Below are 284,464 nucleotides of genomic sequence, written 5' to 3'. Positions count from 1 at the left end.
AAGAGAATTGATATTCAAAGTCTAAGTTGACTAAGTCAGTCAAAACTAAATTGACAAAGTCAGGACAGTTGTGAAAAGTACTTATAACCAAAATTTCTTGGCTAAAATATGATATTAAATCAGAATTTGCTAAAAGGCTTGCTTAGGCTATACATCTACAGCAAAAAGTGATTAAAGTTAACAATCTGTATAATACAAACTTGGAATACCAAATAAAATGCAAATACTATATAGTTGCAATTAAGGTTCACTGCATAACATTTAAAATTTATTTGGGGTATATGACTGACTAAAAAGGGTAAAAGGTGTTAACTGTGCACAGCAAGTAAGCATAAATAGGTACTAATTACACAATCTCATTTCTGTGGAAAGTCCCTTTACACAAAATTGGAGAGCAACAGTAGCCTTCAGAGAACTGAAAGTAATTCAAAATGACTTTCTCTTGCTAATGACATAGAGCAGTTTCTTCCATCTACCATCCTCCAAATGTATTGGGGCTGATGAGGCCGCAGATCCAACATACGATCAACAGTCCTTTGTGTTCTATACAGACATACTCATACGTAACCTGCTTGAGACAAAATATTACGAGTATGAAAAGGTGTAACAATGACTAAAACTACTTTCAAGACAATAAAACTTGTCCCTGTCTTGAGCAGCAGAAAAATCAAATCATGTCAGCATGATTCAGCATATCATGTAAGCATTGTAAGGCAGCTGAAAAGTAAGAATGTTTTAGTGTTTTCAGGCCAGAGAACAAAGATAGGAAAATCTAAAATTAAGGTGTTTCTTCAAATTCAGGCTGTAGAGAAGGGTCTTTGACTGAAATATTCTCCCATTTAGGGAAAAAATTAAAACCCCTTTAACTAAAAGCTTTTTCAGATTAAGGCAGATGCTGTCAGCCTTACCAGGTAGACCAGATAAGAAACACAGGCAGATCAGCTAATTAATCAGCTAATTAAGCTACATTAGCAGAATTTTGTAAGTGTGAAAGTACAGTTCTTCCAACATCCCCTTTACAGACCCAATTTAGGGAGGTTCCGTCATGAGACTCTTACTCTGCTCTCTGTTCAGCTGTGGGCTATGCGAACTCTTATCTGACATGATCTTTTTGCCCTGTCTCTCAAGGTCATTCCTATATTCAATTACAATGTTTTCCAGTTAATTACTGGCTCTGAGCTATATAGTATTTTCCATTTGTGGTAACTTTGAACCTCAAAGGAAGAATGAGGAGCCTTAGGATTGGTTACTGAGCACGCAGTCACAGGATCTCTATTACTGGCCTAGAACAATAGGGTTGCCAGGTGTCCACTATTTGAGCGGACAGTCCGCTTTTTTCACATTATGTTCACTATTTTTTTTCACAAAATAGTGGACATTTTTTTTATTCAAAAGCTTTATGATGAAATGGTACGTAAGTTTTGCGAGTCAGAATTCCATGAAGTTTTGCGCCATGTTCCAACACGTTGGTTAAGTTTGTTTAAAGCGGTCAAAAGACTTCTTTTAAACTGGATACCTCTAAAATCGTATTTTATTTCTCTTGGATCTGATGAGTGCCATAAGGTTATCTGGAACCTTATTTCGGATCAGGAAAATGAACTCGCAAAGGATGATGAACCAACAATTTCAGAATTGTATTTATATTTCACGCACTTCTTCATGTCAATAATGCAAGACACCCTACTGAAGCTGGAAAGCAAGAAAATTCTTGCATGTGATCTTCACATGATCATGTGTAAGCTGCGTGATTCTTTGCAAAAAAAATATGCTGAGCAGTTTTTTGGAATGAAAGTTTTATTTGCCTTACGTAAAAAACATTTGCCTGAGAATGCCGTGCAAAAGTTCAAGAAAGAAGCCATCAACGTGTATCAAAGAGCCATTGCGTAGCTAGAAAAGTGGTATAATTTCACCGATTCAGTATATGAGACGCTAAGTTGTTTCAATCTAATTGATTGCAATAATCCTCCAACTTTAGAAGAAATGACGAACATCTGGTTATTATCATCATGGTGAGAAGAACTTCCACCCAACACTCTCTTCGATGAAATTTCTGCCTTAGAAGAAGTTTATGTTCATCTGCAGGGCGATTCATCCCTTGATAAGTGGACATACTTTTTCAAGAAAGAGCCAGCTCCGAGTTTACTGAAACTGTTCCAGTATTGTGCATCAATTCCGGTATCAAATGCAAACGTTGAACGAATTTTCAGCGTCATGGGAAATTTGTGGACTGACGAACGTAACCGACTGCTTGTAGCATCAGTTCGAAGTGAACTTTGTATATTTTTTAATATTTCTCAATGTTGTACTGAAATTAAAGAATTATTCCTTAAACACAAAGAATTGATCAAAGCTGCGCAGTCAAATAAAAAATACACACGACAGCAAAGTAAAATGTAATTTAATATTTTACATATTATTATATTTGATGTTTTGAATTTTAAGTAAAGTTTTGAAGTGATTATTTTAATACGTGTTAAAAAGTTTGTAAGAAAATATATAATTGTAAATTTTTTTAAAATTTTTTTACTACTTAAACACCCCCCCCCACTTGTCCACTATTTTTTGGAAACAGACCTGGCAAACATTATTCTATAGACATAGGATAGGCAAGGAAGTAGCAGCCTAAGATCAGATGAACTTATGGATGGCCAAATCAGAAACAAAATTCAAGTTGCATACACTAGATATACTTTGTCTACCATATTTGATTTTTGTGCAACCTAACTCCAAAATAAAAATAAAAATCACACAATAAATGCTGACCCAGATGGGCAATCTAGCCAAACAACATAAAAAACATATATAAAACACAGCCAATGATGGTCTCCATCTTGCCTAGCCCAAGGTTTAAGGGAACAGCAAGCTCTTTAGTGGAGGTGGCACTTCTGTACAAATTGTTCTATTTATTGTACTTTTTATTTTTCCAGCCAAATACATGAAATTTAGAGAACTATTAAAATCTTTAAAAGCAAACACGAACATCACAATGTAGTTCTCCTTTCCCTCTTTATCTACCAGTGTTGTTACAGCTGGTAGCCATTTAGATGACATCATCTCACAAGATGTTGAAGATCAAGTGGTTCCTCACTACAAAGCAGAACCAAAAACCATCCCATTCTGCAATGGATTCACATGAAACTAGCCCTCCATTCCCCCAAAACAACTTGTTCCAGTATTGTGCATCAATTCCGGTATCAAATGCAAACGTTGAACGAATTTTCAGCGTCATGGGAAATTTGTGGACTGACGAACGTAACCGACTGCTTCTCTGAGTGAGGGTGTCTTTCCCGCCGCCTTGAAAGAGGCGGTTGTGAAGCCCCTCCTCAAGAAGCCTTCCCTGGACCCGGCTATATTATCAAATTATCGTCCAGTCTCCAATCTTCGCTTTGTTGCAAAGGTTGTTGAGAGTGTGGTGGTGCGACAACTACCCTGATACCTGGATGAAGTTGTCTATCTGGATCCGTTCCAGTCGGGCTTCAGGTCACGATACAGCACGGAAACAGCATTGGTCGCATTGGTGGATGATCTCTGGAGGGCTCGGGACAGAGGTTGCTCCTCTATCCTGGTCCTATTAGATCTCTCAGCGGCTTTTGATACCATCGACCATGGTATCTTACTGCACCGGCTGGAGGGGTTAGGAATAGGGGGCACCGTGCTTCGGTGGTTCTCCTCCTTCCTCTCTGACCGTTCGCAGTTTGTGTTGGCAGGGGGGCAGAGGTCGACCTCGAGGCACCTTATTTGTGGGGTGCCGCAAGGGTCAGTCCTCTCACCCCTTCTGTTCAACATTTATGTAAAACCGCTAGGTGAGATCATCCGTGGTTTTGGGGTGAGTGTTCATCAGTATGCTGATGACACACAGCTATACATCTCCACCCCAGACCACCCCAATGATGCCCTTGCTGTGATGTCCCGTTGCCTGGAGGCCGTGCGGATCTGGATGGGGAGAAACAAGCTCAGACTCAACCCCTCCAAGACCGAGTGGCTGTGGCTTCCGGCGTCCCGGTATAGTCAGCTGGTACCATCACTGACAATAGGGGATGAGATCTTGCTCCCCACAGAGAGGGCCCGCAACTTGGGTGTCCTCCTGGATTCATGGTTATCTTTAGAAGATCATTTGACGGCCGTGGCCAGGGATGCCTTTTATCAGGTTCGCCTGATCCGCCAGTTGCGTCCCTTTCTGGATCGGGACGCCTTGCGCATGGTCACTCATGCCCTAGTTACCTCCCGTATGGACTACTGTAATGCTCTCTACATGGGGCTCCCCTTGAAAAGCACCCGGAGGCTCCAACTGGTCCAGAACGTAGCCGCATGGGTGATTATGGGCGCAGCTCGTTACACCCATGTAACACCTCTCCTACGCGAGCTGCACTGGCTCCCGGTGGTCTTCCGGGTGTGATTCAAGGTGTTAGTTATCACCTTTAAAGCGCTCCATGGCTTAGGACCTGGGTACCTACGAGACCGTCTTTTGCCACCAATAGCCTCCAACCGACCAGTTCGTTCTCACAGGGAGGGACTACTCCGGGTACCATCAGTCAAATTATGTCGACTGGCGACTCCCAGGGGGAGGGCCTTCTCTGTGGGGGCTCCAACCCTTTGGAATGAACTGCCCCCGGAGATACGGAATATCCCTGATCTCCGTGCTTTCCACCGTGCCCTCAAGACCCTGATGTTCCAACAGGCAGGGCTAAACATACAAACATGTGAATGATTTTTTAAATGTTATCTAATTCTGGGTTTTATTTAATTGACCAAACTAGGTAATAATTTTAATTAGCAATTTTATGATGTTTGTGTGTCTATATTTTTCTTGACTGTACACCGCCTTGAGTCCTACGGGAGAAAGGCGGTATAGAAATATAATAAATAAATAAATAAATAAATAAATAAATAAATAAATAAATAAATAAATAAATAAATATATCAGCTACTATGCTACATCAAGGGCATACGTCCTTCATACCTGCCAAGAATCGTTTCTTCCCCCCCCTCCTTATGCCATCATCTGTGTTCAGCAGCTGAGTTGACTGATTTCTGGGTCATCTTTGGTGTAACCAAAACAAAAACAGTGATATCTCTATTGCAACAACAAAGCTGTGTTGCCCTTGTGGGTGGGTTATTTTCCATTAGTGATAACTCTTGTTTCACTAGTCTTCTTGTTCTATATAACAAAATGAGTACTAAATTAGGAAGTAATCAAGTAGAGTTATTTCCAGTGTTTTCCATGACAAGAAATATTGTGATTTGAGACCTAAATAAAATATGTATGACTTTGTTCAAATGGAAGGCATTCAGACTGATCCAGTAGAAATCATTATTAGCCAAGGCTCATAGCCATGAGAGTTCCATTAGCTTTTCTTTAGTTTTTCCCAGAGTAATATGGGACCGTTTACTTGAATTTACTCTAGAATAGGGGTGTCAAACTCGCAGATGCATCACATACTGGCCCCGCCCCTGCCCAGTTTAGTGAAGAGCAGGGGCGTGACGCTGCCATGACAACACGAGTTTGACACCCCTGCTCTAGGAGATATAATATTTCCACTGCTATTCTTACGGGTTATCAGCAACCGTTCCCTATTACCTCAATCCAATAAATAATTTCACATAATTCCTGTTACTTACACACACAAAGATAACAAACAAGGAAATTGGCAATGAAAAAATCCATGAAAGAGAAAAAGAGAAGAAAGACAGGTGGGGGGGGGGAATAGGGAAGAGAAATTTAGTGGATGATAGGTTGAATGAGCAACATCTTGTACAAAAGCCTAAAATAATGGGATTAATCACAAATGAAAATAGCAGTTTTAGAGATTTTCAAATTAGGTTATGAGATTACTCTGTTTTTACCAGTGTTCCCTGTGAATGAGCATCCAGGTTGGAAGATAAGCTTCTTTCCATATCCTGCAGTAACTTTCTCTGTCTATAGTTAATATTCAGAAAGAATTCTGGGAACCTCTAAAATCACTTATCTTCCCACATCATATAGATCTGTATGTTCAACAGAAACACCTTTGACTTGCAGGAGACATCTCAAGAAAATTGGCACGGGATTTTATCTAAAGTGATTTTGATGATTCTTAAAATTTAGGCAAATCATTGGCAGAATTTTAAGGAAAAAGCAAAATATTTTGGGGAAGTGTTGCAAAGCTTCTCACTTCTAACTAGAAAAAGTGTGAATAAGGTTCTAGAAGGCATTTTTTTTCAATATTAAGCAAAAAAAAAAAATCAAGAATAAGGGCATAACTTCAAACTGACAGGAGGGAAATTCAGAAATAATGTTAGAATATATTACCTCACAAAAAGAGTAACGGAAGTTTGGAATCAACTTCCAGCAGAGGAAGTGGATCAATCATCAGTTACTGAGGTTAAACATGCTGGGGATAACCAGATGTCTATCATCCAACAAAAATTAAAAATTAAATAAACAAACAAATAAAATGTGACAATAATTAAAAAGGATATTTTTGATCTTTCAAAATGCACAAAAGAATAGGATCTCAGACTTGTAGACCTTCCATATCTACAAGCACTTCAAGAAGCCTTTCTCCATTGTGGAACTGAAGGCTCTCCACCCATCCTCGAGTTAGCAGAAAGCTATGCTGGCATGAAATTGGTTGTCCCTGTTGCCAGGCTATACCCTGCCTTTATTGCCTCTGTTCCTACTCTGTTTAGTCATCTAACTTTCCATCAAGGAAAAAAAAAACCTAACAGAGTTTGGGACTGTTATTAGACAATGTCAGAATAAAGAGGAAAGACTTTGATATTGCACAACTAAGGATGACTTAAATCTTTCACACTCATGGGCTGGGGATAAAATGAAAGTGATGTCATGGTTTATATAGCACAAAATAGATACTGCCGGGACTTGTCTGGGCCGAGGTTAAGTTCAGGTGAGGAAAGGATTCAATAACTTCATGTCAATTTAGAAGCAATTCTGGACCCCTGTGCTTCTGTGACTTCTGTTGGTTTTATTGCCAGCTGAGCTTCAGTGAATCCAACTTGCAACCAGTCAACCCATTTGCAACAGTCTCTGTGGCTCTGTGGGCATCTGCTTCCTCACAGGAAGAAACTCTTGTCTCCCCTGTTCTGTTGGGTCTTCACCTTCAGCCTTCCCAGAAATTCCATTGCAGGTCCTATAAGGATACATTCAAAAGTGAAACTGACCAGTGTCCTGTCAGTTTTCCCCTTGATTTCCATTTGGGGGAGCAATGTGCTGTTTGTGTTTCCTTTTTCCCACCCTTTTTTTCCTTAGGGTGGAGTGAGGGGTGAAGGAATTTTTGATTACTCCAGGGGATTAGAAATGATGGCAATATTACACAATAAATTCCAGTAGCTTTAAAACTCTGCAATTTATTTAGATTGTAGTCCACAGTAGTCTATAATTACCTACTTCATTACTTTGATGATATAAAGTTATGCCATCTCCCTGAGCTTTGTAATACAACAGAATTAAATGGCTTGACAGCTTCATCCTATTACAGTCAGTTCTCATACATGTTTTTTATACAACATGAATTCTCATTTTTGATATTTTCATATTTTGATATGAAAATATCAAAGGCTTGAAGATTAGGAAGGAAATATTTAAAACACAGGCTTTTGCGGATGACGTTGCCTTCATATTAGAAGACCCATTAGACACCGGCCCAAAATTAATGCAGGAAGTTCAGAATTATGGAGAAGTCGCGGGCCTTAAACTTAATAAGAACAAAACCAAAATAATTGTGAAAAATATGACGAACCCACAAACGAAAGAATTAGAAGATTTATTAGGCCTCCAGGTAGTTAAGAAGATAAAATATCTGGGAATATGGATTACGGCGAGACTCTCTTCATTAAAAGATGATAACTATATCCCTTTATTGCAGAAAACTAATCAAGACCTTGATAGGTAGAGGAGGCTTAAATTGTCCCTGACTGGTAAAATTGCGGCGATCAAAATGAATATTTTACCGAAATTTCTATTTCTATTTCAAAATATACCGATAAAATAGATAAAAAAAATTTTTCGGATCTGAATAAACATATCAGGAATTTTTTGTGGGAGGGTAAGAAATCGAGGATTTCTCTCAAGACACTTCAAGGGAAAAGAAATTTGGGAGGGTTCGGGCTCCCTGACTGGGAATCATATCAAAAGGCGGCAAAAATAATTTGGATAAAGGAGTGGATCAAATTACAAGAAGGTAGAATCTTGACACTAGAAGGACACGATCTCCTTGAAGGATGGCACGCTTATCTCTGGGACATAAAGGATAGGAAGAAAACTCATTTCTATAAACATAAAATTAGAGAGACATTGATCCGTACGTGGCTGGAAATTAGACAGAAGATATATACCAAGGTTCCTAGCTGGTTGTCGATTATGGATGCTCTAGTGGCCCCAAATAGAAGAGAGAACTATAAAATGGGCACATATAAGGATATCTTGGATGAAGAAGGGAAGCTCAAGCCCTTGGAAGTGCTGAGGGACCAGGGGTTTATTCTGGATTGGTGGAAATATCTTCAGATTAAGTCTAGATTTCAAGAAGATAGAGATAAACGTGGTATTGAAATGAAATATGGATATTTTGACAAAATTATTTGGGGACCAGATAAGAAAATGCTATCGAAAATCTATAACTTTATATTAGATGAGGATAGAGCTGAGAAGATAGCTAAAAATCAGCTAAGCATTTGGGAGAAAAATTTAGGATATGGCCTTAATTTCAATGACTGGGAGATAGCTTGGAACAGAAATCTCAAAATAACGAAATCGGTAACATTCAGGGAAAATCACTACAAAATGCTGCATAGGTGGTACCTAGCCCCGGACAGGCTGGCCAAAATATTTCCAAATTCTTCTGCTTTATGTTGGAAATGTGGAAAGACGGTCGGCACCTTTTACCATCTGTGGTGGACTTGCCCTGAGACCAAAAAGTTTTGGTTAAAGATCCGACTCTGGCTCTCGGAAATAATGGGACAAGAGATAGCCCTGGCCCCGGAATCCTTCCTCCTAGGTATGATTGAAGATGGTCTCGACAACAATAAAACCCAATTGGCAATTCAAATTATTACTGCGGCTAGATTAGCCTTTGCGAAACTCTGGAAATCCAACTCTACCCCCTCTGAAGAAGCATTAATAAATAAAATTCTAGAGTGCGCAGAGATGGCTAAATTGACGAGCGAGCTAAAAAATGAAGAGAATTTCAAGTACTATGAAATATGGGGAATTTGGTATAACTGGTTAAAGAATAGGATAAAAATATGATAATAGGCTACGATTTGTTAGACACCCGAAATGGACTTAATTGTATAGAAATGTAGAGAATTGTATAGAACTGTATATTGTATAGCTATGGATGAAATTCACTTAATGTTTGATCTATGAAATGTGTAAACATTGCACCTCGGATCAAGATTGTGATTGTACATTGTCTTTTTAAAAAATTGGAAAATTCAATAAAGTATTTAAAAAAAAAAAAAGAATTCTCATTTTTGTCCATAGGCAAGGTAAAAAAAAAAAAAGGTTTGTTTTTATCACAAACCTGTGATAAAAGCCTTGTCCTCTTTTTAATCTGCATTGTGAGACAAAATCAAAAAGGTGTGGCTACATTGTAGTCATCATCCTGACTTTTCTAAAATTCCCTTCCTGAAGATAGCCCAGGTGTTATAAATGTGCTTTTTCCCTCCTAAAATAGTAAAATAATTTAAAGTAAGGTTCCAAACAACGATACTGGTATTAAAACTTCAGGTAGAGAAAGAAAAGAAAAAGCTTTATCAACTGAGGAGAAATTTTGAAAAAAACTGAAAGAGCATGTAACATCATGCATGCTGCTGAAGTGATGTTGTGGACAATTGAAAAAAATGCTGAGAAAATACCAGTGGTGAAATCCAAATTTTTTTACTACCGGTTCTGTGGGTGTGGCTTGGTGGGCTTGGTGTGACTTGGTGGGCATGGCTTGGTGGGCGTGGCAGGGGAAGGATACTGCAAAATCTCCATTCCCACCCCACTCCAGGGGAAGGATACTGCAAAATCCCCATTCCCTCCCCACTCCTGGGGGAAGGATATTGCAAAATCTCCATTCCCACCCTACTCTGGGGCCAGCCAGAGGTGGTATTTCCCTGTTCTCTGAACTACTCTGAACTATTTCCGCTACCAGTTCTCCAAACTGCTCAAAATTTCAGCTATCTGTTCTCCAGAACCTATCAGAACCTGCTGGATTTCACCCCTGGAAAATACCCACAAACTTTTTAGGAGGAACAAGTAAAGTGCTAAAAAGTCTATTAGGACAGGTCATAAAGGAGGAGATGGAACATCTATTAAGAGTTTGGACTGATGATCAAAGATGAGACTGAGGTAAGATTTTGCTTGATAAAAGAGAACTTATTAGCAATATATGAAGACTTCAGAGAAAAAGCTGAAAATCCTGAAGACGTGTTTCTCTCAACTGTGTAAGTACTATATTGGGATTCTTTATTGTATTTGGTTTGCAAAAGTATTTTTGAGTGTCTGCTTCTAATCCTATTCTTCCCCCTAAATCTTATTATTCATTTGCGTGATTTTGCATCACATGAGTTTCTCTAGCAACACAGCTTTTGTAGTACATAAGAGCTGACTATTCAAACATTTGAGAATTTGACACACTGCATCAGATGAATACATCTCTGGGACCTAGCGGTTTATTCCACTTCTTTTTTATGTAGAGGTGAGAGTGTATTGTTGCTCCTAGGCCAGCAGTAGCATGGATATCAAATGAATAACTTTTTCCAGCTAAGTTTTTATTGCTGTTAGGGCTTGGCACTTTGTGTTATCGGTATTCTGAATTCAGCAGGGTAATTGGCAGATTGCTTCCAACTACTTTGGAAAGGATGAGTGATGTGTCAAAGTGTCCTATGTGTCCTTGAAGCCTCCTTTCAACTAATTTACTACATTATTGGTCAACAAGGTATTTTTCATATACCGCAGAGTGCGTGTAGGGTTTCTGCTTTATTGACAACCACGATCCAAGTTATTTCCTCCATGTTCCATTACAGGACTAGTAGCTGACTCTAAGTGGCAATAGGACTGTGTCCTCCATTTGAGGACAGAGGTTAGGTTAGGAAGAACAGGGTCAAGCCAAGTAGAATACTCCCAGCTTGGTCCTTGTGACTTTTGCTATCATTTACCACCACTCCAATCCAAAGCAACTATCTTGCAATGCTGTGTTAATTAATTAGAATTTACTTTTCAGAATAACAAAGGATCACAACCAATGTCTCCATTGCTCTATCTCTATCTCTATCTCTATCTCTATCTCTATCTCTATCTCTATCTCTATCTCTATCTCTATCTCTATCTCTATCTCTATCTCTATTTACCTACCTACCTATCTATCTTCTATATTATGTTGTGGTATAAATGACTTTAGAGGACAAGTGGGACAACTGGCATGTAAATGAATGGGGATGTTCTGGGAAGTGTTTCAGAAGAGATCCTTTCTGAAATTTTTTCCAGAGAATAGAAAGAAAGGAGGGGAGAAATATTTTCTTGTGAGATTGTTTTAAAATAACTTTATATAGAGCTAGTACTCATGGTTGTACATCTTGTCTAGACTAACATAAGTTTTGTATTATTTTAAAATGTTGTAAGCGGCCTAGAATTGCTATTGTGAGCTGGATACCATATAAGTTGAAGATTGAAGAAATGAACAAATAATGGAAAGTGTACATAAAAAGACAATAAATATTTAAAAATAAGCAAGAAACTTTTATCATCTTTCCTATAAGACAATTTATAGAGCAGTTGTTGAACAGGCTTCTGGAATAATTGTTCTGAACTTCCTCCCTTTTAATTGGCAGGGTGAGCTCATTGAAATTCCAGATTGCCCTGGGCTTCTGATTGAGGGGTGGCTTCAAATGCTTGCAATATATATATATATATATCCATGGTCACTTTTTTTCCTGAAATCTAGCTTCCAATTTTTTGTTAATGTTCTTTTAAATGATCTGGGTTACGATACCCTGGATATGCATGTATGCTTCATCACAGATTAGATAAGCAAAGCAAGTAACAATGCTTTGTCTGTATGAAGAGACCTCCAAACACAATGCAGAAATATACACAGATTTCTGGGACATGGATGGAATCATACCTGGAATATGTGTTGAATGCAAATCAGTACAAAGGTATATAAAATAGAAATCCAGGTAGTTCCAGCCCCTGAAGAATCATAACATCATGCCACAGTTTCAAAGAAAGAATTATGGTTCTGCCTTCATCTTATATCCAGAAATCTCAACTGTAGAGACAATTTTGGAAGCCACAATCTAGTTGGGAGATTAGCAGGAGGGAAAAAGCTCCAGATTTTCACAGAAGATGGGAATTTAGCTTTACCTGACGATGCCTCTTTCAACCAGTTATTCCCAATTCTCATGTAAGAGCCAAGTTTCAGTCCCCAACACAGGTAAGGAACAGGTTGGAGGAGAAGTAGAATAAGAATTTTGCCATGGATGGGGAGGAAGTAATTTTGGTCTTTTGATATAAATCTTTGGTTCCTAAATATAAAACATTTGGACACCTCTGAATTGTGGTATGGTGTTTCTTTCTTAGTGGAAGTCCCTCAGACAACCAGGGCTCATGAGTCACTGCTGTAAGCTTAGTTCCTCTGTTTGAGCAAGACTTCTGAGAATTTTCAGACTCTTGTTGATGTTTCCACTAAATAGTTGTAACTTTACAGAATTGTTGAGCACCTACCCTCTCACTTTTTTCTAAACTTGTAATCATCAGGTGGGTACTCTTAATTACAGACCCTCCCTTGCTTGGGAAGCTACCATAATTGGGCTGCTACTAGTTTAATAGTATAAAAGCTAGTGTAAAAACAGCACCTGGCAAGCAATCAGAGTAGCTAGGATGCAGTGTGTGTATTTTTATAGCTCTCATAAACAGTTTAATGAAGAACAGGCTATGGAGTTTAAGGCTAGGCCAAAGCCTCACCCTGTGGAGGGAGGTGTCCCTGAAGCCTTTTTACAGAAGAATGAGAGATTAACCCCGATAGGGGAAGGAGGGTAAGAGGCAAACTACATACATATTCCCTCCCTCTCTCCCTCCCTTTACACCGCCCTTTTCCTTCACTAGCTTCCTGATCATTTGAGTAGCTTAGCCTGAAAGGCAGCAAAGAAAAGTGAAGAACATTAATAGAAGCTGAAAGAAGACAGCTTTATTTGAGAGGGGGAAAAAATCTAATAAAGCTGAAGAGTTTACAATTATGTCTTCTCTCTGATTTTCTGAAACAGTGGTGAAGACAGGAAGTGTGAGAAATTGTTGGAGTTGCTTTAGCTGGAGACAGTGGCAAAGGAGTTACTACGGCTAGCTGGAGATGACAGCAGGAGTCAAGAACACATGGCTGGATCTGCCATAGGATCTCCATGTCTGGTGGTAAGTATCCATAGCCTATTCCATCTTTGGCAAAGGGGACTGTAGAGAGATGAGGGCTGAATATGTAAATGAATTAAGTATGAGTTTCCTCAAAGTATGAGTTTCCTGTAGCTGTATGAACACATATGTGCATAAATGAATGGTACTGTATGGAGAATGGTTGACAAGCATAAAAGCAGATCAGAATACATCCCAAAGATGCTTTTCAAAAGGCAACTGAACTTTCTTGGGTTTTTTCCCCCCCTTGAAAATGTTTTGCTTAACATCCAAGAAGCTACTTCAGTTCTGAGATCAAAGTATCTTCTTCACAAAATTTACTGATGTGCTGACAGTGCAGTCCTATTCATGTTTTTTTTGGAATTTTCTATGTTCATGAGTCTTATACCATGAATTAAGTAGTACCATGAATTAACTCTGTAATAACAACAGAGATTTTTATAGTTAAAAATCTTAAGAGAATTCCAACTTCAGTCTGAAACTTGTAAATATCACTTGTTATATTTAGATATATAAACTCAGGTACATTAACATTGGCATCACCCTAGCCAGTTTTAATAGTTCTTATAACCTTTCTTAAGTGTTTAAAAAGACATTACAAAATTTACATCATGAGAATCTGAGCTGTCATTTAATCAAATGTGGTAAGGTTGGCATTACTCACAATGGAGAAATGGTCGGTGAAGTCTAAATTAACCTCTTTGATTAGAGAAAAAAGCAATATCAATATTTATGGCTGAAAAGAAACCCCTTATAAACTTTTTGCATGAAACAGAAAAAAATGCAGTTTTGATTTATAGATTTGATTATTAGGAAAAAAAGCTGGGTAATAGAAAGTTAGGGAGGGGAATTTGGAAGGGAACAGTTGAGACTACTGTAGTGATATTGCTGGAGATTAAGGCATTGGGATTTGCTATGTTTTTTTTTTTTTCAGTTTAGAGACAACGTTTGTGTTAATTTCTTGAAAACGTTCCCTAACATTCTGTTTTTTTCAGTGATTTCTTGAGGAAATTTGACTACACAATTAGTAGTTTTTTTGTAATTAGGAATAAGAGAAAATTTTGTAATAGTATTTATGTTTGCTCCAAAGAAAATCAGAAGCAGTTTTTTTCTTTTTCTTTTCTTTTCTTCCTTTCTTTACTGCTGTTATTCTTGATTAGTTTGTGTTAGTTTTTATGTTCTTTGTAAAACTTTTAATAAATATTTATATACCTATCTATTCTGAAGTCCACGACAGTATATACAAACTTGAATTTGAAATGCAGTGCATTATAAAGGATCAAGGAATAACAAAGTGACAATCTTTCCTCTGCATGAATGAAAATAAAGGTCTCATTAATTTTAGGACTGAAAAAGAAAGAAATATACTACTTTTAATTTTAATAATTACACTTTAATCTATAGATCAGAGAAGTTCTCAGACTCTGTGATTCAGTAGGTGTCCACTAAGGCTTTATGAAGGCAAAACGAAACCCAGAATCAGTTTTGACATTCCCGCTTTGCCAAAACAAGTCTGATCAAGACTTCTTTTTTTTTAAACAGTGACTCTTCTCCAAGTTGCTTATAAACTCCTGACATGGAGGTTTCACTCAGCAGATTGAGAACTGCTGGCACGTGGTTTTCAAATTGGTCCCAATACTCACGACATACCATTTAAAATGTAGAAGTATAAAGTCTAGTTGTATCTTTTTCTGTTCAAGATTTCAAAAGGTGTATATTCATATTAACCTTTTTTGTTTTCTGAGGTTTTCGCGGGTGTTTGTATGTAGGTCTTTGGTTATTCGGGTTTTCTCAGGAAAACGCGGGAGAAAACCCGAATAACCAAAGACCTACATATTAATCTTTGTTGTTACATAAAGGTTATATTATTATAAAGTTTATTTATAGGAAGGAATTGTTACTTATTTTCCATGAGCCACAGGTAATTCCTAATTTGTTTTGGGGGAAGGGCTTCTAGAAATTGTGCAGTTTCTCACAACAAATCTCAACAAATCACTGAAAAAACCAAATGTTAGGGAATGTTTTAAAGAAAATAACACAAACATTGTCTCAGTATGTTTCATACTACTCATGACCACATTTTATTTTAGACAGCCGTAGCCTAAAATGAGGAACCTGAAGGCATCCAGAAGTCTTTTGAAGGAATGTCCATAGCAGGTGTGTCCAACCCATGCCTTGCAGATCACATGAGGCCCTAGAGAGCTAGTAATGAGGCCCCACAGGATCGTAAACTAATAATGTATTTATATACATTGATTATATTATATATTTTATATGTGGCCCAAGATAATTTGTCTTCATTCAATGTGGCCCAGGCAAGTAAAAAGGTCTATAGTTTCATTCAGGAAACAAGTGAATTAATTTTTTTTTTCCAGAACTCTTAGTTACCCTCTACATAATTATATGATCCATTCTATGATATTTAGGATTGCAGCAAGATTTAATATTTAAAACGGTATGTGTATGTGAATGGCATGCATACAGTACTTCTGTCTTGCTATAGCTTCTTGGCACCTGTGTGGATGGAAGTAAAGACTGGAGTAATTCAGAGACAACTCATTTGTTCGAGCAATTATGCAACTCTTGCTATCTCTCCCCTTCCGCTCCCAGTTTTCTATTTTCTTTTTTTCCCCCTCCCTACCTTTCTAATTTGGGGTTTCATAAGCATCTTCTGACTCCGAAGAGTGGAATTTTCCTGCCCTTTTGCTGTCAGCAGATGTGAGTTTAGGCACACAGGGCAATCTCTGTATGATTTAACCTCCAAGAAATGTGACTCCAGCAATAAAGCTGTTATCATTGCAAATGGGAGAATAAGAGCAGAACTTCCGTCAAGTGGAATTTCCTTCAGGCCAAAAAAGGACAACGTTCAAGTGTCACCGAATGCCTTAAGAATATTTTCCTTCAGAACTTTTTGTTTTAAAGACTATGCCCCTAACAAGCAGTAGAGGGCCTGCTTGCTCCATTCATGAAAAAAGCCTGGCTTCGTATCTCAATAACCCAGATCAATACTAGGCTATTTCACTTCTAAGGGAAAAAGGCGTTACTTCAGGCCAGGTAGATTTCTAAACATTTTTAAGGTCATTCTTAATCCAGTGTCAGACTGCAGTAAGTGACGGTATTCATTTGTGGTGTATGTTTTGATGTGTTCTTGGAGCTGATCCCCGCTTGCAGTCCTCATCCTGCCCAGACAATTCTCATCTGGTCTTTGGGTGTTAAGTGAATTTCATCGTATGGGTATACTGTGTATACATGTACAATGACAATAAAGTTATTATCTCCTCCAATTCATTATTCCAAGATTTTTCTTCGTCTTATCTCCAGCCTTGTATTGTCCTTTAATGTATTAGAATAAAAATACCGTCTTCCCCCCCAAATTGATTTTATCCTACTCAGATTCAAGGCAAGCAAAATGTGTGACATTTTGCCATCTGTTTCCCTGAGTTGTGGGCATAAGAAGAGCTGTGTTCAGTGAGTATTTGGCATGGCCATTAGCCACCCCGCCCCCTGAATTAACTTCTCTCCTGGTGTTTGCTTTCCCCATTTATTTTATCTCATGCCACTTTCTCTGTTTTTAAAACCAGTTTCTCTTCAGACTTTCAACAAGGGAGGTGTGCTGAGATCAGATCCCCAGTATTTAATATGAACAAGAAAGGGGGGATATTTATTTAGTACCAGATCAGCACTATGCCAGAAGCAGTATTTCTGTTTTCAGATATGGGATTGTCACTTTTTTCTCACATTAAGATCCTGAAAATCACAAGAGACCTCAAACTGGGCCTTTTTTGGTCATTGGCTGGTTTTACTCACCAGTCAGCTTTAGTTAACCCTATTTAGGGGACATAATTAATTGTACAGTCATAGTAGAACGTGTCTTCTAGAATGTGCAATTATTTCTATTCTAATGTTTCTCTGATCAAAATTTCATATTTTAACTTGGGAGATGTGACAGGAGGGGCAGACCAGGCTAGAAAGGAATCCCCAAACCAGGCCCACTCCATTCGTGCTGCAGTGCCCTGATTGGTGCTGATTTTTCCCATTGCCTAGTGATTTTTTGAAGGAGGATAGCAACTTAACCAGAGAAGACTGACCACTGATTTTAATGCTGACATATGTGCAAATCCCTATGACACAACTTGACAGTGAGATAGAACAGAGACAAAAGAGACAAAATAGGAATTGGTGATAGGCATACCGAAGTTTATGGTGGCATTGTGTTTTTGTGTCCAACACAAGGAATAAATAGCACGTAATAGCAGGGAAAGGCCTACAGTTATTTAGGGATCATTGAATCTTATTTGCCTCTGGGTAACTGTTGGAACAAAACTTTGCTAGCTTTCCCTGTCTTTAATAAAACTCATAGCTTTTCTAAGACATTCCAGTAATCTCTTGGATTTTATTCCTCCATCCAATTGTTCATTTTCCTCTCCCATTTCCCTCAATCTTGCCAAGCACCTGAATTGGCTGCTGGCCTGAGTCCACAGCTTCTGTGAAATACATGACCTTGAGAAGTGCCATCTTGTCTTCCTCCCACCTTGTCCTTGGAACCACAAGGACTATTGGCTCTTCGCTCAAAATGCTGGGGGTGACTTTTGTGCTGTTTACATATAGTATAAGGCACCAGAGCACCAGGCACTGAGAAGCACTAGGACTTTGGGCAGGTACTTAGGAAGGATTGTGGTGATTATTTTTTTCAGACTGGAAATGTCCGAGTTGGGATATGTCTGTTTTCTCTCTGAGTGTGAGATAGTAGAGACAACAATATCCTTCTCAAGTAATGCAAGTTTGCAGTTGTCAGTGTGGGATAAAATCAGGGTTTTGTATTATAGTATGTTGACTGATGTGATGGATTACATTAGGTTCCACTCCATGCATGAGTAGAAGTGAATTAAGGTTTCTGACAAGCTAGTTGGTTAAAAAGTAGATGGTTTGCATCTTACTTCAACCTGGGGGAGAGCTTCCAGATTTGGGGATGATTGGTTCAATGGGGGGCGGGGGGGCGGGTAAGCAATTGCCACTTGCTGGTGATCGGCAGAGGGAGATATGGCAGGAGACAAGGGATGAGCAGCTCTTAGGGAAAGTGTACTCAGTTTCTTGTACCAATTCTGCCTTCTAGACTCCTGGCTCAACTTCAGTGCTAGGCACTGATTTCTCAGTGGTCCTTAGTGCCATGTTGCTCTGTAATAAGCCATTCCTTCATTCAGGATCTTATTATGGATGATAGAGCCAACCTAGCATGTCTTACCAAGGCCTGGATAGGCATCTTTATGTACATTTCTGACTTTGGATTATTTGAGGCATCTGTCAGGTAATATCACTTGGATTAGTCCTTAGTGGACTCCAACTTGACACGGTTATCTGAGAAGAGTTTGTACTTGTTCATCTCAAGGAAGTTGGTTGACCTATTAGAGCAGCCATTGGACCATGCCTCTCCTGATTGGTCAAAGCCAAAGCTCCAAGCAGTGAGTGAGGGAGTAGTTTCATCTCAGCTGAAGGAGGCAGTGGTCTATCTTCTTCTCAAGAAGCCACAAGGTTGGACAATTTCTTATCCATCTTCAATCTTCTCTTTTTGGTTGGTGCTTCAATTTCAAAGATCTATGGAAAAAAACTATCTAGATCCCTTCCCATCGGACTTCAGACTTGGGCACATAATCAGAGGGTGGGCATGAGTGGGACCTCTCAATCCAAGAATAGGCACAGATGCACAAGATGAATTTGTGCAAAAGCCTGAGTCACAGCTGCCACCTGATCTTCATATAGGAATTGTGAATCCTATGTGCATGTGTAAAGCAAGTGATTTTTCTTTCAGTGCTAGCACCATCAATCTTTGCAGCTCTGGTCCAATTACACTGTCACTTCCAGATTTGTTTGTGGAATTTCAGTGCTCTTCCCTAGAACTAAAAGCATACCTTGCAGACTGTTGGCTTTATCATCTGGTACTCATCTAAAAGTTATACTTACACTAAAAGTTACACTGATATTTTCAAAGGCCATCTCACATACTGTAATGGTGTGTGGGAATGAATGATCATGGAAAACAGAAGGAAGAGCGGCAGTCTGAGAAACTAAATCTGAGTCTGAAGGAGGGGTGGAGGTGGAGAAAGCATCTCAGAAAGGGCCCTCCCTAGTTTTTGATACAGTAAACTAAAGAAAGGGAAAGGGACTTTCAGGCTTGCAAGATTTGGTTACTGCATTCTTACAAAAATGGTAGCATTAGTATTTATGATTGGTGCTTCTTGTGTGGACTGCCTCAAATGGCAAGACAATTTCAGTGTTGATCAACTATTTCATGTAATTCAAAGGAATAGTATTCAGAAATGTATTTAGCTGCATTGAAAATACAGTAGAAATAGGATAGGATAGGATAGGATAGGATAGGATAGGATAGGATAGGATAGGATAGGATAGAATAGAATAGAATAGAATAGAATAGAATAGAATAGAATAGAATAGAATAGAATAGAATAGAATAGAATAGAATTCTTTATTGGCCAAGTGTGATTGGACACACAAGGAATTTGTCTTGGTGCATGAGCTCTCGGAGTACATGAAAGAAAAGATACATTCATCATGAATCATAAGGTACAACACTTAATGATAGTCATAGGGAAAAAGTCAATATAAATCTTAAGGATACCAGCAACAAGGTTACGGTCATACAGTCATAAGTGGGAGGAGATGGGTGATAGGAACGATCATATAAATAGGTAACTATACCTCATAGTTCTGGATTCTTAAAATACTTCAACTCCTTTTACCTAAGTAAAGTTCTTGTATATTTCCATCATGGTAATCTTCCTTACACTTTATACACACACTGCATAACTACTCACTAAGGTTGTAATAAAAAAGGAATGTTCTACCATCTCTGATGAGAACTTTATTATCTTTCAACATTTTGAAGGGAAGTGTTTAACCAAATGAAACTTATAAACAAAGAGTTTATTCTTACCAAGTTTAGACCTTCTGTATTTGATGGAAGGAGTAAAAAGTTATGAAGCAAGAATATTATTGTCTAACTGCAGTAAAGTTAATCATCTTCCACTAATGGAAATATTTGGATAATCTCTTACTCAAAAACTGGTTTGATAAGAATTGGTCAATAGATCTGCTCGAGAATGTGTTTGATGAAATGTTTGTGTGTGTGTGTGAGAGAGAGAGAGAACAAACATTTTATTGGAACTATCAGGATTGTATCTGTTTTATATAAAATTAAATGAGTCATTTAGGATATATGGAAAATATAAAGGGCCTGTTTAATGTAGGAATAACTTGTATAATACTATTTTTAAAATAAAAAAATCCTAAATAAAATGCTTTGTGGGTTTCCACAAAGAAGAGGGAGTCAAGCTATTCCCCAAAGCACTTGAAGGCAGAACAAGAAGCAATGGGTGGAAACTAATCAAGGAGAGAAGCAATTTAGAACTAAGAAGAAATTTCCTGACAGTTAGAACAATTAATCAGTGGAACAACTTGCCTCCAGAAATTGTAAATGCTCCAACATTGGAAGTTTTAAAGAAAGGATTAGACAACCGTTTGTCAGAAATGGTATAGGGTTTCCTACTAGAGCAGGGGATTGGACTAGAAGACTTCCAAGGTCCCTTCCAATTCTGTTATTCTGTTCTTTTATTCTGTGAAAAATGTGAGCATTGCAGTCACTTATTTGCATGTATTAATCAGTTTCATAAGATCCAACCCGCTTTTATCAAATCTATCATATTCTTCCCCATTCTCTTAGCTTTGCAGACCCCCCAAGATATTTGCTTTTATTTCTGGCATTTTTTTAAAAAAATTTGATTTATATGCCGCCCTTCTCCGGAGACTCAGGGCGGCTTACAATGCGCTAAGCAATAGCCTTCATCATTTTGTATATTTATACAAAGTCAGCTTATTGCCCCACAACTGGGTCCTCAATTTAACTACCTTAGAAAGGATGGAAGGCTGAGTCAACCTTGAGCCTGACGAGATTCGAACCTGCAGGCAGCTGGTCTTAATAACAGGGTGCTTTAGACCACTGTACTACCAAGGCTCATTTCATTCATGAATTCATGTTCTATCAATTATACTATTAAGTTCGAAATTGCATTCTTCCATATGTCTTATAATCACAAGATGAGCCCAATATATGTTGAATTCTGCTGCCCAGTCTTATATATCAACACTTTATATAAATATTTTTTTTTATTAAGGCACCAGACTAGAAAGCAGGAGAGAATGTAAATTCTAATCCTGCCTTTTCTTATAAAAACTGACTAGTTGACTTTATGGCAGTCACTCTCTCAGCCCAACTCACCTCACAGGGTTGTTGTTGTTGTCGGGAGAATAGGAGGAGGGAAATATGTTGGATATTTTACAAATAACTCCTTGAGTTATTTGTAAAAACAATAAAAGCAGGCTGTAAATAAAATAATAGAATAAAATAAATTAGGTTAGCAAGCTATTCATTTTTATCCTCAAACTATCTGAGTAAACATTCATCATCACTTAGTCTATTCTAGACTACATTTTGAAATAAATCATGCTACAATTATATTTCTTGCATAAATGATTAAATGATTCACAAACAGAATCTATGGCAACTTTTTGACTCAGCAGGTACTGAGTAAGGTTCTTTCTGAGTCAGGGTCTTTCTTCATCCTCCACAGCCTCCTGATTTATCTAATTCATCTTCTAATGCAGAGCCTAACCCTAACCCTAATGAAGACCTCTGTTCTAATGCGATGCTCTGATTGATGGTTTCTGTTTTCATTTTGGCTGAAATCATACTTTTCTTGACTTAATGTTACACACTTTCTTTTTCCCTGAGCATTCACACTTTCCAGGTGAGAACTTTAGGTTAATCAAACTCTAGAGTGTAAGCCAGAGGTCTTCAAACTTGGCAGCTTTAAGACTTGTGGACTTAAACTCCCAGAATTCTCCAGATAGCATAGCTGGCTGGAGAATCTGGGAGTTCAAGTCCACAAGTCTTAAAGCTGCCAAGTTTGAAGACCTCTGGTGTAAGCGAATACACATAAGTGGGTCCCATTGGCATCTTATTTACAAGTATACAAGCTGCAAATGCTGAAAGCAAATAAAGAGCAGACTAACTACTGTAATCACTGTCTTAGATCACCACAGAATTTCTACATCACAACATTTTCAACTAGCTCCCAGATCTTTATCTACATAACCCTATGTTCAGAGCTACTGTGATAATTTTTTTTTGAACCAGCTGAAGTTGAGAGACAGTTAAAAGCATAAGGCTGGAAACAGGGAGACATTGCGTGCTAGTCCAGCCTTAGACACCACATTGGGTAAATGACTTTGGGCCTGTTTCTCTTGCTGCCTCAACTCTAGGAAGATGGCAAGAACAAACCACTTCTGAAAATCTTAGCAGGACAACCAATTTGGCGTAGTAGTTAAGATGCTGGCCTAGAAGCCAAGAGACTGGGACTGCTAGCCCAGCGTTAAGCATGATAAACCAGTTGGACCACTCTCTCTCTCTTAGCCTAACTCACCTCACAGGTTTGCTGTTGTGGGAAAAATAAGAGGGGGAAGGAGTATTAGGTATGTTTACCTTTTGAGTTGTATATGAAATTTTTTTTTTTTTAAAATTAACCTTTAGGGAGTACTATAGTCCAGGCAGTCCCCAGAAGTCCTTAGTGAGTTGAAGGCACATATATACAAACCTCCTCCCATCCCAACCTAGCTGAAGAATGTGACTTTTCAAGGACACAGAGTGTTTCCAGGTGTATAAAAACCATTTGCAAGTCATCTGTATCCTTCTCTAAGTCTTTCATACTTGGTCTTTGCTGTGAGCAAGTACTCTAAGGAAGGCTAGTCAACCAAGCATGCATGACTATATTTTAGGGTTTGAGTGGTTAAGTGGGCTGGAAATGTTATATTCTTGTGTCTTTTGTTCTATTACATTTTATTATATTTTGTCCTTGCTATAAGAATAAAAACCTATTTTCTCTTGTTTTGCTTTTTCCTTTCATAGCCAGGATAATTATATTTCTGTACTTCTTCATGGCCAACTTAGGTTTTAGCAAAGAACAATTCTACCTACCTATTTTTTTCCCTCTTCCTTCTTCCTCTACCCTTGAGTCTATCCCCCTGTTTTTCTGTTATTCTAAAAAATCCTTGACATTACTGGATCCTTTCCGTACTACTTAAAAGATTACGCCTCCCAGGCAGAGCTCAGTAACCATTGACTTTTACCTGAATATATGCATTGTTGAATTTATTCCTATTTATACTAAGTAGGGATTGTTAAGTGTTTACAAATGAGAAGTACTGCGAACAGTTGTGCCTAACACCCTCCTTGACTGCTTAATATTTCGAAATGCGCTGAGTCATGCATATTGCTCTGTTTCGGTGAATGCCATTTCAACTGTTGGAGACTGCAGACTAATGATATTACCATTTTTTCAGAAATATGGTAGCTAAGTTCAAGAGCTTTCATAGTCTAGCTTACATTACTTGAATCTGTATGTCTTGTCAACCTGCCATACAGGTATTTTTGACTTACGACTATTTGCTTAAAAACCATTCAAAGTTATGATGGAGTTAAAAAAAGTTATTTAAAGTTACTGTCTTCAAAGTTATGACTACTGCACCATTCTCACAGTTATGTGATTGCATTTTGGGTGCTTGGCAACCAGCTCCCATTTACAATTGGTTGCAGCTTCCCACAATCAAGTGATCACATTTTATGGTGCTTTTTGTTTTTTTTTTTCTGGCAAAAAACCCCGCACATTGAATAAACCGAACTTGGACTTACGACCATGTGATTTGCTTAATGACCACATGATTCTCTTAACAGCCATTGTAAAAATGGTTGTAAAATTGTCCGATCATGTGGTGACTCGACTTATGACCGCAACAACTTACCACCAAAATTCTGGGCTCAATTGTGATTGGAAATCAAGGACTACCTGTATGCTTCTATAGCACTTTGTCTGTACATACTATATGTTCTTCACATCATCAGGTGCTAGCATTTCATTTCATGAATATTTTCTGCCCTATGAATAAACAGGCATGTGTTATTTTGTGCACTATGTTTCATCTCTTTCACAGGCATTCATACTACCAGCTGCTCTACCTTGTCCTGTCAACAACTGTTACTCCCACTTGTTTTGCCATGTTGTCAGAGTCACGCTGGAGGGGTCTCCGCCATACCTTGCTGGTGCTCTTCTCAGCCACCCTTCTCATTGGCATAACCATGCTGGCCATCTCCTCTGAAATCAATCCTATTGGGGTTTTCTTTCTTGTAGCAGGGGGCTTGTGTTTGGTTGGCTACCTCATTAGTGTGGCAGCTGAACAATGCCTGAAGCATCAGAATGCAGGAGAAGAGGCCCAGGCAGCTCCAAGAAGACAAAATCACAATGGGTAAGACCATTTAGTTGTGCTAATTTCCACATATCTTAATCATGGGATATTTGCATCCATTTCTGACACTAGTTTAAGGGAAACTAGCAGATACCAAGGAGTTTTCTAATTTAGAATCCTAATTCCAGTGATGCGTGCTCAAGCGTTTTGGGAAATCTATAAGCAAGACATGAAGACAGTAACTCTTCACTTTTGTGTATCTGCAGCATGATGTTTCTTCACATACCCATTGAGGGCTGACATGCATGCATGCATTTCTATTCATTCATTCTGTAGTAAAATCAGACTCAAGGCAGCTACTCTGATTGGGCTAGAGAGTTTAATTCATATTACCACTACCTGCCTTTCTCCAGATGGATTCAGAATGCAGTTCCTAGAATTCTAACCCAACTTCATAGAGAACCAGCTGACTGAGAATTCTGTTCTGTAATCCCAGCACATCTAAAAAGTGATAAGATTGCACTGCAGGTAGTCCTTGATTTACGACAGTTTGTTTAGTGACCATTCAAAGTTACAATGGCATTGAAAAAAATGAGTTATGACCATCATAATTAACACTTATGACAGTTGCCTATGTAGAAGCTTGGCAACTGACTCATACTTATGACGGTTGCAGTGTCCTAGGGGATAACCTTTTGCAACCTTCTGACAAGCAAAGTCAATGGGGAAGCTGGATTCACTTAACAACAGTTGTTTACTAACTTAACAGTCGCAGTGATTTACTTAACAACTGTGGCAAGAAAGGTTGTAAAATGGGGCAAAACTCTTTTGACCATTGCTCAAAACATTATCTTTTTTTTAGTAATGTTCATCTGATGTTCTATGATCTTCTGGGGAAGCTGTGTGGTAGCCAGAATTAGGGATTTCTCAGTTGTAGCAGCTTAAATCAGGGAACTCTTCCAAGGGGAATGCAAGTAGACCCCAGGGCTGTGTTTTAAATGACTATCCAGCAAAGTAGGTGTGCTTCAGGTCCCTTCCATAGAAAACAATGTCACCTACTGGAACCAGAAAGCATGGTTTCTGTTACAGTGCTTACTTTTTGGAACAATATAGTCTCTGAGATTTGGGTGGTTTCTGCTGTGGTGGCTTTCCATAAGGTTTAAAACAACCCATTCTCCACCCACCCCACCCCTGGGGTTTGGGCCAGTATGTGGGATAAACTCTTTTGTAATGGTTTTGGATTACACTAAGCTGTGACATGGTCTCAGTTATGCCCTACTACAGTGTGTCTAAGCATTTTGTTGTTATGCTTTTGTCCATATGTAAGCCACTTAAAGTCGCCATTCATGAGTTGGGTGACCACATTCAATCTATCAGAGACATGTCTGTTAACCCAGGAATTTGGAATATAACAATTTGTTCCACTACCAGATTGCCTTTTAAGTTGCTCAGTTTATTCCTTTTTTTTTAAAAAAGTGAAACTTGTTAATTGTTTTTATTGCATTTAAAAATGGTTGGTTTAATTATTTTCTTCTTCATTTAAGATTTTCTTGGGAACTGCTCTAGGCTTATCATTGTATGGAAATAACATTAATAATCATCATTGCATCACATGCCCAATAGTGCATGAAAGAGATGACAATCTACCGGAAGAATACTAGATTACTGTCAGTGCTTATTTATATCAGTGATAGTTCTGAAGTTGAAATGTATAGCATAATTTACAGAAAAGGAGAAGATTTTTGCATTCTTGCAGAGTAATAATCAAATGGGATATAGAATGCAATTATGGGTATTAAGTAGAAATTAGACACAATAAACCCACTTGCTTGAAATGATTTAGAATCTTGCATCGCATTAAAAAAAATAGGTAACTGTTCCTCATGGACCCAAGGAAGCAGTTATTTTGAACTTTCCTCCCATTTTTTTTTTAATACAGAGACAACGCAACCTATGAAGCACCAACATATGAGGAAGTGGTGGCTACTGGCTACTTGTCAGATTCAGCGCCCACAATTTGGACCATTACATCTAGTCCTGGAATAGCCCAAGGAGAACCCCCTCCCTATAGTGTGGTTATTGAGCCTACTGCCCATGGAGAGACTGTGGTGGAGACATTCAGTGTCTCAGTGGAGCCAGGTGCACGGCGAGCCTCCGAAACAGATCTGCACTCGAGGTTGCGCCTCCGACTGTTCCTACCAAGACTGAAACGCTTTGTCTCAGATACTCATGAACTCAAAGGAAGCGAAGAGCGTCTGGAACGCCTAGAGCCCCTCACTCCACCTCCTGCATATGAGAATGCGACTGGTGATGAAGTCTTTGAAGGACACTTTCAACCTTCAAAACCTTGACTGAAAGGCTGGAGATTGATAAGCAGTGCCAGTATTACCACATTACTTCTTTCGAGCCCATTATCAGCTTGGTATTGTTGCCTGTGCTACAACTTAAGCAAAGTTTGTTTGCAAGGGTTTGGCTCTCTTTTATGAAAAATGCATGCATTGTAGCCATGCAGCCATGGTAAGGACTCCTTTCTTCCTTTGGAGTTTCTTTCAGGGAGTGGGGAGAGGCAGAAAGGTTCTTAGACATTTCATCTGATACGGTTAGACATTTCCAAAATCATTCATATGTTCTTAGGATTGAACAGTAGCTTAGGCTGCCTAGGAAGTGGAGAACAAAAGACAGGTTGGCATATCTGGAGGAGGCAGATTGTAGACATGGATTATTAATCATCCTGCCTAGCTGATTTAAACAGAAGTCTGGAGAGAGAGAGAAGAAAAGGGCAGGTTAGAGAGCCAGTGAAATAAAGATTTTTTTAAAAAAGCAGAAAGTTGCTTTTAATTTTTTTTAACTTAAATTTCACTGATAAACTAGTCTAGGCCCAGGATGATTTTAAAAGATTTTCCTGGAAAAATTAAAATCAGCCCATACAATACATTACAATGGTGATGATTCATCTTAAACCTGGTTTCTCTTATTTTCTGTGTCATACTTGTCATGATAAGTGTTAGCATTTGTACTAGTCTGTGTTTTCTGCCAGGAGTAGGCATTTTATCCAAATATTTATTTCAACATTCTCCTGAATGGAAGCTAACCGTAACAATGAACATCTTCCTTAAAATCGAGTAGGGGCAAGTAGGGTTTCTGTAATGCAGAGGACAGCGCCCAGAGGATGCTACTGAAGTGTCCCCTTTCTCTTATTTATTGAAACTGGGCTTGCTTTACATGAATCACGATATGTACATGTGGAGTATTTCCTGTTATGAGGATAATGAATCTGGTATGGATCTCTGTCACAACCTTAGAATCTCTCATGATGAAAATAAGCTTTTATATACAAACAGTTCATACAAGCTAGTGCAATATAGTTTCCAAAGAATTTAAATTTTTAAAAAATCAAATACGTCTTTGGTGAAGGGGGCTAGTAAATCAGATTTCACTAATTTTACCTGAAATAGACACAACATTGTAAATGGTGACTGCTCCATGTAAGTATGAAAGAAAGAAAGCCTTGGTGGCAAATTTAAAATTCAGATAATACTAAGACTGCCACTTTTAAGTTTTTCTAACAGAAAAATCTGAATAATTTCCAGGTATGTTCAAAAGATTCATGTCTGAAAATTATGCATCAGCTGCTAAAACCAGTAGTAATGAACAATAAATGTTATTTTATTGATTGTCACACTGCAGAAGGATGAATTTTAACATTATTTTTTTAAATATGCAAAATTGTAAAACAGAGTATGCAAAATACATTTAATATCTTGCTAGATTTTAAAAGCATAAATCCAGCGCTGCCAAGGAATGTTCAAATAAAATAAAACATTTGATCACAGAAAATCTATCGGCTGATCTCTTGCATCCAGAATAACAAATAATGGAAGATGTTACCATAGTCGAGTAAGTCTTTACCTGTCAAGCAATGCACTTTTAGGAATCCCTTGAAACAGAGCAACTATATGATTCCTGTGTCTATTAGGCTGAGGGATAGTCACAAAAGAATAGAGTGCTGGAAATGGAAAACAGAACTTTCTATTAAAAAATAGTTCTTTCAGACACACTCATTCCTGGGTAGAGGAAGAGGACTTGGCCCTAATCTTCCAGTTTGAATTAATTCCCACATGGACAATTGACTATTCACAAGTTTCATGTGCCCCATAACACTCTCCTGGGTTCTTCTAACTTTTCTTCATGACCGTTATCTTGGGCAAACACATATTCTATACGTTGCCAAACACAATGACTTTCAACAGAAGAGAATATATGTAGCTCAGGGTTGAACTGTGAAATCCTTGGTGCTCTGAGCTTCCTCACTTCTAATAACCTACTTGGGGACATTAGCAAAAAGGTGTCCCACCAAACAGTTTTTATCAAGTATTGTGAACATGATTAAGACTTGATTTATGCTGAAGGCATTTGGGTATATGAAGAATATAATAGCGGCATTGTCCAAAACCTATTTGCCATTTAATAGAAACATGGCAAACAGTTCAGCACCATATCTAAAGCATTTTTGAAGTAAGCACAAGGCAGGCACTCTGAAGTCTTTCAGATGCAGAGGTATTGTATGCTTTTTAAAATCTGATTACTGTTGACTTGCAAGCTCCCAGTTGCCACTGCATTTTTTGCCTTTAGTCCAATTTTCAATCTGCAAGAATTTGTACATTGATTTTCTGTGTTGAAAGTCAGTTTTTATCGCACCCTCCCCAACAGAATGTCTGAAAGACATTATGTAAAATGGCTTGGACACTGTAAGTGCAATAACTCTCCAAGAACAGAATGGCTTCAAAATTTGCTGTGCGGGGAGAAGTGGAAAGTATCTGGAAGCTTCAGCTGGTACAGAACACAGTGCAGAACACAGTGCAAGCAGTTTTGTATATCTCTAGAATGGTACACATTACACTACTCCAGTGGTGAAATTCAATTTTTTTTACTACTGGTTCTGTGGGCATGGTGTGGCTTGGTGGGCGTGGCTTGGTGGGCATGGCAGGAGAAGGATACTGCAAAATCTCCATTCCCACCCCACTCTGGGCCAGCCAGAGGTGGTATTTGCCGGTCTTCGAACTACTCGAAATTTCTGCTACCGGTTCTCCAGAACCTGTCAGAACCTGCTGGATTTCACCCCCGTTCTATTCCACAAGCCACATTTGATGGCAGTCTGCTTCCAGGTCCAATTCAAGGTGCTGGCTTGGCTTTTAAAATCTTTTATGGCATGGTGGTAAGTTATTTGAGGGAACACTTCTTCCTATTACATTTGCCCATCCCATCAGATCTGGAAGAAGAGATATGTTGTAGGGTCTGTCTGGTAAAGAGCCCTATCTGGTGGGAACCTAAAGGCAGGCATTTTCTGTCATGGCATGCACCTAATGGAACACCACTCCCCCCACCCCCCATCTCAAGGTCAAGCTGGCTCAATTGCTGCTAACTTTTTGCAAATCCCTCAGAACTTGGCTATGAATCAGGATTGCAGGTTCTCAAGGGAATGGTGGGTAGTTGAGGTGGTGCCATTCTTGTATCTGTTGCTCTCCTTGCCTTTTTAAAACGTATTAATTTTTAAGTGTTGATTTTTAATTTTTTTAAAATACTGTGTACCACCCAGAATCACATTTTGTGAGATGGATATTTATAACTATGAATGAATGGATAAATTAAATTTATATGGCACCTGGCTCCTAATGACTCATTAAAACTTCTACAAAGAAAGAGTAATAGAAAAAAACAAAACAAATATTCGAACAAAACACAAGAAAAAAAGACGGGGAAGGCAGAGAGACAGAAAGAGAGAAGGGGGCATCAATCATATTTTCTATAGGCCTGTGCAAAGACCCACATCTTTAAAATAGCAACAGGGTGAGAATTGTCTGGATTTTGGAGGGAACCTAATTCCAGAAGGCAGGTGCTGTTACAAAGAATGTGCATTTCTGGGGTCCCAATAGGTGGCATTGTTTAATTGATGGAATCTGGATCTTGCCAACCCTACCAGATCAAACCAGTTGGGCAGATAATATGGGAGAAATTCAGAAATGGGCCAGAGGTCCCAGTTGGGGAAAAAAAACTCAACAGAAAAATTCCCTCAATGTATTTTTGCAAGAGACAAACTTGGTCAGCATCTCAGAATATAGTCAACTTCTCCATTCAAAACTTCTTCTTCCCTCCTTTCTGGTCACCTGATTCAAAGGGCTCCTATTGTGTTATTAAAGTGTTGGAAAAGCAGAAGCTGCATTCTGCATGCTTTGCCTACCTTGTTTTTGAAAGAGAGAGAGAGAAGTGTGTGTGTGGGGGGGGGAGAGAACATAGGCAGGGGAATAAGAAGTCCCTCATAGTTTTCACATTCATATTATATAATCTTCAAAGATTTTGCTTTGTCTCATAAGTTTTAGTTTCATAAATGTTTTGTGAAATTTTGGCTATACAGTAAGCTGTTTAGGGGGCTATACTTTGTAGAGTATGCTGTTTACGGTGACATCATATGTGAACTCCTGGTTCATGTCCTATTTGATTAAGATATAAAAGTCAATTTGAACGAAATGTTTGGGAGCCTTTGCAGTTTACCACATACAATATATTTTTCCCACTGATTAAAATGAGTATCAATTCTCACTGCTCAAGATTGATTCAGCCTTCCATCCTACAGAGGTGGGTAAAATGAGGACCCAGATTGTTGGGGGCAATATGCTGACTCTGTAAATCACTTAGGGAGGGCTGTAAGGCACTATAAAGTGGTATATAAGTCTAAGTGCTATTGCTATTTCAATTATTGATTTATTCATCAATTGCATATGGCTGCTCATTTCACAAGAAATCTGGGTGGCATACAGTGAAAAAAATATGAAAACAAACATGTCAAATACAGTTATATTAAAAAAAACACACACAAAAGATAATGATTCTGCCATTTAATTAATACCAGTGATAGTTCATCCTGCATCTTTTGTAAGACTCTGTGCCATTTCTTGTTCCATATGTATTCTTTGCAGAACACATATGAAAAATAGCAGGAATGATTTTCTGTTGACATTTTCTGGTCATCTTTTCAGATAATCCCTAATTCAATCCGTGAGAGAGAGAGACCAATAAACATAACAAGGAAAATAACTTGAGTTGACATCTGTAATTTGCAGCCTTCTACTTGTTACATCACCTGATTTGAATGCAAACTTATTTCTGATTGTATGTTGTCTGTCTCAGACCCCTCACCTTTGTTTAGAGTTCAATTGCTAAAATAATCCATCTCTCCACTAATCAGGTGCAATCTTTACATTGGCTCTCTACCCTGCATGATGTCCTATATTTTTATTCACTTAGATCCTAAAACTATCTTTCCTGCCAAATACTATCTATAAACTGTTGCAATCAGAATGGAATCCCAAAATCTCCCTTGCCTCTATGCACGCTTGTAATTAAACTAATTATTTTTCAAAACACAGAAAATAAATATATTTTCTGGTTATTACCACCATTTATTTCAATAGTATAAATATGAACATAAATATATGCATAAAGAGGAAAATAAGAAATCTTGGTTTTAGATAAGGCACACACACATATTATATAGGCAGGTAATAGAACAGAATTGATCCCTGTTACCTCTATATTACTTTTGCAAGTAATATTCAATTAACCCAATGAACTGAATCTTAATTTGTTACTAACAACCTAAATGACACATTTCAAGAGAGATGGGAATCATAGACAAATCACTGAACAGATTTTTTTTTCCTATTATGAGAAATGAAATGTTACCTGATGGAAAATGACATGCACAGATTTTATATTTACTGTAAAATATAAAATGATCCTTTGTTTTGGAAACATTACTAATCTTTCAGGTGGAAGGCATGTGCAATTTTCTTGGACCACATAGAACTTAACCCTATATTGCCTATGATTCATATTGCCTAATGCTAAACAAGCCAAGAAGAGTGCAATTATATCATTTATTTTAGGATAGCAGCTTACTATCCAGTTTCCAATAGGAAACATCTTCCCCAAATTTGCTTAAGAAAGGTGGGGAATTTCATTACTTTTTTTGACTGGGGACTGTACATTGGAAAACAAACAATGCGTAAAAGGGACGAGATCAAAGACTCTACATTCACATCTGCAATGTAGGTCAAAGACACAACATTACTACCTTTAATGGATTTTCCTGTACATACATGCCTAGGTTAAGAACTATATGTTGCTCAATGGAATGTCTCCAGGGAATCTGGGCTACAGGTAATCCTTAACTTATAACAGTTCATTTAGTGACTATTTCAAAGTTACAACAGCAATGTAAAAGTGAGGTATTACAGTTTTTCACACATCCTTTGCAGCATCATGGTCATGCGATCAAAATTCGGACATCTGGCAACTGGTTTACATTTATAACTGTTGCAGTGTCTCAAGGTCATGTGATCACCTTTTGTGACCTGACAAGCAAAGTCAATGGGGAAGTCAGATTCATTTAATAACTGTGTTACTAACTTAACAAGTGCAATGACTCACTTAACAACTGTGGCAAGAAAGGCCATAAAATGGGGGCAAAACTCACTTAAAAACTGTCTCACCTAGCAAGAGAAATTTTGGGCTCAATTGTGATCGTAAGTCAAGGACTATCTGTATTAAGTAACACATCAGATTCAGTTGATAGGCAAGCTATTTGCTTACCTAGTGATTGCAAATTATTTATACTAGTGTACCATCATTCTATCCTACAGAACTGTCAGGGCATTTATTAATCCCATGTTTGGCTCTGGGACTAATTACCTTGGTTTGGAGGAGATGAATCGAGGCTTATCCTTGTTGCAATATTTTGAAAAGAAACGCGAAGGAAGGTTTCTAATAAAACTCATTTATTTGTTATAAAGAAAATAAAACACCTCACTAACTAAGAAAAGTTAATTGTTACATTTTTGAAAGTAATTCTTGCCGGCTATGTCAGCCGGACCTTGGCAAGAGAACAAAGGAAAGAGTGTGAGAAGCAAGTGAAGGAATGTGGGTGGATACGGAAACACGTAGCTTACTGATAAGAAGTTGGCAAAGCTACGGAGAGTCTGACAGTCCAGAAATAATGAGCTCAGCTGGTAAATAAAATAACGCAGTGACATTCCCCTTCTTTGCCAGTTGAGCGAATATCAGTACATCATCAAATAAGGCACATCTTCTCACGCAGATACTCGTGTTGAGCTGCTGGAAGTGGTTTGTTGAGCATATCAGCAATTTGATCATGTGTAGATACATATTGCATTTTGACAAAACCTTTTTTCACTAAATGCTTTATGTTTTGATAACGAATGTCAATGTGTCTGGACCTAGAACCTGTAAAATGAGATTCAGAAATATAAACCACCGATTCATTGTCTTCCATCACTGTGATCGGTCGGATCGGGGGTGTCCAGATATCTGTGACTAAAGCATCAAACCAAGTTAGAGAATTACATGCATCTGAAACACAAGCATATTCAGCTTCAGTAGATGAACAAGAAACAAAATTCTGCTTACGTACTTGCCAATAAACAGGACATCCATTTAAGAACATCATATAACCTGAAGTACTTTTACGTGATTTCTTATCACTTGCCCAATCAGAATCTGCATAACAACATAATTCTGCATAATCAGTATGTGTTGGTTCTAACAATAACTTCATGTGTTTAGTGTATTTTAGGTATCTCAATAATTTCTTAATACATGTCCAGTGAAACTGTTTTGCTTTCCCTACGTGTCAAGATAAGAGATTAACACTAAGTGCAATGTCGGGTCTGGTCCAACTACTAATGTACAATAGTGACCCAATGACTGAACGATAAAGTGTTTGATCCTCGAACTCAGGACTTTCTTCTTGTGTCAAGTTGTGAAAATCTGTTTGCATGGGTGTCTTTGTTGTGTTAGCATCTTTCATGTTGCAATGATGCAAAATTTGTTCAATTTTATCTTCTTGTGAAAGACTAAACCCCTTCTGTGTTTTTTCAATCTGAACACCTAAATAAGTGCTAATGTGACCTAATGATTTCAATGTGAAGTATCTCTGCAAAGCTTTGGCAAAAATTTCACTCATTTGCTTATTTGGACCAATATAAACAATATCATCAACATAAACAAGAACTATCTCATATGCATTGTTAGATCTTTTTGTGAACACGCACTCATCAGTTTCGGACTTAATAAAGCCCATTGAATTTAGTTTGTCAGTAAGACATAAGTACCACATTAAACCAGATTGTTTCAGACCATAGAGACTTTTATTTAGGAACCAGGTATCCCCTTCTTGCTGTTGGAATCCTGGAGGACTTCTCACGTAGATCTCTTCGTCTAGGTCTGCATGTAGATAAGCCGTGTCAACATCAAACTGGAAAACTTCTAAACCAAGGATAGTTGCAGTTGCTAAAGCAATTTTTACACTCTCAGTTCTGACTGTCGGTGAGTAAGTATTTGTGTAGTCCTCAGGATAACGTTGAGCGAAATCCTGAGCTACAAGTCTGGCTTTGTACAGTGACTCACCATTTGGTTTCTTTTTGATTCTGTAGACCCATTGAGTGCCAATGACCTTTTTGTTTGCTGGAGGTTTTGCAGGTGTAAACACTTTAAGTTTCTTTAGACTGTCCATTTCAATCTGCATTGCTTCATACCATTTGTCTTGCTCTGAATCAGGGAGCTGCTTGATTTGCGTGAAATTATCAGGTGGAAGTGTAACATTGCAAATCAAAGGCAAGGGTGCTTTTGTCAGTTGCCAAGAATATCGTTGTGGAGGGATCCCTTTTGTGGCCCTCTTGGAACGTCTCGGAACAACTGTCCAGTCTTCTTCTGCTTCGTCCTCGTCCTCACTTTCGTCGCTAGCATCAGCATCCGCGGCTTGCGAAGACGGAACATCGGGTTGAGAAGAATCAATGGAATCTTGATCATCAATCTGCGTAGCATCAGCAGTATCATCTCTGGGAAAATAAACTCCAGGATCATTGGAATGAATCCTGGACCAGTCAATATCTTCTTCAAAATTAGCAGATTGGGAAATCACAATTGCATGTTTAGAGTCAATAAATTTGCTCCATTTTGAGTTATCATCAATACCCATAAATCTCAGTCTTTTTGCTGCTGGACTTCCTTTTCTTCTTTGAGCTAAGGGAATGTTCACCATAGCATATGAACCAAAAATATGAATGTTTTTAAGATCGGGCTTGTAGCCATACAACATGAAGAAAGGAGTCTGATTTGTTACACTGCTCCAAGTACGGTTGACAATGTAATTTGCATACTTGATAGCTTCACCCCAGTATATCATATCAAGGTTGGCGTCTTCTAGGAGACAACGCATCATGGTTTGCAGAACCCCTCTGTTGTGAGCCGATGTGTCAGGGGGTGAAGTCTGATGAATAATTCTATTCTTACGCATCCAGTCCTGGAAACGCTGAGACATGAACTCGGCACCACGATCACTCTGGATTCTGGCGATGCGAACTTGGTGTTGGGTAGAAACAAGGGTTGCAAAGTCTTTAAAGATCTGAAAGGTCTCTGATTTTTCTTTCATAGGATATCCATATCCATATCTAGAGTAATTATCAACAATTGTTAGAAAATATTTTCTACCACCAAATGATGGCGGGAAAGGACCAACTATGTCAATGTGAACCAAATCAAAAATGCGTGTTGACAGGCGTGTAGCGCGTTTGGGAATGGCTGCTGCTTTGGATTTGGCCTTTTTGCATACAGCACAATTCAAAAACACCTTACACCCCTTTAGATCCAAACCTTTTGCGAACTCCGGCATCTTCCTAAGAACACGGAAACTGGCATGCCCCAATCTTCTATGCCATTTGTGGATACACCTGGAATGCAAAGGTTTACCTGTTAGTGAATTCTCAACATTAACATTTTTATGCGGAACCTCAGGCTTGCTCTGAGCAACCTGTTTACCAATTCTATTTTTGTTGGCTTTAGGACCCTTTGGAATAGCAACAGGATCTCTCTCTGGAGCATCTCTCTCTGGGCCTGTGCCTTCCCTTTTTGGAGTTTGCATACTTGCCTGTGTTTGTGTTTTAGGCTTTGGCTTTAAGTAATAAACACCATCAATTAATATGGTTTCAGCAACAATATCTCCATCTTTAACTATGTAACTTGCTTTTTCAAGGTGGTGAACCTGAAAATTTAATGTTCTAGACAAGTGATTCTGACTAAGCAAATTACTGGTTGCTGTTGGTATGTAATAAACATCAGGAATGAATGCATCGAGCTCTTCAACATAAACAGTTCCTTTTCCTTTGACCTGACAAGGATGATTTGAAAAAGAATAAAGTTCACGTAGTTCTGGTTCAGGCTCGTGCATTTCTGTGAAAAGTTCCTTTCTGTAGGTAACATGCAATGCTGCACCACTGTCCAAAGTCCACAGGAGTCGTCTGTCGTACTCTGGTTGAGGTTGTGGATCATTGGTTAAAGCCAATGTGGCGAGTGGAGTTTGTGGATCACGCCGGGGACCACGACGACCTTGTCTTCCGCCTCTGCCTCTGCCTCTGGAGTCTGTTCCTCTGGGCTGGTACGTGACGGGAGCTGGAACTCGTTGGGGACAATCCCGGGTGGCATGTCCCACACGATTGCAGGTGTAGCATCTTGGCGTCCTTGGAGCGTAGGTCCTTCCTCGGAAGGGGCGCCTAGCTGGAGCTCTTGATGCGGGTGGTCCTCTCAAATGTGGTGTGGCTAGCATGAATGCCTCTTCTTCAATTAAAAGTCTACAGACATTGTCCACTGTGCGTTGAGCAATTGGGACTTGGTTAATTTTTGTAACAGCATCTTTCCATTCATAATTCAAAGAGTTAATAATGATGCTGATCATTTGAATATCTTCAATGTTATGGCCTCTTTCTCTCAATTCTGTTCTCAGACCTTTCAGTTTGGTCAAATGTCCTCCAATTTGTTCACCAGGTTTCAATCTCGAACCGTGGAGTTCAGACATTTTTAGTTTTGACTCACCAGTTAGTGGAGAGACAGAAAATGCCTGGTAAGGAGCCTGCACTTGGTATGCTGGCTGTGCTGGCAGAAATGCCTGTGGTATTTGCTGTGCCTGTTGTGGACCTAAAAATGGTCTTGGTTGTGCCATTGGAGGTGGGCCAGGAGGTGGCCCTCTTTGCACTTGTGGCTGGGGCACATATGCAGGCATTTGTAGCTGCTGTGGCTGATGCACTGGAATCTGCTGTATTCCAGTTGCCATTTGTGCTTGAGCTGCAATATTGGCGTGGCCTGCTGGAGATGCAATCATTTGCCTTTGCTGCATAAAGTTTGCCTGTGTTCCATCTAAAAAGACACCAACACCGCCAGGGGGTGTTTGAGTTTGGGCCTGTGGAAACACTTGTGGCATTTCAGCTTCCTGTAGTACTTTTGCCAGCAGATGGTGCTGCACCTTTAGCTTCGGGCAGCTTTGCATACGGGGCATTGTATGCTTTAGAGTAGGAGTGGTTATGTAAGACATGTGTAACTTGATCAGGGAGACTTTCATGTGACGTATGCAGTGCTCTTTGCCTTAATTGGCCTGACACAGGATCCACCAGGGGGAGTGTCTTTGGCTCTGAGCAAGAAGACAATATGGCGCTTTTTGAAAAATTTAAGTTATCTCCCATATCTTGCTCAAGCATAGATATAGCCATTTTTGCTTGGGATAGCTGCTGTTCATAGAGTTTTATACGGTAGGCTTTCATGGCCAGCTCATCCAGGGTGAGCTTAGAGCTTCGAGGAGAATAATGAATTGTTTCTCTCTCTGTGTGGGAGGAATTTTGCTCAGCAGTGTGCTTTGGCCTTGCATCGAGCGTTACAAATTCAGAAGGTTCTGGGAAGACTTTTTCAGAGCTTGGAAGACCAGAAGAAAATGTTACTGACCTCAGTCGTAAATCATCATCTTCAAAAACAGCTTCTGTCTTATCTGTCTCCATTTCTGTTCCCACGGCTTCTTCTTGTTCCAGGCGTGTGGCTGTAGTAAGGGGCTGGAAATCTGGAAACCTCCTTTTCTGCCACCTTCTCAGCAAAATACATTTTGTATTTGTTTTACTTCTGTTTCGACATCTCAGCAATATAATTAGCATACCTCAGTAGCTAAAAACTAATTGCCTATGCGCTCTTATCAGAAATAACAAAAACAAGGAAAAAAGCCATAAATCAAACCATCCTCTGCTACCAGAATGTCAGGGCATTTATTAATCCCATGTTTGGCTCTGGGACTAATTACCCTGGTTTGGAGGAGATGAATCGAGGCTTATCCTTGTTGCAATATTTTGAAAAGAAACGCGAAGGAAGGTTTCTAATAAAACTCATTTATTTGTTATAAAGAAAATAAAACACCTCACTAACTAAGAAAAGTTAATTGTTACATTTTTGAAAGTAATTCTTGCCGGCTATGTCAGCCGGACCTTGGCAAGAGAACAAAGGAAAGAGTGTGAGAAGCAAGTGAAGGAATGTGGGTGGATACGGAAACACGTAGCTTACTGATAAGAAGTTGGCAAAGCTACGGAGAGTCTGACAGTCCAGAAATAATGAGCTCAGCTGGTAAATAAAATAACGCAGTGACACATTATTGTTTTTATTCCGTGCAAAAAATTTTAACAGCTTGGGAAGATGGAGTCCCCCCCTTTGCCAATTACATTACAGATTAGTTAAATAAAATAATTGATTAAAATGATTAATTCATTTAATTAAATCTTTTCCTGTTAATGAAATCGCAAAGCTGTAATTCAGCTATCCTTTCCTTTAATAAATTGATTCCCAGGGGCTTTTAGAGAAAAACATGATTTTCATAACTCATTAAAATAATAACAAGTCTCATTCATGTCAAAGTCAATTCTTGATTTCATAGACAAGTCCATGTAGTTTGCTTGACAAGAATATGAATATGGTTTGGGGTTGCATTCTTCACCAGTCTACTGTCAAGCCAATCTTATCCACAGGCTTGTATTTTTTCCTGGACCTAGCTGAAGCTGGACTGATGCTGCCACCTGCTGACTGAATGGTTAAAAGGCTTTCTTATTTATTAGCATCACTTTTCTACTTCTGAACAAGAAAAAGTAAGCGAAAAGTTTGATAGCTTTCATATAAATACAGGTAGTCCTCAATTTACAATGGCAAAGTTACAACGGCACTGAAAAATGTGAGTTATGACTGTTTTTCACAGTTACGACCTTTGCAGCATCCCCATGATCATGTGATCAAAATTCAGATGCTTGGCATATTTATGACCGTTTGTGTCCCAAGGTCATATGATTTACGACCTTCTGACAAGCAAAGTCAATAGGGAAGTCAGATTCACTTAACAACTGGGTTACTAACATATCAACTGCAGTGATTCACTTAACAACTGTGGCAAAAAAACCTCATAAATGGGGCAAAACTCACTTAACAGAAATATTGGGCTCAATTGTGATTGTAAGTTGAGGACATCTGTAGAGACAAAAATTACTTACAGAGTTTATTTTATGAGTGAAAAGCTGTGCTTACACAGCATGCTAAATTCTGGATACTTTTGTCATGTTTTACTGAACAAAACAATTGGTGCAGTTCCTGCAATACACTAAATCATAATTGTTAGTTTACAAACAATAGTAATTAAAATGGTAAAAGCAGCTGTCTGGAGAAGGGTTTAATGTTGGCAAAGGTGCAAGGAAAGAGAAGACGAGCAAGATCACTAGCAAGATGGATGGACTCAATTACAGTTGCAATGGATGCACTATTGGAAGACTGGGAAGGACCAGGTTAGAGACATATCATTATGGAGAAAATCTATTTCTGTGGTTGCTAAGAATCAATAGACTTCAAGGTACATTAACAATTAGTATGGCAATTCCTGTACCTATTAGTTCAATATATCATGGTTTAGTTACAAGCAGGCAGCATAATAATGTAAATACAAACAGGAGCAATCACTAATCTGTGAGACTGCCTTATCGTCGCTGGACTATAACTCCCAAAACTCTTCACTATTGAACCTGCTAGCTGAGGTTGCTGGGAGTTGTAGTTCAGCGGCATCCGGCCGCAGCATGACTCTCCAGTCTCGTTTTAACTCAGTGTAAACAATGCGCAGTAGGGGAAGGGCCAGCAAGAAAGCCACAAGGAAATCTTTTTCATAATGGACGCAGTCGCAAGAAAGTCCAAAAATTGGATAAATGAGCGAAACCAACCGCCGCCTGGATCTAGAACAGGTGAAAATCCTGAATTCTGCAAAAAAAAACAAAAAAAAACCTGGGGGAAATCTTTTCCCTTTGTCCTGGGAAAGAAAGGACTGTGCGCGCACGCGCGGGAACCGCCACTCGCGCAAGCGCATAAAGGGCAGGAGGCCAGGGCGCGCCCACGTGATCAAGAATGCTGGCTTTTTCTTTTTTTTTTTTCCTTTCCTGCTGTCTTACAGAGCGAGGAATTTGAGCGGGAAATCGCTTTTCCGCCTGCGGCCTAGCAGGGCTGGCGGCGTCGCCAAAAAGAAAGGACCGGAACGTGCCGTGCGTTGCTTGGCGGCGGCTCCTGCGGCGCCCTTCTTAAGTCAGGGTCCGGCGCCAAAGGGACGGGAGTGGAGCAGGTAGAATTAGATGGAGGGAGCCTGGCGAAGCCTCCCGCCTGCGGGGATGGCAAGGGATGGATCAGAAGGACCGCCCGCTCTGCAATTGCGGCTCGGTGCCTTGGGAGGGCGAGGCTGCGCCTGGGGGCTGAGTTGTCACTTTGGGCCTTTGACGTTTCCTCCCGAGAGTCTTGCCTACTTTCCTCACCCCACCTGCCCCGGTTAACCCCTCGCCTTTTGTCTTTCTCGCCCGTTTTTTTTTTTTTTTCCAGCTCAGCATGCAGGAGCCTGGATGGGAAGAGCACGTTGAGTTTCTGAAACTCTTTTCGGTGTTCAGGGTTTAACTATGATTTTTGCAGCCGTCCCATCACTTGGGTTTCTCCTCTCCCTCTTAAGTGCAAGTGGAGCGAGAGGAAAGGATGACTTCCTTTGGGAGGTCACTTGAGGACTAAAAAAGGAGAGAGGTTGGAGGCGGGATTTGCATGAAGAGGTGTTCTAATTTTTTTTAAAAAAAATCAGGTTTAGAAATTCTTTAGTTACAAAAGATAGTTGGACTTGAATAGCATTGGAAGTTTTTTCCCTCCCCCCTCTCTGCAAAGAACCTTGCACAAAATTAAAGCTCTTTTCTGTTTATCTGATTACGGAATAATGGTTATATACATCTGTGGTAGCACTGTCATGGATGTCAGTTATTATATGACTGGAGTTTTTCATGCTTTCTGTGCAAAATGAAAATTAATTCAAGTTCCGTGTCTGGATTACATAAAGCCATGAATGCATCATTCATAAATATTTGCTGTGACATAGCTCTCATTATCTTGCGGGGGTTTATTTTGAAAATGAGGGTATAGCTTTTAAATATTATTAACAAGTGTACCTTGCTAATGTGTGAGATATTTATAAAAATTCCTGTATAATTGTTAAGTCCACATAGAATGATATATCTGCTGAGAGTAATGTTTGTTGACTCTGGTAGTATATAAACATAAATATAGCAGAACACATTTTTAAAATATATTTTTAAATAGAAATCACCCATCTGGAAGGGGAAAGCTGTGAAGGAAACTTGTTCTTCTTTGCCTGAAGTTGTTGGCTGTTCTTTGGTGTGCTTTTTATTGTTGTCTGAATGAATGCCCCATTAAAAACAACCAAAAGCTATGTAGATTTGATGCTGACTTAAATAACCAAATGTAAAATTATTTTTTGGAAAGGAAGAAGCTATGACCAACATTTCAAGCCACCATTCTATTTTTGAGTAGACTTATTCGTCCAACATTATCAGGTAATAACATACCACAGAGTTTGCTGTGAAATTCAGTAGCTGATTTGCACTTGTGTGGTAGCTGTTGGTTGATTGGAGCAGTTCAGTGATTAATATGAGATAAAAGAATTATCCTATTAAGAAATAACAGAAAACAGTAATAGAAGGAATAGAAAAAAGTCTGTATAGTTCCCAGACTTTTAGTTGGGTATATTACTGTGCTGCAAGAATGGTTTCATATGTGTCCAATGTTCTGACCTAGGCTTCCTTAGAAATTAAACAGCACAAACTTAGTCCTGGCAAACCTCTTTAATTCATACAGCTGTAAATTACTTTAATTTACCTTTCCTCTTTCAGAGGAAGGTTATCAACACCCACCTATCTCACGTGGAACACTGCCAAAGAGCTAATTTCCAGACACAGGGCAAGGCCAAACTTGGCACAGAGTCTCAAATAGAAGTTTCAAATCTTCCAGCCAGATGAACTAATTGCTTCCTGCAAAAGCTCATGTCGCGTCTCTTTTATGTCTTATGGGAGGGGCCAATCATCCCCAACCTTAGTGCCAAGTCGACCCTGTTTCCTTAATTGTTCCTGTCTCCTGGCAGCTCTGCGCATGCGCACACTGGGAGCAGGCTCATGCTGCTGTTCTGCCTCGCTGATGTCAGACTCCGGAGACTTCGGAGGCAGCAAAGAACTACCAGATGGCCTTGGGCCCCTCTCTGCCGCTGACTCAGAGCCATTGTCCGAGCCTTCCCCAGACTCCAGGACTGGCCCACATTCCTCCCCAACCTCCTCACTGTCCGAATCTGCTGCCAGCTCTGCTGGCCGCTGGTGGGCCATAACATCCAAGAAATACTTACTTTGACCTTGACCTGACTTGACTTGCAGGTCTGAGTAATTTTGCCAGAATCTATAATATCTGTATTCCAATGCTTAAAGATAAATTTAAATATTTAAAACTTAAATTAGAAATATCCCTATTACAGCCATTAGTAGGTTTGGAATTATATTCTAGACAAAATGTTTAACTAAATTAAATATTCAAACACTTGCCTCTTATGTGCTTGTTGTAAGTTTTAAACATCATGCAAGATGGGAAGAGCAGATGTGATATTTCCATTTAGATTTGTTTTGTTTCTAGGATGCTGGGTGCATGTGGCATGCAGAAATGTCACCAAGAAATTCTCAGAAAGAACCGTGTATCCCTAGCAAGTCAACTAGTATTGAAGGAACTAATGGAACATCTTATAGAAAAAGATATTATCACGGAAACAATGATGGAGATGATACAGGTGTGTTTGGTTTTATCATAACTGGGCTTAATTTTAATTACCCCAAGTGACCTTTGCTTTAACATATTGTTTATGCTTTCAAATGTTAACATTGAATTCTTCATGAATTAATACCAGCAGTTTCAGGTAGCGTATAGTGGTATAATTAAATCCTTATAGATGAATAAAAATTTATAGTGTCTTGCTTGATCATCTGTGGTGAGAATTGCTTCTAAATATAAATGGGAACACTTTTTAAGTGGGACAGATATTTCTTTTTTTTACTTTAGGCCACCAGTACCGAAACTAATAGAAAGAGAAGGTTTGCTTGATAAATTTTCTGTCTTACAAGCCACATTGCAGAGTAAGAAGTAGAAGAGGAAATAAAACAAATAAGTTTTAGCAGGCAGTGCTTAGATAAGTAAGCAAAATATAGCTATTGATGTAAGAATCTCTTTTCTCAGTAGTTCTCAAAAGTAAAATTTTAAAATCATTTGCATCATTAAACATAGTAACTTAAATTATTGGAATGCTTTTGAAATATTCATATTCCATATTTTTCCTAAATTGCAATTGTCTTGCTGTGTGTTGAATGATAAAAATTTGACCAATATATTGTAGGAATGTAAATGTTGGAAAGCGATATAATTTTCTAGCTATCAAGCTGGGAGACAAACTCACCAATAACAACCAGATTTATTTCTATTCCTATTTATTAAAACAAAGAAAAACTGTGTTATATAGAATGTTATATTTATGAGATGTGATCTGAACTTCTTTATGTGTCAGTGTGCTTAATTGCATGACAAACTTTAAAATTATTATGTAGGGGTTTTTTTATTGTCACTATCTTAAGCATTGTATGTTCAGTGAAACAGAATAAATATTTAATATTTATATTTCTCATACCCTGTGAGTTTTTCTTGGTATATAATATTTGAGAGCCAGTTTGATGTAGTGGTTAAGGCATAAAGCTAGAAATCAGGAGAATGTGAGTTCTAGCCTCACCTTAGGCACAAGGATGGATGGCCTTGAACTGGTCATTCTCTCAACCCTAGGAAGGTGGCAGTGGCAAACCATCTCTGAAAAACCTTGCTGAGAAAACTTGTTTAGGTAGTCTTGGTGAATAGAACATGATTGAACAGAAGAACAAAAAACTTAAGTTGCTTTTTGTGAGACAAAAGATAATAGTATAGGAAAAAGATTAATGAAAACTATGAGCATTGAAAATATTATTAGATGGAATGATTGATTTTTCATATTTTTGATCCCTATCAAAATGGTGGCCGCCTACTGCTGCATCATAGAGAGTATTTTAACTTACTGCATCTGTGTATGGTTTGCCAATTGCACAGTGGCAGCTAGGACAGCACTCTAGAGGGTCAACGTCATTGCCCAGAGGATCATTGGTTGCCCTTTCCCCTCCTTGGAAGAGCTTTATAGCTCCCTCTGCCTTAAGAAAGTTCAAAACATTCTTAAAGATTCGTCTCATCCTGTGCACCCTTTTTTTTGAACTATTACCATCTGGCAGACGGTACAGGTCAATAAAAACAAGGACAAATAGGCTGAAAAACAGCTTCTATCGCAGGGCAATAACCACATTGAATTCTACGGTATAGTGCAATATCGGGTTTTCAATTTCAATCATATAGAATGTAAAGGATGTATGTGTTTTTGTTTTTATAGTTATAATGTACACTGAGGATGGCATTTAATTTTGTTGTACCATATCCAATGACAATAAAGTAAACTATAAACAATAAACTATCACTCTCAGAGAGGGACTCTGGTTGCTGTACAATAAAATGCTAATATATAAAAACAACACATGCTTTTCGGATTGACAAATGCCATCTTGCATGATCAAATGCAGCATCCTGGTCATGTCTGCATTTTGACAGAGATGGCTACAGATCCATTGGTTGCAAAAAAACCCAAAAACCCACCACCTTGACTGACTGGCTTGTTGCCTGCATCTGACCTTGGTTTGGTCTGTGCTTAGCTTATCACCACCCTAATGGGCGGGTAGCATCCAGCAGCACCACTAGGAGGAGCAGACCTTACTGCCAAAATATAAAAACTGCCAGCATGTAAGAATTAAAAATGAAATATAATCAGAATTTAAAAGGAAGCAAGGATGATTGAAAATTGATTAAAAATGCAAAGGGAGAGTTCTCAGGGCTCCAACCAGTCGCACAGCTGCGGGCCCTTTTGAGATCCCCCAAGCAAGGGTGCAGAGCCATGTTTTAACTCCTTTTAAAGAAGGAGTTTAGAAGGCCAGGAGAGTGGGGAGATTATTCCACAGGGCTGGTGCGACGGCAAAGAACACTCTTCCTAGACTCTGCCAGTCGAAATTCTTTAACTTAAGGCATCTGCAACATGCCTTCCCTACTTGACTGGATGGGATGGGTAATAACAATTAACAATAACAACAACAACAACAACAACAACAATAAATCAAAAACATCTGCCAGACTATCCCTCCTCCTTTACAAGGAGATTCTGAAGCTGTATGGAAAAACACCATCTGAAATAGAATCGCTGCTCAACACTGTCCATACATATAGCCAAGGTGTTGCAGTGGAGTTTGGATTGGACAAATGTGCCACACTCACTATCAAACAAGGAGAAATTGTGAAAACTGAAGGAATCAAGATGTCTCAGGAAAATAACATTTAAGAGTCTGGGTGTAGATGAATACCACAAATACCTGGGTATCCTTCAAGCTGACAACATCAAGCACACTGAAGTCAAGAAAAAGATTAGAGTGAAGAAGATCTTAAAACTCAATGGATGAAATATCATCAAGGCAATCAACACCTGGGGCAATTCCAGTCATTAGATACACCGCTAGAATAGTGGACTGGACTCAAGCAGAACTAAAAACAATGGATAGGAAGACCAGAAAAACAATGACAATGAATGCCCTTCATCCTTGCAGTGACATTGACAGACTATCTACCAAGGCAAATAGGTGGGCATGAATTGTTGCAACTGCATCAGATGGTTGAAGATGAAAAAAGGACTTTGGAAGAATATCTAAAAGCAATGAAGAAGATGCATTGAAATTAGTACACCAGGAAGGCTTACTGACTTTTGGAGAGACAAGAAAGACCAAATGAAAAATAGAACGGAGACATGAAAAGGCAAAGCATTACATGGCCAGTACATTAAAAAAAAAAAAAAAAAAACAGGAAAAGCAGATAACAAGACCTGGAAATGATTAAGAGCAGGAAAGTTGAAGAAAGAGACCGAGGAACTAATTCTGGCTGCACAAGACGACGCCTTGAGGACAAATACATAGAAAGCCAGAATTGAGAAGACAGCAACAGACAGTAAGTGCTGCCTATGCAACCAAGCTGAAGAAACAGTGGACCACCTGATAAGCTGCTACAGGAAGATTGGCCAGACTCAGCATGACAAAGTAGCAACAATGATACATTGGAAGATCTGCAAGAAATATTATTTGCCTGTAAGCAAGAAGTGATGGGACCATAAAATAGAGAAAGTCAAAGAAAATGAAGTTAAATTGCTCTAGGACCGTGATGGCGAACCTATGGCACGCATGCCACAGGTGACACATGTAGCCAAATCGGTGGGCATGCGAGCTCAGCTCCGGCGCACATGTGATTTTTGGGGCTTCTGGGCCCACCAGAAGTAGGGAAACAGGCTGTTTCCTGCCTCCAGAGGGCCTCAGGGAGTGGTGGGGAAGGCCTGTTTTTCTCTCTCCCCAGGCTCCAGAGCCTTTCTAGGAGTTTGGGGAGGGTGAAAACGGTCTTCCCCACCTCCCCGGAGGCCCTCCGGAGGTCAGAAACAGCCCGTTTGCCAACTTCCAGTGGGACCAGAAGACCCATTTTTTGCTGTCCCCAGGCTCTGGAGGCTGGGGAGAGAGAAAAACAGGCCTACCGGGCCATCGCGTGCCAGGAGCGGGGAGAGTGGTGGTGGGGTTGTGCGCACGGGGGCGGGGCACATAGAATTATGGGTGTGGGCACGCACCCCCACACTTCCCCCTCTCCTGGCACGTGATGGCAAAAAGGTTAGCCATCACTGCTCTAGGATTTTAGAATTCAGACAGACAAGCACTTTCACCTGACACTCCGGACTTAACAATTGTCGATAAGAAAGACAAAAAAAGTCAAAAAGAGGGCTGTGAAAATATTTACAGACCCCTTGCATCCTGGACATAAACTGTTTCAACTCCTACCCTCAAAGCGACGCTATGGAGCACTGCACACCAGAACAATTAGACACAAGAACAGTTTTTCCCCAAACGCCATTACTGCTAAACAAATAATTCCCTCAACACTGTCAAACTAGTTACTAAGTCTGCATTACTATTAATCTTCTCATTGTTCCTATCACCCATCTCCTCCCACTTATGACTGTACGACTGTAACCTTGTTGCTGGTATCCTTAAGATTTATATTGACTGTTTCCTAATGTGATTTGATTGCTTATTTGTTCCCTATGACTATCATTAAGTGTTGTACCTTATGATTCTTGACAAATGTATCTTTTCTTTTATATACACTGAGAGTGTATGCACCAAGACAAATTCCTTGTGTGTCCAATCACACTTGACCAATAAAGAATTCTATCTAAAGAATTCTATCTAAATACAAAGACCTAGAAATAGAAATAGAATGATGGTGGCAAAGGCAAGCAAAGGTAATACCAATAGTAATAGGCTCTTTGGGTGCAATCCCAAAACAACTGGAGCACCATTTGAACACCACTGGCATTAACAAATTTGCCATCAGTCAATTGCAAAAGGTGGCTTTACTGGGAATAGCTTCCATCCTGCGATGGTATCTGTAACACCCAGATCTATCTACCCTTGGTAAGAACTTGATAGATAGACAAAAATGCCAAATCCAGTCTGAAATGTGGCTGATTGTGCGATGATTACGTTGAAGATTAAATCAATAATAATAATATAATCACCATCAAACAAAATCTGCCTACTATTACTACTAAAACAACAATATTAATAAATAATCACTACCATCAAACAAAATCTGCCTACTTCAGATCCTTTGGAGGGACTTGATAGTTGGATAAAAATTCCAAATCCAGTCTAAACATATGACTGACTCTGCAACCTACCATAATAATGAAAACTTCCCTGCTTTGGAACTGCCTATATAGACAACTATCTTAATCATTCTTAGGCCGTTATTATGACTTGTATTGTCTTAGACTGTGAATCTAGCTATAACAACCATACATTTAACACCATCAAAGAACAACATCTGCCTATCCCAGGTTCTTGGGAAAGATTTGATACGTGGATACAAATGCAAATCCAGTTTAAATATCTGGCTGACTGTGGCCACCTATAATAAATTAACTTTGTCAAAATTTCATCATTGCAAGCAGTGTTTTGATGGCAAACATAGTGATAATATCATCTAGGTCTGGATAGATTTTTGTTGTTATTGCTGCTGTTTAATATTCTTTGAATGGTATGTATTTTTGCATGAATACAGGCGAAGTCTGGAAATTTTAGCCAAAACATAGAATTCTTGAATTTGCTTCCGAAGAGGGGCCCCAAAGCCTTTTCAGCCTTTTGTGAAGCTTTACGAGAAACTAAACAACAGCACTTGGAAGAAATGCTCTTGAACAGTATCCCCTGCCATAGGACTGAGGCTGTAAAGGTAAGGAAAGAGAAAATATAAAATTAAGGAGCACATTTAGCATTAGTGATTCCATATTGCTTTTTCATGCAATACCAGTATGATATTTTCAGTTCCCCTTGATCCTGTGTATTAAACTTCCTTAACTTAGAAAGCGAATGTTTCATAGAGAAGATGTTTGGCTTAGTTTTCATTGTAAATAGTTTTACGAGCATTGGGAGGTTTGGATCTCATTGCATCTTCAGGCAAGCAAATTTTAGAACTGATGTATTTCATTAGGACTGCAAAATGGTATGCACACACTTCTTGCTGTGAAGCTATTTTTCTTATATTTTGAGAAGTATTTACCAGGAATTGTTTTGAAACTAATTATGGTGATTTAAGATTAAAAGTGAGGGAACCGTTTTTCAGCCATTTTTATTTGTATATTGGCTTAATATGAATTTATCATTAGTAGATTTAAGAAATATCATTTTACTCTTTAGATAGTGAAAATAACACAAAGTAGGGATACTTTTGAATTCTTCTGCAACAAATCTATATTACAGCTATTCAGCCTTATCAGGACAGATTTGACAATGAACAGAACTAAAGTTACATGGAAGGTACCAGCAAGTTCAGTAAAGTGCTTGTAATATATTTTTCCAAAACTGGAGTGACTTGTCTAGAATTTAGAGAATTCCATTTGAGATTTTTGAAGAAAATGAATATGAACCCTGCCTTCTCACTTTTCGTTCTGCTAGGACAGGTCAGAGAGTCTAGTAGTACTATTACTAGTTAATATTAATTTAATAATAACAACACCAGCTAAAGAACAGCAACTTTACTGTTCAGATTGTTGAATACAGATAAAAATTGGACACAAGCTGAACTGGACAGTTTGGACTGAAAAACAAGAAAACTGATCATTCGCTATGCATTACATCTCCATAATGACATTGATAGAGTTGCTTCAACAGTGAGATGGGTGGCATATAAATTTAATAAATAAATAAATAGAATATATCTGTTCTGCAGAAATTGAGATTTACTTCGGTGCATATGAAGGCCAACAACAGCTAAAGAATTGGTAGCTGTGACTTCAGGTTTTGAACAGATATAATAATATTTTTTTATTTAAATAAATAAATATTTATTACATTGATATGCTGCCCGATTCCCACTGACTCTGGGTGGTTTGTTTAAACTTTTGAAAAACAAAGAACAATACAAAAACAACATTTTTCTTCATATATGAAATATGTGTTATCTAAATGCATTTGTTAGAAATGTTCTTTGAGAAGATTCTGTAAAAACTAAAAAGATCCAGATTTTTTTTTTTTTTATTTGATTTATATGCCGCCCTTCTCCGGAGACTCAGGGCGGCTTACAATGTGCTAAGCAATAGCATTCATCCTTTTGTATATTTATACAAAGTCAGCTTATTGCCCCCACAACTGGGTCCTCAATTTACCTACCTTAGAAAGGATGGAAGGCTGAGTCAACCTTGAGCCTGGCGAGATTCGAACCTGCAGTAATTGCAGGCAGCTGGTCTTAATAACAGGGTGCTTTAGACCACTGTACTACCAAGGCTCTTCAGATTAAGAGTATATATTTTATACAAAGGTAAACTTGATCTGAGTCATTACAGAATTATAGGAGGCAATACATAAATATATTTGTGCATGCATCTGGTTGACGGAATATGATGATGTGTAGCAGTCAAATTTGATTCAATAGGGATCTATATTGCATGGTAAGTACTGTGGGCAGAACTGTCAATAGTTTCTGATTATTGCTCATTGTATGACTGTATATTTTGCGAACTGACCGGCTTTAGGGAATAATTTATATCGTTATGCATATGCACACATATTTGCACCATCAAATAGTGGAATTTTTTTCATCTTTTGTCCCCATCTCTCATCTGACGTTTTATTTGATGAACACAGTGACATTTTGTGATATTTTCATAGTACTTTCTGGTCTTTTTCAGCGACCTCATTGCTATGAGCAAAGTTTCCCGTTTTCAGTGCCTGAATCCTGTGTATCCCAGAAAAGACTATATCACAATAATGGTAAATTTATAATATAATCTGCCTTTGTCACAGCACTGACATTATTTCATAGACTTGCAGAATGTACCAAATCTGACATAAGAACAAATATGTAAAAGAAAAAATTGCTATTTTTGTAATATATCTATTTACTAGTTTGGGCCTGTAAATTTAGAAATGTCAAACATTTTTTAAATTAGTATATTAGGAAAAAAGCTCCAAATCTTTTAATAGGAACAAGTCTGAAAAAATTTAGTCTCAGTATTTTTAATGTCAACACTGAGCATGAGTATGTTTCTAAAAGGCCAGTGGCAATAGGATCTAGAGATATCCAGGGAGGTTTTATTATTATTTTCATTCCAGGCCATGAAAAATAGTTCCGTGTCTTAGTCTATTTCCTTGAACAGATCTGGACTTTTGTGTCCTGTGGTCTGTGTACTTAGGTCTTTGTCTGAGTGGTGAGATGTGGGAGTATCTTACACAATTTTTGCTTTATACCATATTCCCCATACTGTAAAGTTCATGTAATAGCACTAGCAGATAAATAAATAAAAACTCATACACCAATGAATGTTAGGTGGTTTTTTTAATACTCTTACTTACTTTTACTATTTGGTTACATAAATTATTTTCTCCTAACTTTATAAGATAGGTATCAAGCATTTTTGAAATCTCATGGTTCCTAACCTGTGCTACAGTTCTATGTAAAAATGTGCTCAGAGATATTGGGGTAGCTTGTAAAATCAAAGAGACATTGACTGTGGACTGGCTCTTTGACAGAAAGAAAAAAACCCCATAATTTAATATTTTAAAGATATCCTAAGTGAAAGAAATGCAATACATATGTTTTGAAATCAAGGATAGGGATCTAGTAAAGTATTATTCAGGCTTAGCCCTTGAAACAGCCTAGCCTAATAACAACTTTTTGAATAAAAAGTTTGTCTGCAATTTCTAAGAGAGGAAAGACATTCTTGTACTTTTTTCTTGTATTAGTTTCATCTGAATAATTGTTAAAATTCGTTTTTCAATGTGTTTCTTTCAAAGATGGCTTATTTTTTTTTATAAAATATATGGTATGAATTATTTTGTAAATTGTTTTTTAAAAAAGAGAAAATACTTTGGAGATTGACATCTTTTCACACTATTGCCCATGCCTTTTCTTTTAATCAGGTCCTGGTTGAGTTATTTTTGGAACTCCCAGACTAGAGTCCTGACTGAAGGATATACAGAAATCAATATCCTGTATAAAATTATAGCTTTTGAAGGAATGATGGAAAAAGAATGAAAAACAATCCAAATTTAATGCTCGGGATTTAGCTGTATCCCACTGAGATTTTAAATTGCAAACTGTTTTACTAGCTAATAATTATATAGATTATTCATTGGATGAGTCTACTATTCATATCCCATAGCTATGACTGTAGCCTAGACATATTCACAAAAGTTAATTGGCTGCTGTTAGTCATTTTTTGTTGTTAATGTGTTGTGATATAAACATAGATTTATATACTGCAGAAAATGGAAGATATGAAGCTATTTAAAGAATGTTAAAGGTTATACATGTGTTTAGAATACATGAGTTAGAGTTGTTTAATGCTGTAGACCATAGTAAATCAAGGTAGAAAACACTGGGTCCTCATGCTGAATCCAACTACAGATCTCCTTTTCCCCCAAATCCTGATCCTTGTTGCCAGATACTTCTGTCTGATTTGCTTGCATCTTGTCCTCAAGGAGGCGAAAGATGGTGTTGGTGAAATACCAGTTTGTCCTAAGGTTGTGCAGCAACTTTATTAATGTCTCCCAATGAGAAGACCTCTCCCTTCCTGATATTCTAACATATAATATTTTAAAATATTACATACTCTGCACAAATTTTGTTGAAGTTTCACATTTTCAATTTGTACTTCATCCATGGTAACCTTACTCTCTTGATACTCAAAATAGTTCAATTAGTTCAAACGGCTATTGTTATTTAAAGAAAAAGTTCAATTGAGAGATAATTTTTGATGGAACTCTGACAGAGTGTGAGATGGTTAAATTTGAAGCACTTGGATTTCAGTATTTCAATAAGAAAAAGAAACATTACAGTACAGTACAAGTAATCCTTGATTTATGACCACAATTGAGCCCCAAATTTCTGTTGCTAAGCAAGTCGGTTGTTAACTGAGTTTTTGCCCCATTTTATAGTTTTGCCATAGTTATTAAGTGAATCATTTGGTGATTCACCAAATGTTGAGCCTGGATAGCTCAACAGACAGAACACTGTAATTTAACACCAGCTGCCTGCAATTACTGCAAGTTCAAATCTCGCCAGGCTCAAGGTTGACTCAGCCTTCCATCCTTTCTAAGGTAGGTAAATTGAGGACCCAGTTTATGGGGGCAATAAACTGACTTTGTATAAATATACAAAAGTATGAAGGCTATTGCTTAAAGCACTGTAAGCCACCCTGAGTCTCCGGAGAAGGGCGGCATATAAATCAAATTTAAAAAAAACAACAACAAACAAATCTGGCTTCCCCTATTGACTGCTTGTTGGAAGCTGGCAAGGAAGTTTACAACCAGTGATCACATGATCCCATGACAGTGCAACAGTCATACATGCCATTTGTGAATTTTTTGACATAACTATGGGGGTGCGGCAACAGTTGTAAGTGTGAAATTTGGTCACTTTTTTCAATGATGCTTTAACTTTGAACAGTTACTAAATAAGTGGTTGAAAGTTGAGGACTACTTGTAGAATACTTTTTAATACATTCAATAGAGGTAAAATGCTTAGATTATATATACTGTATAATTTTTTTCTTAAATATTCTCACCTTACTGTAAATCTACAGCATGCTGTTACACAGTGGCTTGCTTTGCTCTTGACCCCTTTGCATATTGGTGTTTGGTTTGCAGCAGTGCCTATGGAGCATTCTTTAGATGATGGAGATGGCCCTCACTATTCTCAGGTGAAACCATGCACTCTAGAATTTTATCGCACGCATGCACACTTGGTAAGTAAACTGGAAAGTGGACTGATAATTTCTTTTGCTGTTTTTCATAAATATGTCTGGAGTTTTTTCTTTGCAGGAAAGCAGTTAAATGGGTTATGTGGAAAACTTGAGTATCCCCATAATTGAAAATTCAGAGTAAAAATGGAGGGGAGGTAGGATTAATCAGTGTGGGTTGATAGGGTGTTCTACTCGAGCCAGGGGTAGAAGAACTCCAAGGTCCCTTCCAACTCTGTTAATTCTGTATTTGATGAATTAAGGAGAGTGTTTCTCAAACTGTTCCACAGATTGCCATTGTTCACAAACAACTCAAGTTCTGCAAGCTGAAAAAATCGCTAGAAGACTTGGAAGGCTTTTTCATAGATAATGAGCTTTTGAATAAAAGCATTGGGGGTTCTCCTACATTTTCCTTCAACATAATTTTGCAAAAGTAAATTATCAGCAGTTGCTTTTTAACTAAGATCAAATATAAAAATAAACAATGTTATACTGATCCTGTTTAACAAATCTTACTCCAGACCTAAATGAGTACACAATCATATCCAAACTCCTATTTCCCCTTAAGGTTAATAAAACATTGACTATTTATTTCCATGTATTGAAACATACAGGTATTCATTTAAAAAAAATAGTTTTGTACGGTCTGGAAATATGAACTAATACTGTCTAAGTGTTTTAATTTTGTATTTTGACTTGTCTTTGACCTCTGGTAGAGAGAGTGGTATATTTTCAAATATACATATATTTGATATATATGTTTTCTGAGGTTTTCGTGGGTGTTTGTATGGGGTCTTTGGTTATTTGGGTTTTCTCCCGCGTAAAATTGGAAGTGTCTTGGCGACGTTTCGATGTTTCGACGTCGCTATATATATATATATATATATATATATATATATATATATAAAAATTTGTGTTTAATAGGCGTACAAGTTGAAATCACGCCCACGAGGCCTGGCTCTTATCCTTAGCAATGTGAATTTCAGCAATGAGACAGATCTAGAGTTGCGTTCTGGAGGAAAAGTGGACAATGCTGCTCTAGATATACTCTTCAAGCATCTTGGATACCAGGTGGTTGTAAAACATGATCAGACTGCACAGGTAAGTTGAAAAATGTGACAATTGTGACAAATGTTTGCATAAGTTTTACGCAATTTATTTTCCAGAATTGGCTGTTTTTAAAATGGCATCTAGATTATATTAGAGTGAACATATCTTCTTAGAATTCCTTTTTTTATTTTAAAATTTTAATTATCTATAATATTGTTTTTGACTTTCATTTCTTAATTGTTTCATTATCACAACTTTTTTCTTTATTTCCATTTAAATATATATTTGAATCATTAACAAAGATTTTCAGATTTAAATTTAAAAAATTGAAATTTGCTTGAAGCTTTTTGATTAAAAATGATATAGCATCATGAGTACTTTTAGAAACTACGCTCATACATTTTCAATTTTAATCATTCCTGAATCCTTTATCTCCTAGTTATCATGCTGCTTGGTGGTTATTTGCTCTAATTTCCAAATTCGTTTGCCTATATGATTCAAGAGATTGCTGATTAGGGATAATTTTTTGTCCTCAGGAAATGAAAGAACAGTTGGAAATTTTTTCCAAGCATCCAGTTCATCAAAACGTAGACTCCTGCATAGTATCACTTCTTTCGCATGGCATAGAGGGTGGAGTCTACGGAGTGGATGGGAAGCTACTTCAGGTAACTCAATCATATGCAGATTCCTTCTTTGTTTCGGAATGTGATCATGCAGGGAATATGAGGATCAGACTGGCGATCATGGAAACAATCAAGCCTTAAACAGCTCTAACATATTATGAGATTCTGCCTTAAAGTAGAATGGAAGATATTTTGGTGAAGGGGAGACAAATGGAGGGGGAAAAACTGGGCAGAGTAGATACTATGCTTGCATTGTAATAATTAAAAAAGATGGCAGCCTTTATATTCTTTGAATCACTATACAGTAAAGTATTAAAGTAATAAAATAAAAAATGTAAAATGATAAGAATCAATTTAACAATTTCCTTTTAAAACACTCAGTCACCTTTTCTTCTTGTTCCTTTTCCAGCTGCAGGAAATTTTCAGTCTTTTTGACAATGCGAATTGTCCTAGTCTTCAGAATAAGCCTAAAATGTTCTTCATCCAGGCATGTCGGGGAGGTAAGTGACTGGGGAGGTGACCTGTGATTCACACAGACAAACATTCCCCTTTTTGCACGCTTGTGCTCACCTCTCCTCTTTACTTCTCTCAGGTATAAGCGGAACCCATTTCACCTCCCTGCCTTGCTGTTGCCACTACCTCTCTCTGTAAGTGGTTCTCGCTGTGCATGGCTTTGGTCAGCAACTTGCAGACCTTGCAATAACATGGAAAAAGAAGAAGGAGATTCGTAATCTCCACTTCTTGCATGTATATGAGGGACACTTAGCCCTACTAACTGCACTCCAGTGAGATTGTGTGCTGGAACTTTTGTTCTTTCTCTCTTTGGCCTGGACTCTGGTGTTTCCTACCTGTGCTGAACTTTGATAGATTGAATAAATAATAGTCTGAGATCACCTTGTATGAAACATTATGAATAGCTTGAAAACGTTTGCTAGTTTGCGTTTTTGTTTGATTCAGATGCGTGGGGAAGCAGCTGAATTTAAAATACAGTTAAGATCCAGAGACATCCTAAAACATGTCTCTTCTAATCAAAGTTCCTGGAATCTAAAACAAATTATAGGAATGTAAGAAAAAAATGGATATAGAATGTAAGTCTGATCTTAGCCAGATTATATCATAATCAAAGGATTATAACCGATGTAAGGACTGGAGATGATTCAGCAGATATTTCAGCTGATTAGAGTTTGTAGGAAATGTTTCAGTTCCTAAACACAAACATATCACCATAATCTTAAAGGATTACCAGGATTTTAAGTAAAAGCATCCAAAGTGAAAAATAAAATCAACATGAATAATATGGATCAATAAGCCAACAGGCATCATAATTCCAAATTATTCTCTAAATGCTGTCTTATAAAAGGCTTTAATTTATCCAATTTAGGGAAAGATAAAAGCTGGTGCACCTAATTTCTGGAAAGAGGCTGTTCTATAAAATTGCCGTGAAATAGATTTTCTGGACTTCAACACGCTCATCTCACAACTGTAGGGAACCATCACTTTTTCCTAGAAAGCCTGTATTGGCAGGATGATTCTGGTGAAAGGATCTGGATGTATATTTTAAAATTAGGACCCCTATCTCTAATTGTGGCTAGAGTTATCTTGGAAAGGGAGAATGTTTTAATAAATATAGACGTCTAAATTCTCTTCTGTGATTCAGATTTAGAAATTGTTAGTGGTGTCAGCAGTATACTTGGCTTCATGGAGCAATTGAACAAGGCTGACGAGATGAAGTTAACTTTATCTAGGCAGCCTTATTCAATTTCTCCATGAAGCCAAGTAACAGAGAGCATTGACTCCATCTTACATAAGTACATATCTAAAACTTTATTTTTCCCCCTTTATACCTACAGCAACATTATAGCTCCCATTGCTACTTATGAAAGCTGAGATTCTAGAGAACTGGGTTCAGCAATATCTTGAGGGTCGCAGTTTCTCTCCTTTGCATTAAATATTATTTCCATCTGATGAACCTTCAGACAGCATGCCTGCAGTACAGATGAACTCTGTGAAGTAACTTAGAAACCAGCGCCTAGAAAACCTGTTTATGTAGTTCCCCAGAGGCTTGTCTTAAACGTTTGCCTTTTATAGAGAATATATTTTAAGCTTGAAAAAGGTTTTATAGGGAATAAAGGTTGAAAAACTGATTGGACATTTTTAATAGGGCACTTAAATGGTCCTTAAATTTAAATTTATTTTTTTTAGCCAAGTTTCAGATCTTAGGAGAATACCGCTGCTGCTCTCTGATGTGCAAAACCAAAATAGAGCTAGTGTTCTGTTACTGTGCCAGGGCTACAGACACCTTGTTTAAGGTAATATATGCTTTTGAGGTATGTGTAAAGAAAACTTTGGTATTACAATAACACTTCTTGATAGAATTAACCTGTTAAACTTAAGCAAGTTTATTTAAGGCACACACAGTTTCATAATATCTATCTGTTGCATAAACATTTGAACTAATTTGTAACATAATTATTATACTCCTTTTTGTGTTGAAATTCAAGTGCTACAGATCATAACTGAGTGGAATTTACTGCTAAAACCAGGGATATTTCATCAGGGAAAGCAGGAATCCAGTGTATGCCTTGCACAGAACAACTGTGAACTAGATGCAAATCCCCTGGGCTATGCACTAGTTTGTAGTTAAATAAATTGTATTATTTATTATTGTATTATTTTACAATATTTTTGGACCCCTGCATTACCGCACAATCCCTAGAGGTTGCAGTATCTCTATTAAAAATAATAAAGCCAGTACATAAAATGACTGTGAATACCAAATTCTCTGTGGTGTCTGTTAATAGCAATAAGCTGTGAATTAAAAGCCATATGAAACCATTCAGTCTTCTGATAATTCCAAACAGCATACTATAGTTTGTGGATAAAATATGTTATTAAAGAGAATCCTGCAGTTATTTATAGCAGCTTTATGCATTATCTTGCTTTCAAATACAGATCTAAATGCGTTGATGTCAGGATTCATGTTAGCAATCTTATGGGGAATATTTTCTGAAATCTCTCTAGAAGTATTTAGGAAATGGCTAAGGATAGAAGGAAAAAAAGGACCTCATATCTTTACATTGGAAAATCAAGCACTCTGACTACTGATTACTTTAAACATTTTAAAATTATTTATTTGGTATAATATAAAAATTGAAGAAGTGGAGGCTTATAAAATACGTTGTTCAAAAATGCCTCTGGATTATCCTGAAGATAATTTTGGAGTGTAGTAAAGCAAGTAGAATTTACATCTTTGACCTAATATTAATTTAATTTGTTAATTTGCATTGTCCAATTTAAAGTGGACTATTTTAGTCTGGTATCCCTTTTTACATCCACCTATGTTATGTTTTTCAGTGAATAATAAACTGGATCAAGAAATTTGGCTAGGACAACATGAGTAAATAAACTCAGGGTTAATCTTTTAACTTAGTTGCAAATAATGTACAGAAAGATAGCCCAAGCCAAACCCTAAACCATTTAATGGCTTGAACTTGTAACAAAAGTCAGGAAAGTAGACTCGCATGGTGTGCTAAGCCATAAACCATGACTCAGAAGCCACAGTAATTACGGTAGATGAACATCTTGTGCTAAACTAGAATTTCCCAAATGACTTTATGCTATAGCATGATTTGTGAACATAGCCTCAGTTTCTTCGGTTAGGGTAAAGGTTGAAATGGAAGGCCTTAGAAGAGACATTCGGGATCTATGTTCCTTTCTCTCTGACACTCATTGTGGAAATTTTTTTTACTTAAACAGTTTATTTGCCCGTGTACCAAAGGGCGGAAAGATCAAGAATTTTTTATGACCTAGCTTGTACATTCTAGTTTCACATGTGAATTCATCTCCAAGAAATTAAATGTTTGACTTAAAAGCTGTGTTAGCTGGGCTGTTTAGCTTTATGTTACTAAAACTATAAAATAAAGAACGACTTTATGTCATTATGCAAACCTGACACTTGATGCTTATTTTGATTACCATATTGTTACATGCAATATGTAACAATATATAAATGCATGGAGGCTTCTTGTTTGTCCTACTTTGATCCAATCTTCCATAGCACACTGCTGCTGCTTCAATATTGCAGCTCCCACTGTGAGGCGTTCATCTGTCCACTAGCTGCTGTTTCCTTCCCAGTAGGTGTGGACTGGCTCCTGCTGTTTAGTAACCTTGCAGCTGGAATGGAGTGGTTATGTCTATTCTACAGTCTTGCTGCCAGTAAATACTGAATGCTTGGATTTATTTCATTTTAAAGGGGAAGTGAAAAGAAGGAAGGTTAATTTAGTTAGGAGTAGCAAGGGTCAGCAACAGCTTCTTGCTTTCTCTAGGAGCATCTTATGATTTCACCATTATTATGAACTGATTTCAAACTGATTATATTAAATATAAATAGCAGTAGGGTAAGTATACAATTTAATAATAGTGTGCATAAAGTAATTTCAAAACACTTGGCACTGTGAGCCCAGCCGTATATATAGCCTTATTAATACTTAGCATGCAACAAGAATAATATGGAAGTACCATATTTTTCGGACTATAAGATGCTCCGGACTATAAGTTGCACCTACCTTTTGGGGAGGAAAACAAGGGGAAAAAAAATCTGTCTCTGCCTCCCAGCATCCATCCGGTATTCATCTGGCCTGTTTGCCGTTACCTGTTTGCTGCAGTCGCGGCCTGTTCAGCATCGCCCGTTCACTGCCGTCTGTTTGGCGGCGCCCATTCAGCACGGCCCATTTGCCATGGCCCGTTTGCCACCACCTGTTTGGCGCGGCTGGTTTGCTGTGGCCTGTTTGCTCCTGCTGCAACATGTTCGCCGCCACCGCTCATTTGCCGTGGCCTGTTTGCCACTGCCGTGGCCTGTTCTAGAACAGCTGATTGGTGCCGCACCAACCCCCCTCCCCCCGCTGCAATATTCGGAGTATAAGACGCACAGACATTTCCTCCCACTTTTTGGGGGGGATGTGCGTTTTATATTCCAAAAAATATGGTAAGTAATGATAAAACTAGCTTTGAAAATAACCTAATAACCATTTTTTTGGGGTGGGGGGGGAGTTATACTATTAGTAAAACTAACACGTTTCTGGACTGAATAGAAAAGGAAAGATTTTTGCAACAGAATTAGCTGAATTTGGATTTGCTGAAAGAATAATTAAAAGAAAGGAAATATAAAGGTATACAGAGTATAAGCTTTCTCTCCATTTGAAGCTCTTGAAAATATGGTTACTTGGTTTAAGAAACCACTTGTGTGGAGCAGAGAATATGAGAAAGACTTAATATTTGAAACCTGATGAAAGCTGTGGTTATAAATCAGTTATTCCCCCTCCTCATTTTTCTTACTTTGATATATTTTCCATAAACAGAAAAAGAATTTTTTAAAAATCCTCCTTTTTTGGAGTCCTCGAAAGCCTACATTTTCCAGGAATGCCTATGGTGTCTTCAAATTGTACCATAAATTAATAATTATTGGTATTTAAAACTATTAAAATAATATTTAAAATAAAGGCTTAAGCTGACAGGTTGTTAGATGAGTATTAAGGGAGATAATGGCATTTATGATGATGCATATAGATATTTAGTTACATATACTCTTGAAAACAGGTGATTGAAGTGCTCTGGCCTGTTTTTAAGATTTCTGCATACATACTTAAAACTGAATTCCCAGCTTGCATGGTGCAATAATATGAGCAATATTGAAAAATTTTATTTTTAATTCCAGTTGTATTCTTAGCTTGTTTGTAAAAAGCCTGCATGTAAGACTTCATTCATGTGTACATTCTTCATCCAATGCCATATTGATCGGAAAATTTTCCCTTCATGTATTCTTTTTTAAAAAAAAAAGTATAGAGAGTTTCCCACAGCTGAAAATTCCTAAGATTGTCTTGGAAATAGCAACCACAAAGAGTCTATTAGAAACACTGGTGACCTTTCTTTAACTGTTGGAAATTGGATACAATGAGTATGGACGGAGGTTGGCAGCAGTTTATTGGTAATTTTAAGGTAGCCTGTAGGCTCCTCTACATGTAGTTTATGCAGTGTTAGGAATCTATATGACGCCTTCAGAATTCCCTGTTATTACAACCTGATCTATGATGGCTGGTTCTGACAATACAATAGAATGTTTAAGTCTAGCATAAAGTGAAAGTGTTAAAAATTACAGAACTAGCTGCAAAATGAATAGCTTATAGTTTTAAGATAACTGGTGTGTATAAGATGAACAAACAATAGCTAGAAGTTTGAGAAATAATAGCATAACAGTTACATAATGACTGAATTCCAGTCAGTAAGATTTCATGTTCTTACAGATGAAAATAATGCTCAATTAATATTAAGACAATTATAGTTTGTATAGTAAGATGATACTGAAAAAGTTTACAGCATTAGAGACTGCAAAACTAAATATAAAAAGTTGAAGTAAAATACAGATGTAGCATTAATCAGTTCTTGCCATATCTTTCTTACTGCTGGTAACATCATAGGTTATGATGGAGATACTCAGAAAGTAATCAAGAAATATAAAATTGATCTGTATGGCTTGGCAATTTAGAGAATAAAGAATATAAATACTGCCAACACCGTTGAATGAGCAGTAGAGAAGGTTATGCTTGATAGTTTCAACTTGTCCGTCATCACAAGGGCACAGTTGTTCTGGAAAAGATATCTTCCCTTGAGTTCAGTTGAAAGGAAGGTATTGTACTGAGCCAAAATAAAAGCCCTTCTATGAGAAAAAAATTATAGATAAGTACTGGGTTTTACTATGCCCTTTAGACTTCCATGATTTTTTAAAAAAATTATGCATTTAAAACAGATTGGTACCCAATATCCATTGTATACTGCCTATTAGTGGTTTTGACTTGCTCATAGCCTAAGGCAAGGATCCCCAACCCCTGGGCTATGACCCATTACCAAGCCATGGCCTGTTTGGGACTGGGCTGCACAAGCAACTGGCTAGTGTACATGTGCATTGACTTGCATAAGTGGCAGGTTGACGTATGTGCAGGTGTACCAGCCCGCTGCTTGCGTGGGCCAGTTCTCCCCCCACTGGGCCACCAAGGTTGGGGATCACTGGCCTAGGGAGAATAAATGGTAGAGAAGAAGAAATTAATGTTGGTTTCTTCAGTAAAATTGCTTTAGATTAAGGTTCATCTCCCAGCATTAAACTGGACAAGGTTCACAAGTGCAGTGTTGGAAAATGAACTCAACTGATCACCACAAATGTGAGATCCTTGGTGCTGTCTGAACTTGGTTGTTTTGTGACAGATGTTTCATTACCAAACTAGATAACATCAATGCTACAAGAGAGTGGAGTTCACTTTCATTGTATATACTTGTGGCTTGCCCTATCAGTATTGTGAGAGTCCCTTGATCAGGCATTGTGTTTACTGTTAACTTATTTGTCTGCATTAGTAGTTCCTTAATTGGTGTACTGACTGGGGTACCAGCACTGACAAACAAGCTAACAGTAAACAACAGCCTAATTGGGGAACCACCAGGATCATTCCCACCAAAACTGACAGGGCAAGCCACTAGTATGTAAAATGAGAGCAAATCCCACTGTCTTCTAGCACTGATGATGTTACCTAGTTTGGTAATGAAATGTCTGCAAGAATTCCATCAGGCTCATAGAGCATCAAGGACCTCATAGTTCCAACTCTGAGTTACAAATATTCTCTTCTATTGATCTCTATAAATTGTACCAACTTCAGCTAGTTGGAGATACAATACTCTTCTTTGCTTAAAAATAATAAATTCCCAGTGGAACAAAATGTTGCTCATTTTGGGCAAAATAGCTTCCATGAGCATTCTGGGTGCCTGAGTTTGGGAGGCTATGCCCAGATATTTAAAATATGAGACCTGCTCAATGTTAGTCCTGTTCATATACCAGGTTTCTTGGCAAAATGTTTGGTTTGAGGGTTTTAGTTGTATTGAGCTAGGGTTACCAAGACACAGCTAAGTCCCATTGGGGTTCTAGAAAGGATTCTTACATCATCTGGGTAGAGCAAAAAAGAGCTATGCAGGAGGAATGGGATAAGTATATTTAATACCCTTGTGAGTTAGAATGTCACTTGATAAATGACCTTAAGGGTTGCATCTGACTTTCAGGGATCTGCTATTGTGAAGAGCATGACTAAGAAACAAGAAGTATTAATTAACTAGAGAGGCTTTTGGTTTTTCCCAGAGTTTAACTCAAATCATAGAGTCAAGCGTGGACTTAAGTCATGAGAAAATTCATAGAGCAAACCCTATAGTATGTAGAGTACCTCTTGATTAGATGTTGCAAGCACTGATCAGTCATGGATTGACCTCTCCCTAAGGCCAGCCTGTCTCTCCAATAGGTGGCTTCCCTTTTCTAGCCAATCTCTTAACTTCCAACAAAAGCTTCTGACAGAAAATATCCTAAGTAAACTAAAGGACTGCAATTTACCAGTCATATCTCTTCCTTACTTTTACTTTTTTGCATATACTTTTAACCTTATCTACATCGTATTTCTGTGCTTGTGAATGCTATATAAGGTTAATTAATAAAAGGACTGTTTTAAGAAAAGTTGATTTATATCACACACAGCAATAGCACTTAGACTTATATACTGCTCCATAGTGCTTTACAGCACTCTAGGAGGTTTACAATGTCAGCATACTGCCCCCCAAAATCTGGGTCCTCAGTTTACTGACCTTGGAAGGATGGAAGGATGAGTCAATCTTGAACCCCGTCAGGATCAAACTCCAGGCTGCAGGCAGAGTTTGCCTGCAATATTGCATTCTAACCATTGCAACACCAGGACTACTAGTGAATACATATATGAAACTCTGTATCTAAGAGTTGCAACCACTAATTGAGGATTAAATGAGTATGCATGTCATTTAACAAAGATATAATAGAGCTGCATGGGGTTGATCTTCTGATCTTTTTTCTCTTAGATGAAACAGACCGTGGAGTGGATCAGATAGATGGGAATGACCGGGCCAATTCTCCTGGTTGTGAAGAGAGTGATGCCAACAAGAAGGAAAATCCTAAATTACGCCTCCCCACCTGCTCTGATATGATCTGTGGATATGCCTGCCTGAAAGGTATTTTGGATAATACAAGTGCTGTCGTATTATCACACTATTTCTCCTGTTATGCAGCTAAGGTATTTCTATTTCTTTCTCCTTTCATTGGGTATGTTTTTTTTTATAGGTACAGCTGCTATGAGAAATACCAAACGTGGATCATGGTATATAGAAGCTCTCACTTCTGTGTTTGCTGAGGATGCCAGAAACATGCATGTGGCTGACATGCTAGTCAAGGTGGGCAGGGATACTGTGCTTCGTTTCTTTTTATGTTCTGTCTAAATTTAAAGTAGTTGTTTGCATTAAGGATATGTAGGGGGAAAAAACCAACTAGTCTCTTAATAGTCCATGCTGGAATCAAAACACTTGAGTTCCAGATAGCAATATGAGGAGGAGGATGGCAGGTAGGGAAGGAAGGAAGGAAGGCACTGAGAAGAGAGTATGGAATGGGAAAGGCTGGTTGGATAATCACTACCACTGCCAGTGTCCATAGCTTTAAAGGTATCATATCCAACTAGTTTGCCTTTCTGCCTACTTACCTTCTCAGAGTTTTTTCCCCCTTATCTCCTCTTATACTGCTCTTAAAGTCAAGGACATCAGCCATGGTAACTAAGGAAGGTATAAAAAGGAAAGTCCTGGGAAGATAGAGTGAGTATGTTGCTTGAGTGGCTCCCTCCCCCAATCTAGCTATAATTGTTGCTGATGTCCTTGACTTCAAGAGCAAGATAAGAGACATAGCAAAAGAGGGTGCTGGAGAGATAAGTCTGTCAAAGCACAGACCGTGCAGAGGAGAAGGTGCACAATACTTAGTGTATTCCCCACTGGATTTTATCTCAGCCAAAACCTAAAACAATCAAGCTGTTCTTTGGCCCAGTTTTGCCAAACTGCAGCCCACCCAAAATGGCCCAGCAGAACTTCGAAGACACAATATAATGGGTGTGAAACAAAGTACATTTTCTTTTTTTGTAGCTATCTACGTTTTTAGATAATCTTTTGTTACTTTCTGTCTTGCAGGTGAACAGATTGATCAAACACCGTGAAGGCCATGCCCCTGGCACAGAGTTTCATCGTTGTAAGGAGATGTCAGAGTACTGTAGCACTCTCTGCCAAGACCTTTACCTATTTCCAGGGATAGTTGCTGAGAATTAATTCTATTGTTCTTTTGGCAATGAAATCCTTTTCCTGTTCCTCTTCAGCATTCATGAAATACCTATACAGTTGTGTGTATATGTTTATGATCCACAGTACCTTCCTTCATGGCTGTAAGATGAATTAAAACTTTGTATGACAGTGAAAATTTGACTGATGAGCAATGGCATATGCTATTTGCTTTTTGTTTTTTTAAAAAAACCTGAGATATCCTAAGCTATAACCTGTAAGTAAATAATGCCTGGCCATGCCAAATTTCTTACACTGTGTGCAGAGTTTGCTAAAATTACTCTTTAGAGTAAGATTTGGCCATTGTTCCGGGGTTTTTCTCCCCATGTGCTAAAAACAGATTGATGGGGAGCACTTTAATGATTTTATGTGAGTGTGGAAAATGTGAGTTTGAAATTTCATGTAATTATTTTTATAAAGGAAAAGAGATAAAACATTTTTTAAAAAGTTACATGTTGAATTCTTTTTTAATTTGAATTGATGTTTGGTTGCCCACAGCAGTAGCCTTGAAAAGGAACCTTAACTCCAAAAATGGAGGCTTTGCAGACTATGAAGGCCAAGTTAGAATGGCAGGCCAATACTAATGTTGCTTTATGCGTATAGATATTCAAGCAGTCACTAGTTTTTGTTACAAAAATTTTAATATATGCTTGCTGGTTGCAATATTTCCTTCAGTGAAATTTGATCATTCTTGTAGAAAATTGAGAGCAGGACTTGGAAATAATCACAGTGGTTTTTCATTCTCCAAGATACTTCTGGTTACATAAAACTGTATGTTTCTAAGATGTAATAGCTTTAGCTTATGATTCCAAGTGTTTATAATATTTCTATTGTGCATAATACTATCTGTTTATCTAATACTGATTTGAAGTTATACTGAAGACTTCACTAGACAACATAAGTACTGTATGCTGCCATGGATTAACCTACCTTTATCCTGTTCTGATTGCCTGTTCTTTTAATGTAGAACAGGAAATATTTTGCTCTTTTGCTTGTAAGGATTCCTGGACAGGCACAGGATAGAAAGTAGAGAGGAAGACTTTAAACTCATCATTTTTCAGAATCTAGTTCTACTACTGTAAATGGCCCCTTGGGTGGGACCTATCATGTCTTTGACTTTCCAGTGGTCTTTGGAAATAAAGGACAACAAGACGCATATCAAGTTTTCTTGATATGTGTGAATATACTCATATTGTATACTGTATTGTTATGTTAGTAACATAACAATACAGGCACTCAGTAGCTCCAGTAATTAGATTGGTAGCCCCTGGATTTGCTGCAGTGCTTGAGAAATAGCTCTCTTTCCTCTATTTAAATTGAGATTTTTGAAAATACATTTGGAATATTTTGTGCTCTTTTAAAGAAAAACTTATTTTTGTATTTTTTTAAAAAAAGCGTTTCTGCAACCAAAGTGACAAGTTTTTAAAATCACTGCCTATATATTGTATATAAATTGCTTTGATATATGCCAAAATAAAAAGTAATCTCATTTTCCTACTTCTGTGCCTCTTTTTTCCCTCTTTTGGTTGTGAGAATTACATCTAGACTTTTCCTGCAAACCTGTAACACCATATTCTTGAAGCTACTGTTAAACAATGATAGGATAAAAAAAGGTTAATGCTGCAATTTAAAAAAAAGAAAAGGTTAATGCTGTAATTTTTAAAAAAAGATCAGCATTGAGAATTTAAGTTCTGCACATTTAATATGTTTAGAAGTATTCCTGATAGGTATCCTTGAAATTAAATCAGAAAGCATTCTCCTAGCCATATTCTTACCTTAAAGCAGGAGACAAGCATGGAGCTTTTGGGCTGGACAGCTCTGATTGGAAAGCTATGAATAAGAAAGAGTTTAAGATCCAATGCAGTATCTTTTTTTGTCTTTCAACTGTCCAGGTTCATTGAAACAAGAAGAACACATTAACCAACTGAACCAGTGATGCTATTTTTATCTTTACTGCAATTAGCAAAAATGGCATCTTTCCTGCTGTTTTTATTTACCATGTTTGTTTTCTGTGCAAAGGATAGACTACATGGGTTGCGCTGTAATATTGTCCCTGAAGATTATGTTATATATTTTTGCTTCCTTTTAAAGTCAGTTTATTAGATATAAAGTTATCCTTGGTGTTGGGTTTTTGCTGACAGGTTTAGAAAAGCAAAAATCTACTTCAGAACTATCTGAACTTTCTTTAATTATATTGTGCAAAAGCAGGAAGGATGCACTATGCAAACCAATAACTAGTGAGATGTATTGATGCTTTTGTGGCTTTGATTCCTAATCTCACAAGCTATGTATGTAGCCAATAGGGCTCAAAAGGTTGACTACCCATTCTGGCATGATTTATATAATTTAGCAGAAATCTGAGAAACTGGGACTTTTCTACTGACTGTAAACATGGTAATCTCAGGAGAAATAGGTAGAATTGATTTCATGGAGTGAAATTACGGGTGTTCTTATTAAGTTTACCATAGAATTATGTTTTGCTGATTTCATTGGTGCCTGTTTGTCCACAAGGACTGCAACTATAATCTTCTTTCACAATCTGTGAAGCTTGTGGGATTGGACTTCAGCCTCCTGGGAGAATTAAGGGTTGAGTGGGCATTCAAAATGCCCTAAACATGGTGGATAATGATCCTGCACTTCTATGAGGGAAAAGTTGGCAGTGCCACCACAATATCCCTGTAAATATAGTAATTATGGTAATTCATTCTCTTCATTGTTCTGTTTGTCTCTACGGGTCAAAGAACTGACATCCTCTTATTCTCCTCCCCCCAAACCCCAGATTGTTTTCCCTTCTTTTTCCAAAATCAATGTCCATGGACATAAACAAACTTGCTGTAGCCAGGAGAAAGAAATCTTACCACCTTTTAATTTACTGGGCTGACTGAATGCCAGGGTAGCAGTTAAAAGTTATTGAGCAAAGCCATGACGCCTGTGTCACAGCATAAACAAGTGGGGGTCTCTGGTTACATAACCCCCTCCCCCCCAACCCACATACATAGAGCAGCCTTCAGCCAGAGCACTCAGACAGACATCTATTTTTTCTCATTCCATGAACCTGCTACAGGGAGGCTAAAGGGAAGGCATCTCCCCCACAATGCCCAATTTCCTTATTTGGAAATCTTGGATATGACTGGGAATACCCCTCTACAAAGGACACTATGGTATCAGCAATCACTGGTGAGTACAGTGGTATTCCTTTACTGTCTCTTGTCTGCCTCAGGCTGTAGCTGGAGACCTTTAAGTTAACGGAAGGCCGTTCGCTTGCAAGAGCAGGACTTAAAATCCATTGCATGGACCTTCCATGTATTCAAGCATCATGACAAATCAATGTAGATGGCAAATGTTATCATTCCTACTTTCTAAATAAAGTGCTTTTGATATTTTGAAGAGGAAAAAATGACTACTGTACACTGCACACAATTCCAATATTTCAGAAATTGACTTTGAAGGCAACTTCCGGCTTGGTTTTGGTTTTTGAAAATTATGGTTACTGTTGATAAAATCAGAATTGATGGGTTTTAGCTTCCTGGCTGAGGCAAAAAAAACCCAGAAGCTCTAGGCTCCCCATCGACCATCTACTCCCAGCAAAAGAAAACTTAGTGCTTGAATAGAAGACTTGATTCATTGCTCTTGATAATGAAATCTGCCTTGATAATTGCTCTTGTCTTTTGTTTTGATATTTCATTGATCAGTATTGACATCTGTAGTGTATACAACCCTTGTTTACATGCATTTGTTCCTTTGCTGCAGAGCAAAGAAATGTTCTAGCTTTTCAGTTTTCGACTTTTTTAAACAGCTGTGTTAGCTAAAAATGTTCGGAGCTATGCTGTCACTGTTGTTTTGAAGTAATCATCAGTTTAAGCTCCTAACTAGCTAATGTTATTCAGAACTATTTGGCTTATTTCTCAGCAACCACATTCATTTTAGAAAAGTCCTGATCAGTAAACAGAGTACAAGAAAGAAGATGGAATTTTAGCCAAGACTTAACTACTCTGACTGGCAGTGATCTTGCCAGAGTTTTTTTTTTCTAGTCTAGTCTTGGATTTTAATCTAGCCATTTTATCAGTTGTTTTGAGAGGATATCGGTGAGAGATTAATCTAATCACACATTCCCACTGCAGAAACATTAAAATAATAGAATTGTGTGGGATATAGTCACAGCCTCAGTGGCTTCAGTGTTGCGGTGAGCACATTGTGTATCATCCAGCCATCCCCAAACAATGTATGTTCAAATACTGCTAGAGAAGTGTAGATTTAAACACCAAACAATAACCTGTAATATTACATGTGTCTGGTTAGGTTTAGGAATAGAATAAGTTGACAAAGATGTTGGAATTCTTTCTTTTTGTGGCTTTGAAATCTTTGAAGAGATATTCCCCCTCAATTATTAGTAAAATATATTCATTTCATGGAGCAAGACATTGGACTAAATAGATCATAGGGCTCTTGTATCATATCTATGCTAAGTAAGAATTGTGTCAGTCCATGGCACATATCTCACCTGGACATTTCATGGCCTCCGAGCCATATCTGGCTCTTTGGTTGTTCCTGGCAGGCTGAACTGATTAAATTTTGGTTGAGTGTCTTCTACTTCAGAGAAAATATTGTAATGACACTTTTTCAGTGCTTTCTCTGAGTAGATATTTTCCCACTGACTGAAATTCCTATAAGATACCTTTCTAGTGGCCATGCCATCCTTCTCAGTCCTTCTGAGGGAGTTCTCTGTTACTTCCACACACACATACTCCAACAAGGGCTGGTTGTTGCTCTGTTAGATTTGTCTCTCTCCCACTCAACCCACTCCTCTATTTAAAAGTAAATATGGTTGATAGAGAGAAAGGATGGAGATCTGATTTAATTTAATTTATTACATTTCTATGCCGCTCAACTCCCAAGGGACTCTGGGTGGCTTACAGCAAAAATAATGCGAACAGTGAACATAGAAAAATTATTTAAAAACATTATAAAAACGTTTTCAAAACATTAAAAGCCCATGCACACCATTCATGGCTGGATCTCGCAAGATTGCAACAGCGAGATCAACGGCCCCAGGCCTGCCAGAAAAGCCAAGTCTTCACCGCTACTAATAGACTACAAGTACTATTTTGCCTAACACTGGCCTGAGCCTTCCGGATGAAGGCCAATAGGGTGGGGTAGTCCGGATCTCTAGGAGGTAACTGGTTCCAGAGAGCTGGGGCAGCCACAGAGAAGGCCCTCCCCCGCGAACCCACCAGCCGGCATTGTTTAGCTGACGGGACCCAGAGGAGACCAACTCTGTGGGATCTTACCGGTCGCTGGGAGCACTGATGCCATTTAGCTGTTGCCTCTTGCCTTCTACCTTCTAGCTAGTTTGGCTGGCTAGAAGAACCAAAAGCATGACAAATGATGGATCAGCTCCATAGCTGTGTAAAAGTATGCTATGACAAGGATATTTATGCATTTATATTCACATATAATATTCAATACTATAATTTTGATACCACCTTGTTTAAAGGCAAAAATTCACTGATGGTGACTTACCAGTCAGATAGTTTTACTCAGATTTCAGCTTTCCAACTGGGTGAAGTAAGCAGTGAGCAAGACTCCCTGGAGGCATAGCCTTAGGGTATTCCAGGAGCAGCTCTCCAGTGATATGGCTTTATTGGATGAGGAAGACTGGCCGGACAGCTCAGAGGCTTCTGCAATAGCATCAACACTGTCTGCATTTGAAGTCATGTGAATCTTTGGTTACTGTTTACTAACCTACTCAGTTTTCATCCTGCTGAAATCTCATAATTCTTAGTGGTTGGATTTTAATGTCATAGTAAAAACAATAGAATTAAAACAACGTACAACTCAAATTGCAATAACAATAGTGATGTATGATAAAAAAATGTCACAACAAGACGTTGGAGGTTACTCTTAGAAAAAGTTCCATTTTTAATAGCTTCCTAAAAGCCATCAGGGTGGGAGTAGTTTGAACTCAGTCTTTAATTGATGATTAATTCCTAGCAAAAGAAACAACAGGCACATTATTGCTTAGATGCTGTCAATGTGTGGCATTATCTCAGGATCCATATTGGCTTTCAAGGAAAACATCAGCTCTGAGCTCTGGAATACTCAACTTAACATGCACACTGAAAGCATATGCAAGCTCATATCTTGTATTTGGTGAAAAAAATCTGTCAAGTTGTTAATATGGCTTTTCATTGAAGAGGAGCTACAATCTTTGCTGTGTTTGTGGCTGTCCTGGTATCCTGCAAGATGATTAGATGACTCATATGATCAGAGGGGCTTGCATTGTTTATTATTTTGTGCAAGTCAGTCTGGAGCCTTATGAGAACCATTGTTTAGCTATAACCTCTGGCCAGAGAGATCATAAAGAGAATTGCCCACCTGAAATACAAGGGAGCTTTGTAGCCTCTTCCTCCTGATAGCTGTCCTTCCTGTGGCACAAGAGCAGTTGAGAAAACACCCCTAAAACTCAAGGCAGCGTTGAGAATATCCTTGGAGAGAAACAGTTGCTAGGGATGAGACGGGAAAAGAGTGTTCTTACAGTAAAGAAACAATCCCTCCCTCCCAAATGACTTTCAAGTTCATATTTAATTCTGTCTTGATGTTTTTAAAAAATTAATGTGTGTAGTTTTACTATTTAATACTCACACTTATAAACCATTCGTTGACCTAGCTATGGCAGCTATATAACAAGGATGAGCAAAGCAACGTAATATTAAGCAATCCAATTAGCTGAACAACTACCACTGTCATTAAAAATAGTCAGCAGAAGGGAACAATTCTTCCATCATAAGGCAAAATTAAAATTTAAGCCAAATTTTGGGAGCTAGTCAGCGCTGAAATTAAAAAAAAAACCTGAAAAAAGTACTTTCTGGAGGGAAGAAGATTCAGGCAGGGAAAGATGCTTAATAGGCACATATGTAGTAGTGCGATTCTGCCTTGCTAAAGGGTCAAGCTGAGTCCATCTCAATCCATCACCCTGCCTTGGCAAATGGTTTCTGCACATGTCCTGTGTATTTGCAGAAAGGCAGTGGCACATTCTCTTGGCTCCAAAGAAGGGAGCTGTTTTGAAGCCATGTGCCAGTCACAGCTGTGCTGAGACAATGTGCCCTTTTGAAGCTTTGCACGGCCCTTAATGCATCATCCTTCCAGAGCATCTTGGCCTTATCAACATCATTACGTTTGCATGGACTTCCTCGTCCGTTTCCCCGGCCATAACAAGCATGCATCTAGGTAGCACACTCTTCTCTTAACATATTCCTAAACCTGATTGTCCCTTATGAATGATTCAAATCAGCTTCTGTAACCAGGGCATTCCAAAGACAGGGCAAGTACCATATCCATGAAGGTTTTGCTGCCTGTTTTACCACAGGTAGCCATGTCATGCTTAGCTGTGCTTCCTTAGCAAGGATGGGGCACACCAGGTATTAACTCAAGCTTTAAAAGTTGACAGTAGAACTTTGAACTGGTCCTAGAATTAAGCAGAGAATCACCACATCATAACACTGTGTTCCCTTTAGTAAAGTCCCATAAAGGATCTGACTGCTGTATCCTAGATATATTGATCCTGAATTAGAACTGTCACGGATGAATGTTGAACTTAATTTTTTCCTCCAAATAAGTAATCATTTATAATGGATTCCTAACCATTTCCCCCCCTAAATTTTGTTTTTATTCCATTTTTAAAATTAGATCTAGATCTGCAGTATACAGTTACCCATGAACAGCCGGAGTGTAGCCTAAAGCTTCATCCCCCTATGTTTAAGGATTAATTACAGTCTATTTGGCAGACAAGCCCATTTATTTTCCCTTGGCTTGTTCTTTTATTTGCCAAATCTCATTAGATAGGTGCTTGTAAATGCTCAAGCAAATCTAATATATATTTTGGAAGCTTATTGAATAGGGCCATGCACGTCAGGCACAAGAAACCAGGAGCCAGGATAGAGTTTAAAAGTACTGCGAGTTTATTTTATGCTACCTATACACAAGGATCTGATCTACTAACAGTCAAGGCAAATTGGCACTAGATAAGGAAATCATGGGAGGTTGGATTTAAGTCTGTGGTGGGAGCACAGCGACTCCAAACTGATGACACATTTGACCCTACTCTCAGGCTCAGGCTGGTCATCTCCTACATTGTAGTGCTTCAGATTCAATTCCAAAAGATGCTTCAAGAGCAAATGATATTATGCAAGGTCTGCAACTCTTTAAAGCAGCTGCATCTTTTCTTAGGATTACATGGCAACTACAGAAGGCAGCCATGTGATCCCCAAAGAAGACACAAAGGGGTCATTAAATAGTCTCCAAAGCTCTTTTTAAGAATCAGACCCAAAACATTGTAAAGTTCTATTACTCAATAATTATCACTAAGTGCATCCAGAACATAACCAGAATTAATTGGAATTCCCACATGAAACTAATTTTGTCATACATAAACTAGGAAGTGTCTCTTCATCCACTGCTGTTGGTATAGGGCAGGGGTCCTCAAACTTTTTAAACAGGGGGCCAATTCACGGTCCCTCAGACTGTTGGGGGGCTGGACCGGCTGGGTGGGCATGGGTAGGTGGTCATGTGACTGGGTGGGTGTGGCCAATTTAACAGGCCATTAAACAATACACCAAAATTAAACTTTAATTTGTTATGCTCCTGGGGGTGGAAAGCAGGTTAGTGAAGGGATGTGGCTGCCTTGGGGTATGTGTGAGGGACTCTATTTGTGTGTCTCTATGTGTGTGTCTTTCTCTCTCTCTCCCTCCCTCCCCCCCTCTCTCTTTCTCTCTCTCTCTGGAGGCTGGGGAGGCCAAAAACAGGCCCGTTTTTGGCCGCCATGGCCTCCATTACCACTGCTGCCCCAAAACGGGCCAGTTTTTGGCCTCCCGAGGACTCAGTGTGCCCTGTTTTTGGCCTCCTTGGGTGGGGGCCAGCGGGTAGGTGGGACGATGTTGGCGGGGCAGCCTTGTGGCCCCACGCAGGCCAGATTAATGGCTTCAGCGGGCCGTATCCGGGCCCCTAGTATAGGCTATAGGAAGCATGGTTGTTGGCTTTTTTTGCTAAGTTCTTTTTATGGTTCTATGCTTTCAAGAAATGGATTTTGTATGGACCACATCTACTTTCTACAAATCACCCGGAAGGCTCAGGCCAGTGTTAGGCAAAATAGCACTTGTAGTCTATCAGTAGCTTGATGAGCTTGGTGACGTTACAGACCCTTCCTAGAGCCCTTTGCAATTATAGCACTGCAGGAGAGCACTCAGCTCTTGCTTACGTTGAAAACACATTTTAAATGTAAAAACTCTATAGATTCTAGAACAGGGTGATGCCTGAAAGCCAGTTAACACAAAAATGGACCAAGTCTCGGTTTTCCAAAAATGTATGTTCAATAATGATCCTTCTGTTGTAACAATGAATTAATTTTCCCCCCCAATTGGCATTAATGCTAATTTCAGAAATCACCTTTGCTAAAGCAGTGAAAGGCTATGTCTGCACAGCAGTTAGTCCTTTCAACTCTTCCCAAATAGGAGAATGTAAATGCAGAAAACTGTTTCTTGTACAGGTCATTGCTGCGGTGCCTGTTCTCTGGAACAGCATCCCCCAGAGATCTGGCTGGCTCTCACTCTGATGATATTCTGAAAGGCACTGAAAACTTGGGCTATTCTCTCAGGCTTTAGGGTAGGTCGCTGGTGAGCCCCAGTAATGCTATGCGGTATACATACACACACACACATATACAAAGACACACACACACCGTGTACACACACACTTTCTCTCTAGATGTGTATCATCTGTCTAGTTTATTGTTCTAGGTATTATAATGCAAATTGTGCAAAGTCATTTGGAGTCAGGTGTTCTTTATGTCTATGTAAATAAATAATCAGTATATAGAGCCATAATATAATATGACAAAAGGCTGAGAGAGGAACTATTTTAGGGAACTGCCTGTTAATCTTTTTAGCTATGTTCTGTTAAATTACTCAATGTTACAGAAGAATGAATCAATATTCTAGACTATGCACAACATGCTGACTTCTCTCTGGTGGCAAAACGTTTTCATGCTGTAAGCAAAATCTTATGTGATTCTCAACTCAAATGGGGGCACTCGGGGAAAAAAAACCTGTCAAGGAGAAAGTATACTGTTTTTCCCAAATGTATAATGCTGCAGTACATAGAACAATATACTATGTGAATTTCCACCTATACCTGAAAGTGGTTTTCCACCCCAAAACTAAAGGTAGTTAATTATCCATGAGGATATTCTAAAGCTTAATAGGAATCTGGATGAAGTTTTTTTTTTTTAAAAAAAGCATTTTGTTTGTTTTTCTGTTCAAAATATAGTACAGGTTAATTGGAGAGACAGAGATATACAGTCCAAGGGGAATTAAGCGGTAAGCTCCTCACCTAACAAATGTGTCCTTAATTCCCAATGCTGGAGAAAGGAGTAGGTAAAGTGTTATTTTTAAAAGAGTCAGAGTTGATCTTATATAATAATAGTACTTAATGGTGGATAGGATCTGGGGGGATATGGTACAGATATGATTAATAGAAGGCTGCAGCAAATTTTAAAACAGTCGAGTTGCATACATGTGGTGGAAGACTTCAGGAAATTTAATGCAGACTTCTGCATTATGTTTTGAATTGCTTTGGTTTGGATTCTAGGAATGCCTAATTCTTCCTTAGTCTGAATCCAGGGGTGGGCTGCTGGGGGCTTGCAAGGGTTCAGGAGAACCTCTAGCTAAGATTCTGTGCAGTTTAGAGAACCCCCAAATCCCACTCCTAGCTGGCCCCACCCACCCACCCCTTAGGAGTCCCCATGTGACCCGTTTTTGATACAGGTACATGTAGGGTGTGCGCGGAGGCTTGGGGAGGGTGAAAAATGGGTCTACTGAAAGTTCAGGAAGGCCTCTGGAGCCTGTGGGCGCCGTTCTCACCCTCCCGGAGGCTCAAGGAAATCATCCGGAGCCCAGGGAGGGCAAAAATGCCATCCCCCACCGTGGTGCAGGAGGTTGACTAGGCCACACCCACCATGGCCATGCCCACCCAGCAACCGGACAGAGAACCCTTTGTTAAAAATTTTGAAGCCCACCCCTGTCTGAATCCCAAATAATTTTAGACTTATGAGACTAAAAAAAGAGAAGAAAGTACCATCAATGATTTTGAACTGCTTCTATAATAAGTCTGCATACAGTAGTTCTTAATACAGATTTAGAATTTGCCCTCAGAAAATACTGTTTACCTTTCACAACAGAAACATGCCTTTAGAGTATGACTAGGTACCTCTAGGTGCAGGGTGAAGGTGGAAACTGCTTTAAAAAAGGGCACCTGCTTCCACTGATGATGCCAAGGATCATCTGATCCAAGAGGATTTTAAAGTGTATTTATTCTGTACGGACAACTGATTTGGGTTGTGTCATTCTAGCAGGGCTAGCAACTCTAAGCTTCATGAACACAATGACCACTAGATAGCAGTGAAGATACACAGAAACCTCTATTTCTTTGCTCCCATCTGGTGGCCCTTCAGATGTTTGCAGCCAGCCCCTAAACGCTAAACAAAAAAATGAGAGATTCACTTTCTATTTTCAATCCTTTTCTTGATTTGTCTCTTTCTGATACCCTTCACCTCACCTCCAGGATCCTAGATCTGCTGACACCCCTGCTGTATCTCTCACTCTTTGCATCACTTCTGCAAGACTTGTTCTAAAAATATTTCACTGTGCTCTGTTTCCTCGGGCAGAAAGTGTGTCCCTCTGGCACTCTGCTTCTTCCCTGTGAATCCCACAAAATAGCGGGAAGGGAGGGGCTGGTCACTGGGGGGGGGAATCCCAGTGCTAATTGTAGCCTTGCAGAGAATAGCAAGGTGGATGTACACAGGGTCAACAGGGATACAAACACATGCCTGGGCTTTGCTCTCACTGATGCCAAGTGGTTGTCCTCTCGCTGCTGTTAGGGAGGGGGGAAAATCCAATCTGGACATTACTCAAATTAAGGCTGGGGGATGATTTCAAAGAAAGAAAGCCAGTGCTATTAATGGCTCTTTACTCTCACTTTGCCAAATAGGACTGTAGTGAACTTAAGACAATAAAGAGGGCTACCTATTTTTTTCTTGGGAGGACAAGTGACAAAGAGGGGCTGAGGAAGAAACGTGGTTTGTGTCTTTATCTGAGTGCAAGATGAGTTGGCTGAGCACAGACTACTCCTTTGATAATACTGTAATTAGGTGGACACTGTTTACTTGCCTCCTGGTCTGCAGTTTTTGTGGCCAAAGGTTTTAGTCCAGTGGTGGGTTTCTACCGGTTTGCCCCTGTTTGGGCAAACTGGTAGTGGTGGCGGCGGGAGGCTCCGCCCGGACGTCATCACGGACATTCTGCGCATGCACAGAAGCGCTGCACGTGAGCGCTCCCAATTCCAAACCGGTAGCAAAGGTAAGTGGAACCCATTACTGTTTTAGTCCCTGTCTTGTCCACAGAGACTTTATTTGCTGGTCCAAACATTCTCATTTTTAAATAAAATTCTCTTGCATGAGCTATGCACTTACTCAGTTTTGGCTGTGTTGTTGCCCTGATATATTTAGATAGTTGTAGGGATGATGCATTGTATTCCTGTTCATGCAGGCTTTGTGTTTTCTTCAATATCGGAAAGGATGATGATTGTTATTATTATTATATTTTTAATCAGACTTTACTTTGTACAGCACAAAGCAGCATTTATAAGGTTCCTACTTCTTATTTTTCTCACAATAACCAGTCTGAGCTGGGCTGGGCTAAGAGCAGGACTGTCTCAAAGTCACACAAGTTGGCTTTTGTGGCTAAGGGAGAACTACTAGACCTTACAGTCTTTGAGTATTTTCTGTATTGCACCAGACTTCATCAGTTCATTGAAAGACAAAGGGCTTGTTGGTTGTTTAAAATAGTATTTTGTACTATTGTTTGTCGTCCAAAAAGTACTGAACTTCTTATGGGAACAGAATCAACTGCTATGTTTTTCGCTGATAAGGAGCAGGGATTATTTTAACATCCACTTTTCTGCACTTGTTTAGCTTCATTGTGAGGACTGAGTCATCATGAGCATTTGGACCGTGTCCTGGCTGGGATGCCTGGGAATAACTAGTGCATTGGAAAGAGCTCAAGGTGAAAAAAACAACAACAACCAAACCTCCCAGAATAGAGAATATAGTGTCATGTAACACTGATAGTTAATTTCCAATGTCTTATTTCTATTAGAAGGAATGATGACTCTTAACTTGGCAGATAATGCTCATGCGTCTCAAAGGGAAAAGTCACTTAGTTATAATTTCTTACGCATGTTGCTCATACAATTGTGCCAAACACAATATAGGAGACCAGGAATAGGAAACCAGGAATAAATAACTTCATCTGTTTCTTTTTTTAAACACAATACACAACATATTAGGACAACTTTTCAGGATAGACAAATTCTGTCTTCACTTAACAGTTGACAAGTATAGGTACTTCTCAATTTATAACCGTTTAGTGACCGTTCAAAATTATAATGCTGAAAAAAATGACTTTAGAGTGTTTTTCACATTTACGACCGTTGCAGCATTCCCATAGTCATTTGACCAAAATTTAGAAGCTTGGCAATTGCATCATATTTATGACAGTTGCAGTGTCCCAAGATCATGTGATCACCTTTTGCGAACTTCTGACAAGCAAAATCAATGTGGAAGCCACATTAACAAAGTGTGTTACTAACTTAATAACTTCAGTGATTCACTTAAGAACCATGGAAAGAAGGGTTGTAAAATGGGGCAAAACTCACTTAACAACTGTGGTACTTAGTGATGGAAATTTTGAGCTCAGATGTGGTCATATGTCAAGGACTACCTGTATTGAGAGCAAAGCTATGTTCTTTTTCTTCTGAGGCCACCACTGGACTGTAAGGAATAGTAATTTATTTATTTAAATTTATTGGCCCCCTCAAATCCAGCAATCATATATTTCTGGTGCTGTCCTCTAAAAAAGAGTAAAAGGAACCTAGTTCAGGAAATTGAACTAGGAGTAGAAAGCCTAGCTCCATGATGGTGAATCTATGACATGCATGCCAGAGGTGGCACGCAGAGCCCCCTCTGCTGGCATGTGCGCCATCGCCCAAGGTCAGATCTTTGTGGCGTTTCTTTTGTGAGCTTCTGTTTCCCTCAAACAATGAAACAGAAGCTCCCAAAAGAAAAAGATCTTACCTCTTACCACGCTGCCAGTGTTGGGATGCCCCGCCTCCTGCTGGCCAGCTGGTCTTCAGGTCTCTGCTGCGCATACACGCATGTCCGCACATACGCGCTCACCTTTCAGTTTGGGCATACACACGCGCACAGTTTGGGCACTTGGTGTCTAAAATTTTTGCCATCACTGGCCTAGCTGATGATTAGAGCAGTGGTGAGTGCAGTGGTTAGAATTTAGTACTGCAGGCTACTTCTGCTGATTGCCAGCTGCCAGTAGTTGGGCAGTTCCAATCTCACCAGGCTCAAGGTTTACTCAACCTTCCATCCTTCTGAGGTGGGTAAAACGAGGACCCAGATTGTTGGGGTAATATGCTGATTCTGTAAACTGCTTAAAGATAATAACAACTACAACAACAACAACAACAACAACTTTATTGTCATTGTATGTGTATACACAGTATACCCATACAACGGAATTCACTTAACATATACATCTAAGTGCTATTGCTATCAAGAACTGAGGTAAAGAGTAATGTTTTTCAATAACCTCCAAGGCCAGGAAACTGTTCCAGGATTAGCCGGTCAAAGACCAGAGTCTTCAGAGCTAGATGGGGATGGGGTGCCTATCGGTAATGATTTGATATTAACAAGATTGCTTTTTATTGTAGACAGAAAGCAAAATCTATTGATTATGGTGTTAAGTAATAAGCTTTTGTTACGGGATCTTATCAGTTGACTTGGTGTAGTTAAAAGCCAAACCATTCAGGCAAGATTCTAACTTGGTATTATTTTGTTACCTCTTCGACCTTAAGTAAACTGTGAACTATCATAGCAATTGTCTGCGGAGCATGTGAAACCAAAAGCAGGACAGCTATGGAGCTGAAAAGTTCAACATGAACCAGATGACCCACCCTAACTCTTCAGAAAAGGGGGTCAGACTGATTTTATTTATTTATTATTAAATTTATATGCCACCTATCTCACCACAGGTGACTCTAGGTGGCTTACAATCATTCAATAAAAATGCAATAAAAACATTGAAAGAATTTAATTTAATAATTTAATTTAATATTTAAATTTATATACTGCCCTTCTCCCGAAGGACTCAGCGCAGTGAACAGCCATAGATAAAAAACATAGAATACAAAATTTAAAAACAATTAAAAAATATATTAAGCAATTTGGCCCGACAGTTAAAATCCCCCATTTAAAATTCAAATTTAAAATTACACATTTAGAGAGTTAGGCCAGCCTGGCTTGATGAAATAAAAAAGTTTTGAGGGCCCGACAGAAAGTACATAGATCCGGAATCGTCCGTATCTCTGGGGGGAGCTCGTTCCAGAGGGCGGGTGCTCCCACAGAAAAAGCTCCCCCCTGGGGGCCACCAGTCAACATTGTTTGGCTGACGGCACCCAGAGGAGTCCCTCTCTGTGGGAGTGTACTGGCCGGTGGGAGGCTCTCGGTGGCAGAAGGCGGTCTCGTAAGTATCCAGGTCCTAAGCCATGGAGCGCTCTAAAGGTGGTCACCAACACCTTGAATCGCACCCGGAGGACCACCGGGAGCCAGTGCAGCTCACGCAGGAGAGGTGTTACATGGGAGCGCCATGACACTCCCATAATCACCTGCGCGGCCGCATTCTGGACCAGTTGGAGCCTCTGGGTGCTCTTCAGGGGGAGCCCCATGTAGAGAGTGTTACAGTAGTCCAGGCGGGAAGTGCCGAGAGCATGAGTGACCATGCACAAGGAGTCCCGATCCAGAAAGGGACGCAACTGGTGAATCAGGCAAACCTGATAGAAAGCCCCCCTGACCACAGCTGTCACATGTTCTTCTAAAGACAGCCGTGCATCCAGGAGGACACCCAAGTTGCGAGCCCTCTCTGTGGGGGCCAGCGACTCGCCCCCAATAGTCAGAGATGGCACCAACTGACTATATCAGGATGCCAGGAGCCACAGCCACTCGGTCTTCGATGGGTTGAGCTTGAGCTGGTTTCTCCCCATCCAGATCCGTACGGCCTCCAGACACCGGGACATCAGGTCAAGGGCATCATTGGGGTGGTCCGGGGTGGAGATGTACAGCTGAGTGTCATCAGCGTACTGATGGTACTTCACCCTGAAACCATGGATGATCTTACCCAGTGGCTTCACATAAATGTTGAACAGAAGGGATGAGAGAACCGACCCATGCGGCACCCCACATACAAGGTGCCTTGGGGTCGACCTCTGGCCCCCCATCAACACAAACTGCGACCGGTCAGAGAGGAAGGAGGAGAACCACCGTAGCACAGTGCCCCCCACCCCTAACCCCTCCAACCGGCGCAGCATGATACCATGGTCGATGGTATCAAAAGCCACTGAGAGATCTAATAGGACCAGGATAGAGGAACAACCCCTGTCCTGAGCCGTCCAGAGATCATCAACCAATGCGACCAATGCCGTTTCTGTGCTATGCCTAGGTCTGAAGCCTGACTGGAACGGATCGAGATAGACCACTTCATCCAGGTACTGGGGGAACTGTCGTGCCACCACACTCTCAACAACCTTCGCCATGAAGCAGAGGTTGGAGACTGGACGATAATTTGCTAAAACAGCCGGGTCCAAGGAGGGCTTCTTGAGGAGGGGCCTCACTACCACCTCTTTCAAGGCGGCAGGAAAGTAACAAGTAAAGATAAACAAGGATCTTACGTTTAAAATTTAAATTTAGTATTCAGTGAAAATAACATTGATCAATCCTAACTGATTGTTATACTCTTGGTACTTTTCAAGCTAGGACTACTGAAATGTTTCCTCAGAGAGATCTATGAATTTACCAAAGCATTATTATTGTTGAGGACCTGTGTTCTGAGTTTCTGCAAAGAAGTCTAAATTCCAGCCATTTTTTTCTTTTATGGTTTACACCTCTTTATAGTGTACTTATACAAGAAAAAATGTAGAGCAAAACCCGAACCTTGCTAAGAGGTCAATGGCTGTCTCTTGATACAGAATTTGTTTTACTTTCCAATTTAATTCACTATGCCTATTGGTGCTCAGTCTGATGTTTAAACAGAATGGTGCTTTAAATAACTTACAGTGAGTGAATGTAAACAGTTCTGAAGGATACAGAATGAAAAAGCCAATATAGTCTCTCCCTCTTTTTAATGAAATGTCTCACTCTGCAGTCATATATCTAAAACCAATTAAATAGCACCCTATGGGAATCTTGAAAGAATAAATTTGATGGTGTCTTGCAAACACACATACATACACCCTTCTGAGAGAGTACTCTAGGAAAATGTTGGTGAGGAAATAGTAATATTAAACCATTAAACAAAAGCCCTTGAAAACAGTGGCTCTGATTAGCTTAATATAGCAGCACATTTTCACAAAACATCTAGAATAATTAGGAGTAGGAGTTTGGGATCAAACTAGCATGTAAAATTCTTTCTGAGTGATGGTGATGGAAATCAATGAAGACAATGCATACACCTTGTCATTCATAGTTTTGGATTCTCCATGTTCATAAGCATTAAACCTTTCTGGTGGAAAAAAGTGGTTAGAATGCAGTATTCAGGAGAACTCTGCCCACAGCCAGTAGTTTGACCCTGACCAGCTCAAGGTCATCCTTCCGAGGCCTGTAAAATGAGGACCCAGATTTTTGGGGGCCATAATACTGTAAAGCACTATGGAGAAGTATATAAGTCTAAGTGCTATTGCTAATATAGAAGCAATATGGGAAGCAAATTTCTCCAAACAATTGGACCTTAGAGCTTTGCAATTATAAGAGGTGGCTAACATGATGATTCTAAGACAGTCCATAAAATGAACTGTTCAATGGACAAACTTGCCATTCAAACCTCCAGCTCTAATCAGCATTTGGAGCTTCTTGAGTGGAAAACAGAGGTTCCTTCAATGTAATATGTTAATTTTAGCCCAGATATTCTAAGTGCAGCCCACCTATCCAAATGCATTGCAGTTGATCAAATTGGATAGCATTCTATTTAAATTCAGTTTGTCAATTTGAGCTGTATCTCTCGGGATTTTCAATTTAAATTAAACTATTACTCCTGGCTTCAGCAAAATTGCCTGAATGAAAGTGATTTTGACATCTTGATAATTTCCAAAGGCAATTGTTCTTATTTAAACCAGTTAAGGGTATATCCAGTAAAGGCTGCTGAGCCACTTGTTAATTTAAATTCTATCTTGATGTTGCGAGCTTTTTCCAAAAAGCAACTGGGGTTTCTTGGTTCTTTCTTTGAAGATGTTTTGCTTCTCATTCAAGAAGTTTTTCAGTTCTAACTAATGGTGAGGAATGGAAGGATTTATATTCTTTGCAGTCATCTGGTTGTTAGCTCTCTGAGAGCCATTGAGGCCACTTGGGGGTTTATCTGTAACCTCAGGGTCACCTGAATCAGAGTGCACACCCAGAGTGAGTGTGGAACTTTCTTGGGATGGCTGAAAGGACTGCATTGTAAACAGGAGATAGGTGGTGTTATATCACCTCCCCGTCTTTTGAGAGAGGGCTGTTCAATTTTAACATAGATGGCTTCGTGGGTTCCTCTTTAAAACCAATGGTCTTCTTTGTCCAGAATGTGAATTTTGCTGTCTTCAAAAGAGTGACCCATGTTTTTCATATTCTGGTGGACTTTTCTGATGAGTTTGTTCTAGCGTGATGTGTCATGTGTTTGTGAATTGTTGTTTTGTTTGCCCAATATACAGGTCTGCACATGTCTGGTTGCATTGCACAGTATATATCACATTGCTTTGTTAGAACTGAAGAAGCTTTTTGGTTGAGAAGTGAAATGTTTTCAAAGAAACATTTTCAAAGAAAATAACCAAGAAAGCCCAGTTGCCTTTTGGAAAAAGCACCTTTGAGACAACCATGATCTGGATGATTGAGAATCTCCATAGACATTCTGTCTTGGTGCTTCAAAAACCGTAATGATCAGCTCCTTGATTATAGCAAACAAATCCCTATTGAGCAGGAATTTTCTTCTGGAAGCAGCTAAGAAAACTCCCAGATATTCTTTGACATCTACATTCATTAGCAAAATCCATCTGGATCTGGTTTAGAAATGGAAGTTATAGAAGCTTGGTGTATCTCAGCAGGTGGCAGCACCTGGCTGACCTTCTCTGAGTTTGGCCTCAATTAAAACTTGGACAGGAGACTAGTAGAGAAAAATCAGGCCTGTAGGCTAGACTGTGTAGTCAAAATGGATCCCCGAAGAACAACTGGGAAAACCTTTCTGCTTTCTTGCCAAGAAAACAGCACGGGGAGTCTGCTAGTGCTGGGGCTGGGGGGGGGGGGAAGGGGGGGCACTTTACTTTTTCAAAGATTTGTTAATGTAAATCTGCAACCTACCAAATTTAAGCAGTTTCTCATAAGCCTTGCCAAGTTCAGTCAGAACATCTTTGTAGGCTTCATACCATTCTGCTCTACAGGGAAACCATCTGGCTGTGGTATTTTTCCATTGTCTCTGTATACTGTATATCATGCATTAGATTTCTTCCTCCTGAACAGGGTCTGAAAGTAGCTTTTTCTGTGGATTATCCAAAGATTCAGCTAGGAGAAGAAAGAATCTTATTCATTTTTGTAATATTCTTCTGAATAAATGTCTTCAGGCATTACAAATGTATTTTCTAAATTCTCTAAACTATTGGAGCAAAACTCTTGGCTCAGTACTGCTTTAGTTTATATGCCAAAATGTTACCTGGGCATTAGCCCAGTTTGTAATACCTCTGCCATAGGCATAATAGAGCAAAAGGTAATTTATTCTGTTAGCATCTTGCAGCTCCTGATAAAACCTGTAGAGCAAATTGAAAAAAATAAAATAATTTAATTTATTATTTAATGTCCTTTCTTTTTTACTTAAATGCGCAAACAAAATGATTTCTCCTGGTTATATAACTTATGTACCTACCTACTCAATAACACAAAACGATGCTGGGCTTTTTTGCCTTTATTTAATTAAATAGAACAGGAAAAAAAGAAAGGGTAAACAAAGACAGCATATCATGCATATGTAAAGGTTTATAGCTTTCTACATAAATGTTTCAATTAAGGATTACTTACTTCAATACAATCGTGTATCTATTGTTTATGTCTCTAAGCAACTTGTTTATAAGTTACAGGTAGCACCAGGTTTTCTGTATGTTGATTAATTGGGACCATACATTTATTTTTCCAATGTTGAAGGATACTGTAAGTCTCTTAGCAATAAGAATTGTATGGAGAATTCATTTCAATTGTCCAGGAATAGATGAATAATTCAAAAGAATATGAACGTCTGAAAATATTAAATCCTATCTCAAATGATGTGTACTTATTTCTTCCAAAATATGATAACTGTAGGGCACTGCAAAACCATGTGTTTTAAGGACACGTTATTCTCATTGTAGTTCCAATAATATTACTCATTTCTTTTCTATATAGCTTCACTGGTTTTTAACAATTCTGAAATATTATGTTTGTTGGATAAGCTGCAGTCTAAGTTTTAGTGAACTTTTGAGACAGATGTTCCCATGACTTAAACCAAACAGGGATTTAACAATTTATTTTTTCCATTTGCTCTTTATAATTTGCATGGCAAATTGATTTATTGACAAATATCTATAAAGATTTTTCACGGGATTTTTATAAAAATGAGTAATTATTTAAACAATTTATATAATAGTCTTTGAATCTGAAATAATAATCTTTAAATCTCAAAATGCTGCTGGTCCAAATTAAAATGTAATTATTTGTTACATTTATAGAACTCTACAAACAGATGTTCTAGTTGTAAATATTGCAGTTGCTTCTATACGGCAGTTAATTGCATTCTGAAGGATTGTGAAAGAAATAAAATAGATGTATGAATGTTGATTTATGCAGGAAGGAAAATATGGCCCCTGTCAATTGGTTCAGTAAGCATCACCATTTTTAAAACCGGTTTTTATATATAGGCTCTCCATATAATCAAACTGAAAACTGCAACTTCTTTCATCAGTCTTTTTCAAACTTTTAACAGTCATGGATCACTAAAACAATTTGGAAAATGCAGAAACCATCTAAATAAATTGACATCCCCAGTTTTATATTTTTGTCCTAAAGAGTATGGGAGTTCATATTTGGGAGTAAATAAGATAATTTTAGGGTCACATTTTTGTAGGCCTTCTGCCCCTTTCATTTTCAAACATATTTTATATAAAAAATATAAGCAAAATCAAAGTATTGAGTACTTGAATTGTTTTATTTTCTCTACGCCATCGTATCTACTCTTAGCATATTCAGTAGGTACCGTCTGAGGATCTCTGAATACTATGTTGTTAGGAGCAAATGGATTTGTAACACAATGAAATCTCATGTTTAGATATTTTTCATTGTGTTTCCTATTTGCCCTTTCGGGAGGGGGATTACCTGGGGGTATAATAGTTGAAACCTATTGTCTATTTTTAATTTTCTAAGTGTTTTCACTCTACGCCTTGTATTATCAGATATACAGTTTACTAAATCAATTTTCAGCCATTGCACCATTCTCTTAGATCAACTGTTGGGGGCGGGAGAGGGAGAGGAGGAGGAGAAGGAGGAGGAGGAGGAGGAGGAAGAGGAGACCAAGGCATGCAGATTTTCAGTGTTTGAGGGGAGGCAGGAGCTGAGGTGGGAAGTTGATTGTCAGCTTGTACAGAAACAGAGTTGAAGCAGTAAGTGATCTCTTCTTAGCTGACTGTTAGCATTCACGAGGAGATTTGGGTAAAGAGACAAGCAAGCAGGCTGGAGTAGATCACCTAGTAGACCTCTGCAGACCATCTTAGATGAACAACTTCTACTTCAAACTGTATCAATAATTTTATTACAAACTTCATTGATGTTCGATAAACAAAAGTTGTTTATCAAAATGTTAAAGGCAGTAGGACTTTGATAAGTGATGACATGCCATAAAAGTAGTTTATTGCTATTAGGATCATACTTGTTAACCAAAATAATTACTTTTTTGTAAAAGAAATGATCACTATTATTAGCTTGTCTTTAATATGATCATCTTGAAGTTGGAGAGTATTGGTGGAATATGACAGGAATAGTTTAGATCAATCAATAAGGCCAGATTATGAATTTTCTTATTTAAGGAGCCATTTTCCCATTTAACTGAACACACTCAAAACTGTAGAAATGGTGGTAGACTTTAGGAGAAACCCTCCCATACTACCACCTCTTACAATACTAGACAACACAGTATCAACAGTAGAGACCTTCAAATTTCTAGGTTCTATTATATCTCAAGACCTAAAATGGACACCTAACATCAAAAACATCATCAAAAAAGCACAATAAAGAATGTACTTTCTGCGCTAACTCAGGAAATTCAAATTGCCCAAGGAGCTGCTGATCCAGTTCTACACAGGAGTTATTGAGTCTGTCATCCGCACCTCTATAACTGTCTGGTTTGGTTCTGCAACCCAACAAGACAGACACAGACTTCAGGGGATAATTAGAACTGCAGAAAAAACTAATTGCTACCAACCTGCCTTCCATTGAGGACCTGTATACTGCCCGAGTCAAAAAGAGGGCTGTGAAAATATTTACAGTCCCCTCACATCCTGGACATAAATTGTTTCAACTCCTACTTAACTTTGAACAGTCACTAACTGTTGTGGCCTGCCAGCGGCCTGCATGGATCGTGGCTGATCCCGATGAAGAGGAGGCTGGTGTGGTGTCGCGCCAGCAGCCTGCACAGCCAGCGCTTGCGTCGGACAGTGAAGAGGCTGAAGAGGATGTGGTGCCAGAGGCAGAGACTCAGCCAGGGCCTTCAGAACCTCCAGAGGTTCCTTCAAATGGAGAGAGCGAAGTGGAGGAGCCGCTCCTCAATGCTCGAGCACGCAGGGCTGCCAAAAGGCAGGAGTGACTACTCAGGAGGAGGAGCTCTACTCGAGAGTAGGGCTTGAGGATAATTGGCCACTCCCTTAGCCTATTTAAGTCGCACACAGCTAGTGCTTTTTTGCTGGAAACAACTCGTATTTATAATCAGAGTATTTTGGTTTATCATATCTTGCTTTCTGGGCTGGTTGCCAACCTTTGCCGGTCTTATTTATTCTTGCTACTTAATAAATTTGATAAGGACCGTTGGTGTGTGTCAATATCCTTGGAAATCCGGAGCTGGGGCAGAACACTAACTGAACTGTTTTAAGTCGAGGACTATCTGTAGTGTTGTCAGAAAGGCTGCATGGCTAGAAGAAATGCAGCCTTTTTTCAGTTCTTCTTTGCATCTGCATGAACACATTCCTAAGATCTGATCCAAGCTGCCACTGAAAAGCATCTAAAGATAATGGTGGCATGGCAACCTGTGAGTTCAGTAGTCAGGAATCTATGTTTAGATGGATTTTTCTTTGAATTTTATCAAGGACTCAGTTCTGCAGATATACACTATAGAAAAAATGTTGGCTGGGTTGATTCATTGCTTTCAATGTTCTCAGCAACTGAAGGGACATCTGGTTGCCCATTTCTTTTCTTATTCCCCCCCCCCCACTTGACGTTTAGTCATCTTTTAATAAAATCTCAGTTCTGATGTTTTGCATAATTCGTGCCATTAATAATAAATCTGAGCAAGGGCACCTCGTGTACAGCATATTCACTACGTGATTAAATCTGAAACTTGTTTCATTATTGCTGGTGGTATACAAGAATGAAAATAAATTTGTTTTCCACTAGTTGTATAATGATATGAAGGATTTACTGTATTTGTGCCAGCATTCTGGGAATCTTGACAACAATTTGGAAACTTAGTTTGCTTTAATCTATTGTGTTTGTATAGAAAATGAATGAGTAAATCAAGGCATCTTGAATGATATAACATGAAAATTGACAGCTAAAAAACAAAAAAGGATTGTCTGTCCTGTTGTTATTGCCAAGAGGCTAACCCTTTTAACACTTCCAATTTATGTCTCTAATTACTCAGTGGATTGAAGACCTGATGTTACTTGTAACTTTTAAATGAATTGCTTACAGATGTATTTCATATATGGAGCTGGACAAGGAAATATGATCAAACATTACAGAAACTGTTGTGTAAAACCATACATACATATATGAAAAGCCTTTATGCAATGTTTGATTTTATTGTACTACAATACTGCTTTTTCTTTATTAAAGTTTATGAAATAAAGGCAAAGAGTAGTCTGCTTATACTACTTATGCTTCTAGTTGTTTTTTTCTTCTTTTAAAATAAGTAATCCTTGACTAACAACTGGACTCTTAATAACCATATGAAGTCATGACAGATCTCCACCCCAAAGGTACCTATAGCCACATGATGTAGTTTGATTTGTGTGTATGTGTATGTCTTTGAGTCAATCTTGACTTAATTTCTGACAATTACCTGGACATGTTCTGCAGTTTTCTTGGCAAGGTTTTTCAGAAGTGGTTTGCCCTTGCCTCCTTCTTAGGGCCAAGGGAGAACCCAAGGTGACCCACCTGGCTTTGTGTTTAAGGCAGGAATACAACTCATGGCCTCCTGATTTCTAGCCTGGTACCTTTATCACTATATCAAACTAGATTGACTAAAATGTACATAAATTAATTATACCATGTGCTATTATCATATATGATATGCGCAGTGGTGGGATTCATTTTTTTTTACTACCGGTTCTGTGGGCGTGGCTTGATGGGTGTGGCATGGTTTGTGGGTGTGGCTTAGTGGGCGTGGCAGGGGAAGGATACTGTAAAATCTCCATTCCCATCCCACTCCAGGGGAAGGTTACAGCAAAATCCCCATTTCCTCCCGATCAGCTGGGACTCGGAAGGCAGAGAATAGATGGGGGTGGGGCCAGTCAGAATTTTTACTACTGGTTTTCCGAACTACTCAAAATTTCCGCTACCGGTTCTCCAGAACTGGTCAGAACCTGCTGAATACCACCTCTGGATATGCTTATACTATATATAAGACAAATTTAGTTGCCATTGTAAAAAAAATTAAAAGTAGTCCACCCATTTTTAATCTGCTTGGAGTTTCAATCATATGGTTGCAACTGATCTTTTGATTTTTTTGTTATCCTTATTTGCCCACCTCCTCCTTCCACCCAACACCTCTGTCAAGCCACACAATAGTTTCTTTGGAAATAGCATGCCATATGAATATGAGACTTATGCCTTCTTGAGAGTTTAAAATTCAGCATGTCACGTGAACCTAGACTTTACATATTTGTAGCTTTGGAGCATTTGGGTATCCTGGGAGCAAACCTTGCCCATTTTTTTCCCTAGAAAACTTCAGTTTAATATTAATTGTCACCTGGATGACGAGAGCCCATCCTTGTATAAAAAACGTAACAAGAGGACAAAGTTCAGCCCTTATCACTTTACATTCACTCCCAAGTCTGCTTTTTACGTAAATTAAATATATCTGTGTCACAGATATCAAGATTAATAACCTTAGTGATAGAAGACTTGGTTTAAGCTATCTGATTTGTCAGGATATTCACACTCGATCTGAGATGAAGAGCGGTGCCACATTTAAAGTCTTTCTTTGCTAATGGATGATATTTTTCTTACCTCTCAGATTGCATTTTTCCTGCCTATCCCAGCCATATATTAAACTGGAATTTATTGCACATCAGTTCCAGGGCTGACACAGATTCTCACCAATTTAAAGTGCCTTTGGTTCCTCTATTAGCCCTCCTCTTTCTGACCCTTTCTGATAGCAGATTTTTTCCCCTCACATCAGAAAGAGCCAGCCATTGAGTCTGGTCAGAAGCTATAGACTGCCAGAGAATATGACAGAAGCCTAACAGAAAAGCCACCTCTCAGTGGGTGTAACATTCTTTTTAACTGACCTACATTTCTTTCACTATTAACATTATCATGCTTGTAATGGGAATCAAACACTCTCCCAATAGCCCAAGAGAAACACTACTTTGATGTAAAATCTTCTGTTGCTTTCTTGGTTTTTTTATAGGGTTCCATTTAACCAAATCCTTAATTGATGACTGCCAGGGGGGTGGGGGTCGGTTGCGAAGAATAGATCTGTTTCTTTATGTTATGGTGCTATCCATCAGTTCTTGAGGTGGCAGAAAACATCAGCTGTCCCCGTTGGCAATCCTATTGTGCCACAGGCAATGGTCTATCTTATGTTACAATACAGGCAAATGGCACTGTCTTTATTTGGGGTGTACAGGGTACATTGAGAATTTTTTTTGGCTTTGTTCTCCTCCCTTCCTACTAAATGCCACCAGTTGATGTGAATCACGTTCCTTAATATTTATTTATTTATTGGATTTCTTATGCTGCCCATCTCACTAATATAGTGGACTAGTGGGAAGTTTACAATGTAATAAAAAAGTGCACAAAAATGCCAATTAAAATAGAATAAAAGTTTTTTTAAAATTAAAGTTTATTTATTTATTTATTGGATTTCTAATATGGGATGGTGCTGGAGAAGGGACTATTTCAAAGACTGTAAGAGGGACTATAGTTCGGAAACTATAAGATTGGTAGATTTAGTCATCCGTCAAAACAGCCTCTTTTTGCAAGTGTTTTGTGGGATGTGCTCAAAGCTTGATAAGAAGGTAATGAGGACCCAGAAGAAATAAATGGCTGCTAGGCTGTGTTTCTACCACACTTAGATGCTAGTGAGAAAACGTTCTTCGTCTCTTAATTAGGCAGGTTTGTTGCTATGAACTCTTTCCCAAAACACCAAGGACTAGCTGGGGAACATTCATTGGGGAAATAAAATTACCAAGGAAAAGGCCTGTATTATTTAAGGCAGAAGAATTTAGGCAAACTACTAGGAGATCTGTTCAGGAAAAAGTTACTGCAACACATTATAAATTCAAATGCTGTTTAAAAGCATCATTTAGGGAAAAATGTAGTATTGTTGAATAATGGCTATGCATTACTTTGATGCAGCATTCTTGGAGGGAAAGTGGTCTTAATGAACAGCTGATGTTTAGAAGTACTGGAGCTGTACAATTTCTTTTCTCTCCCCCTCCTCCTTTGGCTACATGAGTTCAGGGGACAAACTAAACAAGGAAAATATATCTGAAGCTAAGGATGTTGGTTTCAAGCCTGCCTAATCTTTAATTTTCAGCTAACTTCTCTTTTTTACCATGGATGTTCCGAGAAAGAAAGAAAAAGAAAGAAAGAAAGAAAGAAAGAAGAAAGAAAGAAAAAAAGAAAAAAAAAGAAAAAAAAAGCAAGCAAGCAAGAAAGGGCTTTCAATAGTATAAAAAGAGTGGTGATACATGTAAGCTCAAACTTTAAAAAAAATGCCAAGTGTAATTAAATTTATACAAGGAAATTGGCACTTAAGAAAAAAGTTTGACTCCAGGAAAGAAATTTGAACAAAGAAAAGAACAAACTGTTAACCAAAGTGCCTTTGCATCTTTTGGGGTGATAATTTAAACCTAGCAAACATTACATTCAGAGATGCTGGAAAAAGTTTAAAAATTACCCAATTTTTTGAAAAAATTACAAGTTCAGGAGCTCGCATTTCAAAGGAATGAGAAAGAGGAAGAACTTGTCTTCTTTTGACTGTCTTTGTAGCCTAAGAGGAAATAGGCTCCTTTTTATATATATCTATAACCCAGATTTGTATAATTCAGCCTTTTCTGATGCACTGTGCAGTAATTGGTACACATTTTACCCTATTGAGTTAGGAAATGGAGCATAAACAGTAGAGAATGCAAGGGCAGAATTCCCTTTTTTGGGAATTTAATTTAACATTAAATCTAGCCATACAGATCGTCTTCATTTTCTCAGTTTTGGTAGAAAAAGGTAGTTTGATACAATGATGTTTACATAATAATGTTTTTAGTATTTTGTTATTTGGGTGCTGTATAATATTGAATATAGGTAAGAGAAAAATTATCAATATTAATTATAGTTTTAGATATAAACATTACCGGTAGTCCTTGACTTATGACCGGTCACTTAGTGTCTGTTTGAAGTTAGGACAAATCTCCTCAAAGGTAGTTATGACCTGGTTATGAAGTCCCAATGGCTGCTCCCCCCACATTTATGACAATTTGAGTTGGCCACCCTATGGTCACAAAATCACCTTTTACTTCCAATTTTTGGCAAAAAACCAAACAAACCTATAGTGAACAATGGGTGCACTTTGCAACAGTGACATTTGCTTTACGGCTGACACAATAAAGGTCATAAAAACCAATCTGGTCATGTGGTTTATGACTGACACAATTTACAACCACTATAAAGTAAGTAGGCTCCATTATGGTTCTAAATTGAGGATTATCTGTATAGGCATAATTATCAGACTTTTCTTCAATGTTAACCATAACACTGGAAATGAAATGAGCATGCCTCTTTTTAAAAATGCTTTTATCCTTTGCATCTTAAATAAATGTATTTAGATGCTTTTGATGGGGTTGGTTCTACTCCATGGCTGCTGATGCCAAATACTAATAATAGGAATGAAGATTGCAACCATGTCAGAATCTTCCCTATGGAGACCCCCCCTTTTTTTTGCTTATTAATATCTCCCAGTATGTTAAGACAGCTAGACTGTTAATATTCCTGCAACAAAGTACATTAATTAATAATATATATCACACAAGATGAGAAATGATTATTCAAACACATCCACGTTTCATCAAACAGGTTGCCCTTAAATGAAGTTTTTAGTCATTGCAACATAAAACCAAACACAAGACTTTAAATTTTAAATTTAATATTGAAGGTACAACTAATTTCCAAGAGCTGAAATACGTTGTTACTTTCATGTTAGGTATTGTCCCTTCTTGAAAAAATTAGTAGTTTTGATAGACTCTGTAATGTTCATCTCCAGACAAAAAGATTTACATCCCAACATTTATTTGGAGCATTTGGCAGACATTTCTATATGGGAGGTTTGCAGCACTTTCAAATTGGATAGCTGGGCCCAAGAATGAACAATGCAGATAATATACAAAAGCTGAAGGCTAAATCAAGCAGATGAATTTAGGTACCTTGTTTTACTCAAAATGGGAAAATATATGGTCAAATACTTATTTATTTATTATTTGTTTTTCATATTTCTAAACCACCTTTCTCCCTCAAAGAGGACTCTGGGAAGTACAGAATAAAACATTAAAACATAAAACAGTATGTAAAAAATAAAAATACTAAATTTTTTGGTTATTTTTTTTTAATTATAATTTTTAAGGGATGATGGCAAAAGGTAGTAGATAATATGTTTCATAAACAGTGAAAATTTACCAATATAAGTCAAAATGAGAAGAAACAGTGTGACATAATGGTTCAAATTGTTAGGAAAAAAATTATAAAAGCGGAATCAAAGCAAAGCAAAGCAAAGCAAAGTATTAAAATCTCTAAAGGGATCACTGGGTTCCCAGCCAAGCAGATCAAGAGCCCAACAGTTAGGCAAAGGATTACATAGGAGATAAAGAAGATGGATCAGCCATCATGAATTATGCAACTTACATTATGTAGGTAGGAAAGATTCCCAACTTTATATCTGCAATAAATCTTTCCTTATTTTATGGCTCTAATTTCTTTGACTATTTCATCCTCCATTTTTGAACTCCAGGTAATCTTGCTTACCCTGAAAAAGCAATAGTGTGATAGGAATATGACAAGGTGAGAATCTAAAACTGCCTTTTTCAACCTGGTGACCACTAGAAGTTTACTGAATTTTGGTTCCCATAACCCCAAGTCAGCCCACTTCAGGATTTGAGAAATATATTCCAACATATTTGAAGAATATTAGGCTGAATAATGCAATAGGTCACAAATGGTTGAGGCAGGTAAGCAGAGACTTATGTCATACCTACCTGTGGTCAGTGGAACTGGCTAAAGCAAAGTTTCAATCTTTTTTCTACCTCTCTTGTCCTCCAACAGGATGTCGCTATTGTCTGGAACATGTAACTACAAAACATCAGAAGAAACTAGATTGGTTTATCTGACAGACTACCAATCTCCATTTGTCTTTGCTTGCCTAGTATGCAGGGGTGGGCTTCAAAATTTTTAGCAAGGGGTTCTTTGCCTGGTTGCAGGGTGGGAGTGGCCATGATGGGCGTGGCCTAGTTAGCCTCCTGTACCACGGCCATGGGGGGACGTTTTTGTCCTCCCCAGGCTCCAGAGGGTTTTTTGAGCCTCCGGGAGGGTAAAAACAGCCTCCCCAGGCACCGGAAGCCCTCTGGAGACCGGAAACAAACTTCTGAGCCTCTGCATGTGCCCTGCACTTACCTGCATCCAAAATGTGCTGCGTGGGGACTCCTGGGAGGGGCGGGGTGGGGTGGGCAGGGCCAGCCAGGAGTGGGATTTGGGGATTCTCTGAACTGCACAGAGTTTTAGCTTGAGGTTCTCCCAAATCCTTGCGAACCCCCATCAGCCCACCCCTGCTAGTATGGTCCTGTAAGGTGGGTGCATTCCAGGTCCTCCAGGTTAAAGAGTCATCTCATAGGGCCATGTGTACTCATGTCTTTTGCAATTCCTGCCCTCTGAAATGATCTCCTTGCCAGGAGATTTGTGTGGTCCCACCCTTATGTCACTCAGGAAACTATTGAAGACCCAGATGTTGAGGACAGGATGATTAAGAATCCCTCTTTCTTTCTTTTGCCTGATTTGATTTCTATTATCTTGTTTTGAATACTTTGTTCTTCTGATCAACTGTGTGAGTTGTATCTTTTAGATGCTTTTATATTTATAAATTAGTTCCTTAAGTGTAAGATGCCCAGAGACATTTAGAAAACAGGTGGCTTATACATAAATCAAGGCATAAACATACATTAGTTCCATTGGTGACCAAAGAAGTTATGAAAGCAGCAGTTCCTTGAATGTAAATATATACATATTCTAGCTACATAGAAGGAGGGAATTGGGTCAGTTTTAATAATAAAAGGAGAGTGATGTTAAACAGCTATGAACTGTTTCTTCAGTTCACTTCCCTATGACCTATTGTCCAAAGTAGTTTTCTTAACAGCTTATATAATTTAGTTTAATTTATTAAATGTATATACTTAGCCATACTCCCACAATGATTGCCTGCGGAACAGGGGAAAAAACACAATCTCTGAGAAGTAAGAAACACAGGGGTGGTGGGTGGATGGGAGCTGTCACTCAGAGTAACACCTTTTTACTGTTAAAAAGGACCCCCTCTCCCTTCTGTGGGATTTAAAAATAGAACAAAATGGTTCTGCTGCCACGCCATCAATCTTGGCCTTCCTCTTTGGAGGCTCTCTTGCTGGAAATGGCTGGCCACCACTGGCTCAGAAATGTCTGTGCTGCTTCCCATGAGAGGCGCAACGGCAGCAGCGTGACCTGAAGTGAGAAATGAGGGAAGCAGAGAAGAGAAATGAGCTCCCAAGGCTAATAAATCCATCACTGGCAAGGCCAGGGCAATGTACTGCTCTTGTAAAAAAAAAAAAAAATTGGCATGGGCTGCTGATAAGGGGGGGAGAGAACATTACAGTGCCGTGCGACATTGCAGGATACTGTCCCTCCTTCGGTTGGGGGTGGCGGGGTTAGGATCCGAGAAGCGAGGCAGGAGAGGCAGGAGACTCTGATGCCAGATTGATTGCTGGTGCAGCAGGCACTTTCTCTGCAAAGCTCATAAAACTGAAGCTGCAGGAGATTAAGTAGCTCGAATGCTCCGGCTGCGGCAGGAAGGTGGGGCTGAGGAGTCAGGAGCCAAGAAACCCAAAAGAAGCTACTGATGGGTGCCAGTCCTGGGCACTTGCGTTCTCTGGGAATGCATGAGAACACCCAGTTATGGATCTTGAACCGAAATATATCCCTTCTGTATTTATGCTTCACATTTCAGGGAAAGTTTCATGCTTTATACTAGTTGTAGTAGATTGCTGCTGCTGCTGTTGTTTTTCTTCCTCCCTTTGTTCCTTCACACTTAAGGAAAAGCTTGAAAGTATATTTACCACCGAGTAACATCCCCAATGATAGGCCTGCAGAAGAAAAAATCCACAGCTTTGAGTTTATTTCTTTCAAATCAATATTACAGCAATTTCTGTATATAAAAATGAAAAAAAAATATCTAGTAGAAAGCAACTTTTACAATTATCTATATTGCTATTGACAGGCTTGTCCCTTGATTGTATTACTGCAAGAAAGAAAGAGGGATTCTGGGTAATTTGTGACCTAAGAGTCTCAGCAGGTGAATTACCTGAACAATATAAATTGGCTCAGCCCTCACAATTCTGTTCCTGTTGCTGTAGCTGATTAGCTCTTCTGAGGGTCAAACTCAGAAATTAAATGTCTAGGATAGTATAAATAAATCATATTGGAAGTTTGGCCTTGATGTTCCAGATTCTGTTTTTCCCACTTCGTTTTGCTTGTGTTTGGTTTTAAAAGCCAGGTCTTTCTTCTGCAAATGAATGATGTTACCAGATGATTGGGCTGAAATCAATTTTTTTCCTCAGTCGGTGGGATTTTTCAAAAACCCTTTGTCAATAATTTCTATACAGTTGTTTTGACACAAAGAAGGAGAGTTGTGTCCCCATCGGCAAAATTCTCCAGAGTCAAAAGATAAATTGGGGCCTTCAAAAGGAGAACATACAGAATGATTTGACAGTATCATGGTTGTGGTGGGCTGTACAGATGGCAAGATTTTGTTTGTGTATTGCTTCCCCTTTTAACTGCAACTCATCCAAGAGGCAGCTGCTATTTTAAGGTTGTATGAAGCTCAGCGTCCTGGCTGTGTTACCAAGAATCCTGTGAATGAGCTCCTGGAGGTGATCTGTCTTCAGAATATGATTTTCTAAAATTGCTTGAGTTTCATTTGCAGAACAGACTCAACACCTGCTATCCTCCAATCACCAAAATCTCAAGCTCTTAGCTAAATTCTTGAAAGACCCAAAGAGTTGAATTTCCATATTCTTTGTTCAGAAGAGTACAGTTACTAACGGTGACTTTCCAAATAGCTCTTTTCTTTATACAAAAAGAAGGGGGAAAAAAGAAACCTCATTTAGAAACCTCCCTTGTAGAGAACTCAAGACAGTCTTTTTGCAGGAAGAAGATATCCTTGAAATGATGGCTGCTTAGTTACATGATGAGACTTTCAAATGTTTGTTTATCTAATTCATTAAATTCATACGCTGCCCATCTCACTATCCAGAGTGACTTTGGATGGCTTACAAGCCAATAAAATCACAAGTATAAAAGCAATTAACATTAACAAGAATTAGAAAAAAAAAGACTAAAAAACACAGCAGCATGACTGGTATGGAGGGGAAAGCTTCTGTTACTCCACCGGTCATCTCCAGCATGAGTGCCCCCATTGGGACCCCAAGCCAACGATTCAAGTTTTAAGGCCCCTCCAGAAGGATTTCTCCCCCTGCAGCAAGAAGTTTAAAAGGGGGGGAGGGCTATGGTAGAAAAAGCTCTTCTCTCAGACCCTGCAAGCCAAAATTTCTTGACAATGGGGTCTGCAGCACCACTTCTGCCAGATTAAGTGGGACAGGACAATCCCATTGGGGTGAGATCAGTGGTGGGATTCAAATAATTTAACAGTTGGTTCTCTGACCTAATGACTGGCTGGATGGGCATGACCATGTTGGGCATGGCCAGGGGATGTGACAGGCAACACTCGGCCTCCTGCACCCCCATGGGAGCGAAAATGGGCTGCGGGGGGCATGCTGCACTCCCCCGTACCCCGTTTTGGGCCTAGGAGGACCCTCTGAAGCCTCCTGTGAGCGAAAACGGGCCACGGGGGTGTGCCCCCCCACGCCCCATTTTGGGCCTAAGAGGCCTCCCTACACTGGGAGCCAAAATGGGTCACATGGGGACTCCTGGAAGGGGTGGAGCAGGAAGGGGTGGGGCCAGTCAGAAATTTAATTACCAGTTCACCCGAATCGGCCTGAACTGGCTGAATTCCACCACTGAGATGGTTCCTCAGGTAGCCTGGTCCTATTCCATATATAACAACATGTAATATATTTATTTCATTAAAAAATATAATTCCAGACACATTTGCATGATTTTCATACATAGCATATACAGCAGTGGTGGGTTGCCCCCAGTTTGCACTGGTTCTATAGAACCGGTAGTAAAACCGGTGGGAGGCTCTGCCCACTGACCCCGATGTCATCAAAATGCTTCTAAGCTTGCGCAGAAGAGCGCGTGGCCCCGCTGCGAACCGGTAGTAAAGGTAAGTAGAACCCACCCCTTATATACAGATATGGGACCTCAAACCTGAGAATGGAATTTTAACAAAATGAAATTCCACCTCTTCTCAAAACAGTTTAGATGGGCTTTGCGAATGGGATAATGTCACAGGCTGTTGACCTCTCAAACAACATTTTTTTTCATGCTACTAAGAATTTTGATGCTGATATGATGTAATGTGCATTTAAGGGGGAAAATACAAAATGTCCAAATTATTTATTTATATATAAACATGGGATGTTACATTTACAAATGTGCAGTGCAGTGCATGGAGGTGCAGTGGTCTAGTGGTTAAGATGCTGGGCATGTCAACTGGAAGGTCAGCAGTTTGAGATCCAAGCACTGTATGATGGGGTGAGCTCCTGTTACTTGTCCCAGCTCCTGCCTACCTACCAGTTCAAAAGCATGCAAATGAGAGTAGATAAGTAAGGGAAGGTGACAGCATTCCGTGCACCTTGGCACATAGTCATGCTTGCCACATGACCATGTCTTTGGAAATGCTGGCTCCCTTGGCCAGGAAACAGAAATGAGCACTGCCCCCTAGAGACAGACATGATTGGACAGGGGAAAACTTTACCTTTATCTTAAGTACAGTGCACAATACAGAATTAATGTAATTGAATTATACTTTAGTGTGACTTGGGTGAAGAGATGATGGGACTGCTTATTAGATATGCAGGTGACATAAAATTGGCTGAGATGGTTCATTTTAAGAAGTCAGAAATAAAATTTTGATTGAAAGATAGAGCTCCACGTGTTTGCCTTAAAAAGTTGCATTCAGGAGCTACATTTGTGCTCGTACATGAAGCACCTTTTTGGAATGAAATCTGAAGAGGCACAGTCTTATTAGAAATTAAATCCTATGAGGAAAGATGGAGGAAGTTGTGTAGGAAAAATTTGATACATTATTAAATCTTCACACATTATTGAATCCAGTTCTGGTCACCACAGTACAAAAAACATACAGTATTGAGACCATAGAAAGAGTGCAGAGAAGAGCAACAAAGTTGATAAGGGATCTAGAGACTAAACCATTTGATGAACAATTGAGAGAACTTAGTATATCAAGTGACATGATAGCAATCTTCCAGTATTTGAGGGACAGGGAAGATGGGGTCAACTTATTCTCCAAAGCAGGTATCCCCAAGCCCTGAGCTGTGGACCAGTACAAGGCTATGGCCTGTTGGGAACTGGGGCGCAGAAGCAGCAGCTGACCATGTGAAACTTTATTTGCACATGTGGGGGAAACCATCCCCTCCCTCTCCTCCCCGCCACTGCCGGTCCATGGAGCCAGAAAGTTTTGCTCCAAAGCACCTAAGGGCAGGACAAGAAGTAATGGGTGGAGGTTCATTAAAGAGAGATCCAACCTAGAACTAAGGGGAAATTTCCTGTCAGAGAACAATTACTCACTAGAACGGCTTAACTCTGGAAGTTGTGGTTGCTCCATCATTAGAAGTTTTCAAGAACAGATTGGACAAGCATTTGTCCAGAATGGTATAGGGTTCCCTGCTTGAGTAGAGGGTTGGACTAAAAGACCTTCAGGTCCCTTCCAACTCTATTATTCTATGTTCTATGTTCTACCTGAAAGGATGTTGTATAGAAGAACAAGGTATATTCTCTTTTGATCCAGAATACAGGGCACCAAATAATGGACAAGCATTAAAGCAAGGCAGATTCATAAATTACAGAAAATTTCCCAAGGGCTAGTGCCATTTGAGAGTGGAACTAATTGTCCATGTAAATGGTAGGCTCTGTTTTTCCATTTATTGGAGGGCTTCCCAACCCCCGGTCCATGAATTGGTACCGGTCCACGGCATGCCAGAAACTGAGCTGTGCAAACAAGTGAACCCCATCCAAGCAGCACACGAAACCATACCCCCTCCAGTCCACAGAAAAACCTCTCTCCACAAAACCCTGATGCCCCAAAAAAGGTTGGGGGCTGCTCTTTTATTGGGTGCATTCAAGCAGAGACTAGATAGCTGTACATCAGGGATACTTTCATTTGGATTCCCATATTGAACAGGAATTGAGTTCAATACCTAAAATAGTCCATTCCAACTTTAGTATTCTATGATCCTCTGTTATTCAAAAGCGGAATGTTAGTTTTACCAAAAAGAAAAATAAAATCCCATTTCAACTAACAATTCCTCCATGAAAGGTGTTATTTGTATCTTCCACTAATATGGAATGCTGCATGTCAACATAATTTTGTTATTTAAAACAAGCTGGAAGTATATCAAATAAAAGGTTTGACACTAAAATAGGTAACTTTTCTCTGCCATCACTTTTTAATATAATCTCTCATCATTTGTCATTAGGAATAATACATTTTGTCTTTTACTGAATCAAAACCATTTGGACATGCATAATATCAGCCCTCATAAACATCCAAAAGCCATTTGTCAACACCATCTGTTTCTGTGTCATGAATTCAGTAATATTTTTCTGTTTTTCTGCGGACCTCTTTTTCTACAAAACGTGTTTCTACCTCTCTCATTTACTTATTCCCATCTGCCATCTTTTCTTCTCATTTTTTTTCTTGCGGATTAGACATTTCCTCAGTGATTTCTCTAAATTTTTTCTTCCCTACGGATATTCCAGAATCCTGACTTTTTCCTCAAACTTTCTTCCTCATTGACATCCTTTCCAGTCCTTGTAGTGTCTCCTGCAACTACCATAATTTAAAGAAGCATTTTTGTTTACAGATCTATTGATAATATATCTCATGTCTTTGTGCCATATCTATAAGACACTAGCTTGCCTTATTAAACAATACAATGTTAGCATTATCTCTCTTGTTCTTCCTATTTCTCACCCAAGTAAAAACTATTTTTTTAAAAAAAAACTTCTGGCCTGGTTATCACCTCTCTATCATATCCAGCATATTTCCTTGTGTTTAGCTTTCTACCTGACCATTATCAAGCAATCCCACACCAACTGTCACTGGGTCTGGAAAAATTTGTGTGTAAATGTCAAGAATTACAGTATGTGAATGCTGGCTTTGCCCAAAATGTCAGGGTTAGGGAGAATAGAGTAGCTACTTTTTGAGAGTTTCTGGCCTGTCACATCTGAAGGACACTAGATTGGACAAGGCTGCTTAGGGTAGCTCTTGGCTGGGAAATCAGAACTTTCATTGTTCCAGTATCTAGACTGGAACAGAAAACCTTTGCTAAGAGGTGCAGGGGTGGGGTGGAGGACACAATGAATTAATCCTTCCTCCAGTGATAGATAGTTCTGTGATATGAGGTGATAAATCACCCATTTGGCCAGAGATATGAGACCAGCACTGACACTCAAGGTCAATAGATGTACTTTCCCATTCCCTCTGAACCATGGATTGCAAAGATAATCTCAGGGTGTTCACATAATGGTGAAGCACATGGGGATGGGGGTGGAGGTAAGAAGCAACAACTATATTAGGTCAGCAGGGCCATTGTCATCTGGGGAAACAGGTAGAAGAAGAGAGGACAGAACTGAAGGAATCAACACATTAGGTGAAAGATGAGTGACAGCAGGAAACGTCCATGTCAGGTGAGCATCAACATCCCTTCCATTTTCTTTCTTCTCAAAGTTTCCCTGAATATATATATATATATAGAGAGAGAGATATAGAGATAGATAGATAGATAGATAGATGATAGATAGATAGATAGATAGATAGATAGATAGAGGGAGAGAGAGAGAGAGAGGGAAGACAACAAGAATTTCCTGATTGCCATTAGTTGGATGTATACTCCATTCCCTAGCTTGAGAGAAGCTGCAAAGTATCCTATGTTCTGTAATTAGAACAGCTTGGTTTACAACATCTCAATTTTTGAGATTATGTGGAAGTCTTTTAACAATTTAGTTACCAAAAATGTATAATACCCCATATAACCTACAAAGCTTAAGTTTAATGTTATATAATCCAAAGATCTTTGCTTTGTAGAAAAATGTAAAAACAGAACTTTTGTAGCATTTCTCTCTGAATGAGAGATTTTTACCATTCCTGTCTTATGCTTAAAAGGGTATCCAGAAGCCATCACCTCTGCCATTTTCATACACTGATGAGTTTTAAATGTCTCTGAAAATATGACATCTTTACATTGGAAATTAAAACTTGAGAGGAGGGTGGCTCACAATTCAACAAACAGGTTTCAGAATGCAATGGTGAATGTAACGCATAGCCATGGGGATTACTTTCTTTTACAGCAGTTAATCATTGTTTAATTTCCATAACTGTTCTAAATATCCTTTGGAAAGAAGGATGGGATAATTATAATTATACTATGGAATATATGGCTTCATTATGGCTGTTAATATCTGATCTTTTACATGATTTTTAAAAATCATTTTAATAATGACTGTTTTTGTAAATATGTTTATTGTTTTATATCCTTCTTCTGTGCCATCCAGAGTCATTTTTGTGAGATAGCTATCTATATAAATTTGATAGGTAAATAAATAACTTATTATAAAAGAAATACAAACATTGGGAACTAAATACTCTTAATTCAGTATTGGGTCATATTCTGTATAGATTGATGGTGGGGTTTCATAATTGACTGCTTTCACTTACTTGAAATTTTAAATATCTTAATGCTGGTTATTTACAATTCTGTATTACAGAACACAATGAAAAAGGTGTGGGAAATAAGTGTTCCCATACATTCCAATTAATGCTTAGGTTAAACCATTTACATTACCAGCCAGCAACATTTTAAGTATTAAGTATTTTAATCTTCAAATACAAGTTTAATTCAGTTATATGGACATATTAATTCCAAGAAGTGGTCTTAGGAATAGATGTGATGAACTGAATTGATGCAGGGATTCAAGTGAGCTCAGTATTTGCTGCAGGGACATGGCAGTAACAAGACAGCCCTATGTTAACTGGAGGACAGCTATTATCATTCAGAATTGAAAGAGGGAATGAATTAACCTCAGTGCATCATTATTTAAACATAATATACTCAGACTTCTGCAAGACATTCGACAAAATAGACCACAACCTACTTCTTGGTAAATTAGAAAAAAGTGGGATAGATAGCATCACCACCAGATGGATTCGTAACTGGCTGATAAACCATACTTAACTTAGCTATTAACTGAAGGGAGAGAGGGAAAAAAAACACCCTCTCTTTTACTTTATTTCCCCCCCTGAGTTTTAAAGGGGCTAGAATTTTTCTGCTAAGGAAATGGCTATGTGGTTATTTCTTCTTTTTCTTTTCCTTTCCTATGGTTAATTACAAACAAGCAGGAAGTTCTGAGGTGTGTGTGAGCTACTGGAATAGTTAGGCAGTCAGGCAGCCTTGACTATTCAGCCGGTTCGCATAACTCCACAAAGAGTTAAGAAACAGTTCTCCCAAACCAGTGCGAACTGGCTGAATCCCACCATTGGCTAGGACAGTGATGGCTAACCTTTTTCCAGACCGAGTGCCCAAAGTGCCGGAACCCCCAAAGTGCAATGCACATGCGGCCCCTGCGCATATGCCCCACCCCGTGCATGTGTGCCCCACCCCCCACATGCACTCCACCCCCCGTGCATGCGTGTGCACCCCACCGCATGTGCCCTATCCCCCATGCATGCATGGCAGAGACCCGAAGACCAGCTGGCTGGTGGAAGGCGCGGGTGCATGCATTGTGGAGCTGAACTGGAGCAACAGCTCACATGCCCACAAAGAAGGCGCTCTGTGCCACCTCTGGCACGTGTACCATACATTCACCATCATGGGGCTAGGACCATATAATGAAGACATTCTTTCAAGTGAAGGAAAAAGAATACCAAAGCAGCAAAAAATCAGAAAAATAATGGATGCAAAAATTTGTGAAAAGGTGGCTTGTTTTCTTAACTTCAGCAATGGCAAACTTTCCATTAAAAAAACAAAGCAACTTTTGATGCAACATTTCTTAAAGTATATTTTGGCAGCAGGGGGCAGGTTGTTGTTCTTTGCTAAGAGTACATGAACTGAATTGGGGGCATGTCCCAGTCTTGAAGAATATCTTCAAGATTCACAAATGGTGAAGAAGTGATGCTCTTTTTTTGTTAGTTTCAGACTTCTAGGATTCAAGAACATTCTTGTTCAGAATGCGAAATTATTCTCTATCTGTATTTAAAACTGTCTAAAATACTGGCAAAATAATTTCTTCTGGCAGATGTGGAAGGACAGGCATTTTTCTTATTTTTAATTCAGGCAGCTGGCAGTATGAGAAGAAAGTGATACATTGTGGTTGTCTATTTCTTCTTGCTTTTATGATTGCAAGCACCTAGGACCTTCGCAGTAGGCAGCATACAAATGATCGTATAAATAAAAATAGGATTCAAATGCAGCTGATTCAGGACAAGCAAAAGGAACTATATAACACACACTGAACTGACAAAATCCACTGGTGCAAGAAAAGATAATAGTTGCTACATTAAGTTTTGTTTTTTAAAGAAGCGTTAAATAAATGAATGAAAGATAGGTGTCTCCATTGGCTACAATTAAACAGAACCTTCTGGGGGAGAAGCTATCTGTGTATCTGTGAAGGAAATTGCAGAATAAATAAATCAGTATAGGCCAGTTGCATTCGTATCTTGTTTTCAGCTTCTCAGAGACAATTTGATGATCACTGCAGAAAACAGAAAGTTCACTTAAATGGAATATTCATTTTGTTCAAGAACACATCTGCCTCTCTGATGTGTATGATTTGTTGTGGTCCACCGGCAGCCTGCAGAGCTGGCAGCAGAGTCGGACAGTGAGGAGGTTGTGAAGGAACATGGGCCAGTCCTGGAGTCTGGGGAAGGCTTGGACGAGGGCTCTGCATTGGAGGCAGAGAGGGGGCCAGGGCCATCTGGTAGTTATGTGCTGCCTCCAGACCTTCCGGAATCTGACATCAGCGAGGCAGAACAGTGTAAGTGTGTTTCCAGTGCGCGCATGCGCAGAGCTGCCAGAAGGCAAGAACAATTAAGAAAAAAAAGGATGACTTGGGAGTAAGGCTTGGAGTTGATTGACCCGTCCCATAAGACATAAAAAAGGAGCAAACGGACGTGAGCCTTTGCAGGAAGCAATTAGTTCAAGCTCTGAGAAGTCCTGTTTGAGTCTGTGCTACTGAGAAGCCCTGTTTGACTCTGTGCTACATTTGGCCTTGCAAAACTAATTGGCAATTAGGTCTCTGGCAGCGTTTCAAGGGAGATAAAGGTGGATGCTTATCAACATTACCTTGAACGACTGTGTCAACTTGAGCAGACATCTGTGGGAATCTGCACAGAGTGTTTGTGAATCATTACCCGCTATGAATGACCATAATTCACAGCCGTTTCAATAAAAGAGGTTTTTTGGGACTAAACTTGTGATTTATGCTTTCTTAGGAAACCTAGGTCAGAACATGATTTGCTGAGAAGGTCTATAGCAGGGGCATCAAACTCAAAGCGAGGGCTCGATTCCGGTCTATGGGTTACTTAGATCTGGCCACCTGGGCTACCCTGGAAATAGCGAAGGATTGGCCCTGGTGCTTCTGCCAGTGAACATGGAGCTTGGGAGCCCGTTTTTGCTGGCAGAGCACTTGGGCAACCATAGGTGTCCCCAACAGGAGTGACATTGAGCTAGCCACACCCATCCTAGTCACGCCTACCCCGGCCCCCATAGGTCAAGTACAACACTGATGTGGCCCTCAATGAAATCAAGTTGACACCCCTGGTCTATGTTGTCTTCCAAATGCTTGAAGGAGCTTATACCCTCTGACATTTGGCTTGAGAAGACAATAGGAGAAGGGGAGGGATCTGGAACTAAAGCTGGGAAAATGAAGTATTCATTTTATACTTAGGCTTAGTTATAGAAGACTTTGGTGGCTAGAGATGTGTGCCTAGGTTTTTTAAAAAGAAAATGTGCTTTTTTTTTTTTTTTGAGGAAGGCACCTGGAGCAAGAATTTGAGAGGAGACAGAAGACGTCTCTACATAAAAGGGACCGGTCAAAATAGAATTGTTTGAAAATTTTCAGAAAAGTATCAGTGGCTGTCTGGGATTTATCAGGATGTGAGGGGAAAGAAGGCTATCTGGGCTTTGGAAGTAATTGCTGTGAGCTTCTGCTGGCAGTATTATAGCTGGAGTAAGCAACCCAGGGCAGGGATTTAAAGAGAATATGCTTAAATTTGGAGTATTTAAAAGTAGGGAGTGCTTTAGGTGGCAGAGTTTTGGATATATGTGAAGAGGGAATAATTCCTGTAGTCTGGGACTGCATTACTTAGGTTTCAATAGTCCCTGCCTTCAGATAAGGCTGCTGATGTAGAGAATTGCCAAGGAAGCTGTTAGTCAGTTCCAAGTATCATATGTAAGCTCGCATGCATTAGATGCGGAAAGCCCTCTGACATGAATATAAAGCTCGGCACATTTGAGTTCCATCCTGCTGACTCCTTCCCTGACTGTTGCCTTCTCCTCCCTCCCTCCCCACTACTCCTTCAAGATTCCCTCCTGTCACACCTGATATTCAATCCTGACCAAGTTAATGCCTCTTGCTCAGATCAGATGTGGCTTTGGAGGGATCATGTGACAGAAGTAGGCTGCTATAAATATAATTAAACCTTGCAATCACTGCCCCAGACGCCTTTGGGGGCAGGAAGAAAAGAAAGACGTAAGAAATAGGGAAGGAGAGGAGGGCCAAGTGGGGGTGGGCATGCCTTGGACTGATCAGCTAGGGGGACTTGGAGTTTCTTCTGCAGTGTCCTTGTCCCACCTCAGCAAAAGTTGAACTATGGAGCATTCAGAGCTCAAGACGGTTAAGACCCAGAAGGATACCACGCTATGGGGTGGTGCCCTCCAGTATGACTACGTCCATTATGATAATTGCACCAGTTATGGGATCCCATCTGAGGATGGTGGGACTGCAAATGATACACGCTACCAGGAGAAGGCCCTCAACCATATCCAGGTAGAGTGGGGAATATGGAAGGTATTCTGGATCAGATTGCTTAATTCAATGTCAGCGAAGAGTTCAAAGTAAGGCATTAAGAAAAAGCTATATATACATATATATCACTGTGATTCATTGAATCAGTATTTTAATGACTTCGATCATGACACCCTAAGTGATCAAACTGGTGCCATGAGGATAATATAGAAAGAAACTTCAATATCTAATTCTGACCATGTTAGTTCACACTTATCTGGTATGACTAGCATTAAAAAGCATTTAGGATGATGCATATCCTGTGTTGAACTCTGAATCAATGTTCTATAATCTTGATGATACCAGTGTATTATGCTTTGGAAAATGCTTTTAATGTGCATTGCGGTTGAAATATCCTCCCTGGAGGTTTTAAGAATTAGAGAGCAAAAGTATAATTCTTTTCTCCCTGTCATACAGAAAGTCAGAGGCCTCTGTGTGGGAGATAACAATCTAGTACGGAGAAAAAAAGGCAGGGTTTTTTATGTCTTTAAAGGAGAAGTTCCATATTACAGATAATGTTATCATATTTCAGATATTTCATAGAAGCTGCGTGGATGCATATATTTTATACCTGAAGATTTTGTTTCATTTTATAACTTTGTCCCTGCATGCAGTGTGTTGTTTCAGTCTTACAGTAGCCCTTCCAAAGTTGATACAGGTAGCCCTTAACTACAATTGAGACCAGAATTTCTGTTGCTAAGCAGGGAAGTTGTTAAGTGAGTCACATCCAATTTTATGACCTTTTTTGCCATGGTTGTTAAGCGAATCACTTGTAATTGTTAATAACTTGACTGTTAAACAAATCTGGCTTCCACCGTTGATGTTACATGTTGGAAACCACCTGGGAAAATTGGCGAACATATGATCCCATGACACTGCAACCATCATAAATATGTGGCAATTGTCAAGTGCCCAAAGTTTGAACACATGACTGCGGGGATGCTGTGATGGTTGGAAGTGTCAGTACCGATTACAAGTCACTTTTTCTAGTGCCGTTTTAACTTCAAATGTTTGCTAAATTAATGGATGTAAGTCAAGAACTACCTATACCCGTGATGGTGAACCTATGGCACGCGTGGCACAGGTGGCACACAGAGCCCTCTCTGCGGGCACGCCAGCCATCAGCCCAGCCCAGATCCACTACACATGCGCGTGCACCTCCCGATGTCCAGCTAGTCTTCGGGTCTCTGCCCCGAATACGTGGGGGGCATGACTGGCATGAAGGCTGCTGTGCCCACAGAGAGGGCATGGATGGGAGGGGTGCAGGAAGCCTTGTGTGCCCCCCTGTGCCCTGTTTTGGGCCTGGAAAGCCTCCTGCACCAACCTGGAAGCCAAAATGGGGCACAGGGGGGTTGTGTGAGGACCCTTGTGCCCTGTTTTGGGCCTGAAAAGCCTCCTGCACCTCCCCGTACATGCACCCTGCGCATGCGCGCATACATCCCCTGCATGCACCCCACCCCCTGTGCATGTACGGCAGAGACCTGAAGACCAGCTGGCTGGCGGGAGGTGCACACACACGTGTGGTGGAACTGGGCTGCGTGCCTGCAGAGAGAGCTCTGCGTGCTACCTGTGGCATGCGTACCATAGGTTCGCTATCCCAGGGCTAAAAGCAGCCATCCAGAAGGCACAAGAAGACTTGGGCTTTGTTTCAGATTTTCAAAACCCTCACACTGTTCCTTGCAATGCCCTGATCCATACTGAAAGCTTGATTTTTGCAATAACTTTCATGGCGACCAAATGTTAAAAAGGGAATGCAACACTGGTGAAAGCTTGATCAGAGATATCATGTTTTAGACTTCTGGCCTTGAGTAGATATGAGCAAGAATCATTCTGTGGCTAAGTCTCATATTCTGAGTGTATTGTGGAAATTAATGTATTGTGCAAAAAGGATGATGTATGTATGATTATGATTATCTATAATCATGTATGATTATGGATTCAAATAACTTTTGTAAAATAAACTTTTATAAACCAGAACCAATATCTGTATAATTTGGGGAATTACATTTCTTTGACCATGCATCTTGGGAAAGAATGTTGGACTCACTGCTTGCAAGAACAGGGACATGAAATGATATTGAAAAATCGTGACAATGGATAATTGTTAGTGAAATGTTTCCCTCTTCACTGGCCTCAGCCATCTTCCTAGGGTTTTCCTGTGAGGGTGTGTATTGATTTTTGACACTTCATAACTATTGCAATTAAGCCATGGACCCTAGGAACAGAAACAGATTTTTGCCGCATTCTTGATCACTGAGCCCATTCTAATGATACTAACAAGTTTACATTTTCTCAGCTCAATTCTTCCTCCTGACTGGTCAATGTAAGGCACTATGATGATATTCAAGTCTTTTCTATCTTCCTCAGACCCATGATAGCAGAACCCATGATTCCATGTGATCATGTGAATGTTTACATTGACTTGCCTCTTAGTAATGTCTGACATAGTTTATTTAATGTATATAGCAATAGCATTTAGACTTATATACCGCTTCATGGTGCTTTACAGCCCTCTCTAAATGGTATTCAGAGTCAGCATATTATCCCAACAATCTGGGTCCTCATCTTACCCACCTCAGAAGGGTGGAAGGCTGAATGGAAGGCTTGACTCTGGTGAGATTTGAACTGCCAAATTGCAGGCAGTCAGCAGAAGTAGCCTGCAGTACTGCATTCTAACCATTGCGCCACTGCAGCTCATATAATCATCCATTTCACAGATTGGGCAATTGAAACAAAATAATTAAACAATAGAGCCTTTAAAACATTAAAAACCTTTTAAATCATAAATGTAAACAAAACCATGGAAGAGTGCATTAAAAGTCTCACATACAATATTCTAGTCTAACTTGCCAGGTGGCTTTATGACATAATCCCATCAATCCTATGAGCAAACATGGCCAATGGACTGCAGCTGAGGAAATAGCAACTTTAGCTGTGAGGGGGGAGATCCAAGCATCAGCAACCAGAGAAAGGACTAATATCAAACTAGATTAGTTTTAAGATGAATATTCATACAATTTAGTTCCATATTTTTCAGAGAGAAATAATTTAAAATGAAGTTGCTGGTTCCTACTGGACATGAACATCTAAAATGGTCAATACTCTGTTTACCTCAAGTGCTCAAAGTATTAAAATTGGAGATGCAAAGTCCAGAGTGAGGGAGAAGTGAAGCCAAAAGAGCTGAAATATGGTGAGGAGAACAGAAGGAGCAATAGGGTAGAAGCCAGTGTGACATTAGCCATCCACTTTGCTTTCAGGTTTTGACGTCAGACTTCTGGATATAAGAAATTTACTTATTTGAATTTTGAGATTAAAGTCACAGGACATTACGCATTGCTAGGTAAAACTAAGCAATACAAGAATGGTGGTTTGGCAAAAATACGGGGGCGGGGGGGAGACTCAGGACAGAAATACCGAAGAGCTCAGTGCAACTCATGACTAAGAGATTCCACTGGAGACTTTGCAAAAAGTAAGAAGCTTAGGTTTAGAACAGAAAGCAAAACTGCTGATGAGCTGACCACATGGGACTAATTAGGGCAAGTGTGAAATCCAGCCGGTTCTATCCGGCTTGGGCAAACCGGTAGTGGTGGCTGCGGGAGGCTCCACCCACCTGTGCGGACATCATGATGTTGCTTTTTTGTGACATTTTAAGCCTCTGCGCATACGCAGAAGGCTTTGCGCATGCGCAGATGATGGCATGCACTGGTTGGCGAACTGGTAGGGAAGGTAAATTAATTTCACCCCTGGATTAGGGGCAGGTACACAGGGCCAGTGCCTCTTTCTCCCCTTCTTTCTCTTCCCTTTTGCAACTTTCTTAACTCTTCTTTTTTTAAAAAAAAAAACCCATAACAATACAATAGGTATATAAAACAAACACAGGTTTGCTCTTTGTCTAAATAGATCGGTCCAAATTTATTTGTAAGAGCACCAATTCTTGTTTCAGATGGACTCAAGATATGTGAATCGCTAATAGACTTATACACTTATATACCGCTTCATGGTGCTTTACAGCCCTCTCTAAATGATATTCAGAGTCAGCATATTACCCCCAACAATCTGGGTCCTCATCTTACCCACCTCAGAAGGGTGGGTAAGATGAGGACCCAGATTGTTGGGGGTAATATGCTGACTCTGAATATCGTTTAGAGAGGGCTGTAAAGCACCATGAAGCGGTATATAAGTGTATAAGTCTATAAGAAATTTATTTAGTGACAAGCTTATCAGGGAACAGCCAACCTCTGGCTTAAGGTTGTATGTTCAGCTCTTCTATTTTTTTTATTTTTTAAATTTTATTTTATTTTATTTTGTTGAGTACATATTGGATAATATATATAAGTATAAGCATGAATTGAACACATAAAATGAATACAATTAAAGGGAACATTAGGACAGGGATGGTAGGCATGCTGGTCCTCTTATGCACACCCCTTACAGACCTCTTAGGAATGAGGTGAAGTCAACAGTAGACATTTTTAGGTTAAAGTTTTGGGGGTTTGGGGATGAGGTTATGATTCAAATTGGATTCATTATTGTGAGATGGTGGGAGGCTTGAGGACTTGATGTGTGTGTGTGGGTGTGTTTAAAATATGTGGAGAGATATTTCAAAGAGACCCTTCATTTTGAAATGGAGTGTATCTTGGTGCCAATTAATGCAGGACAAATAATGTGAGAGATGTGCGACCTTTATGCACTGTTTTTTAACCTGCCCAAAAGCACCAAGGTCTTGCATGCAACCATCTGCATTTAATCATCTGAGTGTGCTTTGGCTCAAGTATCTTCCTTATCCCTTTTATCCCTCAACCTCTCTCTAGCCTTTCCATTTTGTCATGTTTTTTATTCCTCCAATTGGTTTTTTGTTTTTTATTTCCTCCAAGTTTGATTCGAAACAGACTTCGTTGAATCATCTATTGGTGAGCTAACTAAAAGGAATCACTTCTTTGGAATGATATAGGATGTGGTGTAAAACGATGCGATTTATTAGGATTCTTCAGGTTTTAACTATCTTGCAGAATATCGCCCTATTTAAAACAACCTCTGAACTGCAAACATGGGCTCATTCTCCAAATATTTAAAGGGTCCAGCAAGGCTCCTGGTTGTTGACAAGGAAAAGAAGCCTTAGCTTTGTGCGGTGATTATTCCAAGAAGCTTCCACGATAAGTGTAGTAGTGCCAACAGAGATTCTTGTAAGATCATCATAAATTGTAGCCGAAACTAGAGTCATGGCCTTTCTTCTGATACAGCTCCCTTTTGTAGTTCTGTTTCCATAATGAAGGATGAAGGCTTGCTTTTGTCATGTTTTTAATTTATTTTGCTCAACGAAGTGTGGCTTCTCCCTACTGGATGTTTACACCCTTCAGATATCTGAAGCGGTATCATATTGCTTCTTAGTCATCATTTAGCCAGCTTGTTTAATCTTCCTTTTCACATCGGGCTCCCCAGCTGCTCTCCAACAATTTTTCAGGGCCTCTTTGGCCCTATGCCTGTCTCTTGGCATAGCAACATACTGGAAAAGTCCTCTTTCAAGTTTGTTGGTGTCAGAGTCTGCTTGGAGGGGAAAGAGCAAGCGTGATGTTCAGTATCGGCAAAATGGCTTTCGGTGTCATCTGTTTTTGGAGCTGAATTAAGAGGTTGGGGGGGGGGGTTGAAGGAATACTTGAGTTTGGCAAGATTTATTGTATATGTCAATATGCAATCATAAACAAATATAACAGATGTTCCAAAAAGCTATTTAACCCCATATGGTTTAAATGGATAAAATTAACATTGACATCAAAGGAAGTGTATTTAAAAAATAATGGCCCAGCTAGGGAGAAAGAGTTGTTGGGATTTCAAGGGAAAACTGTGTCTTTCTCCATATTTGATGGCAGATGATCTTCAGTTCTCAATGCCATGCTTGTGTTGGGCTTATGGAATAAAGCAGATACTGACCAGCCAGCTTCTAACATTCTTCCTACAAGTACAGGTAGTATTGACTTATGACCATTCATTTAATGATTGTTCAAAATTACAACTGGACTGAAAAAAAATGACTTCTGACTTTTCCTCCCCGTGGTCCCCGTGGTCATGTGATCAAAATTTGGGAGCTTAGTAACAGCATGCATTTGTAACGGTTGCAGCATCCTGGGGTCACATGATCCCAATATTTGCAACCTTCCTGGCAGCTTTGGACAAGCAAAATCAATGGGGGAAACCAAATTTACTTAACCACATAATTTGCTTAATGACCACAGAAATTTATTTAATGACGGTGACAAAAAAGGTTATAAAATTGGGTGTGACTCACTTAACAACCATATTGCGTAGTGACAGGATTTCCGATTCCAATTGCCATTGTAGGTCAAGTCACTACCTATGTTAGGACCTCCAAGACACTAATTTTGGGGGGGGGAGAGGGGCAGGAGATTTCTGTGTCATTTTGTTTTAATCTCGAATGGCTCAGAGACATGTATTAGTGAGATGGCTGACATAGAAATTTAGTAAAGAAATACATTCACGTTCATTCATCTCACACTGGAGATTACACTCTTGCGGATTTTCTCATCTGATTCAGACAGTGGGTTGAACATACTAATAATGCTCTATCAATTTCCTTGTCATATTCAGATCAATTTCTGCTGAGGTTCCTGCTGCTCATGATCATCCTTCTGCACTGATTGGATTTTAAGAAAATTTATTCAATTTCTCACTGGCACTTTTGCTGTTGCCTTCATTTCTGGTGCAACATTGTTTAGAAGATAGGCAACATGTGTCAGGGCATTTATTAATCCCATGTTTGGCTCTGGGACTAATTACCCTGGTTTAGAGGAGATGAATCGAGGCTTATCCTTGTTTGCAATATTCCGAAAAGAAACGCGAGGAAGGTTTCTAATAAAACTCATTTATTTGTTATAAAGAAAATAAAACATCTCACTAACTAAGAAAAGTTAATTGTTACATTTTTGAAAGTAATTCGGGCCGGCTATCTCTTAGCCGGACCTTTCTGGAAAGAGAACAAAGGAAAAGAGTGTGTGAAGAGCAAGTGAAGGAATGTGGGTGGATGCGGAAACACGTAGCTTACTGATAAGAAGTTGGCAAAGCTACGGAGAGTCTGACAGTCCAGAAATAATGAGCTCAGCTGGTAAATAAAATAACGCAGTGACATTCTCCTTCTTTGCCAGTTGAGCGAATATCAGTACATCATCAAATAAGGCACATCTTCTTGCGCAGATACTCATGTTGAGCTGCTGGAAGTGGTTTGTTGAGCATATCAGCAATTTGATCATGTGTAGATACATATTGCATTTTGACAAAACCTTTTTTCACTAAGTGTTTTATGTTTTGGTAACGAATGTCAATGTGTCTGGACCTAGAACCTGTGAAATGAGATTCAGAAATATAAACCACCGATTCATTGTCTTCCATCACGGTGATCGGTCGGATCGGGTGTGTCCAGATATCTGTGACTAAAGCATCAAACCAAGTTAGGGAATTACATGCATCTGAAACACAAGCATATTCAGCTTCAGTAGATGAACAAGAAACAAAATTCTGTTTACGTACTTGCCAATAAACAGGACATCCATTTAAGAACATCATATAACCTGAAGTACTTTTACGTGATTTCTTATCACTTGCCCAATCAGAATCTGCATAACAACATAATTCTGCATAATCAGTATGTGTTGGTTCTAACAATAACTTCATGTGTTTAGTGTATTTTAGGTATCTCAATAATTTCTTAATGCATGTCCAATGAAACTGTTTTGCCTTACCTACGTGTCGTGATAAGAGATTAACACTAAGTGCAATGTCGGGTCTGGTCCAACTACTAATGTATAACAGTGACCCAATGACTGAACGATAATCTAATGCATTGTCACCCACTGAGCTCAGTCCAGTTGGCTCTCTATTTTCTACACTATGGAGCAGATCAGGGAGTAGTTTGCTTGAAGACTCACAGTGAGACTGAAGAGGCACAGGGAAAATCTTTTTATTGTGCTAATCTGGCAGAAATGATGGTTAGGAAAGGTCATCCTAGTAGCTAAGAATGACATACTTGCAAAGCATCCAAAGACAAAAGGACCCAGTTCACATTTGTTCTCTTCTCACAGCAGTAACTGTGAGAAAGATCTAGGAGTCACTTAAGTTTGAGCCTTCGGTATGCTTCAGCTGCCAAAAAAGCCAACACAGTCCTAGGCTATATCAAAAGAGGGATATCAAGATCACATGAATTGTTAGTACCACTTTATACTGCACTAGTAAAACCATACTTTGAATACTGCATCCAGTTTTGGTCACCACAATGCAAAAAAGATGTTGAGACTCTAGAAAGAGTGCAGAGAAGAACAACAAAGATGATTAGGGGACTGGAGGCTAAAATGTATGATGAATGGTTGCAGGAACCAGGTATTTCTAGTCTAATGAAGAGAAGGACTAAGGGTTGCATGATAGCAGTGTTCAATTATTTGAGGGACTGTCACAGAGAGGATGGGGGGGGGGTGTCAACTATTCTCCAAAGCACCTGGGCACAAGACTTGAAGTAATTGATGGAAGCTTATCAAAGAGAGATCTAAACTAGAATTAAGGAGAAATTTCCTGTCATGAGAACAATTAACCAATGAAATACCTTGCCTCCAAAAGTTGTGGGTGCTCCATCACTGGGGTTTTTAAAGAAGAGATTAGATAGCCACATGTCCAGAATCGTATAGGACAGTGATGGCTAACCTTTTCCAGACCGAGTGCCCAGAGTGTGTGAACTCTCAAAATGCAATGTGTGCACGGCACCCCCACATGGGCTCCACCCCATGCATGCGCATGCCCCACACATGCACCTCCGTGCATGCGTGTGCCCCCCACACGCATCCTGCCCCCCTGCACATACGCAGCAGACACCCGATGACCAGTTGGCCGGCGGGAAGCACGTGCGCAAGTGCAACAGAGCTGAACTGGGTGACGGTTTGTGTGCCCACAGAGAGGGCGCTGCATGCCACAGGTGGCACGCGTGTCATAGGTTTGCCATCACGGGTATAGGATCTTCTGCTTAAGCAGGGGTTTGGACTAGAAGACCTGCAAGGTCCTTTTCAACTCTGTTATTCTGTGTTCATAACAGTTACTGATTTTGTTCTCTCCTGTGTTTTCTCTAGCAATTTCTAGTAAGTCTAAGCCATTAAGTCAATGAAATATAGATTTGCTTGATTGGTGAGATGCATCTTTCCCCTAATTATTTCTTTTTAAAAGTTAACATTGTAAAATTCAATGCAAGCTTATAAGATTAGTGTTGGATTTTTATGATTTATTATGTGCTATCAAATCAGTATTGACTATTAGTGACTGCATTGCTAGCTCTTCCCCAGGATAATCTGTTTCCTATTCAGTCCTTCAGAACTTCCACATCTGAGCTTAGACAACCCTTCAGATTTTTAAATGGTGCATCTATTGCTACTACTGGTATAACTAAGTCCATCCACGGTGATGGTTATCCTTTTTCTTTTTTCTTCCATATTTTCCAGAACCATAGACTTCTCAAGAAACCAGAGTCCAGAATATGATAATTTGAGCTTATTCTATTTTGTCTATCCTTGTGGTAAAATACAAGAGTGGTTTATCATTGTTTTCTCCTACATACAGTAGAAGTGTCTGCTTGCTTTAGATGAGCAGCTCAGATGACCTTCACATCTTGGGTGACCCTGCTGGAAATGCATACTTTTGGTGTATAATCCTGCTATTTGGTGCTTATCTCTCCCAGGAATGCTCCCTGTCATGATGAGGCATCATAGCAGGACTTGAGGGTTTTGGGTTAATACTCCTGATTTGCTACTGTTTGCCAGGACACTGTGCTCCTGCTATGACAATTTCCCATAATTCTCCCTGCATGATGACTCTAATGATTCTTCCATTCCCTGCAATTACCAGGGGAATGAGGAAAGAAAGAGAAGGGTGCTGTGATTGGTATGCTCTCCTATTGATGCTCTTGTTTGAGATGCTACAGCATCTCCTAGCAGCTCTTAGAAGGCTAACCACAGAGAGCAATAGCCACTTGGTACTTGAGCCTTATTCCAGACTGAGCAAAGCACAAAAAGGATGCAAAAATGTTCTCATTCCATTTGCATAAGCCATCTGGACAAGCAGTGAAATCTGTCTTCAACCCTGTTCTGCCCTGGATTTCAGGACAACAGTTGCCGTTGTTGTCATCACCATCTTCATCAGCAGTAGAAACGTCATCATCAAATCTGTATCCTTCTTTATTGTCCACTGAGCATTCAAGGTAGTTTACATAATCAACAAAGTAAAACAAGAATATTTGAAATAACAATTAAATTTAACAATGAAAATTATTAGATTGAGTTCACTAGCTACCGTAAATAGGAAGTCTCAACTTGTACCCCTAAGAACGAGTTAGGGCAGATTACAGGTCCTGGCGGAGTGCATTCTGTACTTGAGAGCATCAGGGTTGGTTGCACAGTCAGTCAGATGTTCAGACTGGATTTGGATTTTTTATCCAGCTAGGTGAGTCCTTCCCAAGGGTCTAGGATAGGCAGATGTTTTCATTTACAATATTAAAGACACCATTGCAGGATATAAGCTGTTCCAAGTAAAGCTGCCTTTTGCAATTGACTGATTATGATTTTGTCAACCCAACGGTGTTCAGGTGGTGCTTCAACATTTTGAGATTGGACCCAGGTAGTGCAATGTCCACTATCCAGACTTTTTTGTCTTTCTGATCAAAAGCTTTTAAGTCTGGGGTGTTATGTGATAGATTTGTTTGAATTCTAAAGTCCTATAGCATTTAGCTTCTTGTATTATTATGGTTCATTGCATGGTCAGCCTGATGTTTAGACTGGCATTTTTATCCACTGTTCCTACAGAACTGGGATATTATCATTATTAGATACACAACAGTGCGAAATCACAGCTGGCAGTTCTTTAGCGGGTGTTGACCTTCATATGCATTGAGTCCTTCTCAAGAACCTACTGTAGTATGTTGTAATATATGTTGTTGTAGTATATGAGCAGATACAAGCAGGGTGGCCTTTTGTAATTGACAGATGGAGATTTTATCAATGTGCAGATTCTAACCTAATCATTTTCAACTACTTTTTCAATTATACATTCCCGCCGATTGTTCTTTTCTGGCACATGATAATTTTTATAGATGTTCCAGTGACTCGTTTTGATGGCTTTATTATGTCATTGTTTTTAATCTTTGTATGATCTTGCATGAGCTGAACATATGATCAACTATTTCTTCTCCTTCTATACACTACTTACTCTTTGAATCATTTTGAGATTTTTTTCAATTCTGGCCTTGATTGCATTAGTTTAAATAGCTTGCTCTTAAGCAGCCATAATCAGACACCCACTCCAGTGGACTGGAGAAGAAGCACTTCCCATGATTATCTATTCACCTACAGGAAGAATTTCTTCTGAACATAGAAGAAGACTTCCTATAACTGTCTGTTCACCAAGCAGATTTTCTAATGTAAAGTTGTTAGGACAATCTCTCCTGCTGAATCTAGAACTTAGGAAGGCTTGTAATGAAATTAGTGAGTGGCTCAGATAATCAAGTCCTAAGCTATTTAGACTTTTAAAAGTTCAAGTTAGCATTTTTAATGCAGATCTTTTAACAAGGGAATTATGTGGTCCTTGTTTCTTGAGCAGTGTGGTGACACTCACCTACTCAGAAGATTGAGAGTTCAATCCTAGATAGTGGCAGATGTTTCTCTCTTAGAATGTGGCATCAGGAAGGGTATCCGGCCAATAAACGCTCAGCTCCATCCAGTCGCCCTGACTCTACCCCGAATTAAGGGATGATAGGGTCATAAAAAGGGAGGTTTTTTTAAAATGTGTCCTTGTATTATGCACCAGTTAATATTCCATCCCTTGTGTTTTATTACACCAGCTGAACTTTCTGGACACCCTTTAAGCAAAGTCCAAGGACCGCACTTTGCAACAATCAAGTCAGGATGTAACAAAGGCATAATTAACAGCTTCCAGATCCAACCACCCTGAATGGTTGCATTTGGGACATATTTAAGTAAACTGGCTCCTTGCTATTTGGGCATCCAGAGATGATTGGGGGTCAAAGAGCATTCCTTATAGTGTGTGTTTGCTTTTGTGGGGAAGTGCAGCTACACACAAACCAGAACTTGGTCCTCCCTTAGTTTTGTCTCTAGTGTCATCCATCAGTCACTTCCTTCATTCTTTGAGGTATGCAACTCTCCATTCTAAAACTTTTGCTCATGTCTGTTTTAAAGCCTGTTTTCAACAGGACTGGAAAGAGATGCATTGTACTAGTCTGCGAATGTTCTAAAGTTCTTTGAACTTAAAATGCTATTTAAATAATCTAATCCTGGAATCAAAAAAGATGACCTACACTGTTCAAAGTAATGAAGAAAAATTATAGGGAATTTTGGGGTAATTGGGTAATTTAAGAACAAATCAAAATAATTCAACAGTAAAAGAAACCCACTACAGGACACAAAATGATTTTTTTATGGGCATATATGTTCAAAGAGCCTCGTATTTTATGGCAACTTTGTCCATCCTGGCACCTTTTGATTGGGGGTTGCAAAGCCAGAATTCTCAATCACACCTGGTAGGCATTGGATCTTGGCAGCATCAACCTTTGGCTCAAGGAAGTCCTAATTAAGAACATCTGAGGCAATAGTTCTGGGGAACCTTTAAGTGGAGGCACAATTGATGCACAGGATGTAATACTCAAGCAAGCTGCATTCAGATGGAAGGGAATGAACTTATTTTCAGATGTATTCACACTCATAAATGGCCAGCTGGTTTTTGCGTGGGCTTCCTCCTTGATGGATGATTCTTGGCAGGTGGTGCCCAGAAGCGTTCAGGGAAATGAAAATGACAAGCAGTTGAAGTCTTGCCTAGTAATTAATTTGGCAGCATGTCCAAGTCATTCATTAAACACAATAAAAACAATAAACCAAAACTAGCCCAAGAGAAGCATGGAGAAGAGGTTTTCATGGGCAACAGAGTAAATGGACACACTGTAGGTATTACATGGAACACATATAAATACAAGATTATTTCTTACTCTACATTGTGCAGGTGAAATGGTAACACACAAATATTTATAGACTAGCAGAAGTTGACTATGTTGAGTTGAATTAGAAGCAGAAGTACACTTTTCTCTCTACTTATATGTGTCAACAAGCATGACTGATGCTTCATTCAGTCAGAGAATTAATGGATAGTATCACGCAGAATTTCAGCACTTTGGATGTTTCATACAGAAAACCTAATCTGATAACAACTGATGCTCAATAGGGTCCTACACAATCATTTCTTGACTTCTTTCTGAGGAATTGAGACCCTTAAAGGAGGCATCCTTTGGTCTAGAGTTTTCTACCTGTTCATTGCTGATGCTAATTAACAGTCATCTGTACATCAGTGGTGGGTTGCTACCGGTTTGCCCCGGATCAGGCAAACCTGTAGTGGCGGTGGCGGCGGCAGTAGCAGGAGGCTCCGCCCACCAGCCCAGAAGCTTCTGCGCATGCGCAGAAGTGTCACGCATGTGCACGAGCAAACTGGTAGCAACAGGATTTGAAACCCACTACTGCTGTACATGTGAGGCTCCTAAATATAAAAGGGATTAATTTAGCCCAGGATGCAGTCTTTGAGATTCCTAGATGGAAGTCAGTGGCCCAAAGGGCTTGTAGCTAATTAGGTCTTACTCTGGGGTGGTATTAGGACCTGGAGTTTCTATTAGAAGTTTCCACTCTTTTTGGTGTAAGTTGGTGGTTGCCAATCAAGACTGAGTCAGGAAAAAATTATTCATGATGAGATAGATATTCATAGAACTGCAGTTGCGGTGGTGGGAATGCTTGCTAATTATTGAATTTTTTTCTAAACACGTAATTGAATCACAACAAAATATGAAGTTCCTCTACAGAGTCATATTTTCATGCATGCTACATTCTTAAGAAGAAGTTGGCTTTCATTCACAAGAGACATAATTCTAAACAAATAACCTTTTTTGGCTCAGATAAAAAGAAATCTTTTGGCATGGGACTCGCTTTCCCCCCTGGTTTGAGTGGAGTATGAATTTTGTGTCTTACACAATGGTTATGCGTTCTCAGTTGGAATTCAAGGATAAAAAAGGAATTCAGGAGCTCCACAGCCCCACAGAGACCGGGAGCTTGAAGCAGCTCTTCCTGCATGCAGATGGAACAGCCTTGTGCAGTACATGGGAAATGATATATTGAGCTTCATTTTCCAAAATTCAATGTGTGCGAAAAATTGCACACCAGATTTCACTATTAAATTTTCTATTACGCAAGATAATGATTCTAATAGAAGAGAATATTGCTTAGGGTTGAACTGTGGAGTTCTTGATTGACTCTGAGCTTGGGTGTTTGGTTGTAGATGTTTCTTTACCCAGCTAGAGAACATCATCAGTGCCCTAGCTGGGTAATGAAACATCTGCAAGCAAATGTCCGCAAGGAAACAATCAAGCTCAGAGATCATCAAGGACTCCACAAAAAAAAAAAAAGAAAAGAAAAGAAAGAAAGAAAGAAAGAAAGAAAGAAAAGAAAAAAAAGAAAAAAGAAAAAAGAAAAAAAAGAGACTGCATTTCATGAACAGTATCTCAAATATGGTACCTTAAAGACAATAAAACTGTTAGAAAGTAAAATGCTTGAGTGCTAAGTATCTCAGGGAATAGGTTCTGTTCAGTGGTGGGATTCAAATTTTTTTACTACTGGTTCTGTGGGTGTGCCATGGCATGGTGGGCATGGCAGGGGAAGAATACTGTAAAATGATCTCCATTCCCTCCCCACTCCAGGGGAAGGTTACTGCAAAATCCCCATTTCCTCCCGATCAGCTGAGACTCGGGAGGCAGAGAATAGATGGGGTCAGGGCCAGTCAGAGGTGGTATTTACCAGTTCCCCGAACTGCTCAAAATTTCCACTACTGGTTCTCCAGAACTGGTCAGAACCTGCTGAATACAACCTCTGGTTCTGTTCTTGTGTGAACTCTTCCCTAACATTTCTGATTTTCTAATAATATCCTACTTACATTGGATGTCATGGGCAAACCACATTGGCATCTATGAATTGCATGGCCTTCTCTGTGGCTGCACAAATACTTTGAAACTGCAATATTCTGAGAGGTTCATTTTTCTGCCTTAATGCTTTTTTCTCCCAGAGATGTTGAAGACCATTATTTTTGAGAAAGCCTTTGATTTATGTGGTTGCTTGTAATGTGTTTTACTGAATATGTTTTATCAGTTTCCTTATTATTCTAAAGGAATAAATTATTATATTCCTTTATTCTTATTGTTTTATCTAGTAAAATATTATATCTGATAAACAACAGTTTAAAAATACTTTAATTTAAAAAAATTGTTATTAAACTTTTTTAAGTAGTTAAAAAGAAAATATGATTAGCTCAGGGGTCTGCAATCTTAAACACTCAAAGAGCCATTTGGAGTACATCTTTGTCATTTCTGGTGTATAGAAAAGGGCCGGAAACTTTTGTAAATGAGGATACATAGATGTATATTCATTACTATCCAAATTGCATATTAAAGTCTCTGTCAGGAGTTTTAATATTTTAATTTAAAAAAAATATTCTCAGGAAAAAGAGCAAAGCAACAGCAATGTACATATGTGACTGTTTTAACCGCTCAGAGCTTCTGTGCTCAAAATCTCACCTGCATTATTTTTCCATCTTTGCTGACATTTAGCTGTTCCCTTCCCATTCTTTAGAGGAGAGGCAGCAGGCTCTGGTCTCCCTGGAATGCTTTGCAGAAACAGCAGCCATTTCTGCTGTGGCCGCAGTCTCTTGTTCTGCTGATCCAAGCATTGCCCATTCTCCTCCCTCCTTAGGGCCTTGGAGAGCATGTGTGTTCAGGGAGCAAGAAGGGTTCAACATGTTGGAGGTGTGAATTCTTAAGATCTTGAGATACACATCAGTGGAAGAAGATGAACTTCAAGTGAGCATTCAAATAACCTAACCTGGATTACTGAAGGGCATGTGATCAAGGCCTGAGTATTCTCAAACAAATTCCCCAGCCCCCAAAACTCCCAGAGAGAAGAAAGATATCACCGGTCAGAAATTTGATTGGCCACAAGTTGTATTTGCTATTAAAAAACCAACAGGAAAGTGGAGTAGAACTTTCTTGACCCAAGATGCTACTTCAAAGAAGACTAAAAAATAGATACAGTCTCCCTTGATTTGAGCTCAGACTCCAACAGGTACCTGGAACCATCCATTTTGCTTTGTGGAATGACAAAGAAGTGGTTTGCCCATGACTTTTTTTCAACTTTCCAACTTGGTCCACAACCTCATGTGGTTCATATTTTTACCTGTGCTGCAAGCTGTGCTGAGCATATTATCTTTTCTTTATTTTTACAGTAACAAAAGGTTAATGGGAAAAAAATGAGGATAGGACAGTAAAGTCTTCTTTTCCTAGAGAAGGCATTTCTCTTGCCCTATTTCTCTCTCTTTATTTCATTGTAGTTAAAATCTCACTTAAACCATTTAAGGTGCCATTTCTCAACTTTAGCAGCTTGAAGATATGTGGACTTCAGCCTACTGACTTGGGAATTCTGGGAGAGGAAGTCCTTACATCTTCATGCTGCCAAGGTTGAGTAACACTGCCATAGGAGGTAGATTGTGCATAAACGTTGACTATTACAGAGTTGGAGCTAAATCCATTGGTTTGGTGAGTTGAAGAAAACTGGAACTGTTTTTTCTGAAGAAAAAAATCAGTCTCTGTTAAAGTGCTTTTATTGATTTTCCATCCAGTTAAATTCTCACTTTCCTCCAAGGAGTTGAAGGTGTAAATCAACTTGTGGCTGAAAAATAAATTGAATGATGTTTGAGAGACAGTTAGGTTTCTTTCCCCTATATTTAGAAAGAGCAATTTCAATGGAAGAATGGTGGGCTATGGAGCTTTCCCCTTTTTTCTATGGGTCATTTCATTTTGCAGCTGTTTCCTTCCTGCAGAATAATACAGCCAAGATTCCTTTATTCTTCCCATTAAGCCATTAACTGGCTTAGTTGATTTATGGGAAAGGCAGCTCCACCAGTAGTAAGGCTGCTTTGAGTTCTTTACAGGTTTAAAGGGTGACACTAACATCTTAAATTGTATCCAGTATGTCAGGGCATTTATTAATCCCATGTTTGGCTCTGGGACTAATTACCCTGGTTTAAAGGAGGAGATGAATCGAGGCTTATTCCAAGTTGCACTATTCTGATAAAGAAACGCGAAGAAAAGGTTTCTAATAAAACTTATTTATTTGTTATAAAGAAAATAAAACACCTCACTAACTAAGAAAAGTTAATTGTTACATTTTTGAAAGTAATTCGGGCCGGCTATCTTTCAGCCGGACCTTGCTGGAAAAAGAACAAAGGAAAGAGAGGTGTGAAGAGCAAGTGAAGGAATGTGGGTGGATGCGGAAACACGTAGCTTACTGATAAGAAGTTGGCAAAGCTACGGAGAGTCTGACAGTCCAGAAATAATGAGCTCAGCTGGTAAATAAAATAACGCAGTGACATTCCCCTTCTTTTGCCAGTTGAGCAAATATCAGTACATCATCAAATAAGGCACATCTTCTCACGCAGATACTCGTGTTGAGCTGCTGGAAGTGGTTTGTTGAGCATATCAGCAATTTGATCATGTGTAGATACATATTGCATTTTGACAAAACCTTTTTTCACCAAATGTTTTATGTTTTGATAACGAATGTCAATGTGTCTGGACCTAGAACCTGTGAAATGAGATTCAGAAATATAAACCACCGATTCATTGTCTTCCATCACTGTGATCGGTCGGATCGGGTGTGTCCAGATATCTGTGACTAAAGCATCAAACCAAGTTAGAGAATTACATGCATCTGAAACACAAGCATATTCAGCTTCAGTAGATGAACAAGAAACAAAATTCTGTTTACGTACTTGCCAATAAACAGGACATCCATTTAAGAACATCATATAACCTGAAGTACTTTTACGTGATTTCTTATCACTTGCCCAATCAGAATCTGCATAACAACATAATTCTGCATAATCAGTATGTGTTGGTTCTAACAATAATTTCGTGTGTTTAGTGTATTTTAGGTATCTCAATAATTTCTTAATGCATGTCCAATGAAACTGTTTTGCCTTACCTACGTGTCGTGATAAAAGATTAACACTAAGTGCAATGTCGGGTCTGGTCCAACTACTAATGTATAACAGTGACCCAATAACTGAACGATAAAGTGTTTGATCCTCGAACTCAGGACTTTCTTCTTGTGTCAAGTTGTGAAAATCTGTTTGCATGGGTGTCTTTGTTGTGTTAGCATCTTTCATGTTGCAATGATGCAAAATTTGTTCAATTTTATCTTCTTGTGAAAGACTAAACCCCTTCTGTGTCTTTTCAATCTGAACACCTAAATAAGTGCTAATATGACCTAATGATTTCAATGTGAAGTATCTCTGCAAAGCTTTGGCAAAAATTTCACTCATTTGCTTATTTGGACCAATATAAACAATATCATCAACATAAACAAGAACTATCTCATATGCATTGTTAGATCTTTTTGTGAACACGCACTCATCAGTTTCGGACTTAATAAAGCCCATTGAATTTAGTTTGTCAGTAAGACATAAATACCACATTAAACCAGATTGTTTCAGACCATAGAGACTTTTGTTTAGGAACCAGGTATCCCCTTCTTGCTGTCGGAATCCTGGAGGACTTCTCACGTAGATCTCTTCGTCTAGGTCTGCATGTAGATAAGCCGTGTCAACATCAAACTGGAAAACTTCTAAACCAAGGATAGTTGCAGTTGCTAAAGCAATTTTTACACTCTCAGTTCTGACTGTCGGTGAGTAAGTATTTGTGTAGTCCTCAGGATAACGTTGAGCGAAACCCTGAGCTACAAGTCTGGCTTTGTACAATGACTCACCATTTGGTTTCTTTTTGATTCTGTAGACCCATCGAGTGCCAATGACCTTTTTGTTTGCTGGAGGTTTTGCAGGTGTAAATACCTTAAGTTTCTTTAGACTGTCCATTTCAACCTGCATTGCTTCATACCATTTGTCTTGCTCTGAATCAGGGAGCTGCTTGATTTGCGTGAAATTATCAGGTGGAAGTGTGACATTGCAAATCAAAGGCAAGGGTGTTTTTGTCAGTTGCCAAGAATATCGTTGTGGAGGGATCCCTTTTGTGGCCCTCTTGGAACGTCTCGGAACAACTGTCCAGTCTTCTTCTGCTTCGTCCTCGTCCTCACTTTCGTCGCTAGTGTCAGCATCCGCGGCTTGCGAAGACGGAACATCGGGTTGAGAAGAACCAGTGGAATCTTGATCATCAATCTGCATAGCATCAGCAGTATCATCTCTAGGAAAATAAACTCCAGGATCATTGGAATGAATCCTGGACCAGTCAATATCTTCTTCAAAATTAGCAGATTGGGAAATCACAATTGCATGTTTAGAGTCAATAAATTTGCTCCACTTTGAATTATCATCAATACCTATAAATCTCAGTCTCTTTGCTGCTGGACCTCCTTTTCTTCTTTGAGCTAAGGGAATGTTCACCATAGCATATGAACCAAAAATATGGATGTTTTTAAGATCGGGCTTGTAGCCATACAACATGAAGAAAGGAGTCTGATTTGTTACACTGCTCCAAGTACGGTTGACAATGTAATTTGCGTACTTGATAGCTTCACCCCAGTATATCTTATCAAGGTTGGCGTCTTCTAGGAGACAACGCATCATGGTTTGCAGTACCCCTTGTCTTCGTTCTGCGACTCCATTATGAGCCGGTGTGTAAGGCGCCGACGTCTGATGAATAATTCCATTCTTACGCATCCAGTCCTGGAAACGCTGAGACATGAACTCGGCACCACGATCACTCTGGATTCTGGCGATACGAACTTGGTGTTGGGTAGAAACAAGGGTTGCAAAGTCTTTAAAGATCTGAAAAGTCTCTGATTTTTCTTTCATAGGATATACATATCCATATCTAGAGTAATTATCAACAATTGTTAGAAAATATTTTCTACCACCAAATGATGGCGGGAAAGGACCAACTATGTCAATGTGAACCAAATCAAAAATGCGTGTTGACAGGCGTGTAGCGCGTTTGGGAATGGCTGCTGCTTTGGATTTGGCCTTTTTGCATACAGCACAATCCAAAAACACCTTACACCCCTTTAGATCCAAACCTTTTGCGAACTCCGGCATCTTCCTAAGAACACGGAAACTGGCATGCCCCAATCTTCTATGCCATTTGTGGATACACCTGGAATGCAAAGGTTTACCTGTTAGTGAATTCTCAACATTAACATTTTTATGCGGAACCTCAGGCTTGCTCTGAGCAACCTGTTTATCAACTCTCTTTTTGTTGGCTTTAGGAGCCTTAGGGGTAGCAACAGGATCTCTCTCTGGAGCATCTCTCTCTGGGCCTGTGCTCTGCCCTTTTGGAGTTTGCATACTTGCCTGTGTTTGTGGTTTAGGCTTTGGCTTTAAGTAATAAACACCACCAATTAATATGGTTTCAGCAACAATATCTCCATCTTTAACTATGTAACTTGCTTTTTCAAGGTGGTGAACCTGGAATTTTAACATTCTAGACAAGTGAAACTGACTAAGCAAATTACTGGTTGCTGTTGGTATGTAATAAACATCAGGAATGAATGCATCGAGCTCTTCAACATAAACAGTTCCTTTTCCTTTGACCTGACAAGGATGATTTGAAAAAGAATAAAGTTCACGTAGTTCTGGTTCAGGCTCGTGCATCTCTGTGAAAAGTTCCTTTCTGTAGGTAACATGCAATGCTGCACCACTGTCCAAAGTCCACAGGAGTCGTCTGTCGTACTCTGGTTGAGGTTGTGGATCATTGGTTAAAGCCAATGTGGCGAGTGGAGTTTGTGGATCACGCCGGGGACCACGACGACCTTGTCTTCCGCCTCTGCCTCTGCCTCTGGAATCTGTTCCTCTGGGCTGGTACGTGACAGGAGCTGGAACTCGTTGGGGACAATCCCGGGTGGCATGTCCCACATGATCACAGGTGTTGCATCTTGGCGTCCTTGGAGCGTAGGTCCTTCCTCGGAAGGGGCGTCTAGCTGGAGCTCTTGATGCGGATGGTCCTCTCAAATGTGGTGTGGCTAGCATGAATGCCTCTTCTTCAATTAAAAGTCTACAGACATTGTCCACTGTGCGTTGAGCAATTGGGACTTGGTTAATTTTTGTAACAGCATCTTTCCATTCATAATTCAAAGAGTTAATAATGATGCTGATCATTTGAATATCTTCAATGTTATGGCCTCTTTCTCTCAATTCTGTTCTCAGACCTTTCAGTTTGGTCAAATGTCCTCCAATTTGTTCACTGGGTTTCAATCTCGAACCGTGGAGTTCAGACATGAGTAAACATGAAGATTCAATTGAGATAGGCCTGTAGCAATTTTCCAATTCAGCCCAAATTTGTCGGGCTGTTGTATTTGGTGGAAAAGTGACCTGCAGTTCAGTATCCATGGACATCAATAATGTTGTGCGGGCCCTTATCTCTAAATCTCTTATTGCAAAGTCCCATGGTTGAGCAGGTGGGTTAAATACCATACAATGACTGCCTTCTCTAAGAAGCAATAGTGTAATCTCACTGACCCAGGCTTTGTAATTGTGTCCTGACATTTTTAGTTTTGACTCACCAGTTAGTGGAGAGACAGAAAATGCCTGGTGAGGAGCCTGCACTTGGTATGCTGGCTGTGCTGGCAGGAATGCCTGTGGTATTTGCTGTGCCTGTTGTGGACCTAAAAATGGTCTTGGTTGTGCCATTGGAGGTGGGCCAGGAGGTGGCCCTATTTGCACTTGTGGCTGGGGCACATATGCAGGCATTTGTAGCTGCTGTGGCTGATGCACTGGAATCTGCTGTATTCCAGTTGCCATTTGTGCTTGAGCTGCAATATTGGCATGACCTGCTGGAGATGCAATCATTTGCCTTTGCTTTGTTCCATCTAAAAGGACACCAACACCGCCAGGGGGTGTTTGAGTTTGGGCCTGTGGAAACACTTGTGGCATTTCAGCTTCCTGTAGTAAATTACTTTTGCCAGCAGATGGTGCTGCACCTTTAGCTTTGGGCAGCTTTGCATACGGGGCATTGTATGCTTTAGAGTAGGAGTGGTTATGTAAGACATGTGTAACTTGATCAGGGAGACTTTCATGTGACGTATGCAGTGCTCTTTGCCTTAATTGGCCTGACACAGAATCCACCAGGGGGAGTGTCTTTGGCTCTGAGCAAGAAGACAATATGGCGCTTTTTGAAAAATTTAAGTTATCTCCCATATCTTGCTCAAGCATAGATATAGCCATTTTTGCCTGGGATAGCTGCTGTTCATAGAGTTTTATACGGTAGGCTTTCATGGCCAGCTGATCCAGGGTGAGCTTAGAGCTTCGAGGAGAATAATGAATTGTTTCTCTCTCTGCGTGGGAGGAATTTTGCTCAGCAGTGCTTGCACCGAGCTTTACAAATTCAGAAGGTTCTGGGGAGACTTTTTCAGAGCTTGGAAGATCAGAAGAAAATGTTACTGACCTCAGTCGTAAATCATCATCTTCAAAAACAGCTTCTGTCTTATCTGTCTCCATTTCTGTTCCCACGGCTTTTTCTTGTTCCAGGCGTGTGGCTGTAGTAAGGGGCTGGAAATCTGGAAACCTCCTGTCTTCCACCTCTTCGTTGGAAAGATCAATCAAATCATTTACGAAGAGTGGTCTTGGTTTCACTTTGCCTTTTTTTTTTTTTTCTGTTTCGGCATCTCAGCAATATAATTAGCGTACCTCAGTAGCTAAAAACTAATTGCCTATGCGCTCTTATCAGAAGTAACAAAAACAAGGAAAAAGCCATAAATCAAACCATCCTCTGCTACCAGAATGTCAGGGCATTTATTAATCCCATGTTTGGCTCTGGGACTAATTACCCTGGTTTAAAGGAGGAGATGAATCGAGGCTTATTCCAAGTTGCACTATTCTGATAAAGAAACGCGAAGAAAAGGTTTCTAATAAAACTCATTTATTTGTTATAAAGAAAATAAAACACCTCACTAACTAAGAAAAGTTAATTGTTACATTTTTGAAAGTAATTCGGGCCGGCTATCTTTCAGCCGGACCTTGCTGGAAAAAGAACAAAGGAAAGAGAGGTGTGAAGAGCAAGTGAAGGAATGTGGGTGGATGCGGAAACACGTAGCTTACTGATAAGAAGTTGGCAAAGCTACGGAGAGTCTGACAGTCCAGAAATAATGAGCTCAGCTGGTAAATAAAATAACGCAGTGACACAGTAGGCAACTGGCAGTCAATGCAGAACTTCCAATACAACAGTTATGGTCTCTGTAGTTTACATTAGTAGAAAGGCTAGCCATTGCATTTTGCAGAAGCTCTAATTTCTGAAGAATTTTCAAGGACAGCCACACATAAAATTCACTGAAAAGGGCCAGACATTTTGTAACCAAGTCCTGGATAACTGCTACAAAATCTGACTGGTTCAGGAATGATTGCAGTTTGCACACTAGCTGGAATTGCATGGATAAGTTGCTCACAACAGTTACCATCAACAGATCCTTTGACAGGTAAGGTTCAAGAAGCACTCCCAAACTATGATTTTCTTTACCAACAGTATCTCCAACATATCTGGACTTAGTTTCAGGTTGTCCTATCTCATCCAATCTATTACTGAAATAGTACAAAATTCTCAAGATACCGATTGCTTCCTTGGAATTAGATGGTGGGAGCAGTATAGCTGGCTGCTATCAGCATACTGATGATATCCCTCTCTAAAGCTCTGTATGATCTTTACTTTAATAGTTTCTCACAAGTGTCAAACTCAATCGCGTCATGTGATGTATCATGACGTATCGCGATGTTTTTTGCCTTTGTTGAGCTGGGGTGGGCATGGCCTGCATGTGACGCATCTGGCCCACAGGCTGCCAGTTTGACAGGCCTGTTCTAGATTAATGTGAGCCCTGGTGGTGCAGTGGTTAGAGTGTAGTACTGCAGGCTACTTCTGCTGACTGCCAGATGCCTACACTTTGGCAGTTCAAATCTCACCAGGTTCAAGGTTGACTCAGCCTTCCATCCTTCCGAGGTCAATAAAATGAGGACCCAGATTGTTGGGGGCAAACATATTTTAATGCGAATTTCATTCTTTTCTGGAAAAAAACCTGTATAAATAGTGAGCTGTCATAATTTCCAAAACAGGCAATGATCCTTTCCTGCTGATATTTGAAGGTACAGGTTATATTATGAAGAACAGCTACAACCACATCAACAAAGACTTTGAAAATCTCGGAGGGAAGTCAATAGGGTTTATTCCTCCTTCCATCTGATGAAAGAAATTTGGAAATGGAAATAAGTAATAGTAATTCTAGTGGTCAATTATAATTACATAAATGGAATTGAATGGTGGGATTCCTAGGACCATGGCCTGAATTGTCAAGATGGCAGACTGCTGATGTACTGCTGAATGTGTACCACAAAAGCGTGGCAAGGTTCATTGGGAGAGCTTTCAACTGAAATTTAGTGTGGGATTGGAAACAAAACCTACTTTTACTTTACTTTATTTTGGATTTATATACCGCCCTACTCCCAAAGGACTCAGGGTGGTGAACAGCCAAAAGATAAAACACATATAATACAAAATTTAAAAAACAACGTAAAAGCACATTAAATAATTTGGCCCATACAGATTAAAACACCCCTATTGTTTTAAAACAAATTTAAAATTAACAATTAAAAAGAAGTTAGGCCAGGCCAGCCTGTTGAAATAAAAAGATCTTGAGGGCACGGCAGAAAGTGCAGAAATCCGGGATCCTCTGTATCTCCGGGGGGAGCTCGTTCCAAATGGCAGGTGCCCCCACAGAGAAGGCTCTTCCCCTGGGGGCCACCAGTCGACACTGTTTGACCGACAGCACCCTGAGGAGCCCCTCTCTATGGGAGCGTACTGGCCGGTGAGAGGCTACTGGTGGCAGAAGGTGGTCTTGTAAGTACCCAGGTCCTAAGCCATGGAGTGCTCTAAAGGTGGTAACCTAGAAGGAGTCAGATAAAGTCTTCTGCATTGCGGAAAGTGTGAGTGTTGTTTAACACTCACAATATGGGAAATAAATAGAATGAGCTTGAAGGGAAAACATCTAGCTAATATCATATGTATTATTTAACTAATAGCATTTGTATATGTAGATGCATGTATGGGTATGGGTATACTATATATACAGTATATATTTTCTTTTGAGCGCAGGCTTCAGAATTTCATTTTTTAATCTGTTCATAGAAAAAAGTGACAATAAAGGTTATTTTATCTTTGTATCTGATCTAGATCTAGGTCACCACCTTATAGATAAGATGGGCGGCATATAAATTTAATAAATAAAATAAATAAAATTATTCATTTTTTCAACCTGGTCGGATGAAGAATCTGGCTAGAATATAGCAATTGAAAGATTCAAACTTGTTCAAAACAAATAGAAGCAACAGAAGTTACACCGCATGTTAAAAAATGCTGTTACAATATTGCAATCTCAGCTAAGCATATGATGTTAATAATGCCTTCTGAAACCATATTGCGAATCTGTTAAAGAGCCATGAAATTGCAAGGATGCAAATATGCAGTACCCTAAGATCTTGCCAAGCCTGGTCCTTCTAGCAAATTCCTGACTTGTCTTTCTGATATTATTCTATTTTAGAGGGTTAAGGAAGGCAGCGAGATAGATGGTACATACTGTAAATTTAAGAAATAATTTATTAACAGGGAGGATTTAATTGTCTAACAAAAAAGAGAGAATTTAATTATTTAACAAAATGAAATTCAATGGTGAAAAAAGTAAGATTTTACAGTTAGGGAAGAAAAACCAAATGGATAGGTATAGCATAGGTGCTACCTCACTCAATAGTAGCAACTGTGAGAGGGATCTTGGAGTCCTAGTGGACAATCACTTAAATATGAGCCAGCAGGGTGCTGCAGCTGCCAAAAAAGCCAACACAGTTCTGGGCTGCATAAACAGAGGGATAGAATCAAGATCACGTGAAGTGTTAATACCACTTTATAATAATGCCTTGGTAAAGCTACACATGGAATACTGTATCCAGTTTTGGTTATAAAAAAAGATGCTGAGATTCTAGAAAGAGTGCAGAAAAGAGCAACAAAGGTGATTAGGAGCCTGGAGGCTAAAACATATAAAGAACGGTTGCTGGAATTGGGTACGTCTAGTTTAATGAAAAGAAGGACTACGGGTGATATTATAGCAGTGTTCCATTATCTCAGAGGTTGGCACAAAGAAAAGGGAGTCAAGCTATTCTCCAAAGCATCTGAAGGCAGGACAAGAAGCAACAGGTGGAAACTAATCAAGGAGAGAAGCAACTTAGAACTAAGGAGAAATTTCCTGACATTTAGAACAATTAACCAAAGGAACAGCTTGCCTTCAGAAGTTGTGAATGCTCCAACACTGGAAATTTTAAAGAAGAGTTTGGACAACCATTTGTCTGAAATGGTATAGGGTTTCCTGTCTGAGTAGGGGGTTGGACTAGAAGACCTCCAAGGTCCTTCCAACTTCTCTTCTCTTCTCTTCTCTTCTCTTCTCTTCTCTTCTCTTCTCTTCTCTTTTCTCTTCTCTTCTCTTCTCTTCTCTTCTCTTCTCTTCTCTTCTCTTCTCTTCTCTGTTAATTGAAACAGAAACAGCAGTAAAGTGATGAAGTGGCTGCACACTGCTGGTCTTGATTTCAAGGGAAATTAAAACTGAGTGTAGTCATACACAGATCTTGGACTTCAAAAGTAAATGTCATAAATTCAAAAAGTAATCGTGTGATAGGAAAAGCTAATGGAAAAAAGTGCTCCAGGATGTTAAAAAAAAAAAATCCCTAAGGGAGGTAAAAGTAAAATTGCAAACAATTCCTTTGAGGAAGAAAAACGGAGAATTACAGGAGTCTACATGACAATCCAAAAAACATCATGAAGGTGTGAAAACAACAAAAAAAGATACATAAAGAGGGAATCTGAAAGAGGGCAGCCCACAAAGGAAGAGTGCAGTCAGGTAATACAGCATTACAGAGTTAGAGTCAGGAAAGTGAAAGTGCAGAATCAGGTTTTTTTTTTTCCTTTGAAGATGCCTACAGAAACCATTTTTGTTATTCTTGGCATCTTTCAAAGGAAAAAAAAAGAATCAGAATGTCAGCTGCTCAATAAAGATGGCAAAATAAGAACAGGTAACAAGAAAAGGCAGAGGGTAATGATTTATGGGAATGTCCTTGGGAGACCTGGCAAAGAAATGCTGCCTAAAGACCAATCAGACAAGAGGAACAAATCCCACAGCTGCATAATGGGTGAAGAAAGAGGTTCAGGAGGAACCCTCCCTAATCATTGGGCTATAAAGGTGGTGGTGGGAGAATTATACTTTAAGCCTTGCAAGACTGATGTCAATCTTACCAGGTAGACCATACAGGAAACAAAGCTAGATACACCATTGTACTATAAAGTTACAATAAAATGGAATGGCTTAATTTATTTAGCTATCCAACCAATATTTATCTAATGCCACTTCCCAACATATATTTAACAAATCTCTCTCTTGTTGTCTTCCCCCTAGCTCTTTTAAGATAGCAGTATAACTATAATTGTAATCTAACTGTCGATATACTATAGAGTGGGCATATTAAGAAAATCACTTTCTTCTCTACAATGCAATTAATTACAATAATTGATTTCCATATGGCTATTTGCTTGAGTTTGTAAACTTGTTCATTTAAACCAATTGCATCTTTTTGCTGTCTGCATATTACAGATTATTTAGTTTAGCTTCTAATGCAACTAGACAACGCAGATGAGTTTCTTATAAATATATGGACATAGAACTCATGGAGATAGTGTACTTGGGGCTTCTATTGCAGTGATTAGTTTTCAAATAATAGAATATACAATATACTACATTTTAACAGAATAGAATAACAGAGTTGGAAGGGACCTTGGAAGTCTTCTGGTCCAACTCTCTTCTCAAGCAGGAGACTCTGTACCATTTCAGTAAAGTGGTTGTCCAATGTCTTCTTAAAACCATCCAGTGATGCAGCACCTACAACTTCTGGAGTCAAGTCAGTTCACTGATTAATTGTTCTCACTGTCAGAATATTTCTCCTTAATTCTAGGTTCAGTTTCTCTTTGATTAGTTTCCTCCCATTGCTTCTTGTTCTGCCTTCAGGTGTTTTGGAGAATAGCTTGACCCCCTCTTCTTTGTGAAAACCCCTCAACTATTTCTTGTCGCCCCTAGTCCTTCTTTTCATGTATCGTGCAGTTGTTGATTTTTATACCAGCATTATTCCTTCTTGCAGCAATTATTAATTAGATTAGTTTAACATTCAATAAATGGCTAGAAATAATCTGGTTTATATTCAGATTCAGTCCACTATCCTTGCTTCCCTCCTTCAAATAAGATCTGATCTATACATTGCAAGTGCCTGTAGACTGGTACCTCATCATCTAGTATCCACAATGTGTAAACTGCTGTGCTATTTGGAAGATTGAGAATATACACAACTACCAGCAGGGATTAAAAATCTCTTCTAGAGTTGGGATTGGTTAACATAGATTCATCATTCATCAATGATTATGCAGAAAGAAATAAGATTATGCATGCATGAGCTATCATAAATCTTTTGCCAGAGGCAGAACATTCATAGCATTCCACATTTATACTTTCAAGTTGTCAAGTGCAACATCATGAGATATATGTATTGCTGTGAACATTTACCAATCAGGATTATGAGCAAAATGTACTTGGTTTAGATTCAATGAATGTCATTTACGGCAGAGGATTTGGAATCATGTCTACATTATTAAAGGTACATTATAATTAAAGGTACTTCATTTTGACATAGCTATTACTATGTGTCTTGCAGTCTCTGGCTGTCTTGTTCTACATTGTCTTTGGAGTGTCTTGACCACCTATTATTCTTCTCTCAGCTCTATGGCCAATATACGGACCAACTTCCCAGTCTTTCCCAGAAAGAAGCAGCTGAACTTCTGAATAAGACGTCTCAAGACTCCTTGAAGCGGAGAAGTCAAGCTGAACTCAAGGAGGAGAGCTACTCTAAGTATCATGGTAAGCCCCAGTGAAACTGGCGCTTCCAAGAAGCTCACAGTACCTTGGGCATTAACTGCACTGGAGTTTATTGCATATAGTGAGAAGGAAGAATGGAAAGGAAGAACACAGAATGGACATTTTGATGCTTTAATTCTGTAGTTCTTTTTATTTATTTATTTATTTATTTATTTATTTATTTATTTATTTATTTATTTATTTATTTATTTATTTCACATATCTTCCAACTGTTCCAACATAAAAAAAGCTCCATGATTGTGACTATGAGTGAATTTGGGGCAAACTACACATTGCATGCAGTGGTAATCTTAAAGCCTTTTCATGAATGAAAACTATTTGGACTGGGAGACTTTGGGGTTGAGAAAAGGGACATAAGCATTTACTCGAAGATCTCTTCTTCCCTCAGGTTTTCTCAATGAGAACCTCAGTAACATCAGACATACTTCTTTAAAGATTCTTACCCACAAATAAGATGAAACTTTTCCTGAAGCTATCCTACAACAGGGCAGTATTAGGTTTGCTTTTGGATGATAGAACATATAGTTCATGTAGAACAGTGTCTCTCAATCTTAGCAATTTTAAGATGTTAACTCCCAGAATTCCCCAGCCAGTTATAGGAATTCTGGCAATCCAGACATCTTAAAGTTGTTAAGGAAGAGAAACACTGATGTAGAGCAATAGTGAAGCCCATTCTTGACTAACAAATACACTAGCATTCTCAAGCAATTCTGTGAAAATACATTTTGAATGTTGAAAAATAAAGCATATCTGCTGTGTTCTGGGTTGGATACAGATTTCTTTTCAAAAACTAACTAAAAGCAGGTTATGGAAAGTTTGCTTACTATTACTAATTATTTCCTTGAGGAGCACTGATCAGATTCTAAGATGTTTCAGCAGGCATTTGTTCAGTGGTGGAATTCAAGTAATTTAACAACCCAGTTCTCTGCCCTAATGATTTCTTCCAACAACCAGTTTGCCAAACTGCTCAGAAAGTTAACAACTGGTTCTCCCGAAGTGATGCGAACTGGCTGAATCCCACCACCGCATTTGTTTGAAAACAAGCAAGACACCCCCCCCCCCAATACGCAGTCCTGCTTTCCTGCCAGTCCACTTCCCCCAACCTTTGCCCAGTTTCTCAGGGTATTGTGATGAGTGCTCCAATAGCAGCAAGGAAGATGTTTTGCGATGAGAAATTGGCACAGAACCCTGATTAGAATTGGAATATAAAACAAATGGAGAAACAACACAGTTGCTTTTTCTTCAAATAAAAATGACCACTTAAATGCATTTTTAAAAGAAAGCCAAAAGATGTTGTGTTTTGGCTGTTTAGCTCAGAACCTGAGTCTAAAGCCTGTAGAATACTTGATTTAAAAAAAAGTTATTAAGAAAATTAGGCAATATATGATAACTCTACTTCTGCATACATAAAGGTTAATTAATGAGATAATTCAGAAATTCAAACATATTCACATAGGGCCTCGTATTAGCAATGCTGTAGTGTAGGTGTTAATGGCCTGTTAAAAATAATGCCATATGCCATCTACTGTATTTCGCCTGCATTCTCAGAGCACTGTGGGCCAAGTAACTTTTTCTAATTCAGATTGGACATCAATGTAAGATTTTCCCCCCGAGTTAAGTGAAATGGAGAATGTTTATTTTGTTGTTTTAAGCCTACTGTTTGCTATTTTCAACGAGTCGCATAACACATGCTTGATAAAATATGGATCAGGGCACTTTAAACCTGATGAATTTACTGATGCTTATGTTCTTCAACATCTCTGAATTAAGGAGAGTTTCTGCAAGCTTTAAATGTATCTACATCTGTTTGGAAGGAAATGACACAATCTGGCATGATTTAAGGCCTCTCATCCTGTTGATTTCAGTGGAAGAAATTTGACACATTTATTACAGTGTCATACAGTTCCCAGTGTGATATATAGAACTATAAAATAGTAACTTCGGTGGGAAGTTTACCACTATCTAAAAGACCTTCCTTTTCTGCAGCCTGTACTAAAAGTGTCAAGAATTATATTACGAAGAAGCTGGGAGAAGACTGGATATTCTTGATTCTTCTGGGTGTGGTCATGGCACTAGTCAGCTGGGGGGTGGATTATGCCAGTGCCAAAAGCTTGCAAGGTAGGTTGGTTCACACTCTGAAGAAATGCTACAACTTAAAAACACATCTACTACTCTGTTTTATTATTAATGTGGTATCATTCACAACTGAAACTAATTAAAAACCTAACAAACGTAGCACATAAAGGGCCAAACAAGACAGAGTAGAGAGATGAATAATTTATTGAAAGCACAGCTGACTGAAAGAGAAGCTCAGAGGTACCAGTTTTGGTCATGGAAGGTGTGCTTGTTTGTTTTCGTTCCTACTGTTTGCTCTTTCCAAAAGCAAACATTGTGCTTTTCCCTCTTAAGGTCTGGGTCTTTCATCAGGTAGCTTTCATTCCTAGTGAACATCTGTTATCCGAATGAGGAAGGAAATGGCCTTGGAAAGGTGCTTCATTTGTTCATTAGGCTGGAATTTGGATTGCTGCTGATCACAGAAACCGATCAGTGTCTGTCTGGGTTGACTCCAGATTGGCCAATCAGTGACCCTGCCCTCTTTGAACCCTGCACAGATCCTGACAAAATGCCCTTCCACAAAAAGAAAAGGAAATGCTTGTTACTGATTTCTTCTATTCCACCCTGCCTATCCCTGCACTTGACACAAGCCATTTGAGAATATAGATGGAGGTAGGAAAGACTGCAGAGTAAGATTCGAAAACGTTCTTCCTTTGTTTAGTTAGGCTCTGCTTGTTTAAATTTGGTTATCATTCTGTAGTGGGCTGAATGCAGCCAATGATAATTCCTGCATGGGTTGAATGTATGTTTTTGGGGTTCTGTTCAGGTGCTACAATCACTCACATCTATTGTCATTTCTCCCCTTATAGCTTACAAGTGGATATACAAAGAGATGCAACCCAACATCCCTATGCAGTTCCTGGCCTGGGTCACCTACCCCCTCATCCTTATCCTCTTTGCTGCCCTCTTCTGCCAGCTTGTCTCTCCACAGGCTGTGGGTGAGGAATCAAGGGACAGTGGGAATATGTCTGCTCATTTCAGGCCCCAAACTACACAACCATAACAGACTTCTTTGTCGATTTCAGTCATAGATGAAGTCCCCTGTCTGCCTTTTTGCCTGTCAGTTCGCCACCCTATGTCCATTCTTAGGGCAAAAGGGATACACAATCGATGAGCACTGATTCTATTATGTCAGTGTTTCTCAACCTTCGTAGCTTGAAGATGGGTGGACTTCACCCATCTTCAAGCTTCCAAGGTTGAGAAACACTGTATTATGTCCATGTAACTTGTTCTGTTTTTATCAGTGCCCCATGGGTTTTTACATCGGGAAGAAGGACAAGGAGAGATTTGCTGCAGGCCGATAGGACACTTTAATATCTCCCATTAATTTTTATTGTTGAAGATTCAAGCACTCATATTTATTTGTCTGTATCCTGCCTTTGTTATTTTTACAAATAACTCAAGGTGGTGAACATAACCAACAAAATTTTCTACTCCTATTTTCCCCACAATAACAAACCTGTGAGGTATGCTTCTTACCTGATTGCGGTCAACCTGGGTGTCATCTAAGAGGTCTGGTGCTATCTGACATGTGTCCCTTGCGCTGTGGCCTCTCAATATGTTTTGGGCTATGTTCTATCTGAATAGCATTTTTCTTGATTCCTTTCTGTTTTGTTCAGGCTCTGGGATTCCAGAATTGAAAACTATTATGCGAGGAGTAGTCCTCAAGGAGTACCTCACACCTAAAGCATTTGTGGCCAAAGTTGTAAGCCTGACAGCTGGCCTGGGAAGTGGGATTCCTGTTGGAAAAGAGGTGGGTATAACTGGGAATGGAGGTAAGGGAGAAAAGTGATGGCAGATATCAGCTTGAAGACAAAGGCTGCAAAGAACTAAAGGATTCTAGGGTTAAACTTGAAATAGAGCAAATGAAAGGGGGGGAAAAAAACCCAGATGCATCTATTGGAAGAAATGTTCTTCTGGGTTCAGTTCCAAGTGGGGAGAAAGACACTGAAAACATGAAAGCTGTTTGGAAAGATGGTTTAATGGTGGACAGGACCACATGGTTTCAGGTCCTGGGCAATTGAGCACATGGGTGAAAGAGATAGAGAGAGATTTATACCTTCTCTTGGGCTTTGAAATTACTTCCTGTTCCTGTGAAAGAAATGTATTCTGATTGGTTGTCAGCAGGGGCAGGTTTCAAAATCCGTCGCTACCGGTTCACTCGTGGGTGCGTGTGCATGCTCACAACACTTCTGTGCATGTGCAGAAGCATCCAGACAGGTGGGCAGAGCCTCCAGCCGCCGCTATCAGTTTGCCCGATCTGGGGCGAACCAGTAGCAACCCACCACTGGTTGTCAGACTCCCGTGGGGCCATGCAGGGGTAACTTTGTAGGTTGGCTTGAGTCCCAGGCTTGGTTGAATTTTTCTGAGTTATGTAATGAAGGGGCTTTGAAGCTTAATTCCTATTATGGCTTATTGACTTTGTCCTGGTTTGGATCTTGAGTGAGGGCTAATCCTATCACCCTGGAGCTGAAGGTCTTTTGTAGATAAGATGGCCCAGTCTTTTGTTTTGTAGATAGGTTGGCAAACAAAAAGACATCTTCTCCAGCTGCTGACACTTAGGTAAGCAGGGGTTAACACCAGAAAACAATCAAACAGAAAACAATACATTAACCAAAAAGAAAACCACATCCTCAGCAAACTGGCAGGGCAAGCTATTGCACATAAAAAGGCAGTAAAACCCACTCTCACTTGCACTAGTTGGGTAATGAAATATCTGTAAACAAACAATCAAGGTCAAAAAGCATGGAAGACTCCACAGTTCAACGCTGAGCTACACATATTCTCTTCTGTTGGTGTCACTGAAATAAACAGGTGGGAATGTTTCTGAACTAAGCTATTTTCCCCATTGGAGCACTAACCTGGCCACTTCTCTTTTGCTGGCTGGCTAGTTTTCCCACTGGAGTCCTAAACTAGCCAGTTCTCTGTTGCTGGCTGTAAGACAATATCTTTAATTATTTCTTTAGGTCATTCCCTTCTATTTAATTAACAGAGAAAGACACAAGCTCTTCCTTACTTCAGCAGCAGAGGCAGATGGATGATGATCATTGCAACTCTTGCTTCTGGCAATTCCATTAATCCCCCCCACCCCCACCCCGAAAATACCGGTACTTTTGAGCGAAAGATATTTGTCAAACTAAAGACATAAAGCACAAGAACAAGTGAAGATACCAGCATCTCAAGAATTGGACAATGGTATAAATTGGATAACGTTACTTGCATTGCAATTCCACTTTTGCATTATGGCAAAGCAAGCAGAGGAGTGCAACTAACTGGTTTATTCTGAGCCAGAAATAGACTCAGCTCAAAGAACAAAGGGAAGGGAGGAATTGCCACTACATGGATATACTGCTTCCTAGCTTGATAAAGGAGCAGTTTGGGAAGCAGTCAGAGAGAATCATCCAAAAAGAATAGAAACACACATAGGCCTAGCCTAGAGCTGAATGCAACCAGAAGCTGCAGAAATGAGCTTACTTATTAGAAGCAACTAAGCCACTCCCACATGCCCAGAGGCCTGGGGGACCTAAATGCGGCCCCTCCCTTTAATTAAGGACTCCCAAATCCAGCCCCCAGTGCTTTTGATCTTCCCCACTACACTTGATCACCAAGGACAGAAGTTGGATCTCTGGATTTGTTAGCACAAAGGAGTTAGCAAAGATGCTGAAATAGTTTCAGTTCAATGTAGGCAGGGAGAGAATGATCAGAAGCTGGTCGGAGGCACATCCTTTGTTGTTGGCCTGCGCTGTGATGCTACTCAGCCTAGTTCTTCCCAGTTATTTATTTACACAGTCGCCCTCTCTCTCCCCCTCCGGCAGGGCCCTTTTGTGCACATTGCGAGCATCTGTGCTGCTGTCCTCAGCAAGTTCTTGTCTATCTTTTGTGGGGTTTATGAGGTAAGTGTTCTGCATGCTCCATCTAGCTTGAGAGTGAGATTGCTGGGAGAGAGAACATTATAGACTATTGATGATGAAAGCAGAACTGAGGGCAGTAAAATGAAACAGTTAGTTCAAAAACAAGAATCTGCACAACACAGGAAATGACAGTGAGAGGTGTATTAGGTATTTTCATGCAATTATGTCCAATGAAACATGGAAGAATTGCTCAAGAATAATGTAGTGCAATTGTAAATGTACTGGGGAAAAAAATCAGGAGCAATGTTTGGCTTTTTCAAAATATCAATTTCTGTGTAAATAAAAGTTTAGAATTAGTTGTAAGGGAACAATTTGAACAGATAATCTGGCAGTATGGAAGGGGCTTTTAATATTCTGCAGTTTCCTATCCTCACTTTAAGACTGAACTTTACTTATCCTGTGGAATATCAAATCATTCTGATTTGCACCTTTTCTCCTGATAAAACATAATTCCAAACTTTTGCAAACATAAATATGCAGAAGAGCCAAAGATAAACAAGATTGGCCATATCTCTGTCATATATGCTGGTTGCAAAAAGACCAGCTTTACTTCAGTTGTTACCCTTATGAAACAAAAGTGGTTGAATAGATGTAAATAAGGATGATTCCCACCCACCCTACTCCTGTATTAAGAGCAGATTCATTGAGAACAATTAACATGCAAACTGTGCTTATAGCTATGGCTGTTGTAAGCAGCTATGTCTTGAGCCTGGCTGTGATTCTAGAAGCTTGTCGCTTCTAACCTTAGCTGCAGAAATAAAATAAAGCAACAGCTTTATGACTCGGCCATGCTGTATTCTTCCAGTGGCTGATAACAAATGCTTAGATTATTTATTTTAGAAGTCATCCTAATCAACCTGAACATTAATAAATAAAACTAATGCAAAGAGAATACAGGAAATGGGACCAAGGTAGAAAGAGACTAAGTTCTTGTAGATCCTGTCTGCCTTTGCTACTAAAGCCAACTCACAAGGCTCTAAAAGAAGGCTGGCTTTGCTGCCGGCAGATGCTTAGCATTTGAGCAGCAGGAGAAGAAAGGACTAACTCTTGCCTGTGCTCACTCTAACCCTGGCATGCCTCTCTCTGGCTGGGCTCTTTGTTCCAGAACATGCATAGGCAACTGGACCTCCTGGTGGCCGCTTGCGCAGTTGGTGTTGGATGTTGCTTCGGGGCCCCTCTTGGAGGCAAGTGCATTCCTGTGTTTATACAACATGCTGATGCTCCAGGCTGAGGACATTTCTGGAAGGAAAGATGTGTTTTCTTTGTAACAGATACAAGAACTCTTAAGGCACAACGGTGCAGCTATTTTATCTCATGTAACCTTGCAGGGAAATGGAAAAAAGCTGAATGAGCACTCTGTGGAAATCCACAGGAAGTAGCGGTGGTGCAAGGAGATGACATGAGATGGACAACCAAGAAATTACTTCCATGGCAATTACATATACTTCTGTTTTCCAGGTCATGTTCTTCTAAGTTTTAGGCAGTGTCCAGGGAAAATGACAGTTCCCATTATCTCCCCCATTTTTTTTTCCTTAAGGAAAATAGGAACTTTAATTAAAATGCGTTACTATGTAGATATATATACTGTAGGCTATTTTTCTTTTCACCATTACCTTAAAACTGCCAAGTCAGGTGCTGAAAATACTTTGTTTTTACAGCTAGTCTATAAATAACAAGTATAGTCATAACAATGATAAAATAATACTTTGGGTTAAAGACCTTAAGAAGAGATTTTGTCGTTCAAGAAAATAATTTTATCCATAGACGGTAGGGAGACAATGATTCTTGGTATGAGATTAAGGATTTTAGAAATATTGAAGTCATTTTACAAAGGTGAAATATTAGATGGGAGATAAATGGACGTCAATTTCAGTTTGGCAGCTTTTTTCAAGAGCCCAATAAATTTAAATATTGCCATATGGAAAAATGTTTGTTTTGGGGCAATGGAAGGTTTGTTTAATGTTGGTTTTATTGTTTGTTTGTTTATTTTGCTGTTTCTGCCAAAAGTTAGAGCACAAAAGATGGGTAGTCCTAGAAGTCTTTTAAATAAATAAAATAAACAAATAGTCTATATTAGTCACTGAAGAAACACAATTGAATCCATAAGCTAATTATAGCAGATTCTTTATCAAGTTGCCAAGAGCAGTACATCTGATGGTATCTTGATTCACTCTTTTTTCCCTCTTGAATCAAAAGCAATTTTTCAATATATTCAGTGAGACCAAGCCTGTCAGTCAATTATCACTCACCCCTATGGTTATACTTGACATGGACCAATATTTTCTGAAGTGACAAGTAGGTATAATTTGGAAATTTTCTATTTGATTTTTGCAACTTTTTCAAACTTAATTTGGAAATGTATACTTGAATGGATAGCAATAGCAATAGCACTTAGATATATATACTTTACAGCATTCTCTAGGTGGTTTACAAATGCCAGCATATTGCCCCCAACAATCTGGGTCCTCATTTTATTGACCTCAGAAGGATGGAAGGCTGAATCAACCTTGAGCCCATCAGGATTGAACTCCAGGTTCTGGGCAGAGTTACTCTGCCATACTGCATTCAAACCACTGTGCCCCCATGTCTCCTATATATATCTTTAAAACCTTACTTTATTTTCCATCCTGGTTGATGAATGCTAAGTTTTTTTTAACTTACTGATAACGTTAATTAATACCCTTTGTTGTTTTTTCCTTGCTGAATCCTCTAAACAAGAATCTGTGTTTGGTAATTTTGAAATAAGGCATGTACTACAAACATGAATTTGAAGTGTCTGTGTAAATTTGAATGAGAGCTCTTTAGTAGATAGAATTCAATATTGATAATAATCCTACCCATATAGAGATGACCTCTTGAGTTACCAGCTGTATTTTGGTGGCTTCAGCAATTCTCTTCCTGAACTATGTGCTTCTCTGAAGAGAGGCCTTGTTGCTCGTTTGTTTCTTCCTTCTTATTTTTTATCATCTGTGTATGGCAGTAAATCATATGAATTGGACAACAAATAACAGATTGAGTCAAACCATTTCAGCTCCATCTAAGCAAAGCATTTCAGCCAGGTACATTGCCTGTATGGCACATCCATGAATTCCAAATGAAATAATTCCTACTATTGTAATTATAATCTTTAATAAAGTTACTATTTTAAAAATGGACTGAAGTGATACTTCACTCATGAGAACATCAATCAGAGGAGAAAGCTGTTCTCATGCAAAGTATTCTGTTCATTGTTCACAATTTTTTTATAAAGGCTATACTACAATGGAGTTTGTTCTAAGTTACTGAAGTTATTCACAAGTACTACCATAATTGGGAGAATGCAGCAATTCCATTTTGTAGCACATTCTCCAACTATGAATATTCACAGGCAAAAGCCTGTACATGAAGAACACATCCAAATTCCTATATCTTCAAACTGGAGTTTTATGATGTGTAAAACTATTAACAACTTACGCTTCTTAACCATCAACTGTTGATATACAGCAGCTTTTTTGATGTTTAAAAAAATGTTGGATCTGAAAAGCTGAAAATATCCTGTTTCTATAAGAGTTGTGCATTCAGGTACAATGCCCCAATTTCTTGCACAAATGTATTGGAACTTGTCAGGGCCAGAATGACATAAAACAGAAACAATGACATATACAGAATATATACAGTAAATGGGTCCAAGATGTGCTACAAAACATCAACTGATTGTCTTGCAATATTAGCTTCCAATCCTCTCACTCCTCTTCTTTCCTGTTTTTTTTTCTCTTTCTCTGTCTCATCTCTTCCACTAGTAGCAGCCATATTATTACACAGATGTCCTGACTGTGGGCTGTGCAGTGGGGGTTGGCTGCTGTTTCGGGACACCACTTGGAGGCAAGTGGCTGCTTGCTTTTGTCTAAATTTTCCAAGACACATCACATCTTCTCTCTTGCATCATGCTTTAGTCTCCATTTATAAGACCCTTTATTATTAATAATATTATTGATTATATATTGATGGCACTCTTCCTTCCCAGGATCCTATTGGTCATCATTTTCCAACTCGTTAAAAAGCCCTCCATTTATTTTTAGAATCTTAGCAGTATGAAGGTTAGTGTTCATTCATGGCATCTTCTCATACTGCTCCAATACATACTCAATTGAGAACCATGTGGATAATGCAATGCAATGTTTTGAGAAGCCCCTTGTCACTAGAATAGGAGACAGTGATATTACATTGGAAGGGTGGCGGCAGCTTCTATTTCACCAAAAGACAGGCTTTTAACATTCATTCCAGATAGCCCTGAAGTTCTTTGGATTTTTTTCAGTAAGAAAACAAATTTTACAATCAAGTTCAATTGATGTAAGGCAGAGTTCCCCAACTTTTTCATCTCTGTAGCCCGCCACTTCCACGGTCCATTTCTGAATGCTCAAGGCCTGGTACTGGGCCGTGGTCTGTGGGTTGGGGACTCCTGAATTAGATTCAGCAGTGCTATCCAGAGCTTCTTGTGAAGTGAATTTAATATATAATCCAGCCTCAAAGGGTTCTTCAACAGGAAACATTCTTCTGATGGTAGAAAGTTGGGAAAGTAGTGAATTAACATAAAGGGTGACTTGGGGAACTTCAGTCTTGCTTACACTGATTCCTCTGTGGCCTTAATTCTAACCATAAAAACAAAACAAAACAAAACAAAACTTTTGCAAAATGAAAAGAAATTAAAAATAAACTTATTGTTGTAACTCTTATCCCTTTTGCAAGAGTCTATTTTGGGGAGTGATGGCTGGGGGAAATAGTATTTGCATGCATTTTGTGGGCGTAGACTGTCATGAACTGATGAGAATTTTTATCTACTCTGTAGGTGTCCTCTTTAGCATTGAAGTCACTTCCACCTATTTTGCAGTTCGTAACTATTGGCGTGGATTCTTTGCAGCCACATTCAGCGCCTTTGTTTTCCGAGTCTTTGCTGTCTGGAACAAGGATGCAAGTAAGATGAGAAGACACATCTCCTCCCAGCCTCCCTTGTCGTTATTGCTGCCTCCCACAATTAGCTTTATACACAACTTCTGCAAGATTATGGGGATAGTGGGTAGGGGAGTGTCTGTGCAAGGCAGAAAGGTTTTTAGTAACAAAGTGGTATTAAGGCTGAATTATTTCAGTCTTCTTGGAACACTTATGATTTTTTTTTACAGTGAAGTTCTTAAAACTGAAATGATAATAGTATCATTGACATGAAATGGTAATAGAGGTTTCTTAGGCTGTTCTCAGACTCATTGTTTGGGTACCAAGGGTCTAACTTCATGTCCTTTTTTTTACCTGGTCACCCTGGTTGTCTCTTTTCTCCATCCCCTCCTCACAGTCACCATCACAGCCCTCTTCAGAACAAACTTTCGCATGGATTTTCCCTTTGACCTACAGGAGCTGCCAGCATTTGCTGTAATAGGGTAAGCCCACTGGAGCACAGCTAATTGCAGTGGGGGTTGCAGGGGTGAAGAAAGGCAAGCCATATTGAAAGTTCTCCATATGAAGCAGTTAAATTAGAAAGTTCCATATTAGAAACAGGTAAGGTCACTTTTGAAGCATACTCAACTCTTAAGGGGATTTCAAAGAAGTGTTCATGCAATTTCTTGGGAACAGTATAGAAGTGGTTAGTCATTGCCCTCTTCCCAATACAATTCAAACTCTTCTCACGCCTGTATTTCAAGCTGCTTTATATTAGCAAATATATGCATCCAGAATAATGGGTCCAATCTGGGTCAGTAACCAGGATGAGTGGTTTAGTCTAAACCTCTGGTTCACATGCAAGACCACACTGGGAATACTGCATCCTGTTTTGGTCACAATATAAAAAAGATGTTGAGACTCTGGAAAGAATGCTAAGAGCAATTAAGATGATTAGAAGGCTGAAACATATGAAGAACAGTTGCAAGAATTGGGTATGTCTAATCTAGAGAAGTAGGACTAGGGTGCCATAATAGCAGTGTTTCAATATTTGAGGGGCTGCCACAAACAAGAGGGAGTCAACTTATTTTCCAAAGCATCTGAAAGCAAATCAAGAAACAATGAATAGGAACCAAGGAAACTAGCAACCTAGAACTAAGGAGAAATTTCCTGACAGTGAGAACAATCAACCAGAGGAACATCTTGCCTTGAGGGGTTGTGGGTGCTCCATCATTGGAGGTTTTTAAGAAGAGACTGGCCATCCATTTATCTGAAATGGTATGGGGTCTCCTGCATGATTAAGAGTTTGGACTAAAAGACCTCCAAGGTCCCTTCCAATTCTGATGATGATGATGGTGGTGATGATGGTGATGATGATGATCTTTTCAACTTCTGCTGGACCCATCCTCAGGGATCTTCTCTCTACCAGAATGTATACTTTGGGCTGTTCTATGTGTTATATTTATGTGGTGCCTGGTTGGGTGTGGCTTTCTATTGGTTGATTGGGATATTGATTGGTTGATCGGCATGTTGATGGACAGTTATTGGCTATTGTTTCCTTAGGCTGCCAAGTCCTCGGATCCTAAGTACCTTATAAACTGGTATTAAATCAGCACTCCTGTTGACTGACAAGGAACTGTTTTGTTTTTGTTTGGAGAAATAGAGATTACACTCCTCTTTGGGAGGATCAGATGCAAAAGAGAACACCAGATATTGGTGTTAGATTTCTATTCTGCCTTTTCTACAAATTATATAAACAATCCCTTCCCCAGTTTTAGAGACATGTGAGCTAAGTTGTGCTGAGAGATGGTGACTGTGACTCAAAGTTATTTGGTGAATTTCCATGACTGAGAGTGGAATTCCAATCGTTGTCTTAATATTTTTGGTTGTGCAGTTTATCATGCAGGATTGAGAAATATGGCAGGTGCAGAAAAGCTGTTTTGTTGCATTTCTTTGTATGTAACCTGACCAGAAGCCTTTTTCATCAAAAACAAGCTTTGAAATTCACTTGACAGAATTCATTTAACAATTAGTTTGTAGCCCTACTGGCATGTATTATATACATGTAGCTTAAGAACGAGCTGTGGCTGATATTCTAGTCTTGGCTTGGGAATCTCAAATTCTTTCATGCTTTGCCAAGAGTTTCAGTACTGAGTTGTAGGTGCCGAATCTTTAACCAAATAACTAAAAAAGTAGTGATTCCTCCAATTGTTTTTGGACCTCTTACAGGTCAAGAATGTGTGATTGTTCAATTTATCTATATTAGTGGGGGAAAAAATCAGGATTAGAGCAGAGGTGGGTTTCAGCAGGTTCTGACCAGTTCTGGAGAACCGGTAGCAGAATTAATTTAATTTAATTTAATTTAATTTAATTTAATTTAATTTAATTTAATTTAATTTAATTTAATTTAATTTAATTTAATTTAATTTAATTTAATTTAATTTAATTTAATTTAATTTATCACATTTCTATGCCGCCCAACTCCCAAGGGTCTCTGGGAAATTTTGAGTAGTTCGGAGAACCGGTAGTAAAAATTCTGACTGGCCCCGCCCCCGTCTATTCTCTGCCTCCCAAGTCCCAGCTGATCAGGAGGAAATGGGGATTTTGCAGTAACTTTCCCCTGGATTGGATTGGGAATGGAGATTGTACAGTGTCCTTCCCCTACCACGCCCATCAAACCACGCCCACCAAGCAATGCCATGCCCACCAAGCCACACCCACAGAACCGGTAGTAAAAAAATTTGGAAACCCACCACTGGATTAGAGTATATACAATGCCATGTACATTCTCTGGAGCGTATAGTGCTATAGGTTAGTGTTTCTTAAACTTTTTTTCTCTTAATACCCTTCCCACTTCTAACCATTAGGAAAGACTCCAAAGAGCTTTTCTTTGTATGGGCTATATTTTAGTGATATTTATTATATTAAAAATTAAAATCAGTGATTTCACTGCCGCAATTGCTACTCGTGATTGATTGATAGGATGTTAATGTTGTATTATTTTTCAACATAAGATGATAAATAATTTTGATTTTGCAGACTCTTGAAAAAGTGGTGGGACTCTCCCCCCCGCCCCATGTTCTATGACCACACTTTAAGAAACAGTACTGTACAGTAGAAGATTATCTTGGGAGATACCTTAGTTTTATGGTCATATGAACATCTAACTACAGTACTGAAAAGCAAGCTATGGGGATATATAAACAAGGAAGGCCACCTCTGGAACATACAAATCATAACAGATTGGAATAATATTGTTAGAGATAGAATTCTGAGGTGGTAGACTATGTTTTATCATTTTAAACTGTATTTTAAAATGGATGACAGTTCTGAATGTTCTCCTTGCAGTAAAACAGGATGCAGAAAATGCTGCAGGGCTGAGATCTCTGGTAATGATATAGTCATTTTTTTTATTTGCAATTTTTAAAAAGTCACATAAATTAACCATTCAAATGGATGCCCTGCAGCCAGAAAAGTTATATGCCATTTGAAGATTTTAGCATCTTAATCAATAAGATTTATTTCTCTCTGGTTACTTATGCCTTCTGGATATACTGTTGAACTTAAATATAAATGAATGTGCAGAATTCAAAATGGAATATATTTTGCTATTTATCCTTGAACTTTTCTGGAAGAATCTGATTGGTTGTTGAAAGATTAGCTATAGATTTTTTAATCTGTAGTGTTCTTATGTAAATTCAAAGCCTAGGATTAATTTTATTTTTCAAATCTTATGTTATAGGATCTGTTCTGGGTTTCTTGGAGCATTTTTTGTTTATTTTAATCGACAGGTGGTTTTGTTTGTCAGACAACATGCTACTCTAAGTCGATTCCTAACCAAATAGTGAGTATGTTTTGCTAAATTATTATATTTTAAGTTTAATTAAGATTGAAGCCATGTTTTCTTTTCTGTAAGACATAAATTAACTTGGGTAGCATTAAAATTTGCCTTTTGATGCCTTTTTAATAATTGGAGGAACTATAATTCAGGAAATGTTCTTAACATAGGAAATTAAAAATATATTGTCTTAAGGTTTATTGTACTTTAAGAGCTTAAGGTAGATGGCCAATTGAAATATTTATTTTTGTCTTGCAGTAAGTAAGTAAGTATACTGTTAAACTAAAGCTAGATTTACTGTCAGGTAGGGCTAAGAAATCTGGGCTGTAAATATCCTAGAGACCTCCAGATGCCAGCAAAGAAATAGATAACATTCTATCTCTTAACTATTGTCTACTAATCATTTGAAATTTTTGCAATCCAGATCTGAAAATTTAGAAAAAAATTTCTAAAGGGATAGACAAGTGGTAGAAGCTGCTGAATTATGCTCTAGTTCAGATTAAACAAGGAATGCTTCCAATATATTAGTGTTTATCTTACTTCCTAATAAGTGGCTGGATTTTTTGTGTATGTTTAACTCACACTGATGTCTAGCCAAGAGGAAAAAGTTCCACTCATTCTCAGGAATCGGTGTTGAAAGCACTGGCTGAGCCCTTGCCTTCTACATGGCATTTGCAGCGTATTTCAGAGACTGTTGTATGAATTTAATTCCCATTTCTTTTCTTTTTCAGCCGCCTTGTGTATCCTGGGGTGATAACTTTTGTGATAGCATCTCTGACATTCCCCCCTGGCTTTGGACAGTTTATGGCTGGAGAAGTGAGGATTCCACTTATCTGTATAGTTATTTATCATTTAACTTCGTGCTGTTGTTCTTCATTGCCTGAGGTTCCAGAACAACGTACAAATATAAATAATAGAATTTATAAAACCCTAATAAAACTAACAGTTGTAATAACACAGTGTATAAAAATACACACCAAGTGTCTGTTTCATATAGTATAGGATACTGCATTTTCCATTTGCACTTACTTTTCAAATAGCACTAACACTTCTTTGTTTGTGCTAGCACACTGGTGGTGAATAAACTCTTGCTTTTCCTTCTATTTTGTCTGCATGCTGAGAAGAAAAGCAATGATAAATCCATTCTTTTGTTGTATGGGATAAGGGCAGGCAGGGGATTCTGCCTCTGAAAAAATAAGTTCTAGATTCATCCTGCCCAGGTTCATATATTGTATTAAGCCATGGTTTCATGGTTTACTGAACTGCAAATAGAACAAACTGGGCTCAATAAGAAGCTATGCTGTTCACCATGGTTTACCAATCACAATGGCTAAGTTCACAAAACATGCGGACCCAACCAGAGGTGGGTTTCACATAATTTTACCACTGGTTTGCTGTACACCGAAAATAGCGCTGGGGAGGGTGGGCGGCCACCCGCAGGTCACCACTACCGGTTTTCCTGAACCAGCTGAATACCATCACTGGACCCAACACATTATGGCTTAACATGATGTATGAAAGCTAATCTTTTTTATGCTGTCAGGAAATCCATAATACTTCCACAGACCAAGGATTAATTCCACAGGAGAGAGTTTTGCTCACAGCAGCCTTATGCAATCTTCTTTCTATTAAACAGTTGTTCTCTGCTTGCTGGAAAAAGAGGACATCATCAAAACAATTAAAGAAAATATAACTATTATCCTGGATTTCTGAAACAACAGAAATTTACATCTGGACTGTTGAAGGATCTATCAGATGGGATTGCAAATATGATCAGGGATTGAGAAAACCTCCTTTCCAGCCATAGAATACTTGGCTGAATTCAAACTGGAAATGATTATTGCAGAAGAAATAATATTTGGCTTATCTCTTGTGCACTGCTGTTTTAGAGCTTGTTAGAGAATAAAGCTGCCTCCCAGTTCCCAGTGTTTTGTCTTAAAGCAAAACCAGATTCAAGGTGGGCAGTCTTTTTCAAAATAGCAGCTTTATAAAGGGGAAAGGGTTTTATTTTGGCATGACACTAAAAAGATGGGAAAGAGCATCATTGACTGGCTAACAGTTGAGCAGCAATTGGTTAAATCAGTGCTGTGCTTCTCTGTTGACCAGGATTGTTGGTTCTCTGCAAGACTAGAGATTCTCAAAGAGGCAGGCATGCTGTGGTGGTTGTATCTTGAGGATCAACAGTTATGTAGACTGGGGTCTCCAACCTTGGCAACTTTAAGCCTGGAGGACTTCAACTCCCAGAATTCCTCCAGGCTTATAGTTGCCAAGGTTGGAGACCCCTGATGTAGATGACCTGTTCAAGTCTTGTTTTGTTTTGATTGTATGATCTGGAGGCCTGAGTGACAGAAAGACTGTTTGTTCAAAAGTGGCCTCCAAGAAATATAATTAGGCCTTTTTGTATAAAGAGATCCTGCAACAGCAGCAGCATCGAAGGGCAACAAAGCATGGTTCTGTCACAGAATTCATCTTTCTAAGGCTCTTCAGTTTCATAAAAAAAAGTCAAAACAATTATTTGTTCACATCTACCATGAGATACCATGCATGAAGTAAAATATGCAATACACATTTGCATAATTTATGCATATCAAAATGTCAGTTCTGTTGCTAAATTTGCCTCGCTGTGGTAGGGAAGAGTCTTCTCTGAGAGACAAGCATAATTGCCTTTTCTCCTTGTAGTTGATGCCCAGAGAAGCCATCAGCAGCCTCTTTGATAACTTCACTTGGATAAAGCACACAGAGGACCCACAGCTTCTGGGGAGATCTGCAGTTTGGATCCATCCCAAAGTCAGCGTCTTTGTCATCATCTTGTTGTTTTTCCTCATGAAGGTAGGGAGATAACCTAGCAATGCAAGTTCTATGATGTTCCCACCATATTATGAGCCGTTTCCCATGAGCAGAATCAAAGAATAGAATAGAATAGAATAGAATAGAATAGAATAGAATAGAATAGAATAGAATAGAATAGAATAGAATAGAATAGAATAACAGAGTTGGAAGGGATCTTGGAGGTCTTCTAATCCAACCTCCTGCCCAGGCAGGAAACCCTACACCACTTCAGACAAATGGTTATCCAACATCTTCTTAAAAATTTCCAGTGTTGGAGGATTCACAACTTCTGCAAGTAAGTTGTTCCACTTATTAATTATTCTAACTGTCAGGAAATTTCTCCTTAATTCTAAATTGCTTCTCTCTGAACTGTGAAGACTTCAATTCCTGGTTTACTTTTGTAGAGAAACTCAGTTAGGCCGTTGCCCAAGCATTGTATCTCAGTGCTATTTGACTTCCCACCTTTTTTCAGTTAAGGTTTGTGCAAGCAGTACTGCATAAAATATAGTTGTAATGCCAGATTTCCAATGTGAATGGTCAACATGATATTGTAACAACCATTCCTCAAAGTAATTACTTTGTTCCTTGCTTCTTTATTTACAGTGTAAATAAGTTGTTCCTTGAATTTATCCGTACAAGACTATCATTTATTCTTGTTCCACTGGGAGGAGGTTTTTGTTCTTTATTTCTTCCTAATGAATGAATTTGTGAATTTATGCAGTATTAAAAAGTTTATGCAGTAAAAAAAGTTAATTATTTTTTATGCTCATCCATTTAATTTTTTAAAAAGGGATTTAGATGAATCGAATTTACTTTAGTGTATGCCATGGGAATTTGGCCATGTGTGCATGTATTGGTGAAGCTTATGGAAAATACAAAGCTATGCTAAGTGCTACAGGAACCAACATTTTATTTCTGCACAAAGTGACTATGGAAAAGGAGTACTTTAGGGTCATGACAGGTCATAGTTAGAAGCTATCTGCATCTGAAGCCTTCTTTCCATCCCTTGTGGAACAAAGTTTTTTTTAGCAAATTGTGGGATGGGAGCCACAAATAGTATGTTACCTAACCTAAGGGGAGTTTCAAAAGAAGTATTTATGCTATTATTTTAAAAAATGTTGAATTGATGCATAATACACATACATTAAATGGAAGAAGGCAATTGGCCAAGTCAACAGAGATGGATTGGTCTGGACAACTGCTCTGTAATTTAACAGCTATATGATCTTTCTGTTCTACATCAAAACAGATGCTCCAATACAGCCTAAGGGGGAGGAGAAATGTTCCTTTTTAGAGAAGCCCATTGTGTGGGGAAGAAGACCAGAGAGAATAGATTAGAAAGGTAGCTGTTGAAGAAGATTCCTTGGAGGATGCTTAGTGGCATCCTGCTTGGTCGTATCCTCCTACTTTGTACCAGTCAGAGTACTGGGACTCTGCTGAAACCTTCATCTGGCAGGCTGCCCTCGAGCTATTTCTAACGAGAGAGGAGGGGAGGGGGGAGAGGGAGAGAGAGACAAAGAGAGGAGAGAGGGAGGGAGGGAGGGAGAGAGAGGGAGAGACATTGCCCAGTAACCATGGTTGCTTATTACCTCTGTCCTAGTTCTGGATGTCTGTCGTTGCCACAACTATGCCAATACCCTGTGGAGGCTTCATGCCAGTGTTTGTGCTGGGTGAGTTTTAATCTTTTTGTGAAAACTTTCAGGCAGATTGCAATGGAGGGAATTGCTTGTAGAGTCATAAATAAAAGGGGAATTGTGTTTCTATGAAATGACTGAACGCCCTGAAGTCATTTCTCCTTCCCTCAATCTATTCTTATTTTACCTACATACCACTTTCCTATGTCCTTCAAGTTCTGCAAGTGTTTGTGACAGTCCCACAAGTGATGATCTATTCATCTTCTGTTCCAAGATGCTTTCTTGGGCAGGTTTATAGAGGACTAGCACTGGAAAGCATGAAAATCTGACTCTCTGACAAGCCGAAATGTAGGCTACTTGAGTGCTCAGAAATAGCAGCGATGCCCACTCTTTCTATTCTGGCATTAAAGGAGGCAAGGATGGGTGTTGCTTAAGCTTTGGATGGTGACTCGTTGCCCTTCTTTAAAATATCATTAGAACATGAGTGTGTATTAGTGACTCTGATAAAGACAGTTTAGAAACTATCTTCGTTGGGTTTTAGGGGCTGCTTTTGGACGCTTGATTGGTGAAATCATGGCCTGGCTTTTCCCTGATGGGATTCTCTTTGATGGCTTTGTTTACAAAATCTTACCTGGCGGTTATGCTGTAATTGGTAAGTGTAGGACCCTCTTCCTTTCTCTGGTTCCAATTGTGATCCAAGTGATGCTAACTTTGCCCCTTTTTTCCTTGTCCTGGGAAAGGAGCTGCAGCTCTCACAGGTGCTGTCAGCCATACTGTCTCCACAGCAGTGATTTGCTTCGAGCTGACCGGTCAGATTGCCCACATCCTGCCCATGATGGTGGCCGTCATTCTTGCCAACATGGTGGCTCAGAGTTTGCAGCCAAGCCTTTATGACAGCATCATCCAAGTGAAGAAACTGCCCTATTTACCAGACTTGGGCTGGAACCAAATAAGGTACTTAGGGCTGACCAAGAAGGGAGGGAGTAGGCTAAAAGATGGTGAGATGTTCAGGAAGAGATAGAGATCAGTTCAATCCCAATCAACAAAGCAGGTGACCCATAGATTGGAATGTATTTATTTTGAAATCATCTGTAGCCGATGTGTCAGTTATGGCAATCCATAGCTCAATAACTACTGTAAAGACTTTAAGTGGGGGATGATTTGAAGTTTGGCTCTTTATATGATATCCTGAACCACAAAGCAGCTAATCACATCTTTGCCTAGCGCCTTGAACAAAAATTGATTAAGTAAAGTACAGTTCAGTTATGTTTGGGAAACAGCATGAGTTCACAATTCCCCAAAACCTCAATTCATTAAAAATAGGTCAACTTTCTTGTTAGTAGGATAAACACCCAGGAAGTGTATTAAGGCTGTTCATTAAGAACCATTGGTTCTTTTTTTAACTCCTGGAAATAAACTGAGTGATGGTTCTGAAATTTCAAGCCACCTAATGGCCCGAATGGAAAGAATTTCAGAAAATGATGTCACTTCTTCCTCTCTGATCCCTAAGAAAGAACGATCTCTGTTTTGCAACATGGCTGCCCTCCCAGACATTTGTAGTTGTTGGGAATAGCTCCTATGTTCCTTTTTTTGTGCGTTCCTTTATTTCTTGCATTTATATGGTTGCCCAACTCAAACAACCTGACTGGGTGGCATACAAAGACCAGTAAATGAAAATATCAATGGGGAAAAAAAGCAAACAAGAGCAATTAAAGCAAGTTTTTCTAAAAACTTGTGGGGTTTTATGCTTTATGTTTTTCTGTTAGATGTTTCAGTATTTTAACGACATCCTGTAGGCTTTAATTAGTAAGATTTTATGGTAACTTTTTGATAGGAAGTAGCTTTCAGCAAGGGCTCAAAGTATGACATGAATAAATAAATCTCTTTCTCCCACTTTATTATTTCTTATTTTTTAACTTATGCCCACTCAAGCAAATACAATATTTTTGTTGAGGACATTATGGTGTCTGACGTCAAATTCATCTCCTCTAATTGCAAATATCGGGATCTGAAGGACATGCTCCAGAATACCACCATCAGCACGTTTCCTCTGGTGGATTCTCCAGGTGAGCTTTGTAGGGAAACACAACAATTCCTGTTTTCAATTAAAGCAGTCTTGCCAACCGAGTTTCATGGAAAGGTTTCTCCGGGATTTACTTTTGTCCACTCCAAATATTTCTGATCAGTCATTTGATTGGTTTTAATGAGGAATGTAAGGGATGTAATTCTTTCAAGTGTTGATTTAATTTTTTAAAATAAGAGTTTCTGACTGCATTTATGATGGCTGCTGGCTCTGTGGGAATGTCCAAACAAAAGCTTGCTCTTCCATTGGAAAAAAAATCCAGCTGGTTAGCAGACCTGTTGAATATTCATGCATTGTTTTGAAAAGTAGGGCAGAATTTAGGGCAGAAACGGGGTGAAATAAAATTTGCTGATTACTTCTTCCTAATAGAGAGGCAGAGCCAAAAAGAAGAAAAGAGGGGCAGGGGCAAAGAAGAATTAACATGGAATTTTTCCAGATTTTTCTAGAATCTGAGCACTAGAGTTTTGGGAGTGGCATCAATGAGGGGAGATTATAGCACTGGTGACAAATTGGTAAATTTTGTATACTTGATCAAGAAAGAACTATCAAGAAGTATGAATCATCTCCAAATTTAAGTTATTGCTTCCCAATTCATCACTATTGTATAAATTGAACCTATCCTTCCTTTTTATAGGCAAGGAATATCATCTCAGTAGCAAGAATTCACAAATATATTCTTGTAGTATAGTTCTGTAGTATGAAGGAAAGAGGACAAAGCCAAAACTCTAGTTTCAATTTAATTTTCAATTTCTCTCAAAATGTAATCTAAACACGGTTTTTTTTCTTTTATCTGGGGCAGGGAAAACAGAGTTTTTCTTTGCAATGTTTACTTATTGGGGAAATCAGTCAATACTGAGAGAGTAGTGCAATTTCCAACTAGTCATAAAAACCTGAGAACTCAGAAGACACTGATTTTGTGAATATGTATCACCTGAAGCAGTTTAGAAAATAATTCAGTAATTCACCACAGAGCTGTGGTGGCGCAGTGGTTAGAATGCAGTACTGCAGGTTACTTCTGCTGACTGCTGGCTGCCAGCAGTTTGGCAGTTTGATTCTCACCAGGCTCAAGGTTGACTCAGCCTTCCATCCTTCCAAGGTTGGTAAAATGAGGACCCAAATTTTGGGGGGCAATATGCTGACTCTGTGAACCTTAGAGAGGGCTGTAAAACACTGTGAAGTGATATATAAGTCTAAATGCTATTGCTATTGCTATTTTTGCACATTCTTGGTCTTGCTGATAAGACAAATTTAAAGATAATGATGCAGTGTCACTCTCCCCACTCCTCACAAACAAGGATGTCCATGAGAGTACCAATACTTTTGGCACTACTAAGAACAATGCTACCATAGTCATCTGTGAGTGAAGATGTGTACTAAAAAAAATTAGGAAAAGTATGGTAGCCCTTTTCCAAGTAACAGTTTTTTTTTTAATTTAAAGCATAATGCATCTGATGAATTCACTGGATAAAGTGACCTACGGCTCAAGAAAGCTTATGTCCTTTAATAAAACTTGTTAGTTTTATAAAGGGCTGTCAGATACCTTCTGATATTCTGTCACCATAGATGAACCCAGCAATCATCCTATCATGCAGGTTGAAGAAATTGCACTGAGAATTGGCAACAGAGAGAGCCAATTGCCATAGAATGCCCGGATAGTAGGGTTTGGTCACCAACCACCTTGCATTAGGATCCAGTGCCTTGTGTGGGAGAGAAGGCAGCTACAGGGGATTGGTGCCAAATACTGAATTGAATCAGCAGCAGCTGCAGTTCTGTGAGGAAATCTCACCCTGATGGAAGAGAAGAAGGAGGAGGGGAAGAGAGGGGGCAGTGTATTTCTGGAAGGGTACATTAAGGCCACTTCATGGTCAGAAAGCTTCAATGATAGTTGAGGAGATAACATAACTGGACTGCAAAATATAGATCCCTGGTAGTGCATTGATGAATGTCTTTGGTTGCTATTTTGTTTTGAAAATGCATTGATTTTATTATAGTTTTTAATTTGTATGCTATCCTAAATTCTTGTGAGTTGGGCAACTGTGCAAATATATATATATATATATATATAATAAGGGATACAGAGAAGTAACAGATCATCTGTATTTTTGCAGTCCAAAGAAGTGCCCTAGCTAAGAAAACCAGAGCATTATTGAGATGACATTTGTTAGCTCCAGATCAAATGTTTATATAGTCTTAGATTCCACTCATTCTTTTACATCCTAATCATGACTGAAGAAACACTTTGATTCTAGCAAGACTCTGGAATGGTGTCCTCTTGTCTGTTACTTGTCTACAATGGAACCTCAATAGTTGGTTGAGGATTCAGAGGTATATTCTGAATTTATTGAATGTTTCAAGAATGCACATGTGTAGGCTGAGGAAAAGTGGTGTGGACAAAGCAGAAAATAGATATGCCCAGAGCATCTTAATTTCTAACTACTTTTTTATATAAATAGATTCCTGTCACATTTCCTTTCTTCCATTTTCTCCATTTCTAAAATTAAATTTTATTTAATGCATTTCTCTGAGTCATCTCATATGAAAGGAATGCCGCCTGCTGTTAGATTCTTTCTCATTGGGAAACAGATCAGTTTTCCAGAGTTCTCCAAGCTCTTCCGAACACACTGAAATCTGCTGCTCTATAACATATGATGAAACTCAGCCTTCTGAGGTGTATTTCTTGATATTTTTCAGTTTTCCTCTACAGCCCTGACCCGTTACTAGCCATGTTTAAGAGAGTTATGACGTGATTGTGAGAGGGAAGTTTCTTGGAGTTACCTTCCTACAATATGGTTGGAGCTTACAGTCTAGTTGTGTTCTTAGAAGAAAATATATTTAAAATCATAAGGCAATCCAGAGGCATTATTTCCTGTTCATCATAAAGGTGTAAGGGCAGTGGTGAGATTCAAATAATTTAGCAACTGGTTCTCTGCCCTAATGACCAGCTGGGTAGGCGTGGCTTGATGGTCATGTGACTGTGTGGGTGTGGCCAACTCAACGTCACTCATGTCGATAGGCGCTTTGCCTTATCTGTTACAATGTAATAAGAATTAACCAGAGAGGCAGTTTCTGTAAGCAGGGCAATAAAGATTAGGCTAGAAATACCAGAATGTTTCTTTACTGCCTTTCTTACAGGATTAGCCCTGTAAAGTGGAAAAAAACAAAATAAGATTTCTTCCAATAACCGGTTCTCCAAACTGCTTAGAAAGTTAACAACTGGTTCTCCCAAATAGGTGTGAACCAGCTGAATCCCACCACTGTGTAAGGGTCATCATATAAAATGGATTCATAAGCTGAAGATCTGTCAAGTGACTCTCTGATCGTTCCTGAATTTTAGACCTTAGATTTTCTTATTTGCTTTTGCCCTCTCTAGATTCCATGATTCTAATGGGCTCAGTGGAGCGAACTGAGCTCCAGGCTCTGCTGCTCAGACACCTCAGCCCAGAGCGACGTCTGCATCTTGTCAGGGAGACGCCACAGAAATTGATTGAAGCATCTTATGATGGACACCAGTGGAAGCATGAATCATTCGCTTTTGTGGATGAGGATGTGGATGAGGAAGAAGAGGACAAGGGAAAGACTGAGGTAGTGAATGGGAGATTAATAAAATGAAAAACCAATAATAGCGGAAAGAAGAAAAAGAAAGTGTAACCAGTGGGACATAGTGACTAGGTAGATGAGATGTGAAACAGGAAGTCTTAAGTTCAAATCTCAGAGTAAATTCACTGAGTGCCACTAAGGAAACCGCAATTCACCTTAGGGCATCCCCTTTGTAGCATGGGGAAAACAGCTGCTTCTGCTGAAGAGTTCATAAGAATTGCTGAAATAATATAGATAATAATTTTTGGAGAAGCAGAAGGTTTTGAAAAAGTAGTTATTAAAGGAAATGCTAATTTTTGCTTTATTTTATTTTCTATAATAGTTTCCACAGCAGCCTGCTTTAACCCCTGATTACCCAGAAGGACCTAATGGGCCAGTGACTCCTCACAAGCTAGTAGCAGAGGCACCAACACCTCCACAAACTCCAAGTACTGTGTCTTTCTGGTCTCTTGTGGTGGGATCTGATGGCCAATATTTGAAGATTTAAAGGGCCTTTTCTAACTGGGTTATGGAATATGGGAGGGAAGGGGGACCTCATTCAGATTGCTGGAAAGTGGACATACATCTGACTTATCATCTTGCTAATGCTAATGTTTACTTTGAGGAGAAAGGTGATTGTAAAAGAAAGGTAATCATAAAAGAAAGAACATAAAGGTGATTGTAAATTATGCAAGTACAGACTGTATTTGTTTTGTTTTTTTATAATTTATTTATTTTTAACATAAAAATTTCAATTTTTAGTTAAACAGTACGTTGTCTGGGTACAAATATTTTTAGGAAATAATAATAAGTGTTTACAACACTATTCATTACATTGGTATTAGTTCAATCATCATCATCATTATCATCATCATCATCATCATCATCATCATATCTTATCCATTTTAACAAACCTCCCTTGTATCACTAGTCCTTTTCTTTTATCTGCATGTTTCTAACTTCTGTTTTTATTAGCTAGCCATTGATAAAATAAGTCGCATGTCAAAAAGTATTCTGTTTCTTCCTTTTCCTTAATTGTAAGTGTTCGTCTATCCATTTCTGCACATTCTAATATTTTTATTCACATTTTCATCTGTAGGGATCTCTTCACTTTTTCATTGTTATGCAAATACAATTCTAGCTGCAGTTAATACATGTAAAATCAAATATATATTTCCCTTGTTATACTGCATTTGTATTAGAGGTATTTGTTGTAATTAAGAGATGAGAGCCCCTAAATTGGAAGTTATGTCACACTATTAAGTAATACACTTTATCCCTCCACACCTTTTTTCATCCACTTTGCTCATGTATCACTCCACCAGATAAGGCTGTTTAATATTATGGAGATTTTATATTTTCACCCACCAGGTTATATGACAGAACTTCCTATTCTTCTAATTCATCATTGCTTTATCTCTCAAGGTCACTGTTCCATAAACATAGAACCAAAAAGCTACTGATTTCTTTAGTGAGCGTTGTCTGCTTTGCCAGGCATAGCCTCAGGGTTACTTACATTTTTAATAAATTTACAATGAAAACAAACAAACAAAAAGTCATAAAGCATTTAAAGTAAAAGCACCAGTAAGGATTGCAGGGTAGTTTCAGTTAAACACATTTTGGAACCTTCAAATATGTCCACATATGTCCAGGTTTGCCAGATTTATTTTAAAAGAAGAAGGAGAACTGGCAAATCCAGGTTCCTTTCAGATAGAAAGCACTCCTAGTGCTACTAATGAAAAAGCATAGGACAGCCGTTCCATCTTCTCCTCCTTAATGTATTCCATCTGGAAAGAAAAATGCCAAAACAACTGCTAGGAAAATATAGGGGGATCATTGAACACATGGGGGAGGACACTTCATCAGACTCTGCATATTTTATCTTGAATAAGACAAGGACAAGTGAAATAGATAACACTTCTTGACATATAACTTAGTTAGGTCCACATACTTTTTAAGGTATATTCTGCTCAGTGGTGAAATCCAATTTTTTTTACTACCAGTTCTGTGGGCGTGGTTTGGTGGACGTGGTGTCACTTGGTGGGCGTGGCTTGGTAGGCATGGCAGGGGAAGGATACTGCAAAATCTCCATTCCCACCCCACTCCAGGGGAAGGGTATTGCAAAATCTCCATTCCCACCCCACTCGGGGGCCAGCCAGAGGTGGTATTTGCCGGTTCTCTGAACTACTCAAAATTTTCGCTGCTGGTTCCCCAGAACCTGTCAGAACCTGCTGGATTCCACCCCTGATGCTGCTCCAAAATGAAGAGTGAATTTGACAGACATCAATATTATTAATTATAAAAGCATGCTTTTGATTTCTGTTAAATTTGTGCAGTAAAACATCGCAGTTTATTTTTCTGTAATACCAGAGTCCTCAGCATGGGGCATGGGATGACTGTAGGCCTGTCTTCAGGTCCCATGGGCACCCCTAGCTCCTTGAAGCCAGTTTGTTAAAATTCTTTGAATTAAAAGAAAATTATTGGAAAGTAAAGCTGTTCCAAAACAATAACACCACCCTTGAGATTACCCTAAGGTTTCAGCAGGTGTCTCGGAGGTCTAGTGTTGTCCCCGGAGATTTCCTTAGAAAATAGTTTATTGGGATGTGTGCAGCCCAGGAATTTGTTCATATTTTGGTATGTCCTTATTTTATGATTGGTCATAGCAAACTTTGTGTGAGAGTCCCTATAATGTATTCTCAGTTCCAAGGGTGGCTATTATCTATATTTGGGGTACTTACTCACCAGCATGTTAGCATACACAATGGTTGCAGAGTGAGGTTCCAATTGTGATTGCTCAGTGCTCCACAATTGAAGGCAGGCAACTGCCCTGCTGGATCAGGCCAAAGTCTCTATAAACTGGCATTTATTAATAATCACCAAGTAGACCTGTCTTTCTTAATTTATCCAATCCTGTTTTCTTTCAATCCCTCCCCCCCCCCCACCCCCACTTACCTTTTGGTACAGAAGCCTAGAGTTTATTGGCTCTTGCGATCAATGCATTTTACATTTTATTTCCTGCATCTTTTTAGACAGCGTGCAATTGTCATTCATTTCACACAATTCTACAAAAGGTCCAGACAACATCAGAAACCATCTATGCTCACCCCAGGTTTTCTCTTCTGCTACATTTTTTTTTTTTGCTGCAGCCAATCCATTCAGGAAAGGAGCAGAACAACAGTACAATCTCTTTCCTAGCTTCCTATATGAAACTTTATACCTCTATTTGAGGCATGATGAGCAATTGGGCATGGTTGGAAGGAATGGTGCAGTTTGGTAAGGAAGGACATATTAAAGATGTCCTTTCTCAATATTCTGTCTGCATTTCCAACTTCAAAGTCATTTCATATTCCCCACTGAAGATCCAATCTTTAACCATGTTTAACACAACTAACAAGCAGGGAAAAAGCATAGCCAGTATGTTTTTGAGCCAAACTATAAAACCGATGGGTTTCGGTTGTCTGATTTAGAGCCAGTTACAAACTGATCGTGCTAGACAGATGTTACTCGATGAAATTGGCATAGCTTATAACTCAAATCCTAACCATGAATTAAAGTATTTGGAATTGCACTCCCCTGGCCCTGTACTGCTGACACTTGGGTTGATTGATGATTGATGCAATTGTTCTGTAATGAAAGTTTAAGAAAGCCAAATGGCATTTTTTCCAGCAAAGCGATGCAAGTGACTGATTTGATTCACTCTTGTAATGAAATTGACTAGAGAAAACAACATAATCTCTGTTTTCTCAGTTTATCTACAAGCATTACAAACATGTTTAAACAAATGAAAGGCAACATGAAAGTTGCAAACAGACATATACATACACAACTAAGCTAAATAGGCACAATGAGGCACCTACTTTCAGTTGGGGGCAACTAAGGAAAAAAAGGGGGAAAGGCAGCACTGTGTGCTTGGCTAATGATCTTTCCATGTATATGGAACACAGCATGATCACCAGAAATTGGAAGGCTGATTACATTTGGAACAAAATGGGAAGGATGTGGTTTCTCAGGCAGTTTAGTCACTACTACATGGTTCTCCAAGCCTGACTTCTCTATGATCAGGTAGCCAGCCACTCATTTTCTTTTTCCAGAAATCAGATCCACCCTTTTCTTGGAATCTGGCCAATTATCAGCCTTAATCTGTTTGTCTCTTTCCCTTTTGAATTCTGTTACAAATAATTCCATTTCTTTTGCCACTCAACCAGTAGTGTTTATTACTCAATAGTAATTATCATTTATGAACAGGCCATCCAAACAGAACATCTATGTGAAGTTCAGTCAACCTAGGAGAACATTTATCAACTTGTCAATAGTTTCCACACTGAAATGGTGAATCATTGTAAAGAGAAAAAGATGACCTTGATGGAGATATGCAGAATCTGTTGCCTAGGCAAAAGAGGCTGAAGCATTTTTAAAGTCCAGAACAAGATAATATTTAGAAGCAGCTCAGACAGAGGCCTCCTTAATTCACTGAGCTGCAAGGAAGAGGAGGTGGTAGTGGTACAGCATTCTCAGATCTCCAAGATTCTCTTATTATAGCCAGTGTCAATAAAAATAGTTTTAGCCTTCCCGTGGAATTGGTTTCATGGTCTGGTCTACCTAAAAGGCCTGACAGGCATCAAACACCAAATGCTCAGTTGAAAAATAATAAGAATTATATTTATATGAAGCTGGATTGTTTCAGTTTGCCTTTATATTTTTCTACTATGGAAAATATACTTTTGCTTCCTTAGAAATCAGAGGTGATACAGTGGCAAGCTAATGTATATGCATTATTGAAAGGGTAGGGAAAAAAGCATTGTTGTTGGAATGCTAGCCGGAAGTGTCTGCAGAGTGTAGTACAAAAGATCAAGATGGCAGCCGCAGCATAAAAATGGGTGAAGCTTTGACTGTAGGTGGTGACTGCCATCTTGATTATTTTTTTTTATCATACCTGCAGACAGCCCAGTGGTCAGCCATTTCATTCCTTGCATTTTTTCTCTTCTCACAGCCCGGAGATGTTGGCAGCTGAGGAGACTGATGGAGCAACTTCTTTGTCTCAGCCCATCCCCTCAGCGAAAAAGCACCAAGCAGGTTTGAACAAGAAAACTATTCTATGCCTAAATAATTTTGGAAAAAGAGTTCTGATTGCTATCATACACCGAGAAAATAGCATTTTTAGAGTCAGAAGTGGGGAAAAATGAAATAAATTAAACTTCTCAAAATGAAGAACAAGGTAGCTCAGAAGTCCATGTGGGCACAAATCTACAAGTGAAAGAGAAGGGAATATGTACGCTCCATGACCTTTAATCTCGTAAATGCACAAATTTCGTAAAATGCTGGAATGCTTTTCCTATTGCAGTACCTTCTGTTCCATTCTTTTGGACAGTGTTTGTAGTCTCAGGCTGGTAGATGATAGGGAACTTTCCTCTTTCTTTGAACAGCTTTCCCAATTACTTGGAATTACTTTTGAATCCAACATTCCAGACAGCTCTTTGCACTGCCACTTTGGCTGGGCTGGCTGGGATGAAGAGGGTAGGCAGGACATCAAAAGCTTACATAGTAAAAGTGAATGGAAATGTTATGGTTTTGGACAGTCTGTTTATATTCCAGACAGACCTTGTGATAGACAACATACATACTTCATTACGGTAATGAAATAGGTTAGCTATGCAACACTGATATTCTGTAGTCATTTATCAGTGTTTTACCCTTGTCTCTTTTTTCGTAATAGGGTTAATCCCTTTAGGCAGGAAAACTTAAAATAGTAAGGGAAGCTTAGCATCAATCATGACCTTTTGCTGCCAGAGATTTTGGAAGATGTTCAGTACCAGAATTGACCTATCCCTGTTCATTCATCCCTGAACTGTCAGGGCATGGGCACAGATGTTTTATACATTAGCATGCATATCTATTTTATAAATGTATTTTTAAACCAGACTTCCAAACCACTTGAGAATACCTCATGTTTTCCATCTTTGTATCTCTTTGAATGGAAAGAGGATGATTTTCTACTATTGTTCAGTGATAGAAATTGATGAACTAACTGCAAAGTGTTTTTCTTTATTATTATTTTTTAAAAAATCTGTACACCTACATGACTGGACTGATTTTGAGATTGTGAAAGCGGAGGGATGAAGAAGCAATTGAATCCTTCTAACAGATAATATCACTGCCTAGGAAAATGATATAAAACAAAGGAATGCAGCTTGAGATTCACCGGATATTGCCTTCAAATTTGCAGGCATGGAGGACAATAAATTTTGTTTTAGAAACTGTAACCCAAGATGCTTAGAATGCATGACCATATCATATGCACCTCCATGCTTTCTTTGCCCATGTGCTAAATCTCATAATACATATAGGACTCGTTACAGCAATGGTGTTAGGGAAAAAGCAACATTTATGTCCCAAAAATGAGATTTGGATTTAAGCTTTGTTGCCTTTCTTCTGATCTTGGAACTGATTACTTATTCCTTTCAGGATTCAGCAGAGGTTGAAGACCCAATGAAGCCCGAAGAGGTACGTTTGGAAGTAAAGCAGCAGACAAAGTTGATGGGGTTGACATTTCCAGTCAAAGTCATGCCAGGAGATTCCATGAAACAGCCATTTTAAAACAATCACACAATTATTTATCCATTCTCCACTATGAAATGTGCCTTTGGAAACTTCTCCTTATTTTCTCTGCGACAACTATGCTGTCTTATATGTTACTATCAGTATGCTTGGCACCTCAGAGAACAATGGGAAAGAATATAATAGCCTGCAGGAAAAAGTTGAGGGTTAAAGGGGGAAGATGTGTGTTACTGCACTAACTCTACCATTGTAAAGCATTGCATGAATCATTTTTCAAAAATATATTTGTACTTAATAGGCCTATGACAAAAAGTACAGTAATATCTATCATGCTTATAACCTATGTATGAGCTGTGTGACTCAAGAAATCAGGGAATATTAATAAGGCCACATGGTTGGGATACCCAATAGTGCAATTGCAGGTTTTAATTGATATTGGGCATGTTCACTTTCATCCAGTTTCCTATCTATGGTGGTACACAGGCTCAGATTTTTTCTGATGAATGCTGTGGATAGTTCCAAAGCTGCATGACTTTAAAACACTGGGGGAGAAACTGAGTAGAGCCTTCTTCGCTTTGCTGGAGTGAATCAGATCATTTCTGTAGTCCCAAATGCTTTGTTGAAGTGAATTTGTGTTGTTTTGTCAGGCCTGGTAAGTAACATACCCCTGGAAGGGTCCTTGGTGCTCTCTGAGCTTGTTGTTTTTAGAGACATTTCATTAGCCAGACTAGGTAATAAAACCTGCTAGCACTGAATAATGTTACCTAGTTTGGGTAATGAAACATCTGCAAGAAAACAACCAAGCTCAGAGGGCACCCAGGACCCCCCATTTAAACCCTGAGCTACAAATATTCTCCTTTATTGGTAACACATTCTTTCTCCAAGCAGCAACATAATAACAACAGTGAACTCTGCAGCTTTTTGCAGAAGCCAAAATGATTATTGAAAACCATGTGATTAAATGGAAAACTAGAACTTTGCAAATGAAAAATTTAGGAGAATGGGTTGGAACACATATTTTTTTGTTCTTAACAGAGCCTGTATAATGTCTGTATGAATGAGAGTCTGTACACTATCCATGTAGACCTCCCTCCTGATTTCATTAGGGGATGGGCTTTAAAAATTAAAAGCAAAGTATTCATGGAAAAAGGAATCTCTGAGAAGGAATATAAATGTAAAGAAAATGGCTTTCTAACTGCTCTCCTTTGGATCCAAGTTAGAAGAGGAATTGGACAAGTTGGGAAATGTACCCAAGATAAGTAAATCATGCTGGCCCATTGGTTAAAGTAAGCAGCCTGGGAAAGCGGTTGGTGCAAATTACTTCTCTGAACTTGTGAACTCTTTTTTTCCTGTGTCAGATAGAAGTTTGGGAGCAGGAGGAGCTCGAGAGAAAGGTATGCTTCAGCAGCTGTCGCATAGATCCTTCTCCCTTTCAGCTGGTCGAGAGAACATCGCTGCATAAGGTGGGTGTCTGCATTTACTCTTATTCTCTACTTTCCTTGCTATCCAAGTCTACTCCCATCAAGGCCTACACCCTCTACTGATTTCATGTTCTCTTTATATTTCTTGGTCTTCAACATATGGTATGATCTTGCTCACGCTTTAACCTACCAGATGTAGTAAGGCTCTCTAGTATGGCCTTGACAATTCTTCTCTAATTTTACTCTTTCAGGCAAGTAAAAGGTACAGAATTGGGCTGAATCTACAAAATACAGACCTGTTCTCTTTTCTTCAGTTCCTTCTTGCCTCCCCACGCCCGTTCCTGCTAAATTATCTATCATAGATTTTTTCTTTTCATCCATCCCTTTTCCATTGCATGTCGTCATCTTTCCATGCAATTTTGCAAAGTAGACTAAGGGCTACAATTTTCAATGTGAAGCTGAACCTCTAGAATTTGAATGAGAAAAATAGCATTAAAAACAAAAGAACCATCCCCGATGTTTAATTAAGTTTATTTTATTTGTTATCATTCCTGCCAGTTCTGTGTCTTGGTACTACCACCCTTGGCTTACTGTATTTGCTATTAACAGAAAATTTCATCTAAAAAGCAGTGGTACTTCTTTAGACAATCTTGTCTATTAAAATGATTTCCGTGTGGAAGAAACAAGAGGGATCAAACTAGTTGGGCTTTACTTGTTTAATCTTTGCAGGATCAATTTTCCTGATAAAATTGGGAACAGAAATTGTTGAGTAAGTTGTTCTTTATTCTCAATGTTGTTCCAATATATAATTCAAAATAAAGAAGTTAATAACAGTGCTTCTTATGAATATGAACCATCAGTAAATATAAAATTGAAGAAAACCTGTTTAGAATTTTTATATGTTTAATCAATTCCAAATATTTCAATCTATGTATGTGACCTTCTTTAATTACCATAGGTAGAAATGTTTGGTTTAACATAAGCACATGTGTGATTAGGAGTGATGGGCCCTATTATAGCACAAAGATCTTGCTTATTTCCCTGTCTTTCAAAGAAGAAAGTCTTGGTCTCACCTAAAATGATACCTGCAAGGATATATACAAAACCAAAAGGCATATTTTCCCTTTTACCGGTTTGATTTATTCACGTTTACAGTGCAAACCCAGTTTTACTAAAATCTAAGTTTTCCCAAAGAGTTTACGTCTATGACCTTCTGAGCCATGGTGGTTCATGGTTAGAGTGCAGTACTGCAGGCTACGTCTGCTGACTGCCAACTGCCAGAAGTTTGTCAGTTCGAGTCTCACCAGGCTCAAGGTTGATTCAGCCTTCCAACCTTCCGAGGTCAGTAAAATGAGTACCCAGATTGTTGGGGGCAATATGCTGACTCTGTAAACTGCTTAGAGAGGGCTGTAAAGCACTATGAAGCAGTATATAAGTCTAAGTGCTATTGCTATTCTATATTCCTCTGAGTTCAGAAGAACCTAGTTCCATTTATATCCCACCTAGATGAACTCTTCCTGCTTTTGCTACTTGAGAATACAAGATAAAGCATACAAGATAAAGATAATTTAGTCTGATGGGTCATAGGTTATGTAGAATTAGAAAATTATTTAAACCATAATCTTTTATTTATTTTGTATATTGCATTACTATGTAACTCAATTATCAGTTGACTTGGTACAATTTGTTTTTTAATGCCAACAAAGTATTACATTGTGTTAATTGAACAAATGGATCTCTACTTCTAACTATTCCAATTTCAGACATGAAGGTTTCATTCTTTAGCTTTGCTTCAGGTTTATTCATGCTAATATGGGTTAAAAAATTCCACCATTCTTAACCTGCTTCAAATTCTCCATGAGTTTGCAATGGTTGGGCTGTTTTATTTGCTAATTTGTCTTATCTTCTCATTTCTGTAGACACATACCTTGTTCTCATTGCTAGGACTCACCCATGCCTATGTAACCAGTATGGGAAAACTAAAGGGTGTGATTGCATTGGAAGAGGTAATTTAAATCATGTTACCTTTGTATGTTGTCCAGTTGAGTCTTGCTTGAGAGTAAAGAAAAGGTCTCATGGAAAACCCAGAATGAAAAAAAAAAAGATAGTAAGGGGAGTATTACTCCTTATACACCACTTACACTTCACTTTTACCATTCCTTCTGGTGTCTTCTCAGTCCACATTTAGAAAATATATTTTAATACATTTTCTCTTCCATTTAGCTTTATTTTATATTTCATGTATTCTTTCAATACTATCAGCGATATATAACACAACTCCCCTATGGACTTTAGGTTCAGTTCCCAGAGCTTCTCCATACAAAGCCAGCAAAATGTAACTTGTAGTATCAGTACCTGCAAAAAAGTAATGTGTACTATTTAATTTTATTTTCATTAAGTTTAAATTGAAATGAAATATTTTATTTTATTCTGGCCTCTTTTTTTTGAAGGCTTAGTGCACCCACCCCTTGCTAAAACTTGCAAAATCTGATATAGAGATACATAATTATCCAGTCTACAAGAAAAATCCTTTTTTAAACCCTCTTAACATTCAGAAGAAAAAATATATTTAGTCTTATTGTGGCTTTATTGGCTCTGAAGCCAACTGGATTGTGACCTTTTCCAGGAGAGGAGAAATTAGGTTGTGGACTTGAGTTGAATTTATACATGCTTAACTTCCATGGCTTTGTCTTCCTCCTAAGAATCTTGGACCCTTTTGGTTTGTGATGTTGCTATTTATTTATTTGCCATTTCCTTCCAAGGAAATTTGTTCTCTAGGATGGAGATAATGGCTATTGAACCCCTTACTTCTTTCATGTAAATGTACTCCCAGTATTTTTATAGAGCAGTCATTTTCAGCAACTCTCCAAATTTCCAGCCAGCACTACTTGAGGACACTTAGTTGGGGGTTAAACCCCCCTCCCCCCATTGTACTGTAAATATAATGATAATCAAAGTTTTTCCCCACCTCCTTGAGCATTTATGAAGTTCTGATGACAATCTCATTAGCTTATTTTTTCCCTTTATGAAGAACAAAAATAGCACAGAGTAGTAAATATCAGAGTGGAGTCCTGTCTGGACAATTTGTGAGCTGTAGTCCACCAACAACAACCCCCCCCCCAAAACAGCCCATTTTATGCCTCCAATGCCTCATATATTAGACAAGGATGAAAATTGTGGCTCTTTCGGCATTTTTTTATGTTTAAGAAGCAAAATGGGCACCTTAGCTTTTACAGAGAGTTAAAGCAGCTAGTTTGACCTTAAAGACCCCCTCCCTCAAATTTTCTTATGGAAACTGTTAACTTTGGTAAATATTTCCAAATCATATTTTGTGTATGCTGCTGAGATTGCTGTGGTCTAAAAATGAATGAATGAATTGAATGTTTTAAATGGAGAAAAAGGGATTAAAAGGCTTTTGTCTTGCCTATTTTGGTGACATTGTCATATGATAAGGGACACCTAGCAGGGTCCAAAAACATGGTCCTTAGGATGAAAATGATTGCCCTTCTGGTCTATGGAAACTATTTTAACCCAGCTTTCCATCCTTCTGAGGTTGGTAAAAAGAGGACCCAGATTGTTGGGGGCAATATGCTGACTCTGTAAACTGCTTAGAGAGAGCTGTAAAGCACTGTAAAACAGTATATAAGTCTAAGTGCTATTGCTATTCTATATTCCTCTGAGTTCAGAAGAACTTAATTCCATTTATATCTCACCTAGATGAACTCTTCCTGCTTTTGCTACCTGAGAATAGCAGGTAGCAAATTGGGGGTAATATGCTGACACTGTAAACCGCTTAGAGGGCTATAAACAGAGATTGGTTTCAGCAGGTTCTGTCTGGTTCTGGAGAATTGGTAGCGGAAATTTTGAGTTCGGAGAACGGGTAAATACCACCTCTGACTGGCCCCGCCCCCCATCTATTCTCTGCCTCCTGAGTCCCAGCTGATTGGGAGGAAATGGGGATTTTGTAGTAACCTTCCCCTGGAGTGGGGTGGGAATGGAGATTTTACAGTATCCTTCCTCTGCCATGCTCACTATGCCACGCCCACCAAGCCATGCCACGCCCACCAAGCCACACCCACAGAACTGGTAGTAAAATAATTTGAAACCCACCACTGGCTATAAAGCACTGTAAAGCGGTATATAAATCTAAGTGCTATTGCTATTTTGGTCAAGGAAGAATACCTTTGTGCAACTTCCTTGTTAATTCTGTGTCTCTCAAACTCACAGCTCCAGAAAGCTATTGAGGGGTCTACACGTACTGGGGTCCAACTTCGTCCTCCTCTTGCAAGTTTCCGTGATGCCACTCAGACTTCAAGCAGCAAAGAGCATACCAATTGGTCTGCAAAGATGTGGAGCAAAGATAACAATGATACAGTCCCTGGGAAATCTGCAGTGGACTCAGGACCAGAGAACTCAGTGGGTCCTAGTTCCCCTGTCTCACAGCAATCTTCCCTTCCCAGGTAAAGAAAATGGATTCTTTCTGCTTCAGACGCTGATATAGAATTGGAGGGCATAGAAATTTCTGGCCCAGCTGCTGAGAACATCTCAGACATACTCAAGGACTTTAACTTGTGCTCCAGATACCTGGAAGAGGATGATAACGATGATAACGATATGACAATGTAATTGCACCTTGGGAAAAATTTACCTCATCCTTCAGCATAATCTGCCCACCATACTTACATTTCCAGGAAAGGCTTGTGACCTGCTTTGCTGATATCAGTGGAAGATAATTCATGCTGGAGAACTTGTGTGGTTGTGTGGACTGGCTTTCCTCTGCCATTTTCAGTGGGATGCAAGGAAGACATGATAAGCAAATGGGTGGAAGGATCCTGGCTTATATTCTCTAGTTTTGCATCCTTTGATTATGATCCCTGTGTGGGGCACATGGTATGGCCCCATTGTCTGTAGGGATATATTCCAAGTGTTCTTCACATAAACCTACCACTTACATCATCATTCAACATGCCATGGTGTTAGCACAGTGGGGTAGTCCAGACAACAAGTGTAACTTTATTGTAAGGTTGCATTAAGAAAATCTTGCCAGAGTGAAAGTATTTCTCCCCTCCTTTCTTTTTCCTTGCCAGAAAACTAGGGAGGGTCTCTTCTGAAATGTTTCCCATGCCCTCCCTCCATCTGTGGGGCATCTTTTACACTCTGGTTTTCCTGTGGCTTTTCCTCCTGTCTCTGAAGGTCATTCCCACATACCATTATGTATGGCCATCTTCATCCCTTTCAGGTGTTCTGATCTGAAGGAGGGTCAGAGAACGTAGCCCAGGCTCAGTCCTGATGTAGAGAACTCATCCCAATTTGAAAACAAAACAGAATATGACAAATGCTTCATACCCGCTTTTACCTTTTTACAATATCTTTTCTTTTGAAATAAGCTCCAATCTATGCTCTACATGTGACACTAATTCACCCCCTCACAAATTGTTCTCATTATTATTTCTACTAATTTGCACATCCTTGTCCTAAAAGTTATCTCTCATATATTAAAATATTCCTCTGATACTTGTTGCTGGGGTAAAAATACTAAAACAAGTCTAATTCTTTATTGAGGATATTATCACCAAGTATACTTGAATAAATAATAATCAAGCAACTGCTATTATCCAGATAGTTCCCAATCTTGCCTATGCAGACACATTCATAAACCTTCAATTCTATCTGTAGTGATGCATTTGTCAGAACATTACTGTTTGATTGAAGACTTTGAAAAAATAATGTCAAACCAGAAGGGAATGTCAGTGAAGTCTAAATGCTGATGAGCCAAGGATTCAAGTTAAGGCTATTTGAATATCACTTACATCTTAAATGTCCTACTGTTATTACTTGAAAGAAATTTCTACAAATGCTGTCTTAAACATATTTGTACCTGATGACTGAAAACTGATGTGGGAAGATATTGATGTGTTGAGAAGCAGCATCAGTAAATGAAAGAGGGGGTGGCATTTCTAAGGATATATCTGCATTTCATAACTTTTATACAAATCTAACAACATTGACTCTTTCCAAAGGAATCCCTAAGAAGAGGATGGTATTGAACATTCTGTAAGAAATAACAAGCACAACTAAACTTAATGATTGTTAATTGAGTTCAATGATTCATTGGAAGTATATGGCACATAACCAAATAAGAAAAATCCTTGCTTTAACCTAACCTCTTGCACCTATAATCAATTCTTGTTGCAGCCATTGCACTCAGACTGTAACTCTTTTTGTACTGTTTCACTAGTACTGTATAGTACCAGTACTGTATCCTTATCCACACTCAGTACAGATGTGTTAATTTTTTTGGAACTAGTATTTCTGAGTAAGATTTGGTCTAATAAATGGAGAAAAAATGTTTTGGGGTTTTTGGCTCAGGTATGAGGAGCCTAGCTTGGCAATATAGATAATCAGTATCAAAGAGATTAAAATTTAGTCCTTGTAAATCCTCTTGCCTTTTTGGCTAGAGTTTCTCAGGGAAATAAGCACATTATTCCAAGCAGAATAGTATCAGTGTCAAGTTAAAATAAGCATCATATATTTAGAGAAGAGATTGGAAAGAACATGTCTGTGTAATGGAAGTTGCTTAGACTTGGCAATGTCATGGTTTCCACACCAGTCAGCTATGGCAAATGGAAGTTTTCCATCATCAGATTGCCACCATTCACTGAATTTCAATGTTTCATGGAGTTGTTAGTGGATCTGATAAAGGAAACAAGGTGGTAATCTTACCTATGGTGGATTTTACTGTTATTTCTGGGAAATGCCTTCCTCAGGTTTGTCAGAATTGGACAGGGTTTTTGTTGGGAATCGTGTCAGTGTCTGAGTGTTTTGAGGCAATTTGATAGCCATGTCCCAGAGTGCCTATTCAAGACTGATTAAATGCAGATCAGTTTTATCTAATTACTGTTTAGTCATTCTTTCAACAAATACACAATTTGCTGATATATACATTTTAGTGCTGATTTCTATGAGTTTGTCACCAGGAGGATACTGGTGGCTGTTCTGAACAGTACTTTAATGAAATCCATAATCTGGGATGCATATCAAGCACTTAAATCAAATCATTGCCAGTTTCTTTGATTTTTCCATGTCTGAGTCAAAATGGATATAGGTCTGTAAATCATTGATCATTTTGATTCTGACATTCATATGCACCAATAGCCTGCAATATCAAATGAGAATGCAAACAGGACTTGTTCTCAGCTAAGCAGTAAGCAGGACAATCTTTCAAAAGCACAGAAATTATTTCTTTTGTTGTTGTTGTTGCCCTGCAACTGCTTCTCCTATTTCACAAGCTGCAACATCTGGGCAACTCTTACTCTACGTAAATAGTCCTCTTATTTATTTAGCCCTTATCTTTACTGGAGTGATAAATCTTTTGTTTGGCTTATACTGCTTCAGATTGTAGCTAGAGGATAGATGCAATAGTCAGCCATTTTTTAAAAAAATGCCCAGAGAAACTATATGCCATGGTATCAAGGATGTGAAGAATTTCATTAATATAAAGGTAAGGTGGTGCCACATCCACAGCCTGTAGAAATTTTAAGTGTTTCTTCAGCCTACCATTGATTAGGGAGAATTAGAGGAAGCAAAAACAAACCAAGCAACTCCATATAGTATCTGCTCACATTCTTCAGAATGGTATTTTGCTTTGCCTAGGGATATTAATGTATTCTGATGTATCTTTATTTTGTTCCAAGATTGGGAGTACAATTTCTTTAGTAACAGTCATTACTAAATTCCATAATCTTCTGTCCAGAAAGACACTGTCTCTTCTACTGGAGTAAACTTACCTTGGTGGTCCTTTCTGGGCTAGTAAGTAGATTTCAAATAAAACAGAAGGATGAAATATACACTCTTTGATTCAATAGACAATCTTAGAAATGTTATTCTGGAGGCTGTTGCTTTGTAATGCATCAATTTCATGCAGATGCATGCACACAAACATATTTCTGGAAAAGAAAAGTCATATGGGCAGGACTATAAGAACATGAAGAGAGACTGCATAGATACAATATTGGTTTTTAGACCAAAAATATGAAGAGATGCCGTAATGTAAATTGTATTTCTGCCAATGATATTTCTGAAACTTCTCACCTTTACATAAGCATGATTTTGCAGTCATTGGAGGTCTAGATTATGGGTTTTTCTGAGTACTTGTGCTTCATCTATTTACATGTAGTCCTCATTTAGTGATCCAAATAGGATCAACAGCTATGTTAAGTGGTCACAAGGTTGGAAATCACATGACCACAACTGTGCTTTCCTTCCCCTAATCTCCTGCCCTTTGAATGTTCATCCCAGTGCTGGGATAATTAGTAAGAAAATAATTAATGTTTATATTTACATTAATTGGAGAGGAATATATTGCAAGAGTAAGCAGGCACACAATAGAGAATCCACATTAAAAACAATGAGCTGGAATCAGCAACCATGAATGTGCTATGCAAACTGTCTGGTGTATTCCCCATTATGTGCCTGCTTATGTAATCCCTTTCTCTCCAATATTTTTCCTCTGTACTTAGGCACAGGAGAGATTGCCTATTGCTTGTTTTTTCTCTTCACCCCCTTCCTTTCTATAGAATAGACATGCTCCATATTTCATTTGTATTAGGTAGAATCTGAGGAAAATCAGGTGGGGGAGAGAAACTGTTTTTTCTTCTTACATTGACACCAAAATATTTAAAATTAAATGACAAACATTAAGTCTTAACCATGCTTTAAAAAAACAAAGTCACCTGGCTAAGGACACTCATTCAACTCTTTGTTGAATGAGTGTCCTAATGCAGAGTTACACTGAAAGGATTGAAACAGACATCTCTATAAACAAATACTGCTACAAATGGCAGCTATATTTCTATTTTCTTCTGACTCCCTCCATTAAAAAGCAGTAAAATTTATCACAGGTTATCGTGGCTTTCACTAAGCCAGTGCACTGCAGATGCACTGAATTACAGATCTGTTATCTTGGTCAGAATGGTTAATGGAGGTGCTGTATTAATGAAGACTTGAAGTAAGCCCTATAATCAAGATCCAGGTTTTTCAAACTGTGTTCCATGGAATCCTTGAAAATATGATGGAATTCTATGAAAAACCTGGGATAAAAAAAGAAGCTAAGGCAAATACATCCAATTTTTCCATCACTGGAGCTTTGTCTTTTGATCAGGAGCTCCAGCCAAATTTCTTGCTCTGGAAAAAATTGAAATCACCTGCTATAGACTTTATGGGGGAGGAGAAGGACCTGATTCACAGCTGCAATTTTCAGTAAAAATTCTACATTTACAGCAATATTTGCATATTCTTCAATTGAAATGTTTGCCAGATACTAACTGTGAGGACTACTTTTGAATGGAGAAGAATGTATGCTTTATCTGTTCATACCATGATACTTAGCAGACAGGAATCTATCAGATTGCACAATCCATTTCAAGGAACTTCCCAAAAGAAATAAAACACACTTCCACCAACCACAATGGCAAAACCACGTGCTGTTTAATAACATTAACTTGATGAGGTTCTTACATGCCCTTGTAGGCAACGCTCTCTTTTCCTCAATGGCATTAACCATAACCAGGCATGAAACGCCATATAATTTTTATACCTATAAATATAGTTACACACAGGCACACAGACACATGTGTATGCGTGCACAAAAGATATATGTATATATATTGAGAGAGAGAATATATATTCTCATAAGTCACATTATCAAAAACATGCACAGAATAACCAATTAAAAAAAAGGTTTAAGCAAAGATGTTTTGGAGTTGGAAGACCAAAGGCAAATCTGGTTTTTTTCTGCTCGAGTGCCCCAGGACTGAAGGAAGTCAGAGGGTTATTTTGTAAACCCACTTCTACTTTTCCTCCCATTCCTTTCCTGGAAAGTCATTGTCCTCAATTAATCCCATATTTTAAAGATGGGAAGAAAACTATCCCCCCCTTCTTCAGAAATTCAGAATTGTGAAAAGTCTTAAGACTGGTCTCTCTTTATAAACTTCCCTGCAAGTCAACCTTAATAAATTTAATCTAAAAAAAAAAAAAAAACCCACACCCCAAACCTTTGGTTTCTTTAAACATGCTTCAATTACACTAGCCACTATTTCTTTATATATATATATATATATATATATATATATATATATATATATATATATATATATATATATATATATATATATATAGTTCCTGTATTTATTGTCCTGTATTCTGCTTTTAAGCTTATTCACCACTATGAAAAGCTTTTCTTTTCTTTCCTTCTTTTTTTAAAAAAAGTTCCTTCTAATTGGAAAATTATTTTTGAGGCTCATTTCCTAGCTTGGAGGATGGGTCCACCACTTCATGCACAGCACCAAATGAACTGGAGAAATATTTAAAAAAATATGGTACTATATTCAGAAATGATTTTTATCTCTCAGACAACATTTTGCAGTTCCTAGAAATAACAGTAAATTAACATCCAAACTTATAATTGCGGATACAAAGTTTGGAACAAAATTCAGACATCTATGCCAATGACATTTAAGGAAAAAGGAAACAAAAGTGCCATACTGAAGTATGTATAGTATTGTAATGTCAAAAGAAATACACTACAGGTATGCCTGGACTAAACATGTGCGGAAAAACTGAATTAATTAAAATAAATTATGAATTTATTTAAAATACTTTTTCTGCTTGCTTCACTACTAAGCCTCTCAACTTGAATAGGAAAGTTTCAGATTATAACTTGGTTTCCACAATTATAATACTCCTTCACTCAGATAATTATTTGTGCACAGAAAGTGAGCATTTCATGGAAACTTGGCTTAGAATATCTTACCACGATCAATTGTCCCATCAACTGCTGAGAATTATCTTTGCATAGAGAAGCATTGAAACCTTGGCTTCCCCCACCCCTGGCAATCAAAAATGGTACCATCTAGATACAGCTTTACTGTGTAGTGAAATCCAGGTCAAGGGACCTGAATACACTTGACAGCATCACCCACAAAACAAAATGGGGATGATTTAAAATGAAAAAGTAGCAACAAGCAGAGCAAATGCAGGTTTTCCACCACTGCTTCAATTATCTCGTCTCCCAATTATCCTGATTCTTGAGAAGCTCAGTGACGGGAAGAAAAAGTTCAGGAGAACCTGCTGAAGATATTTTGCTGCCCAAGGTGAGGCATCAGAATAAAACCTCTGTATATGTAAAACGTAGCAAATATTTGTGTAAGTTTGTTCCAGAGTTAATCCCTTCATTTTTCCCTCCTCTTCTTATGAGCAGCCCATAAATACAGAGAGATAATGACTTGCCACAAGGGGCTACAATGAAGTAAATCTCTGGCACCAGAGCTAATTTAGTGACTTTCAAAAACAATATAAGTCTATATGCAGCTAAATTATCTGTACCTATGTGCCATCTTCTTTATTTGCTAGATGGCTACATTTTAAAGTGAAATATGATTAAGAGATTGACTTCAATCTCTTTGAAAGTACCAAAAGTAATAAATTAAGCCACTAGCCATCTTCTCAATCATTTTTGCATAATAATTTAATGCCTAATATAAATGCATGGATCACAGTAGTTCTTTGTAGAGCCCCAATTTCTCATTTTATTCCTGACTTATGCAAGAAGTACCTGCCATTGTCTAGACTGACCTAAAGCCAGCGTGGTGTAATGGTTAAGGTCCTAGAGGATCGGATTCCAGCCCGGCTTTTGTCATAGAAGTTCATGGGGTGACTTGGTCTGGTCATTTTCTCTCAGTCCAACCTATCTCACAGAGTTTGGTTAGGGAGCAACTGCTATGTCCACTACTGTGAGCTCCTGAAGGAAAGAAAGGGAGGCTATATGTTGCGTATATGAATAAGTAAATAGATCTTAGAATGGAGAAATGCAAATAAGAGTAAGAAACAATTCATCAGCAACAGAATAACATAGTAGTTCAAAACAGGCAGATTTTAGGCAGGTATGTGTCAAAAAAGTCAAGATGGCAATAATGACCATGTGATTGAAGCCCAGCCACTTGTATATCGCACACATGTACAAAGGGACAGAACTTCAATATCGTGGTCATGATCACCATCTTGAGTTATTTTTGGCCACCATCATCTCCCGGATGCCACTGCTTTAGGCCTAAGGGAGAAAAAGCATTGTTTCTTACACTCCTCTGCACTTCAAGGCTGTTTGCAGGAATGTAGGAAAAAAATACTCAAAAAATGTTATTTGTGATTTCAACATAACCAAGCTGAGACTTTGAATATGTTTTCACAACGAGCCAACTCATTTCCTAATTTATTGATCTGACATGAAAATTACATTCTGCTTTAACTGCCCAGGGAACTAGAGAAATCCAAGGGCCAAGAACAATGATGGCCAGAGGGCCACACTATGCTTTCTGCCCTGCCTGAGGGCTGTAAAGGTCACTGTGGAATGGTGCTGACATTTTTAGAGCCCATTGGGAAGGTGCTAAAGAGGGTGAAATGTCTCCTTTGCCCCTTTAAAGACTTTTTTTTTTTTTTTAAAGGAAGCTAGCCTGATTTGGGTGGCAGGGAATTAAGTGGACTTCAAAGGGGTGCCTTTGCTTTTCAACTCCTCTGAAACATACAAAAATATTGCTCTTCATGAATGCCTTCCAGCGGTGAAATCCAGCCACATCTATCCGGCTCGCATGAACTGGTAGTGCTGGCGGCGGGAGGCTCAGCCCACCCACCCGTTGAGATGTCATTACATCCCATTTTTGACCCTCTGCGCATGCACAGAAGAGGTGCTCGCTTGCTACGCTCATGCATTCACATTACCGAACCGGTAGTGAAGGTAAGTGCATTTCACTGCTGATGCCTTCCTCTACAGCCTGGAGTGACACAGGGCAAGGCCCTCTCACACCTAATATAGAAGCCTTTCTAAGCAAGCCTATCTTAACAAACACCAATTCTACAGGTCTTATTGCCAAAAACTTGTTCCTAAAAAGAGGTGAATAAATTGGTTGGGAGTGATGGGAACTGAAATGCAATACAGTTGAAAGACACCTTACTAGGGCACAGGAACGCTGTCCCCAGAACCTGTCTCTTGGTTTAATTTCTCTAATTTAGTTCTTTCCCTCTGCTTTGCTGTTTTCCATTTCACTATTTATATAGTCACCCATCTCACTTCCATGACATTTTAAATGTGTCGATGTTATTGTATGTAACTATTAACCATGTAACCCACAGCAATAATGTCTTGATATTAATATTTAAGCAAGACACAATTTATATCTGGTTGCCTTTTTTACAAAAGTCCTATTTTCATAAACACCGTGGTGATTTTCATATATACCTAGATATTTCATTCAAGGAGAAAAAGGCAGGAAGGAGCATAGTTAGTTATCCACATTAGCTGAGGTGAGAAATTGAAAAACAGGGATGATGCACATATGACCCTTAGGCACTGACTAGGCATGATATAGGAGGCACATAAAGTATCTGATTAACGTTCATTTTTTAAAATGCAGCTGCAAAGCTTTGGATTTTATTTTTAAAAAGGGAGAATGGTTTATTCTTTCCTCAGAGGCTGCTGATTTGCTCGAAAGTAGCTCCTACAGCTATTTCTTCCCTCACAAAACATGTTGGTTTCCCCTTATCAGTGGAATAATTCTGTTAGAAATTATTTAAGTGGCCTTCCCTCACTTTAGAAAAATTCCTCTAACAATTACTGAACTAAATTAAGGGGGGGAGGGGAAGATGGAGGATTTAATTGGTCCTCAAGGTTCAAGGACATTTTGTTTTCTTTCCTTCCTAGTTAATTCTCTTCCATCTTGAGCTAGCAAATAGAGCCTGTCACTATACTCCCAGAGTTGTGATGTCATCCACCATGATGCCATCTTTCAGTTCTTCTAGGAGTTAAGAAATGAGTAAGGAGAGGGATTTAAGGCTCACAGGCAAGGACAAGCAGAGGACAGACATTTATGGAATGTTTCCTTCAGGACTCTTTGGCAATCCCTTGATTACCCGTTCAAAATACTTCTGTAAAACTGTTCAAATATACCTTGGAATAAAGCTAGCTAGCATTCATGCCACAACATAAGCACTGCAATATTGCACCAGAGAAAATTATTTAGTGTGTAGTACAAAATGCACTATTTGCTAACTATGATTCTACTGCTGCTATGATTCATGCAAAGGATCAGGAAGTGGCAGCAGAGGGTTAAAAATTACTTCAAGGGATTCCCCCCCACAAAGTATGTCAAGGAAATCCAATGCCAGTTTTTAGTTCATTAAAAAAAGATTAGACATTCCTAATGGTTTCATAAGTAATCCTCTATAAGAAGGGTGTCATTATTCAAGAACATAAACCAGGAATGGGGAACCTAAACTCTCTATATGTGGTCTAAGTGTAACTCCAAGAAGTCTTGGGTGATAGGGCCAGTGGTGAGGACACTGAACATTTCAGGTTTACAACTTCTGCAGACGGGTGCATTCCTCAACCTTGGCATAATCTCCAGGCATCGGACAACAGTATTTTATACATGAGCAGAAACCTACACATTCCCTCCAGTGTTCTTCAGTCAGGAATTCACTGCCTATCAGTTCAGAGACATTCAAAATATAAAGCTGCAGTGTGTATCTGAATTGCATGGTTTCATTTTGCTTCCAAATTTTTAAGAAGAAACCAAGCGATTAAATAGAAAGGCATACACATTACAAATGTGATGCATGTAACAAATGTGAAATTTCTGAACATGACCACGTTAATGTGAAATCATTGAGAGTTAATAAATGCAGCCCTCATAGACTTAAAAGTTTTTTCCCCCTTAGCTTTCTGTGGCAAGGGGCTGGGATTGGGGTCTTCAGACACAGGTTGCTGATAAATAACAATAAGGCAGTAGAGTTGGAGAACTGAGAGAGCTGATTGAGGCATGGGGCTGTAACCCTCCTTCAACTGCCCTTATTTCCAAATGATCTTTCTTGGTTTTTTTTTTTTTCTCAGTCAGGCTCCAAGCCCAGAAATAAACCCACCTATAAAGTAGTAAAAAGGATATGCAGTATGCTGTGCTATCTGCCTGTTTTCTTCTACAAAAAATTTTAAAAAAAATCATCCCCAACTTTCCTGATTGAGGCTTTCTAAGCACAATATTTTCAGAGATGCAGAACTGCCCTGGCACAGGTGGTCCCATCTTTTGATAATAGTATTTGTTCTTCAGTTGGCTGGTACTAATGTATTTATATCAGGAATCACTTTGAGCTGTTTCCATTCAGGTCACTGAACCTGACCTGACTCTGTTTAGCAGCTGAGATCGCAACATTTGTTGTTACTTTTGAAGGTGTCACACAAATCTCTTTTATTATATGAATAGAGCAATACAGCCATTCTGATTATTTAGTCCAATAAAATAAAAGCTGTAACCTTTTAGGATTTGGAATGCTACACAACTGAAGCTGAAGATTTTTCTTCCTCATCTGGGGCCAAGTGTAACTGAGTAAATTTTTTCTCTGCTGATGTACCTGGCTAAAAGCAGAGCCATCAGTACATTTTTATTTTTATTTTTTTTAATTTGATTTATATGCCGCCCTTCTCCGAAGACTCAGGGCGGCTTACAATGTGCTCAGCAATTTAATCATAGGGAACAATAGGAAAGATATTTTAAAAGGAAAGATCCCTTTGCAGGGGATGGAGGGAGAGGAAGGTAAATGGAGTTTCATATCCCGAACAATTCTATTTATTTATAAACCTTCCCCAAGAACTGTACAATTTAAAAGAAAATATGGTTATCTTTGTTTGGTAGAACTTTCCAATGATAGTTATAGAAATCTACAATACAGTTGTGATTTTCTATTCCATCGTATACATTGTTCAGTCACATCCCCAGTTCTACAAACATAAAATTAGCTTTCCCTTGTTGTTTCTTTACTGATTTCCATGTAATATGACCCTCTGGCATCTCTCAGACTGAGAAAAATATACATCTCTCAAACATTTGTGATATGTGGCATTATCAAATGCATGTTGCTTACATTTTCCTTTAAAAAAGACAGACAATAAAATAAGGTATCTAAACAAGATGAGCCACTTATTATCAAGTTCAGTGAGCGCCAAGATGAAAGCAGGATACATTTACACAGAAACAAATTACCGTAAACATCCAGGTTTAGTCCTGGTCCTGGATAGGCACATGGAGCATAATGGTTTGGAGGAAAGGAGAATCAGGCTGCCTGAATCTCCACCCTCCCCCATCACAATACTGGAAACATCTCAAAGCTTTCTGGTTATCCTGAAGGCTCGATGATGTTGGAGTAACAGGAATTTCATTCATTCTTCATTTGCAGAGATGCACACTCTGCACTCTTCATGGTTCTGCATCATTGCTGGGAGAATTCCCCACAACTGACTGAAAGCCAGAATGCAGCAATTTAAGAAAAAAATGCAAGAACATGAGGTGTTGTCCTCATATCCAGCGAAGTTCTGTATCCAACCCTCTTAGCCTTCAGAGGTTGGCACTGTAGCATGTAAACATATTTTAAAAGAGAGGTGGGCTCCCAAAGGCTCAGAGGTTGAGCAGCCTCCCCAACCCAAGGAGCCAGGAAGAGTAAGGAAACAGAGACAAGGAAAAGAATGGTGACAAAAGGCTTTTCTTTCATGCATTTTGCTTTGATTATTTTTGCCTGACCATGTCTGTATGATGAAAATGTTCTCAAAGAAGGTGCTGTAAAGGGGAAGACAGAGTTTCTTGGTTGTTGAAATACATGGAGTTCCCCTCAATACTTCATGAAAAGGGTGGGGGCACTTCAGCTCCCTTTTGCTGATGACATCTGAATGCAAAGCTTCTGAACCCAAAGTTTTTTCCCTTTCTCTACACAAAGGGGTAAGATCTGAGTAAATAAAGCGTTGCTGTGCAATTTACTCTTCAATTTTCTAGCCAGCAGACCCAGAGAAAACAAATTAGTTGCAAGCCACATTGAAATTTCAGGTAAATAGAATGGTGTAGGAATGGAAGAGGAAAAGAACAGAGAAAATGCTATTTTCTCACAAGACAGTGTAGGGTCACCTTTTGTGGCAGCGTCCTTATTTTTGCTCTTCTAATGATGACCATAAATCTTTTTTTTTTAATTCTGGTCATTTTTTATATTATTATTTTCAAAGAACACAGTATTAAAAGCTAGGCTTTATAATGCTAATTTCCATTTACCTGCCAAAACAAACCAATCACTGAGAAAAAGGGATATCTTGAGATCAACTCTCTGGGACACAAAACCTAGCAATCATTCGCCCCCAAAAAACCCTTCTTCAAATAAAAATTGAGAAAAATGTGTTGCTTACTTTTTTCTTATTCTCGACTGAGCTAGGCTAATTACAAATATTTGTCATTAGAACAAAAACCCTAGCAGGAAAATGAATGGGAACAGTAGAGAATTAGTCTTGGCCCAGTCTCGATGCTGTAATATTTTCAGAGGAACTTGCAAGTCTAGAAAAGTATTACCTTACACTAGATGGCACCAGGCCGTTCCCTCTCATGGCCAAAAAACTGTTGCAACATAAAATATTTGGGAGAAAAATAAAGGAAAACTAAGTACATAGTTAAGCTGTGGTATGTGTTTGCTTTTGTTTCTTTGTCTTGTCTTCCCTGTATATAATGGAAAGACTGAACTCCATGTCTGCATAAATTATAAGATTGACAGATGACCCCCGCTCCCTTTTCCCTACATGCAGTGCCCAATAATAAATAGAGGGGGAAAACCCTCTCCAGCCCCCATATAGGCAAAGTTAACAGAGGGTGGGTGCATAAAGAGGCTTTCAGCGGCAAATGCATGCACACGTTCTGAAGAATGAGGTTTGAATTGGACTCAGAGTACCTCAGTTTTATCACAGAAGAGTCACTACCCCTTAAGTCCCACAGTCTGGATCCATGCCCTCCACTTCATGGTCCTCTAGGCCTCAAGTGAAAGCTTCTCTCCAAATAGCACCTCACTTCCATAAGCAGAATTCTTGATGAGGCCTGACTTTTTTGTTGCAAAGTTATCTCCCTCTCTCCCTATCATTGATCCACCAGGTTCCAAGAGCCAGACCAGAGCAGCATTTTCTCAGAGGCTGTGTTAATTGAATCAGCCTCCCAAAACCACTCTTGATATCAGCATAACTTGTGCCCACTGTTTGCAATGTCCACATGAGGCCACTATCTTGCATTCCCTGAGCTTTCTGGGCAGTAAGTCTTAAAAGTTCAGCCTAACGTGTGCAGGAGGAGAGGGGGGAATTAGCAATGCCCAGCACTTTGGTCCTTGGCTTACCTTTCCATAAATCTAAGGATAAACAAGTGTGCTATGGGGAACTGGGGATCCTGGGGAATTGAGATAGGGGGAATTGAGGAGCTGGAGAGGGGCTTCCCTGACACTTTCCCCCACCCGTGTTTCCCATGCATATTGTCAAAGGTTTCAACAGCCAGAATCAGTTATTGGTTTCACCTTCTTCCTCATCAAAGGACTGAACTCCTGATGATGTAACATCAGAAACCTTGCGGCTAAGGGCAGCAGGCTCTGCCTCCTCTCTGGGTGAAAGAGACTCCAGATCCCGGCATACAACATCATCCTCTTCTGGAGAAGGTTTCTTGTTCAACAGGGGGGCTTTCTCCAGCACGGGGTTCCCTTCCTCTTCTGCGTGAACTCCCACAAGAGTGCTGGATTCAGCATTTCCCCCGTTACCAACGCTATCATCACCACTAGGAGTTGTCTGAGCTGGCCATACATCTACAAGGCCAGTATTTTGGAACACAGCCTGTTGCACTTGCTGGTGTTGTTGCTGCTGCTGTTGCTGTAGCTGCTGCTGCTGTTGCATTTGCAACAGTTGGTGCTGCTGGATAAGGTTGTTCTGGATTAAAACACTTTCCTGCAGGTTAGACTGGCATTCCTCAAAGTTCTGGCCGAGGTAAGAGCCAGCAGCTGGGGACGCAATGAGGGACTGATCACTGGTTTCCCAAGCATCAGATGAACCCAGGCAGTACATGCCTTGTGAGACGTAAGAGTGAGGCCAGCTGTCATACTGCACCTGGGCCAGGTGTTCTGCACAGGAGGTAGGAAGAGAAGAATAAAAATAAGAAGGAGAGGTGAAAGGCAGAATTGAAGAAGACATAGGAAAGACATAAGCAACAAGATTTTGTGGCAGGAAGGCAAGCTTGCTCAGCAGTTGCCTGAGGAGGTTGTGAGAGGACACAATTTACAGTGAACATCCCTTAAAATGGTTACTTACACAGCTGTTAGACTCTCAGAATCCCACAGCTGTGAAGATGCATTCATGATTTATATCCAGATACTTTGATTAATCCAATGTACAGATCAAGTGAATATGGACTGAGAATACATATTCATGTTAGGTGTCTATGAGATGTAGATGCTTGGATTTGAACCATAATCTTTTGTGCTTCAGGGAGCTTCTGTGGGGGATTTTAGAATGTCTTGAGACATTTTTTTCAGTGATCTGAAACAAGAGTAAAAGATCCAAGAGAAGAAAGAGATCTGACTACCAGAGAGAAGGCAATGAAAGATGTCAAACTTCTAGCAAATACATTACACATACAATCATGGTGATGCAGTGGTTAGAGTGCAGTACTGCAGGCTACTTCTGCCGACTGCCGGCCGCCTGCAATTTGGCAGCTCAAATCTCACCGGGTTCAAGGTTGACTCAGCCTTCCATCCTTCTGAGATGGGTAAAATGAGGACCTAAATTGTTGGGGTCAATATGCTAACTCTGTAAACCGCTTAGAGAGGGGCTGTAAAGCGGTATATAAATCTAAGTGCTATTGCTATTGCTATCATCTTATAGCAGCTCTGAGGCTACAAAATGAAAGACTAAAGATTGAAATTGCATTCCAGCTCTGCCCTAATCTAGGAGTGCAAAAGTTACAAGTCACATACTGTACTACATGCAGCTCATTTATGGCCCCAGAGGAGGTGGAGTTAGTTTCTTTCTTTTTTTAAAAAAAAAACTCTTTTCCATTTTTGAGGCAGTGATTTAATGGTCAATTATATCCATTAAAAACAAAACAATAACAATAGAAGTATCCCAAAAACTCAGACCAGTTTTCTTTCTTTTTAAAAAATTTTTTGCTGCAAAACTGGTATTTACTTTGTCAGTTATGTTTCCCACAAGCCTCCACCCAAGAATAAGTAAAACAGCTTTTGCTCTATTACTGTATTTCAATAACTTTTTTTTCACTTGCTATTCTGTCTATTTAGATTCTTGGTATCATTTCACCCTCTACAGATAAAGAAGCCATTGTACTATATTTGGGAGGGGGGTTTATTTCAGCTATTACTAAAATTCTTTGCCCCTGAAATTTGATCAGCTCTTTGTTTATTATTTTAAAAACAATTGTTTATAAGGGTCACATTTTAATACAGGTAGTTCTTGACCTATGACCACAAATGAGTCCGGAACTTCTGCTGTTAAGCGATGTGGTCATTCAGTGTGTTGTGTTTGATTTTACAATCTTTTTTGCCTCAGTCATTAAGGGATCCAGCTTCTCCCACTAACTTTGCTTGTTACAAGACCCCTGGGATGGTCACAAATGGCAATCACGTGACCCCAGATGCTGCAACCATCATAAATACATGCCTATTGCCAAGTAACTGAATTCTGAATACATGAACACTGGGATGCTGTGACGATTTTAAGTGAGGACAGATCATAACTATCTTTTTTTTAGCATCATCCTAATGGTGGTTAAATAAAGAGTTGTAAGGACTACCTATAGTAGTGATGGCTAACCTTTTCCGGACTGAATGCCCAAAGTGCGCATGGGCGCGCAAATGCGCGCATGTCTGAACCACCCAAATGCAATGCACACCCCCTAAGCATGTGCCCCGCCGCCCGAACATGCGATCACACGCCCCCACACATGCCCCGCCCCCTGCCTCCACCCCCCCTCACACATGCATGGCAGAGACCCGAAGACCACCTGGCTGGTGGGAGCCACGCACGCATGCGCAGCAGAGCTGAACTGGGTCGAAGGCTCGCATGCCGTCACAGAGGGCGCTGCATGCCACCTCTGGCACGGGTGCCATAGGTTCGCCATCACGGACCTATAGCATGCTTGTGATCCTCTGAGAGTCTCTCGATAGGGTTAAGTAAAACTTACACGAATGAATAATGAAAAATGAAATGTAAAAAATAATAAAACAAAGGAAGGATGCATAGAAGCAAGAAAAGATATTGAAAGTGGCCCCACCTGGTTTTGAAGTAGAAGTCTTCATATGCTACACAAGGCCCATCAGCTGAGTAAAGTTGTATATTCCTGGATTCCATCCTATCCTACTTTTTGTATTGTTCTAAGATAATGCTACTTTTATTCAAAATATTCCTCTTACTTCCTTCTCTTTAAAACCCTTATTTTTTATTTTTATTTATTTTTTATTTGATTTATATGCTGCCCTTCTCTGGAGGCTCAGGGCGGCTTACAATGCGTTAAGCAATAGCCTTCATACTTTTGTATATTTATACAAAGTCAGCTTATTGCCCCCACAAACTGGGTCCTCATTTAACCTACCTTGAAAGGATGGAAGGCTGAGTCAACCTTATTAAACTGGTCATAGAAGATTCTGTTTTCTTTTCATATAATTTTTATTTACTTGATTATAGTAGCACTTTTATAGTATAGATAAACATTTTAACAGGAATATAGTTCATATTGTATAATGATTTAACTTGAATTGGCAATTTTCAAGAGAGCAAAGTCACACACAGTTCTCATGGAATAAGTTAGAACTTCCTTTTGTGTAACATGATAGCAGTGATATTATGATTTGCTTGTGTCTTTAAAATAAGTTAAAGATTGAAGATTCAAAAACTTATATTTCTATTGTTTATTAATTATTTATTTCTTCAGCAACAAAGAAATAATTAATAATGGTTAAAATATTCCACTTGGAATATTGGAATGTAAAAGGACATTTAGCTATCCTCCAGAAATCTCTTTATGGACATATTTGTTAAATGTGGATAACTAATACCGTGTTTTCCCGAAAATAAGACATGTCCTGAAAATAAGGCCAATCGGGCTTTTCAGGAATGTGATAATATAAGCCACTCCTGCAAAATAAGTCCCCCCACCAACTACGTGCCCCACTCCCCCCACCGGGCATGACAGGGCTCTTGCCCCTTGCTTATCCACCTGCCACCACCTGCCCCTTTAGGGTGCAATTTAGGGGTGGCAGGTGGGGCGGGCAAGAAGCGGGACGCGCGGCTTACCTTTCCAGCACCGTTGCATTCCTCGCCATTCTGTCCAGGGAGACACATTGTAAAAAAATTTTTTTACAATGTGTCTCCCTGGACAGAATGGTGAGGAACGCGACGGTGCTGGAAAGGTAAGTCACGCATCCCGCTTCTACCCCGCCCCACCTGCCACCCCTCTCAATAAAGAGACGGTGAGGAAGGGAAGCAGGCAGGCTGCTGTTGCCATTGGGGTGGGATGGGACGTGTTAGGCCGCGAGACGTGCATCTTACCCTTCCAGCACCATCACGTTCCTCGCCATTCTGTCTAGGGAGACACGTTGTAGAAAAAACTTTCTTGCGAGTTCAGCCAAACTCCTTGAACTCATGAGAAAGTTTTTTCTACAATGTGTCTCCCTGGACAGAAAGGCGAGGAACGTGATGGTGCTGGAAAGGTAAGTAGGTTTTGTTAAAGGGCGTTATATGTGTGATTTAGTTAGAAGAGTATTAAATGTTAATTCTCAGTTAAATGCTGAGAATAATGGTGATAAGATAGGTATTCTTGCCTTGGATATTTTTAAAGCCTTTGATTCTATACAATGGGATACTATAAAAGAAATGATTTCTGCATTAGGATTTGGTAATAAATTTATTCATATTATTTCCAAATTGTACCGGAGGGGTACGGCAAGAGTGAAGGTAAATGGTATATTTACACAAGATATAAATTTGGAAGCAGGGACGAGACAGGGTTGTCCCCTGTCTCCGACCCTATTTTTATTAGCAATGGAAATTTTAACAACTTTGATTGAAGAGGATTCAGAATTAATAGGTTATAAAGGCATCAAAGTTAATTTATATGCAGATGACACTCTCGTCATTTTAAATAATATTACAAATGATATTAAAAAAGTTCAAATACATTTGGAAGAATTTGAAGATATGACTGGTTTGAAAGTAAATTGGGCAAAATCAGAATTATTAATGGAAATTGATAGGGAAAACAAATTAGAAAAATTACAAAATCAATTTGGAATTAGGATAAAGGATAATTTAAGATATTTAGGTATTATATTTTCACTTAAAATTAAAAATTTAAAGAAACTAAATTATGACATAGTAATAAAAGAAATTGAAGAGAAAATTGGGAAATATAAAAAACTAAAGTTATCTTGGTTTGGTAGAGTAGCTTTATGTAAAATGATGTTACTTCCTAAATTTAACTTTTTATTCGAGATGCTTCCGATTTTTTTAACCGAGAAGGACATTGAAGTATATAAAAAAAAATTAGATAAATTTTGTAATGGGGATAAAAAACCAAGATTGATTAAGAAAATGTGGTATCAGAACCAAAAACAAGGTGGTTTAGGAATTCCAAAATTATTAAACTATTATAGAGCATTTAATATAAAAACAGTAGTAAGAATTTTAAAAGGAGATGTTAAACTTTGGGGTAGTTTGGAAATGAAGGAAATAAAGAAGTTTGGTTACAAATGGTTTTTGGAAAATTTTAAAGGTAAGGTTAAAATTTGTAATTATTGGTTAAATAGTTTGACTAAAAATTGGGACAGAGTAGCAAAAAAATTAATACCAGATGTATTGTATTTAGGTAAACTGAAAGAGAATTGCCCAATGAAATTAAATAGTAACAGAGAGAGGATTATAATAGAAGAGAAAGTGGAAACAATTAGTGAATGGTTGAAATTTATAGAAAATGAAATGAGGAAAGAGGAAATTTATGGAAAATTAAACATTAATTGGTTTGAAAGAATTCAAATGAATAAATGGAATAGGAAATGTAAAGAAAGGAATGATGAGAGTAGAAAGGAAACGGAATTTGAAAATTTGACATCTCGAATAATAAAAGATGAAATTGGGCCAAAGGGATTAGTTAGTAAAATTTATAAAATTATTAACTTTGATAATAATTCACAAAGGGTAATGAAAGAAAATTGGGTAAAAGAACTGGGTATTGAAATTTCTGATCAAAATTGGAATATGAACTGGGTTAGTAGAATAATGAGGACATTATCAATAAGGATTAAAGAACATAACTATAAAGTTATTTGGAAGTGGTATTTGACCCCAATAAGACTTTTTCAAATGGATAATAAAGTGGATAAATGTGTTGGAGATGTAAAGTGGAACTCGGGACATATGCTCATATGTGGTGTAAATGTAATGGGGTTGAACTTTTTTGGTCTAGGATAGAAAATGAAATATTTGAAATGATTAAGAAGAGGGTCAAATTGAAATTGGAAACCATATTATTATTAATATTGAATGAAACAACATTAACAACTGGAAAAAGAGAATTGGTGAGGATTTTGGTTATAATGGGGAGAATTATAATTGCTAGATATTGGAAATTAAATGTTGACTTAAAATTAGAAGAATGGTATAATGAAACATGGAAATTTGCATTAAATGATAAATTGACTTGTGATATTAAAATTAGAAGTGGTATATACAAAGAAAATGTTTTTTGGAACACTTGGCAACCATTTGTGGACTTTGCACTTGGGAGATTGGATGAATCGGCACCAGTACCTTATCAAAGAGATTTCTGGAAGAATTGAAGACTTCAATTTCTTAAAACTTCCTTTCTGTTTGTATAGCACGTTGGGGGAAAAATTTTTTTCTTTCCTTACTATTGATTTTTGTATTTTTCTTTTCTTTTTTTTTTCTTTCTGTTATTCTTTAACAATAAAAATATAATAATTTTTTTTTTAAAGGAAAGGTAAGACGCGTGTCTCATGGCACAACACGTCCCACCCCAATGGCAGCAGCAGCCTGCCTGCTTCCCTTCCCACCGTCTCTTTATTGAGAGGGGTGGCAAGCGGGGTGGGGTATGCTTCTCCCACCTGCCACCCCCAAATTGCACCCTAAAGGGGGCAGGTGGCTAAGCGAGGGGCAGGAGCCCTGTCATGCCCAGCTGGGGTGGGGGGAGAGGAGACGGCAAGGGGAACCACTTCTCACTCCATGCATCTCCCTTCTCCCCCACCCCTCCTGCAGAAATGAGTCTTTGTGAGACTTGTTGCGCCACCGCTGCCACCTCGTAGAGCAGGACTCTGCAAGGCTTGTGCCGTTGCATGCAGGAACTGCAGCATTGCCGCGAGGTTCGACATACCAGCACAGCTGCGAGCGGCAGGATGCCAGCTGTGCCAGTATGATGAAGCTCGTGTCGGTGCTGCAATTCATGCATGCAATGGCACAAGCCTTGCAGAGTCCTGCTCCACGAGGAAGCAGTGGCGGTGGGACACGCCAGGGCAGTGGCCAATGTGAAGAATGGGGAGGGGAGGCGACGGCAGCAACGGGACATCCAGTCCCATGCTCACCACCTCCTGCATCCCCAAAATAATAAGACCCCCCCCCAATAATAAGGCCAAGCCCTTATTTGGGGGGGTCAAAAGAAAATAAGACCCTGTCTTATTTTCGGGGAAACATGGTATGTATATTTAAATGTAAACATATATTTGTAAATTTCTTAAACATTATGAATGCACATATCAACTATATGTATACATATACAAACTGTATATATGTTGACTGGAATGTAAGCAGGCCTGGTTAATATAGAATAGCTCAGGTGTGTCAAACTTGCGGCCCATGGGCCGGATGCATCACATGCTGGTCACGCCCATCCCCATTTTAACGAAGGGGAAAAAGTTGTGATACGTCACGTAACGAAAATGTGACATGGCAAATTTGACACCCCTGGAATAGCTCTACCTTATTACCAGTAGAATGGTTCACCATCCCAAATGATCTTCTTCAAATAAATACCATCTGCTTGTTGACAATTAGTACATTAGAGGGAAGGTTAGATTTAGTAATTTCCCAGCTTGCTACTGAGAGGGATTTTAAGCCAGTCTGGAGGACATCCATTGAGTTGCATCAGCCTCTATTTGTATTCTGAAGCAACATGGTCTAGACACAAGTTTGACCTAAATTCTACAAAGCTTGAGGCACAAAAAGACCAACCAGTCTCTTTGGGGGTGTTGGGGGACAAATAATGAAAGTAGAGGAAATAATATAATACAGAATACAAGCTGTGCCTTAAAGTGTTCGGTGATCTAGATAATATTAACTGAATACTGGTTACAATAACCTTCTATCAGTGGCCATTATTAGGGGATTTAAGGCTGATGGCAGCTTTCTTAACATTATTTAATGTGTTCAGTGCTGATAAAATATTTAAAACTAGGATTTTCCTGCTTAGTGCTTAGCCAATGTGTTGCACAAATAAATAGAAAGTTCATAACAGATAACTAGGACTGGTATGCTTCTCCCAATCAGTATAGCCCTAGTCTTCTCTAATTGTCTCATGAGAAAAAGATTACCTGACTCCCTATAGCTTTATGTCCATCTCCTGAAAGCCTAAGAGGAAAATAAATATTCACCTTGATTCTCCATCATCTCTTGATAGTTTTCATTGTAGTTGCCAGCTTGGTTTTCCTGATTGGAGTTGACACTTACATCCTCACCATCCATGGAAGACCAGGCCATCAGTGTGGCTTCTGAGATAGCAAACTGTTGCATCACTCCTAAAATATCAAAAGACAGAAAAGAGTAAATGTCAATGATGCAAAGTCATTCCTTTATCCCACTTGCCAATAATTGCATACATCTGTCACTTCACTGTCTTTCTTTTTACTGTCTCACTGTCCAATATCCTGATCAATATCCTGTCTCAAAATTCCAACCTGGATTCTGAAATTTTATATTTTGAATGGACAATTTTGTATCAGAATGGGTGTCTCAAACATAAATAAATAAATAAATAAATAAATAAATAAATAAATAAATAAATAAATAATTTTAGTTCTATACCTCCCTTCTCCTGAAGGACTCAGGGCGGTGTAACATATAGGTACACATATAGGTACATATAGGTACACAGGAATAAATCCCACCCTCAAAGCATTCAGCAATGTTTGGAAGTTGCTAAAAATATGGAATAGGAATACAGAATTGTATAGTAAAATTATACATGATATCAGAGCCAGAAATATGAACTATAATATCTAAGGAGGGAAAAGGAATAATTCAGCATAGAAACATTTTCAATTGAAATCTTTATTTATTTGATAGTGAAAAGATATTATCTATACTGAGAGATTTGAATGGGTCCAGATCCACTCCAGAGTAAGCATATTTCCTCTAAAATAACTCTTGGATTATTTTCACACTTCTTCAAAGAGGAATAGATCAGAAATTGTTATGGCCAAACATCTGAATATCCTCAGTCCATCTATGCAATCCAAAGAAAAGCTATATTCCAAATAAATAGATTTGGAATTTTGATTCTAATGAAATAATAACATCTGCCTAATCCAGGTGTTTGGGAAGGACTCAACAGGTAGACAACAATGTCAAATCCAGTCTAAACATCTGACTAACTGAGCAAGCAACCATAATAATAGAGGAACAGTCATTATGATTCCACAAATCTAGAAAAACTATTCTGTATCCCCCTTACCCTCCTCCTCCTCCTCTTCCTCCTTGTCTACCTAGAGCCATTCACATACAGAAAGGTGGTAGCATACCTGCAAGGAATCGGGCCTCTTTTTCTCCGTCACTCAGGTCAGAGTAAGCATCTGCATCCTTGCGTACTGTCTCATGAGTATGCTGCTGGCTACTGCCTTTGCCCCAGCCTTGCCACTCAATCATGTGTGCAACACGACCCTGCCCCATGGCAGTGGGCTTGGTGACGTGATCCTTCATGGTGCGGGATATCCCTAAGGCGCCAGACATTAGTAAAACAAAGAGGGGCTATTATACAGCACCAGAGCAATCTGTCGTGGCAACCTAGGACAAGTCTACTTTGTTCTCTCTTCCTGTACCAACATAATTGCTCTACTGTTACAGGAGACTCCCCATAAAGGTAAAAAAATATGCGCCAGGGAACTCCAAAACTGAATTGCTTTACCATCTTTTTATCTGAACAATACAATTTTTTCTCATTGCAGAGGAGAATCTGGGCTCGACGGCAAGAGGCTAATTGGGGCCACAATATAACAACATGTGTAATGAATTTTAAACATCCAACAAAATATGATAATAAATGTGCATAAGCAATATGCTTTCTAAAAAAAATGTTATGGGGAGCAAAATCAGGACTGCATCGCTGAGGAATTAACCCTGATGGTTCTCCTAGAAATCGCCTTCTATCCTCATCCAGACGTCATGTATTTTATAAATTTGCTCTCTATGCCCGCAGAGAGAAGTTTTCATTGGCACTTATGGTAGTTTTTCTCCTGATGCGCACAAGAGCAAATCTGGGGTGGGTCTTTGGCTGCAGCACAGCAGGAGGGAAAAAGAGATGAACTTATATGTATCTAGACTGATCCTAAAGCACTTGAAAAATGTGCCATTGACATTGCCTAATGGCAGTTAGAGAATTTAATGAGACACACAACAAAACTGATCTATGTATTACATAAAGAAATTAACAGAAATGTATTACATTTTATGTATTACATAAAAAAGACAGAATATTGGTTTTAGCTGTCTATTCCCCAACCTTTGCTGTTTATGGGGCAGGCAATAATTTTTCTACCTACAAATCAAAAGGTTTATAGAAATTATAGTAGGCAACAACATGAAATTATACAACTTAATGTTCATTCATCAAAAGTTAAATATACTAACAGTAATGTATTGATTGTTAATAAAAACAGGGTTGTCTATTTTCAGAATGTTTTACAACCATGAAAGATTAATGTTAATTAATTCTAGCACTTGCTTCTTTTCCTGGTTATGACTAAGGTTTTCAAAAGTTTTAAACAGATTTATAGAACTTCTTTAATTCTGTGAATCTTTGGTATAATTCTTTCCTTTTTCTCTATTATGAGCAAATTGAATAGAAAATTCTGTTATTTAAAACGCTTTTAAGGACAAAATCCTTCCCAAGGCCGCTTACATAATGTAATCACATGGAATAAATGCATAAATAACGAAATAGTAAACACTGATAAAGGGCAAAAATCACAGCATTATAATAATACTAAGACCAGCCAATACTAAAATCAAAATACAACTTTATCTAATCCCAGAACTATCCTCACATCGCTCTCATGAAAAGCAGAAAAGAATAAATATGTATTCAGGACTTTCTAAAATTGATGAGGCTTGATAGCTTCTAGATGCCAACCATTCCAGGAACGTAGAGTACTGTAGAAAACCCTGTTGTTTTGTATTGGTCAGCTTGTCACCCTCAAAGAAGGCAAGAGAAATTACTGGTCTTTAAAGATGAACAGGTTGGTATTGATGAGGATGACATCCTCTAAATAATTTAACCCTTAACAGCTGCTTTAGGGGTTAAATCCAGGGCTTTAATAGTCACTCTGAAATAACATGATATCCAGTACCATGTAGCCCAGACATTCCATATCCCAAAACATTTGAAATGGATCATTTTATAGGCAGCTGCAGATTATAGTCCATCCTTGTCACCCTTACTGAATGGATAACCAAAGTGAAGTCTGGAGAACCAACCTAGTTCCTGACCATCCCAGTCACTCGGCTTTTGCCATAGGTAGAGTACTCTAGAACTAAGGGTCCCCAAAAGTGGAATCTCTATCCAGAGCACATAGTTTCGCTATCCAAAGATTCTTTTTCTTGCCTGACTAAATTTTCGCTTGTTCATTCTCACTCATCCTCAAGCAACACTTTTGCACTGAAATAAAGGGGAGATCAGCACATAACTTTAGGAAAGCACTCCTCAGTCCTATGTTCTTTAGAACTTTGGTCCTTGGGTCCCCCACATTCAGTTAATCTGAGAGTTGTGATTCAGTACTGAAAGGTATTAAATTTAGGAAGGCTGTTGGGAAGAAACCATATATGTGTTAATAAAGCATAAAGCCTTAGAAGTGCATTAGCAGTTAAATGTCAAGAGAAGAAAGAATACATCACTCCCCCCCGCCCCTTATTGTGGTGGGGGGAAGATTTTATTTTTTGCATTAGCAAAAAAGACCTTGTTCTGTAATTTGTGAAAGATAATGGGTGTTGTCCAGTTTTTATTTTTACCTCAGACAGACAATAGTGAATTCTTGTTATGCACTCAACCACACCTACCTGCTCCAACACAGAAATGCGAAGCAGTAACGAACCAATTCCAAGACATAGTGGCAACGAGGGAACTGATGAATATGTGACACTTAATCCTGCAATTTGGGTAGGCAATAAAGTTACCAAAAGTTTCTTTTTACTCCCATTATTTCATAAAGATTTGAAGTTAGGGCAAAAAGTGGATAAAACCCAGGTTAGTAAGAAGTACAACAATTTCAGATTCACAGGTCTGAGATCCTCACCAGATAATGATGATTTGGCAAGAGCTCCAATCCCATAGGCATTTGAGTTTCGTTTCAGTTTGGGAAGAATTGAGGTTGTATCTTCCATGGATAGCTGAAAACAAGTCATACCAAGAAATAAACATGAGACAGAGAAAAGGAGCAGGAGGTATTCTTATCTGAGTTTCTACGAAAACAAGAAATATAAATCTAAAATGGAAGGAACAAAGAAGAAAAAATAACAGTAACTGCAGAAAATTTCTAAGGCAAGTATTAGTTTACATCAGCTCTAATGAACTAAAGTTACATTTGGTGTCTGGCTGGAATGTGTTTTGCCAGCAATTTATGATACATTATATGAGAAGGTTAAAAGACAGAAAATAAATACAGTTCAAGGTAAAACCTGTTGTGTATGCAAAGCTCCCAAGTGCTTCAGAGCATTTCTAACATAACAACTAATAACATAATACACCATCATCGTGGCAGTGGATTATAAATTTAGACAGGCTTATATCACAGCGATAGCTGTATAATGCTGTAAATTGGTGGTCTGAGTGAGTAGAGAAGAATAAGAGCGGATTACTGTTATCTGGATTCAGATAAATTCTGAGTAGATAAGGTCAGAAAGTATTTTTCAAAGGTGAAGATTTACCCAGCTGCTTTCTTATTTTGATTTAGTATAGAAACCAGAATGATAAAGGAAAGACTAGATTCCAGGAACTCTGCACAGAGTCACTATTTCTTCTGCTCTACAGCAAGTAATAGAGCATACCTCATGTCTTGGGTTTTTTTTTTTTTTCTTGTTCCTACTTCTCATCTTTGAATGCTACACAAAGGAAACACTCAACATTATTGTTGAGGAACATGGTGTGCAATCACAAAATGAAAAAAATAAAGGAATTGAAATTGGGTACAAATCCTCCAAAACCACAGATGTGTCCGTTAATTTTCCTTCTATATTATCCATACAATCTGTAAGAATCCATACTCCTGAAATTCTCTCTCTTCTTACTGAAAATCCCATCCCCATACATACACTAGATTAGCCATTCTTCCTGCATTTGCCATTTACTGCAAACGGTATTGTGTGGGACACAGAAAACCCAAGCATCAGAAAGAAGGAGGTTGAAGATTAGTGTTGGTTTGGGGCCCAGTAGCTACTTTCCTTTAAAATACAAATGGCAGTATAATGCACATATATTGTAATTACTCTAGCATGTCCTATGATTTGATACTTGTCTCCAGAAAATGGGCTACAAAAGTCATTGGTTGTCTAATAAAAATTGTACTCAAAGTATTAAAGGATAGACATTTATATTTAGCCATGATCTGAGTATTATTGTATGCCTTTGAGTAGCTCATTATTGTTTGATCTAAGCAATTTATATGACAGTTAGTGAGAAAATTAAATGGATGACTCCCATTTAATCACAATCTCTCCTTAGCAGAACATACAAAATAGTTATTAGAAGTGTTACTCCCTGAATAATGTACAGAGTGCCAAGTGTGTACTTCATAGATATACAGAATGAATATATTTGCTTTTTTCTCTATTGTGTGAGTTTTTTTCTTTTAAATAATTTGTCTTGGGGGTATTCTTGTGATAGACTTTTGGCAAAGCAATTCCCGTAGTCCTTTTTTTATCATGTTTCGTTGTCCAAGTACAGCATATTGTGGCTAACACAGAATATGGTTTATGGTTTATTATCCTAGATATCCTTATCTAGGATAATCTAGATAAATTTTCTTTTCTGGATGTTTAGTTTTTTTGGTGATGAAGACTACAGGACCTAACTTCTTTAATGGCATTTGCATTCTTTAATGAACAGTTTGAAAGGTGATTTTTATGTATTACTTTTACAGAATTGTATATGTTTGCATTTATGTATACATTTATACATAAATGTTTATACATTTACAAAACTAGGAGAGTCTGAATAATTTGGATAAAGTCTATATTATTTTAAAATGCTATGATAAAAAATAGATTGAAAATAAAGGAGTCATTAAAATAGATGTTTTTGGATTATACTTGCAAATGATAGTGATAATATCTTATAAAAATGCTTGCAATATAAATTAAAATTAACCTATGTCCTTGAGTGCAGGCAGGCATATTCAAAACAGCTAGCAAAGTAGTCATTCAAATATCCATCTACTTTAAGAGCGGATTTTGAATACCCATCCACTCACAGATCAGATTTTCTGCTGCTGAGGGGGTCTGTTGTGGGATCATGGACAAAATGTTTAGCTAATTGGAATCTGACCTTGAAACACATAAATCTTCAGTGTGTTGAGCTGCCATTCAGATCAATTATTTGTTTTTCTGGATAAAGTATCAATTGGACTAGAAGGAGAAAAATGCTCAATCTAAGGTATGACCTTAGAATTTACTAGAAGCAAGATGGATCCCTAATGGTCACCTCAAGACCCACCAGAAGCAAGACTCTCAAGACCCACCAGAAGCAAGACTCTCACATAGATAGACTGACTCAGCTACAGTGCTGGATGTACTCACATTAATGCCATCCCAGGAGAAATCTGTCCGTGTTTGCTACATAAGAATTAAGATAAAACATTAGTAACACACCCAAACTCTCTCCATACCATATTCGTTTCATGTAGCAGTTGACTTTATCGCTTTCTCTGCTAAGGATTTCAGAGATCAGGATGCATGTTTTGGGAGAGACTGTTCTTGATAGTAGTTACGGTTGTAAGTGTATAGCACAATAAATAAAGATTGGGGAGAGGGAAAAGCAAACTGAGTCGTGGTGGGAAAATATAATTATTCCAGGATTGAAGCTGCATGGAACTGGACATCAATGATACTGTCAGATGTTCATTTAAACAATGTGTTGAAAACTTATTTATAGCAGCAGTAGATGATTAAGTAGATATAGATTTATAAAACTGCCTAAAGCTTAGGCACAAAGCTAGCTGGGTGACCTTGGACCAATCACTTTCTCTCAGCCGTAGGAAGGAGGTAATGGCAAAGAACTGTGCCAAGAAAATTGCTGGCACTTGTCCAGGAAGTGCCCAAGAATTGGACACAACTGAACAGAAGGGGAAAAAGTGCCTATAGAAAAATATCTTTACTTTCTCCCTTCTTATCTTCTTCCATTCTAGCTTTCTTCTTTGCTCATCTTCCCTTCGTTCTGTCAAGGTGAAATACTCTTCCTGAAAGCTACCTTCCTTTTATTATTTTCCTTACTCATCCATTTTTTGATGTGGCACTTTACTTATAGAAAAGCTTTCCTCCCAATATTTGCTCTACTTTTATCTATATATAAATACTTTTCTCTCATCCTTCTGTCTAATTGAATTTTTCTTCCTCTTGACTCAGCTCTTCAATTCTTCCTTTCAGTTTCCTAAATGCTGTCTCATATATTGTTTCTGAGATTGCATATTGGCAGGAAAACAGTTTAGGATTGTTAGTTGACATGGCTTCACATTTCCTCAGAAATCCCTATGAGTCCTCCAACAATCAGCTGATGGCACTGAAGGGTAAGCACTGTCTGCCGTTGTCTTAAGAGTAACTCCTGCAACACAAGGAAACTGGATTTACTACCGTGTTTCCCCGAAAATAAGACCCTGTCTTATATTTCTTTGAACCCTGAAATAAGTGCTTGGCCTTATTGCCATGCATTCAAAAGCCTGATTGGGATTATTATCAGGGGATGTTTTATTTGGGGGGAAACAGGATAGTATAATGAAAAGTACCCAGCAATGTCATTAACTCATCATAGGAGGTCCACTTTGCTTCCTGGATGGATCTGAAGCCACCTATATAGGAATAGAGCAGTGGTGGGTTCCTCCCGGTTCGGTCCAGTTCAGCCAAGCCGGTAGCAGTGACGATATGATGTCACCGAACCGGTTCTCCCCCCCGCCCTCCCACCCCCACCCCACCCCCACCCCCATTATTCTTACCTTTTATTTGGTCCCACCCCCAATCTATTGCTGCTTCCTGAGTCCCAGCTGATGACTAGAGGGAAAAAAACTGTTTAAACTCTTGCCGCGGGGCTTCAAAGGGCCGTCCTACAGCTGATCAGTGTTAAAAGCAAACAAATGAGTCGGGTCGTAAGTGCGAGGACTGGTCGTAAGTGCGAGGACCTTCCAGAAATGACTCTGACCAGCTAGCCACTCCCAGTCACATGACCTCCAAGCCACACCCACAAAATAAGCCACGCCCACAGAACCGGTAGTAAAAAAATTTAGAACCCACCCCTGAATACAGTACATTCCTGAACATTTAGAAAACCTTTTCCAGCACCATATGTATCTTATCTCAAGCAATGTAGCCTTACCTAGAGCTGGATTCGTATATATATATATGTGAAAACATGGAAGTTTAATGCAAATTTAACCAATGAAGTGTGCTGTTAAACCTGCTTTCAAGCATAGTTTTCCATAGATGTTTAGCAATGCTTGTCTATTTAATGATTCTAAGATTAAATATTAAATATTTTAATTACAATACATGTCCTTAAAGAGAAATGGCTGAAGTCACACTTTACTCTTAAGAACTTCTGTCCAGCACATCTCAAATTAAAAGAGGTTCTGGTAACAGTACTTCAGAAAATTGCTTTTCTGGCATTGAGAGAAGTTAGTGGTCAAAATAGACAAGACTAGTCTGGTTTAATTATTGGGCCACTGATTCTGAATGAAGGCAAAGCTCTGCGTAGTCCAATAATTATTTTATAACAGTGGTCCATGAGATGCCGGTAGAAATTTTAAAAATGGAGAAAAATGGAACCACCTGAACCAATTCTCCTACCATTCAAATGGCTATCACATTGAGTAGTCAAAATTCCCTGAAGAGAGATTTCAGGAGTCACAGTCTAAGTAAGCATACATCAAAATGCTTCCATCTATTTGCAGGACTTTCATAAAAACTAAACATGTCATGCTTGAATAGCATTTATCTATTCCAAAAAGCTCATTAAATTTAATTTCATACACCCTATTAGATAAGTAGGCCACACACAATTATCAGAAAATCAAACAAAGTTATGCAAGAAGGACAGTCCATCTGAAGCTATCTACTCTATGCTGATGGATAATGAAAATGTTTTTCCTTAACCCAAATTTCAATACATGGGCCTGAAAAGTTTGAACTTCTTCAGGCACCCCTCCTGCAATTGATTGGACCTAGAAACAGCTTTTCTCTGTTTAAATCATCCAAGTATTGTGGGGAGAGCTGCATGATTATAGCAGAAAGAAAAGCATATAGTGTGCTGTTTTCCCCTCTGAAATTCTGCTGCTTGGTAGTTGGCAGGCTGATTGTTATGTAATTAAAAAGGGAGGACACTTCCTGCATTCACATTTTCTACTCCATCATAATAATACTCAATCCAGTCTGGTTCTTAGCTGAGTGCCAAGAGAAAAAAAAAAAATCAGAGGCCTCTAGGGGACCAGGGCTGGCCATACTTGATGCACAAGACTTACTACCAAGTCATTAAATGGCCTGAACTGAGTAGAGATTCTATAGCAAAAGGAGAAAATTATCTGCATTATCAAAACATTACAAGAGGATATTTTAGAGAACATGAGTGGTTTTATCTCACCAGTACTCATTAGAAAAATTTCACAGATAAGGATTTATCCTAGGCACTTCATGGAATACTGCCAAGACATTTTTGACAGCTAATGGTTCTAGAAACTTATTGGATTCAAATCCCAAACAATTATTTGGTTTCCTGCCAATCTATATCAAGTCAAAATGAAAATTCAAAAAACCCTATCATTGTCTGCAATAAAACACCTCCACCCTCTTAGAGTATTTGAAAGATCCCGGATCTTCATCCTGGAACATACTGGTTTCTGTGGTTTTGATTGGGGAATTCTCTTTGCTCATGATCCTTGAATGCTCTCTTATCTATGACATGGAATGAATGCTCACCTCAGTAGATGGTCTGTGGATGCTGCTTCCATGGAGTGAGCTGGTGCTGTCCATATTGATCTGGTCCACATCTTTTAGCCCTTTCCAGTCCACAGCAATCACTTCGTTTCCTGAAGCCACACAAAAAGTAATTTCCTACTTTTGAGTTCCTACTTTTGTAGTGATTACATTCTAACATTTCCTTGGCCTGGGATGTCCCATAGCTGATAAAAAATGTTAATTTAGGCAGGAATCTCTGAGGAAGGCAGTCACACATTTCATTAGGATGCCCCCTTCACCCCAAAGAAGATAATAGGCTATTGAATCAAACTGTGATCTGATGTTTTTAAAAATGTTAGAAGATTGGATAAAATAGTGTGATTGGCTGAAATATTTTGAATGCCAGGAAAATTGCAAGATTCATCAATCACTGAAACTGAGAGAAAAGAGACCCCTGGATTTCAGAACAGCATTACAGCCAAGCTTTAAGAAAATGTGGTGTCACTTCAGACTCTAAGCACACTTTTTCATTATGGAAAAATATATTAGAAGTTTAATAAATAAATATTAACTGCCATTTGGGGTACATCAAAAGAATCAAATTCAACACTAATATCAAATATAAATTATGAAGAATGAATATCATCTACAGAGCGGTGATCCTTAAGTGCCTTTCTGAAACCCTTTGAGTCCCTTCTGAGTACGACAACTGAAAACTGATGGCCCAGTTTCCTGCTCTTTTTAGGTGGAAAATCATATTGCAAGCTAAAAAAAATCAAATCATAATCTAAAAGAAAAAAAGAAACTGCTCAAAAACCTGGGAAAAAACAGCGCTACCCAAGTGTGTGTAACATTCCCACCCATCTTTATACATGAGGCCCTTGGTCACAAAACTTTGCTCACCCTAAACCAGTAATGTACATATGTTAAAAATTTGGGTAGATTATTAATAGTTACACTATAAACCTTAAATACCACATGGAGACTAATTTCAAATAGGATTTGTATAGACAGACATTTAAACAGGGCTTGTCATTCTTTTCTCCATAATCAAGAGCCTCCCTGTTTCACAAACCATTCCCCATAGCTGAAATACATAGATAGATCATTAGATCATGCAGTCATTTGTCTTCCTCTCCCCCTCCCATTTTTCAGATAGATGAAACAGTTCTAGGCAAAACAGGATGGCTCTATTGCATTTTAAACACCACCTAATCAATACTGTACAAAGCCATTTTAAGAAAACTTACAAAACTGGCTTCATTTCTTAATCTGATCCTAAATAGTAAATGTTGTAGCGCGGGAATAACGAGAGGCACAAGCAAGCTAGTGACAACAGCTCTTTAATTCAGGGTGAGACTTCAGCAAAGAAACACAGGCAACAGCCCTCTTTATATACTTTTCAGAGGCAACCAAGAACCAATCAGAATTCACTGTACATTTGAATTTCCCGCACAAAATAGATACATACATAACACCCCTCCCCTCCCAGAAGGCACTTATTCTATCTATTTACATATTTACATACAAAATCACGCAGGTGACCAGGGCGTGTCTTAATCCTGGTTGACCTGTGCAGTTCAGTTGTTGGAGAGGCGTCGAGCCGGTCGGAGGGACCTCCCGTCTCTCCCGGCTCCGCCAATGGAACCTCCTGGATTTCTCCAGAGGTGTGGCTATCCCCGGCTGGGAGTGTTGGCTCGCTGGGGCGGTGCTGGAACTCTGGGTTGCCAGATAAGTATTCCGGCTTACTCGGGCTTGAGGTAGCTGTGTCAGGAAGACTTTGATAGTTAGGACATAAGTTTTCGTTTTGTAACCGTTTACGCAATTGATCTATATGTCTCCTCCAAATTTTACCATGCCCTATATCAACTGTGTATGACTTTGGACCGGTAATTCCTACGATGATTCCCTCTACCCACAAGGGCCCGTTGGTGTAGTTTCTGGCAAATACTGGTGTTCCCACTTGGAATTGTCTTAGTCCTCCCACTTCCCCCTTGAAGTTATCGGAGGAGTAATTGGGATGCAGTCGATCGGGAATGCATCTTAGCTTTCGGCCCATTAAGAGCTCAGCTGGGCTGCGGCCCGAGGTGGGGCACGGGGTGGCGTGCTGTACAGCTAAGAACTCATCTATTCTAGCCTGCCAGTCCCCTGCATCGAGACGGGAAAGAGCTTCTTTGGCCGTTCTTACAAATCTTTCTGCAAGGCCATTCGAAGCTGGATGAAAAGGAGCGGATAATGCATGTTTTATGCCTAATTCAGCTAGGTAGCCCTCAAATTGAGTTGCCGTGAATTGGGGCCCATTGTCAGATACCAGGGTGTCCGGCAACCCGTGTGTTGTGAATAGTTTTCTGAGTACTTTGATTACGGCCTCAGAAGTGGTAGATGGCATTAAGGCAATCCCGAGCCACTTAGAATATGCATCTACAATGAGTAGAAAGTTCTGGCTGTGGAACGGGCCAGCGAAATCAATGTGAATCCTCCCCCATGGCCCCTTTGATTTTTCCCATTCCTGAACAGGAGCTATAGGAGGATCTGGGCGGGATTCCTGGCAGGGCCTGCACTTCCCCACCCACTCAGTGATGTCTTGGTCGAGATGTGGCCACCAAACATAGCTACGAGCTAGGCCTTTCATGCGGACAATACCAGGGTGTCCCTCATGCAGCATCTCTAGAACTCTGTGCCTTAACCATGAAGGAATGACCACCCTGTCTCCCCACAACAAGCAACCCCCCAACATTGACAGTTCATTTTTTTTGTTAAAGTACAATTGAAAGTCACCACCGTCCACCTTGGCAGGCCAACCCCTCATAACCCAGCCCATTACAGTGCGCAAAACAGAGTCTCTGGCAGAAGCCCTCGCCACCTCGTTTGAAGAAATGGGGCCCAGGGAAACAATGTCAAGAAGTAAAACTGGGGCTTCCGGGGTCAGGTTGTCTAACAGTTCAGGCAAGGGGCATCGGCTGAGGGCATCAGCATGTCCCAGAGTTTTGCCCGGCTGGTGGAGCAGTCTGTAAGAATAGGCGGCTAAGAAAATGGACCATCTAATCAAAACATCATCGAAATACGGGACAACACCTGGGAGGCCTTGTAGAAGGCACTCCATTGTGCTCTGAAAGAGCCCAGGGGCAATGCTAACCCCAAACTGAAGTCTAGTGCATTTAAAGGCACCTCTGTGAGTTACAATTGTCTGTGATTCTGCCGTAGCGTCATCTACAGGCAGTTGCTGGTATGCCTGCGCAAGATCTAGTTTTGCGAATAGCTTGCCAGGCCCCAGGGAGTGTAGTAGATGGTGGACTATCGGAACTGGATAGGCACTCTGCTGCAACGCCTTATTTATCGAACACTTATAGTCAGCGCAAATTCTAATTGAGCCGTCCGATTTGACTGGCGTGACTATTGGGGTTTCCCACTTAGCGTGATCTACGGGAATTCCCGTAGATCATTGTTTAATGAGCTTGTCGAGCTCCGCATCAATTTTGGGCTTTAAAGCAAATGGGACTCGTCTTGCTTTCAGTCTAATTGGCGCTACGTTGGGGTCTAAATTAAAAGATATAGGGGTCCCCACATACTTGCCTAGAGTCTCTTCGAAAACGTCCCAAAACTCGTGAAGAAGGGTTTCTTTGAGGGATGAGCCGCCGATGCTGTGAACGCCCGTGAAGCCCATGCCGAGGGCTCGGAACCATTTCATGCCCAGGAGACTCGGTAGTGGCTCGCTTACGATGGTCAGGGGCAGCTCTCTCTGGAACTCGCCGTAGGTGACCCGGAACGTGCCCACGCCTTCGACGGGAACTCGGTTTCCCTGGTAGTCGAGGAGGCTAATTCTCTGTCGGGACAGCTGGGTTTTCTGGAACTTGGGAAGGAGCACCTTGAGTGTTGTCCAGGACATGATCGATAACGTAGACCCAGTGTCGATTTCCATTTCACACGGTCTGCCATCAATTTCTACTTTTGTGTAGACTTTCTCATCGTCGGTTGTGCTGGCTTGGCCGATTCTCGTGCTGTAGGTCTCCCGCTTTTGAGATTTGCGCCGTTTCCTCGCGCCGTCATTTTTGATTGGCTGTTTTGAATGAGCCAGTTCTGATTGGTCGCGGTAGTCACGTGGCTTGCGACTACGCGGAAATTGAGCTCTACAAACTCATGCTAGGTGGCCTTTCCTATCGCAACGCCTGCAAATGGCTTCTCTGTATTTACACGATTGTCTCTCGTGATCCCCGCCACAGCTAGGACAGTTCTCGTGGCGGCGGCTTTGCTCGCTCAATTTCTTTTCTGTATGGAAGACGTCCTCGTCCGACTCTTCCTCTGTGCTAGTTCGCGCCTCTTCTCTGTGGATGGGGGCTGTTTTCGGCCCATCTTTGCTTGAAAGTGGTCGCTGCAGCGCTTCCGAAGCCTTCGTTGATGCCTCGTGTGCATGGGCTTCATCTAGCGCACCGGCTAGCGTTAAGTCTGGCTTGGCCAGAAGGCGCCTTTGTAACTGGGTATCTCGAACCCTGCAAATCAATTGTTAAAGCAGCGCGTCGTCTAAGTCTCTATAGTCACAATGCGTTGTGGCTTTTCTAAGCGCGGCCACATAAGCGCTGACTGGTTCTCCTTCTTTTTGTACTCGTTGCCGGAGTTCGTAGCGCTGTACAAATTTGGAAGGAACTGGAGCGTAGTGGGCTCTCAGGTTGGCTTGAAGGACATCCCAGGGGACCGTCTGGACTGGGGTTGGCTCGCAGAGGGACTCGGCCATCTCGAATATGTCTGGCCCGCAGTGGCTTAAGAACAGGGCTCTCTTTTGGTTCGCTGAGAGCCCTTGCATTTCGCTTCCTTCCAGGGAACACTCGAACCTGGTCAGATACGATCCCCACTTCTCTCGGGTCGGGTCGAAGGGTTTTGGTGGAACGTAGGCAGACATGCCGCGTCTCCGTGTTCGCTAGTCACCCTGGCTGAAACTCAGAGCTCTTTATGATTTGCTTCTTGTGGCCTCAATCCCACCTTCGTCGCCAATGTTGTAGCGCGGGAATAACGAGAGGCACAAGCAAGCTAGTGACAACAGCTCTTTAATTCAGGGTGAGACTTCAGCGAAGAAACACAGGCAACAGCCCTCTTTATATACTTTTCAGAGGCAACCAAGAACCAATCAGAATTCACTGTATATTTGAATTTCCCGCACAAAATAGATACATACATAACAGTAAATATGTCATGTGATGCATTAAATAACTTCTCAGGATAATGGGGGTCTGAAAATGATAATAATGCTAAATATTTTGCTGTAACTATGGACAGAGAAAAATTTAAAGCAGAGTCAAATCCACAGGGTGTTTCAATTATAAGCACTTAATATGTATTTGAAAGTATTGGGCTCTTGCCAGAAAGTGTACCATTAAACATAAATTTATAACATGGTGTATACTTCATGGATTTCATGGCAAAATGTTGCCATGGCATTCAATGGCGCAAGCACAAAAGAGCTAACTTGAAAGGAAGGAATGAAGCAATAATAAAAAGAGAACAGGAATCTACAGAATTGAAAAAGAAAATGTGATGAAAGAATTGCTAGATTGCTGTTCTGAATTCTGTTGTGACAAGCAAGCTGACAGGGGTTCCAGTTTTGTCTGTGCAAGTATATTGGCACTGGTCACAGTGCAGGACACCAAGCTGCTGGCTTGTTCAAGCAAAGCAGAAAAGAAAGCATGGAGTGTGGTCCAATATGGCTCTGGCTTTGCACACACAAGCATTCCCGCTCTGCCTGGATAAACTGATTTGTTAAATCCAGAGAATGTGAATTCCTGGGACATGCTAGTTTAGCCCCATGAAAATCAACATTGCCCCCTCAGTCCTCACAACTCATATTCACCTTAGTGTAGTCATAATTATATTCGTGTATTCATTACACTAATTTTTGTTTTCTTTCTTCATGGAGGTCTCTGATTGTTAATTTCCATGGTGTTCTTCCATGATATAGTTGGATTTGTGAGATTTCCACAGTAGAATTGGGCTGCTTATATTACCTAATATACAGATGCATTCATAAATAGTATGAATATTATGAGGGATATTTATTGGGTTGGGCAGATATATGACATTCTTTGCTTTGCATGGGAGATCAATGGCACACTAATCATCTAAACTATTTCTGTGCTTAATTGGATATGTAACATTATGCTTTCATTTTTCTTTATATTTTCACTGACATTATCCAATGGAAGTCTCTAAAGAGTAAATGACATTGCAAAAAAAAGGAAAAAACCCATCTTTGGTGAATGGAGTGCTCTGGCATTGCCCATCTTTGCTACTAGGAGTGCTGTAAAACTGATGCAGCAAATATTGAGTCAAGATTTTTTAAATAATTCCTTAGCTCGGTGCGATTTGACTTTATAGTGACATTTGGACAACAATTTATGTGTCATAAAATATCTGTAGTGGGATTGTATGCCGCCATGCATAGATTTCATTTTTGTGACATGACCACTACGATGCTGTCTAGAACAGTGTTTTTCAACCTTGGAAGCTTGAAGATGGGTGGACTTCAACTCCCAGAATCCCCCAGCCAGCACTACTGGCTGGGGGATTCTGGGAGTTGAAGTCCACCCATCTTCAAGCTACCAAGGTTGAGAAACACTGGTCTAGAAGAACACAGCACACACAGTCAGTATGCAGCCCTCAACCTTTTCATTAGCCCAATTTGACTATTTACATTTGATTATGATGTCAGCAAATTATTACTTTTACAATATACAATTTGATGAAATAGTATCTGCAAAGCAATATATTACAGGCTATTTAAAAATATTTAGCAGTATTTGCTATAAACCCCATAATCACTTCAGGAAGAAAAACAAATCTTCCTGAATTCCGTAGACAGCTCCTATTGTTCAAGCACAAAAAATCTTTTTCTGAAGAGGGAGTTCTTTCCTAGCCAAATTGTGGAATCTATCACAGCAACTCTATTTGTAAAGAATAATTACAAAATACAAATCCCCATTTTCATACTTTACTCTTACCAGCACAGCCCAAATATTATGCAGTATAAAAATATGACTGATTATTATACAATTATACGGGACCCAAAGGCATTCCTGAAAAGGTACAGTTTGAGCCAATTTGATTTTTTTGTGGGGGGAACTGCTGTTCCAGACAAGGGGGGCAGAAACTGACAAGGCCTGTCAGCTCTATAAGGCAAACCAGACTACAAAAACAGACATTGTAGTCATAAAGCTACTTTTATTAGAAGAACTAAAGAAACCAGAAATGTGCAAGTCTGGATGGGTCTCCTTTCCTTTCCTTTTACCTTCATGTGAATTGTTACAGGGGGTGGGGCACTGTATGAGCTGTGCAAACCACTTTCAAACCTCATCTATCATTGTCCAGGCCCCACAGATCTACCTCTATCCTTCAAAATCCTTCTCTTTAGCTATAGCAATAGCACTTAGACTTATATACTGCTTCCCAGTGCTTTAAAGCCCTCCCTAAGCGGTTTACACAGTCAGCATATTGCCCCCAACAAACTATGCTCATTACAAGGCCTTGCTTCCTCTAGAGGACACTCCCTGAGCAAAGGACCCAGAATGAACCATTGCTTCAAGACCTTAATGGATGGACAGAACTACTGGGAAGAAATAATCCTGAGTCATGGATGATAAGCAGACCTTGAACTGCATCTAGGAACATGCTGGTAACCAGGCAGCTTTTGAAACAATGGTGTTGCATGAACAAATTGACTGGCTGACATAACTGCCTGAGCCACTGTGTCCTGGACCAACTGAAGCTTCCAGATGGTTCTCAAGGGCAATCCCATGTATATCACATTAGACTAGTTCACTAAGAGATTATCAAGATGTAGAGAATGATGGAGAACAAGAGTGCATGATCCAGGAAGGTTTATCTATAAAAGATGGAGCTGTGCAAAAGTCATCCTAGCAGTAGATGCTTCTTGCTTTTGAGCAGTTGTTCAAGACCTCATATTACAAATGGAGTCTATCCATGGAATTGAACCTTGCCTAGAATTAAAGATGGAGTTTCTTTGGATTCATTAGGCTTACACACACTATTGGAACTAAACTAGCCCTATTTCCTCCCATTTAGATCTAAGCACTTACAGGCACAAGTACAGATCCTCAACAGCATCTCCTGTCCAGCCAACGCCTTTACTAGTAGTGACTGTAGAAGGCAGCTGTTATTGCTTATGGCTCTGTGTATAATTATGATTGGACTCTCTCTCAGGTTGAATCCTTGTGTACTTCTATGTGTGCATTAGAAAGCATGGTACAGCCTGCATCAAATGAGCAGGAAGGAGGAGGGAAGGGATGGACTACGTGACTGCCTTTTTCACAGAGGTGCATTGTTCCCCCCACCACTTCACCCCCTCTCTCTTGCAACTCATGGCTTATTCCACCATAATAAAATTTGTTCAGAGAATTATCCTGCTGATGGACAGATGCACAGAATCTTGAGCCCATAAACAGAACATCTTTCCATTGCATTAGAAAGTATAAAAAAGAAAATGATCTAGAGCTATATGTATTCACCTTGTAAAAGTAATTTAATTTCTTGGTCTGTCTTGCACATATCAATTTAGTTTGCAACAGCAAAGTTGATATATTTGCACAACATGTTGATTCAGATTTTCAGGTATGTTAATAGTTTCCTACATGAGCAAGAACTTTTCAATCAGGTATGTGTTTCACCACAGTACTATTTTCCATTGTCACAATCCATATCCAGGGAAGATGTATGGCTTAATTCAGCAAATTAGTTACAGCATTTAAATTTGCATGACATTTTTACATATAAATACTGTATTCTGGATTTATACGAATGGTTTCCTGCAAAGCACATTTACAATAAGCTGGGAGCAAGGTTATGATGAGTTGTCTCTTTATTATCCAGTGGTAGCAGGCATTTAACATTAGCAAATGCAGAATTCACTAGGGAATAGTCAAGACAAGAACATGAAATCTCTGTAGATACTATGATACCCCACAAGTTTTAAATGTCTGTCATTTGCTGCTAAAACAAGATTTCCTTGAATCTGGCTTGAAGTCAGCCATTAAACCATGGGGCTTTTCTCTCTTTTTTGACATACGGTAGAAAAGGCAACATTTGTTTTAAAAAGACCACAGACATCTTTTAGTGAAAGCTTCTCTATAACTAAAAGCTATAGAGAAGTACAACACTGCCTTGCCCAGATCTCACTGATCACCATGAAATTACTGTAAGAGAATCTCTTAGAGGTTTCCTCAATATTCATAAATTTAATCATTGAACTCAATAATCTGCAGTGGACTTCAGAAATATCCAATGTGTACCTACTAAAAATAATATGAGAACAGCAGTTAAACAAGCAGCAGGCTCAGAGTCAACAACACACAGGTACCCTGACAACCCATAATAGTACTGAAATGTGCTTGCTTAATTTTCTCTCCATGTAGGACAAAAAGCAGTTAGCAATCCTTTAGATAATTTTCAAGTTGGTCATGAATTACTGAACAGAGGCAAGCACTGTGAGTTGCCACTGTGCATAGACACTACTAATTAGAAGAAAGCTTCTGACTCATTAAGTGAATTGGCCATTAGTGAAGCTGGGAGGAATATGAAAATCGAAATCGAGTAGCGTGACTGACATTTTAATGCAATTAGGCTGCCAATGATAACAAAAAATACAAAACCAGAGGTAGTATGATAAGGTGAGTTTGCATCTGTTCATCTCTCCAGGAAAAGCTGGAGTCCCTAGTATCAAGTCCTGGATGGTGTCTCTGATTAGTGCCCTAGGGCACATCACTGGTGTTGCAATTTTTTAAATTGATAAATATGTTTAATATAAAAAAGTTGTATAATCAATTGAAAACCATCAAAGTTTTTTTTAAAAAAGAACTTATATTGAAGAAAAGTACTTGAATTATTTGTAGGGATTGTCTTAGGAGAAACATTTGCCTCTAGCTCCATTTATTCCTAATACTGACAAAGATCTGTATTGTATGCTTAATTAACTGATAATCTAAATGTAACCTTTACAACAATCCTATAAGATGTAAGTATATTTGTCGGACCCCCTGCAGCCAGTGACAATCTCCAATCGCCTGGTGTGTTCCCACAAACAGGGCCTCCTCAGGATGCCGTCAGCCAGACAGTGTCGGCTGGCGACCCCCAGGGGGAGAGCTTTCTCTGTGGGCGCTCCCACCCTCTGGAACCAACTTCCTTTGGAGCTCCGAATGGCCCCTGACCTTTGCTCGTTCCGCTGCGATTTGAAGACCTGGTTGTTCCGCAGCCTGGATTGATGGTGGGTGGGTGGGTGTTAATGAATTTTAAATTGTTTTAAATCGGAACTTTAATTTTATATCACTTTTAATGAGGAACTATGAATTTTTACTGTTGTGAGCCGCCCTGAGTCCTTGGAGATAGGGCGGCATATAAATTGCATTAAATAAATAAATAAATAAATAAATAAATAAATAAATAAATAAATAAATAAAGTAAGTATGCTTACAAATGGGGGGGGGGAGAGGAGGGGGAAACTGGAGCTGATTTGGTCCATAGCAAACCAAATCGGATTTCCTGAGCTATGCTGCCCTTTCTTTTAGTTGCTGAAAACCCTGGAACAAATGTTTGAGGATCTTTAGTTCTATCTGCTGGGTAAGTCTCTTATTTATTTTTTGAATCTGAGCCCAGACAGAACTGTTGTAGTTCCCTGTTGGGTGGATAAGTAGTCTGGGCAAGATTTTTAAGTCATCAGGTAATGAGACTCTCTTCATCAGGCAGGCCTATCCATCAATATGTGCTTTTAGGTGGAAAGATTTCCAACTGAAAGTAATCCTGTCTCAAGTAGCAGACAGGAGGCCACTCAGATGTAGGTAAGAATGGGCAAGATGTCTGCTGTTTCACACAACATGTTAGTTGCTCTCAAAACTAACAGTGTTTTTTTAATGGCATAATAGCACATGGGAAGTAAGATGATATACAAATATCCACCCAAAAGTCATAACCTTTTAATGTATTCATGCTTGTAAGTCTGATTAGGCACTCCCTATGGCTCTTGAGTCTTGCTATTTTGCCCCAGACTCTGCCCATCCTCTTTATACAGGAATCCCAGACAGCTTGGCTTCCCTTGGGAACATGGATAAGGATCCATGTTGCTCAGTGGGGGAATGAGTGATCTATTATGTTTCTGCAACGATTCAAGGCTAATTTCCTGCTTGACCTCCCCTCCCCTCCCTGGCTGGGCATTTCCCAACATGTTGTCAAGGAAGGCTATTTGAAAGCCTCATTGCCATGTGGGATTCAATTTTTAAGACTTATACAGATATTCCTCGACTTACGACCACAATTGAGTCCAAATTTATGTTGCTAATTGAGAAATTTGTTAAGTGAATTTTGCCCCATTTTATGATTTTTCTTGTTAACTGAATTACTGTAGCTGTTAAATTAGTAACAAGGTTGTTAGGTAAATCTGGTTTCCCCATCGACATTGCTTGTCAGAAGGTTGCAAAAGGTGATCACGTGACACCAGAACACTGCAACCGTCGTAAATGTGAGTCAATTGCCAAGCATCTGAATATGAATCACGTGACCATGGGCTATGCAATGATCATAAGTGTGAAAAATGATCATAAGTCACTTTTATCACTGTTGTCATAACTTTGAATTGATTAAATGAACTGTTGTAAATCGAGGATTACCTGTAATTGTAGTAGTAGTTTTATTTTACACGCACATATAACTAGGCACAATACAAAACAATAAAATATATCATCAAAAATTAATATAACAATCAAATAAAACCAAAATATAATATATATGAATTACTATAAAATATAGTAGTATGAATGTTCACAGTTTGAAATAACCATTAAAGCTTATATCTAAATAACAATACATAACAATTCTGCATAAAATATAAATAAAAATGTAAAATTTTCTGAAAAAAAGTGCTTTTCAATCTGGTGAGTCTCTTCACCCTGCACTCAAACTTGTCTAAATGTTAAAGCCATTATTTTCTACATATAAAATAACGATACTAGGAAAAAGAGCAGTCCAGTCTTGCTGTAAAAGCACTGAATATTCTTGCATTATTCATATTAAAAATACAGTGCTAAATAGGAGTGCTAAAAGCATGGCACTACTCTCATTAAAACCTCAACCTTCGGTCTAAATCTAAACTTCAAATCTGATGACCACATTTCCCCCCCTTTTTTTCCAATCTACATGGTGCTTAATTAGGGTTGCTAGGTCTGCTTCCAAAAAATAGCGGACAAGCGGGGTGGGGGGTGGGGGTTAAGTAGTAAAAAAATAAAAAAAAATTTTACAATTAAATTATATATTTTCTTACAACACTTTAACACGTATTAAAATAATCACTTCAAAACTTTACTTAAAATTCAAAACATCAAATATATTATAATAATATGTAAAATATTAAATTACATTTTAATTTCATTATAAAGCTTTTGAATAAAAAAAATGTCCACTATTTTGTGAAAAAAAATAGTGACCATAATGTGAAAAAAGCGGACTGTCCGCTCAAATAGTGGACATCTGGCAACATTATGCTTAATGAAGAGATATGAAGGACTTAAAAGATTGCACATCTTCTTGGGGTGTTTGATTTTACCATAATAAATACTGCCCAGCTATGGATTTTGCATTTACATTCCTTGTTTTCTTATTTTCTAAGATTTGCTGGATAACTTCCAACCTCTATATGCCAAAATTGTAAAAATTGTAAAGTCAACTGAGTGGCATTCAAATTTGCAGAATAATCCAAGATCCTATTCCCTGAATGAAAGGAAGTTACACCTATTCCCTAAAGTTATGGCTGTTGCAGTAGCCCTGAGATCACGTAATCAAAATTCAGGCACTTGGATATCCACTTCTACTTATGATCACGGAGTGCTTCAATTCCCTCCATTCCTCCTCCTCCACCTTTCCCATCCCTGCCCTTTGGCCCATCCTGCACTCTACTGCCCTGCTGGCTCTGTTGCCCCCAGCTGCTCATGAGGAATGTCCAGCCTGGCCCTTCATGGGCAACTGCTGGCTGTGGTAAGCCTTCTTCCTGAGCCATGGACGCCCTTGTGCAAATCATGTGTCACCTTGTAAAGCTTTCAAACCTTCCAAAGCTTGACAAAAAGTCTGTGTGTGATTTGGAAACAAGCTGAAGGGCAGTAGAGGTGGCAGAGTGCAGGGTTTCCAGAAGGGCAGAGGTGGGGGGGGGGATGCAGAAGGAGTTGAAAAGACAGTGCTTTGTCTTCCTGAAACTTGGGGTGGGCGGAACCAACCCAGGAATGGCTTGGATTGGGTGGTCCCTACCTAACTAACAGGTGGGATTTAATTAGTGACAGCAACTGGGACTGCCAAGGTTGCTGTTGCTATGTGGTCACGTGACAGTGCATTTTTCTTAGCAATGGAAATTCCAGTCCGAATTATTAATCAAAAACTATCTACAAGTATATATATCTATCTGCAAAATTAGCAAGCAGTTCTAATTCAGCAATGCCTACAATATTGCATTATATCCTTACAAAAGAAATAAAATATTCTGTAGCAATAGATAGAACGGTTCAGAAACAACAGTATGAGTTATTTCTTTTTTAAAAGACATTTAATAAAATTATGTTCTATAAAAGAAAGGCAGGAGACTATCTTCATAGTTTGTCTTATGGTTTATAAAATAATAATTGCTCTCTCCTTCTCTCTCTCTGTCTTCTTTGTCATTAATAGACTCTTTCCTTCCCAGCAATAGCAGCAACAAACAATAATTTTGAGGAACTGACTGTCAATTAATCAATGGAACAGCTTGATTTCCCGATGTGGGTGCTCCATCACTGGAGGTTTTCAAAAAAAGATTGGACAGGTATTTGCCCAGAATGGTATAAGGTCACTACCTTGGATTGGACTAGAAGACCTCTAAGGTCCCTTCCAGCCCTATAATTCTTTAATCCTAACAGAAAAAGGTACTACCGTAGATTTAATTTGTCAGCTTGCATATAACTCTCTTGCTCTTGAATTTTCTAAAATGAAATACCGGTATTTTACACTGAAATAAATAAACAAATTGATATGATAATAAACAAATTGATAGATAATTCTTTGGAAAGAAATGAGCAATTTTTCATCCAAGATTCTAGAAACATACCAGAAGAGAACAGAATAGAACTCATACTGAATCCAGCAGTATTGCAAATTAAACTGTTTTCAGCATCTCAGTAGATTCTATAGCATGGAACCTATAGAGGCATAATCAATAGATAAAATAGGTATAGTATATTTTATTTAGAATCCTTTGTTAGCTCTCAAAATAAAACAGTATGTAAATATAAAATTCTATGAATCTTAACCCCCAAAAAACCATTACAGTATTCATAACTACTTGAAAAACCAAGCAGGCTCTAGCCCAGAATTCTGCTACTTTCTGCACTGTCTCTGAGCATCGATCTCTGAAATACTGGCCTACAATATCTTTCCAGGAATCTTATCTACATGGGGTAGGATAACTACTAAATGCACATCTCTGTAAGGAGAAAAATGCCACAGCAAATAAGGTACAATTTTAGTTCACCTTAACCATATGGGCACATTTGATTCAGGTGTTAAGTATTCTTTCTTTCAGAAAGTCCAATGAGAGAACCCCAAAATATGCTGTCATAAATGTCTTTTTGATTCACCATTTTAAGATGAATAGAACAAAACATTATCTCGAAATCAGCTCAAATAATCATTAAGTGCCATGCTCACATTAATTTACATATTAACATCTTTTATCTACTGTCTAATTATCACCTTTAGTTTTATAAAGTTCAATTAACTTTACTCTGGGACAAGTCATATAGACAAGAGATTTTGTCTCCCATGACATTTTTCAGATAAGTCTAATTTTTTTTAAAAAAAATTTGATTTATATACCACCCTTCTTCGGAGACTCAGGGCGGCTTACAATGCGTTAAGCAATAGCCTTCATACTTTTGTATATTTATACAAAGTCAGCTTATTGCCCCCACAAACTGGGTCCTCAATTTACCCATCTTAGAAAGGATGGAAGGCTGAGTCGACCTTGAGCCTGGTAAGAATTGAACTTGCAGTAATTGCAGGCAGCTGGATGTTAAATGCTGCCTTAGGAGGCATTAGCCTCCTACGCCACTCAGGCTCCTAATTCTATCTTAATTCTATCTGAAACTATCAAATGAGCCACGTCCAACAGATGATAATGATTTGCTATCAGGTCAGTGTCAACTTGTAGCAACCACATGAATAGATTTTCTCTAGAAAGGATGGACAAGTAGGAATCAAATAGATAATTCCTTAAAAGTTTATAACAGAACAGAGAAAAAAAAAGGGGAATCTCTTCAAAAAAAGAGAAAGGTTTAGAGAAAAAAAAGAAAAATCTCTTCAAAAAAAGAAAGTTTTATGGATGGGTGATCAAATGATACAGCAGAAAGAGATAAAGGGCAATTCGAAGGGAATTTCAGTGTGTATAAAAATATCAAAAAAAAATTATAAGATTCCAAGAGAGAGGAATAAAAGGGTGATTAAAAAGTCAATAAATGACGGAACTCCAAAAAGGTTAAGAGATGAGGGATAGTGATAAAATATATTAATAAAATGAAAAAGTAGAAAATACAAATAGGGAAAATAGTAGTATATATACTAATAGATAATTTATCATAAAAATAAGATAGGGTTAATAGATGGAAGTTTATACAGTGTGTTAAAATATATTGTGAATTCAAACTTTTAAGGATTAGAAATTGTGGGGATTTTAAGATATAATAATTTAAGTTATAATATAATGATTAAATTTTGTTAATATTTGGTTTTATTAGTAGTACTAGACATTTGAGATATTAAAATTATGGTGGAATAATGAGTAATTTTAAAATATTAAATATTAGTGACTTATAACAAATAAATGGTGCAAAGAAATGTTATTTAGGTTCAAATGTATTAATGGGAAAAAACGATAAAGAATTATAAAGAGAGAATGGTATTGGTGAAGTTGGAAGATTAGGACTATGTATACTTATTTGTATTATTATTGTTAACATTGTTTAAAAAGGACATTGACCCAGTAAATACACATGAATTAAATACACACAATAAAACATGAATTAAAAAAAAAGAATAGATTTTCTTTAAGAAGTTCTGTTTCTATCCTGGCCTTTCAGGTCTTCCAATGGTGCAGTCATTTCTGCTATAACTGAGTCCATTCATTTGCTGGTAGTGGTCCTCTTCTTCTACTTTTCCCAATGTTATAGAATTCTCCAGAGACCTAGGCCTTTACATAATGTATCCAAAATGTCCAATGGGGAGAACAATAATTTAATTTAAATTATACTTTTGCTAACCCATCCTAAAAATGTGCATTTATTTTCTCTAATTTCTACAATCTTTATAAATATGTCACCAAAAACAGTTGGGTACAGCTTTTACGTGGGATACTTTTGATGGGATATATTTATTTATCAAAATCCAGTCAACTCCCCTGGGCTATTTCAATTACACATGACAATTATATCTTCAGGGAGCCTGTGCTAGACTTTGTTGCCCCTACTGGTCAGTAGCTAATTTCTTTCCTGTTTCTATTAACTACTTGTGAGTTAAAGAGCTAAATTACTTGTGCTATCATGGACTTAGCATCTTGAGACTCCTAGGCCTACTGATCTGGTTTCTGAAGACCTGGAGTTGAACATTATGTTTATTTGTCCATTTCCTGTGGTAGCACAAGTCAATCCACTGACCTTTCATTTACAGCTTTGTGACACATTAAAGAAACTTCTCACTTTCTACCATTCCATGCGGGATTGAGCAAGAACCCCAGTTCTTTATACATTTCTATACACTTATACATTTCAGCTTTTATCTTAATAGATAGGGAGGAGGAGTTTGAAGTGGAGACCATTCTGGAATATTGATGAAGTAGGGAGATGCTGGGACTGACATTCTAATTACCTTCCAAGCTCCTGGACTGAAAAATCTAGGCAGGAAAAACCAACAGTACAAGTAAAGATTAGGCGAAACCTGGCTCAAAAACAGTAAATGTGAAAGGGACCTTGGAGTCCTAGTGAAAGATTACTTAAACATGAGCCAACTGTGTGCGACAACAGTCAAAAAAGCTAATATAATCCTTGGTTGCATAAACAGAGCCTTAGAATCAAAATCATGTATATTAGTATCACTTTATAAATCCTTAGTAAAACCACACCTGGAATATTGCATTCCGTTTTGGTCACCACATTACAAAAAAGATGTTGAGACTTTGGAAAAAGTGCAGAGAGATCAACTAAGATGATTAAAGGCCTGGAGACTAAAACATATGAATAACAGTTGCAGGAACTGGGTATGGCTAGGGAAAAGAGGGACTCAGGGTGACATGATAGCAGTATTCCAATATTGGAGGGACTACCACAAAAAAGAGGGGGTCAACATATTTTCCAAAGCACAAGAGGGCATGTCAAGAAACAATGGCTTGAAACTAATCAAGGAGAGAGAAACCTGTAATTAAGAGAAACTTCCTAACAGTGAGAACAATTAACCAGTGGAACAGCTTGCCTTCAGAAATTGTGGATGCTCCATCACTGGAGGTTTTAAAGAAAAGACTGGACACCTGTCTGAAATGGTATAGAGTCTCCTGCTTGAGCAAGGGGTTGGACTAGAAGACCTCCAAAATCTATTCTGATTGATTCATTGGATTGGAGGACACTTTATTGCTGGAAGGAGAAATCAGAAATCATGGCTATGTCATATGAAGACTGTGGGGATTCCTATGTCATTCCTGCTCCTCTGAATCTGAAGGAAGGAGGGAGGAGGGCACATTATAAAGAGGAGGATGCTTTTCTCAAAGCAGGAATGTTGAATATACATCAACAACCAATGGCCATATCACAAAGTAAAGTTGATTCATACAAAAAGTTTGGGCTGCTTAGTTTAAACTTCCAAGGTATGGTATAACAGGAGACTATACCTTCATTTTGCCAGAGGGCAATCAACCAATGGAACTGACTTCAATCTACTATGCAATACTGTAAAGATATTTAATTAGTTAAGCTCCATTGTATGTTTGGGTAATTTCTGCTGAGTTCAAGTCAGCTAAAAGAGGAAGCCTTTCTCAGAAGCCATCTCTATCCCTGCCTTCACCCTTTAATAAAGAGGCCTTTTAAACAGAGATACCCAGGTCTATTCAGAGAATTTATTAACATTTCAGGGCCAGGTGAATATTTGCAAAGTGTTTCATCTATTACTGTATTTTTAGCCCTTCCCCATACACTTTGTTCTATAGAATCATATTAAGCCCAAGAGGAGTTAGTTTATAAAAAAAAGAGAGCTGGATGGGGTGGGGGCAGCATATAATTTATACAGATTCAATCTCTAAATTGAATCAGTTCTTGAGAAATGAAATATGACAGTTTTGTGGAATCTGGTAAGAGTCAAGAAATTACAAAACAATACAAAGCACCATTATTGTTCGCAGTAGGAAGGAGAGGAGATTAGTAAAGTATTCCTTAATTGATGGTGTACTGGCAGCAGGCTTACGCAAGCTTGAGGTGACTCAGGAGAGGCATGCAGTGAAGTGCCATGGTGTAATATAATGGATGACAAGAATAATGATATGAATACTAGAACAATAATAGAGAAAAGTGACCAACTAGGATAAGGATCTTGAAATAGTTTAATAAAAATGTTCACTCGCTGTATAGCTGTTATAACAATGGTCAATGTCATCCTTGGAACTATTAGAAAAGGAAACGGAAACAGAAATGGAGACCAGTTTGGTCTAGTAATGGTTAAAGCACCAGAAGGAAAAAATGGGAAGAGAGCTGCTGATATTATAATAGTATTATAATGATATTATTCTATTATATCAGCAGTGAGAACCAGTCTGATGTAGTGGTTAAGGCACCAGGCTAGAAACCGGGAAACCCTGAGTCTAGACCCACTTTAAAACAAGCCAGGTGACCTTGGGCAGGTCTCTCTCTCTCTCAGCCCTAGGAAAAAGGTAATACCAAACCACTCACCAAAACTGTCAAGAAAACTATAGGGAGATGTCCTTGGTGCTCTCTGAGCTTGGTTGTTTACTTGTAAACATTATCCAAACTTGCCCTGTCAGCTTTGGTGGAAGTGATCTTGGAGGTTCTTTGGCCATTCGTACAGACACTGACAGGGCAAGCCTGTCTAGACTAGAATATAAACTGAGAGCAAAGCTCACTCCTTACTAGCGCTGACGATATTACGTAGTTTGGGTAATAAAATGTTTGCAAGAAAACTCAAGCTGAGTTTGCAAGCTCAGAGAGCATCAAGGACCCCTCATTTGAATCCTGAGCTACAAATATTCTCCTTTACTGAAACTACAGGAAATAATCCAGGCAGTCACCAAGAGTTAATAGTGATTTAAAGACCACCCTCCCCATCAGAAAATCTATGGTGAGTCCATACTTATTCCTGGAGAATTTTGGTTATCACATCTTAAGAAAGTTATTATTGAATTAGAAGATATGAGCAACCCAAATGATTAGGAAGTTTATTATCTCCCGGCAAGGAAAGACAACAGCAGCTGGGGCTTGGAATGAAGGAGGTTAAAGGAGAGAAAATATAAAATGATGCCTGGCATAGACACTGTGGATGCAGAAACTTCTTTTCCCCTCTCTCACAACCCAAGTCCATCTACTGGATCTAAATTCTGAGTGGTCATGGCTGATAGGAAATACTTGTTCACCTGGCTTATAGTTCATCTGTGAACTTTGCTACCAGCAAAGTTACCAGGTGTTATCATGCAGATATTCAATGTGACCAATTCCAAAAAAGGACTGGGCAGGTGGCTACTAATCTTGATGAGTGCTAACCACCTCCTGAGTTATACATGCATAGATTGCTGGAAAGCAATTGTGGAATAACACTATTGCTCTCCAGTCAATTTAGCCAATTTTATCCTTCTGAGTAGAAAACAAGTAGCAGGCAGTCCCTCATGCTTAACTCTCTAAAATCAACAAGTCTTAAAAATACTTAACTGTGGCTGGATTTTGTCAGAGTCTTTGCCATCTGAATTGTAGCAGAATCTTTTCTGATACCTATGTATAATACATTCTGGTCATTTCTGAATACAGAACAGAGGTCAGAATGCATACCAAGAAACTATTTATAGTCCCTGAAACTTCTAGAAACTGTGCTCCCAAATTCAGATAATTTTTCCTTGGCATGAAAAAGAAATAGAAATTGAGAATATACTTTTGCTTGAAGTTAGTAAACATTAACTTTAATTTAAATTAAATATATTATTGTTTATTAAAGTTAACACAAATACACCCCTCGCAAGGAAGACGAAAGTAGATCTTGCCTGCTAATAATAATAACACAAGATCACCATATCCATTGCTGGGTTTTTTTAAAATGTAGCTCTAGCTGTTAAGTTCCAATTCATCTGGGAGTAGAATGGGTGTATGCTTTTATAGCTTTCCTCTATGTCTTTCTGCACATAATAATTGGAGAGAGAGAAAAAGACTGAATGAGGGATGGGAAAGTCCATCTGTTTTTCTTCAAGCCCTTTTGGTCAATCACTTCTGTTGGATAACAGAATGAAGGTACCATATTCAGACCGGTTCACAGAACCGGTAGTAAAACCGGCGGGAGGCTCCACCCACCACCCCAGATGTCATCATTGGTGATCTGCGCATGCACAGAAGCGATCCCATTGCGAACCGGTAGTAAAGGTAAGTAGAACCCACCCCTGGGCCAAGCCACTTTCTATGTGAATATAGTTACCCTTCTATGATCAGAGCATGATGTGAAATTTGCAGAGGGAGATAACTTCTAACTATTATGGTAGTCTGCTATTTGATTTCACTTACATATTATTTCAGTAATTCTAAAATTCATGAAGAATGAGCAATGTGTTACAAACTGACGGTCATTTGTTACCACTGATGTAATTTATTTTTACTTCCTTTCAGCCTACCCGAACAAACTATTTCTAATGTTACAATACTCCTATGTAGTTCCTTTGTGTAGAAGAACATACGTATAAGACAGGGGTGAAATTCTCCCAGTTTGGACCGGACCACCCGATCCAGTAGCGATGGAGGCGGGTGGTTCGGAGAACCGGTAGCAAAAATCCCTGCCCCCCCCCATTGCCCAGCTGAGCCGCACGATCATCAGAGGCTTTTTTCTTAATTTTTAAAAGCATTTTTTCTACAACCTCTTTGGCCAAAAAAATGCTTTTAAAAGTTAAAAACAAAAAGCCTCTGATGATCGTGTGGCTCAGCTGGGATCATCAGAGGCTTTTAAAAGCATTTTTTCTACAACCTCTTCGGCCGAAGAGGTTATAGAAAAAATGTTTTTAAAAGGAAAAAAAGCCTCTGCAGATCAGGCAAGTCATCTGGGGTTGTCAGAGGCTTAAAAAAAAAAAAAGAAAGCCTCTGCCTATCAGGTACGTCAGCTGGGATCATCAGAGGCCGAAGAGGTTGTAGAAAAAATGGTTTTAAAAGTAAAAAAAAAAAAAATGGCCACGCCCATTCAGTCATATTACCCCCCCCACCCCACCCCCCACCAAGCCATGCCCACAGAACTGGTAGTAACAAATTTTACATTTCACCACTGGTATAAGATTAGGAATACACTGTTTATACAATATATATATGGTAGCAATAGCAATAGCACTTAGATATATATACTGCCCCACAGTGCTTTACAGCACTCTCTGGGCAGTTTACAATGTCAGTGTATTGCCCCCAACAATTTGGGTCCTCATTTAAATGACCTCAGAAGAATAGAAGGTAGAATCAACCTTGAGCTTGTTGGGATCGAACTCCAGGCAGAGGGCAGAGTTAATCTGCAACACTGCATTCTAACCACTGTGCCACCACAGCAATTTCATTACTGCATGAAGGAACCAGATGTACAATGAAGTTAAATTAGTGACTCCCAAATAAATATATATGAACTAGAAACATGCAGGTGTCATATGTGGAAACAAACAATTTATTTGTATTGCATAATATGTATTTTGCATGGTTTTTTTTTTTTTAAAAAAAACCTGACATCATATATTTACCACAAGGTTCATTCTTTGTTCAGTTTTCACGTCTCATTGGGTAGGCTGTTGCCTTAAAAAATGAAAATGCATGTCTGAGTTAATTTGCAATGTAAGGCTATACAAATCTAAAATACATCTCATTATTTGCAGTGGAGTTTATTCCCAGATAAATATATCTAGGATTATAACCTATTTGCATAACTTGCCACTCTTTGCCTTCTTGCAGTGGGAGATTTAATACATCTTGTCTTTTACAATGCATTCCTAGAGCTACTGTTGCCCTCTTCTCTTGGTCTTTGAAGCCCACTGTCTTTCGGTTCTATTTCTTTTATCAATTTTAATGCATTACTGAGTTATTGAAGTCCATCTCTGTTCTCTTAATAATGTCAGGCTGGAAGAGCTTCATCCTTTCTCCTACTGTGCACTACACTGGCTAATTTTTAAATCTATTTTCTCAAGTTAGAACAAGATATATTGTGCCCATTTATTCAGCCCCTTCAACTCTACTTGCAAGCTTCTAGCAAAACCAGGAATCTTAAAATTAATTACAGTTCTTCATTCTTTCTGAACCAGGAAATTTTGGTTACCAAATTCAGTCTCTTACCCCAATTTTAAACAAGATCCTATCTTATTCAGAAGAAGTCAATGAACACCTTCTCAATTAGGATTTTCTGGTTTAATCATGATTTGGCAAGAAGCAAAATTCAATGACAAATTTTATTAGTGCATGTTTTATTAGTTTCAGAAATATTTGTTCGTTTGTTCAAACTAGTTATACAGTGTACCCTACCCTACTTTTCTAGACCAAAGTGATTTAAGGCAAGGAGGGAATATTTTTTCAAAATCAATCAAACCATATTTAAAACATTATAGCAAGTATTTTCTCAAGAACCTCAACATTGAAATGGTGAAGTTCATTGGCAAAAATGAAGCTTCCAAGCAGATGTTCAAACTGCACAAATTGGAGTGAAACAAGTTTAAATTTAATGTACAGAGAAGACTTGTTACTGGAAAGGGGATTAAAATCTATGAACCTAAAGTCATTTGTGGATTTTTATAGACCCAGAATCTCATAGAAAGTTGATGAAGCAAAAATTGCACATGCCCCTATCATGGATTGTTTGACAAAATAAATATTTGTCTTTAGGTTCTCTTCCACCTGGCTTTCTAGACAAAACAGAATTTATTTGATTTAAACAATGGGAAGCTGGCATGCTGCTAATCAGTGTTTGTCTCCATCTTTCCACACACATTTTGGGATTATTCATTCATTTATTAGATTTTTAACCCCTCTTTATTACTTTATAAGTAACTGAAGATGGTGAACATACCTAATATTCCTTCCTCCTCCTATTTTCCCCACAACAACCCTGTAAAATGAGTTGTGCTGAGAGGGAGTAACTGGCCCAAGAACACTCAGCTGGCTTTAAACCTAAACTGGCACTAGAACTCACAGCCTCCTAGTTTCTAGGCCAGCACTTTAACCACTACACCAAACTGGTTCATAAACAGGTGCAAAAACTTCTTAGAAAGGAAATATGAGTGGTTATAGCATATGCTTTATTTGAAAGTGGCCCAGCTGTCCAGGAAAAGAACAAAATGTGGAAAGAGAGAATCCTTCACTGTTTTTTCTCCATTTAATGCCTGCTCTGAGTGGCTTCCTCACTCTAATTAATGGTGAGATCAGTTCCGGACAAAGAAGAAAGGGATAAAAGCCCCCCACCCCCCCAAAAAGGAAAGGATAAACAAGCAAGCAAGCAAACAAACAAACAAAAACTACCTATTTCTCATCAAGACAATTTTCTTGGGAAAAAATGAGTTTAAAATAAATGTATTCCTCTCCTAAATGGTGCAGTTAGAAAACAGTGGTGCAAAATTGTTTCACGTGCAGAAACTTTTCAACACAACCCATCATAAAACTAAAATAAACAATGGTAGGGTTATTTGGTTAGCACCTGCAGCATCTAACATTGATAACACAGAGATGCAGACACAGTCACACACACACACACACACACATCAGAGTTTGGAGGTGCTAGTAGGTCAAAGAACAATGCCAGTTTGGCATAGTGATTAAGGCACAGGCTCAGGAACAGGGAGATTTGAATCCTAGTCCCATTTTAGACAGAATACATTCTGCCATTATTATTTTTATAAATAAGGTGGCAAATATATCCAACACACCTTCCTCTTCCTATATTCCACACAACAACAACACTGAGATGTAAGTTAGGCTGAAAGATAGTGACCCAAAGTCACCCAACTGGCTTTCATGGTTTAAGGAAGGACTTGAACTCGTTCTCTTGCTTTCTAGCCTGGTGCCTTAACTACTAGACCGATAATAATTAAATATCATTAAATATGAATGAATAGTATCAAACTAATATCTTCTGTTTATCAAACACATGCTTTCTGTTCATTTAGTCATGACAGAACCAGACACAGTTTAGCACAACTTTGTCTTGTGCAACAATTGTGTCCATTCCTACATTAGGAGGCACTACTGCCTTCACTTAGTTACCTCCTGGATGGACTACTGCAATTGCTCTAAATAAGGCTACCCTTAAACATCACGTGGAAGCTAGAATTGGTCCAGATTCCAATGGTGCAGGTGATTATGGGCACATCCATGTAATACCACGACTTTGTGAGCTGCTAAGTGCAATTTAAGATTCCTGTTATCGCCTATAAAGCTCTAGATGGAACAGGGCCAAGTTACAGTAGTTGTAAGATTGCCTCTCCTGTATGATATGTGCTTATTCCACAGGCTTTAATAGGCATTCTTTGCTCGTTGGAAAATCACAAATGGCAATCACATGAGCCCAGGATCCTGCAACCATCGTATATTTATCTCAGTTGCTAAGCGCCTGAATTTTGATCATGTGATGGTGGGAACAGCTGCTAAACAAATGGTTAAGGTTGAGGACTACCTGTATATTGAGCTGCGGTGGTACAGTGGTTAGAATGCAGTCCTGCAGGCTACTTCTGCTGATCACCGGCTGCCAGCAGTTTGACAGATCGAATCTCACCAGGCTCAAGGTTGACTCAGCCTTCCATCCTTCTGAAATCGGTAAAATGAGGATCCAGATTGTTGGGGGCAATATGTTGACTCTGTAAACTGCTTAGAGAGGGCTATAAAGCACTGTGAAGGGATATATAAGTCTAAGTGCTGTTGCTATTGCTATTTACCAAGTGACAAAGTTTAAATTATTCAGCCATGTTAATTATTTAAATAATAAAAAATATTGCCAGTTCACAATGAATCTTTTGAATTTGATGATCGGTTTCACTGTAGAACTGATTACACAATTTCAGGACAGGCAGCAAATTTGCTGTAACTCCATCTGTAATTCACTCAAGAGAAAATATTATTTTTGTTGTCTGTCTCAAAGGGACCATGATTAAGGAAGCTTTGGGTCGAGCAGATTCAGGATGATTAAGAAATGAAACACTTAGGGAATAGTTTAATTCAGTTAAAGCAAAGCAGGAACATTGATACACATTACATTTGCTTGACAAACGTTAAACATCATATGAAAAACCAGCTCAGGCACATTTTCCTTGAGCAGTTAGAATCACTTTGGAGAACAGCCATTATTTCCTCTGTGCCCCTGTGGCCCTCTTGCCTTCTTCCACAGAGTGGAAAGAGAAGGGCTGAAGTGGGAAGCCTGCTGTCTGAGGGCTCTCTGTGTGATCTGCAGGTCTGCAGATCAAGATTTAAAATAACATGGGGAGCTGCTAAGTGTAGACCAGGGTCCCAATTTTGTACTTGTCCCTGCAAATGGGAGAGGTGGGGAAATGGCAGAGATACAGCACAAAGTCCATTTCCCTCTCGTAAAATAGGCAGTATGAAATTCTTTATTACACTAAGCCTTGTTGACCTTCAAGACAAGAAGCACAAACTCTGAGTACTAGCACTACAGAATCATGCAGAAGGGAGGGTCCCTTCTGAAATACTTCTCATGCCATCCCTTCTGTGGACTGAGACATCTACATGACACTTGTCTAATCTGTGGCTCTTCCTCCTGTGCCCCAAGGTCCTTCCCACACACCATTACACGCATAGTTTGCACAAGTTAAATCTGTAGGTAGAAATATGGCAACATTTTCACTGTCCTTTTCTGTGCATGGGGAAAAAAAAGAGGGTGTGTCATATTTAACATTTCAGTGGTCTGCAAAATATTTGGCCACCAATCTAAATAAACTTTATGGATCAGGTGGAATAGCATATCAAGAGTTCAGTGTCCCCCTGCAAACCCCTATCTAAATATAATAGCATTTTTCTCAGTAGGAGGAGATTAATTTTTGTCTCTCCAACCTTATTCTTTCTAATTTAAAAATATAAGTTATTATCATTGATCATCGCATAGCCAGCCAGATGTTCAGACTGGATTTGGCATTTTTGTCTACCTATCGAGTCCTTACCAAGGACCTGGGATAGGCAGATCTGGATGGTTTTAGCCATTGCCAAGTCTTGTTATTTATCTGCTTTCCCTGCTATTTTTTAAATGTACTGGCCATGTAGTGCTTTGTCTTCTCATGCCTCCATTCTGTTCTGCATTTGGTCTTTCTTGTAAACCAGTATGGTCTCTCCAGTAATCAGTAAGCCTTTCTGGCATACTAACTTCAGTGCATCTTCTTCATCGTTCCTCAGATATTCTTCCAAAGCCCTTTTTTCTTCTTCAACCATCTGATGTACTTGCAACAATCCACACCCACCTATTTGCCTTGATAGATAGAATCTGTCAATGTCACTGCGAGGATGAAGGGCATGAATCATTGTCATTGTTTTTCTGGTCTTCCTTTTAGTTCTGCTTGAGTCCAGTCCACTATTCCAGCTGTGTATCTAATGACTGGAATTGCCCAGGTGTTGATTGCCTTGATTGTATTTCCTCCATTGAGTTTGGACTTTTTCACTCTCTTGATGTATTCACCTCTAATCTTTTTCTTGACTTCAGTGTGCTTGATGTTGTCAGATTGAAAGATACTTAGGTATTTGTAGTAATCATCTTCCTCCAGACTTTTACTTTGGTGGGGTATCTTGATTCTTTCAGTTTTCGCTATTTTTCTTAGTTTGATAGTGAGTGTGGCACATTTGTCCAATCCAAACTCCATTGCAACATCTTGGCTATATATATGGACAGTGTTGAGCAGCGATTCTTTGTTAGATGGTGTTTTTCCATACAGCTTCAGATCATCCATATAAAGGTGGGATATTCTAGCAGATGTTTTTGATGTATTATTATTATTTTTATTGTTATCATCAATATCATTATTATTACATGTAGTCCTCGACTTATCACCACAATTGAGCCTAACATTTCTGTTGCTAAGTGAGACAGTTGTTAATTAAGTACTGCCTCATTTTACAAACTTTTTTGCCACAGTTGATAAGCGAATCACTGCAGTTGTTAAGTGAATCTTGTGGTCAGGCTTCCCCCATTTACTTTGCTTGTTGGAGGCTGGCTAGAAAAGTTACAAATGGTGATCATGTGACCCTGGGACAGTGCAACTGTCATACATACATGCCAGTTGCCAAATACCTAAATTTTGATCACATGACCATGGAGATGCTGCAACAATTAAAGTGTGAAAAACAGTCATAGTCATTTTTTAGTGCCATTGTAACTTCAGATGGTCACTAAAGAAATGGTTGTAAGCTGATAATATATAAAAGACAAAATGAAATAACAAGTGACACAAAAAACAGCAAAACAAGCAAACAAAAAACAAAACAAAAACACTAAAACAAAAAATCCATGCATCAGAGTTGCAACCTTCATTCTGCCCTAAAACCTGGAGGAAAAAACAGGTCCTTAAGAGCTTCCTGAACATCATCTGAGCAAGAGCCACCCAGATCTCTCTCTTTCTCTCTCCTTCTCCCTCTCCCTCTCTCTCTGTCTGTCTCTCTTTCTCTCTTTCTATTTCTCTCTCTCTCTCTCTCTCTGTCTCTCATATATTTCTAATGACAGTCAAAATATATGAAAATAATTATGAAGTCATATCTGTTTTAAATATACTCTTACTTGGAAGAATTAATTAAATCAAATAGAACATATTTCCTTCAAGTAATTTCCCCCCACCCCAAGTCTATGGGGGAATAAGAAATGAAAAGCTAAAAAGGAACTGCAAACTCAGACAACCTAAAAGAGTTTAAAAACAGTCTCAAATGCCTAAGCAAATGGAATTTTGCAAGAACAGAAAACAATATAGTACATTATTCTGAAGACTCAGTGCTACTAACCACTAGGTAAACTTTATTCTCTGTGTTGAATATGAAAAGATTAGGGGAGAGCAGGGAAGGTCTTCAGAGCACAAGTAAATGCTCTTGTAATTCCATGCAGGAGGTGGCAATCCTAAAAAATAAAAAAAAATTCAGGGCAGCCTGTCAACCCTCCTGTCTTTTCAGTTCATACCCCTGCCTCCTAATTGCTGAAATTCAGCAGCATGTGTGACATCCTGTGGGTGGAAGTACCTTCTGTTAGGGTGGCAGGATCTTTGGATCAAAAACCAGAAGATAAAATTTGAAAAGTGGCTATTTCTTGAAATGTTAGAAAGCCAAGAAAAAGCTACTATGTCTGTGCACGTAAATGTGTGTATCACTTAAAAGAAAGAATTGAATATGAATCACAAATAAGTAGAAGATGAGTTTATTACAGAATATGTTGAGAGAATTGACAGCTTTTACTCTTAGAAAAAAAAGGAAATCTTATCAAATTCATTGCTGTGACGGGAGGCAAAGCTGATTTTTATACTCTACCAAAAGAAAAATCTGATTTCTTGAAAATGCTGTTTAACACATTTCTTGTGACTTTTAATGTTAATTCCATAATATACAGTATGCCTTTTTGTAAAATAATGTTACTAATAAATGTGGACATTTTATTTCATGCATGTATTAACTGCTCCCAGACTGGCACACAAAGCTCAGAGCTGAAATGAAATGGTTTGGAAAAACTCAGGAAGTCTAATAAGTTACACATGTTTACTCAGTTCAGTAGGACTGATTCCCAAGTGTGGAAAGGTCTGCAGCCTTGGCTGAATTAACAGCATAACAAAAGGATGCTGCATCATGGCAGTGTTTGAACTCAGTTCAGCTATTGGTGTTTACTATCAACTATCCGCACCATTTCTAAAACAAACCTTGATTAATGAACCCTCTTTTTATATATTTTATTTTATATTGGTGATATGCTACTTTTCCTTGCGTATTTATGTTCTTTTTCATATGTATATTATGTCCTATTTTAAAACCTGTAATAAAAGATGACAGCTGTAAATGAATGTACCTATGATGAAAACAGACTGACTGTATAGAATGGTGCTTGCCTCTATGCCAATGTTTTTCAATCTTAATACTTTAAGATGTTTAGACTTCAACTCCCAGAATTCAGCTGGTAGGGAATTCTGGGAATTGAAGTCCATAAATCTTAAAGTTGCTGTGGCTGAGAAACATTATTCTAAGGAAATACTGTACAGCATGCATGTATTGCATCAGATCAGTTGAAACACCATCTCACTCCCTTATGAATTGACAGTCCTTGCAATGTGCTTTCATCCTCAAATTTAACAACCTGAGCTTCTAAATAATAACTTCTAGATACTCTGAAAATAAAAATGACAAACCAAGAGCATTCTGGCAGACATGCATTCACTTTGGTCAAAGGTCTTTAAATCCCAACTTGGTAGGCATTTTAGAAATTCATCAACGGGCAGATTTAATTCTTTCCCCAAGGAACAGACAAAAATTAGTCCTCTAAGAGAACAGCATGAAGTATGTGAAGTATAATGTTTCGTGCTCCAGGCAGATTCTACAATATGATTGACCAATTTGGGGAAAGAAACTCGGAGAAAAATGATACAGGATTGGGCCTATAAACTTCAGTCAGTGCAGGGATCACCATTTTCTAAGCCAGTGTTTTTCAACCGTGGCAACTTTTATACGTGGCAGCATATTAAGATGTGTGGACTTCCATTCCCAGAATTCTAGGAGTTGAAGACATGCACCTTAAAGTGCAGTTTGAGAAACACTACTTTAACTTACGTCACCACAGTAATTTTAAAACTATTGGTGTGGAAATTAAATTGGAGCTTACAGCTAAAGTGAGCGTTTAATATGGGATTTCTTTACTGTTGCTACTAAATCAGCATCCATCATTTGCTTATGTCATCTCCTGTCTTTTAGCTATGCCTGCCATCATGGCTAATGAACAGCAACAGACTGCAGAATTCACAAACATATTTCTTCTTAGAAGTGCATAAATTTAATTCTTACAAATTCTTCCTCAAATATTTAGCCCTAATTTGGCTTTAAAATGTCTACATAGATAACACAGAGTACTTCATTGAAAACGTAGCCAATTAAGTGTGGGTGTTATTGGGTTGCTCTTTGTTATTTTAGGAGAATGTGTGGGTGATCTTCACTTGCAAGAGATAGAAGTAGAGTATATTGGGTGAAATAAATTAATAGATCATATACTGGGCAACTGAGATCTTGTGGGATATTTTGAAAATGTTGCAAGGAAATAATCTGGACTCTCCATAGCAAAGTAGAAAGTACCTTGGCCTGGAAACAAGCAAATATTTTCAGAAAGTTGAAGTTTAGTGTGGTCAGTACAATAAAAAATACAATTAACAACTTAAAAGTCTCACACAAATGGTTTTCCCTGAAATTCCTGCTCTAAAAATTGAACAGTTCTTCAATGCAGTTCTTAAATGTATGTTGTCCTTGTTTACCAACTGCATTGTTTAGCAAACATTCAGTTACTACGGTGATGAAAAAGTAACTTTGCGAACAATCCTCACATTTATGCCCTTCACTGGTTGTACAGCAAAGGAAATCTGAAGGAAAATCATCAGCACAGTTTCACTTAGCAACTGAACAAATTCACTTAATGAATGAATTGACAATCCCAGTTGTGTCTCTTAAACAAGGAATATCTATAGAGAGGACTTTTCATCACACACTTTATTCAATACAGTAAAATATTATCATAACAGTACCCATTAGGAACTGTTGCTAATGGGAATTTATGTTTTTATTAAATGTTCACTCTGCATGGCGCTGCTTAGCCTTTTTCTATTCCTATGAGCCCTGCTACTTCCATGTGGATTGTAGTGGTATCGCAATACAATAAACGAACAAACAAATATTAGCGCCATCATTGCTTATCATTAATTCTGTTGTTCTACTTGCATCTTTGGTTCAAACAGGTTGCATTTCATTTCCCATACATTACATATGTTCCTATTTCAGTTTGACACATTTTTTAAAAAAATCCTAGAAAAAAGGTTCCCCCCCCCCCTGTTTGTGGAAGACACCATTAGAAATGAATGACATAATTTTGAGCATTTAAAAAAATTGTTAAGACTAGTTTTCTCACAATTTGGAACATATCAAAACACTTAGCCTAAATGTTTATATACCCAGATGAGGGAATACTACCTGGAAGAAAAACTACTACTTGGGTAGGTAGCATCATGGTTCTTAATACACTTCGGTAATAAATTCAGTGGCAGAATTCAATGAAAGCATCAGTTCCAAGAGATCTTGCATTTGTAATTTAGTGGTCCTGTACATATTGTAGGCCTTTCTAAATAAACTTTGCAAAACATTAATTCAAAAAGGTGCTTTTGATCACCTATAAAGTCCTATATAGCACAGGTCCTGGACATTTCAGAGCCACCTAACTCTAATTATATACAATATGTCTATATTACAAGATCCAGTAAGGCATGTTCTGGGTTGCATCAATGTTATCTAATGGGACATGAAAGTCATACCTTCTCTATTACAGCACCTGCCCATGGAATAGTGCCTCCCCCCTTTGGTTAGCTCCAACTCTTTTCGCCTTTAAGAAGGCCATGGTTTTTCCCTAAAGCTGTAAGCCACAATGATATATAAGCCCATTGAAAACACATGAGGTCTGCATTTTCATAACCTTGACTTGTTTTGTTATTAACTGATGTTCTTATACCGTGATGTTTTTAACACTTGCTAGCCTACCACAGTTACGGCAAATACAAAGGCATAATTTGAGCCAATACTTCTTTCAACAGTTGTTCAAAAGAGAGTAAACAAGGATCATATTCCAGAGGCTGGGATTGTATCCAAATGATAAATTTGAGTACCGATCTATACACTGGTTGCTTATTGTAGTATTTATACATCTCCAATTCAGTTAAATATTCTAAGATTACTGCTATTCAGGTGACAGTTTACTTTATAAAATTATAGTATTTTTGATTGCAGAATTACAGAATTTGGATTACAGAAGTAAGAATTAGAGCAACACTCAGGAATGTACAGGAAATTTTGTCATCAAGTAAGATTTATTATTTCTTCATTTATTAGATTTTTGTGATCTATAACTGCAGGGAGCTACAAACAAAAGCAGGATATTAAGTGTAAATTATCAAATGAATAGAGAATTGTAGGGGAAAAAACTATATACATCAGCCTAAATAGCTTGGAATAAAAACAAATGATTTTATAAAAGTTTAATAAAAATAGTATTTTAATGTTTTAAATTCTTATGATTATCTTCTTTGCATATATATCTATACGCTCCTTCCTTCCTTCCTTCCTTCCTTCCTTCCTTCCTTCCTTCCTTCCATCCTTCCTTCCTTCCTTCATTTATTTATTTATTTATTTATTTATTTGTTTGTTTGTTTGTTTGTTTGTTTTATTTATTTATTTATTTATTTATTTATTTATTTATTTATTTATTGGTTCGATTTATATGCCACCCTTCTCCGGAGACTCAGGGCGGCTTACAATGTGTTAAGCAATAGCCTTCATACTTTTTGTATATACCTGCTTAGTAGGGCTTTCGGGCCCCCCCTAAGCGGTGTTCTTTTTATACAAAGTCAGCTTATTGCCCCCACAATCCAGGTCCTCATTTTACCTACCTCAGAAGGATGGAAGGCTGAGTCAACCTTGAGCCTGGTGAGATTTGAACTTGCAGTAATTGCAGGCAGTTGGCAGCTAAGTGCTACTTAACAGCACTTTAGTCTGCTCTGCCACCAAGGTTCCTTAACCTTATCCAGGTTGCTTTGATAAACACACACACACACACACACACACACACACACACACACACACACAAGGCTGATTATATATGTGTGTGTGTATATATATATATATATAATCAGCCTATTATTGACTGTTCTTGCGGGTTTGATAGATTACCGTTTTCCAAAATGGTCAATATTGATGCCTATGGGGCTATCTAAGGAATATTATTATTTTATTATTATTTGTAGAACTATAAGTAGTATTTATTACACTATTTTCATATAATAAATGTTTTGGGGAGCAGCAATGAGCAATCTGAAATTTCATGAAGGAGTCAATGATCTGAAGAGTTTGGATACCCTTGTGATAATCAACTGAGCAGATCTTTCCTGAACTGCCAAATGTCATATTAGCTAAATGGCATTTTATTTTAGTGGCTGTTCTTCTTACTGAAGTTAGCTTTGGAGGTAGGAATTGCTAAGTATACTTATGATTTCCCTGTTTTTTGGCATTTCCCTAGTCCAGCTCTTTTGTTTCTCACACCCATAAGGTATTGCACCTCTGTAGTGGATATAGCAAAGAATTATTCTAAGCACACTTACATGGAAGTAACTCCTACTAAATTCTATGTAATCTACCTTTAAATAGAAAGTGCAAGATTCTATTGTAAATATCTCTCTCTGGAAGTGATTACCATATCCTTATGAATTTTATAATAAGAAAAGTTAACTTTATTTTTATGTTATTTATTTTACTGGGCTCAATTTTTTACTGGACTATTCCAATTAAAACCAACACTGAGCAACCCAACCTTAATACATTTTATCATAAAATAGCAAAGCCTAAAAAAAACTCTCTCTCCCTCCCTCTCCCTCTCCCCCTCTCTCTCCTAATCCATTCAACAATGTTATGCATCTTTTATTCTACAGTATTTTACTGTCCATCGATTCAACAGTTTCTATTTGTAGAAAAAAATTGCTAATAGATATTTTAACAAAATCAGTAAGCCTCTCTAAGGCTTTAAACAAATGTATGGCTGAATCAGTTTTCACCCAAGACTACATTTCATCAGATCCATCAACAACCAATGAAGAGTAGCAGCATTGCATGCTAAGACTAAGTAAGATGTCAATGGGCAAGATGAGCAATAATCTTTCTTAAGATCTGGTGGCGCACCTTAAAATGTTATTCAAAATGCATTTATCTCTAAAGTGCAATCCTTTATAATTTGGCTGTTTTACATATGCTTAATACTTCAAAATCTTATTTCCTAAACTGGCACCCATGCATTAATGAATCATGAAATTCCATACAACTTGTATTAGGTAATTTCTATGCATAATTACTGTTTTTCTCCTCCAAATCTCTGAGAATTTGAGCCTCCACAAACAAGATTTTCAACATTAGTATATAATGGCAGAATACATGCAGAAAGATGCAGAACACTGAGACAGATACAACTGGGAGAAAAAAACCATCATTAAAACCCAATGCAAGGATGCAATCCATATTTCACGGAGTTCACTGAACTGAACCTTCAGTGTCAGTAGTCTGTTTACAATATAGTGCAAAACTAGACTTGATAATAGCAATTTGTGAACAGTTTAGGACAGACTGTTTTAAACCATGATCATTTTCTCACCTTCTTAAAATTTGAGAAAAGCAGTCACAGGATAGAAATGGAAAGTTTTGAAACACTTTTCGTTCAATCAAATAATCTACTCTCTTACCAAATATGAAGCAATGTGGCCTCAAACTCTTTTCTTCTGCAGGGAAAACATGCATACTTAGATGTGAGCAGTGTGTATGTGTGTACATGTGTGTGCATGTGTGTGTGTGTGTATGTGTGCATGCGTGCGTGGGTGTGTGCTTTCAAGTCTATTTCCAAATCTCTTGTGTCACATCCAGTTTAGCCCATATGGCTTGGACTCCTCAGCTTCTAAACAGATCCCTATATTTAATTTCCCTTAATCACAGTTCCCATTCTGATTACTGCTGCACTTCCTAAAATGTCAATGCTTGAGGGACAGGGAAAGAGAAAAATATGAAATGGCAGAGGAGAAAAACGGATTGGTAGTTGGGACAAATCTGCAAATGCAAGTTCAAATTCAGCCAGGTCATAAAGTTCAACATTAATAAAAAAATTGCTGAATCTTGCAGTATGATCCTCAGTATATTTACTCTGAACTGACAATATTTTATGGGATTATTCCTTAATAAATACAACAACAACTGCAGTCTCTGAGTTACAGAGCTAATATAGGATGCCCAGACACTCTATAATGATTCATGAGCCCTAGAGAACTGGAAAAAAAGAAAGATAAAATAATATAGAGAAACATAATTAGCTGGCATAGTATGGAAAAAGGCAGTTTACTCAAAATTTATCTATGCCATGGGCACAAAACACCAACATTACACCACATCCCTGATTGATGACAGGGAGTTCAATCTACTGGGGAAATCTACATAACAAGTCTCCTTAAATGGGATTGTCAATTCCTATTGATTATCGCTTAAGTAAAAATTCCTGGTGGATCAAGATTAACCTGACTAAGGCTATGTTTCAGGACACCCCAAACCTACCCACTCTGATATATTTCCTGACAGTTGTCAGTGGATGCTGTAAAAAGCATTTTTGCAATTTTCTGCAAAGAGAAACTTGGGGTTACAAACCAGACTGGGTAGGGATGGACTGGTCCCAGTAGGTTTTAAAGGAAAGGAGGCGCAAAGAAGCAAAGAGATCTGGCACAGCTCTCTCTTGTAGGAGGGATCCAGTGGCTGTTCTCTGCTGAGGCGTGGGCAGCAACTACAAAGGAGGGAGGGAGAGAGGGACGTGCAGCTATCACTGCAGAGAGATAGATTCTGATGTTACTAATTGTAATGAGGAAGAGAGAAAATTAACAACTCCCTCCAACCTCTGTGGCCTTGCCTTTGATTTTTTTTCAGGTTTATAGAAGTGTAAGGTGCGGGGACCATCCACCGCTCCATCTTTCCACCACCCCCCATAAGGGCATCCCTGTGGTGGAAGCTGTCAGGTGGAAGCATATCCACACACACCTTCTCTGCGAACCATCCCACACACAAAAAAAGCGCATTGTGGGCTTCCGGGAAAACCTCTCGGTGCCAATCACTCAGCTAAGAAATTCCCTCCAGGGGGCAGAGAAGGCAGAGCGAGGGTAAAAAGCCACATCCGGGGGGGGCTGCCAGGAAGGGACGGACAGCGCCTTCCGAGGGGCAGAGGGTCCCCCTCTCCGCGGTCCTGGCGCAGAACTCGCTCTCTGCCCAAAATCGAGACAAGGACGCGCGCTCCGCCTGGACCGCCGCACGTCTTGTGCGCTTCACCGCATCAGGCCGTGCCCTGCCCAGCTTCCAGGACCGAAAGGGCGGCCAGATCTACGCCTGCCTGAGCCCGAAAGGGAAACTGCGGCAACCTCCATCCTCGTCTCATCCACGCCCCTCCTTACCTACTGTCCTGGAGCCGATGCAGCCCATCCTTCCGCCCAGCGTGGCTCCTCCAGGAGGAGGGAGCGGTGGCGAGCGGAGAAGAAGGAGCAGCCGTCGCCGCAGGAGCAGCAGCAGCAGCAGCAGCCTGCGCACCGAAGCAGAAAGCGGGAGCGTGGCCGCGCTGTGGAACGGAATTCCCGTCACGGCGAGTCCCCAAGGCAGCCCTCCCGGGGCCGGGTGGAGCTCCTCATCACTACGCTCAGGTGCGGGAGAGCGCTCCGAGCCAGGGCTGCGGCAGGCAGCGCGCGACGCCTGGAGGGAGAGGCGCCAGAGCCGCTTGGCCGACGGACCCGCCGCTGCCGCCTCCCCTCAGCCTGGCTGGGCGAAGAAGGATGCTCGCGGGGCTGACAAGGGAGACGGGTGGGCGGGGGAGGAGGAAAAGGAGCGCCGAGATTGGGTAAACAGCTCGGGAGCCTTGCGCGGCGCTGCCATTGGCTGAGTCGGAGCCGCGGCTGAAGGAAGGAGGCAACGAGGAGCCCCCGCGCTGCCGCTTCGGCTACGTGTGATGCTCGGAGCAGCAGCAAACAAACCAGACGTTCTGACACCCGCCCATTCGCCCCGGGTTGCGGCGGCGATAGGGGGAGTGGCGCTGCAAAGCGGAGAACTTGCATTCACGACTTGCAAAGCGGCTCCGGTGCCGGAGCGGTCATTCTGAGGCACCCTCCGAGGAAAGAAAGGGCGTGGAGGATGAACCGGCGAGAGCTAAATCGAGGAGTCCGACCTGGGATTCGCGGGACGAAGCGTTGGGTTCAAAAGAAGTCCCTTCGTTTGCCCCGGGTGAGCATGCAGAGGATGGCAGCCGGGAAAGGGAAGGCGCAAACTGCCATTCTATGCAGCCTTACCTGGGATTAAGCCCTCTTGAACCCAACGGGATTCGCGCCGTGTGTGGAGCAACCTCGCTGCAAAACTCCGCACTGTGCTGCGCGCTCTGCTTTAGAGTAGGGACAGCCCGGTTCGCCCGAAGCGACCAGCAGACGAGGCGCTCTGAAAGCCCGTCTCGCGCTCCTCCTCCTCCTCCTCCTCCCCGCCCGGGTCCCCAACGGCTTCGTGTGCGCAGAGCCTCCCAGCGTTTGCCAAGGGGAATGGCAGCAGCGCCTCGGAGCACGCGCCTCAACCGCATTGCCTTGCGCTACACTGCATCGCTTTTTACGCGCGCGTGGGGAGCTCCGCTGGACGGAGGGAGACCCTTGCGGAGACGCGGCGGTACGATAAGGGCGGTAGAGGCCGAAGGAAGAGAGTGAGAGGGAGGGAAATTCAAGTAAATTCGGCCGAGGATACCGGGGAAGGAGGCGAAGCGAGACCGAAAAGGGTGAACAAGGGAGCTGAGCTGGTCGGCGACGGACGGGTACGGGTGAGCGGAGGCCCCCAGGTGCCTCCACGCAGAAATATCTGCAGCCGCTTGCATGGAGAGGGCTCCTCACACTCGCGATCCTGTCTTCTCTGCCTTCCCCGGAGGAGATGGAGGAGGATCGGGCCCTCCAAGCAATAGGAATAGCGGAGAGCTCCCCACATGAACAGAGCAGAAACTTTTATTTCCATCTTTGGCCAATAAAAATACATTCTATAAGACAAGGGAACCAAAATTGTCCCAAAGGTGCTTTTTCAAGAGGCAAAAGTGCTTCTTCAGAGCTGAAGAAGCTTCTTGGATGAGAAGTGAAAGTCTTCAAAGAAAAAACAAAGTCCAGTTGCCTCTCGAAAAAAGCACCTTTGGGACAACCATGACCTGGATGACTGAAAATCTCCATAGACAAATCAAAATTATCCCTTAACATCAGTAACTGTCAGCAACCATTTGTGGGGGAAGCTTATACACAACATCACAATATTTTGCTACTTTTAGATAAATAAATTTATCTTCATTGTTTAACAGGTAATACAAATAATAATTATCAGAGTGCCCTGGAAATTTAAATAAAAAGGAGGTAATCGCTGGTGGCACATATTCTGTAGAGCTGTGGTTTCTATGGCACCGAGTACCACGGCTGATATTAAGTTTTACATGAGTTTTCCTATATTTAACTATCATTATTATGAGAAAAGGCGGCAGTTTCTGTTTGGCCTTCTGTATTGTAAGATCCTCTGCTTTAATTTGATCTAGCTTGATCTGATCCTAAAATTAGGATGGCGGAACCATAAAGGTTTCTAGAGAAGCTGGATCAGTAAAAATTATGTGATTGTATAATTAAAATAATAGTATTGTGTGATCAGGTTCCAGTACAGCATGATTATATACATTATGAGCATTAATAACCAAATCTTAGTGCCTATACCAGATACATATTTATATCATGGTCTCCAAATTCAGGAGAGCCTTTTATTTAGCTGGATTTAATGCTTTCTCAACTGTTTTGGAAGGGAAATTTAGGAAAACCCCATATGAAATCCAATATTACCCCTGTGACTCAGGCACCATAGAAATCACAGCCCATTTTCTTTTGTAATGTCAGTTCTACAGAGACATTTGTCACTCATTGATTGCCCTCTTTTTATTCAAATTTTCTAGAGCACTCTGATGATTTTTATTTGCATTATCTCTTAAACAACCAAGATAAATTTATTTCTGCAAAAGTAGCAAATGTCTACAATATTGTGTGTAAGCTTCACCTACAAATGGTTGCTAACAATTTGATGGTATGAGATAATTTTGCTTTGTGTATTTTATAGAATGTATTTTTATTGATCAGTGACCAAAATAAAGTTTCTGTTCTGTTCTGTTCTGCCCTCATGACATGACCAGAAGGAGAGCTTTCATGTTTACACATGGTTGAAAGAGAAGCATCTGTTGCAGCAAAAACAAATGTCAGAGACAGATACAATCGTTTTTTAGATGCCCCAGAAAGTTTGGTTATTGATTGCACTAAAGTGACATACAGGCTGCCTTGCAGAGATTTTTTTTTGGTTTTTTAATTATAAATGGTATGAATAATTCTACCTCTCAATCACTCACCAGTCTCCTCACCACATCAGCTTCCTCCTCCTCTACTTTTCCAACAACTTTGTATATATAAAATGTTCTTCTCTCAGGAGCTTATTTCATACATCTGCTGAAGTAGAGTGTATAATCATAAATAAAAATGCAAAAGGCAGCTAATTCTTGCCAAACAGGTAAGTGGTGGCAAAAACTGCCATGACTAGACCTGGCCAATGGGATGTCCCTACTACTGATAGTTAGCTGAAGTTTGGCACTACAGACTTACCACCACAATTGAGCCCAAAATTTCTGTTGTTAAGTGAGACATTTGTTAAGTGAGTTTTGCCCCATTTTACGATCTTTCTTGCCACAGTTGTCAAGTGAATTACTGGAGTTTTTAATTTAGTAACATGATTGTTAAGTGAATGTGGCTTCCCCGTTAACTTCGTTTATCAGAAGGTCACAAAAGGTGATCACATGATCCCGGGACACTGCAACCATCATAAATATGAGTCAGTTGCAAGCGCCTGAATTTTCGTCACGTGACCATGGAGATGCTGCAATAGTTGTAAGTATGAAAAATGCTCATGTGACTTTTTCAGTGCCATTGTAACTTCAAATGATCACTAAATGAACTGTTGTAACTCAAGGACTACCTGTATACTATACCAAAAAGAAAGAACTATGCCATTTTCTCCCCCACAAGGAAGAGAAAAGTATAAAAACCGAATAACAGTTTTCCATGATTAAAATTCCAACAAACTGAAAACAGCACCAGGATTAACACACAATCACACATACCCATGAAGCTCATAATAGCAAAAACAAGACCACAAGATCCAGACTTCTGTTCAGACAGAAATATTTTCATCTGTGGGTTGAACCAAGGGAGGAAGATGACCTGACATCTTAGGCCACAAACACCTTGTATAAGATACATCACACAATATTATTACAATTAACTGTAATTAAAAGTGATGGCATGGCCAGGATAAAATGCTATGGCTGTGTCAGATATACCTACTGTGAAGCTGCTTGCCTGCCAAGACTGGCATGGAGCAGTGCATCATCTTCATTTTAACCCCTGAAAGGGAGAAACCATCACTTAACTTGAGTTAGCACTGATTGGGTCCAACCCAGGGATGAAATTCAGCAGGTTCTGACAGGTTCTGGAGAACTGGTAGCGGAAATTTTGAGTAGTTCAGAGAACTGGCAAATGCCACCTCTGGCTGGCCCCAGAGTGGGGTGGAATGGAGATTTTGCAATATCCTTCCCCCAGGAGTGGGGAGGGAATGGGGATTTTGCAGTATCCTTCCCCTGGAGTGGGGTGGGAATGGAGATTTTGCAGTATCCTTCCCCTGCCATGCCCACCAAGCTACGCTCACAGAACCGGTAGGGAAAAATTTTGAATTTCACTTCTGGTCCAACCTATTTCCTTTTTGACTCTCCTTGGTCTAAATACAGCAACTGGAGGTGTGACTTGCTACTGGTATTAGAATGGAGGTATAACAGATAATGGGAAATGCAGTTGTGGGAGAGAGAAAACTGTTTTGTTTCTACTTCTAGTGTTACTAGATTTTGTATTTTGCAGAGTGTGTTTGTATGTGTATGTGTATGGGGGGGATATTACAGAAATCTAATTTGTTGTTTATGAAAGATACTTGAAATGTGGTAGCAAGGGTGCTGTGGCATGGAGAAATTAGGCTACTTATTCTAAAAGTACTGGATTAAAAATAACAGAAATTTTATTTTTTTATTTTTTATTCTTAATCCCTCCATGAAAAAGTTCAGGAGTTTCTATATGCATTTTTTTAAAAACATGGGAACACATGAAAAAAAATTCCCCCATGACTGTGTTCAAACATGCAGCACACATACATGCATCCTTATATGAAAAATGTGTCTGAAATAAACTGTTAAGTAACAATACTTCTCAATGCAATGCAAGAACAAAGTTCTCAATGCTTGAAATAAGAGTTCACATTTCAGAGTGTGTCTTTAAAATCTCAATTATTGTAAATCTGCTTAATATAGAATGATCATCTTCTGTTTAAAGTTACTGTAGTTAAATTTGCAAAGCAGATAAGTATATGATTCAAGATGTATTTGGGGCAATGTCACTTGTATACGCTCTACTTTGCTTGAATAACAATTAATTTTATGTATCCACTCAAGATAGCAAAGGGGGGCTGAATTTCCCTCTTTCCTAACATTACCTTATGCACTTTGTCAAATAGTGACTTTTCTTCTTGGCTAACTTTTCTTGTTCCAGAATTGTATTATTAGGCGAAAGAAAAGATTTGAGTGATACACAATAAAGCAAACAAGGAATGAAGAATGAAACTTTCTGAGCAAGCTGACTTTGATACTGAAATCAGACTCACTCCTGTTTCTTGTACTTTATTTGAATAAGAAAGTCATGGACAAAAGAAACATGATTATCATGTTTACCTTGGTTAAAGGTAAACCCACACTGTGACAAAGAGGCAAGGAAGAATTACTCTTGTGAGTCATTTTGCCCTTGCTTGAATACTTTGATGGTTCTCTAGAAATATCCAGCCATGTTAGTCTGTCATTTTGAGAACAACAAATGTAGCATCCTAAAGAGAGACAAATGTATTATTGCAGAAGCTTTCAGGAGTGTGTCTCTCTTCTCTCGAAAAGCACAGTCCATAATAAATGTGTTGATCATTAACATTTTATTATATGTAGCTCATGCTCCAAATGCAACCACTCAGTCCAAATTTCTGCAACCAGCTACAGCATCAAATACATTCAATGCATAAAATTAGATGAATAGATGCTAGACTCTCATAAGCCAAGTTCAACTGTAAAGCATATTTTTTGTAGCAAACACCGGATGCTTCTGTATTGTTAGAGATGGTGGATGGTGCTTATTAGTTATTGCACACACAAGTTGAAGTGCTGGAAGGCAAGAAAATGAAGACAAGCTGAACGTCAACACAGATAGAAATTGGATGTTAAGAAACTAAGAATTTTAAGTGCTGTCTTGATGCTTATCAGCTGCTCAATGTTGAGCTTGTACATTTGAGCATTAACTGCCAGGGTTGGATGATAGGCTGTGGTGCTAAAATTTGCCCTCCTAAATTTCCGAACTGTTTTTAATCCTATTCTTAGGATGCTTTAGAATTTCTTTCCATTTTCTTTTGGTGATTACTTGAGCTGGTTGGAGAATTCTAGGAGTTGAAGTTTATATATATTAGAAGTTGCCATGGGTGGGAATTCTGATTTAGATGTCCACAAAGCTGCAGGTATTTTTTATTATGCAGTTCTCCCTGTAAGCTTTCTTCGGTCCCCATCTGGAAGGATGTTCCTCAAGGTGTTATCTCCTGGAATGTGACTGATATTTGGAAGCTGTATGTGCTAGTGCACTCTTGACAAGAAGGAGATGGTATGCTGTTTGAGAATGCTTCTGGATTAAGCTCTCCTTGATGTCCTGCCATGAGGTAATGGCCAATAGTTATGGTCATTATGGTCACTATTGGCAATGGCCAATAGTTATGGTCAACTAATGGCAATTAGTTTTGTATTCAAATTATATCTCAAATTACATCTGCACTGAAAACCAGCAAGGGGCAGTTGTAAAATTCTCTCCAAATCAAGAGATACATACTAATGTGGGGTAATCTATTACTAAAAAGTTCACTGTTATGATTTTAAGTACATGAAACCGTATCATAGGGCAATACATTTTGAACCAAGGTGTATCAAATGGATTTATAGAATATGTCCAAAATCCAACCCTTGACTCTCAAAAGGAAGGAAAGTTGGGAAAGTTGTGGCTACTACTACTGATTACTGATGTGCTGCTGGATTGCTACTGCTGCAGTCACATGATTGCCATCTTCAATGTTCTGTGACAGTTTCCCAGGCAGTCTTGCAATCCCTCACTTCCTCCCTCATCCAGCAGTAGCCATTTACCTGCCTGCCATTTTTATTATAAATCATTGAATGACATTGGGAATTGGTGGAATAAAAAGACCTGGAAATAAATCAATTATGGAAAGAAAAAAATAAAGCAATTGGAGATCATCAGATTTGGTAGTTTCCCGTAATACAGTCCTTGCATCACATTTACACTTATGTTCAGGCAAATTGATATTTGGTGTGCTTGATGGTTAGTTCAGATTGCCTTTACGTCCTCCTGGTTTCACCTATGGTAAATGGTTCACAAGAGTTACTGAATATAATTACATCTCCTGTGTAGGAGCAAGAGCCCACACCTTCCCCATGAGATTTTGAAAGGGGCTGCTATTCCATGTAACTCGGACTCTGCATTTGTAGCACAACTTATGAAGAATCAAGAAAGTGGAATTTCTCTGCAAAATTGGGATAATAAGGAACTTTAACAAAACCAGCTGTTATAATTTAGAGATCTCAGATAATGTCAGCCTTTTGAGGAAAACTGGGTATTCACTGTCATATATTTTAGACTAACTCTAACTCTACAAATCAGAGCTGTAGCAAAAGACCTTTGTTCTCAGGCAGATGGTTTCAGAATAAAACTTCCTCATTCCAATGAATAGGTCTTTTTCCTACTAGGTGATGAATAGGTTAACACAGAAAATTTGAACTGAAGATTTATTCATTCTGAGGCAAAAATACACATTTCAGAATCAACAGAATCTACGTTTGTTTGCTGTTGGTTTCCTAACTTGTGTGAACAATCTGACTGCAATTAGGCCAATGAATATTTTAATTGATAATAAAAATATTCATTGGCCTAATTGGTCCTTGTTAGTCAAGTCTTGACTTGTGCTTAATCTGGTGCCAGAGAACAAATTTTTTGTTGTAAGAGAATCAGTTGATCTTAAATTCATTTTTCTGAATCATCAAAAATAGGAGAATGATCAGACTGGATTATTTTAAGGTAAAGCAGGTACTCCAACACTCCATTAAAAAGTATTTTTTCTCTCTCCTGATAACTATATTTTAACCTCATTTCAGTTCCCTAAGTTTTAATATTCTCCTTTAATCTTTCCAAGAGCACCTCATTCAAGGCCTACCAGGTTACCACTGTGGCTCTGCTATTGTAGGTGCTAGTGTGCAGTAGGGAATTGGTCCTGCATGTTGTATATGCTGCTGCTAAGGGTAGGTGACGACTAGTGCATTAATGGCTGATTCGGTGGATGAGAGAATTTGATCAGCCGCTGACCAAGGGATGGACTGCAGTATTTCTGTGGACCTGGTAGACATCTCTGTCTGTGAAAAACTAGTCTCTGTGTTTTTCTTCAACCATAAGTTTGGGCATTTTTTAGAAGGCTTATGGGCATCCCCTGAACTCTTTTCTACCAGTGCACTAATTTTGTGAAAGTTTTGTCCTGCAATCTTCTCCCATTTAGCAAATGAAGACTTTAATAGCAGAAAGGTCAGAGGGTGCACACTGTCATGGTTGTGTCCACCACCACTGATAAATTAAGTACCACCTTGGCTGATTCACTGAAGCTTCAAAATTATTCTACACTACCGTGAAACTTGCAGGAACTGAAGATACATCTGCACAGCAAATACCTGGGGGAAAACATTGTAGGGAATTGTTCCAACTAAAAAGAAATCACTGATATTTTTGGCTGAGTTAATTTTCTTCCTGTCTTTGTTTTCCAAAGCCAGTGAAACTACAGATTCTCCAGGAATGCATGAAATCCAAAGCCATTACATCATGCAATGAAACCTCTAGGAACATATCCAGCAAGAGCTGAAAATCTTGTTCTACAAAGATAAAAACAATTGGATTATTTGGTAAAAATATTTTTTGTGAGTATGGCTAACAATACAATAAATTGTATACATGAATTTACGGCTATTTTATTTTATTCAACTATCTTGTAGCTTTACTTGATTTAGACAATTCCCAGAAATTAGCTTTCACAGTGGGGTGTCCCTGGATAAATCAAACTACATAATTTTGCCCTTTAATTGTAGCACAAGCTGTGCTGGTGTAGCGTTATAAATCAGAAGCAGAATGAATCCAGGGAAGCTAATTTAAGGAAGAATTACCACACTAAATAATGCCTTATTGTTGATAGGACAGCCAATTCCAATGCTGTTGAAGACAACTCCCATGCAAAGCACATAAACAGCATCAAAGAAACAAGGAAAATTTCACAAAACATGTTGTTGAACTCATTTGTCCAATGAGATTATGCCATCCACTTTATGGTTATTTGCACGTTTAAGGATAACAAGTATTCTATCAATACTTGAGTAGAAGTTACACAGAACTCTCCAACTGACAGAATTTAAAAAGTAGCTAAATTTCAGGTGCATTCAGAGGCCATTCCCACTAAGTCGTCTACAGTATCCAGGCATCCTATAAAGATGGTATACCAGTACAGGAAGTCCTTGACTTACGACCACAATGGAGCCCAACATTTCTGTTGCCAAGTGAAAAATTTGTTACGTGAGTTTTGCCTCATTTAATGACCTTTTTTGCCACAGTTGTTAAGTGAATCACTCCAGGTAGTAAGTTAGTTAACAAGGCTGTTAAGTGAATCTGGCCTCCCCGTTGACTTTGCTTGTCAGAAGGTTTCAAAAGGTGTTCACCTGACCCCAGGACACTGCAACAATCATAAATATGAGTCAGATCAGAGGTGGGTTTCAGCAGGTTCTGACCAGTTCTGGAGAACCGATAGCAGAAATTTTGAGTAGTTTGGAGAACTGGTAAATACCACCTTTGACTGGTCCCACCCCCATCCATTCTCTGCCTCCTGAATCCCAGCTGATTGGGAGGAAATGGGGGATTTTACAGTATCCTTCCCCTGCCATGCCCACCACGCCACACCCACCAAGCCATGCCACACCCACAGAACCGGTAGTAAAAAAATTTGAAACCCGAGTCAGTTGCCAACTGTCTGAATTTTGATCATGTGACCACGGGGGTACTGCAACGGTCGTATGAAAAATGGTCACAAGTCACTTTTTTCAGTGCTGTTGTAACTTAAAAGTCACTTAACTGTTGTAACTTGAGGACTACCTGTATTAATAATTTCTAGTTAACACTATAAATATCACTGTACCATGTATTTTATGATATAATAAAACAATATTTTCAAAAGGTGGAATAATGCCTATTCTCATTACTATTACTTCAGCCCACTAATTAGATTGATGACTGTGGAAGGCATTCTAAATTATAGTCAGATAGCCCAAATTAATCTTATCTATTATGCAGATACTTTAGGCAGAAATTATATAGGCATCTCCAGATGCTTTAATTATCACTCTGGAATCTTCCTTAGCTTCACCTAATACATCCCCACCATTCACAAAAGATAACTTTTGTCTTTCTGTGGTGGTACACTTGGTGATGGTGAGGTGAAGCATGTCCATGTGTTTAACACTGATCATAATTTGTGCTGTCCTTCAACTAAATTTGGATGCTGTAAGAAAGGCGTCTTTCTGATAATCTTTGCAACAACAGATGGATGAAACTAAGCCAATTTTCTGTGGATCTTCTTGATTTTAGTAAATAGAATAGAATAAAATAGAATATTTGGCCAAGTGTGATTAGACACACAAAGAATTTGTCTCTGGTGCATAAGCTTTCAGTGTACATGCAAAACAACAAATAATAATATAATGATGATGATGATGATGATTATGCAATAAGAGAAGGTAGTAGAAAAGCTGAAAAGGATAATACTAACACAACCATATACATGGCTAAATATGCTTAGGCATAAGGCAGTATAATGGGAATTAGGTGTTCCACAGAGTGATGGCAGGATGTGAGGGTCTGTAGATATTTTCTCAGCCCTCCTTCTGACGTGCAATATACAGGTCCTCAATGGAAGACAGGCTGGTTGCAGTTGTCTTTTCTGCAGTTCTAACTATCCGTTGAAGTCTGTACTTGCCCTGTTATACCAAACCACACACTTATAGAAGAACAAATGACACTCAATAATTCCTCTGTAGAAAAGGAATGTAATGAAAATATACAGTAGCATAGTTGATAAAGGTGAAAGAAAGCTTAATCAGTATCATTGATGAAGATGTCATAACATAAATGATTTTTTTTGAAAAAAGAATAATTTCAAAATTATGTTGAAAAAAAATTGATGGTAGAAGACATTTGTTTAAAATTGCAGGAAGGCTAGGTTAACGGGAAGTTGCCTCATGCTGAGTCAAAGCACTAGTTCCTCTAACTCAGTATTATTCTCTGAATCACAAACATTCTTGTCCATAGCAAGAATTTTTCTCCCCACTATCTAGAGGTGCAGGATTTCTATCATCTATGCAGAGAATGTAACTACAACTAAATCTTGTCTCTTTCCCAAAGATTGGAAGGTGCTTGTAAATCCATTTCCTATGTGACTACTAGCTAACTAAAATTGACAGAAGCACATTTACAGGTTTTTCATTTCTATGCATCCAGAGTATGAGGTGGCTTCAAATCATTTTATGTGACATGGGTATCATTTGTTTTAACCATTGCTATGCCAATCTTTTTGCAACATAGACAACAGAGTCTTTAGAAAATATATAGACTTCAATTTCTGGCTCCCCAATCCCCTGTAAAGGATGAGCAGGAAACTCCTTATCTCTTGAAATAGGAGTTGTGGTCATGGGGAATTGAATTTGGTAAGAAAAAGACAAAAAAGGTAGCAGTTTAGTCACGGAGTTGGAAAGAGAGTATTACTCTATATTAGAATAACTAAATGGACCTCTTAAGAACATTTTCCCTAAAAGAGCAGTTAAATGCACTTCTTAAGATAAGTATTCTTTTAAATCAGCTAAAAACTGCTAATAAGTAATAACTAAATAAAGACTATTGACTTCAGACTTCTTGGGGTCAACCTCGAAACTCACACATTCAACACTGTCCAGCAGGGGGCTACAAACTATTACAGTACTGTATAGTGATTTTGGAGTGCTTTCTTTAATCCATTGTTTTCTGCTAGCAACAAGAATGACATACTTCAATTCCTAGGCACACCCTTTCCTGGTGCTTAGGAAAAGATCAGGGCACAAGGCAAGAGTTCAAAAAGGGAGTGGTCCCGCTGGGAGAAATAATTACTTACAGATTATTAACAAGTGTTGTCTGTCATTATTTTCTTACTAATTTCAGATGTAAAACTGCATTCATTAGGAAATTTGCTGTTAATATATTTTTGCTGCATTGTTCTGAAATATTTCTGAGGACAGATCTAAAATTAGAACCAAACTTGTCTTTTCTTAGCCAAAAAGGTTTTATTTTTAAAATGTTGCTTGCCCATAAAGTAGCTTCTGCATGTGCTTTAGCTTGGAAGCATGCATGATTAATGCAACAATCCATGCAAGATACAACAATCAATCTCCAATATAGGTAGTCACATTTATTTCTAGTAGCACAAGAGTTGTTTTCTGGGAATACAGCCACATCTTTCAGATTGGAAATGTAGTCATAGAATGTGGCATTTCATTTTATGAACACTTCTCAGTGGCAGCTCGAAGAGACAATATTCAGGCTACAAACCAATATGGGAGGTGTGCTGACTTTAGGGTTACTGCCTTCTCTAACCTGCTGATTGATGAGTTTTATGTAGAATCTTCCATGCTCTGAGCTTGGTGGATGGTTGGTTATTTGAACCAAGTTCAGAGAGTATCAAGGCTTCCACAGTTCAACCCTGACTACATATATTCTCTTCCATTGATGACTTTTAGTCCAAGACATCCAGAGAGTATCACATTCAGAAAGAATTCTGCCAACTTCTTGGTATGCCACTGGAAGATAAACTCGCCACAGAAATAAACCAGTGGACTGATTGGTATATAATCACACTTATGGGATTGTGGCTAAAATGGGGATATGCTGAACATACAGGAGCACATTTACACAGTGTCACTTTTATCTACAGCCATATGCCCACTGAAGGGGAAACTTTATACCAGAATCAAAACTGGTGCTAAGCAGTTTTGAATTCAATAGGAAAGAAGAAAACTGCTGTCCCCTTATTGATGGTGGCAGTGTCCATATTGCCAGGACTAAGCTCAGAATACAAAGTAATTCAACAGTTACTGCATGCAGCACTAATATCTACAGCACTGAAGGAGCTCATCAACTCAGATGACAATATGTTATGGCAGAGTTGTACCTCCCTGGGTTCATGTTATGGAGACTCAAAGAAAATTCTGCAGAATAGGCACTTTGCACACAAAGGTCATTTCCTCACTATGAGTTCCAGTATCTTTTAGTAACATCATATATTGTTGAGGCAATACAAGTTCCTATTATATTGCTACAACTTTGGTTTGATGACACTAGAAGTTGCTAAAATCATGAGTGAGGAAATATAAGAGAGTCAATGCGCATGAAACAGCATACAACAGCATTGAATGCAAGTACATTGGCAGCACTTTTGTGCCTGGAGAACCTTTTCAAATACTTTGACTTAGGAGTTCAGACATTAAATTTCACTCTGGGCAGACGTAACACCTTACCTTGGTAAACAATACACCCTTTGCAACATATAACAGTGATTACTATTTTCCAAGTCTCTCCCCTGTTCCTTTCCTTATATACAAATTCTATGTCTGTATTGCCTTTTTCCCAATGGCAGGAATTGGGAGTTGTATTTGTTGTTGTCAAATGCAGACAGATTTTGCTTATCCTGAAAGAGCAAATATAATGCTAAGTCATAATGCAGTGTGTTAGAATTGGTGTAGTTGTGTGAATATAGCCACTCTGATTTACGGTTTACTACTACATAGCTATGCATTAAGATTCTATGGTTTATTAACCAGCCTACTTTAAAAGCAAACCATGCATCTGCATAATATATAAACTAAGTTATATTGTGGCTGTGCTTCTTAGGTGCCTTGTTTCTTGCCTTCTGCCAGAAAGAAGCTTTATGGAGATACCCTGTTATGCTTGCATTTCCTTTCCTTTGTGCCTATTTTGATTGTGTGAAGACAAGAGATAAACAAGAAAAAGAAAAAAAATGAAGAGAAAGGAAGAAAGAAAAAGAGGGAGAGAAAAAGAAAGAAAGAAGAAAGAAAAAGAAGGAAAGAAAGTCAGCCAGTCAATCATGGTGCATACTGCTGAAACATGCTATTGTGAATTCATGAGATCCCTGAGTGGTTAGTTTTTGTTATCATTGATTGCATTTGAGGACTAGCAATGTATCTTCTTTTTTCTTATATTGTACTGTTACTATGAGGATAGATAAAGCACAAGCAAATCTTCAGCTCACACCAAATAAAATTACACAGAGTGAATGAAAGGAACAATGGTTCCATTAAGTACTTGTAGTTGCAGAGCAAAAACTGTGTAAGATGCAACTGGGGATGGGGAAAGCAAGTTGTGACTGCAACCTAGAATGGAGAAATAGTGCAGAATTGTTATGTTGCTGTATTTATGACAGCAACCATCTTATTTGATCTTTTGAACTGTATTAATTACACTTAAGTTAAAGCTTCCATTCTTCCCTGGCACCCCCCACCTTCTCCTTGATGCTAGGAAGATAAGAATGCAACCATTTTATAACTCAAACTGTGGGGGCTTTTTGTGTAGAAAGAACAAACGTCTTCACCATTTTTAAAAGGGAACTTCTGAGTCAGAAACTCTTGCAGCTGGTTTAGGGAGAAAGAGAGAGAGTGGGTGGGTGGAGAAGAAGCCAGGCAGACCCTGACTCATCAAAAGCAGCTTCTCGGAGCTTGGGGGCTCCAGAGGAAATGAAATCACTTCTGGAGGGAGAAGAAGGGGAGGGGGAAGCGAGGGTCCAGGAGGCAAACTCAAGATGAATTTTTCAATGAAGTTGAGAAGAGGGGAGCGGCACAAGTTGAAGAAAACCATACACTGGCGGGGGTGGGGGGAGGGTAAGGGGATGGGTGCCCCGCCCCAACGAGAGAAAAGTCGCGCATCAGGACTGGGACTAAAGAAAGAACGGAACAAAAGGGGAAGCACCGATAACCTATAAACGACTTTGTCCTTTTCATTCGGGCTACCGTCCTTTCTTCAGAATAAAAAAAGCTCTAAAACTCCCCCTCCCCCCCAGGCGGGTAAATGTTAATAGGATCGGGCGCTGCGCTGACGTTAAGTGAAGCCCAAGGGGACTTGCTTCTGCGCCAGCATGCCCAGTGAAACTCAAGGCGACGCCGACTTCCTAGGACTCCCGAGAGTCGCCCTGCGCAGGACTGCCTCCACTTCAGAGGAAGGGAGCCCAGTCAGAGTAGGTAGGACTGACCCTACACTAAAACGAGAGGCGAGCCGGATTCCTGGAAGAGCGGAAGCTTCGGTCCCGCTCAGCGCGCATCCCCCGCCCCCATTCCGTCGCCGGCCTCCCCGATTGCCACATTCCCCGAAGAGTGAGCTCAGCTGTTAGCTCAGCGCAGCCTCTCTCCTTTTATGGTCAAACGCTTGGGCAGGGGGAGGCTCTTTTCGGCAGCCTTGGGGCTCCAGCGGCTCGCCTTTCCTCCGCCCCATCCCCGCTTTGCTCAACTCCCCTCTTGGCAAGCCAGGCTGCTTAGAAAGTTGCGCTCGGGCCAGGCAGGCAAAGACGCCTGGCCACGGGCAAGCATCGCCAGAGGCTGCCATCTGCAGCGCCTCGCCTTCCGGAGAAGACGCAGAGCGCTTTCTAATCCCGCGGCACCCCGGAGCGGTCTTCGGCCCCTGAAGGTAAATTCGCCTTTCCCTGCGGAGGAGAGCTGGCTCTCGCCGCCGCGGGCTTGCTCCTCCATGGCTCTGCCTCGCAGCGCTTCCGAATGCCTGCCTGCTGCCTTGGGCTGGAGGGCGCGAGCGACTCCCGGTCTTTCTCGGGGCCCTGATTGGTCATTCGGGGCTGAAATCGTCCACTTTGCCCTGGATGGCGGCTGGGCGTGCGTGCGTGCGTGCCTGCCTCCCCGTCGCGTGCAACAAGCTAGGCGAAGGTTATGCGAGAGGTGCGTTATGCAGCCGGGAGAGGCTGCAAGTACTTTTCCTGGAGAGTCCCCGGGGGTGGGGGTGGTGGGGAGTGGTGGGGTGCGCCTCAACTCTGAAAGGAAGACTTGGCGTGGCTGGGGCCGAAAGAGAAGGACGGGATTCTGAGGAAAGGCGCCTCTCTCGGGAAATGTTGACAAATTGCGGGGTGCCCTCTTCGGACTTTCCTGCGACCCCTCCCCTGCTATGGGGCAGTATCCCCCGCAGCCGACTCCCCTTCTTTGTCTTGGAAAGTTCCGCCAGTCGGTGAAAGCTGAGTCGCGCGCTGGGAATTGTTGCCTGCTTTAAGCTCAACCAAGCCGGAGTGGGGGGTGCAACCCCGCGCCCCCGAGCACTTTTCCAGATGTGTTTAGATAGCGGAAAGAATCTGCAAGTTCTTGTCGGGAGGGCAACTCTTGCGTGACTTGTGGGTCCTTCTTAGAAAGAGGGTTAGTGTTGCGGCTTGTTGAAGCTTCCCCGGATTGTTTCTTTTCTCTTTTTTGGGGCCGAGTTTTACAGCCGTCTCAATGTAAAAAAAAATAATAAAAAATAATAAATTGGGCTGAGCGACTTTTATCTACATACATGGTAAATACTGACATTCTCTGCAATCTTAATATAACTCTTGGTTTTTTTGCCCAGAACCTTTCTGCAGTCTCTCTCTTACTAACCAAAAAGCACACGATTTAGCAATGAGGAGGAGTGGAGAGGAAAAAAAGGGAGCAGATGAAGAATTCAGGCAACATGTTCACAATGCTATTATTTATTACTACCCTCTTTCCACTGAGGACCATATGTGACTCTCCTGCTGCTCACATAATTACAATTTTTATATATCAGTATTGAGAATTCAGAAGTACAATTTAGTACAATCCCACCTCCAGTTTGTCATTAATCTAACTAGATCTACTGATCCTAGATCTTCTGGTCTCTGTTATTCCCAAATTGATTGAGGCAACAAAGTTGAATTGTTCGATCTCTTCAGGCATACCTCGCGAACTGCCAAGCCAAGCCCACAATCTACATATGGCAGAATGACTTAGAACATTGGTAAACATCCTGCTTGACTGTCTGTGTCTACGAGAACCAGAGGTTTGTCATGCATCCAACCAGAGACATAATCCATGACACACATGCTGTACTGTGGTTGATAGATCACAGGTTACAAAGTCTTCTCTAGGAAGCAGACACCAACCTGGATATGTCTGAGCCCTGAAGGCATCCTAAATTCTAGTAATGGAATTGGCTTGCATTTCCAAAACTCAACATATTAATTGAGAAGCTGTAATGTATTGTAAATAGGGCTGTTACCAGAAAGGAACTGAAACTAGGAAGTTGTGCAAAAACATTTCAGTTTTAAAAATAAAGCCTTCACCCTTTTCCTTGGCCCTTAGTTACTGCATATTGAACATTTCCCAATCTAAAGAAAAGCCACAGTGTTTTTGGTTTTTAAATGCCATTCTTTCTCCCAGAGGAGCCCAAAGCAATGCACAAATTTAAAATTATCCTTAATAAAATATCCCACCAGTGTCGGAAGATTGTAACACTACAACAATCAAAATTAAGTGCATTTATAAAATTAATATATACTTGTAATAGCAAGCTATGTGGTAAGACTATGTAGTTCTGGAGTGGTTGTGCAATGAAGGACAACATGAACGTACAAGCAAATAGGCTATGACTCTTCAAGTGGAGTGGCGGTCAAAAGTAGAATGCTTTTATGTAGCAGACCCACTAGAAATCTTACTTTATAGTATGGAGTTTGTTAGCGATATTAGACTCATTCTTTATTTTGGGTGGAGATGCTTATTATGAGTATGTATTCAGTGGTTGACCACTGGATACTTGAAACTGCACTGAAGCAGGATGGGTGGTCCAATCGTTTCTAGCGTGGTGTCCTTTGGAGTTTTTCTGACTATAACTCCACAGTCCCTTACTACTGGTCATGCTGATTGGGGCTAAAATGAAGTCCAGCATGTCTGAATGAGGAAGACTGGTATTGCTGAAACATTAACATCACTTTACTGTGTCAAATCAATATAAATATTGGAACTGATGAGGCCGATTGTTTCTAACACTTCTCATAAACTGGGCATAAAGGCATTTAATATTTAAAGGACAACTTCCCTGACTTGAGATGGTTTGTGCTGTTGTGTTTTTGTTACTATACCTCTAAAAATGAGAGAAATCCTTTGAACTGAGGGTATATCGATATATTTAATATTTCATTAGAAACTATTTTAACAGTTGTATGCATCTAAAAATTACACAGACTGTCTGCAGGAATCTTGTCGGCCCTTCCCACTTTTTTTTCCTGCCTCTTTCTTGCAATCTCCCTTTTCTTTGCCAACAAACGAAACAAAAGGCATAAGGATTAGCAGTGAGCAATTAGCAATGAACATTTGGTGGGAGTGATGAGGAAAGAAGGAAGAAAATGTTGAAAGTTATTGAAAAGAAGAATTCATGTAATATGCTTACAAAGCCAATTAAGGAAAGGGAGATACGCTATTGTCATATCTTCACTAAGGACCACTGAAGTTGCATTTTCCCATAATTTTTATATGTCAGTATTTAGAATATTATTTCTTGTTGAAGTAGCATTCTGTATTTCCAGCCTATCTAAGGGAACAATATAATTGCCGATGTGCTGCCCATTCACCTTTTAATGGATATTCAGATGTAATGCAATCTCTTCCTCCATCAGACCACGAAATCAAGGGTAACATAATGCCGATGAAAATTAAATAGAGTAGCTTTTTGTATAGCTTGTATGTTGGACCAACTCTTATGGAGGGGAATTTTTGTCTGTCTTTTAAGCATTTTGATAGAATTTGTTTGCTGTGATTCTCCATGGAAAGAATTCTTCAGGGAGGTGAAAACTCTTGAGGATTTATCTTTCGTTTACTTTGAAAAAGGCAGAATTTGTATGAAGGAAAACTTCATTTTCAGTCTTTGGCGTGGTAGAAAGTATAGTACTTTTGTAGAAATCCTAAGCAATTTAAAATGAGCTGCGCGTGCAGTTTGCACTGATTTGAAGGCAGTTTGTATTACTAAAAGGTATTCAACTTCCTCTCACTCTTTTAAACGCAAAGCTTTAATCTGGTTGACCAAAAGCCATTAAGGTAGTCATTGAACATTTTGTGGCCATCCTCCCAAATAGCTGTTCTAGAGCCTAGAGATACAATAACTGGTTAAGACTTGCTCACATGAGAAATACCGTATTCTCCCTTGCCTGTTACTTGCCCATGTGAATATTACAACTCACTCTTATGCTGGCTTTTGTTTGGTTTCTTAAGTACAATTGAACTCCTTTTATCAGATGACCTTGGAAATGGAGTGTCTCTTCAGAGACCAGTTTGCAAAATAAAGTGTTTGACTGGTGAAGGCAAAAAAGTGCTGGTGAAGGCAAGAAAGGGGATAAGATGGGCAGGGCAGCTGCAATTGGAAAGCGGCTTGTGGGGGAGAGCAAAGGAGTTAGAACAGCTGCTCATACTATGCGAGTGTCTTTCTGGGACAGCTGACAGTCTTTGTGTCAATGTTGAGTCTTTCCATTTATATGTAATCTGGTTCTGCCATCTCTTGGAAAATTGGTCAGATAAAGTCTGAAAAGTTGGTAAAGCAGAACCTTATGTTTAATGTAACCCAGGGGAAAAAATGATGTGGACTTTAATAATGAGCTCTATGACATTAAGTAGGATGAAGAGAGAAATGTTTACAGGTAAGGAAAAAGCCTTAGGACTTGAAGAGGAACTGCTTCTAATGCATTTTTTAGTGTTAGGAACTAATATGAGCTACACAAATACAAAGGCGGAGGCCAAAACAAGCAAGTTCCCATGTGTCAAATCCTAAGAAGGTCAGTGGAATGGTAACTATTCTGAGTTTTGAAGTCTAATAATCATGATTATAATCCTATAATGATCATATGCTTCAGCTTTTATGTTGCTTTTGGATCAGCCTTGAACCCAATTGAACCTAATGAATAAGGAAAGGCAGCTGGCTCAGCATGAAAACTGATTGAATTTGGGTTGGAATATAACAGCATCATTAATATTTTTCCCCATTCTGTTTATCTGGAGCAGAGTGTTAAAGATATCTTCTTGCATCTTAAAATGATCTGATATAGATGTGGTTCCTGAAGGTGCAATTCTAATAGTGGCGTAGACTGCATTTTCATCCTTTTGACTGGCTGGGTGTAAATATACCAGTAAAATGAGGAATTTGCAATTCTTAATGAATAAAAATTGCCTCAAGTGTGTATTAATAAGGCCCCTGGTAGTAAGATATGGTCTGTCTATTTCTGTGTATAGTTATTTAACAAATTTATATAGCTCTCCATGTACCAGTGGAATTCTGGGTGGTGAACAAATGGTATCTTATTTGTGGTAAAATATAATACATGATCATATCAATCAAAAAAGTGAAGTTGGGGCCACAGTAAGAATATCTTACCAAATGTTCCTACAAAATGTATTCCCTTCCACACATGCTGGGCTCCATTAACATCTGGAAAGCAAAATCTTCACAGCCCATCCAAATCCAGGGGAAAAGTTGATCCATAAGGCAGGTACCATGGCAGAGAAAGCATACCTCTTGCTACCAGGTGATATTGCTTCACTGAGCATGTCCCCTCTATTGGATGTAGTGGGATGGGCAAAAACTATTCCAGTTAGGCAGTAACTTGACCCCTTGCTACGTTAGGCTTTTAGCACTTTGAATTGCATCCCAAAGCCTACTGGGAGTCAGTACAAGTCAACACTGCACATAGTGAATTCACTACACATGTTGTAGCATCCTGGACCAGCCGAAACTTCTGAATGCTTTTCAAGGGCAGCCCCATGTAGAGTGCATTGCAGTAGTACATCTGAGAGGTGATTAGGGTACCAGTGTTCCTGAGCAGTGCCTCCAATCTAAGAATGAATAGAATTGGCACATAAGGTTGCAAAGGCTTTCCTGGCCATAGCTGCCCCTACTCTCTGAGCAGGTACCCCAGATTGTACAGGAGTGTTACCCATCCAGAATTAACAAGGAAACATTACTAAATGAGATGGAAGGCCCACAATCCCATAGTCTTGTTAGGGATCAGGTGAAGGCTATTCTCCCTCCTCCAGACCTCCACAACCTCCAGGCACCTTGATAACATCCCCTGGACACTGATATGTATATACACACAGACACAGTAAAACATACTGATAAAAACTTTTTTTAAAATTGTGGGCCTTTGAAGAAACACCCTTTCCAGCAGAGTTGCTGTGCTTTAAATTGCACAGGCAAGCATTTGATCTTTTAAAAGAGGATTAGTATTTTATTCATTTAAATTGGTTTGTGCTTTAACTGCCTGGGAACAGTTGCCTGGCATATTGCAAAGCAACCTTTTTTTTTAAAAAAAAGAAAACTAAAAAAAAAAAAAATTAACCCGTGTCAGGGTTGCAGCTGATAATTGGCTGCTCGCTGTGTGTGCCTTGGCTTCAGGAGCAGAAAAGCCCAACAGCAGGGCGTGCATGCTCTAGGGCAATCTCTCTGCTGCTCAGTCTGGGGAGGGAAGACTTGTGACTCCAGGAACGTGTCAGCACGGCTGGCTGGGTCTAGGAGCTGCTTCCTGTGTGGGTGGGTGGGGGAGTGGCAGCACCGATAGCTGAGAGGCAAGGATGCTGCCCGAGAACGCTTGTAACGGGAAGGACCAGACAGGACAGACCAGCTGCAGGACGGAGGAGGAGGGGGCAGCGGGGCTGACCGTGAATATCGGGAGCTCCAGGGGCTGCCTCACAGATGCCAACGCCATGGAGACAGACAGGTTTCCTTTTGTTCTTCTCCTATCTGTTGCCAAATTGCCTTTGTCTTGACCAGCCAGTGCCTTGAGGTGAAACGAAACAGAGGAGACAGCAAGCAGAGAGAAGAGTGTGGAAGGCCACGAAGGAAGGAGGAGGTGGACAATTTGTTATCTGCGTTAAAATGGGTAGAAATGCAGAGCATCGTTCTCTTGTGCCGTAATGTGCACAGATCCCTATTCTCTCTTGCACGCAGCTGCGTTGACTCCCAAGCATGCCTCGTAAGAGGGGAACCTATCCTTTGAGGCATGTGGTTTCTTCTGTGGCATTTATCCATCTTTCCCCATGTGACAGAGCTTAGGTTATTCCCAAAATATATGCAGGGAGGAAGTTCAGGCCTGGCTGTTCTTTCGCCCTAATCGGAGGCTGAGGCTTATCTACACTTTGGACCTTGTTCATTTGTTCCTTGCATCCTGCTTGCCTCTGCCCTTCATTTTTAACACCCCCCCCCTTTCCCTTTCCATCTACTCTCATTCATCCTTCGGGCACCAGACTCCATGCCACTTCGGCCTTGTTCCTGACTGATACGAGGGTTTTTCTTCCTTGGTCTCCTTATCTAGGTCCTGTGTCACCCTCAGCAAGATGGCTTCATCCGGCGCCCCAGGAACTCGCATGACCTCTACTGTCAGCATCAACATCTCCACTCCAAGCTTCTACAGCCCCCAGAAAAAATTTGCACCCGTCGTTGCTCCCAAGCCCAAAGTGAATCCCTTCAAGGCTGCTGGACCGATTCCGGAAAATGCTTCTGAGCAGAGGCTGCCTCCGGCTGCTGGAGCATGTGCCCAGATAGGAAAAGTAGGGGAGATCCCCATAGCTGTGACTTTTCCCCCAGCAGAAGGTAAGTCATCCTTGTTGTCTTCTGGGAAAAGCAAAGGATGCTCAGTCAAAGGACAAGATGGAAAGGTGGCAGTGGTCGGGGTGTTGTGGTGGTGGTGGTGGGAGGAGGAAATGGCTCACAATTGCATCGAAGTTGTAGCTTCCAGGTTAGAAGAAGGTGTGGATCTCTATTTTAAAAAAAGTGGAATAATCTCCGTGAGGGTGTGGCTACCAGAACTTTGCTGAATAAAGAATGAGAAAGCAATCTCAAACAGAGATTGAGGGATGACTCTCCATGATTTGCCTCTGAATCATCTGGAATATTATATCCCTCAATGGAACAATGCTAGGCTGGCGGGAGGAGCATCAGATAACTATCCTGCTGGGGTTAAAGGCAACTGTCTTCATCAGAAACTTAACAAGTGGCCTTGGGCTAATTGTGGATTCTTAATTTGACTGTGTCTCTTCCTTGTTCACAGTGGTAATAAATGAATGTGATGCAATGTTGAAGCATCTATTGATAGAGTTCTACCACAAGTTTCAAAAAATAGTTTAAAATTCTGGTTCTGGAATGCTGCCAAGAGATGCTTGAATTATAGAGGAGAGAGGGTATATGTGGATGTCTTTCAATTTGCCTTCCTAATTCTAGATTGCAACTATTTGGTACAAACTGTACATGTAGAGAGAGAGATTAATTATTGTATAGGTCAGCAGTCTGCATCATTCCCCAAATCATCAGGGCTCTCCCTATTTAGGGAAAAAGTTAAGCCTTAAAACAGTTAAGTTTTGTGGAGACTTAAGTTCCATGTAGAGTTAAGGCTCTGGGAGGTTAAATACATCTGTATTTTGAATTTACTTCTCCCAGCCTCCTCAAAAACCTTTGGGTACGCTTTCTGCAGCCTTCAGATGTGGGTGCAGCAGTGGTGGGAGTCTATTTCAAATTTTTAAATTTATATTTGAAACCAAGTTCATATTTGGAGAGCAAAAGTCCAGAGCCAGTTTTATTTAAATAAGTATAAGTATAATTTTATTTCTATACTGCCCTTCTCCCGAAGGACTCAGGGCAGTGTACAGCCTATTTAAAAACACAAGACAAACATCAATTAAAAATTTAAAATTATTAAATAAATTCGGCTCGATTTAAAACCCCAGAAATTTAAAATACCCCAATTTAAAATTATTATGTTGATAACCCGGCCTGGCGGAACAACAGGGTCTTCAGTGCACAGCGAAATACCTGGAGGTCGGAGATCTTACGTATTTCCGGGGGCAGTTCATTCCACAGGGCTGGGGTTCCCACAGAGAAGGCCCTCCCCCTGGGTGTCGCCAGCCGACATAACTTGGCCGACATATATAAAACAAGACATTTTAATTTACTTGTACTTTTTTGTTTGCATATCTTCCTTTGTTGTCATAGTTGTTTTAACCCCTTTTCCTAGACCTACTTAATAAATTATAGGTAGTCCTCAACTTACGACTATAACTGAGCCCAAAATTTCCATTGCTAAGCAAGACAGCTGTTAAGAGAGCTTTACAACCTTTCTTGCCACAATTCGTAAGTGAATGACTGCACTTGTTAAGTGAATCTGGCTTCTCCATTAACTTTGCTTATTAGAAGTTTGCAGAAGGTGATCACATAACCCCAGGACTCTGCAACTGTCATAAATACCTGCCAGTTGTCAAGTGCCTGAATTTTGATCATGTGACCACTGTAAAAAAAGTCACTTTTTTCAGTGCCATTGTAACTTTGAATTCACTAAACGAATGGTTGTAAGTCGAAGACTACCTGTATTGTTGACTAAGTCATTTTCTTTGTTTTCTTTCTTTTCTTCAGCTCCACATTAAGAATGTTCTTGTCCAGGGGTGTCAAACTCAAGCCCTGGGGGCCAGATCTGGCCCGCAGGGTGATTAGATCTGGCCTGCGGGGCTGCCCTGGAAGCAGCTAAGAACTGGCGCGCAGTGCCTCTGCCAGTGAAAACAGAGTGAAAGCTCTGTTTTCGCTGGCAGAGGGTTGCCAGAGGCCATCGCAGCCAAATATGGAGCTCAGGAGGGATACATGCACCTCCCCCACTCCGTTTTCACTGGCAGAGGGTTGCAGGAGGCTGTCGCAGCCGAAAACGGAGCTTGAGAGTCCGTTTTCGCTGGCAGAGTGCTCGGGCTACCACAGGCGCTCCCGACAGGAGTGACATCAAGCTGGCCATGCCCACCCCGGCCCCCCAAGGTCAAACACAACCCTGATGCGGCTATCAATGAAATCGAGTTTAACACACCTGTTCTTGTCTAACGGAGGGCTTTCTAGTCCTTTGTCTTTTTAAAAATGCCTTTAAGTAGGCTACTGTCTTCATTATTTGGTTTCCAATACCCTTGGAATTCAAGTCACTTATTTTTGCCCTAGTAAAGTTGGCAGACTCCCAACAGCATGTCCTTGACTTGACTCTATAGCTGAGCTTGGGTAGTATTAAAATTCTTTCTCCGACTATAAAAAAGAAGTATACATATACTTTCATCTCATCTGAGGAAACTTAAGAAAACGTGTGCTGAATGAAACCCTAGCTTCTTCCTCAGCCCTTCTGTGGAGAGGCACATTTGAGGTCTTCAAACGCACAGACACACACGTACACATGCGCACGCGTGTGTGTGTGTGTGTGTGCAAAAATAAATGCCTTTGCTATTTACTAGTATAATTGAATATGCCAGAATAATATTTGATCCTTGAGATGTCACAGCTCCTATGGTTTTTCAATTAGTACACCTACTCTATTTAAATCCCTGGGCTTGTATCCCAAACCTAGCTTTTGTATAATTTTTGCCTCTTCAGCCTTAGGCAGATAGCATGAATATGTTTGTTTTTCATATTCATACTCTGTTATTGCTGATGGGATCTCTCTGGAAGCACATTGACATTTTAATTATAAAATACTCTTGGGATATCTGCATGTGAAAAAAGTCAATAGGACAAACTAGCATTATTAGTAATTAATGACTTTGTTATCTTTCTAATCAGTGAATAGTTGAAATCCAAGGGACGGTTCCTCCTCAGTCCCAGTTTCCTTTAATGGGAGTTAGGAAGGGCAGAGAGAAATATTGTCAAGTTGGAGGGAGAACAATAGTGCTTTATGGATACAGAACTCGAGCATCTAGGAAGGCTAGAGAGGGAACGGAAACCAGATACAGAAGTGGTTAATGTTTCCATAATGGGGATGACCTAGCATTTGCACACAATGATAAGCCAAATAAAGAATCAACCCTGCCTTATTAACCTAGCACTACTAAGAGAGTATTTATTCATGATTAAGGCATTATTCTGGCTTACAATTGCATGAACAAGAAAACTAGACTTGATTGTTTCCTCTAGGTTTAACCAAGTTAATAGAAAATTCACTTTCTCTTTTCCTAGTCTAGAACTGCTCAAAAATTCATTAGCTTGACGTAGCAGAACCTGTTTTGTTCATTCATGACTAGAAATATTTAGCCCCTAAAAACATCTGGTTTTGATCCCTACTTGGGGGGGGTGGGGGAGTAAGTAAAATAACAAGATAATTGTATAAATGCCAGAAAGAATACCACTCCTAGTGCAAAAGAGTTAGATGGCACCTTGAATCACATTTCAGCAATAGTTTGGATAATCTATAGGTTAAATGATAACATTGTTCCTGAACTGCAATGGAAATTTTACGCTTAACAATATTTGAGGGGATCCTACTGTACAATGACGAGGGGGTCAAACTGTTTTCCAAAACACCAAAAAGCAAGACAATGGATAGAAACTAACCAATCAGGGAAGCAACCTAGAACTAAGGAGAAATTTCCTAACAGTAAGAGCAATCAACCAATGGAACAACATGCATTCAGACATGGGTGCTACATCACTGGAGACTTTCAAAAAAAGACTGGACAATCATTTTTCCGAAATGATACAGGGTCTCCTGCTCGAGCAGAGGGTTGGATTAGAAGTCCTTCAAGGTCCCTTCCAACTCCATTATTCTATGTTGTCTGTTCACTTGCAAGTTACTTGCATTCAGACGATTAGGAGAGTGGAGAAAAGTCTTATTTTATGCTTTTATCCTATCTTTGATTGGGTCTGCAATTCTAAAATCACTTGGTCTAAACAAATGCCACGATTTTAGTTCCTGGTCAACTGGCATAGAATCGGGCCTTGCAACAGGCTTGGTTGTTTGGTTGATTTTCGTATAGCCCATCAGCATGATATTCAAATAGTAGATACATAAAAAAAATGGCTCAAAAGTATTGGAAAGATATACACAGGCAATTTTGGTATTTAATTAATTTAAATTTGAAATAAAACCACATTTTTTCCTACTAGGTATAATTCTAGAAAAAAATCAACAAGAAGAATCACATTTTAATGAAATAAACACCTACATCTGCTAGAATAAATTTTGCCCATTACTGGAAAAAATATAATTCTGACAATATCTGATTGGGAACTTAAATGTGGAGAATAAGCAGCAGTGGCAAAACCAACAGTATATATTCACAACAGAACCTTAACCAAATTTAAGCAAGAATTGTTCCCATACATAATAATATACATCATGTAGCATGGCAAATACAAACATTTACAGTTTGGCTTCTTTGGGGGACCAACCAAATGTTTTATAAAAGCTGTAAATTAGCAGAAGCACAAAAAAGGGGAAAATCAGAAACCAAATAATCCTTTTCTCTTTTTCCATTCTTCCTCTTCCCCCTTTTTATCTTTTTAAAAAACCTATTGGCATTTTAATTGTTGTCAAATTTGCTTTGTTTATCTTCATTATATTGGTATGCCACTTGGTTTAGATTTTAGTCCTGCTGACTGTTGAATTGATTTCAAGCAGTATAGCTCCTACATCACTTAGCATTCAGAGTAGACAAATTCATCTTCCTTTGTTCTTGAACCTTTCATCCCAAAAGAACAGATTGGGATTAAGTGTGCCAATTTAGCATCTGTACTTAATTGCAAGAGTTCCTAGAATTCAGATTTTTTCTTGTTTTATTTGAATCGTGGTATTATGGATCTTCAGATGACAGGCTTCTCAAGATTTTGGTATCTGAGAATTTATAGAATAACTGCTACTAAACATGACTGAAAAATAGCTAAACCTTTCAGTCCCTCTTAATACTTTGATCAGAAGCTGTGAAAAAAAAAAAGTTGTATTGCAATCCCTGATATTTGAAGTAGTTCTAGTTTTTCCCTCAGCTTGATAATATCTTTTCTGTAATTTTGATTTTGGGGTGAGGGAAGGGTTATGAAGATAATCAGTTTGGGCTGTGAGACTGTGAAAGGCCATCAATTAAACCTTGCTTTTCTCAACTGCTAAGTAAAAATTGGCCTTGTCACACTTGTAAATTTGAACATCTGATTTATTATTTGTGATATTTATAATCCATCTCAATCCCAGCAGATTCTGGGTGGGGTGCACAGATTAATGGAATACTGCCTCCTTTCCAAAAGTCTTGGAGTATTATATTAATTTGCGAGCCCTGCCCAGAATTTTCTGGGATTGGGGCAGATTATAAATACTGCAAATATTAAATGAGGTGGTAAAGGAATTGGAACTGAGCCCTGAAGTCACTTGCCCATCAGTAATGACCAAAACATGCATAATCCAAGCAAGAACATTGTCACTGTGGGTAGATCCAACCTAGTTGAAAGCTTCTGTTTGGTTTGATATGGGGGATAATTTTGGGCTTTATATGTTAGCAAAAATTTAACTTCGCCTGAGAAATAAAGAATATATTGCCTTGTTTTTCCCAAAGAAGAAGAAATGGTGCTTGGGCATAAAAGTTTTTATTAGCTCAGTTCTGCAATCTCATTTCCTCCAAAGTGTGAGATAGGCAGCTGCTAACCAACATCTGGAACTTGGGCTCTTTTCCTCTGGAGCCGTCATTAGTCCTTGTCCTTCTCTTATGCATTGACTTGGCTGTTTCTTCTCCCAGGAGAGACAATGCACAACATTTCTTTGGTCTGCTCTTCCTTGGCTTTACTTCAGGAAGATAATAGTATTGTTGCATAATAAATAGGAAAACTGTCTTCACTATTGAAGGAAGCAAGAGGGGGGGAATTTTAATACATGCATGTACATATATACATATACGAATGTATTCCACCTTTACTATTTTATAAATGACTCAAGGTGGGGAACATAGGCAATACTCTTCCCTCCTTCTATTTTCCCCATAACAAAAGCCCTGTGAGATGAGTTGGGTCAAGAGAATGTGACTGGCCTAAGGTCACCCAATAAGATGGGACCAGAACTCATAGTCTCCCAGTCTCTGGCTTGGTTCTTTAGAGCTCTGCACCTTCTTTGTTTGCATAAATGAATATGAATTTGTCTACTTTCTAATTTTTGCTATCATTAAACTTTAGTCCTATTTTTTTAAGCCATTGTTTAAATTGCCAATCAGGTCTTTCGATAGGAAATATTATGTAAGAAGACGAGAAGGGGGAAAAAAAGCTAAAATATCCCTATATACTGCTTCCCAGTGCTTCCCAGTCCTCTCTAAGTGGTTTACAGAGTCAGCATATTCCCCCCCAACAATCTGGGTTCTCAGTTTATCGACCTTGGAAGGATGGAAGACTGAGTCAACCTTGAGCCTGAACTGCAGGCAGCCAGCAGTCAGCAGAAGTACTGCATTCTAACCACTGTGACAATATTATCTTAAGATAGTATTCTATATACATATAGATATACATATATAGATATGAATATATATATATATATATATATATAAAATAGTACAAGTAATTAAAAAGTAAATAATAGTGGTATCAATTAGTTTAGTTTAGTTTATTATATTTGTATACCGCCCTTCTCCCAAAGGACTCAGGGCGGTGAACAGCCATGATAAAACAACATACAAGACAAAAATTTAAAAACATATTAAAACAATTCAATCTTTGGCCAAAATTAAAACTTCTAATTAAAACCATATTAAACCACTTTAAAACCCAATTTAAAATCATTTATCCTGTCAGACCGGCTTGCTGAAATAATAGGGTCTTTAGAGCACGACAGAAGGCGCGGAGGTCGGGGATCCTTCGTATGTCCGGGGGCAATTCATTCCATAAGTTTATAAGAAATTAAATAACTAAATTTGAAGGTAGTAGAAAAAAGTGAGTTAGTAATTAAAAAACACAGGAACACAGAAGAACAATTAAAACCAAACAGAATACTTTACTTTTATGATATTGTGGAAGAATTTTACTAGAAGTTTAACAATGTCAACCACAGCAACAGTAGTTAAAAAGGGGGAAAAACCTATTACTAACCCCCCATCCATGGCATCCATGGCTTCTCCCTCAAACCAACGGTCAATAGAAAATACGTTGGGGAAAGAAAAAGATAAAACAGAACCGACAATGAATAGTATGGAAAGTATGCACCATTTCTCAAGGAAACTTCGGGAGAATGCTAGCGCAGCATTTCAGATCTAACTGTAGGCCAGAACTTAGAGGATGGCAGAGTTCCATATTTCTGAGATAGCATTGATTAGCATTGATCAGACAAATTTTAAACAGTAGCAGCAGTTCCTTACTATTTTATATGTCCAACTAAATAAAAATGTGAAATCATAAATATATATGAGTTTATGGTATTCAGCAGATCTAGAAAATGGCAGGTTAGGAAGGCTGGTTTATGGTGTATGTTGCAATTTTCTTTGCAATAAGGTATGATAGGTTCTTTGCAGATCAATCTTTGTGATCCTTGTAAGTCCATGGGTGATGGTGTCAGTTTGTTTAGCTAAATATATGAATAAGCGGAAGTGAAACAGTCACTCAAGAATCATTGTTTGAGGCATCTTAGTGTGTAGCGGTGGTTTTGTTTCCCTATTTTTTCTTTCTTTCTTGCCTTCAGTTATCAAATATGTCCAGTGATATTGAGCTGAAAAATCGGTAAAAGATCAGAGAAAAAGAGTGGATAGTAATTGATGGGACTTGAATAGATAAAAGTGTATGATTTGGTAGGAAAATCTGTGCCCTTTTTTCAAACTTGGGACACAGTAAGGGACAGAGCGAGAATCCTGGTCCTTCCCCAAATTGCTTCGTTTCAGAAAATGTAAGAAATGTTTTTTCTTCGTCCAAAAAAGTGAATTACAGGTAGTCCTCGACTTACAACAATTCATTTAGTGACTGTTCAATGTTAAACGGCACTGAAAAAAGTAACTTATGACCATTTTTCACGCTTAACAAGCATTGCAGCATCCCTATGGTCACGTGATCTAAATTCACCCACTTGGCAAGTGACTCATATTTATGATGATTACAGTGTCACAAGGTCATGTGATCCCCTTAGGGGGCCTTCTGACAAGCTAAGTCAAGAGGGAAGCCAGATTTACTTAACACCATGTTATTAATTTAACCACTGCAGTGATTCACTTAACAACTGTGGCAAGAAAGGTCATAAAATGGGGCAAAATTAACAACTGTCTCACTTAATTAACAGCAGAAATTTTGGGCTTAATTGTGGTCACACGTCAAGGACTACATGTATAGAAACAAGGACTTAGTGCCACAGAAGCTTGGTCTCCCAAGTGCTGCTTCCACTTCTCTCACAAATAGTAACCATTCACTTCCATGTGAAGAAATAAACCATGCAAACTGAAACCATCATTGAGGGTGGAGTGATTTCTAGCACCAAGGATTTCCAAATTTAGAGAATTGAAAGTCCTGCAATGTACAGAATTCTGCCCAGTTTAGGTTTTTATTACAGTAAAATCAGACTTCTGGGAACTGATGAAGGGTGTCGATTGTTCTGCTACTCTCTGCTTTCTATTTATAGAAGAAGGTTCCTGTAACAATAATTGGGTGGCTATTTGGAAAGCCCTTGAGATGTTCTGTGTGATGGTGTGTCTGTGTCTGTGTGTGTCTATTCTAGGCTCTTTACAAGGGTGAAGGTGCTCTTCTGACCAGGTCATTTTGTCTCTTTTCTCTGGTAGTTGTGGCTCTAATTTAGCACAATCCATTGCAAGAAAGTATGCTATTTGTCCCCAAATAGGTGACAAGCAAATAGGCAAGGGTGATTTGTCTCTCAGAATGACACTGGAATGTAGACTATCTTGTCCTGCTGATATTATGGTATGTGGTGTCCATTTGTGGGGCTTCCTGGAGTGCCTGAATTTTCTTTTTCAGGCTGTGTTGAATATCAGAGATCCTTGTAAAGATGTAAGGCACTATTAAAGGTCCCCCACTCCCCACATATACATTATTGCAAAAAAAAAAAAAAACCAACAACCAAAAACCCCACCCCATTCTTCTCCCTTAGCTATTCCCATAACAGTACTGAGATGTTGCTCAGAATCTCCAGAGGTTGAGATGTGTATACGTGTGCTCTCAAAAGATGGAAACTACTACTGGAATATTTTTACAGAGTCCTGTAAAGTTAATTTTCAACATTTTATTCATCAGTTTGTAGGCGATTGTAGGGCAATTGAAAGGTTCGAGGACTAGTAAACAATACAAGTTGTCTTCAATTTACCACCACAATTGAGCCCAAACTTTTTGTTCCTAAGTGAAATAGTTGTTAAGTGAATTTTGCCCAATTTTATGACCTTTCTTGCCTTTCTTGTTAAGTGAATCACCACAGTGCTTAAGTTAGTAACACATTTGTTAAGTGAATCTGGCTTCTCCTTTGACTTTGCTTGTCAAAAGTTCCCAAAAGATGATCACATGATCCCGGGTCACTGCAACCGTCATAAATATGAACCAGTTGCCAAGCATCTGGATTTTGATTACATGACCATGGGGATGTTGCAAGGCTGTAAGTGTGAAAAATTGTCATAAGTCACTTTTTGCAGTGAGATTGTCACTTTGAACAGTCACTAAATGAACTATTGTAAGTCAAGGATTATCTGTAATTTTGTTAAGATGCTTAAAATAGTTGGATTTCAAGCATATGGAAATATTGCACAGTTGCCTAAACTAAGTAAAACTGTAACAGAACATAATAATAATAAAAAAAAACAAAAATATCTTGATATGAATTAACATTCTTGAAAAAATGTTTTGGAAGCATAAATCCAGTTTTGGCAAGCGTTCAACTTTTTAAATCCTGTAGTATTCTCTGTTCATGCTATTATCAAGATCTGATTTTTCAAAGGAATGTAAGTGTACAATATATCTATGTTCTATGTGTGTAATATGCTATCAGATCTGGGCTGCGGAAATCTGGATGGCATCGATGGCAGTAAAGTATTAAAAAAAATAACAGTCCCTTCTTTATTCCCATCTAGAGGTAATCTGGATTTTTGCAGCTTGCAATTACTAGATAGCTGTATGTTTGGTTTTTGTTTTTTTTTAAATCAGAGGTAAATTGCTTTCCCATTACATATATTTTGTAATTCTGAACTATTTTTATAACATTATATTGGTTAAATGTTTCTCAAGTAACATACTTTACTATACATGAAGATATGGTTCAATATCTGATCCACTTTCAATTGCTGAAAGTGGATCAGCCTTCCCCCAGCTATGTTCTTTCTAAATCTGCTGGATCAAAACTTCCTGGATAACATTGAAGGCATCGTTTCATAATGATGAGAATTGAAGTCTGATAGAACTGCTTGACTCTTCTTTGTTGTATCACTCTAGTGTGTCTGCTTCTGCTGCTAAGGGGAATGCAACCCTTTTTTTGTAGCCATTGTGGTATATAATTAGGGATGGGCTAGGCTAATCCTTCACGCTTCTTGTTCTCTGCAGAATTTCCTTTGCCACCACCGCCGCCTCCAGGAGAAGAGATAGTGGTGGTCCCAAACAACAATGCATTCCCTCCTCCACCTCCTCCATTTGAGGAACCATTTCCCCCTGCTCCAGAAGAGGTCTTTCCTTCCCCTCCTCCTCCTATGCTGGAGGAAGAACCCATGTTTCTGGGTGGCTTGCCTGTTTCCCAGGTGAGTCCTCATATAAGATAATGAACAGCAGGGAAAGACATATTGGGGAACTATTTTAACTATTTAACTAGTTATCTTGTTCCTACTATGCTTTAGATGTTTGGGCTCCCCTGTGTGCTGGGGCAGAATCTAATAAATGAGCAGAAAGTCCCAAGGATGTCTAAATGGACATGTCTGTTAAAATGAAGTGACAAAGAAAGGGGGTATGTTTGTAAGCAAAGCATGTGCTCCCTCCAATATTCCTTATGCTCTGCAATAATTAAAATGGAATTTTAATTGCAGTTCTGCATGAGTTTTTAAATGTCTTTGGATACATCTGTACTTTGTGCAGATACACATTGCATAGTTTATTTATAGTAGTGGTGCGGTGTTAATTTCAACCATACACATATTTCTGGGACTTGTGGGGGAAAAGGAAACCTTACATGCTGAATGATTGTCCCCTAAGCAATAGCAAGCATCTGAGATTTAATCTGGTGTTGGCCACATCCTTCAACCATCTCTTGAAATGGGGCTTTGACTCTGTGGAAGTAATGCGAATTAAGAATGAATTGCTCATTATTAGGACCCCTCCTTGGCAATCTTTCCCTTTTGTTCTGTGGTTGTGTAGTTGTATTGACTGTGTGTTGACTGACATAGTGGTTTATGGGTTTGGTAACCTCCCTCATCATGTACCTACCTTTCTTTTCTATTGTGGAAGGAGAAGGACCGTGGAAAGATGAGCAGCATTGATCTGGAGATTGATTCTTTGTCCTCAATGCTGGATGACATGGAAAAGAATGACCCTTTCAAAACCCGGGTGAGCTGCAGGACAGGATGGCCTTTCCAAACCTATCTTAAACTGAGCTAGTCAGCGAACAGAGGCCCAGCATGGCTAAACAGTATTTTAAGGAAAATATGAGCTAGGATACTTTGTTTGATAGGCTAGCTTTCTGTGTGAAGATAATTTTTTAAATATAATAGAATGTTTATGCAAGAGCCATCTATAATCAGAAATGGCTGTGCCATTGCTTGACTAACTGTGTAAAAATTAAGTGCAAGTCCTTGGGCTTTGGGAAAAGAAAGCAGTGGATCAGGTTTTCTGTACTTGACTTTGAGATGAAAAATCTCTGTAAGAAAAAAAGACATTCAAACTAAATCCCAGTCTGGAGTAGCTACACTTACGTTTGTCAGGAAAAGACTTGGGTGAGAATGTATGGGCAGTGGGTGGCTGTTACCCATTTCTCTATTCTCCCTCTGGATGCTGAAACTAAACTAGATTAGCATAATCCGAGTGGGATGGAAGTAGAGATTGTTACATTGACTTTTTCTCATCATTACCTTTCAGCTATCTTCAGGGCCTATATTTCCAGCAAATGTAGGTTCTGTTTCTAGATCCTCTCTAGAAACTGTAGCTCCAACTAAAGACAGTCCAGTTCCTATTACCCAGGCTGCATCTGGTCCCGGTGGAAACTCTGTGGCTAAACAGTCAGAGGAAACGGCTCCTGTTCCTCCACCATGGGTAATAGCTATGAAGCAGCGTAAAGACTTGTCATCATCGGTAGCACCTGCTCCTCCTCCAGCTCCGCCAGCTCCATCAGTTCCTAAATTCACTGCATCTCTTCCTGCCACGGGTCCAAGATTTGTACCTAAACCAGCTCCTGTGGCTCCTCCAACCTTGCCAAAACAGCCTGCTTCATTTCCTGCACAGTCTCATTTCCCAGCCCCTTCAGGCACAGGCTCAGCTCTGAAGCCTCAGCCTCCCACTTTCACTTACGCACAACAGCGAGAAAAACCGCAAGTCCAGGAGAAGCCATATCCTACTGGGCAGCCATCTGCCCCACGAGAAATGGTGAGGATGCAAATCTGTACATGAATAAAGAATTAAAGAGTGGCATACAGAAAAACCCAAAACAAAACAGGATAGCCTAGTAATTAATTTCCCAGTGTCAGAGGCAGGTGATTTTTGCTTACTCCAAATCCATAGGGAATATGGGGCTGATATCACCTGAATTGCATTTTTGAGGTTGTTGATTAAGCAAAATAGGTGTGTTTATTTTTTTGGAGGTGTAACACATTTATTTTGCTTTATATTTTAAGGAAAAAAAGCCCCCAAATCTTGATGGTTTGCTGCCAAATATTTTTAGTATAATATGGGGTAGGTGGGTTCTGAAAAAAAGGGAGGTGGGATTGGCAACCCTTGAACTGTGGACTGTCCACTTCTGTTTCATACATAGACCTCAAATCAGACCTGCTTAAGTACTTTAGCTTTTAAAACTGGAAAAAGAGCTTTAATAGGATTTCAGAATTTGGCATCAGTGCATTTTTACAGAACCAAACCTAAATGGGTTCTTTATTCTTGTCTCAGTGGCAGGTACATTCCTATGTATGGTATATCTTACATATATATATATTAATTAATAGTAGTACAGAAAAACAGGCAACAAATTTTAAAAAATCCAGAGAATAACTATGCATGCATTTTATACATGCATGTGCATTTATTTCTTAGTTTTATATGTTTATAATATACCATTTCCTTTAAAGTACATATTTTCTAGTTTTTGTGGGGAGGGGGATGAAAGAGAATGATTGTTTCCAATCGAAGCTATGAACGTTTTGCATTAGTGGAAATGCAGTCATTTTTTACTTGAAAATTTACTAATTAAATGCCACTGATACAATAAAAATAATCTCTCCCCTTTTTAAAAAAAAAAAAAACACTTGGTCATCTAATTGTAAAGTAAAACTTGAAGAAAGAAAATGTAGACTGAATAGAAAGGGCAAATGGCACAGGAATTTCTTCATTGATCAACAATTTTAAAAGGATGTGGGGTGCTTAAAAGTTGGAGATTTGCACTTATCTCAGTTAATCTTCTTTATTTGTCCAGCGCAACCCCATATTTCTTCCAAACGCTGGATCAGATCCACCTAGGAACAGCTCTGCTCTGACCATGAAGGAGGTAGAGGAGCTGGAGATGTTAACCCAGAAGCTCATGAAGGACATGGATCATCCACCCCATGCTGAAGCCTCCACTTCTGGTCTGTGGGGGCGTGTGAATTTTAGGGGGGTTAGGAGAGAGGGGGATTACAATCTATTTGCTCCTTTTCTTTCTTATAACAGTTTAATACAGAGGTGGGAAATTTTCTTAACTTTTTGATCTCCAGGAAACCTTTCAAAAAAGACCTACTTTTGCAATCATGCAAGAGCAGATAACGTCTAGAGGGATTAATACTGTACTTACGTAAATATCTTCTCAGACTTTTCTCTCTCTCTCTCTCCCCCCCCCCTTTCTTCCCATTGAAGAATTGTGTGGTTTGTGCAGTAAGGCACTATCTCGGACTCAGCCTGCAGTCCGGGCCTTGGACCAGCTCTTCCACGTCGAATGCTTCACCTGTTTTAAATGTGAGAGACAGTTGCAGGGGCAACAGTTCTACAATGTGGATGAAAAGCCTTTCTGTGAAGAATGTTATGCGGTGAGCAAAATGGTGGGGAATGATAAGGCAGCCAATCATGGAAACTTGGGAGAGGGGAGAAGGAGCGTGATCCCTATTGTCTTAGCAGTGCACGGCCGGTTTTCATGGGCTCATTTTGAGGAATTGTACTGTCAGCTGATGAGAGCCACCTGTGTAAATTATGTGGTGAACTTTTATGCTAGCTTGACAGGCCTTGGCCAGTTGTTTATTATTATAAGAGGAAGCAGATTCCAGATAAATAAAAATACAAATTTTGGCTGTGTTGGCTAGAAGTTGTAGTTAACTTAACTGAAGGGCCTCAGATTATGAAAAGCAGTCTGCATGAATCATGATTCACAAAGTTCCAAAGCCATGTTGAAATGTTTGGGCCCAAAAAGTATATTCTGTGTGAGTTACCTTGAGTACTAATCTGAGAAATGCCCACATTTTTCCTTCTGTGCTCCCACATAGCTCTTAGTTTTAAATATCACAGGATGGGTCACATAAGAAGCTCAACCACAGAGAATGGCCAAATTTGTGGAAAAGTTTAATCTGAATTGTATCTTGTATGTAGTCAAGTACATACAAAGATGTGTGCATGCTCAAGTTAACTGAATAACCATTCAATTTCACCTGATAGAAAATTACTTTCACAAGAGGAGGCTATAGGAGAAAATTTCAAGGGTTTAAGCATTATTTCTGGAGTTTTCAATTCAGATGAATGAGAAAGCCAGTGCAATGTCCTGGCATATGGGAGATTAAAGTTACTAAAATAATCTCAATCTAAGGTTGAGTTTATTTTCTTCAGTTTCTCTTCTTGACTGTTAATCTGGTTGAATTAAGTTGGCTAATGTTGATGGATTTGTCCTACCAGAGAAAGAGGTAGTGCTTTCAACTGGAGCAGATGTGCTTCCTTTCTGATCCGCTTTTTGTTCTTCAGGGCACCCTAGAGAAATGCTGTGTTTGCAAGCAAACAATCACAGACAGGATGTTGCGGGCCACTGGTAATTCTTACCATCCTCAATGTTTCACATGTGTGGTGTGCCACAAACCCTTGGAAGGGGCATCCTTCATTGTGGATAAAACCAACCAGCCACATTGTGTTGATGATTATCACAGGTATGTCTCCTGAGTTTCACATTCTCCTGTCTGGCCACAATGATCCTCTGTGCTCTCAAGCTTGGATTTGACCAAAGGCTGAAACTTGAGTTTCTGAATCTGTCTGTATTTTCTCTTCTGCGCTTGCAGAAAATATGCTCCTCGCTGTTCAGTATGTGCTGAGCCCATCATGCCAGAGCCTGGGAAGGATGAGACTGTTCGTGTGGTGGCCCTGGAGAAGAATTTCCACATGAAATGTTACAAGTGTGAGGTGAGCACCTTCTACCTTTTTCCTCCCCACTTCTCCCTGACGTTGGCATTTAGTCTACCTTGCTCATTTCTTTCTCTGTTAACCTTTCAGGATTGTGGGAAGCCCCTGTCCATTGAAGCAGATGACAATGGTTGCTTCCCTCTGGATGGCCATGTGCTGTGTAGGAAATGTCACACCACACGTGCCAAAGCTGCGGTCTGAGGATCTTGAATCAGGAGATGCTCTCAGTGTATTCCTCCTGTCCAAAGTAGCAGACCTGATGATCTTTTGTATGCTTTTTCTTATGACTCCTCCTTAGGATCATGAACGCGTTTTGCCTGTCTGGCAATATCCCTCCCTTTTCACTAAGGGCTCCTCCACTTCTTCTTTTTTAAAAATATGTATCGCTTACAATACAAGGTCTTAAGTCCTCACTTTCTGGCTTGGAAACTTACCTTGCTATAAGCCTTTCGGTCTTACTGAGTAATAAAATAATCCTGGAACAAAAGGCTGGATTCTTCCAACCTGCTTTTCCTTTGTGGAGCTTTGCCCTGTCCTCTGTTCAAATGTGGAATGTAAATTACTATTTTATATCTTATTTTAGAGACAGAATATACATTTCACAGCTGGCTTGTTTTCTGTACTGGACTCTCTTGCCAAGATGCTTCTCTGTGTCCGCAGGAGAACTTTTTGTTCCTGAGTTAATGGACCAGTTTTCTCCATGTGTTTCCCAAATCAAGGTGGTTCCTCTTTTTGTGTGCGTGAACGTGTGATACTTTGGTCTAATCACTTCTGCGCTGCACACTATTCAAAGGGCTACTTATTTGTTTACAATGGGCTTTTTTGGAGTTTATTGTGAAGCTGGCATAGTGATGTAATCAGGAGTTGTCCTTCCTCAGCTATTGTTTTGCATCAATAAAGTTGTGCAGTTTTTTTCCTCTGTTGTCATTCCAATCATTTATTTATTTATTTATTTGCATTCCACCTTTATTATTTTTATAAACAATTCAAGGCAGCAAATATATCTAATGTTCCTTCTTCCTCCTATTTTCCCTACAACAACCCTGTAAGGTGATTTGGGCTGAGAGTGAGCGACTGGCCTAAAGTCAGCCAGAGTTCTTGTGTTAACAATACCAGAAGTCATCTTGTCTTTCAAAGCACCAGGCTTTATCTCTTCTGCCTTAAAGATCGTGTAGAACAATGGCCCCCAACCTTTCGGGCACCAAGGTTCTCCACAAAAGTGGAGAAAGGTTTTTCCACGGACTGGAGGGGGCGTGGTTTTTTGTGCTGCCTGCGTATATACCATGGATGGGGTTCCGCTTGTTTGCATGGCCCGGTTGCTGGCATGCCATGTGTTGGAGACCCCTGATGTAGAAGAAAAAAAGTAGGCTTTGTCTTTTAAATTGACTTTGCAGACAGAAGGGCCTATGCATTCACTTTCTGACTTCACTTCTTTATTCAATTAAAACAGGGGTGCAAGATACAGTATTCTTGAACCTTTCCAGCTTTTCTGGAGAGGGAACCTTTGGCAATGCATTTCTCTTTGGAAGGTATGTTCTGCTTAATCTGCAGACTGGACATCCACAAAAATTATACTGTACACGAAGTCATAAATTTACCACTGATGAATTTGGTCTTTCAATTTCATACTGTAGTTTGGGAAAATAGCAAAGTTGGTGGAGGCACAAACCGAAACAAGAATGACTGCTGCTGTTGTAGCATTTAGCTTTGGGTGCTGTTCTGGAAGCATTCTTCAGATCACATTTCTAATCACAAGACATCCTCAAAAATTTGCGATGGGAAAATATGGGAGGGATTTCAAATAAACAAGAACAATTGGGATTCTCTGTTTATGAATGACATTGGTAAGGAAGGCCTCTAGAACTGCATTGGACTGCTGACTTTTCTCTAGAGTCTTGGGCTTGGAATAACTATACAGAAAAGAAAGCATGCTTAAATATGTGAGCAGTGTAAATGGAATGAATTAAAAAACCTCTTACAAATGTCATTGTTTCTTACTGTAAAACCTTTGTGGAGGGAATAGTAAAATTCTTAATCCATATCTGGTCGAAATACAGTATGGGCCAAATTGTCTCCATTTTTTTGCAAATCAGTTTGTATATAAACATGGCACGATAACATGATGTTATAATTAC

General features: G+C 39.1%; 5 protein-coding genes and 1 long non-coding RNA gene across 20 annotated transcripts; 4 read left to right on the top strand and 2 right to left on the bottom strand.

Annotated features, from left to right (window-relative positions):
• Nucleotides 1-12,762: 12,762 nt before the first annotated feature.
• Nucleotides 12,763-28,534, top strand: TMEM139 (transmembrane protein 139). The gene is made up of 3 exons (XM_060690334.2): nucleotides 12,763-13,390; nucleotides 24,446-24,757; nucleotides 26,637-28,534. Exons 2-3 carry the CDS (start codon nucleotides 24,510-24,512, stop codon nucleotides 27,046-27,048), a joined length of 660 nt encoding a protein of 219 aa, XP_060546317.1. The 5' UTR covers nucleotides 12,763-13,390; nucleotides 24,446-24,509; the 3' UTR covers nucleotides 27,049-28,534.
• A 12,133-nt stretch (nucleotides 28,535-40,667) lies between these two features.
• On the top strand, nucleotides 40,668-67,765 carry CASP2 (caspase 2). Of its 9 annotated transcripts, none has more exons than XR_015732331.1 (14): nucleotides 40,682-40,848; nucleotides 42,410-42,480; nucleotides 43,601-43,751; nucleotides 49,220-49,387; nucleotides 51,342-51,423; nucleotides 54,301-54,398; nucleotides 55,317-55,493; nucleotides 55,979-56,107; nucleotides 56,475-56,565; nucleotides 56,658-56,712; nucleotides 58,268-58,374; nucleotides 64,979-65,128; nucleotides 65,238-65,347; nucleotides 66,125-67,765. XR_015732331.1 is itself a non-coding variant. In XM_034410919.2 (13 exons), exons 4-13 carry the CDS (start codon nucleotides 43,602-43,604, stop codon nucleotides 66,257-66,259), a joined length of 1,290 nt encoding a protein of 429 aa, XP_034266810.1. In that variant the 5' UTR covers nucleotides 40,697-40,848; nucleotides 41,055-41,219; nucleotides 42,410-42,480; nucleotide 43,601; the 3' UTR covers nucleotides 66,260-67,765. The 9 variants fall into 9 exon arrangements, 7 of the variants coding, with proteins under 7 accessions (XP_034266813.1, XP_034266810.1, XP_087742592.1 ...); XR_015732330.1 differs by lacking the exon at nucleotides 40,682-40,848 and adding an exon at nucleotides 40,955-41,219; XM_034410919.2 differs by lacking the exons at nucleotides 56,658-56,712; nucleotides 58,268-58,374 and adding an exon at nucleotides 41,055-41,219 and having other exon boundaries at nucleotides 40,697-40,848.
• A 41,311-nt stretch (nucleotides 67,766-109,076) lies between these two features.
• Nucleotides 109,077-178,248, top strand: CLCN1 (chloride voltage-gated channel 1). Its single transcript, XM_087886465.1, is given in 23 exon segments — nucleotides 109,077-109,388; nucleotides 138,331-138,469; nucleotides 140,474-140,605; nucleotides 141,412-141,540; nucleotides 142,222-142,355; nucleotides 144,418-144,495; nucleotides 145,619-145,697; nucleotides 149,339-149,464; nucleotides 149,837-149,921; nucleotides 153,161-153,262; nucleotides 153,988-154,072; nucleotides 155,936-156,085; nucleotides 157,686-157,755; nucleotides 158,261-158,371; nucleotides 158,460-158,673; nucleotides 159,652-159,785; nucleotides 163,173-163,384; nucleotides 163,722-163,827; nucleotides 168,369-168,451; nucleotides 169,841-169,879; nucleotides 171,292-171,396; nucleotides 173,274-173,360; nucleotides 175,582-178,248. Coding segments are annotated over 23 exon segments (2,976 nt in total). The 5' UTR covers nucleotides 109,077-109,211; the 3' UTR covers nucleotides 175,981-178,248.
• Nucleotides 178,249-180,819: 2,571 nt separating this feature from the next.
• Nucleotides 180,820-245,236, bottom strand: FAM131B (family with sequence similarity 131 member B). Of its 6 annotated transcripts, none has more exons than XM_087886464.1 (7): nucleotides 245,031-245,236; nucleotides 207,692-207,801; nucleotides 204,311-204,346; nucleotides 201,814-201,907; nucleotides 199,048-199,239; nucleotides 197,902-198,045; nucleotides 180,820-190,353 (listed from the first exon to the last, which is right to left on the bottom strand). In XM_087886464.1, the coding sequence occupies exons 2-7, from the start codon at nucleotides 207,743-207,745 to the stop codon at nucleotides 189,743-189,745; spliced, it is 1,131 nt and encodes a 376-aa protein (XP_087742590.1). In that variant the 5' UTR covers nucleotides 207,746-207,801; nucleotides 245,031-245,236; the 3' UTR covers nucleotides 180,820-189,742. The 6 variants fall into 6 exon arrangements, with proteins under 6 accessions (XP_087742590.1, XP_087742589.1, XP_034266803.1 ...); XM_087886463.1 differs by having other exon boundaries at nucleotides 199,048-199,252; nucleotides 201,818-201,907; nucleotides 245,031-245,200; XM_034410912.3 differs by lacking the exon at nucleotides 245,031-245,236 and adding an exon at nucleotides 244,149-245,016.
• Nucleotides 245,237-250,259: 5,023 nt separating this feature from the next.
• LOC148115222 (uncharacterized) lies at nucleotides 250,260-252,624 on the bottom strand. Its single transcript, XR_015732329.1, has 2 exons — nucleotides 252,588-252,624; nucleotides 250,260-250,556 (listed from the first exon to the last, which is right to left on the bottom strand). It is a non-coding gene; the product is annotated as an uncharacterized LOC148115222 (long non-coding RNA).
• Nucleotides 252,625-258,952: 6,328 nt separating this feature from the next.
• Nucleotides 258,953-283,245, top strand: ZYX (zyxin). Of its 2 annotated transcripts, none has more exons than XM_034410907.3 (10): nucleotides 258,953-259,715; nucleotides 266,380-266,657; nucleotides 277,335-277,525; nucleotides 278,226-278,324; nucleotides 278,853-279,356; nucleotides 280,396-280,546; nucleotides 280,812-280,981; nucleotides 281,901-282,079; nucleotides 282,209-282,329; nucleotides 282,420-283,245. In XM_034410907.3, the coding sequence occupies exons 2-10, from the start codon at nucleotides 266,402-266,404 to the stop codon at nucleotides 282,528-282,530; spliced, it is 1,782 nt and encodes a 593-aa protein (XP_034266798.2). In that variant the 5' UTR covers nucleotides 258,953-259,715; nucleotides 266,380-266,401; the 3' UTR covers nucleotides 282,531-283,245. The 2 variants fall into 2 exon arrangements, with proteins under 2 accessions (XP_034266798.2, XP_034266797.3); XM_034410906.3 differs by lacking the exon at nucleotides 258,953-259,715 and adding an exon at nucleotides 265,463-265,785.
• Nucleotides 283,246-284,464: the final 1,219 nt, after the last annotated feature.

This window comes from Pantherophis guttatus, chromosome 2 (assembly GCF_059756535.1).
Source record: "Pantherophis guttatus breed Tessera chromosome 2, ASM5975653v1, whole genome shotgun sequence".
Taxonomy (NCBI): Eukaryota; Metazoa; Chordata; class Lepidosauria; order Squamata; family Colubridae; genus Pantherophis; species Pantherophis guttatus.
This window is presented reverse-complemented; position numbering and strand designations above follow the sequence as displayed.

Bases quoted from the DNA above. Each gene is read 5' to 3' on its own strand.
- TMEM139 (XM_060690334.2), top strand. From the start codon at position 24,510: ATGTTGTCAGAGTCACGCTGGAGGGGTCTCCGCCATACCTTGCTGGTG. The intron at 24,758-26,636 runs GTAAGACCATTT...TTTTTAATACAG, and splicing joins AGAAGACAAAATCACAATGG to AGACAACGCAACCTATGAAG.
- CASP2 (XM_034410922.3), top strand. From the start codon at position 43,602: ATGCTGGGTGCATGTGGCATGCAGAAATGTCACCAAGAAATTCTCAGA. The intron at 43,752-49,219 runs GTGTGTTTGGTT...GCATGAATACAG, and splicing joins CAATGATGGAGATGATACAG to GCGAAGTCTGGAAATTTTAG. The intron at 49,388-51,341 runs GTAAGGAAAGAG...GGTCTTTTTCAG, and splicing joins ATAGGACTGAGGCTGTAAAG to CGACCTCATTGCTATGAGCA.
- FAM131B (XM_087886461.1), bottom strand. From the start codon at position 244,176: ATGGGCTGCATCGGCTCCAGGACAGTAG. The intron at 207,802-244,148 runs GTAAGGAGGGGC...GTGTGGCTTCAG, and splicing joins CATCGGCTCCAGGACAGTAG to GAAACGAAGTGATTGCTGTG. The intron at 201,908-204,310 runs GTGAGTACATCC...ACTTGTTTTCAG, and splicing joins TCTCCTGGGATGGCATTAAT to CTATCCATGGAAGATACAAC.
- ZYX (XM_034410906.3), top strand. From the start codon at position 265,640: ATGCTGCCCGAGAACGCTTGTAACGGGAAGGACCAGACAGGACAGACC. The intron at 277,526-278,225 runs GTGAGTCCTCAT...CTATTGTGGAAG, and splicing joins GTGGCTTGCCTGTTTCCCAG to GAGAAGGACCGTGGAAAGAT. The intron at 282,330-282,419 runs GTGAGCACCTTC...TTAACCTTTCAG, and splicing joins TGAAATGTTACAAGTGTGAG to GATTGTGGGAAGCCCCTGTC.